The 288,358-nt window shown below is 39.2% G+C and overlaps 1 protein-coding gene, 2 long non-coding RNA genes and 3 pseudogenes across 9 annotated transcripts; 3 read left to right on the plus strand and 3 right to left on the minus strand.

The window, feature by feature from the left end:
* Positions 1-25,546: 25,546 nt before the first annotated feature.
* On the plus strand, positions 25,547-26,311 carry LOC118571471 (annotated as a pseudogene).
* A 33,328-nt stretch (positions 26,312-59,639) lies between these two features.
* On the plus strand, positions 59,640-112,747 carry LOC118571689 (protection of telomeres protein 1-like). Of its 4 annotated transcripts, none has more exons than XM_036170903.1 (18): positions 59,640-59,712; positions 60,583-60,769; positions 63,560-63,626; positions 70,367-70,416; positions 73,549-73,663; positions 78,674-78,804; positions 81,743-82,033; positions 88,862-89,017; positions 92,171-92,340; positions 98,711-98,799; positions 99,805-99,867; positions 100,747-100,903; positions 102,990-103,195; positions 103,809-103,944; positions 106,305-106,393; positions 108,360-108,451; positions 110,274-110,379; positions 111,664-112,747. In XM_036170903.1, the coding sequence occupies exons 4-18, from the start codon at positions 70,408-70,410 to the stop codon at positions 111,774-111,776; spliced, it is 1,923 nt and encodes a 640-aa protein (XP_036026796.1). In that variant the 5' UTR covers positions 59,640-59,712; positions 60,583-60,769; positions 63,560-63,626; positions 70,367-70,407; the 3' UTR covers positions 111,777-112,747. The 4 variants fall into 4 exon arrangements, with proteins under 4 accessions (XP_036026796.1, XP_036026797.1, XP_036026798.1 ...); XM_036170904.1 differs by having other exon boundaries at positions 60,586-60,769; XM_036170905.1 differs by lacking the exon at positions 73,549-73,663.
* Positions 112,748-121,784: 9,037 nt separating this feature from the next.
* On the minus strand, positions 121,785-139,298 carry LOC118571696. 2 transcript variants are annotated; one of them, XR_004943382.1, is made up of 3 exons: positions 139,210-139,298; positions 128,405-128,483; positions 121,785-123,521 (listed from the first exon to the last, which is right to left on the minus strand). It is a non-coding gene; the product is annotated as an uncharacterized LOC118571696 (long non-coding RNA). The 2 variants fall into 2 exon arrangements; XR_004943381.1 differs by lacking the exon at positions 139,210-139,298 and adding an exon at positions 130,851-130,881.
* A 23-nt stretch (positions 139,299-139,321) lies between these two features.
* Positions 139,322-220,882, plus strand: LOC118571695. Of its 3 annotated transcripts, XR_004943378.1 has the most exons (5): positions 139,322-139,480; positions 143,429-143,517; positions 148,456-148,576; positions 208,663-208,741; positions 220,804-220,882. It is a non-coding gene; the product is annotated as an uncharacterized LOC118571695 (long non-coding RNA). The 3 variants fall into 3 exon arrangements; XR_004943379.1 differs by lacking the exon at positions 143,429-143,517 and having other exon boundaries at positions 139,327-139,480; XR_004943380.1 differs by lacking the exons at positions 208,663-208,741; positions 220,804-220,882 and adding an exon at positions 199,015-199,172 and having other exon boundaries at positions 139,331-139,480.
* LOC118571693 lies at positions 144,944-146,011 on the minus strand (annotated as a pseudogene).
* LOC118572082 lies at positions 207,995-208,064 on the minus strand (annotated as a pseudogene).
* Positions 220,883-288,358: the final 67,476 nt, after the last annotated feature.

Below are 288,358 nucleotides of genomic sequence, written 5' to 3' on the forward strand. Positions count from 1 at the left end.
AACCGTAAGCAAGCTACCTCAATTAAATGTTTACTTTATAAGAGTTGCCATGGTCATGGTGTCTCTTTACAGCACTAAAAACCCATGACACCAGAGTTGATGGTATGTTCCAGTTTTGACTATTTCAGCAGCTTGAGCCACCATTGAGAAGTGTTCTATTTGGAGAACAACCTACTGTTGATGTGCTCTCAGAATATGAAGGACACAGCAAGCCAACTTAAAATAATAACAAAATGAACAGAAACATACTTGAGATGAGGTCACATATCAGCAGAAATGGCCAAAAGAGACTTGTACAACAGAGGCCTCCATAGGGAAGATTTTCTCCTGGGTGAGATTGGACAATTTCACCACAAATATCTTTACATAACAAGGTAAACAGTAGCTGAGTCTTTTGCCTTAGATGTTGCCTGGGACTCCTTCACCTACCAGCCATACTCAAGATATGTTTTCTTCTCTCTAGGACATGGTACTTTTAATCATGGGTTGTTTTTATTCTAATTTCCCCCTTTCCCAGGATAGGGAGTCTAGTTCATTCTTGGAAAAGGGGGTCTTGGAAGGCACTATAAGTCAAACATGCTTGAGTCTAAAGTCAGGATTATGTATGGCAAGGATACTTTTATAGCCGCATTGTTAGTGATCACAGAACAATTTAGTAATATAATATTACTACAGGAAATGTCATATAAGCCTTTATGAGCAATAGATAATCCTGAAGACATTTCATCAAGTCTATAGTGAGAAAATCCCCCAGTATTCTTCCAGAAGGCCTGTGATTGGTGTAAGTGGAACACTTCAGTTGCATTAAAGTCTGTGTCATGATTTGCACAGACACCATGGTCACACTCTTTCCTTGGCCATGAAGTGGGCTCTTCAATTAACTTTCTGACTCAGACTGGTGATACCTCCTGGATCACCTCCTAGTATCGTAAAATTAAATCCAGGAAATGCTTTGTAACTGGTCTTTTCCTGCTTACACATGTGCTTTTCTGTGTACATAAATGCTGTGCATTCCTGGTACACATTCCTGTGTGTGCAAATGCTGGCAATTAAGCTTAGTTCCCCATGGTTGCCTACTTTTGTTCTTTATCATTGTTAGAATGGGGTAAGGTAGCAATGAACAGAAGAGAAGGTGGAGGCAGCAACTTATGAAAGGACAACTGCAGAGGGTTAGAGGCAGAAAGATGAGGCAACAAAGATGATGAAATCTGTGAAGAGATAAAGGTAAGTGGCTGCAGTTCCTAGTCACTAGATGAGCTTCAGAGACTTGCCAAACTCTAGGTGTCTGGAGACCCTTACTGGGTTGTAACACTAACTCCTGTTAACCTTATCAGAAAGTCTGCACCATAACACCAACAGACTAGCAGGTGTTGTGTTACTCACAGATGTAGTCTGCTTCTGTCTGTTGCTATAGTTCATGGGTGTTGAAAGTAGTGGGCTGTCTATTAGTGATGTTGTGTTCAAGCCACTGGTGGTGGTTAAAATTCAGAACAGTAATCCACCATCTGAGTGCCTAGGGCCATACTCTACTGACTTCTTAACCCTGGAGCAATAATAGTTCACAGAGCCTGATGCTGTAAGCCTTCATAACTCCCATTCCAGCATATAGGCCTAAAATGATCCACAGCTCTGGACTACCAACATTGTTTGGGGGCCCAAATTACCCAAGGTCAGAGAATCTGAGCTTACTTTACCCAGCAGGGCTGGCTGCATAGTGGAATGATCTGACCATAGGCATGCATACCAGGTGTTTTGAAGGGTCTACACTTGGCTGCATGTTGTGCTTTGATCTTGACGGGGGAAGTCTTTTGCCTCTCCCCTTAGCATTACACAAAGAGCCCTTTGAAATAAACCTCAAGGCAACTGTGTATTGACCCAGGGCCCTCCTGAAGCTATCCTGTGTTTCTGTCTTTCTAATAGTCTCTTTCCATCTTTCTACATACCATTTCCTTATTCCTTTCTCCTCTCCCCAAGAGCCCTTTAACTGGTTGGAGCTGGACTCCAGCAGACTCCTACAACACAGGCAGAATTTCTCTTTGTCTACTTGTAATTTTTATGTGAATAGAGCAAAGACTCTAGATACCATCAAGTCATCCATGGAACAGTCTCTCCTAGGTCAGGTGTCAGGAAACACACTGTGAGTCTGTATTTTCATAAAATATTTCTGGAAATCAATGACAAAACTTAGAGTATCAACTGCTTTTGAATATGTGACTGGGAAACTGATGTAACTGAAACTCCCATGGCACCAGTTGTTTCACATTGTGAACCAAATATAGGTTACTTATGTAAAAAATAAATTTCTAAAAGACAAAATACAGGAAGTTCTTAATATCATTGTAAATGAGTCACTGTAGCAATGGTTTGCATTATTGACACAATCACCTTAAAATTGAGAAGTGAATCGCCTAAAGGAAAATAACAGTGGGTGTCTGGGTATCTAAAATAGAATGTCCTGTGCATAGTATCACCCAAAACACTGTTCTTTCTGTTTGAGGGGCCTACAAGCAGGGGGATCAGGATCCTTCCATGATGCATAAGCAGGCTTTTTGGAGCCCAGTGGCTAAGGTGTGACACCTTGTGCAGCCTTGGTGCAGGGGGAAGGGCTTGGACCTGCCTCAACTGAATGTATCAGGCTCTGCTGACTCTCCATGGGAGATCTTGACTTGGAAGAGATGGAAATGGGGAGGGAGTTTGGGGGGGGATGCTGGGGGGCAGGAAGAGGGAGGAGGGAGAATCTGTGGTTGGTATGTAAAATGAATAGAAAATATCTTAATAATAAAAAAGCACTGTTCTTTGTAAATCTGTGAATAATAAAACCTCACAAACTGCTAGGGCCTGAATAGAAATGTAACTCATTGGATGTATAAGTGAAAAGACAGCATGATAATATTCCTAATGTTCATAATCTAATATTACAAATAAAACAATATTTCATAACTATATTAAAATAGCCTAGGTAATATTTTTGATACATCATAATAAAAATAAGATTATAGAGCAATATAGAATAATATATTCAAAAGTTATAGATAATTGTAGGAGAATAATGAGTGATTTTATATTTATTTTAACTATTACTCTGAATTTTATGTATTGTATTTTAAGTAAACTTATAAAATATTTGAAAATTAAAAATAAAATATTCCTGTGAACCATATTTCAGGGAACATCACAGAGGAGGGGGAAGAATACCATGTAAGAGCCAGAGGACCATGAAGCCAGCCATGAAACAGTCTGTCCTAGAAATGGCCACATACACAAGACAAGAAGAATAGAAACATCAGTGGACACATTAATGTGGAAAGGGAAAATGTCATGGTCTCTCCACTATACAAAAAACTACAGGCAATGAATGACTGGCAAACAATATGAAAAGGAGAATAAACCTGTTCCAGAGATGAGCCCCTTATTGGTTAAGCAATGCAGAATGGTAAGCCTTGAAACTACTTACATGCAAATAACCAAAACATGCTCAGCAGGATGTGTGTGTGTGTGTGTGTGTATGTGTGTGTGTGTGTGTGTGTGTGTGTGTGTGTGTGTAGGGAGTTGTAACAATCATAATAAAATATTTTTTTCAAGTTGACTATAGGGGAGCATGGGGTGGATTGGAGGAAGGGTAAGCTGGAAGGGCCTAATTGAGGAAAAGGGAGGTGGAAGTGATGTAATTTTCTTTCAATTAAAAATATTTTTTAAAAAAACATTGCTTTGACAGTAAAAATAATGATAATGGGCCTGAGGATAAAGCTAAACTGTAGAGCCCTTGCTTACAGTGAATAAAGCCCTAGATATACAATATAATACAGCAAAAATTTTAAATTTTATTTTACTAAATTAACAATTTTTCATTTTTTTAGTCTAAATGGGACCAACCTAGGCCCTCTTCATGTGTGTGACAATTGTGTAGCTTGGTCTGTTTTTAAGGCTCCTCTCAGTGAGATCAGGGCCTGTCCCTGCCCCTTAGCTGGATTTTGAGAACCTGTTCCCCATGCTGGATTACCTCACCCAGCAAAAACAAAAAAATTGAAATGAGGAACTAATGAAGGAGGATGGGCAAAAGGCAAAAAGAAAAACAACAACCACAATGTATTTTAATAGTTGGTGAAACAATACAATTTAAAAGCTAGGTTGTTTCAGATGTTTTTCCATCTCCACCTTCCTGCTTTCATGCTTGCACTGTAAGTGGATAGCTGAGTCTCATCTTTTAAAAAGTATTTTGATGTATGTTTAATGTTTCGAATTAAAACATACCAACATCATTCTTTCTCCTTTCATTTTCCTCCCTCCAATTCTTCCCATGTAATAATCCCTTGCTCTCTCAACTTCATAGTGTATTTCTTTAGTTGTTGTCACACACACACACACACATACACACTTGTAAGTATATGAAGAGATATGTTTAGAAGTATATAAATTCAACCTGCTCAGTCTGTATTATGTTACTTATATATATTTTATTTCAAGCCTGAACAGTTGATGCTGGAAAAAAATATGACCATTTTTTCCCTGCAGAATATTATTTCTTCTGCCTTCAGCATTCCTTTGTTGCCCATTTCTTAATTCCTTGAGAATTTTTATCCTTTGTATAACGTTGTTTACACTCCACCTGAAATTCTTCCAGATCTCACTCCAATCCACTTACACTCAACTTTTGTGTCCTTTTATTTAAATCTTATATTTTTGGTTGTGAGCCTAGCCTTTAACGGCTGAGCCATCTCTCCAGCCCCCTTTTATTTAAATCTATTGAGTCCAATTTGTACTTCCCATGTATTTTGGATATTTAATATTCCAATGGAGCATGGAATGTAGCTAAGATCATGATGATTTAGTGATACAGCCTTCCACAGCTCACAATTTCTGCTTGGCACAGAGGAAGGACTGAATAAGTTAACTGAATAAGACATAGAATAATGACCAAGGTAAGGAATTGTGGTAGATATGATAGAAATGATGATGGTGGTTGAGATGGTGATATAATTATATTGGTAGGAGGTCTAGTGGTTGCTATAATTCCAGTTATAATAGTAGTGATTGTATTCTTTGTGATAGCACTGGGTGGTAGAAGTGATGATGATGTTGATTGTCATAATGATGGTTATGGTGGTGGTTGGTTTTTGTCAGATGGAAAAGAATAGTTAATGTGATGAAGCATATAGTGGACATGACCATGCATGTGAAAGTGTTTGGTAATGATAAGATGATAAAAAGGACAGCGGTAACAGTTATGGTAATAATGCTATGGTGGTGATGATGAAGGATGTGACAATAATGTATAGTGATGAGTGTGGTGATGATGATGGTGGTGGTATCAGTGGGGATACTATTGACATTACTGATGATTACAACATTTGTAGCAATAATGATGAAGATGGTCATGTTTATGATGTGGAGTAAAAGGGCCAGCCAAAGAAACACACCCTGATACTGAACATAGAGCCAATTCACTGGCCCTGAAACCAGAGTCAAAAGATTTAAAAGGGCCAATGAATAAAACACACCCTGGCCCTAAAATCAGAGCCAAAGAAATGCACTCACCTAAGCAACTCAGCATGAAAACCAATCAATACCTGAGCATGAAACCAACCAATTCCTGAGAATGAAATGAAGCCATTCTCTGAGTTTATCCAAGCTCAGGGATTGAAATTTGACAAATTCCCACCCTGAAAATCTCCTCAGAAAAATTCTGTCCCTAAGAAACCCCATATAAGCCCTGTGACTCTTCAGTTTGGAGCTACCTTTCTCCACCCTGGCAGAGGCAGCCACTCTCATGAAATCCTCCCCACAATGAATCTCTTAAATGAGGTTTGGGTGGTGACCTTCTTTCATCAGGGTGGAGCAGGGCAGAGAAGTAACAACTTTTTTTCAGAGCAGGAACAGCAGTTCTACATTGCTCTAGAGAAACTCCATTAGCAGAGCTGTAACAGCTCTCTAGGAGAGGAGCAGAACTGCTACCTTTCTGCAGGGAAACCGTCCCCCACTGGAAAAGAGCTGTAGGTATTCTTGGCTTCTGATAGCCAAGGTATCTTTCCCTTCTGAGTTGAATGTATCACCTGGGTTCTGATGGCCAGGGTAACTTTCCATTTGGAGCTATAACACCTATAGGTATTGTGTGGCTTCTGACAGCCATGATACCTTTCTCTCCAGAGTTGTAACATCTACAAAGGATGGTAACTGTGATATGCTCATTTGATAGTAATGGTTATGATGATAATGATGGTATTCATGGTACTAAAAATTGTAGTTGGAGAGCTTCTCTCCAGGTTCCACCAAGCCCCCACAGTCCCACAACCCACATATAAAATAATCATACAGACACTTATATTATTTGAACTGCTTGGCCATTAGCTCAGGCCTACCATTGTCTAGCTCTTAGCCCATTTCTGTTAGTCCAAACTTTGCCACATTATAACCATCTCATCACTCCTTAGGTGAATAAATTTAATATACATAGAGGATGTCTCTCAGGTTAATGTCATGGTACTCAGAAAATGTAATGTCAAGTCTTGGACAAGTCTCAAGTCTAAAACTTAAGAACAACCACTAAGCCAGTAATAATACTGCAGTGTTTCTTGGAAATTTAGCCATAAAATAATTAAGAAAATTAATGGGAAACAGTGGAAACTGGTGGGAATAATACACTCATATGCAATTGATTCTTGCCATCTTTCATTTTCTGCATAAAGAAACACTGTCTAACTGACAATCAAATTCTCTGATTTTTGATGAACTGTCTGTAAGTCCTCATATCCTGTATGTCTCCCACTTTCTCAGCAATTCTGTCCCTTTGATATTTATGTTTACCTTCTCTTTCAAAAATATCTACTATAAAATAACCTATAGAGACTCAGAGTAAAGAATCTTCTCAGTGGGAAAAATCTTCATCTAAAGATGGATAGTGATGTCATGATCCACACTTGGACATAATTTAATTGAGGACATGAAAAAATACATTAAGTAAAACTAAGACCTTCAATGACACTGATTTGAAATGATTCTGAGCCAAAATCTACTGTGAAAATGTATTTTTACATGGAAAAGACAGGCAGACACAGAGGAACAGAAAGATGAAAAGAGAGCTGAACAATAGAGCTCAGTGTATGTGTCATCTTACATTTCATAAGTTTAGAAAAAAATGATTTGTTGTATACCATTAAAGAAGAGCACAGAGAGTTAGACAATGGCTCTAAAACCACCTGTGACCAGATAGCTTATGATTATAGTCCTTTCATTTTATTTTTTGTTTCAATGGTTGTTGTTACCTTAAGTTGGCCTCAGGACAAGCAGGTCAGAACCAACTGGTTGATACATGCTCTCCTTAGATATGTTCACTTCAACCATGAGCAAATGCAAATGTGCTTTCACTGTTAATATATTATGTTGTTTTGGTGTATTTAAATAAGAGAGAGGCATGAAAATCTTGTTAGTTCATCATAGGACCTTAGTCACCCCCCTTGTCTGTTACCCTGTTTTCCTTACATCCTCATTTTAAGCAATATCGGTCATAAGATGCATTTGCTTCATAATATTACGTTAACCATCTTAAAGATTAATCAGCTACCAGCCAGAAGCTGCATGTCTTTTTTGTTTGGTGTCCAACACTCTATCCAGCCAGACAGCCTCCCATAACTTCCTTCTCTGACATCTAGCCCCATGAGTCCAGCTGACTCCACATTCACTCACATCTTTACCACAACCGGCTATATCTAGGCTGGGTCCTATATCCAGTGCCCTTGCCTAATCTGGCCACCCTACCAGCACCACAACCAATCTCTTGTCTTCTGACAGGACATACTCTACCTGCTACCACCCACAGCTCCCTCATGTGCCACACACAAACAACCTTTTCACAAAGTTAGATCTCCCACATCCTTATGCATGATCTAGCCCAGTGAGCCTTGCTGACACTCTCTATCCATGACACACCCCAAAAGCTACTGGACCTAGCCTGGGTCCTACATCCAATGCCCTTATCTTCTCTGATCTACATTACCTGCACAACAACCTGTTTCTATACTTCAACCAGGATCCCCCAAAACTATTTCTCAACACACATCTCCCTTTCCTGCTACACTCAGCCTTTCCATTCATTCAGATGTACCACTACACTCCAGGCTTGGACCCAAAAGCACCTGTACACTAGCCAAGTCCCCCATGTCCACCTGACTTTATTCCAGCTGAGCTATTTTCAACCTAACCTTCCCACACATCTTCTGTTCTTTCCCAACCTGCTCTAATGATGTAGAACAGAAGAAAAGAAAATTCATATGTTCAGATATCACTACAAAAATTCTAAAAATAGAAGAGATCAAGCCAAATTTTTCTTTTGAAAACCTATCAATCCTATAGAATTGTTTGCCAATGAGAATTACCAAGATGAACCCCAGGACTCAGAATTTAAAAGAACAACCATAAACTTCATCAAAGAATTCAAGGAGTTTAAAGGAGATATAAAAAAAATAGCTCAATAAAATTGAGGAGAAAGAACTTAAGGATAATCAATGTGAGTACCACCAAAGATAATGCTAGGGCAAATGACAAAGACAATCTTAGACTTAAGAATAGGATTTTCTGAGTGGTGGTGTCCCACACCTTTAATCCCAGCACTCAAGAGGCAGAGCCAAGCAGATCTCTGTGAGTTCAAGGCCAGCCTGGTCTATAGAGCAAGATCCAGGACAGCCACCAAAAGTACAAAGAGAAACCCTGTCTCAAAAAAAAAAAAAAAGAATAGGATTCATTAAAGATATAGAAACATTGAAAAAGACTCCAGCTGAAAGGAAGATAGAATTGAAAAATCTGATAACTCAACTAGAATATTCAAAGAAAAGCCTCACAGGTAGAATCAATCAGGAAAAAAAATGTAAGAACTCAAACATAAAGATATAGACCAAATACATAAAAATATGAAAAAAATTTTAAAAACATACAGAAAATATGAAATGCCATGGAAAAAGTAAGACATAAATACAAAAGAATTCCAATTCAATGGCATAGAGCAGCTTTTCAACTAGATCTTAGAAAAGAACATCCTCAAGATGGCATACCTATACAGATACCAGAAGCACACAGGACAAAAAATAGACAAAAAAGAAAAGAAAATCCCCATGGCATATCATAGTTAAAACATTAAGTCTACATAACAAGAGCATGTATTGAAAGCTACAAGAGAAAAAAATGCGAGGCATATATGAAGAAAATCCCATCAGAATAACAGTGAATTTCTCAGAAACTTTGAAAGGAGAAGAGCCCAGGGCAATACATTACATGTCCTAAAAGACTATGATATAGCCCACTTTTTAATTGGACTGTTAAGTATTTTGGTGTCTAATTTCTTGAATTCTTTATATATTTTAGAGATCAGCCCTTTGTCAGATGTGAAGATTTTCCATTCTGTAGGCTGTCTTTTTGTCTTATTTACTGTGTTCTTTGCCTTACAGAAGCTTCTCAGTTTCAGGAGGCCTCATTTACTAATTGTTGCTCTCATTGTCTGTGGAAGTGGTATCCTGTTCCAACATGTTCAAGGCTACTTCCTACTTTCTCTTCTATCAGGTTCAGTACAAGTGGATTTATGTTGAGGTCTTTGATCTTCTTGGACTTGAGTTTTGTGCAAGATGATAGCTATGGATCTATTTGCAATCTTCTACATGTTGACATCCAGTTATGCCAGCACCATTTGTTGATTGCTTTTTTCCATTGTACTGTTTGGTACATATACACAATGGAGTACTACTCAGTAGTAAAAAAAAAAAATGACATCATGAAAATTATAGGCAAATGGATGGAACTAGAAACTATCAACCTAAGTTAGGCAACCCAGACTCAGAAGGACAAATATAGTATCTACTCACTTATAAGTTGATACTAGATGTAAAACAAAGAATAACCAGACTACAATCCCCAACTCCAGAGAAGCTAGCTAAAAAGGAGATCCCTAAGAGGGACACATGGATCACCCTAGTAAGGGGAAATAGATGAAATCTCCATGAGTAAACTGGAAATGAGTGGTGGGCAATGGAGGGTAGGGGATGGGGGATGAGAACATAAGGGAACAGGATGGTCAAGGGAACAGGTACAGAGTGGGAAAGCAAGGAAAGAGATACCATCATAGAAGGAGATATCATAGGGATATGGAGAAACCAGATACTAGGGAAGTTCGCAGAAATCCATAAGGATGACCCCACCATAGACTACTAGTGGAGAGGATGCCTGAACTGACTTATCCCAGTGATCAGATTGGTGAATATCCTGTCATCATGGAGTCTTTATCCAGTAACTGATGAAAGCAGATGTAGCCAAGCACCAAGCTGAGCTCCAGGGGTCCAATAGAAGAGAGAGAAGAGGGATTCTATGAGCAAGGAGCATGAAGATTTTGATGGGGAAACCTACAAAGACAACCAAACGAAGCAAGTGGGAACTCCAACAGCTGTGGAGCTTCCATGGGACTATACTAGGCCCTCTGCATAAGCAAGACAGTTGTGTATCCTGACCTGCTTAAGGGGGCTCCTAGCAGTAGAATCAGGATCCATCCCTGGTGCATGAGCTGGGTTTTTGGAGCCTACTACCTGTGGTGGGGCACTTTGCACATCCTTGATGTAGCGTGAGGGGATTGGACCCGCCTCAACTCAATGTACCAGGCTCTGCTGACTCCCCATGGGAGGACTTACTTTTTCAGAGGAGGGAGTAGGGGGTGAGTTGGAGGGGAAAGATGGGGGTGAGAGGAGGGAGAAAGGAAGATCTGTGGTTGATATGTAAAATGAATTAAAAATTCTTAATTTAAAAAAAGGGACTATGATGACCAAAAAATCAGAGATACCCTACTCCTATTGTTAAGAGCCCAACAAAAAAACCCAAGATAAACAACCACAGCATGTTTGCAGAGAGCCTAGCACAGATCCATGCAGGCTCTTTGGTTGCTGCTTAAGTCTCTGTGAGATCCTATGAATCCTGCTTAGTTGATTCTGTGGGACATGTTCTCCTGGTGTCCTCAACCCCTTTGACTCCTACAAATCCTTCCTTCTCCTCTTCTGCAGGTTAACTGAGCTCTCCCTAGTGTTTGGTTGTGACTCTCTGTATTTGCTCCCATTGTATGCTGGAGAAAGCCTCTCTGATGACAATTGTGCTAGGCACCAATCCTATGAGTATAACAGAATATAGTTAGGAATCATTTCATTAACTTTTTGCTTTGACCTGCTTATGGGACTTTTTCCTCCGACAGGGTTGCCTCATCTAATGACAGGAGGGTTTATGCCTAGTCTTTTAGCATCTTATTATGCCATGTTCAGTTGATATTACTGGGAGGTCTGCTCTTTTCTGAAGGGAAATGGAGGAGCAGTGAATCCAGGGGAAAGAGGAGGAGAGGGGTGACAGGGAGGTGGAGAGAGAGGGGAGGTTGCAGTCAGGATTACAGTATGAGACAAGAATAAATTTAATAAGAATTTAGTAAGAATATATCTAGTGATAATTTTTAAGATTATTATGGCCATCTAGAACAATATATCCAGCAAATTATGTAGCATAATTGAAAGAAAAAGAAAATTCTTCTATAATTTAAACAGCCTAAAAGATTTACATCAAATGTAAAGATGTAAAGCAAATGTAAATAAAATACAGGAAATATTATTTGGAGAGAGGATTTACCATAGCAAAGGGACTGTGGAAAGAAATAAAAAAATCATATTATTAAAATACAAACTACCACTAAGAACACAAACAGTAACACCAAAAATTAACAATACAATGACCACAACTAACTTACACATTCCAACAGTGTCTTTAAATATCAGTGGCCACAATTCTTTAGTCAAAAGACACAGGGTGACTGAAAGGGTCAATAAAAAAAATTCATCTATCTGTTGTCTACAGTAAACACATCTAGCGTTTAAAATAGGTACTGACTTGGCATAAGAGAGGGACGAAAGATTCCAATCAAATGAACCAGTAAGCAAGCAGACCCTAACATATGATAAAATAGTCTTTAAACTAAAACTAATTCGAAGAGATAAAGAGGGACACTTCCTTTTGATGAAGAAAACAGTTAACCAAAAAGATATTACTATCTTAAACATATATTTACTGAGCTCAAAGGTGCCCAATTTCTTGACAAATCTACCACTGGATTTAAAAAGATTCATGCTAATACCAAGCCACTGACAGTAAGCTATTTTAATACTGCACTTTCTTCAATGGAGAGGTCATCTGAATAAGACATAAACAGAAAAATGTGAGAACTACTTGATATAAAATATCATGTAAATTTAACAGCTATCTATAAGATATTCCCTAAAGCACCAAAGGATTCACCTTCCACTCAACAGCCCATAGAATCTTCTTTAAAATAGACCATACACTGGAGTTCAAAAAAATATTTACAGAGTCAAAAAGATTGAAATAATTTCATTTAATTTATCAAACCAGAAATCAATAAATCTTAAAATTGAAAGCAAATGAATCTCTTATAAATGTGCAGACTCCAGGAGATTAAACAACTAGTTACTGAATGATGAACGGGTAAAAGAAAAAAATCAAGAAAGCAATACTAATTTCATGTAATTAAAGGAAAATGAAAACACAGGGCAATAATGTGTTTGTGATAATGAATTGTGTCCTACAAGGTAAATTTATAGCTCTAAGGGCTTACATTACAAAATCAGAAAGAGGCACATGGTAGTGGCACTTTTAATCTCAACACTTAAAAGACAGAGGCAGGTGGATATCTGTGAGTTCTAGGCCAGATTGGTTTGCAAAGTGAGTTCCAGAACAGCCAGAGCTGTTATATAGAGAAATCCTAGCCAGGCAGTGCTTTGATCCCAGCACTTGGGAGGCAGAGGCAGGGAATCTCTGTGAGTTCAAGGCCAGCCTGGTCTACAGAGTGAGATCCAGGACAGACACCAAAACTACAAAGAAAGAAGAGAAAAGAAAAGAAAAGAAAAGAAAAGAAAAGAAAAGAAAAGAAAAGAAAAGAAAAGAAAGAAAAGAAAGAAGGAAGGAAGGAAGAAAAGAGAAATCCTGTCTCAAAAAACAAACAATCCAAAAAAAAAAAAAAAACAAAAAAAAAAAAATCAGAAAGACCTGAAATAAATGACTTAACTCAAATTCTGTAAAAGCAAGAAGAAAAAAAAAGTCAAAGTCCAGAGTAGAAATCAATGAAGCAGAAACATAAAAGAATCAAAGCATTTAAGAGTTGGCTCTTCTGGAAGATAAATGAGATTGTAAGACCCTAAGCTTAATTAACCAAAAGAAAAATGGAAAGGACCCAAATTAACAGAGTCAGAAATAAGCAGGAAAACATTATAACAGACACCAGTGAAATTCAGAATTTTATAAGGTAATACTTCAAAGTACTGTCTTCCATTAAATTCGAGAGCACAAGAGAAATGGGTGCATTTTGGGCTTAACCAACCCACCAAAATTGAACACAGAAGTGAAAAAATTAAACATAACAATGACAAATGAGGAAATTGAAAGAGTAATAATAAAAAATAAAATCCATAGAAAGATGAGTTAACAGCATAATTATATCACAGGTTCAAAAAAAAAGCTACAGGCAGGCATTCCTAACACTAGAAAACAAAGAAGAAGGAGGACAGGGAGGAGGAAGAGGAAGGAAATGAGGAAGAGAAAGAGAAGAAGAGAGACAGAGAGAAAGGAAATATAAGGTTACCCGAAAACGCAATCCAGGGAGCCAGTTTTATCCCAATGCTAATACTAACCAGGTAAAGTTAGAAAAAAACAAAACAAAACCTACAGATCAATATCACTAGTGAACATAGAGTCAAAGTGCTCATTAAAATCCATGCAAATGGAAGAATATCCACCATTACAAAGGTGGCTTTATCCCTGACATGCAAGGATCAGTAAACTCACAAGTCAATAAATGTAATAAACCACACAAATGAAATTAAAGACAAAATTCACATAATTCTCTCAAAATATTCAAAAAAGCATTTGACAAAATTCAATATACTTTCATGATAAAAGTCCTAGAGACTCTAGGACTAGAGGGAACATACCTCAATATATTAAAAGCTACATATGAGAAATCAGCATCTCACATCATTCTAATGCAGAAAAGCTTGAAACAATCAAACTGAAGTCAGGAATGAGACAGCAGTAACCATCCCTATTCCTTTTCAATATTGTGCTTGAAGTACTAGATGGTTCATGAAGGCGAGAGAAGGAAATTAAAAGGATATACATTGAGAAAGAGAGTAAGCTATCCCTATTTGCAGATGAGATAATATTATACATTAGAGATGCCAAAAATTCCACTAGAAAAAATAAACAAATTTGGCAAGGTAGTAGGGTAGAGAATCAACTTGCACATATCAATATCTTCTCTATACACCACCAACAAACATATAGAGAAGACTATGGACACATTCATAGTCATTATAGCCTCAAAAAGAATAAAATATCTAGAAACAAACCTAACCAAAAGTGAAGGACCTCTACAATGAAAACTTTAAACCACTGAAAAACAGGAGATTAGAAAGACACTAAAAATTGCTATGTATTTATAGAATTAATGTCATAAAATGACTATATTACAGAAGGTATTTACAGATTCAATTCAGTTCCAATTTTTAAAAATCCCCATTTCATTCTAAATAGGTATAACAAAACTTACCTCAAGACCCAATGATACTACTTTTGGGCATATACCCAAGGAATGCTCAATCATACCACAAGGACACTTGCTCAACTATATTCATACTAGCATTATTTGTAATAGCCAGAACCTGAAAACAACCTAGGTGCCCCTCAACCAAAGAATGGATAAAGAAAATGTGGCACATATAGACAATGGAGTACTACTAAGCAGTAAAATATAATGACATCATGAAAATTTCAGGCAAATGAATGGAACTAGAAACTATCATTCTGAGTGTGGTAACTCAGACTCAGAAGGACAAATATGGTATGTACTCACTCATAAGTGGATATGAGATGTAAAGCAAAGGATAACCAGGGAATCACCACAAACACCAGTCATGAGAATCTATCTTTTTTGAGTATTTGATCAGGATTGTCCAACAAGACTTTTAAAACCTTCAGACTATTGCTGTTTGCCTTGATTACTCCCCAGGGGTAGAAGAGAAGTTCCTGCTGATGAAGGCACCATGTAATACACAGAAAGGATCAAAAAAAAATTCCTGGAAAGTTATCTTAATGCCACCTCCCTGAAGTATAGCTGTCATGTTACAAGAAGGCACCATGCAAGCTTCCAAAAGAAGGCAACCACAGTCATACCCAGCTATGACACCCATAAACCACAACTATTATCAGCCTCACATGATAACAGGGTGTAGTAGTGACAATACTTTGGAATTACCTCCACCAACTCTCTAATTAGACTTAAGACCCACTCAACAGGAGGGAAATCATGCCTGGCACTGGAAGCTTAGCCAACTACCTAGGGCTAGTTAAGTCATGGATCTTGGATGAGAACCTATAATCACCATTTTGCTAAACAAATATTATCACTCAACATATTGTAAACATTTTTCTTTATACCCACAGATAAGTATAGTTCTCATCCTTGATCAAGGGAATATCTTTTTGCAATGGATGAAGACCACTAAAGAAAACCACAACTAATCAAAATGCATAGCTGGGGAGCCTAGTCCCAATGGGTACATCTCAAAAACACACCCACATCTTAGGCTAGAAGATCATTGAGGAAGAGGGAAAGAAAGACTGTAAGATCCAGAGGGTCAATCAATGTGCTGTGAGACTGGGACTCCTAGTAATGCCAGAAGCTACACCCATTGAAGTCTTACCAACATGACTGTCTAAGTATAAGCTGAATAAGGACAATAAACATTAAATTCTGGATGAAAGAGTCAACTACATACAAAGTACAACTGGTATCTAAGGAATGCAGAGTAGGAGAAATTGTCTTCTACAAGGAAAAGCACACCAGTTGATTACCTAATATCAAATGATCAGGCCTGAAAACATGCATCCCAGTAACATTGTAGAGGCTGATAAGGGTACATTTAGAAATGTATATGCATACAAACACACACATTATATATATATATCACAACTATATATATATATATGCATTTAACAACAATTAATAGAGAAGCTATGAATTGAAAATAGAGCAAGGAAAGGCATACCATAATGATTGGAGACAGGAAAGTGAAGGTATGAATGATGTAATTATAATTTCAAAAAGAAAAGAAAAAGATTTATTATATGGCTCACTTTAAGCTTCTTCACACACCATTAGTCACAGACAGTAAGTGTACTAATCAACTCTGTTGGTCCATTCATACCACAGAAATATACAAACTCCTTGCCCAGGCAATGTTCAAAATGAACATAGGAAGGACTAATGCCACACTCTATCTTCAAGAGATAGAGTGGATGGCTAGGAGGGTCTCCTTGCAGAAGTTTCCAGTTAAAACAGTTTTTCCTGACCCCAAATCACAAGTGAAACTTTTCCTATTTTCTAGGACCAGCTGTTAATCTAGAAACTACTTACCCCAGAGACAATGAATCTTTGCTTCTCACCCAGCCTGAAACATTCTCAGTACTATTGAAAAAGGAAGTGCATCACTTATCTTGTTCTTCTCTTTCTCAAGGAATCTTGAGGTCAGATGAGAAAGCTGGACTTCTTGCTGAGGAGTTTGCCTAATGTATTCTAATTAGTTCTCTTTCTACCAGTGTACAATAGGTCATGCAATGCCTAGGGTGAGTCATATTCAAGTGCATCAGAAAATAATTTTTCAAATGGTTGTTTTCAGCAGGCAGCATGGTATCAACACCTAAAGTTACAAGTCCAGCTTTGAAGGGGAACCTTTAGTTGAATTCTTGATTTTGTATGCACCCCACTTCTTTAGTGCTAAGTACTCACAGCTGTGTGTCACACATGCTCAGTGAGTGATGTACAACTGAACTACAACCACAATTCGCACTTAATTCTTACTGTGAACATAACCAATCCATTACCTAGGAATATAGGGGGGAATACAACCACAGAAACGAGTGATTTCTGTACTTAATATGTATTGGTGATTGTAATGAAATGTTTTTCAACAAAATTTAAAGATAATAGAATGGTATTTCTTTGTCTCACTGCAATCCCTATGGAACAATTTATCACTTTTTGAAAATACTCATGTATTTCTACTTATTCCTGAATATTAAGACAGCCCCAGCCAATGCAACTATGCTGATCTACTCTCCCAGGAAGATTCTTAATTGGTCTTTAGCATGGTTTCCTGATGTCTTGTTTATGTTAAGAAACTCTTGGTAAATGCCACTGTGTTCCAGAAAATAGTACTTATTCTCAAGAATCAAAACATATATTCTGTAATTTACCTCTAGTCTAGTCTCAAACAGTAATAAAAAAATTAGCCTCACTTTCCCTAACATTAACTCTTTTATTTCTTGTTTTCTGCTTATTTTAGTAAATGAGGAAGTCAGTGTAATGAGAGATTCAAACAGTAGCCTCAAGACAGTTTTATAAGTTTGTCCATGAGTAGTAGTCAAATACTCCTCATAATAATCCAAAGATAGAAGCATTCACTCCTGTAATAGTCAGCATTTTTTAAATAAAAGCTTCTGAATAAAAAAAAAATTAAATACCCAAAATGAAGAGAAATTCCTAAAATTCTGAGGATTATGTATGATTAAAGCTCAATGTTGTATTTCAGAGATGTCTGCAGAAGTAAATACATGTTTTCTGTCTTTGTGTTTTTTCAGACATGGACATGAAGAATTGTTAGGTGGTTGGCTTTCATAAAGGAAACAACAGTCAACATGGTACACAGAATACTATCATGGTGGTAGTCATGGGAAAAGAATCAAGGCTTTCTAGAAAGAAATGCTTCATTCTTGTTTCCAAGCTACCAACCACCAGAGGTGTGAGTGGAGTCATGTTAAATATGTATTCATTTTGATGAACTGCTATCTGCCTATAAACACACACAAGAGAGTAATCCAGATTAGATAGATCATAACAAATATCTACACAACAAGCAATATTATGATTTAAAGGAAATATAGTTTGCATATATTCATTGTATACAATGATGTGTTTTGTGATGGCAATTGCATCTATGTGCTGCAGGTATTTTTTCATATTTATGCTCTTCCACTCTTCTCACTTCCACTCATATCTTGTTAATATGCTTCCTTTTTTTAAAAATTCCCCCTTCTATTATAATGTCATGTGGGTAGAAAGATTGCACAAAAAATATAAATGCTAGAAAAACAGATAGATAGATAGATAGATAGATAGATAGATAGATAGATAGATAGATAGATGGAGATAGATGATAGATTGATAGGTTATAGATAGAGTGATACACATTTGAGAGTAAATATATGATATTATGTAACACAGTGTGATTATGTATCATGATTCATCCATTTCCTTGCCAGTGTCACGATTTTTTCTTCTTCACAACTGATTAAAGCTCATTGTGTAGATCCTTCTACACTAGCACTGGCCATTAATTTGCTAAAGTATATAGAAACTGACTTTGTTGCCTATTGTGAGTAGTGACAGGAAATTCTAGAAATATCTTAGGCTAATTGATTTTAACATATATGCTGTCAGGCATGGTATGTCTTCTTGACATATATGCTGTCAGCTACTATTTGACTCTCCCTTCTGAACACAGCTGATTGAAACATTTTTTGGTCCACATGGAAACTAATAACCCCAGAGGCAATTATGCAGAGTCATCTACTCCAGACAGCTTTTATGTATTTTATGGTAACTAGTAAGGCCATTCAATTATGTCTATCTTTTAGAATTAAAATGTAAGGTTGCTGCGAGGCTCACAGATTATAGCTCATGAAGAAACAAGTAAGTGAAGATGCATTCAGATAGGATATTCTATAGATGACCTTTCTGCACAATCTATAGAGTACCTTACTTCATAGAAAAGCAGCCTATTGTGAAAAAAAAATCTATTCACCCTTCAGAAGGTCTGAACAACAAACTAAAGTATGTTTCCACCAAAGTTCACTTGAGAATCTGATGAGTTTGTATTTAGAGAGCACAGATGAGTTTTATCTGTAAGGATGTGGTTGGATCCACAGTAACTGCACTATTAAATCTTTACTTTCATGGAAGCTGGCTTCTCCATAGCTGCATGGATGGAGCTGATTGGTTAATTTTGCCCAGGCTGTGTACTCTAGTATCTCTATAGACCCCAAGGCCATGAGCAATTTGGGCATGACTGCATATAAATAACTGGGGGAAGCAGACAGAATCTCAGGTGAGGGTCCAGTGATCCTCCCTACCATTCTTTCTATGGGGGAATATCAACAGTCAACAAACTTGATCATGATGGACACTTGTAAGCAAACTCCCTTCTTGTATAGACTACCAAAATTAGAAAGCCACTATAAAACCTGATGAGCTTTGGAGGGGGGAATCACCACTGGTATGTTGCCCATTCTCTGGTGTATCATCCCTTGCTCATGTACTTACCAGATTCAGTGTGTCAGTTTTTAAAAGAGAAGCCATGAAGTTTGATAGAGGCTGTGTTAGGTGGGTAGAATCTGAGAGAACAGTGGATGGGTAAATAGAAGGGAATGAATATCATCATGCTTGCATTACATACATGTTTGACAATTTTATGTTGTCAAAGAATAATTTTTAAAATAAATTTTGAAACAAGGAAAGAGCACAGCAGAGAAATAAACTAATTCCACTCTTCTACCCAGAAGTTCAAATGTTCTTGTCAACTTTTATAGAAGAGGAAACCACATTTCAAGAAGAGAAGGAAATGACAACCCCCTACCATCATGCAATTGCAAAGCACAACACACAAGCACCACTTCCTCATTTGCAAGGCTCAGTTTTAAAGGAATTGATCTTCAGCAAAACTCCACAGCTCACAGTGGGATGTTGAATAGATGGATTTTATCAAATCAGCTTCTGGGGGTCTATAATGCAAGAAAATGAAAAAATCCAATACAATCAATTGTCCCTGTCCTATTACAATAGTAACTTAAACTGAAGACAAAGTAGTACTTTTAAAAGCTTCATACAAACATGATTTCTTGCTCAGCTCACAGAATGTAAGGCAATATTTTCCATAATACTGTACCATTGTCATAGCTTAAAGCAAATGCCTTATGGCAGATGTGCTTAGTTTCTGAGGCTTAGTGTCTGGTTATTTTTCCTTCTACACCTAACATCTCTATATCATGAATACAGGCTCTGTAGTGCCCTTCATTTTTTATATTATTAAAGAAGTGTTTTATGTATTCCAAAGTGACCTTAAAGTTAACATGTGTCATTAGATGACCTTGCACTTCTGATTCCCTTTCCTCCATGAAAGGAAAAGTATCAGCTCAGGACCCTCAAAAACAAGTTCTCAAAACAGATATTTATTTGCCCCAAAGGAATAGAGGGCAAGGAATAATAGACAAAGACAGGAGATAGGGAAGGAGAAAGAAGGGGAAGGGAACAAGGGAGAGGGTATTTGTACCAGCATTGAGAGGAAGGTACAAAGAACAGTCTCTGGACAGAGAGGAGACAGATGTGGACTATAGACAAATGGTAGTTTACAAATGGGAAACCTTGTGTTAGGATGAGGTGTTTAATTTTAATTTTTCATGTTAATTAGATGAGCCACAGGGATTTTGTTGGCTGTATGTGCACCATTACACCTTCTACATGGGATGTTGTGAATAGAACCCAGGGAATCAGACCAATGTTCTTCCTCCTAAGTTAAAGTCCTAGGCTTCATAGCTCTTTTACAAGTAGAAAAAAAGAGTAGTAACTCTAGAGACTTTTATGTGGAGATATCAAGACATTAGTAAGTTTTGCCAGGTTTTCCTGGACCCTGATTTTGGCATGCAGCAGAGGAACCCAAGAAGTCACAAGAAGAGATGAGGTCAAGTTTTATACCATTGAGGTCTCAGTCAATACCTATCCTCTTTATGGAAAAACTCCTTGAATGAGCTTGCAAGTTTTTCCTTATCTATCCTGCCACAGCCCACTCTCTCTCTTCAGTTCATGTCTACAATGATTACTCCAAATCTTTGCTGGGATTTAGAATCACAGTGGTGCTGGTAGCAATAACTTTATCAGAAGTGCAGCAGTAAAGCTCAGATGTCAGTCCACCAGAAGGTTATCTCCATGATGGACATGTTTCCTTAAATAAAGACTCTGAGAATACAGACTTCAAAATGCATTTTACTTTTGTGATCTCCCTGCATACTGCTGCTACCATGTACATTGTATGGAAATTCCCCCACTGCCTGTGTGTTTATCTAATGAATATATTCCATCTACTGTGCTCATATATATTTGTGGATGGTCAGGAAGATGATTTCTTCCTAAGCTGTAAAATTTTGACAAATAGAAATAATATTAGGATTTTTTCATAGCTAGGCCTTTATTCCACAATAACTGTGAGAACCTTAGAAAGCTGTTTTATATCATAGCTCAGGCTGACATAGGAAAATAACAATATTCTGAGCTACAAAGATAGCCTTTACAAAATTAACTGATTTAAAGTGTCAGAGTAACCTCAGATTAAATCAGGTGCCTTGAAAGGTGTCTTGATAATGCATTGTAAGATACAACTTTTCAGAAAATTAACAAGGACAGAGTTGCCAGATGTCTGATTTGTTGAACCAAAGTTATTTGGCACAAAGCTACCTAAATTATTATGCCAATCTCTCTTGCCAAGTCTGGCAAGATAACACAGAACAACTCTTCATGCTAACTCTTCAGCATGAACTCCTAACCTCAGTTTTATGACTTGAGCCTTAAGGTTCAGTTAACTAACTGTTTATGTTGAGATCTTGAAATTTATGTGGGTGACAGAATAGCAATTAACAAAAGTTCAGAGAGAACCTGCTTTACATTCAGCTACATCATGGGAAAAAGTTTTCAGGGCTACAGAGGATAATTGAACTTCACAGCCCTGCAAAAAAATAGTTCGAATTTTACTTTCTTGTGATCTGGGATTGCACATAGGATAGGAAAATATATATTATGATTTGGAATCACAGTCCCTTGGTCCCTGGAGAGTGTAGAGTAGCCTATGTCATTTAACACCTTTCACTTTATAGCCTGCACAGCAGGGAATCTTGTAGCCAGTGCATTTCCATGGTTACTCACTTCCAGCCAACACTCCCCTGCCAGTGCAGCACTCCAACTCTGAGAAAAAACAACACTTTTACATTTGTTAATAATGAAATATTAGTCTATAATTTTAATTACACTTTAGAAATGTAGTACATGACTTCTTTATTTCTTCTTTGACTCCTCAATAGATTAGCTCCTTTCCCCTGAAATACTTATAGGCTATTTCTTAATTATATAAGAAACACCTGGATCTCCTTTCACAGTTGCAGCTGCCTCACTAATTAGAAAGCTAACGCTTTATTTCATGTATGTTATCAGGTTGGCTCTGCTCCTTATCATTTACTCAAGAAATTGAAAGAGAATTTCTACTGGAGAGAATTAAAGTGAATGATCATCAGTATGTGTGTGAGTCTTATTCTCTCAGATAGATAAAAATTATTCCTCCCATCATGTTTAGGAAACCTACAGAGACAACCAAACCAAACTAGTGGAAACTCATGAAATTTATATCATCACTTGTGTAGCCTCCATGGTACTTGTCTAGGCCCTCTGCATAAGGAAGACAGTTGTGCAGCTGGATCTACTTAAGGAGTCCCCTGACAGTAGGATCAGGATCTATCCCTGGTGTATGAACTGGCTTTTGGAGCACACTACCTATGGTAGGACACCTTGCACAGCCTTGAGGCTGGTTGAGGGGCTTGGACCTGCCTCTACTGAATGTACCAGGCTCCGCTGACTCCCCATAGGCAGCCTTACATTGTTGTAGGAGGGAATGGGGTATGGGTTTGGGAGGGGAGGCTGAAGGGGTGGGAGGAAGGAAGATCTGTGATTGGTATGTTAAAATGAATAAAAAATTTCTTAATAAATAAATAAATTTTTAAAAAAGAAGAAGAAATAAAAATATCTTTAAAAATATTCCTAAGTCCTGATACTCTGAGGCATTCCTTTTTACTACCCTGGAGCAGCCCTGGGAGCTGGTTTCTCAGGCAGCATTACAGTGGAAGCAAAATTCTGACCATATCTATGGAGGAAATTTCTAGATTGAGACAATGGAGAAGGGAAGATCCACCCTAAATGTAGGTGGACCATTCTATGGCCTGGGGTTAAGGACTGAATAAGGAGAAAGCAAGCTTAGCAGACAAGTCCATAGTTCTCTGCTTCCCAACTGCAGTTTCAAAATGATCAAAGTCTTGTCCTCCTATCATCATACTGTTCATCCCATTAAGCACTGCACACCTGAATAGTAAGCAAAAAGTAATTTTTCTTTACATTATCAGCATTCAAAGTCCCAAGGCATTCTCCCATCCTAATTTTATCTAGAGAGCAAAGGAAGCCCTCAGTGAAATGTGTTGTTGACATGGGCATGGCCATGCCAGGAACCCCATGGCCTCAGCAGACACATGGATGAATGGCAAAGTAACTGGGATGAAGCTCATAGATGGATGGAAAAGCCCTTCTCTGATATATTTGTGGGTTTTGATAGTGTGCAGAAAGTTTGCACCATAGCTATCTCATTCTGGATGTTGACAAACTGAAGACTAACTATTCCCCTACAGAGACTGCTTCTACCAAGTTTACCTAAAAGTGTACCCTTGATCCAAATTTGTGTATAAACCTGGCCTTCTGGTCTATATGTGCATAATAGCCATCTTTATTTGCTCAGATGAATGCAATAACCTTGTCTTCTTGTTCAACTGTGTATAATAAACACAATGAGCTTCTGGGATACTTTAGAGAATGAAGACTGCCCCACCCCACTCTTTGCTGTGTATGTGTGTCCATGTCATTTCTTCATTCCCTTTCTTCCCCATGTCAGACCCATCTCTGAGGCTATCCAAGAATGTTGAAGTTTAATCTTGGAGAACTTCCAACAGTGAAGTGCTTTCTGAGAATGTTCAAGACTCTGGATTTACAAATAAAAAGTATCAGGTATACTGATCCATGGAAACTATTATCAGTGTCGCTACCATTGATCTACTTTTACTTGCCTTGTGTGACCAAATTATATTATGTGTGTTAGTATATGTTACATATGTATAGATATGTGTTTAGAATATATTTCTGTAGTGTTTCTATCTTTAACTAAATTTCAAAGGCATGTGATGTTTACCTACTTTAGATTTCAAAATCAGATGTCCCAAGGTTAGCATGAGTTAAACTGACATGGTATTTTCCATATCAGAAATAATACCATTGGCATTTTAATTTCTGACCTCTAGCAGAATGTCTTCCAGCATGGGAAAAAGTGTTCAGCAGACACTCAAGATGGAAATCTATAGAAGTAACCTCCTATAAAATGATAGTAAATCCAGACAACCAACTTCTTAATAAGTATATGAGTGGAAATCATTCACAGACAACAATTAAAACTGAAAAAAGTTACTATTTCAGCCCTAATTATTCCCCCAAGAAAGCTGTAAATATGTGTTTAACCAGGATCACACATAGGGATAGTCATAGCAGCATGGCACAAAAAGTCACAATGCTCAGAACATTCATCTATCTTAACATGCCTAATTTTACTGATACGAAGGTTTTTTGTTTTTTTGGGGGTTTTTTTTTTTTTTTTTTTGAGTTTTGGTAATGTATTCTGGGTATTAAGCAATCAGAAGAATGCCAGACAAGCATTTTCCCACACTCTAAGTTGCTTCATTATATGGGCTTTTTTAAATTATTTTTTCTAGAAAAGGGGAACATAGCTGCACTGTATGAACCAGCTATCTTATACCCAAGAATATAACTAGGGGAATTAAAATCTGTTTCACAATAAGGGTAACTCTACCCGTGCTTTTTATACTGTTTACAATGTTTGTAAGAAATCATTTGAGGTGCCCATGAAGAGATGAGTGACTCTGTGACTTAACAGTTTTTTCTTGATTGAAATGTTCCCATCGGACAGTAGAAAAGAACTTCATGAGATTCAGGGAGTCATGAGATTCCACATATTTATACCAGCGGCAGAGAGGTGCTTGGGGCAAAGACTTCGTCAGACAGAGCTGCTTGTATGCTATGCAGGTAGCTTTCAGGAGCAGTCATTCATGTTGGGTTGGGCTTTTGGTGATGACTTTGAGTCATTAATGCTCCTGAAAGTAACCTTTATAGAACAGAACTGTACGTAATATCAATTATCAATAAGCCCATTTGGTTCATCAAGTTGGACTTGATGGAATCATTGCTGTTACTGGTGTTCTGTCTAGGATGATTCTACACTTGTTCATGTCTCCCTGGTAGAAGTTAACAAAAAGATGAGTAGAAAGCATGTGTATTATGAAACTTGGAACTTTGGAAATGAAAGTGCATCATTAGGAATTGAATCAGGAACTAGGTTAAAGGGAGAAAGAGAAGGAAAGTCAGAGGAAGGAGGAGGGGGAGCAGGAGGAGGAGGAAAAGAAGGAGGAGGAGAAAAAGGAGGAGGAGAATCAGAGGTATCAGAAGAAGCATAGATGGATATGTTCAACCTGTATCACCTGGCCTCCGATGCCCAGGCTACACGACCACATCTGGAGCCGCCCAAGAGGCAAGATTGCTGTCTGCTGTCCGCAGTGCCCTGGAACCCCAGAGCCGGCGCCCTGGGGCCAGCGAGCGGGAAGGGCAGGATGCGGCATGCGGCTCAGCAGCTGGCATCACGACCTGGTGCAGCGGAGCTTCGTGCTCTTCTTGTTCAGTGTGGTCCTGGCCCTAGTGCTGAACCTGCTGCAAATCCAGCGGAATATCACGCTCTTCCCCGACGAGGTGATTGCCACGTCTTCTCCTCCGCCTGGTGGGTGCCCCCATGCTGTGGCACGGCAGCCGCTGTTGTGGGCCTCCTGTACCCCTGTATTGACAGTCACCTGGGAGAACCACACAAGTTCAAGAGAGAGTGGGCCAGCGTCATGCGCTGAATCGCCGTGTTCGTTGGCATCAACCACGCCAGTGCCAAATTGGATTTTGCCAATAATGTCCAGCTGTACTTGACTTTAACAGCCCTGTCTTTGGGCCTGTGGTGGACGTTGGATCGCTTCCGAAGCAACCTTGGGCTTGGGATCACCATTGTCTTCCTAGCTACGCGGATCACTCAGTTTCTTGTGTATAACGGTGTCTACCAGTACACATCCCCAGATTTCCTCTATATTCGTTCTTGGCTCCTGTGTATATTTTTCTCAGGAGGTGTTACAGTGGGAAACATAGGACGACAGTTAGCTATGGGCGTTCCAGAAAAGCCTCACAGTGACTGAACTTCAGGGCATGGTTCAGAGCGGAAGCGGGATGTGGAGACACTGGTTCTGGGTGTGATGAAGACTCTTTTTCCTCAATGTCCCATTTAGCCTGGGCTGACGATGATAAATGTCTCCTGAAGAAGTGTTCACATGGTCTAGACTAGCAAACGGAGGCAAGGACTACTGACCTAAAAGTCTTACCTCACTCACCCACCCTCACACCTGTCTGCACTGGGACATTCCATCCCAGACTGTATGTGAGAGTGTGGCAGGGGGCCAGTTTCCTGAGTATTAGATTTCATTCATCATTCAAAGCAAGTTGCCATATTTCAAAGCCTTGAATCAATGAATTACCAACCTGAAGTTTTGTGTCAGTGCCAAAGGGGAGAGGTTGATGGTGCTTAACAGACATAAAGTATGTGTAGTAAGAATATTTATCCAGAATTAAAATAGAGGGTTGTGTAAGGGGGAGAGAAAGCAGCAGTGAGGTGGAGGAAGGTCATGCTCCCAGTAGGTCCCAGTGCAGCCACATCTCCAGGGCACGCTCAGGCAGGTGCTCACATGTAGGCCTCACCAATGTGGGAACTATGCTTTTCACTGCCAGGGGTTTGTAGACAATCTTACTGAGAGCCAAGAGCAGCACAAAGTCATGATTCTGCACAGTGATGCTGGACTTTTCACCTCAATTTAAATGAAGTTTTGTTCACAAGCTGGACGATCTAAGAGTGAGTAGCTGTCTGTGCTGTTTCAGTCATAATGAGCTAAAATTGTTTCTATCACTCCAGAGTGGAGAGGACTTTTCCACAGCCCCATGGAGCTTGCAATCTATGATTGCCTTGTAAAAGGTTGAGTGTGCACATCACTGCATTAAACACACAGTGTCCTGTATGCATTGAATGGTATAGACCACATGGGACCTAATTTGCAAGTATTGGGTCTTTGACTTCAAGTGCAATGTGTATGAAAAACAATCTGAGCCTTGTATTCTCTTAAATATCTATTTTGTTTATTTTATTTTTTTTTAGCCACGTGAGCTGTTCCAGAGAACGGATCTCCGGTCTTCAGGGTCCTCTCTCTGCCGGCCTTGTAGGCATGATATTTACCGAAGCCTCAATGGGGGTTGGAACTTCCAGATCAAAGCTGGAATGGCTACCCACTGCAAACCTGCAATGAATAAAGACATGAAAATATCACAGGGAATTTTTGTACTTAGGATATTTTAACAATTATAATAATATTGAAAGAGGTACTGTATAATCAATGGAATCTGTGATTCAGGTCATAGATTTAGAAGACTTAATACGCTTCTCTCTTTTTGATACCCTGAGATTTGTCTTCCTGTTCAAAACAGACTTGAAGCTACAGGTAAGGAAAGCCAATAGCAGCATTAATTTCACAATGTATACCTACATGAATATGTAATATCTCACACTTTAACGGCATAAGAAATGTATTTTTTCTATAAATATGGAATAATGAAAGGAAGCAAGAACTGGAAGGCAGGCAGGAACAAAGGAAGGGGAATGTGTAATGCTCCAGAGATACTGATGTCCAGGACAGATAACTGGGTGAATTGACAAGGGTTGCAACCTGTTCAAACATTGACATGTTCAGTCACCTGTTTACAGTATTTACTATCTGTACCACTCCTTAGAATGCAACTTGGTATGCTAGCTTGGAGGGGAATGTTCTCATGGCACCATGTCTTTGGGCATTTATGCCCAGTTCATGGCACTGTTAGGGAAGTTATGGAACCTTTACAGACAGAGCCTTACTTGAGGACACGTAGCTCCTGAGTGGGCATTGTTGTTTTATCTCTTGGCCCTACTTCCTTTCCTCTCTATTTTCTCTGTGGATGTGGAATGTGACTAGATAACTCCAGTGCTGTGTCTTCTCTGCCATGACGGTCTCCCTCCCTCTGCACCTGTAAGCTAAAACGAAGCCTTTCCTCCTCTAAGTTGTTTCTAGTGAATTCAATTTGTCAGCAATCGAAAAGTTACTAATACATGTACCATGTTTAATTTCATAGGCTCTTTCTGTTTGGTAGATACGAAATAGTTGTTGGATGAATAAATGACTTCCTATTTCTAAGATTGTGTATTATTCTTAAATTTCACATCTAGTATGATGCACTGGACTGGGACGGAGTCCACATAAAATATAATTTAGATGATTTTGCTACACACTGGCATAATGTTATTAAATCTTAAAGAAATCTACCTAAAGTAGTTAATATTTAAGGAGGGTTTTTTCCTTTTTTTAATAAATAATTTTTTCTTTATTATTATGTGTTTTAAATTTTATACATCAGCCATGGGTTCCCCTGTCCTCCTCCCTCCCACTCCCACCCCCGCCTTTCCCCCAGCCCCTCCCCTCCATTCCCATGTCCTCCAGGATCAAGGCACCCCTGGGGATTCATTTAAACCTGGTAGATTCAGTACAGGCAGGTCCTGTCACCTCCTTCCAGACTGAGCAAAGTGTCCCTGTGTAAGCCCAAGGTTTCAAACAGCCAGCTCATGCACTAAGGACAGACTGGATGCCTCCCAAACAGTTCAAGCTATTCAATGGTCTCACTTATCCAGAGGGCCTGCTCCAGCTGGGGTCTCCACAGCCTTTGGTTCATAATTCATGTGCTTCCATTTGTTTGGCTATTTGTCCCTGTGCTTTTTGTGATCTTGGATTCAACAATTCACGCTCTTGCAGACCCTCCTCTTTCTCTACAGTTGGACACCTGGAGCTCCACCTGGGGCCTGGCTGAGGATCTCTGCGTCCACTTCCATCAGTTATTGGATGAGAGTTCCAAGACGACTGTTAGGGTGTTTGGCCATCTGGAGGTTTTGAGATGAGTCCCATTGAAAGAAGAGAAGGAAGACAGACTCAGGGTGTGCACTTGTGTTATTTTCTGACCTGAATGAAGCATCACCCATAAGTAATGAGAAATATTGCAGTGGTATCTAGGATTTAAGGGGCCTCTGTAATCCTCCTAAAACAACTTTTCTGTGAGATATATAGAGATAGCTTATAAATTTGTGGGTCTATAGCCCAGTGTCCAGAAACATAAGCTAAGACAATTTTGAGGAAGCTCCTATTTTACATAATAACTAGATAAGCTAGAAAATTCCAAATTACATATAAAATTATTAACCATACCAAAGTTGAAATTATCAGTGAAACAATGGTCCAATGGAGAATTATTATCAATTTGAGTTCTAAAATTCCACAATGAGACTTAATGACTGTTGTAGTGCAGAAACACAAAAGAATGTCATAGAGAAGACAACCTCTCCCAAATATGCATTAAAGGCTTTGGCTTTGGTATTGGTTTGAAGGGTCAATGGGTAAAATACTGTCAAGGCAAACATGGGCAACACAGTGTAAATCCTGGTAACCCAGTAAAATTCAGAAGTTAGAACATGTGTCTGTGACATCAGTGCTTCTGTGGTAAAAAGGGATATGAAGATAGGAGAACTCATGGGAGCTCATGGTCCAGATGACCTAGTGTGCACACTGGCAAACATGACACTGAAATGGGGTGAACAGTAAGGTCCTTCACCCAGAGTCTTTCCCTGAACTCCATGTGTGCTGGCACCCACAAATACAAATGTACACACACACACACACACACACACACACACACACACACACACAAATGTACACATACACAAATAGAACACATAAGCTCCCAAAACATTTGTTTTTTAAAGCTTAAAAGGGTGACATTAAAGTTATGTTTGGAAGTGTAAATGCTTTGAAATGCTGTATAAAATGTAATGCTGTAATGCCTTGAAAAAAACCACAGTGAAATGGTTTCGAGAGTCAAGCAAACAAACAAATACATTCATCACCTTTCATGGTTGCTTTTTGATGCACATAGAGTAAAAACTCCTAAAATTAATCTTTCATATGTCGCCAGTGTAAAGGTTATAATTGTAATCATCAATATTAACCAATTAGCTGTAACCACTTCCCCAAGACTGATTTTTTTCCTCAAGTGATTGATTTAAAATATTAATATGTGTATTCTTTTAAAGGAAAAATGTACAATTTCATCATTCAAAAATTCAACAATTAAAGTTCATAAATTACAATAATCTTTTAAAATTGATTGAAATTTACATATTGTAAGTATTGATGGGTTTATAAGACTATTTTTATAAGCATCTGCCCTGACCATGTTTACCAGCAATATCTTTCTTCTGAGATACTTTCTGTGACTGTATATATACAAACATATGTACATATTGTGTCTTGCGTCTTTATAAATCTATTATCCATGAATTAAGAAGCTGACATTTTCTGAGTCTGATTTGTCTCACCAAATATGATTATGACCTGTTGAGCCAATTATCTTGAAAATGGAAAATTATTTTTCTTTTTGTGTGTGTGTCTGAATAGTAAATAGTAATACTTCATGCTGCATTCACCTGTTAATGTATATCCAGGAAAATTATATAACTTAGATACTATGAATATCTCTGCAACAAACATGGATATCTGTGTATCTCTGTAGTGTGCTGTGTTAAAGTACTTGCCATAAATACCCACGAGTCATGTAGCTAGGTCATAAGATAATTATTATTCCAGCTTCCTGAGGAACCTACAAACTGCTGTCCCTAGTGACTCAGCTAATTTACATTTCTCCCAGCAGTGTATATGCATTTCCTTTACCCACGTCCTCACTAGAATGTGACATTTAGTTTGTTAATGATAGCAATTCTGAGTGCAGTGACATGTCATCCTAATATACTATTAGTCTGAATTTCATAATTCTGAGCATTATCTGTAATTTTCAACTTGATACAATGAAATATCACCTGGTTAGAGAGTCACAGTGAGGGCTTGTCTATGTATGTTGGCCTGTGTGCATGTCTGTAGGAGACCATTTTCCTTAAGTTAATTGATGTGGGGTATCAGCCCACTATCTGTGCCACCATCCCCTAGACAGGGTGTCCTGAACTGTGTAGCAGTAGAGAAATTAAGTTGAATATATTCTAGCAATGAATTGAGCATGGACATTAAAGAGACAACTTTGAAAATTATTTTGAAATTTTACAGTTTGACTGTATAGTATATTACCATAAAAAGAGACTTTAGGGTCAAAGAGTGGAAGGTTATAGTTTAAAGATGTTGGGTTTTGGCCAGAAATGGTGGCAAATAACTTTAATTCTAGCCTTCTGGAAGTAGATTTTTGTGTTTGAGGCCAAGATGCTCCACATAGCTAAGTCTGAGCCAGCCAGGGCTACATAATGTGATCCCTTCTCAAAATACAGAGATCTTTCTGTATCTAGTGGAAAAAGGTTGAAGTGGGATGGTTGGCATTAACTGTCAACTTAACACAACTTAGAGTCACTTTAGAACTGAGCCTTTTTTCTCCTTTTTTATTAAAAATAATTTTTCACACAATGTAATATGACCATGATTTCCCTTCTATTAGATTCTCCCAGATTATCCCTACCTTTTTGCCCATCCAACTCCACAGCTTCTTTCTTGAGAAGAGAATATTAATGTCTACACTGGGTATGTCTGCAGGGTATTACTTTAATTCAGTTAATTGATGTGGCAAGATATAGCCCACTCTGGGTGATACCATGCCCTAGACAGGCACTACTGAACTATATGACTGATATTGATCCAAATGTGAGCAAGTAAACAAGCAAACATGTATATCCATTTTTTTTCACTTATGATTGCTGTCTCAAAATTCTGCTAGTGACTTTTGCACAGTGATAAACTGTACTTTGGAATTGCAACTTATAGTTACCCCTTTCCCCTCTAAGTTCCTTTTTCTCAGATTATTTGTCACAGAAACTGAAATTAAATTATAACAATCCCTATGAGTACTGAACATTTCTTACTTCATCTTTTTCTTTCACATTTTTAACAATTTATTTTTTTCTCCTGGTGCAGTCCAGCTCCTCTAGGTCCCACACTCCTTCTGCCTTTTCCTCTATAAATCAGAGAAAAGCTCCTATGAATCCACAGAGGCTGAAGCAGCAAGCACAGGGCTACATGGATCTATACCTCTGCATACACATTATAAACTCCAGTGTGAGTAGTTCTCTGATTCTTGTGCCTTCTCCTGAGGCTCGTCCTTCTTCTGGTTTCTTTTGTCCAATTTTGATGTGGTTGTTTTTGTTTTATCCTAGGACATTTTATTTTGCTCTATTTTGTCATTATCTGTTAGAAGCCTGGTCTTTTCTAAAGAGACAGAACGGAGGTGGGCCTGCATTGGAGGGGAGGTGGGAGCAACTAAGAGAAGTATAGGGAAGGTAGACTGCAATCAGGATATATTACATGACAAAATAATCTATTTTCAGTAAAAGATGAAAAACATAAAAACGAATAATAACATTGACAACAAATAAAATAAAAATAGGAAAAAAAAAAGGTTTATTTATTTTTTTAATGTGTACAGTGTTGTTCTACATGCATGCCAGAAGAGGGCACCAGGTCTCATTATAGATGGATGTGAGTCACCATGTGGTAACAAGGAATTGAACTCAGGACCTCTGGAAGAGTAGCCGGTGCTCTTAACCTCTAAGTCATCTACCTAGTCCTCTTACTTTATCTTTTGTTAATTATTCATTTCCTCATCCTTAGGTCTATTTTTTTGTTTCTTTTCTTTGTATATTTTAGAAATATACCAATTCTATGTTAGACATGGTAAGCAAGGATCTCCCATTCAATATGATTCTTTACTCAATTACTTCGTTTTCTTTATTGAAGCTTTTCAATTTCATGCCATTCCATTTGCAATTATTGCTCTTATTACTTTTGCTATTGGAATCTTCAGGAATATTTACTTGTGTCTTTGTCTTGTGCTTTCACTATGATTTACTCTCTTACTTCCAGAGTTTTAGGTATTACATTATGGGTTTTTACCCTTTTTCTATTATAGTTCAGGTGGCTACAGGTATAGTGTTAACATATTTTTGAAAATTCAGATGCCTGTAGCTCTGGGCATTTATTTCTGTGTCCCTTATTCTATATGGTTTATCTATGTGGCTTTTTGTCTGGTATATTTTTCTTGCTATGGATTTGATGCATATCATGAAATCGTGTATTGTAAAATATTTAGCATTATTCTTTTTCCCCTGGATTATCTTGGGTATATTTTGCTCCATATGAATTTTAAAGTCTTAATATTTTCCTTTTTTGCATCATTGGGAAATATTGTCATGCTGGTCATTGTTGTCCCCCATAGGCTTTATAACTGGTAAGGAGTATTGATTGCTTTTCTCTTGGCAGCTTCTAGTGCACCAATGGATACTGTGAGAACCAGTCCTCAGGAGGAAGGGTTCTGAGTCAGTTTCAACTTCATTTTCTCCAAATTCTGTGCTGTCACTCAAGTGGGGACAGGTCTAGAATCTATCTTTAGAAAGTCTTGTTTTTTTTTTTTCTTCTGGATATTTGAGTTGTCATTTCTGGTGATACTAGAACACTTGTGATATTTAATTTCCTATGTTCATGTTTGTGTTGTTTTCCATGTAGCCAGAGTGTTGGTTTGTGAGCTGGGCAATAGTATTATAACTTTAGTTAGATTTTTATCTCTAGGTTATACAGGATTGCCACTAAACTTCTCTGGATGTGACTTGACCCCTAGCACCTTTAAGCACAAGCTACAATTTATTTTCTAATTACAACATGGGAGTTCTGATAGTGGAGTTCACAGCTTAACTAATTACCAAGGAGTTGGCTAACTTAGTTAGGAAACTAAGTTCCTTAGCCTAACATTTAACATCCATGTAGAAAACACAATCACTATGTTTTCTTTCAGATTCATGGCTTGGCAGGGCCATGGTGGCTGTTCCTACTCTGCCATCTTCCCTTCCACACAATTATGCTTTATGTTCCAAAACTTCAGTAAATGTGATTTTTCCAGTGACTTTAACATTCTGAGGAGGGAACACACTATACACAAGTAAAAATTGTTTCTTAGGGGAAATAGTTTGGACTTTTAGAAACTATAAGTTATTGGTTCATGATGAAGTACAGATCTAAACAAAGAATCCTCAATAGCAGAAACTCAAAAGGCTAAGGAGCACTTCAAGAAATGTCCAATATCCTTTGCCACTGGGGAAATGCAAATTAAAATGACTGAGATTTCATCTTACTGTCAGAATGGCTACGATGAACAATACAAGTGAGAGCTTATGATAGCAAAGATGTGGAATAAGGGGACACATGCACTGATTTCGGGAATGCGAACATGTGTGGTCAAAACAGAAATCAGTGTGACGGTTTCTCAGTAAAACAAGAATTGATCTATCTCAAGATATAGATATAACATTCTTGGGCATACACCTAAAGAACACTGTCATCTACTAGAGACACTTTCCCAAATATCTTCCTTGCTGTTCTCCTCATATTATCCAGAAGTTTGAAGCAACCTAGATGCCCCCCAACAGAAGAGCAAGCAAATTTAAGGAAGTAGAAAAATTCATCCCGAATGTGATAGCCCAGACCCAAAGAGATAAATATAGTATGCATTGCTTATATGTAGATATTCACTGTTAAGTAAATTATAACCACGCTACAATCTATAGACCCAGAGAGGTTAAGTATAAAGGAAGGACCGGACAGGGAGATACCTGTATATCCCTGGGAGGGAAAAATCTATTTTATATGTGGACTAGGGACAGTGGGGACTGGAATAGGAGGATCAGGTTGGGCTGAGGAGGGGATATGAGGTTTAGAGAGGGAATGTGGGCAGATAAGCCTAAAATTAAGGGCCATTTGAAGGGTGACATGGAAATATCCTAAAATATGTGAGGCAGTTAATATTTCTCTCCCCTAAACATATTGTTTTTATTACTATATGCCTTTTAAAATTAAGAGAGGAATAAAGGACAGTTACCAAGGACAGATTCAAGAAATTATGACACAAATTTTTATCACTGTTTGAGATGCTTAAAGGAAACATAAAAGAAAAGTAAGCAAAAACTCAATCATAAGAACACAGGAAATAATGAATTCCAGAGTGCTGAGGGTCATGGCAGTATACAGCAGGTGACAACTAGTGTTTGACTAGTCAACCAACCAGATGTATATTGACAAGTCAACTCACCAGATGTATAACTCTCTGATGGGGAGCTCCACTTGGCAAAGCTATGGGGTCAGTGGCTGTGGAAACCAGCTGTTTTCTGTCTGTAACTTTCTAGGGTGCCACTGTTATGCCTCCCTAATAAGCTATGGGCTGCTTTCTACAGCCTTTTGGTAGTGTGTTTTACATTTCTGGGCACACATGTAGCTATGGATTTCTGTTTAAGATGTATAATTCTGATTTATGGAAATAATACTAAAATTTTTTTCTTTACTAACATAAGAAAGTAACAGTATTCTCAGTCTCAAAGACAGCCTTATATACATTTTGCAAAGAGCTTAGAACTAGTCCAAAACAGACTAAACTGCCCATACAGAATACACACAAAGACTAATTCCCAGGTGTTGTTTACTGCTAAATCAAGGCCAGGCTGTTTACAGTGAGATATTGCTCCTTGCAGTGGCTCTCTTTCTGCGTGTTCCCTGACCACTCAAGGTTCAGACAATTGTTTAAAGTCTGGGACCCCTCACCAACTTAGAGCTACATGCATGGCTCAATGGAACATTACTAGCCTAAGACAAACTATGTGACTTACATTGTGTGCAGAGAATGAGAAGGTCCCTGAAAATGTAACTGTGATTGTCCAGAGTGTGGCTGTAAGAAAGCAGCGGAGGTATGGAGAGGGACAGCTGTGTAGAGTTATGTGTGAGCTGCTGTAGACTGTGAGTGAAGTGTGTGTGTGAGAGAGAGAGAAAGTAAGAGATGAGGACAGTGGCCACGTAGAGGAGGAAGCTATGCAGAGTATGAGTGAAGTGTGTGTGTGCTTAGTGAGAGATGAAGAATGACAGAAGTGTGAGGAAATGAGTGAGTGAGTAAATCATGTACAAGTATGTGTCTGAGAGTAGGAGGAGAGAGAGAGCCATGTGGAAGAGCTGCTGCTGCTTAGGAGAGCTATGCCTAGGAACTGTGGAAAGTGCTGTATAGTGAGAGAGCTATGTAAATGAGATGTTTAGCTGTAACTGTGTGGAGATTTGTAACTGTGTGGAGGTAAGGAAGATGAAGCTGTATAGAAAAGATATGTAGAAGAGAAATGTATAAAAAGAAAGGTGTAGTCATATGAAAAGATGTATGTATATGAAGATATGTAGCTGTATGCAGTAGTGTGGAGATATGTAGCAGTGTGGAGACAGAAAGAATCAGAGATGATTTTTAAGATGAAGTAAAAGAGAAAGTTAACAACATAAAGCATGTGTTTCCCCATTTCACCAGTCATAGATAGATTAAAACTTATTCCTAATTACCCTCAAATAAAAATATTTCCTATTCCTTGCTACTCTGAGGCATTCCTTTTATTACCCTGAACTGATTGTGGGATCTGGTCTCTCATGATCTGAGTTACCAGAGAGGAAGAGAAAAATTAAAACTACAAATGAATATACCGTGTTCAACATGTATGCTTTCTTTCATTGGCTGAATTGATATAGATAGAAGGTAGCTGATAGATTACAGATATACAGGTTGTAGGTAATGGACAAATAATAGATAGATGCTTACATGAATGAATGAATGAATGAATGAATGAATGAATGAATGAATGGGTATATAGATAATATAGGTAGGTAGAGGACAGATGGATAGACATATAAATAGTAGATAGATATAGAGAGATGATATAACTGATAAATGAGTGTGAAAGAGATGACAGATTAATGATAGGTACATAGATCTATAGATAAATGAGAGATGATAAATTATACACATAGTTTTACACAGATCTGTAGATAGATACATAGAAGCATGGAGAATGAATGAGAAGATAATTAAATGATTGATAGGAACAAGACAATGATTTGTCTTGCTCCTGATATTACTGGAAATGCTTATCATTTTTCTCCATTCATCATATTGGCTGTGGACTTGTATATTGTCTTTATTATGTTGAGATATGTCCTTATGTACACATATTGTCAGGATTTTTATTATGTAGGAATGTAAAATTTCATCAAAGAACTTATCATATGGTATGTGGTTTCTGTCCTTGATTCTATTGTATTATAGTTTATATTTCTTAATTTACATTTTTGAAGTATCCCTGCATATCTTGATGAAACTAAATGATCATTTCTCCACATCCTCCTTATTTAAAAGTGTTCTGTTGAAAAAATAGTAGTAAATTTGATAGTTCTGACTTTATACGTGACTTTACCTTTCTCTCTTGCAGCTTTCAATGCCATTTTTTACTCTGTTTTTTATTATTTTAATTATATCATGGGGATTTTCTTTTCTGTTCCTCTGTTTTTAGTGTTCTGTGTGCTCCTTGTCCTTGCCTGGGCATCTCTTTCTTTAGGACTTAGGGATTTCGTATGTGATTTTATTGAAAATACTGCTTGATGCTTATAAATTCTATTTTACATCTATTTATGGTGAACAGGCTGGGCTTGGAAGGGTGGGTGTGGCTACTTGTATCTCAGCTCCCAATATTGTTCTCTTACTGTCTTGTTTTTTTTTTTTCTTTTTTGCCATTGCTACTCTCTAATCATCACCAGTATTGTTTAGTAAATATACACATTGGTCCTAAACTCGCATAAGGCAGGTCATGCACATTATTCACATCTCAATGCCAGAATCCATATGCTGGTCTCTGAATTCATCTGAATGATCATTGCTCTCCTCAAATATTGAGAATCTACTTTGTATTATGTTGTTTTATTTGTCAAATATTGCTGGAATTTGTGTGCATCAAAATGGTGTTTCTTTGTCATTGTCAAGGTGTCCTGGTTAGTGTTATCATTGTGGAAGGAGCACAGAGAAATGGAGAGACAAAATGTTAGAAAATCATTACAGAGAGAAGAGAGGGACTACTAATGACCACCCAGTAATTTACATGTCTTAACTGAAATGATCTACATGAGATAGTATTGACAACCATGATGATTAAATCAATTAATAAATTTGAGTACTCTTATTAATGGTCAGACTAAGAGCAGGCTCATGCCTCTGAATAGCTTCTTGGTTATTAAGCTCAAGGGTATACCTTTTCAAAAGACAATACCATAATAATAGCAGTGCTGGAGGTGGGGTTACATCAGTGAGGGATTTGGGGTGACCTAATAAAATCTGCTTTCTAACAAAGCTCAGCTGTATTTTTCAGATACCACATGGCAATTTTTTTATTTACACTTCCTCTTAGTTATTTTAGACTTATGTTTAATCTTGCATAGACACCAATTATTTTGCTTAATATGTCTAGACCATAGTCAGAATTGTGGACAGTCCCAAAAGCATTGCCTAGGAGGTTGTGATTGTTGGGGGATGGAAGACTGAGAAGTATCTAGGCGGTCAAAATAAAGTTGGAACGAAATAGTGTTCCCTTATTTATTTCAGTTAATGTCTCATCATTCATCAATTTCACGTTAAGTAACAAACCTATAGAAGATGGTATCTTGTCAGAAAAATATTGTTCAAACACATCAGATGTTGCTCAGAAACAAAAAATGATGGTGCTACATAAAACATAATCTTCAGGAGTTCTATTTTAGTAAATGTTAACTAAGATTCATGAGTTTAGTGTGTAAAGGATTTTGGATCTAAAAAGTAATTTTTATTTTATCACTGGTTTTATTCTTTTACTATTTTTATTTATCTGTTGAGAATTCCATGCATGTATGTAATGAGTGCTTATCATATCCACTCCTCACTCACACACTCAAATTTTTCCAGACCAACCCATATGTCCCCCTTCCAACATCATATTTTTTCTTTAGCACCCACTGAGTCCCCAGGTACTACAGTGTGTGCACAAGTGCATAACCTTCTAGCAGAAAAGAAGCAAACTTCCAGATGCTACAATCAGAGGAAAAGAGCCATTAAAACAAAGGTTAATACTATATTAATATTAATAACATATTGATAATGTGTTATATATTATATGGAGAAATATATTACATAGGATACATATACTTACATTATATAGTAATAATAATAATAATATCCCAGCAGAAAGCAAAGAATAATAGCTGTTCAACTGTAGGTTGAGTGAGTCCCTCTTCCATTCATGCTGAAATGCTGAGTGGCATTATATTGTGCACATCTTACGCAGGCGAGCATGGCTTCTGTCAATCCATGAGGCCAATGGCCCCATTGTTTCCAAGAAACAGTATTTTACAGTAGCCTTTACTGACCTCTGACTCTTCCAGCCTTCCTGCCACTCTTTCACAATTCTTATTAAGCCTTGTGGAAGAAATTTATATCAACAATTTCATTCAGCAAACAATTTTAACTAAATTCTCAATGACAAATGAGACCACGTTAAGAACCAATTCTTAGCCAAGTGGTGGTGGCACACGCCTTTAATCCCAGTCCTCTGGAGGCAGAGCCAGGTGGATCTCTGTGAGTTTGAGGTCAGCCTGGTCTACAGAGTGAGATCCAGGACAGGCACCAAAACTGCACAGAAAAACCCTGCCTGAAAAAACAAAAAACAAAAAAGAACCAATTCTTTTTCCTTGTTGTCAATTTTTCAATGACAGCATTGATTTTTAATAAAATCCTATTCTCTCATGTGATAATGCAACACTGGAGTTATCTGTTCACTACTTTGTTTTTTCTTAGTAATATCCATTGGCTCCAAATTACTTAACACTCATTGTCCAGCTGAACATTGCCTTGCTGTCTTTCTAGGCTGTTACAGCTTTAATATATATTCTTCTTTCTTCCTTTTCAAAATCCTCTCCTACACTGCTCCTTAATTTCCCTCCTCCTACAGTTCCTATTAATCCATTAGCAATCTGTTGGTATTCCCTCATTACAGGAAGGCTCTGTTTACCATTAACTTCAAGAACTGTTTTCATGAGAAATTCTAATTACATAGCAGCCATATTCATCTCTTCAAGCAAGTTTTCAAGGATAAATTTCAAGAAGGAAACATTTTTCCTTTGTCCAGTAAAGTTCATCGATCACTACCTGTTAAATACATGTACAGGTTGCACACTTTAGAGACACACAAAAAATAATAACAATAGTTTAATTTTTCTAAAAGTGAGAGTTTCACAGACAATAAACAATAACAATATACAGTTTTAAGAAAGGATCAGAATGACAGAGGACTGGATAGAAATCTAAAGTCTGACAGCAACAAGTGATTAGACTTTGAAGCTTACACACTTTTAACAAAGTTTTGTGCTTCACAGGTAATGAGTAAACAGTGAAACATTTTGTGTGTCTGGAGAAATATTACTAAGACAGATGTATTGGTTGTAACTGGGGATTTATCTTATGTCAATATAGTTTAAACTGCCTGTAACCCATGAGTCAGTCAACATAGGCTACTGTGCTTTTCTGAGATCCAGCTAGCTGTTATAACACACTTGTGAGCTATTATTTATAGTGCATGTAATGGTTGTTCATTATGCTTACAGGGGCCATTTTAGAAACATTTATTTTGTCTAAACAAAAATATGGTTTTCTGTGAGAGCACAGTATAAACTAAATTTATAGCATATGCTTAAGATCCCTGATCCCCACTGATACGCATGAAAGCACAAGTATCTATAATTGCAAAATGTCAAATTATTGGAAAACTAAAACATGATTCAGTAAATGCTCTACAATGAACCTATGTAGAAACAGTAAAGGAATCTTATGGAAATTTAGAAGAATATTAGTAAACTGTAAAAGAAATTGTGAAACACAATAATCTAGCACATTTGCATTCTACAAATATGATCAGAGGAAAACTTCCTATAGTGGATGCTATGTTAATGTCAGGTTGCACAAAATTAAATATGATTTTAAAATATGAAAACTATTGTGTAACATTATAATGAGCTTAATGTATTTAGAAAAATAAAGTAAAAGTTACTTATTTGTAGAAATTATCCCATGTTATAACATCACATGCAGTGACTGAAACATTGCAGTGTTTCCTTTAGGGCATCTATATAATTTAAGCAACTCAGCAAAAATTGAATAAATTTTACTGTTTCACAGGTGTTCTTTAACTCTCTGACTTTAGAAACATAATGAAACATTTGGGAGTGTGGTGGCACTGTGTTCCCCAAAATATTGTGCACCCTAATAAATTTATCTGGGGTCAGAGAACAGACAGCCACTCGATACAGAGCCAAAAATGGTGGCTAGAAAATGGATCAGAGCAAGCCATAGCAGAAGCTGGGCAGTGGTGGTGCACACCTTTAGTCCCAGCACTTGGGAGGCAGAGCTAGGCGGATCTCTGTGTGTTCAAGGATACAGCCAGCATGGAGACACACGCCTTTAATCCTAGGGAGTGATGGCAGAAAGAGAAAGATATGTAAGGCGTGAAGACAAGAAACTAGCAGCATTTGACTGGTTAAGCATTCAGGCTTTGGAGCAATACAGTTCAGCTGAGATTCATGTGGATGAGGACTCAGAAGCTTCCAGTCTGAGGAAATAAGACCAGCTGAGGAACTGGCGAAGTGAGATAGATATGGCTTGTTCTGTTCTCTGCTCTCCCAGCATTCACCCCAATAACTGGCCTCAGGTTTGATTTTATTAATAAGAACTGTTAAGATTCCTGCTACATGGGAGGAAAGATGAAACTAAGTAGTTCTCCACTGGAGGCCAAGATAGAGAAGACCTCCAAAGCTACCATGACCTTCCCATTAGTGCTGTAGTAGATAGAGAAGGTGACCCACACACAGCAGAAAACCAGTATGCTTAATTCAGGAATTTTTTTCCTTGAAGGTACAAGGAAGATTTCTAGCCAAGAAAGCTACAGTGAAGCCCCAAAGTGCCAGAAAGTCCAGAGAGTCCAGGGAGCTCAGAATACAGTCAAATGCAATGACTAAGCCCTTGTTTCATAGAATTATTATGTGATCAGGTTCTAAGTGAACATCTGTCTCAACAAATGGAGAAAAGGATCCCACACATAATACACACAGAATCAATGGGGTTAGGGTACAGATGAGAATGATGATTTAGGTGCCCTGATACCTGCAATTACCTCATTCTTTTTCCCAAATTATTGAACTTGAAGGCTAATATTAGGATATAAGATCACTCGGGTTAATTGTTTTATCTAAGGCAGTATAAACATCCACTGTGATAATAATACCAAACATGATCTGCTGAAGGATGAAGATGGCCATGTTGGGATGTTCAATGAAGAGCAAAGAGCAGAGAAAACAGAAAGTGAGTGAAATGAGTAAGATTTAGCTGACAGTGTGCTCACTGGCCTTCACAATGGGAGTATTTTTGTGCTCTAAAGAAATGTAGGAGCACTGGGCGGTGGTAGCTCATGCCTTTAATCCCAGCACTTGGGAGGCAGAGGCAGGCAGATCTTTGTGAGTTCGAGGCCAGCCTGGGCTACCAAGGTGAGTTCCAAGAAAGGCACAAACTACACAGAGAAACCCTGTCTCGAAAAACCAAAACCAAAACCAAAAACAAAAACAAACAAACAAACAAAAGAAACACAAGAGCTAAATCTGTGAGAGCAGAGAGCCAATGGCTGTGCAAGCCAAATCCATTCCCAGGAGGTCCTCTGAAGCCAGAATTGTCACAGCTTTCTTGAGACAGTGGTTTTGTGATTTTATGGACACTTCATGCAATGATCCACATTGCTGGGGATGCTGTGAATGTGTTGCTCTGATTAATTGATAAATAAAATGCTGATTGGCCAGTAGCCAGACAGGAAGTATAGTGTAGGTGGAATAAGGAGAGAGGAGAATTCTGCGAGGTGGAAGTCTGAGTCAGGAGACACTGCCAGTCATGAGAAGCAAGATACAAGCTACCGGTAAGCCACAAGCCATGTGGCAACTTGCAGATGAATAGAAATGGGTTAATTTAAGATATAAGAACTCGACAGCAAAAAGCCTGAGACATTAGGCCAAACAGTTTTAATTAATATAAGCCTCTGTGTGTTGACTTTGTGCAGGGCCATGGCAGCTGGGTGGGACCAGGAACACTTCAGCTCACCACATCTAACATAGAAAGTAAGGAATCATGAACAATGCTTTAATGTGTGTATCATTCATAGAATGTACTGAATAATTCTGTTGTAATGATTCACAAAACACAGGATTTTTGGTTGATAGGAGATAACAATTAAAATATTATTATATAAGAATGGCACCTAATTTAAATGCTTAGCCCCTTTATGAGGAAGTAAACTGTCTTAGTCAATGTTCTATAGCTGTGAAGAGACACCATGACCAAGGCATCTCTTATACAAGAAAGAACTTAACTGTGGACTTGCTTACACTTTTATAGGGCTAGTTAATGTGTTAGTTGAGTTCTCTATAGAAACAGAACTTATAGAGTTTCTATTTATCTTCTATTAATAAATCTATTTGTGTGTGTAATTTATTAGAGTGGTTTAGAGGCTGTGGTCAGCTAGTTCAACAATGTCTGTCTACCAATAGAAATTCCACAAATCTAGTACTGCAGTGGAAACTTCCTATAATATACAAAGACAATCTTAATAAAGTAATCAAATAATAAAGGAGACAGCCTTACCATCTGTCACATCAACTTAATATCATATGTAACCAAACAAATCTTTCAGTATCGAGACTGAATTACATCCAGTTGAGTTGCTGGCCAAAGGAGTCTCATAAAAATCTCCAAACAACTCAGGGTATTGCCAAGACAATGGGTTGCTCTCAACAACATGACATCAAGGCCCCATTGATAAAGACAACACCCACAAAAACTAATTAAACAGGCAGAGTAGAGATAGAATCTTAACCCCCATGTTTTAGTGTCTTTGACATAGGAAGGAATTCTGTAGGTTACCAAAAGTGAGTTGTAAACACCAACATAGAAACAAATCCTTTGATCTACAATCTGTCCTGACTAAAAAATACTCTAAGATAATGGTAGCCTAAACCTTGTTGAGAGTAAGCAACAATTGTCTAACTTGAAGTCATTGCCCATATGTGCACTGGACACACTTTGAACTAGCGGTGTCTGCACATTTTTCTGTCCAGATACCTGCTACAGTGTTGAGGCTGTCCTTTGTGGACATGCAGGTATCTATCTTTGCTTGGAGAACTGGGAGAATTGGAGTGAAGGGAAAATGTAATCAGAATATATTGCATGAGAAAATAATGTATTTTAGTGAAAGGGAAAAACAAAAATAAAAGAAAGTTTCTTTCACATACTCTCCCTCCAAACCATCTTATGACCCCCTGCCTCCATCTCAAATTCATAAATTCTCTTTAAAATTTTTATTGTTACACAGAGAGATGTGCACAAAAACACAAACAAAGAGATGCACAGCTGGTGAGTACATTTACTGTTGCTGGTTTGGGCTCATCCTCAGAGAAGACTGAATCTCCGTCTCTCAGTACCCAACCTGTAGTTTCCCGTCTGTGTGGGCAGATACGTGAGATTTCCCCCATTCTTTGGCATGTCAACTGGTGATGTCATTTTGTAGACATTATTTAGGTGACCCACTTGTTAAGATATCATTGGTCCAGCTCTGTTACTATGGAGATGTTGTCTCTCAGCAGGCACCCTAGTCCTTCAGGTCTCACCATCTTTCAGGGGCCTTTCCATGATGTTCCCAGAGCCCCAGGTGAAGAAATCATGTTGTACATTTATTAAATGGGGTAGGACACCTCACAGTTAATCATCTTTACACATTGGTAAGTTACGGTTTCTGCAAAGGTATAAATCTATTAAAATAATCTTTATTGTGAGTCAACAGGACTATGCTTATTTGTAGATATAAGGATGGGTATCCAAATTTAATCTTGTTTAGGGAAATAGCATTAGTTGGTTCTCCCTTAGACCCTAAGACTTCACCAGCTACATGTACTTGTCTGGGATTACAAACATAAATTCCTTTTTATTGAATGCCTTAATAACAATTACACAGGTATTGGTTATCCCAAAGATACACTTGCCACAATTCCAACTTAAAATATATCTTGCCATTCTAGGCTTTGTGGTGGTTCATAGGTTTTACACCTGAGTATGACTCAGAATTGCTTTTCTCTCTTGTCACTTTTATAGCACCTTCAGTTACTCTGAATGATAGTCCTCAGGGGAGGAGCCTACACAGTCAATTCCAGCTTAGTACTTCCATGTTTGTATCTGAAATTCATGGTGTCTTCTGAAATAGGATATATCTTCAACTTCTGGTAAGAAACCAAGATGAATGACCATAGCTTATATTTTAGTTTTCAGAGTCTTTTGAATTCCCCAAACAATGACCTGAAGAATGGATTCTCATACTTGGTACTGAAGTTCTTGTTAGATTGCCTGTGGACCCTGGGTGATCAAACCAAGTAGCAAAAATTCATTAAGTATTAATGTGTTAATATATACACATTTAGATATATTTTACAGGTAATTCTAACTTTATCTTTAATTAAACAGTTTTTCTAAAAATATATTTTAATCACATTTCCCATCTGCAAACTCCTCTCAATCCTTCCCACTAACTACACATCAGATTTCATGTTTTCTCGCTGATAAACAAAACAAGTCATAAAATGAAAATCATAACAAAAAAACATTATAATGTTAAGAAAATAAACTAAACAAGAAACTCCCCAAAATAGAGAGAGAGAGAGAGAGAGAGAGAGAGAGAGAGAGAGAGAGAGATGAAATTTTTCTTCCATTGGCCAGCTAAATTACAAGGCATGGCCCTTTTTTGGAGTTTGGTTTATGCAACCTATGACTCTCCATTGTAGAAAACTGATTATATCTTTTGAACAGGCATAAAATGCAACTAATATCTTAGGTAGTAGTTGGATTTTGAGTCCATGTCCCTTGTAGGTATTGGGACATTGTATGACTTGAACCTGTGCAGGCCTCGTGCATGCTGCCAAAGTCTCTGTGAATTTATATTCTCACGGATCCTGTTGAGTCTAGATGACTCTGACACTGCTTCCCCCAGCAGTGATTCACCTCTTACAATCTCTCCACCTCCTTTTCCACACATCTCTCTGAGTTTTGAGTTATGGCGTTGCTCTATATATCCTGGATGTAAGACATTTTTCCTATGGACAACAATTACTTAAATCATCAAATATGGAAAAGTCACCCTGGTTGACTAAAAGTCAACTAAAAGTTTTGCCTCTACTGTCTAGCATGAAAGGTGCTAGAAAGTACTTTGTATGCTACCAAAGAAAACGTCAAGGGGGAATGAAGACCACCTGAGGCCCCTTTCTTAATGAGTCTTCCAATTAAACATGTACATTTACAAGCAAGCACTGGATCCATCCACAAAACCTTTCCACACCTAAGACATAGAAAACACTAAAGAAAAGGGAGAGAAAGATCTTGAGGTCCAGAGGATGAGGAGCTTGCTGTGAGAATATGTCTTCTAGGAATATTAGATGGTATACAAAAATGTCTCACAAATATGATATCCAAAATGCAAGCTAAACAAGGTTGACACCAGTGAACATGCCAAACAGGATGGGAAAAAGATGGAAAGGCCTCAAGCCTACACAAATAACTATAGGGAACTTCTTAAGGCTTTAAATGCCCAGATAAGGAAACACAGATTGTTTGTCCAGTGTCAAATAATCAGTCCTAGAAGCATACATGCATACATGAATTTAACATTACATGGAATCTACAGTTTGTGTTTAGGAATATATATATATATATATATATATATATATATATATATATATATATATATATACATACACACACAATTAATGAAATAAGAAGCCATGTATATTTTAGGAGTGCAGAGAAGGGTATAAAGGAGCATTTGAAGGTAGGAAATATAAAGGAGAAGCACAATTAAATTATATCTCAAAAGTAAACTTTAAAGTAACAGTTAAAAAACCAACAAAACAACACACAATATGTTGACAGATAAATAACATTGCCCTTGCAAAACTGATTGTCAGAAATGTACATGTGTGTAAGTGTGTATGTGTGTGTTTGTGTATGTGTCGTGTTAAACTCAAATAATCTTTTAATTCTTATTTTGATAAAAATAAATAATGGGACCCTTTAGATAGAGTGACTAATGTCTTTAAAGACTTCAATGACATTGTTTTAATAAAAGTTTTAGGTTATCCATCATTTTTACTACAAATTTCTCCCACTATTGCCCAATTCTGAATAATATGGTGTGTTTTCACATAAAGTTCAAGTACAATACTATAGGCACAATATGAACCCCATTTTCCTTTTTCATATACATTGTCTTTCTTAGTATGGAATCTAAGATTCCTAATATCCTCAGAGTACTTGCAAGGCTGGGCCAAAATTCAGTACCTTTGTGAGATCTAACAACAATTTGCTATCACTATGCTCTATACGCTGATTACATTCATTCAATTCCTCCTTTAAAAATAGTGTCTTATTGTATCAGTATTACATGATATTACAAATCCAAGCTGAGGCTAGATACCATATTGTAGATGTCTTAGTTTCTGTTGCTACAACAACACACCATTGCCAAAAGCAATATGAAAAAAAAAATGGTTTATGTGTTCACATACCTCAGGTCTCAGTTCATTGAGAGAAGCCAAGGCATGAACCTGGGTGAGGAACTAATTCAGAGTCCATGGAAGAATTCCTTTTACTTCCATGTTCTATATGGTGTCTACAGTCCTCTTTCCTGTGTTACACAAAACCAGCTGCCTGGAGGATGCACTGTCCACAGGAAGTTGAGCAGTTTCACATCAATAATTCATTAATAACATGCCCTATACAAATACCTCAAGGTGATGGAGATTATCCCTTAGTTGAGATATCCCATTCTCATGTGTCTAGATTGTATAAAACTGACAAAAATTAAGTAACACAGCTTATACTAGAAATACTAATAGTTTCTCCCAAACTACATAATCATGACAAGAAGAGGTACTCATAAATGAAACTAATATACATCATAACTTAGTGATTGATTGGTGTTACCTTTGCCAGGATTGTCTATTTTATAAAAGTTTTGTCTGGTCTACAAAGTATTTTTCTTTAGAAAAAGGAGAGAGTTATATTTAGTATCATCTAAAAATTGGGAGCCATTAAAGTTTTAATAAAGTGATTTCTCACTGAACTTTTGAAGAAAATTCAAATTTGGTCTTATCAAAATAATGTAACATTTCTGGACAAATATGCAACCTAGAAGCCCTGCACTGGATGACAAGATGAATAAGATCTCCATGGCCACTATGGTCTTCCCCTTATTGTGATGGTAGACAGGGAGTAGGTACCCAGAAACTGCAGAATACCAACATGCTGAGTATCAGGAACTTAGCTTCATTGAATCTGTCAGGCATATTCCTGGCCAAGAAAGCTGTGATTAAGCTCTCAGAGCCAAAGAGCCCAAGTATCCCATGACAATGTAGAATTCAATGACAGAGTCTTTATAGCAAACAATGATGATCTGTCCATGTTTAGAATGTGTATCTGTGTCAAGAATGGGAAGAGACATTACCAGCCAGATTCCACAGAGAACGAGTTGGACCAGGATACAGAGAGGAATGAAAAACTTAGATGTCCCTGTTCCTAGCAGGTTTCTCATCCTTCCTCATACAGTAGTAAGCTTAAAGGCCAGGATCACAGTAATTGTCTTCGCCAGCACAGTAGAAACAGCTACTGTGAAAGACTCCAAAAGTGGTCTATTGCAAGATGCAGGTGGTCATAATGGGATACACAATGAAGAGAAAGGAACAGCGAAAGCAACATGTGTACGAGGTAAGGAGGATGTAGCTGAAAGTGAGGTTACTAGCCTTCACAATATGAGTGTCATTTCACTTCACAAAAGCTCAAAGAACAAGATCTATGAAAATAGAGAAGCACAGGAACATGCAGGCAAGAGCCATACCCAACAGGACTTCATGAGTAAGAAAGGAAACATGTCTTTACAGGCAGTGTGTGTGTGTGTGTGTGTGTGTGTGTGTGTGTGTGTGTGTGTGTGAGTATGTGTTGTGATGGCATACTCATCATCTGGACATATCTGTTGGAGAACATTAACATCAAACCTTCCTAAAAGTTTGTCATGACATACTTAATATTTTACTATCTATATTAATTAGAGGATACCTCAATAAATATTTTGAATTTCTGGAATAAAAAGTGTCTTTTTTGTTGCTGTATGGAACAATGAGGTCAGGCTGCTCTATAGCAATCCATACCTGGTGGTGAAGTATACCTCCTTCATGGTGGAGGGAGCAGATAAGTAAGTTACTTATACTTATTTATTAACTTTCATATTCATGAGGTTTTTAAAACCATGAAATAAGCATATTTGATTTCTAGGGGCATTTTAATATATGGTAATATAAAGCAGCTAAGATTTAGTTCCTCAAACCTTAAACATGTTATGTATAGATCTGTGGACTCTGCAGACTGAGTTCACAAAGCCGGCTGATACTACGCATTGTGTACCAATGTGTTCTTTGCCTGCTATGTGCCCTTAGTCTGTATCTTCACATATGCAAAATGACTTACCATTCCCTCTGGTAAATACTGTTTGCATAAAGCAATATTTCCAATAAATAAACTGTACTCCTCATGTACAAAAAAAAATGCCTTTATATTAAATTCCATCAATTCGAAAAACAATGTAAGTCTTAGGAAAACAGGACATTTAATTTTTCCAATAAGATTATTCCTGATGCATATGTCACTGCTCTAGAATGATTTGTTACACATTTAGAGGAATCACTCTCCTCTCTAGCTGAAATAGTTCTCCAAAATAGAACGGTCTTGGGCCTGTGCAGGGCAACTAGGAGAGCAATGATGTTTTTATGTTAACAACTCTGGAGCTATTAAAAACTCCGTGGCCCTATTTAAAAAGAGGTTGCAAGACAGACAACGAGAAAGACAATACAATGAGGGATGGTGTGAATCCCAATTTAACTGGTCACCATGGTTAACTATGCTCCTATCAGCCTTAGCTGGGCCCTTACTCTTGGTTTTGATCTGTGGACCATATATAATTGATGCCTTAGTCAGGTTTATCAAAAATGTATCTCCACGGTCCAACTGACAGTTTTAAAGCAACAACACAAGCCTGTAAACTTAGAAGAAACATCTCCAGGATTTGAGATTATGCAGTACTCAAGAGGAGAATAAGGTCAAGCAAATGCCATGTCAGGCTCCTAATAACTCAATTAAGTACTAGGCCTCAGTTCCTGCACATATCAGGCCTGGGCCAAACTCTTCCCCCCACAGGTAATAACCAAATAAGTACAAAGCCTGGGACTTATCCAGACTTGCCAAGAATAGGAAAGCTATAGCTGTAGCCCACCCCTTCTATCCCTAACCAATGATCACACTGCTTTTAGAATTTCTTCAGCTGTGGTTAAAAAGAGCTTGCAACCTTCTCATAAATATCAGTAAAATGTGTGGTTTGAGGAAGACAGTGTGTATTAGTTCCAGAGTTAATAATATTATTGATATCAGTAAAATGATCAAATTAAGAATCACATATTTTGTGTTCTCAGTTTCCTTATGAACCCTTTGTAGATTTTAGTTTTTAAAAAAAGGAGATATTCAATTTCAGAAATTGCTTCTGCATGCAAACTACCAATTTCATTTGTAGACCTCAATTTCTGGAAATTTGAAACAATCAAAGCAACAGTCTGCTATTACATGTATAGGTGGGAACCTGAGATAAATAAAACATGGGTTGGTGATATATTATATATATATATTACATATCCCTCTATTATCCTTTGTTGTATATCAAAATTCAGACATTTGAGCATTTTCTATGACCCTCCAATAAAATTGAGGCCAAAGAATATTTACTAAATTATTGAACATCTTATGTGTAAATTTTAATTGTAGAGATTAAAAATTGTCTCTTCATAAACTGACTAAACCTAACAGGAATATTTAGTGGCATAAATTGCTCTGAAAGTATTTAAAATCAAAAGCAAAAATACTTAATTAGGTGGGAGAGAAGGCAGAGCAGAACAGAGAAGACATATGGGATAAATATGAATACATGTCATATAAGACTCTCACATAATTAATTAAATTTTAAATTTGGAAAGGAAATCTATGATGGAGTGTAGTTTATATAATATATTTGATTCAGCTCTAAAGATTTTCACCCAGAGTCACAAAGTTCCATGGATTATACCTAGTAACAAAACTTTAATAGTTAAATATTTTTATTTTACTTGTAATTTTGTATATGTGTTTCTGTGGTATGGGGTGAATTGACATGTGGTTTTAAGTGTCCATGAAAGTCAGAGGCATTTGATCCCCATGACCTAGATTTACAGGAAGTTATGAGCCATCAGACAGGAGTGCTATGAACTGAGCTTTGGTCCTCTCCAAGAGCATTGATTCTTCTTAACCACTGAGCTACCACTGCAATGCTCCAACATTTTATATTTTAGATGTACTAAACTAAAACCCATGAAAATAATGGTGTTGCTACAGTAGTCCACTGCACATTCTCAGATATGTGTAATTGTGGCTCTGTAGGAAACAAGGGCAATGACCTCTTATTTTTACCTTTAATCCAAAGCCTTGTGAGAAATTAAAACTGCTGCAAATATCATACTCTGTGTGCAGTCTTCCTCTGTGTTTCATGTTCACCAGCTCTCCAGTAAAGTTAGTATATACCCTAATTTTTCAGCAAAGAAGCCATCTAAGAGAGATGCCTCATTACATCATTACATATGCCCACCAATTAAAGCAACATGCAGTTGTGAATATACTCTGATTTTTAACATCTTCCAGAAAAGACAGCTCTATTGAACGTATCATATATAGTGAAATACAAGATACATCATGGGTAACTGAATTTCAATGATAACCTTCATTCCTTCTAATAATATATTTTTCAGCATTTTTGTTTATTTTTTCTTAACATTTAAAACATCTATGTGGCATTAAAACTAAGGAAACGTAAATTTCTTTCTACTAGTGATTCTGAGATAATATTGGTTAATTCAACAGGTTGGTAAAACATATGTTGTAAGATGTAATGCAGCCTATTGTTAACTTTGTGGTCTGAAGTATTTAGCTGTCAAGCTGGATTCCTTAGTAGACCAAATCATTTGTCATTGAAGCATTCTGAGATATACCTTCATGTTTAAAAGGAAAAGAATTAAGATTGCTGAAGTTTAATACTAAAAATGTTTATCCCCTGTAGTTAATTATGCAAGTAGTAGTCTTAGAATTAAGAACACAAGCTGCAACAACTTGACAGAGGAAATTCCCAATGTGACTTGTTTTCTAAAGTACTTGGAACAAAACCCTAAGCTTCCCTTGGTCTTGTAACTCAGCAAGGCTTGTGAATGAAAACACAATGACATTCTGCTTTAAAAGGTAAATAAAACTGAGATAAATTTAAAAAAATAATATATTTCATATCAATGTTTCATGGCAGAAATTGCCACAATAGATGCTTACCAAATAATAAGTAACAGTGAAATCAATCTCAATACTTACTACTTGTATGAAAGCTATCAAAACACCAAATAAGTAAGTGTGGCTCTTTTTATAAAAGCGTGTCTGAGAATGAGTTTGTGTGCACCAAAAATAATTAAAAGAGAGGAGCCACAAATTTGGAAGGAAATTGGAGGACTGGAAATTGTTGAGCAGAAGAGAGCAAGTAAGTAAATCATGTAAAAACAGGACATACATATATACATATATACATATATATATATATATATATATACACACATATATATATATATAATGAAAATGTCCTTATTGTTTGTTTTCATAATTAATTGAGGCTTCATATAAATAATTTTCCATGCAATTGATCAGCGCTTATTTATTTCATGGGAAACAAATTCTCATTTAATTGTCACTTGTGGATTCCATCATTAAATTTTCAGATACATTTCAAATATTAAGCTCCTTTAATAAAATGTTATGACATACTCTCACACAAAAAAAACTGATCTTCACACAAAAATGTCATGAACTGAATATTATTCTTATGCATTATATTGATCCACAAAAAGATTCATATTAGTGGCTTTTCAATACAGAAGTCTTTGAATTGTGAGCTCTGTCTGAGACAAATATATATGAGCAAGTTTGGTGCCATTTATAAATGTCATTACCCTAAGCATGATAGAAAGTAGGATGCTTTACCTTCTGACAATCATATAATATTCCTTTGAGTTCTGCCATTTGCTGATTTTCTACTTTTTGAAGAATGACTTCATTATTAGGCATTGGCCACAGCATGCATAGGATTGTATAAACTGCAACTCTTTTACTCTTGACCATGTCAAATTTGTGCTGTGCCAACAATTCCAATAAAGAATTGAATGAACAATTATTCGGGTGATATAGCTGGTCTTGGAGACCGAACAACTAAAATAATTCAACTCTAGTATCCTCTGAGAAATATCTACTTGGGATTTTGAAATATTAATTGTCTGTATAAACTTCCTAAATTTATAAACCTTACCATGGTGGTATGCAAAAGTGACAGTCCCATGGAAGGGGTCATGGCTAAAATCTCTCTAACTTGTGATGACACCCATTGTGAGGTGATAACCCAGATTTTCTGTGCACCTAAATATCCCTGTCTTCTGAACCTGACTTGTAGAGTTCATTTCACCAAAAATGGTAACCACCTTTGCTGATGATGTCATGATGTGCTTATCACATATCTTAGCCCCTGTCAAATATATATGCATGTTTCCTGGGATCACATTCACAAAGACTAAACAGACTCCATGTCCTTGCACCTCTTCTCAAATCTGAGAGAAAATGAATACCCTGGTGATGTGTAAATCTAATTAATCTTATCAATGGAAACCAGGAATCAGATATCAGGACAAAAGCCTAAAAGATCAAAAGAAGCAGGGGAGCAGCCACCATCACTTCCTACCTTTTCCATTCCTACAGTCCAAACGAGGCAAGATTCTGTCTTTGCCCTGCCTTATCTCTTACTGTTTCCTCTCTGTACAGACCTCCAGATATCTATGGTTAACTAGCGACTAGCTCTGCCCTCTGACTAAGCAAGCTTTATTTGTCAGAACACAAAGTATCATACAATATTTCCCCCTTTTTGTCTGAATAAAAACGTCAAGATTTCCAAGTGGAGCTCCAGGATTCCAATCGGCAAGAAAGAGGAGGATTTGTATGAGCAAGAATTGTTGAGACCATGATTGGAAAAAGCACAGGGACAAATAGCCAAACTAGTGGAAACACATGAACTATGAACCAATAGCTGAGGAGCCCCAAACTGGATCAGGCCCTCTGGATAAGTGAGACAGATGATTAGGTTGAACTGTTTGGGAGGCTCCCAGGCAGTGGGACTGGGACCTGTCCTTAGTGCATGATCTGGCTGTTTGGAACCTGGGGCTTATGCAGGAACACTTTGCTCAGCCTTGGCGAAGGGAGGAGGGGACTGGACCTGCCTCGACCAAATCTACCAGGCCAAGCTGAATTCCCAGAGAGTCCTTGCCTTGGAGGAGATGGAAATGGGGGGTAGGCTGGAGGGAGGGTGAGAGAAAGGAGGACAGGGGAATCTGTGGCTGGTATGTAAAATTAAATTATAAAAGAAAAAAAGTGAAGATTCCAACTAACAGAAAACTATATACAATAAGTACAATAACTATATACAAGTATATACAGGCAATAATTGTATTGACAATGTCTAGTCCATTAGCATTTGACAATTTCAAAGAAAAAACTCCATTATCTATCCTATCTTGGTGTTTACAAAGTGTTGTACCTAATTCATTTTCTATCCTAACTTGCATTACCAATCCAAAACTATCTTTTTATATCTCTAAACTTTACAAACTTTACACCTCTTTTCTGAGTGCCTTTTCTTAATTTGTTAAAAATGAAAACTATAGCAATAAGTATCTAGACTTCAACTCCATCAGACACCTGAGAAGCATATAATATTACCTGAGTAAGCAGGAAGTCCGGAGTGAACAACTTTCAAAATTAAGAAATGATAGAAACAGCTAGCTGCCTGGACAGTCACCCTAGGTTCCTCTGCAACATCTGGACATCCATCTTCAGCTTGTGAGACTAGAATATCTGATAGACTTTTCTGTGAAGCAGGATTTTTTTTCTTTGTTCTGGCAAGGTTCAGCAGTCACTTTCTTTTGTGTCCTGCTTGTCCAATTTGGACAGCATACTGTCAAAAGTCAAGGCAAGGGAAGTTTCTTGCCTAATGGATAACTTACCACAAAAAAAGCAAACTCCATATGCAGTTTCTTCAATGCCAATTATCTTTCTGAAGTAGATTGGTTCCGCCAGGGGCAAGCATGTTTCATTGTCATAAAAAAGTTATGTTATTAAAACATCTTAAATGTCATATTCTGTAGATCTCTGAAGTGTTTCAAGACCACTGATCTATCTAGAATATATCTCTGTTTGACCTTGAAAACATATCTAATACAACTACAAGTTTGATAGTAGTAGGTGACTAAATACTAAGCTGCATTGTTTTTTTTTTTTCATTTTACATACCAACCACATATCCTACTCTTCTTTCCTCCCACTCACTAGCCTTCTCCCCCAACCCAATCCCTATTCCCTCCTCCAACAAGGTAAGACATCCCATGGGTAGTCAGCAGATCCTAGTACATTGAGTTGAGGCAGATCCAAGCCCCTCTCCCTACACCAAGGCTGTGTATGGTGTCCCTACATAGGTAGTGGGCCCTAAAAAGACAGTTCATGCACCAGGGATGGATCCTGATTCTACTGCCAGGGGACTCCTTAAGCAGGTCAAGCTACACAACTGTCTCCCTTATACAGAGGGCCTAGTCCAGTTCCAAGGAAGCTCCACAGCTGTTGGTCTAAAGTTCAAGAGTTCCCACTAGCTTGGTTTGGTTGTCTCTGTAGGTTTCCCCTTAAAAATCGTGATACACCTTGCTCATAGAATCTCTCTTCTCTCTCTTCTGCTGGACTCCTAGAGCTCAGCCTGGTGCTTGGCTGTGGATCTCTGCATCAGCTTCCATCAGTTACTGGATGAAGGCTCTATGATGACAGTTAGGGTATTCACCAATCTGATTACTGGGACAAACCAGTTCAGGCATCCTCTCCACTATTGCTAGTAGTCTAAGGTTGGGTCATCCTTATGGATTCCTGAGAACTTCCCTAGCACCTGGTTTCTCTCTATCCCTATAATGTCTTCCTTTATCATGGGATCTCATTTATTGCTCTTCCACTCCATCCCTGTTCCAGCTTGACCATCCTGTTCCCTTATATTTTCATCCCCTATCCTCAACCCTTTGTTGTCCCCCTAACCCTAGTTTACTCATGTAGATCTCATTTGTTTTCCCTTTTCAGGGCAATCCATGCATCCCTTTTAGAGCTGTGGTTATAGTCTGGTTATCCTTTGTTTTACATCTAGTATCCACTTATGAGTGAGTACATATTTGTCCTTCAAAGTTGGGGTTACCTCACATAGGATGATATTATATAGTTCCATCTATTTGTCTGCAAACTTTATGATGTCATCGTTTTTTTTACCCTGCATTTCTTTATTACCCTAAATAGTTTGTAATAATAACTTTCAGGGACTAGAAATTCATATTATACTGTCAAATTAGCTGTATAGGTACAATGCCTTGAACAAGAGTGGCAGTGAGCCTAACCTGGCCTTCCTCCTCTCTCTGCTCTGGCCAAGGTGACTGTGGGAATGTTGAGTGTCGACTGCAATTCAGGTTTCCTTTTGCACATAGATTGGGGTGCAAGTTGGGCCAAGCTGCCTCTTCCCCCACCCCTTCACCAAGAAAACAGCCCCCTTGTGACACCAGTGAAAACTGGAGTCATAAACCCATCATGTAATGGTTGGAAAAGGATAAGGCCCCATCTCAGGACTGGGCAGACCAAGTCTCTAGATGACTGGCCACACTGGTAGAAGCCCATGAACTGTAGACTAGTGGATGTGGAGCCTCCATGGGATGGGAGTGGACTAGGCCCTGAATACGGAAGATGGTTGCTTGGCTCAAAATGTCTGGGGGGGCACCCAGATAGGGGCATCAGGATCCATCCCTGGTGCATGGGTAGGCTTTTAGGAGCCCAGTGACATTGGTGGTGTGCCGTCTTGCAGAGCCTTGGTGCAGTTGGGAGGGGCTTGGACCTGCCTAGGCTCAGTGTGCCAGGAACTGCTGACTACCCATGGGAGACCTTAATTTGGGGGATGTGGGGATGTTGGATGGCTTGGGAGGGAGGGCTGGGGGATAGGTGAGGGAGGAGATGGGATCTGTGGGTGGTATGTAGAGTGAGTAGAAAATTTCTTAATAAAGAAAAATTTTTAAAAAGAAATTTTTAATTCATTTTACATACCAATCACAGATCCCCCTCTTCCCTCCTCCCACCTTCAAGCCTTCCCCCACAACCTACCCTCCTACAAGAAGGTCAGGTCTCCCATGGGGAGTCCACAGAGCCTGGTACATTCAATAGAGGCAGGTCCAAGCCCCTCCCCCTGCCTCAAGGCTGTGAGAGGTGTCTCAATCATTTTTAAGACTTCTGTGCTAACCAAAACCCAAAATAAAAAAAATATTCCTAGAACTCTGAAGAGTAAAAACTATATGCTGGAAATATTTTTAACCTAAAATTACATAAGCATGTGAATACCCCTATCGGAGTAACTACAGTCTCATTGGATTTTTCTAGTTCCATGCTTGATTCTCCCCATACCTGCACCACCTCAGACAGTTCTTATAAGTAATTTTGTGGTTCTGAAGTTTGAAAATGAAAATTTAAGATTTGGTTTTCTATAAAAGTCAGTGTTCTTTGAGTGACATCTAGAAATTACTCTAATGCCATCCCACCTGGCAGAGTAAGGCAGCACTCGGTTTACAAAGTGCTCTGATCAATTTAGAGAAAGTTGATCCCATCTCCACCTGCCTGCCCCAGTCCACCCACAAATCTATGCTATTCTTCCTTCCCAGGGAGATCCATGCATCCCCTTGAGTTTTCTTGTTATGTAGCCTCTCTGAGTCTGTGGTTTGTAGCATGATTATCCTTTACTTAATAGGTAATGGCCACTTATAAGTGAGTACATGTCACGTTTGTCTTTGTAGGTCCAGGTTACCTCACTCAGGATGATAGTTTCTAGTTCCATCCATTTGCCTGCAAATTTCATGATGCCATTTAACAGTTGATTAGTAGTACTCCCTTGTATAAATATACCACATTTTTTATCCATTCTTCAGGTGAGGGACATCTATGTTGTTTCCAGTTTCTTTCCATTGATCAACCTGTCTGTGCTTATGCCAATATCATGTAGTTTTTACTACTTTAGCTCTGTAAAAGAGCTTGAAATCAGGGATGATATACAAACCTAGACACATTAAGAACAGGGAATCTCAATTGAAGAATGGCTACCAACGTCTTGGCCTATAGGCATGTGTATGTGGCATATTCTTAATTAATGATTGATATGAGATGACCTTACTGCTAATGGACAGTGCTAACCTTGGGAAGTTCTGAGAGTTATAAAAAGGAGGACTGTGGTGATATCTTGTGTACCCTAATAAAAGAATAATGACCTTCATTTTCATCAAGATGATTTCAATATTTTCCCACTTCCTGAAAAAAATGAGTGAACATAATGAATACATGAGATTAGATTTAAACTAATAGGAAAATGTTTTGACAAAGACACAAAATATTGTGTTAAAAATGCATTTGAAGAAGGATGGTGGTGGCCTACGTCTTTAATCCCAGCAACTGGGAGGCAGAGCCAGGCGGATCTCTGTGAGTTTGAGGCCAGCCTGGTCTACAGAATGAGATCCAGGACAGGCACCAAAGCTACACAGAGAAACCCTGTCTTGAAAAACCACAAAACCAAAAAACCAAAACCAAAAAAAAAAAATGCATTTGAACCTAAAACAAATAGTTCCCTAATTTCTCCAAATATTCACGATTTAAAAACCTGTGAAGCATACACACTTTTGTTCAGCTTTCTAGACTCCAAAATTATTCATTATAAAGTTTCTAAAATTATGACAATTTTTGGTCACTCAAAAATATCGTCCAGAAAGAAAAATCTTCAGGCTAACGAAGTGCTCTCTGTTGTGTTCAGCTTGCCTCCAAATTGCATAAATAACCCTAAACTTCGATGATAATACAACCACATAACATTGTTATATTTGTGTATTTACATTTTTGTAAAATATGAATTTGGGTGCATAACTTAGAAGGTGACTGAAAGCTGCTGCCCCCAAGGGCTTCAGTAAACTAAAAAGAATCTGTACTCTGTTTCCTATTGGCTTTAGGACTTAGGACTCTTTTGTTGTTTTGTTTTGTGAGACAGGGTTTCTCTGTGAGGACTGGAGTTCCACTAGGGCAGTGGAAAGAGGAGCCCAGCTCAAGCTGCTTGGCTGTGAGGACCTTGGCCGAGGCCCCGCCTCCTAATCCCGGTAGCACTGGGAAGCCCGCCCCGACTGAGTGCTAGTGCAGTGCGCAGGCGTGTGTCCAGGCGGGCTCCGGAAATCACTTGTGCGTGGTTTGAAACGGTTGCCAGGTTTCCGGGTGGCTTGTGGGTGAGTGAACTCAGGGGTCGTGGTTGGTTTGTCCCTGAATGATATAACCGGGTTGTTTAGTTTAGTGCCGAAAAGCATGCTGTTTCGCCGGCGGCATTAACCCGTTGTCTTCCGCATCCTGAGGGTTGGGGTGGGGCGAGTGGCTCCAGGTACCTGCCCAGGTGCAGATCAATGGTTTGGGGACGTGGGTCCCCACGCATTAAAGTAGTGATGTTTAGTGAGTGGCCCTGGCAAGAGTTTCAGAAGATTGAACCTGGTGCACAGTTAGCATGAGTTATCGTTTCTCGGTTATTTACGATTTCGAGGAGGAGGCACCTAGTATACTTGGAATGAAGAAGCTTTTGTTTCAGCGCGCATACACAAACTTTTTAAACTGCCAAGGGTATAACAAAACAGAAACCAAATCAGTTCTGCCCCATTGCCTGTATATTTTAAAATACCGTACCGTGGCGAAGTTAGAGAAATTTTCACAGATCTTTGTTTTGAGACAGTGTCTATGTAGCATTTGCTGCCCTGAAATAGTCTGTGTAGACCATTCTGTCCTAGAACTCACAGAGATCCGCCCGCTTTTGACTCTCGTATTGCTAGGACTAAAGGTGTGAGCCACTATCCCTGTTTACAGATCTTAAAACTAGCTTTTAGGAGTACTTTTAATACAAAGGCTAAGTGAAGAGTAGTTCCCTTTTGTCCCCTTAGAAGCGTGCTGTTTATAACCAACCCAATACTGAAATTAACTTATTAAAGAAAGCAAAACCGGAAAAAAAAAAAAAGAAAGAAAGAAAAAGAAAGCAAAACCAAAATTATGTCAAAGATGTTTAAGGCAAATTATGGGCTATACTGGTAATAAAATGTTGCTCTTTGTGTTCTCAGCAGCAAGTATCAGCTTGAAGGTTCTATTTGAATTTTCTTTGGACATCATTATGAAGCAGATTTGTTGCCACTTCAATTACTGAAGGAATTCAAAGGGTTACCGGAAGTTCCGCTACTGAATAAATTACAGAAACTAGCTTTTAGATCTCTACAGCCAGGATGTGATTATAGCAAGATGTATATCCAGGTAAGTTTGTTAACTCAGAATGCCATTTTCCTCCTAAAAATTATGCACATATTTTATGTATAGTATCTTTGTGAGAGCACTTAAGATAGACATTTTTATTTGTGTTTTGTTTTTTGCCATTACAGCTGAGACTGAATATTTCTGTTAATTCATGATTTTTCAGCTTTCACTTAGCAAACATTTATTGTTTTGTGATGCACTAGAATATGTTTCTGAGGTACAAAGATAAATAGATCTAGTCACCATACTAAAGGTGATCTCTAATTTTAATTAATAAGAAGCAATAGCACTTTGATATGTGAACATAAGAGAATTTTTGTTTCTGATGTGTTAGATTATGGGAGATGAATTGGGACTTTCGAGGTAACCGTATTTTCCTTTCTTTGGGATGAGAACAGTCGTGTATGCTGAAGAATTTGGATGCTACAGTAATGATGTGGGAGTCTCCCACCAGATATGAGCAGGGGAAAGACATGACTCGCTTTGAGTTTAAACCACTCTGCCTCCTGCACAAAGATATGGCATAGCAAATGAAGTGGAAAAAAACAACAAAAAACCCAATTAGGCCATGACAGTAATGCAGATAAGAGATGGTAACTGATTTTCATTACTGGTAGGACAGTGGGAGTAGTAATCTAATGCTAATAACAAACAGCATTTATTGGGTGTTTTCTCTGTGCCTGGTGGCTTCTTAGGTATTGTGTACATGAACTCATTTAATTATCACAAAACTTTATGACATCAGTGCTTTATACCTTACCTATATGTTTGGAGGGAACTACATTTCAGAAGGGTTAAGTGATTTTCCTGAGGTCAGATAGCTAATAAGTGGTAGAGGTGACATTTAAATCTAGATAGTTTGTTTCAGACTTGAGATAAAATCAAGAGTTAAAAGGCCTTGGAGAAAGATTAGACTAGAGAGCCTGTGAGTTCAGGAAGCTTAACTGTCTGTAATTCCTAGCCATACTGGGCAAGGTGAGTGGAGATACACATTTAAGCCCTGGGTTCAAATCTCGATGTGTGTAGGTGAGATCTTTGTGTGGGACCATCTTGACCTGCACCTAACTGTAGGCTTGGGCTTTGCTCCTCTGTCCTTTTCCAAATAGGAGTAGAAGGTGGTTTTTGTTTTGTTTCTTTCTGTTCTTTTTTCCAGCCACACTAGGTTTTCACAAAATTCACAGGCCTGTTTCTCCACTCTTCACATTGTGAGGCCTTTGTTCTGAATGACTGATCCGGTAGTTAGTGGTTAGCAGCTACTAGATGCCCTGTATTTTTCTAAAGACGTTTCTTGGTGCCAACAATCCATTAAATGTATTCTGTAAATTTTCTCTCAGGTACTAGGCAATGTCTGCTTTTTGCTTTACGTGAGGCATGTCTCACAAAAGAATGTTTCCTCTGTTCTCTGGTAGTTTATTGCCTTGGACCTCCTTTATTGGGTCAAGGAAAGTTTTAAAATTTTGCAAGTTGTCCAGCTGTTTGCTGTTACTATTCCTTCTGAGTCATGCATTATCTACATCCTTAGTCTGTGATAATTTTTTTTTTAATGTTTTGCTGTGATTTTTTGAGACAATGTCTCTCTATATAGCTCTGGGTATCTTGGAACATGCCTGGGATCTGCCTGCCTCTGCCTGGGATTAAATACTATCTCCACCACCACATCTGGCTTATGGTGACTCTTTCAGGAATAAAATTGTCATAGTTTCTGTCTTATCAGTAGACTTGAAGTCTTTCTGATAGCTATGTTAAATTCTGGAATGTCATGTGGAGGAGTATTGATGTAGCATCAACTTTTAAAACTTTCTTCAATAAATAAAACAGATACCCCTATGGATGTTTACAGAGAGTCCATGGGGTGTGCGTAAGAGAAATTTAAATATGAAAACCAAAAGAAATTATGGAAAGTATTGTGAGGAAACACTTCATTCTGTCTATACTTTTGACTAATTATTTTTTGTAAGTTGAGAAATTGGAGCACAGACTAAATTGTATTTGTTTCTTAGTGTATTGACCTGGCCTTGTTTTCCTGATTTATGAGTTTTTCATTTCACATTTGAAATTTTTTTCTTTCTTAAATTGCCATGGGTTTCTAAAATCAAGCTTTGTTTTATTTTGTTAAGAGATAGTATTATAGGATAAAACAAAGCTTGGAAAGATTGATGAACTTCACTGTTTTTCTGTAACTTAAGTAAGGATTAAAAAATCAAGTTATGAACCATACGTATTTTTAGGTCCTCAGATTTTTCTTAGGTGACTTAATATTTACTTGAGTGTGGTATATTGACTTCCTCAAAGGATGGTCCAAGTGAAATTCAGAGAAAAGATTCTCTGAAGATGAATGAAGGTAATAGACTGGCATTGTGACCTGGAACATGCTTGTAGTAAACTGAGTATAATCAAGAGGACTAGGCAGTGCAAGTTTTAAAGGCAAATGAGCATGCTTTCTGAAGATGGCCATAGTCTTCAGCAGCAAGGATGTCATCAGTCCAGACTTGCACATACGAAGGGTGTGTGTGTGTGTGTGTGTGTGTGTGTGTGTGTGTGTGTGTAACTGCAATGGTCTCTGCAGGGCTTAGGCTGCAACAGAGACATTTGTAACAGTAACTCCTTGGTAGTGGTTTGTGAGAACCCTTCTTCAGAACCTCCAAGTGGCTTTATGTGTTTTGTTAGTATTCTGAAAGCTTTCTCAGAAGATAAAAAAAATTAAAATGCATTAAGTTCTGTTCTGACTTTTGCATATATATATATAGTTAGAAACAATCTTCCTTACTAACTTTTTTCTCTCCATTTCAGGGAAAACTCTCAATTATTTCTTTAGCATTTGGAAATAAAGCAGCTGTTTTGAAGATTAGACCTTAAGGTATGAAGTATACATACACTGTATTTCTGCTTAGCGTTTAACTTGTCCTCTAGAACTAGGTAACTGTTGAGATGTATATTTCACAGGGATATACACATGTATGGAGATTTTAATAGATAACACATTCCTCGTAGTGTAGATGTACTGTACAATGTCTGTAAGGTAAAGCTGCTTTTGCCTTTACTAAAGCTCTGCTCCTTTCTTTCATAGGTGAAATTCCTTTTGAAAGAACCTTGAAATAGGCATAAGATGTCCCAAGACCAAGTTTTCAACACAAAGGAGGTTTATTTGCCCTAGAGTGGCAAAGGACAGGGAATAAGAGACAAAGATAGGAGATAGAAGGCAAGGGAGAGAGGGAAGGGATATTTGCTCTGAGGAATGAAAGACTGCCTCTGGATAGAGAAGAGACAGACTGTCGGCAAATGGCAGTTTATAAAGGAAAAGAGGGAACTCCTGTGTTAGGATGATCTGGTTTATTTTGATTGGGCATGTTAATTAGGAGAGCCAAAGGGGGTGGGGCTTTTGATTCCTGGACTTACATGCTTTGATTGCTGGACCTTGGTAGTCAGCCTCAATAGGAGGTAGGGCCAGATAAGGGAATGGACCTTGGTGGCTAGTTTTAGGATTATAATCTAATGGTTTAGCCAGCCAGAGGAATGAGAGAGAAGGGTAAAAGGTAAAAGCCATTGGTGACATGTTGGCCAGGCTTGGGCCTATGTTCACCATGCTTGTGCTCTTCTCCTTTCCTCTCACATCCAGGCTGTTGGAGTAGCTAACTCTCCTTTCTATTTGTACTTTAATGAACATGACCTAATCACCTTAGTAACTTTGTTAAAAGTTTAATTTCAATATATAACTTTTTACATAGATGCCTTCATAGAGGGAGAATTCTCTCTTTGTTATTGCTCAAGTAATTCTGGCAAGCTAGGAAGAGTACCTTGGGCATTTAAATGCTCCCAGGCCATCTCATTTAATGCCTATAATTGACATTAATTAATAATTAGATGGTCTGGAGCAGTCAATGGAAGCCAGACTATGAACTACACTACTAAAACCCACCAGTGGATTAGACACTGTTATTATTAGCACTGGGCATGCAGTGGTGAATCAGACTTAATGATAACTTCCTGTGTTTATGTCATATAGGAGAGAAGATGTAAAATAAATAATTATAAAAAATCATGTAGGATATGTAGCATGAATCTTGAAGTTCCTCAGGTGATCCTGTTTCCTCAGGCTGGAAGCCTCTGAGCCCTCATTCAGAATGGATCTCAGCTGAACTGTGCTGCTCAAACCTAAAAGCTTAACCAGCCAAATGCTTTTAGTTTCTGGTCTTCGTGCCTTGTATATAGTTCTACTTTCTGCCATCACTCCCTGGGATTAAAGGCAGGTGTCACCAAGCCTGACTATTCCCAATGTGGCCTTGAACTCACAGAGATCCAGGCAGATTTCTGGCTCTGGAATGCTAGGATTAAAAGTGTGAGGGCCAGCCGGGGTGGTGGTGGTGCATGCCTTTAATCCCAGCACTTGGAAGGCAGAGGCAGGAGGATCTCTGTGAATTCGAGGCTAGCCTGGTCTCCAAAGCGAGTTCTAGGAAAGGCGTAAAGCTACACAGAGAAACCCTGTCTCGAAAAACCAAAAAAAAAAAAAAAAAAAAAGTATTTAGGGCTGGAGAGATGGCTCAGAGGTTAAGAGCACTGACTGCTCTTCCAGAGGTCCTGAGTTCAATTCTCAGCAACCACATGGTGGCTCACAGCCATCTGTAATGAGACCTGGTGCTCTCTTCTGGCCTGCAGTCATACATGCTGTATATATAATAAATAAATCTTAAATAAAAAAAGGTGTGAATGCCACCATTTTGTGGCCTCTATGTCTGTCTAGTGGTTGTTCCGTTCTCTGACCCCAGATAAATTTATTAGGGTGCATAATATTTTGGGGAATACAATATCACCACAAGGATATTCCTGGGGGCCAGCCCTGGTGGTTGACTGGTTCCAGAGATGATACAAGTGTTGTATGTTTTGTTTGTGTTCTGACAAATACAGTTTGCCCGGAGATCAGAGAGTGGAGCTAGCCACTAGTTAAACATGGAGACCAGACAGTGGTAGCACACAACTTTAATCCCATTATTTGGAAGGAGGAAGAAGGAAGGTCGGGAGTTCAAGGCCGCCCTGGGCTATATGAGGTTGGACCATCTAAAAGAGAAACAGAGCTTGGCAGTGGTAGTGCATGCCTTTAATCCCAGCACTAGGGAGGTGGATACAGGAGTATAAGGTGGTGGACACAGGATCTCATCTGCCCATTCAGTCTGAGGATTCAGTTCGTAGAGACAGGATCCCCTGCTTTTGGTCTGAGGATTTGGAGAAGTAAGAAATGACTGTGGCTGTTGTGCGTCTCTGGTCTTTCGGCTTTAACCCTCAATATGAGACTGGGGTTTTATTGTTAAAACTATTAGGATCACACTTCATACAAGGAGGAGGCGAGGGAAGGATCGAGTCAGGCCGTGGATATTGTGGAAATCTTGCAGCCTGACTGATTGGTAGTCAGAGTACTTCTTTACTTATATAGAATTCAGTAATCAGTGATAGATTCATATTGTTCCAAAACATAGATCATTTCTGTCCCCAGACATGTTTAACTTCCTCTTATATATCTAAGTTTAATCATTATTAATAAACTGTGATAGAACAGAGTTATCTTTTTTTTTATTCTCTCCTCTCCCTACATGACCCTACTGTTCCATTCCCACCTTCCCCAACTCCACCCATAAAATCTCCCAGGGAGATCCTTGTGTCCCCCCAGGTCCCTTCCCTATGCCCAACTACAGTGGATTATAGCATGGTTATTTAGTTAATGTCTAATATTCATATATCTACATATCTCATTTATTTTTGAACAGAGTTATCTTTTGCAGTCATTTTCTCTCATCAACCTCATAATCCAACTTCTGCTAGACAGAAAGAAAATCTCCAAGCTAGCCCAGGCAGATTGCCATGTCCCAAGCACTATATTATTAACTCTTAATGGTCAGAATGCCAGTTGTCAATAGGCCCAAGAAAACTCAGGTCACTGCTGCTGCAGTTATTCAATTTTTGCCATAATACAATATTTACATTTTATATCTTTAGGGAATTTATTTATATCTCTAATCCTGGCATTCTTTTGCTTCTTGGTCATATGACATAGTGGCTCTGTGGGAGGAAAGGGAGTTCATGACACCTCATTCTTTTATTATCTTTCTACATCATTCTTTGCCCATCAGTATAAACCCCTGTGTAGGGCAGGCGTAACTTCAGCCGATCTAACTTTGTTGCTGTGTATGCCACATAATCTCCTGGGTGTATAACTTGTACTTTGTTCTGATCATCTTGTTCCTGAGTAAGTACAGGGGCAGATGTTTCAAGAATATCTTAGAGCCTCAAAAAGAGATCTCTGGCTTCTTTATGTCAGAAGCTCCAAGGCATAATGAAGACCTTCAAGTAGATAAGGATGTCTTCCCTAAAAGTGGGAGGGATAGTATGCTCAGGACTTTTCTGGGGGAGCTAAGAAGCAGTGCTCCTGGGAGTAGGCATAAATGATTCATAAGAAGTTTTCCATCAATCCTGTATCCCCAAATTGTATAAATAGTAAAAGCCTCCAAGCATGTAACCTGTGAAGATCAAAACGAAAAGTATCATGGCTTTGCTGGGTCCTGATCAAGCAGCTGTGCTGGCTTTTATGACTTTTGCCATTCCTATCAGATATGGCTATGCCAGGATATGAGTATGGTCTTGACAAACACAAAACAAAACAAAAAACAAGTTTATGGCCCATAAAGACATACTCAAAATAAATTTTCTGAAGCAATCTAATGTATCTACTCTATTCATTAAATAAAAAGGATTGATAGATAATTGAAACTTGCCTGTTTGGGGATTTCTAGTAGCTAGAAATGGTAAATGACTGTTAAGTCGACTGTAAAGTTCAGGCAGGACAGAAAGTAAATAAATAGGAGGCACATTTATGAACTTCATGTGTGAAGTTGCAGAGCAGCCATTCATTAGTTAAGAAAACAAGAAATGAGTATAGTATAATGTAGGACAAACAGTATTTCAGACCATCTAGGTCTTTCATTAAGCCATAGAGTTTTATCAGTTAGAAACATGCCTATGGGAAAATGAACAAGTCATCATCAGAATTTTCACAAAGGAAACACAAACTTGTAATTAGTATCTAACCTGAAAGAGATAGTATGAGGACAACTCTTCTAGTCCTGTGCTCCCAAGGATAATGATGTCTTTGTGGTCCACAGATTCGTTTGTTTTCCTTTTCATTTCATAGCATCACATCTCTCACAGACAGCATAGCTACAGATGGGTGATAGACCCCCTCCTGGACAGTGAAAATGCTGACCACAGTGAATAGAGAGTTCTGGAAGTGGGCATCAGGCCCAGTGCACAAGAGACTTTTATATGGTACATATTAAAAGTAGAAAGAGACTGAAGCCCAAGAATTTTATTGATATCTTTTTTTTTTTTTTGAGACAGGGTTTCTCTGTGTAGTTTTGGTGCCTGTCCTGGATCTCACTGTGTAGACCAGGATGGTCTCGAACTCACAGAGATTCGTCTGGCTCTGCCTCCCCAGTGCTGGGATTAAAGGCATGAGCTACCACCGCCCAGCTTTTATTGATATCTAAAGAATTTGTTGTTAAAATTGAATCAATAAAGTTAGCTATATATTGCAACAGATAAAAGCCTGGCCATTTCTGTTTAGGGAAGACATGAAGTAAAAGAGAATGAAAGAAAATTAAGGAGAATGACCTTATTATAGCTAAAAACAAAAGTGAAACAGGAGTCCCTATATGTACTGGTGTTAAAATACAGAGTTTTTATGTCAATATCCTGAATCAGTTCTTATGTCTGACCTGCTGGATATTGATATATATTAGAGATTTTGCATTATGGATAAAGCCTATCTCAGTGTGCTGTCTCTAGATTTAGTCATTTAAATTTTGTTTTTACTACTGTTATGACATCTGCCTCATTATATGTACTCACTCACACTGCTCATTTGCATAAGCAGAGGGGTAGTTTTAGAAGTCTCACTAAATACAATTTTCTAAGCAATGTAGTTAGTGCCCTTTTGATCCATGGAGCGGGCATTACAGCCATCCATGGCTCTCCTGTATCTGTAAGTGATGGAGGCTCTTAAGGAAAGTTGTATCTTCAGTAAGCATTAAACAAGTTTAGGGGGCAGTGTTGGTGCATGCCTTTAATCCCAGCACTCTGGAGGCAGAGGCAGGCGGATCTCTGTGAGTTCAAGGCCAGCCTGGTCTACAGAGCGAGATCCAGGAAAGGCACAGAGCTACACAGAGAAATCCTGTCTCGAAAAACCAAAAACCAAAACAAAACAAAACAAAAAAACAAGTTTAGGTTAACCTGGCTCTACTTATAGATGTGCCTACCAATTATTAAAATATTCTATGAATGTGACTTGTGATGTTCAGAGTTATTTACTGATTGATGGAAGATAATTTTCCCATGTTGGACACCGTTGCAGTGTCTGGATTTATAGACTTGTCAAAGCAAGCAGAGGTAATAAGTACTGCATAGTCTTGATGGCATGTAAAGATTTTCAACCAACTGTTTATGTAAGTGTACACTTTTACTCCCTTGTCATGTTTTGGATAGAATACTGTTTCTGTAAGTCTGGGTGAACTGCTTAGTCTAATTGGGTTTTTAAGTTGCATGTGGAATTTGAAATATTCTCATTGAATTGAATTGCCAAAATAAACTGACAATAGATAGATTAGCAGGAAATAAAACTGTTATCAGTACACATGAGCCGTAAAGAAAACAACACACTGAAAAAAAGACTAGAGTTTGAGGCTTGAATACCCACTCCTCCCCTTCAGAATTATTTATTATTTACCCCCCAAAAAATAGAAAAAAAAATCACCTAAGTAGTAGATAACATAGAGTTCCTCTGTGCTTGAGTGTGACATTGGGTTGTTAGTTTCTTCCTCTGTGCCGTGTCTGGGCTTGGTTAATGAAGTCACCAAAACGAGAAAAGTGGGGGTTTCTGTCTTTGGTCCTTGGCCCTACTTAGGTTAGGGAACCTCAGACAAAGCCCTCTGCTGTTCCCTGAAGGCTCTCAGTTTGAGGTCCAAAGCAGAATACATGAGAGCAGCATTTTCTGGGTCCCTAACAGTTGAACATTTTAAATAAGAAGGAAGAAGAAGAAGAAGAAGAAGAAGAAGAAGAAGAAGAGGAGGAGGAGGAGGAGGAGGAGGAGGAGGAGGAGGAGGAGGAGGAGGAGGAGGAGGAGGAGGAGGAGGAGGAAGAAGAATAAGAATTAAATGGGTTCCTGCTTTGTGAATGACTCCATGTAGAAATGAGGCTCTTTTAAATCTATAGTTGTGTATCTCTCAGTGATAATAAAACACAATGAATAAGTTTGAAGATGGTCAAATTTGTACTTAAAGTGAGTATTACTTGGGGAAAGTCTGGGTGTGATTCTGTACATGGAGAAAAATTGAATACCAACTCCAATTTTCTACCTCTTAGACTTTTTAAATTATATATATGGATGTGTCCAAGTGGGGTCGGGGAGTCAGCCCCTGCTGCTGGCGTCACAGTCAGTTGTGAGTAGCATCGTGGAGTATTTGAGTACTGTTAAATGTACAGTTAACCCTATGTGAAGCCTGTGATCACATTGGAGATAGCATGCATACAAGTAAGCCTTTTCTCTTTCGTTTTCAGGGGATTTTGGTAAATCTGTAAGGGGATTTTCCACAGAAACAATGTCTTCGGTAAGATGATATTTAATTTCATTTAGGATACACAATGTACACACACATTGGATCTACTTTATAGTTTGATTTTAAATTAGCTTACTTTATACTTGAAATATACTATATTGTCAATACAGTGGAAAACTGATACCTTCACTTTTTTTATATGATGATGTTATATTACAGTTCTATGTTTACCTAGTAATTATTTTGTTGCCTGCATTATCTAAAAATATCTACATAAGGTCTACACCCATACTTTATGAAGGCATTGCAGTTTTTATTAGTTTAAACCACAAGCAAATTCTTTTTGCTTTTTGTCAGCTTGTATTATATTAGTCTTTTATGTACTGAATTATGACTTAACAGATTGTACCAATGAAAACTTTTGTTACTTGTGATAAATTCTTTAACCAATTTTTATTGTTTTATACAAGTTTGGTGTTCAAAGCAGCAGTGGAAAGGCTCCCATAGGCACGGCTGAGTGAGCCTGGGAAGAAGACCATGTGTGCTAAAGTTAATATAAATAACACCTACACTTGTTACTTTTTCTATTTCTGTGTGTGTGCATGTGCCTACTTGAGTTTATGTGCACCACTTTCATGCAGGTGACCCCAGAGACCAGAAAGTATTGGAGCTCCTGGAACTGGAGTTATAGGTGTATTGTGAGTCACTCAGTATGGGTGCTAGAAACCAAGCCTGAGTCCTCTGCAAGTTAAAGAGGTCTTTAACCGATGCATGTACATGGAAAGCACATGTGGATGCGCACAACTGATGGCCAGGTGTCTTCCTGTCTCACTGTCCACCATATATTCTGAGGCATGGTATCTCATCAAACCCAGAGCTTGCTAATTCTAGTCCAGCTAGCCAGCTTGCTGCCAGGGTCCTCTGTCTCTGCCTCCAGAGCACTGTGATTACAGGTGAGCTGCAAACCCACTCAGCGTTGACCTGAGTGCTTTATTCCCCATACATGTATGACTAGTGCTTTACCTACTGATCATCTCCCTAGCCCTGCTAGATGGATTTTCACTTTTTAGGCATACATTGTTTTGATTTATATCCACTGCTGTAAACTATATTCCACTTAAAAACACTGTTTTTAGGGATGAAGTTTGTTTTTGTTTGTGAGGTACGGTGTGGTGGTTGTGTTGCTTGCTCGTTTAGTTAGTTGTGGGGATTAAACCCAGGCTCTTTGGAGTGACAGTCAACACTCCCCAGCTCCCCAGTCGCCAGCCCTTACATTCTCATGCCGTCATTGTATAACAGGCTTGTCTCAAGCCTTCGTGACACAATAGAAGTTTCTCATGTCTTTGCGAAATATAGATAGATGACCCATATGCTGAATGGCTTTTGAAGATGTTACCAGATCATCTTTAGTTTATTACCACACATAATAATATAAATCCTGTAGCCTTTTCATGAATATGTTTTAGTATATTGTAGGAGACCTATCTATGTAGTCTAATGCCATAAAGGCTGGTCATATGTGGCTCTTAAAGTAAAAATAGAAAATAAATAATAAAAGTAGTTCTTAGTAGCTGGGTGGAGTAGTGCACACCTTTTAAATGCCAGCATTTGGGAGGCAGAGACAGGTAGATCTCTGAGTTTGAGGCCAGCTTGGTTTACACAGTGAGTTGCAGGACAGCCAGGACTGCACAGAGAAACTCTGTCTCAAAAAACCAAAAATAAACAAACATAAGGAAATAAACAAATAGCTCTTGGTTAAGTGTGGTGGCACATGCTGTGGTCCCAGCATGCAAGAGAGTGAGGCGGGAGGATCACATCCTGTGTCTCATAAGGACATTCTACCTCAAGCCAGAAAATAAAATCCTATTTCATAGCTGCAGTGGTCATACATAATTTCTGTATTTGCCATCCTGTTTGTTACCTCCTATTAGACAGGAACATTCTCGTTCTTTTAGAACTTGTCATAGAGCAGTAATGTACCTTAGCAAGAACTGTCAGGAAAGAGGGAATGTGAGATCAGTTATCAATTGAACACATACTATAAATACCATATGCCTGTTGTTGTACATACTAGACACAGCTTTTACATCAGCTTGTCAGGCTGCTTGTAGATCTCTAATGTAGGTTATATACAATTACTTGTAATTTTGTGGCTTTGTTTAGTTTCCATGTTACCATCTATCAGTGATGCACATGCTCATCACTCTCCTTACTTAGCCTGTTAACTTTCCCCTAACAAAGTTTGTCTCTTAAGGTCAGAAGGATTTCTATGCCTCCTACCCCCTGTAGACTCCTCTTGGGAAATCACACTTTTCTGTCAGCAAGGAAACAAATGAACTACTTGCTCATTTGTAATTATTATGTAAATTGATACATAATATTCATTGATAATTTGCATTCAAGAGTACATTAATCCAACTTGTAAGAGGATAACGATGCAGAAAAATCCATTTATTAATTTATACTGCAGAGTAACCTAGCTATATAAATAGGTAGTGACTAATTTCAATGAAATGCCAAATTAATTTCAAAGTGTTTTATTGTTTCTTTGGTTGGTTGGTTTCTTAAGTAAGCAGTTAGGCAGATAGTGGTTCATATCCCTAAGCTGTGCTGGCTTTCCTATTCATGTCAGTGTCAGGGACAAGCTTGTTAAGGTAGAATACAGGTCTATTTTGAGCGCTCAGGCACAGATCTTTCCTGTTTGTTTTGCTGACCGTTGCTGCATTATAATTGAGCTTCAGGTCCTGGACAGCACAGAGCTCTGGTAGCCCCTCTGGGTATCCAGAAATGGCATCACACTTAGTTATCTCCATCAGGAAGATTCTCTTAGAGCTGTAACATTGAGTTAAAAGTATTTCCTTTTTGTTACTGCTTCAGCTTCTGAATTTCAATGGAGTCTTTTGTTCTTTCTTGTTAAAGAAATATAATTAATATTTAAACTTTTATAGACTGGTGTGTTGATTTTTGTTTATGAGCAGAATTGTTTCAAGAAATCTAGTTGGTATCTGTGGTAACCTTCTGAAGCTGTGCATTATTGACCCCAATCACCCCCGACCCCAAAGTCATTTTCTTTAGGAGAAATCTTTTAAAATGAAATGATACAAGCTTAGTAATAATAGGTGTTATCATAATACTCTAAATGTAAATACTGGTTGGTAAATTTGCTTTCTTTTCTTTCTTTAGGTCCCAGTAGCACCTTATACATACACACCCCTGAATGTACTTAAGGATGGCACAGTTGTCAATGTCTGTGGTATTGTGAAGTTCTTTAAGCCTCCGTACCTAAGCAAGGGAACCGGTAGGTGTCAGAGTTGGGAGTGTTTTATGGACAAGAGCTTCATTGTTGGTCTCAGGGCCACAACTCCTTCAGTGACCTAGGTCTCAGAACAGTGTCAATCCTGATTTTCAGTTCCCTAATGAAACTGATATGTATTCTTTGACCATTTTAATTTATGAAGTGAATGTGGTCTTTGGATTCCAGAGTCGTCTTCAACACAATGCAAATATAATTTTTAGAAGGGTGCTAAGTGACATGAAAACATGTAGAAGTATAAAATCTGTTGATGAAGATAAATGTGTTAACAAATACTGAACACTGCAGTACTGTACTGGTCACACGTCAGTCACTCTCAAGTCTGTCACAGAATGAAAAGTAAACAGAAATAACAGATAACTGTAGCAGCCCTGTTGACTATGTTGAGATGATAAGGTGTGCTGAGAGGGGAAGTGAAAGATTACTTTTATGTAATTAAGATTAAATGTCTGCAACCTTAGAATAGATTGCTGTTATAATAAAGTATATTATTTGAGCCCCATTTAACCACAAAGAAAATACCTGTGAGAAACATACACACAATATTAAGAAAAACAAAACAAGCAAAGATTGTCATTACAGAAGCTCAATGTCGATAGTGTAGAAGAAATTATCACAACTTTACCTTGACATATGAGTCTCTTATAGCAACACTAATACCAGTCAGTAACAAGGGCAGTTTGTCAGGTGTGGCCAGTGTTTTGCAGCCATATTTCACTTCGTGTTAGTCTTAGCTAAAGCCATTGGGGAAGGATTGGGCTGTAAAACAATGACAGCTAATTGGGAAAGAAGAAATTAAATTGTTTGTAAAGAATATAGTCTCATAAGTAGAAAACCCTAAATACTATGCCAGGTAGTACCTTTGAGGACTAATAAATGGGTTCACCAAAGTTCCAAGACCCAAACTTAGCATTACATTAATTTTATTTCTGCATACCAGTGATGAATAGTTTCAGAATAGCATCAACACTGTAGTACATGTAGCAATGAAGGAAATCAAGACTTGTGCTCCAAACAATAGAGAATATTACTGGGATCAATTAGAGATGACACAAACAAGTCAAATAATGTCCTATGCCCATAGATAGCAAGACTCAGTAGTCTTAAGTTTACAGTCTTCAAAGCAGTGTGATGGATAATACATCACAGTCACTCTTAAAAAATCCCAGGGGCTTTCTTTTTAAATAGGAAAAGAAAAACAAAATCAGTCCTCAACTATCTATAGGAATGAGCTTGAGTGGGCTGAAGAGGGAGGGATCTTATTTTCTTATTTTACCAATGTACAGTATAATGATTTTCACTGTGGATGGATGACAGTCTGGGAATAATTATGAAGTAGATCACACCAGAGGCTGCACCTGTCAAGTTTCAGCAACATGACTGCCCAAATGTGTGCTGAACTGGAGACAAACCAAAGTAGACTGAGAAAGCTCATGAGGCCTCAACCATACATAAAGAACTATAGGCAACTGAGGAAAGCTGAGAACTGAGAAATAGCCTTCCCCAGGTAAAATCACACAAATTGGTTACCTATTACCAAATGCCACCATACCTGAGTTTTTTGTTTTGTTTTGTATCTAGGTTCTAGGGATCAAAAACGAGTCCTCGGGGTTTCTTAGCAAGCACCTCCAAGATATCTCCCTTGCTTTCCTTTTGGATTCTTTAAGATGCCATTCTGTCATCAGCATGACTCTTTATAGGTGTGTGATATGCTCTAGATAGGAAGGCATGTACCCATGCGTGTGTGTGTGTGTGTGTGTGTGTGTGTGTGTGTGTGTGTGTGTGTGTGTGTGTGTGTGTGTGTGTGTGTGTGTGTGTGTGTGTGTGTAGCCAAGGCTTCTCTTCTCAGCCTCAGTGAAGTTTCTTTATAAAAGTGCCAAGTTATCAAAGTACACCATTGTTTCTGGCAAAGCAGCCACATGTTTGACCAGAAAATTCCTTGTTCTCACCATTAGTAAGAAATGGGCTAAAATTGAGAAGATGTGGTTTCAATTCTAGTTACAGCATGGGCAGTTCCAGCAGGAGCTTTTGTAGTGTGTGAAAACCCAGCTGCAGAGTTAGGCACATGGTAGTGTTTGAGAAACTGCAAGTGCTTCCTTGGAGATTGTGGTAGGTCGAATGTATTTGGCCCCCAATAATCTCACAGGGAGTGGCACTATTGTGAAGTATGGCTTGTTGGAGTGGGTATGGCCTTGTTGGAGGAAGTGTGTCACTGTGGGGGCAGGCTTTGAGGTTTCATATACTCAGGATACTGCTCAGTGAGTCAGTTAACTTCCTGTAGCCTCTGAGTCAACATGTGGGACTCTCAGCTCCAATACCACCTCTGCCTGCATGAGACTATGCTGCCTGCCATGACGATAATTGACTGAACCTCTGAAACTGTAAGGGAGCCTCTGAATTAAATGTTTTCTTTATAAGAGTTGCTGTGGTCATAGTGTCTCTTCACAGCAAGAAAAACCTAACTAATTCAGAGATGGTAATGCTACACGGGAAGAACAGTGGCCAAATGTGTTTAATGTTTTTAGATACATGTTTCTGTATATATAATCTTCACCCTTACTCACTAGTGTTCATGGTGCTGGAAGGTACTTTGCATGCTATAAGAGGAGAAAGATAAACAAACCTACAGCAATGACCTAAGAGAAAACTAATACTGCTAACAGAATGTAGCAATAACATGACTCATAATAACATTCTGCTGTACTTGTAGTTCAGTGTCTTACTCATCCATCATCAGCAGATGAAACCAAAAAACAGAGATCCACAACGAGACAATGTACAGAGTTAGAGACCTTGGAACACTTAGCCCTAAATGGAATGTCTCCATCAAATTCTTCCCCTGTGGGCTCTGAGGACCCTGTGGAAAAGGAGACAGAAAGAATGCAAGGGAACCAAGCCTTCCAGACACAACAGCACTGATGCACATATAGAGACTGTGGCAGCATGCACAGGTCTAGGCCAGATGGGATCCCAGTGCTGAGAGAGGAAATGAACACAAGCCCCCATCCCTAACACAGAAGCTCTATCCAGTTGGTAACTGCTGATAAAGGAAAGCTTAGTTTTCTCCAGCAGAGTATCACTGGGTATATAAACTGTAGTTAAGGGTAGGCTCCATGCCCAGCAATAGATGGCGAATATAAAATGAACTCAATGGTATTTTAGGAGGTTTTTTTTTCTTTTCTTTTGTTTTTGTACAGTTTATATATTATGCTTTCTGATTTTGTTTTTTTATGGTATTTCTCTCTCTCTCTCTCTCTCTCTGTCTCTCTCTCTCTCTCTGTGTGTGTGTGTGTGTGTGTGTGTTTCTCTCTGTGTGTATGTGTTTCTTGTGCTTTTTCTTTGGCTCTTTTTTCTTAGGTTTTGTTCTATTCTGCTTTTGATTTTGTTGCCCTTTTTTTTCTAATGAGATGGGGAAGAAAGGATATGGATTTGGGTGGAGAGGGTCTGAGAGGAGCTGGAGAAGGGAAAACTGATCAGAATATATTGTGCAAAAAATACTTTGAATTTAAGAATTAGTTAAAGAATTAACTCACAAAAGTAAAGTACAAAAAGAGAAGTGATAAATGATGTTTATGTTCCCTTTACCACTGAAATTCCACATTGCTGGAATATATATATTTATATGCAAATATATATATTTAATCTGGGAAATTACCACCCTCTGCTGGTTGGTTTTTGTCATCTTGCCACAAAGCTAGTTGTTTCTGGAAAGAGAGCAGTCTTAATTGGGAAAATGCCTCCATCCAACTGGCTGTTGGCAAGTCTGTGGTTGTGTTTTCTTGATTGAGGATTGGTCTGGGAAATTCAGCCCAATGTGGGTGGTGCCAGGTGGCCCTGGGCTACATAAGAAAGGATGCTGAACAAGCCAGTAAGCACCATTCACCCATGGCCTCTCATGTTCCTGCCTCCAGTTCCTGCCCTGACATCCCTCAGTAATGAGCTGTGATCTGGGAGCGTAAGCTGAAACAAACTCTTTCCTCTTTGGCCATGGTGTTTCATCACGGTGGTAGAATCTCCAACTAAGAACTCTCCTACCCTGATTTCTTTAATTTTCATTGTTTGTTCTTCATAGGAAGGCAAATGTTCCAATCTAATTTTTCATTGCTAAGTATGTTTCAAGTGTCCACATACCCTTCTTCCTCCCTCAGTCTCCAGAGTCTGCATACCAAACACTGGACAAAATTAAAAACAAAAAATAAAAAAAAAAAAAAACAAAACCAAGGAGGATCAAATGGTTCTGAGCTTCACTGACTATATTGGTGCTATTCTTCACCTATTCTTCACAAATCAGGAGATTTGTTATTTTTTCTCATTTATTACAAAACTAGCAGATGGGTTTTTGCCCTGGCCATCTTTTTAGGTGACTGATTTATGCTGAGTCTCACTTTCGCTTCTCACTGTATAAATATCCTAGATGCAGTTTCCTTTCTCAGGCCTGGTCTGTAACTTCTGAAGCCAAGTTTTTGGATAAGGGTGCTGAGAAGTGTCTTAACCCGGCCTTTGCTTCCTGCTTGGGCCCATCTCCTGCTTGTTTCTGTATTCGATTTTTTGAGGGCCAACAAGTATAGGCATACTGCCTCCAGATGTCAGTATTTTCATAAGGAATATTTTAGATCAGATTTTTTTTTGCTCTGGAATATGTTATTCTTTTTGAATGGCTTGCTTCCTTTTCCCTTATTGACTCATGTATTTATTTACTTAGAAATATCTATATTGATTAATTCTTTAGATATTTAGTGGGAATGATTTGCTTTTCTACCTTCTTCATTTTAAAGTGATGAAAAAGTTATTTTTTTTTCTCTAGAAAAATAGTGTAGAATGTTTATTTTTATGTCAAGGTTATTTTTTGTGGATTAATTTGGTAGTGGTATCACATTTTTTTTCTTAAAAGGCAATAATAGGGAAGAGTAATATTTTTTGGCATTCTTAAATAAGCATATTCTTATTTTATGCTTTCAGATAACTTAATTGTGTTAAATATTTTTTGTTTCTTAGATTACTGTTCAGTTGTAACAATTGTGGACCAGACAAATGTGAAGTTAACATGCATGCTCTTTAGTAGGAACTATGAAGACTTTCCAGTCATTTATAATGTTGGAGACATTGTTTGTTTCCGTGGGCTGAAGGTATGTATGATTCATACTTTCTACAGTCTACATTTACTAGACAAGAAGTCTGCATTGTTCTCCAAAAGTATCTAGTACTAACTGTATGGCTGCCTTCTTAGAGAGAAACAGTAAGCATTTGAAGAGATAAGAAATGTAAATGGTATCAGTTATCACTTATTTAAATGAATCATCCGCTGTCTTTCCCGAAGCATGCATTGGAAGCTGTGATTCTGACTCACTCTAGTTTGTCCTTTCGCTTCCAAATATAGTTGATATCAAGTTTCCGTGTAGAATTTGTCAAAGATAGGAGCATACAGTCTTGTCACTTCTTTTTTATTAATTTAATTTTATTTAAGTTGGGGTCTTACTGTTGCCCTGTCTGACTTTAGACTCCTGAAATGTGAGCTGTGTGGTCCTGGTAAACTGAGACAGGGAAGATTAAGATTCAGTTCAACTAAAAGAACTTGACTCTTGTACACAAAACACTAGAGGGAAAAGGCTATACAGAATGTACTGGGAGTGTTCTTTTTGCCCATGAATACTTTTGACTGAAAGCTGTGCTGTACGGGCAGGGCAAGGTCAATTGAGGATTACTAGAACAGATAACAGGAGAGGTGCAGCAGTAGGGATGCTGCAGGATGCTGCAGGCCTAGCGAGGCCTCCTTAACACTATTATTTTGCCTTATTACTCTGACAAAATATTATCAGATGCAACTTTGGAAAGAAAAGTTCAGTTTGGCTCAGTTTCATGGTAGAGATACTGGCATTGTTTCTCACATGGCTGCCAGAGCAAGAAGCAGAGGAAACGAGACTAGTTAGTAATTGGTGGTACGTCCCTTGTTCCAACAAGCTAGGCCGGATGCTCCATAGTGGCCACAGACAGGGCTACTACCACAGGAGCATGTGGCAGGTCTTGCACACAAACACTAAGAAGTACCTTGTCCAATATGGGTAAGAGAGCACAAAATCTTGCCTTATCTCACAAAGGCCGTCATCCTATAGGAAGGCCTCTTGGGCACATCTGTTAAAACCTACACAATTCCTCAAAGAAGGCTGTTTGCAGGGTGAGTCCCACTAAGGAGGAAAGGCTTTTGGGAACCCTGAGCTTCCTACAAATTTATCCTTAGACAGCGTAAACTGAAGCTTTTGTCCATTTCCGGAGCTTAGCTAGCAACTTGCCAAAACGAACAAACCTGCCCTCAAGAGGAGGTAACATAATTCAGAACCTTTGCAATATTTCACTATAGTGTCTAATCAAAAAACAAAACCAAACAAAACACTTAACACAAGTAGAGGAGCTTAGAAGAAGAGAGTTTTTAAAAAGCAATTGGACTTCCCAAATGAATTCAGTGGGGGCACAGGCATAGAGTCTATTAAACAGTAATTTCCCAGTAGATATTGTAATTTTTTCCCAAAAGATTAAGCAAAGTATGAAAGCAAATAAAAAAAAATTAAATAAGTAAAAAGAAGTCAGTTAGAAATGGAGAAATGGAATCTGAAAAAGAAACAAATAGAAATTTATTATCTAATAGGAACAACAAATGAAAAGTTTACTGGAGGGGTTAATATAGGTTAGACATTGAAGATAGAGCCAAATACATTACCAGGTATGAAGAACTAGTACTAGATAAAAATAAATAGACCACAATGGGCCTTTGAGGCAATGTCCATGTAGTTAAGGTGCAGGAGATAAGAAGTGAAGGGAGATATGTATGCATGTGCGTGCGTGTGTGCGTGCGTGCACACACACACACACACACACACACACACTCATGGAGAAACTGTATTCCATAGGGGAGAACAGTGGCAATGATTTTTGATAAAAATTCATTTATCTATAATTTTATATCTAAATAAAATAGTCTTCAGTAAAGTGGAGCCGTTCCAACTAGAAACTTGTTAAGAAGTGACAGAACTAATTGAGAGTGAATAAATATGGAGCTTTCCTTGTTTTTTCTATCCTAGTAATTTCACTGAAATAAGTGACTAAGCAAGAGCGGTCATGTAAAAGGACAGTGGCACAAAGTGCTGTTGTGTAGTAGAGTGTGCAGAGGGCAGTGGGCATGGACAGCAGGGAGTGCGGTAGAAAACAGTGATTTCGCCACTGAGACGCAAGGAGCTATTTATACCATGGGAAGTAAATGCAACCCTAAGAATAGCAACGGAACCGTAGGAAGCAGTTACTGAAAAGCACAGACTGGGGGACAAAGCTCCTGGACCTGTAACAATAATGTTTTTAGGGTGAATATGTCCTGACTACCAGGAAAGTGTAGATAAATAAATTTTTATCAAGAATCATGTGCTACCTACAAAGTGCACTTTTGAATATGAAGACAAATTGGAACTAAAACTGTAGGGAAAAAATAAGCAATAAGAAAATGAAATAATTATCTTACTATCAGACATGAAGTACTACCAGAGATTTGTGACGAGAAAAGAAGCATTTTATGTGAACAAGAGCCAGTTTGTGAAGAAAACACTAACAGCACGTATTTGATAGATGTACATTAATGATCCTGCAGATTCGTACAGTGAAAGTCCTTCCAGCATGGCCTCACACACTCATGAAAAGGTGATGGCTACTGTTGCATGTGCTTGCCTCACACATGTGTGGGTTCTGAGTTCCATATAAACAACTGTCACATTATACTCTCCCCTAGTGAAAATTGTGCTTTAATAAATTGAACACATAAATGTAAGAATGCAAGTTTGGTAGAATCAGGATAGCCATTAGCTACTGTTTTAAAAAGTATAAATTTTACTGTGTTAAAATTCGTATTCTTGTATACCCTGATAGAGTATCCATTGCTTGTATTGTTTCATGAACTAATTCAGTAAGAAGTAGTAGAGTCACCCTGCTTCTCACACTAGAAAAACTTAACATCTCAAGTTTCTTTGGTTCCTGCCTTTTTTATCAGCTGTTTTGTTTGTTTTCTGCTTTGTTCCACGTTCTTAGATCCAAGTATATAAAAACAAACTTCAGGGAATCAGCACCTATGGTTTTGCATCTTTGACGTTTGGTGGCACCATAGGGTCTCCGGTCACTCTGTGCACTTCAAGCAAAAGCTTTAACTTCACTGCTCAGGATCTCAGTATGGTAGAAGCCTTGAGGGCTTGGGCATCCACGTACCTTTCAGCATCTTCCACCTTACTGCAGCTCTCTGACGTCCAACCCATGCAGTACTGTGACCTGACTTGTCAGCTCCTGGGCAAAGCAGAAGTGGATGGAGCATCATTTCTTCTAAAGGTACATTTAAAATGCTTGAAGCTGTATGTTAGTGACATCTGTCAAGAAGGAGATGCAGCATTCTGATGGAATATTTCCAAACTATTTTGTACTGAGTTAAAATTCTTGATACTGTACTACTGCATTCTCTGTGCTTTCCCTCCAGAGAAAACAGTGTTGTTTTACAAATGGTGTGACATGCTGCACTTATTTCCTATTTTAATAGTAAAAACAGAGTTCTCTTTAGTGATTCTCCGTGTATTTCTGCTGCTTTGTGAAAGTCAGCTGTGTTGTCACCTACTTACTGTCAGGGTCCATTCTAATTAAGTTCTGTCCCTGTCATCACGGCCTGGCTCATGGGAGGACATATATAACACTAAATGTTTCTTGTCATTTTTGTTTTTAAATTAGCCAGAGGAAAAAGAATATAGTAACATAAATGCCATGAATGACCTGCAGAAGGTAGTTACTTTCCTTGTTTGGCCTTACTGTAGAGGATTTTTTTTTTAGCAGTACTGCTTTGACAAAGGTCCTGTGCTTAATCTCTGTCACCTGTAATAATTAGACAAGCAATGGAGGGTCATTTTGCTTAGACAATACTCAGGGCTTACTGATACTGCTGGCACATTTCAAAGGAACACTGAAATGGAAAGTATGTAAACAGTGCTGTGAGAAAGTAAATATTTCATCTAAGGTGAGTGAGGGAAGGAAGGCTACACTGAATTGAAAGCAACATATGACCATTTATGGTTAGATAAGTCACCCATGTTCCCTGACCAATATAACTTTTTTTTTTTAATGGTTTTTCGAGACAGGGTTTCTCTGTGTAGCTTTACGCCTTTCCTGGAACTCGCTTTGGAGACCAGGCTAGCCTCGAACTCACAAAGATCCACCTGCCTCTGCCTCCCGAGTGCTGGGATTAAAGGCGTGCCCCACCGCCCGGCCATAACATTCTTAACACATGAACATGCCCAAGAACAAAGATGCTGGCTCCGTGTACAGAGCACCCTTTGGCTGTTATGTTAAGAAAAACAGTTAAATTTTGAGCTAGAGCCTGCCACCCTATAGCTGATAGAGGCAAAGTGCATTTTCTCTCTAAAGCACCCCTGTAAGTAGATAAGTCAACCAGCTCTCAAGTAACTGATTTTTACCTTGGAGAAAGGGTTTGTTATGTTTTTTAAATTTCTTCTTTGAGAATTTCATGCTGTATACAATAAAATGTGATTATTATCTCCCTCCCGAATCTCCCTCTAACTGCCCCTCGTCTCTACAAAACACTCCACTCCCAACTTCATGTCCTTAACTTTTTAAAATTTAAATAGCCCACTAAGTCCCTTAGCACTGCCCCTATGTGCATGAGTGGGCCACTTTCTGGGGCATGGTTCACCTCAGTGGCTGAGCTTCCTCCCCAGCCTGGGCAGCTCCTCTGCCTTGAGGCTGCAGAATTGATGGGTGTGAACCAGGTCAAGGAATTGTTTTAAAGTCAGCATTGAGAGGTGAGTACAAGAAAGTTCACTTTTTTAATGACACTTTTAAAACATGTCTCAAGTCTTTGCATACCATCTAACAATTTTAATTTTTAAAATTTCCTTCATAGAAATAATTTTAAATGTGTAAAAAAGTACTCTTGAAGCAAAACTTGTTGTTTGAACTATTTGTTTGTCATAGAATGGTCTCTGACTATGTAGTAAAATTACAGACATGAACTTGTTAAAATAAACTTTAATAATAGTCTGTTTATTAATATGCTTTCATTTATATATTGAAAATGCCCGTACAATAGCAAAAACGGGCGCTTTTGTCCCGCCGGCAGCCATGTACCCGACTATCCCTATAGAACCAAGAATTAGTGAACAAGAATTGGAGAACATTAATGGAAACTTGCACCCTACTCCACAGCAGAAATCTACCACTGTTAAGAAATCACATAAGTGTGATGATTGTGGAAAATCCTTTAAATACAATTCTCGCCTTGTTCAACCTAAAATTATGCACACTGGAGAAAAGCGGGATGGGTGTGATGACTGCAGGGGAACTTTTTGTAGCAGCTCCAGCCTTCTGGTCCACAAGCGCATCCACACTAGTGAGAAGCCCTACAAGTGTGACGAGTGTGGGAAAGCCTACATGTCCTACTCTAGCCTTATAAACCACAAAAGCACCCACTCTGGGGAGAAGACCTGCAAATGTGATGAATGCGGAAAGTCCCTCAATTATAGTTCCGTTCTGGACCAACACAAAAGGATCCACACTGGTGAGAAGCCATAGGAATGTGGTGAGTGTGGAAAGGCCTTCAGGAACAGTTCCGGTCTGAGGGTCCACAAAAGGATTCACACGGGGGAGAAACCCTATGAATGTGACATCTGTGGGAAAACCTTCAGTAATAGCTCCGGTCTGAGGGTCCACAAAAGGATACATACAGGTGAGAAACCCTATGAATGTGACGAATGTGGGAAGGCATTCATTACTTGCAGAACACTTCTGAATCATAAAAGCATCCACTTTGGTGATAAACCTTATAAATGTGATGAGTGTGAGAAATCTTTTAATTACAGCTCTCTTCTCATTCAGCATAAAGTCATCCACACCGGTGAGAAACCTTATGAATGTGATGAATGTGGGAAGGCCTTCAGGAACAGCTCAGGCCTCATAGTGCATAAAAGGATCCACACAGGAGAGAAACCATACAAGTGTGCTATCTGTGGCAAAGCCTTTAGCTATAGTTCAGGCCTTGCAGTCCATAAAAGCATTCATCCTGGAAAGAAAGCCCATGAATGGAAGGAGTGTGGCAAGTCCTTTAGTTATAACTCACTTCTTCTTCAGCATAAAACCATTCATACTGGAGAGAGACCTTATGTATGTGATGTGTGTGGCAAAACATTCAGGAACAATTCAGGCCTCAAAGTCCATCGGAGGCTCCATACTGGGGAAAAACCATACAAGTGTGACGTGTGTGGGAAGGCCTATATCTCACGCTCAAGCCTTAAAAATCACAAAGGAATCCACATGGGGGAGAAGCCCTATAAATGCAGCTATTGTGAGAAATCCTTCAACTACAGCTCTGCCCTTGAACAGCATAAAAGGATTGATACAAGGGAGAAACCCTTTGGGTGTGACGAGTGTGGAAAAGCCTTCAGAAACAATTCAGGCCTTAAAGTACATAAACGAATCCACACAGGAGAGAGACCTTATAAATGTAAAGAATGTGGGAAAGCCTATATCTCACTCTCAAGCCTTATAAATCATAAAAGTGTACACCCTGGGGAAAAGCCCTTTAAGTGTGACGAGTGTGAGAAAGCCTTCATCACATACCGAACCCTTTTAAACCACAAAAAGATTCATCTTGGAGAAAAGCCCTACAAATGCAATGTGTGTGAGAAATCTTCTAACTACACCTCACTCCTTTCTCAACACAAAAGAGTTCATACTAGAGAGAAACCCTTTGAATGTGACAGGTGTGAGAGAAGGTCTTCAGAAACAACTCAAGCCTTAAAGTTCATAAAAGAATACACACTGGGGAGAAGCCCTGTGAGTGTGATGTGTGTGGAAAAGCCTATATCTTACACTCAAGCCTTATTAACCATAAAAGTACACACCCTGGCAAGATCCCCTATACATGTGATGAATGTGGAAAAGCATTTTTCTCAAGTAGAACTCTTAAGCCATAAGAGAGTCCATTTTGGGGAAAAACCCTTCAAATGCGTTGAGTGTGGGAAATGGTTTAGCTACGGCTTACTTCTTTCCCAACACAAGAGGATCCACACAGGGGAGAAACCTTATGTGTGTGATTGGTGTGGAAAGGCCTTCAGGAGCAGCTCAGGCCTCACAGTGCATAAAAGGATCCATACTGGTGAAAAACCCTATGGATGTGATGAATGTGGAAAGGCGTACATTTCACACTCAGGTCTTATCAATCATAAAAGTGTTCACCATGGAAAGCAGCCCTATAATTGTGAGTGTGGGAAATCTTTCAATTACAGATCTGTCCTTGACCAACACAAAAGGATCCACACTGGAAAGAAGCCATACCGATGTAATGATTGTGGGAAGGCATTTAATATCAGATCAAATCTTACCAAGCATAAAAGAATCCATACTGGAGAGGAATGTTTAAATATGGCAAATATGGAAATTCATAGTGGCACATTCCAAAGATAATCTACTATGAGGGAGGGAATGCTTTGGAGGGACCAGGATGTGGATGATGCCTGTGCCTATATGGGAGGCACAGCCTACCAAGTCTCAAAGAAATCAAATAGAAGAAAAACTTTATGAATGTAAGAATTTCTGAGATCCTTACTCATGGCTTATAATTTTTATAGTATAAGTGGAAGAATTCTAAATAATGATGAACAATTCTTTATACATGATTCAGTCATAGCAAGTTCTAGTTCTAGTGCCACAATAGTCGAGCCCTTTAGGAATACAAAATACCACTAGATAGAAAACCTTTCAAAGTGATGGAACATTTAATAAAAATCCTCCCAAATAAGCATACATTTCTGGACATAAAACATGAAGGTAAAGGACTTCAGTTAGAAATCATATTCACCATTACAAAGATGCTATTTGGATAAATGAGTGAATAAGAATGTAGAAAATCTGGTATAATTTTGAATTCTACTTTGGTCAGTATAAAAATCCAAGAAGGGCCACTTAACAGGCAAATTCAGGGAGAGAATGGTTTCAGGGAACATCAGTTTATTAGTAGTCACAAATTATAGACTTAACCCTTAATTGTTTGTGGTTGGGAGATGACAACTTCTGAAACAATTTAGATGTCTTAGGAAAAGAAAAGGCACAGTCAAATATGTGATAGAGTCACATTAAAATGCAGATTTGTTGGAATAGACTATTACACTAACTGAACTGGTAAGACCAAGTGAACTTCCTTAATAAGTAATACATGTTAATGAAAGCCTGGAAGGTGGCATTCACACATACTAAGAATGGAAAGGATTTCAGTATCTTCAATAAGTAATGGAACACATCTTTGAAATTAAAAAAAAAAAGTTTCAACAGAAGGTGTTTTATTACAAGGGCAAAGTAAGTATCAGTAATTAGGAGGAGGAAGTTCCTGTTTTTACAACAATATTAAGTGTTTCAGAAAGTTATAAAGATTTCATATACTAATGTGTATATTGCCTGTTGTAAAATATGAAAATGTACAGACCTCGCTTTGCCATAAAGGGCAGGTAGTTATGGTAAGGTAAAGCAAAACCCCAATAAAGAAATGCTTCAAATGTAAAAAAAAAAAAAAAAAATAGCAAAAATGTTTTTGGAAGTATATATGGCAACATTATTTTCTTAACTACTTTTGGAGAATAGAATTTTAATTTTTTTTTCTGGTGTTTCTCATGTATCAGAAATAATTTTGTTTTTTGAGACATGGTTTCTCTACAGAACCCTGGCTGTACTAGAACTAACTATGTAGACCAGGCTAGCCTTGAACTTGCAGAGATCTGCCTATATCTGGGATTAAAGTTGTGCACTATTAAACTCCTGGCCTCAGATATAATTTTTAATTAAATATTAAAAACAGAGGCAAGCAGACATTATTCTGTCTGAATTAAACTTGTTTAGTATGCAAAGTAATATAATTCTTTCCCTTTTCAATCATAGCACAGTATTAACTGTGGCCCCTTTTTAGTAATCATGATGTATCTGATGTATCATTTCAGGTTTTTTCAGCAGCAGCATATTTTAGTATCATTCCTGTTGCTGTGGTAAGACACTGACCACAAGTAACCTAGGGAAGGGGAAGATTTATCTGGTTTATACTTCCAGATCACAATCCAGAGGAAGTCAGGGCAGATACTCAATCAGGAACTTGAAGCTTTCTATTCCATGCCAAATTACCTCTAAATTCGTGCAAAACTCAGTAAGTAAGTATGGCAGAAATTATGGAGGATGCTACCACTTGTTCACTGGCTTGTAGAAAAGCTTATGCTCAACCAGGTTTGTTACTGGTTCAGGAACAAGATTGATGCTTCCTACAGTGGTCTGGGTCCTCCTGTATCCATCAACAATCAAAATAGTTCCCTGCACACAAGCCAGTTAGGTCTTGGCATTAAGTGAGGCACTCTTCTCAAAAGATTGTGGCTGTGTCAAGTTGACAGTTAAAGTTAACCAGAACACCATGTTTTACCAGTTGTTTATGAATGTATTTTTTTATTGTATGTATATGTATGGGAATGTGCACACTTATACGGGTGCCTGGAGAGGCCATAAGAGTGAGTCTGATCCCCGCAGGTTAGAGTTACAGGCAGTTGTAAGATGCTTGACATGGGTGGTGGAAGCCAAACTCATGGCTTCTGCAAGAGTAGTATGCATTGTCAACTACTGAGCCAGCTCTTCAGCACTCAGTAATTTTTAAAAATCTTTTAAAAAAATCATTATACTTTTTGTCTGTTTTTTTATTTGTACTATGTAGAACAAATGCTTTTCAGTTACAATTTATCCAAGCATATTCTGTTTTAAACAGGTGCAATCTCATGGTTTTAACAATTTTATTTCATCTCATATCTTTGTTTTGGTAATAACTCAGAAGTCATACATACCCAGAGCTGGAGGTGGGGGTGTGAGCAGGGTGTGATTGAGCACAGAATAGAAAAAACGTCAGTCTACAGTAAGTTAATGTTTTGTGTGGTATCATAGGGTGATTTTTCCATCTTCATATCTTTCTACATTTTGTATATTAACAACAGTTCATATTTAGTCATTTCACAGTCACAGAATGATGGACATCTCGTTTTAAAGTATTAAAGATACCAGCATACATCTGTTCATTTTTAAATTTGACTCTCTTTTTACATAAAGATTCTTAAGCTTTGCTTTACCACCCTGTGGCAGGTATGGGATGGCACCAGGACGAAGTTTCCCTCTTGGAGAGTCTGCTTGCAAGACCTTGTTTTCGAAGGTGACTTAAGTCACATTCTGCGGCTACAGAATCTGGTGATAGACATTGTAGTTTATGATAATCATGTCCAAATGGCAAAATCCCTGAAGGTGATGTTGACTAGAAAGATGCATGCTGTTTTGTTTCTGTGTTCCTTTTACTTGTAATTTTTGTTCATATAATTTTGGTTGACAATTTGTCATTTAGAATATAAAAATTAATTTTAAATTTGCTTGTTTTCTGCTTTTAAGCTTATAAAACATATGTGTCCAAGTTAAAGAAAGCCCATCTTATGCATTCATAAATTTTTTCATTGTAATTTTTATTAGAGAATGTAATTATATCTTGCCTGCTTCAACTTCTTGGCCTCCTTTGTTGTTAATGTGTATGTGATTGTGTGTGTTTCATAAATACATAAATACTGTTTGTTTGATCCTTATAATGTATTTGTATGTATGTTTTACTGCTGACCATTTGGTATTAGATAACCAATTGGTGTGCTATTCCCTGGAGACTATTTCTCCCATTTTTGGCACCCCGTTGCCTGCAGTTTTTTGTCTAGGGTTGAAGCATCATGGTCTTTCTCTCTTCCACATTAGCATGTCTGTTGCTATTATCTTTGTTCAGGTCATGTTTAGGCAGCCTTGGTGATGAGACTCACAGATTTAGTTTCTCTTATATTTCTAGGAGACACATTGTCACCATAAATTTCCAGTTCCTTGGGGTCTTACAATATTTATTCCCTGTCTTCTGAAATGATTCCTGAACTTTAGGTGCAAGACTTGCGCTGTTGATGTATTTATCGTGACTACGCTCTACAATTCTACATTTTGGCCATTGTTCTGAAATGATCTTTGTCCATTTTAAAGAAATTTCCTTTCTGAGTGGTGATAACTACTCCTCCAAGATCCATGGGTAGTTAGCTAGATGTTCAGTACCAGGCATGGTTTCCCCTCTTGTTAAGGTGGCATTAAGTCCAGTTAGAGAGCTGTTGGTTCCCACTAAGCTATGCATGCTACTGCTGTACCCTTAGGGTTATTGTGCCATGCTGGTCATTGTTGTAGTTCAGAGGCATCATAGCTGGGTAGGACTGTTGGTTGCTTCTCTCCTTTGGAAGCTCGCATGGTCCCTTCCGGTACCATGAAAGCTTGTCTTCAGGGATTAAACTACACTTTTTTTTTTTTTTTTTTGGTCATTCCTCTGCTTGTAGAATCTTACTGTATTACTGACAAGACTAAGCAAATAATAAGTAAGCATCAGGCACATTTCATAACATTTACTCAAGCTTTAACAAGATACAACATTGTCTCCAGAAGGCATTTCTGATAATAGCAACTTGTCATCTTTTCTCTGTGATCTGTTCAGAAATATAAGTTCTCTCTGGCTTATAAATCTTGTTAATAATGCATTGTGGTGAAGGATAATAAACCCTTGTGCATTTACTACACTTCCTCCTGAAGATTTTACCGCAGTTATTTTAGATTCCTCTGAAGTAAAGCTGCATGTGGAACCTTCTGGTGTTCCTGCTGGCTCAACCTTTTGCTGTCCAGAATGATCTTGGCCTTTGTCTTTCATGCTCATTTTTAGAGAAATTTTTCATATGTCATGAAGAACACTGATGTTTCTGGCTATGATTTTCTTTAAAAGTTAATAGGAAGGAAATTATGTTTTTGATAGTTAAGCCTTTGTTTATTAATGTAATTCTTTCCTCCCCAAATTTCAGCCTTCTTTTTGGTCCTTTCAAGGTTACAAAAATCTGCTCTACTAATAAAAAAGTAAGAAACACTCCAAAAATCATGCAAAATAGAAATTGCTTTATTTACTATTCTAGTATGTCACTTTGGATCTCTCTTAGAAAATATATATTTTCCTTCTGTTTTCCAAACCTCTATATTCTTCACTGCAACCATGATATAGGAACATGTAAAGGAAGGTGGAGGAGAGTAGATTAGACACCTCCTCCTGCCTTTCTGTCCTGTCCTCAGAAAACCCAGAGGGACTGCCAAGAAGGACCCTTGAAAGTGAAGGAGTGGTGTTGGGAGAATGGATCTTTGTCCCTGACTTACTCTTCACTGTTTGTGCCCCATCAGAGCTAAAGCTGGGCTGGGCTGCTTGTCTCTCTTCCTCCTACCCTCTCCCCTCTCCTTCCATTCGATGCCTCTTTCCACTGTATTATGTCACCACAATGATGCAGGATTTGTAGGAAAAAAGAGAAAGGTGGCTTCTCATTCATCTGCTGCATTCAGGAATGCTATTTTTATGTAAGTGAATGAAGTGTCCTTGTTTGCGGCCAGTTTTGTTTATAAGTCTACATAAAAGTCAGTGCAGTTTACATTGTCTGACTTGTTCCTTTGGTAGATGTCAGTATTTTTGTTAAAACATGATTACACAGCCTGGGTTTGAACCCATGGCATAAACAATAAACTGTTTTCCCCCATAGGTGCCGGTAGAGGCTTGTACTACAGCACTAGCTCTAAATGTCGTTAGCTTTGAATGGCCTACTACATTTTCTCACTTCATTGAAATCTTCATTGAAAAAGCTTAAGTTCTCTAGTTAAAGTTGTTTTTAGACTAAATTTAGCAACGTAGCTGATATTGACTCTAGCATCATTAATTCAGAATTCTGGCTTAATCCTGCATTTCAGTTTACAGAATATATTTTGTAAGATTGTGATAAAAGTACAAGAGCTTCATTAAAAATTTTGATTTCCATAGAATTTGTAGGATGGGGAAAAGCAAATGGTGGCACATAGATATAATCTCAGCAGTCAGAAGGCTACAGCACAAGCATTGCTGTGACTATCAAAAAAATTAACCTGTGAAAATATAAAGGTGATTTTTATGCAGTTACATGATCAATGTTTTCTAGTGTCTCATAGTGAGAGGATTTTATTCCTCATGTTTAATCTCATTTTGAACTTATTCAAGCAAATTCTTTTCAGAAATAACTATCAAAAATTTTTAATTACATCTTGGATTCCTTCAATATATTTTACTGATGGACCTCTGGAATGGGCCTGCTTGTGTTGTGTAATGGGCACATCGGTGTGTGCACAAGCATGCCCCTGCATACACAATCTGATATGGAACCCATGAAGCTGATGCTAATGCACAGTGCTGCCCTGCAGCCACTGTCCTCTGGTTAGATGGTGTCCTTGGTTGCTGAAGTTACTAACCTCCTGTTGGTTATGAAAATTTCAAATATCAAAAATTGTTTTCATTAGGCCCCTTTTCTGAAATGATCTTCTTAAATAATCTTTCAGATTGGAAGCTTCCTTAGAATCTATAGTCTCCATACCAAACTTCAACCAGTTAACTCAGAGTCCATCACTTCACTGATAAGGCTGGAGTTTCATCTTCATGGAGGGACCAGCTATGGTCGAGGGATCAAGGTCTTACCAGAAAGTAACCCTGATGTAGATCAGCTGAAAAGGTGAGTATTTTATATCCCTGTTTGGAAAATATAAATGTGACCATCATTAGGTTAATTTACAAGGTTGCATCGTTCCTGGGCTATGTGAGGCCTTTGTTTTTTTCCTGTTTCTCCTCTTTGCCTTGAGTAGAATTTAACTCAGACTCCAGTCCTGACTAGGCAGACTGGACCACTGATCTCCCCGCTAACCCTGTCTATGCAGACTGGGCCACTGATCTATTCCCTAAACCAGTCTAGGCAGACTGAGCCATTGATATACCTCCTTAGACCCAACTCCACACTGTTTATTTTTTAATATGTAAGCCAAATGAAAAGTGACTCTTAGTCCAAGTAGTGAGATGTAGCAAAGACTGTTGTGAGTTCAGTTCTCCCATGTGTTTCCAGTGGATACAATGTAGAGAAACACTTTCACATTCTAGAGGGAGAATCCATGCATCTTCACAGAGAAAGCACACCATCCCATAAACTGGCATAAAATTACTGCCATACCAGTTTTAACTTATTTCAATTGCTTTTAACATTAAATTTCTATTTTGCTAGTTCCATATTATTATAACTCACAGTATATCAGCATTTTATTTCACTTTTCCAATATTTTTTCTTAATTAAAATATTTTTCATGCAATATATTTTAATTATACTGTTTCTCTTTCCCCATCTCTTCCAAGATCCTTCCCACTTTCCTACCCACACAACTTCATATTCTTTCTCTCAAAGAAAAATTCAACAAAGCAAACAGGAATACAAACCAAAAGACAGACAGACAGACAGGAATACAAACCAAAAGACAGACAGACAGACACACAGACACACACACACACACACACACACACACACACACACGCACGCACGTATGTGCCAAAAGAAAATTAATAGAGACAGATAATAACAAAGCAAAGAGTGCATCAAGATCAGCAAAAATACATGGAGTTCCTTTTGCGTTGGCCAAATACCTCCTGGGCATGAGTCCTGCTCTAGAGTGTTTGACCTACTCACTGACATTCCATTGCAGGAAACTGATTTTCCCATTGTCAGCAGGTATCATTTATAATTAGCTTCTCCATTCGGGGTGGGTCTTTGTGTCTAGTTTCCCACCTCAGTGCTGGGGTTTTGTCTAATCCGAACATCTGTGGGTCTTATGAATGCTGTCATAGTCTCTGTGAGGTCATGTGTGCATCAGTCATGTTTCTGGAGGGTGCTATTTCATTGGAGTCACCTACCACCTATGGCTCTTAAGAGTTTTCTGCCTAGATTTCTAAGCCTTGAGGGAAGGGCTTTGATTTAGTCCTGAGTGCTTCAAAGCCTCTCAGCTATACATATTCTCCAGTTGTTATCTCTTTATTAAGTACTATCTACTGCAAGAAGAAGTTTTCCTGATGAGGTTGAGTGATGGTCTGCTCGATGGGTATACCAATGTGTCGTTAGGAGTTATTTATTGCTGCATTCCTTTAGCAGAATAATCCTATTTTTCCCATAGGGCCCATGACCTATTTAGTCCTTGGTTCTTGTCTACTTTACCAGTGTCATGTATGGATACCATCTCATAGAGTGGCTCTTAATCCAATTTTTTTGTTGTTGTTGTTTTTTGTTTTTTGTTTCGTTTTTTGAGACAGGGTTTCTCTGTGTAGCTTTGTGCCTTTCCTGGAACTCGCTTTGGAGACCAGGCTAGCCTGGAACTCACAGAGATCCTCTGCCTCCTGAGTGCTGGGATTAATGGTGTGTGCCACCACGGCCCGGCTCTTAATCCAATTTTTAAAAATGGTGAGTTACTTCGCTAACATTTGTGCCAATATTTCATTGGTATATTTCAGGTAGGTAACAGCTGGAGCTTGCATGGTTTGTAGATGGGTGAGATTGATTTTAGCTCTGAACTTGATCTCTTTCTTTTTTTAAAGGTATTGTTCTTGTTTCTTTAGAGCTTTTCCTTACATTATTAATATGAAATTTCTCCAGAGTTTTAATGTAGGCTCTTAGTTTGCCACTTAGAACCACTTTCATTGTGTCCCATAAGTTTAGGTATGTTATATTTCCATTTTTATTCAATTCTATAAAAATTTTAATTCCCTTCTTAATTTCTACCTTGACCCAGTTTTCTTTCAATAGTAGTTTGTTCAGTTTCTATGAATTCCTAAGCTTTCTGTTGTTGTTGATATTCAGCTTTAATCCATAGTGGTCAGATGGGATACAAGGTGTTATTTCAGTTTTCTTGTACCTGTTGAGACTTGTTTTTTGTCCTAATATGTAGTCTATTTTTGAGAAGTGTCCATGGGCTGCTGAGGATAAAATATGCCCTTTAGTACTGAGATGGAACATTCTGTGAATGCTGTTCAGTCAGTTGAGCTTGGTTCATTGAGCTTATGATCTTATTTAACTCCAGCATTTCTCTGTTTTTATCTGGATGACCTGTCTATTGTCAGGAGTGAGGGATTGAGGTCAGGAACTATTACTGTGTGAGGGTTGGTATATTGTCTTAGCTATAGTAGTGTTTCTTTTATGAATTTGGGTGCCTTTGTGTTTGGTGCAGAAATATTTAGAATTGCAGTATCTTTTTTTAATTTTTTTTATTTTTTTGAGACAGGGTTTCTCTGTGTAGCTTTGGCGCCTTTCCTGGAACTCACTCTGTAGCCCAGGTTGGCCTCAAACTCACAGGGATCCATCCGCCTGCCTCTGCCTCCTGAGTGCTGAGATTAAAGGCGTGTCACCACTGCCTGGCCTACAGTATCCTCTTGAGGTTTTCCTTTGAGTATGGTAGTGTCTTCCTATCTTTTCTTCTTAATTTTGGTGTAAATTCAATTTTGTCAGGTATTAAAATTGCTACCATTGCTTACTTCTTGGTTCCATTTGCTTGGAATAACTTTTTCCATTCTTTTACCTGAGGTGGTATCTGTCCTTGGTGTTAAGACCACATGAGAACAGGAAAAGGCAGAGTGCTGGAGAGGTCTCCTTAAATCCACAATGATACATCCTCTGTAGACTGCTGGCAATGGTCAAGAGAAAGCCTGATCTGACCTAGTCTGGTGATCAGATGGCCAAACACCCTAACAGTCATGCTGGAACTCTCATCCAGTAACTGATGGAAGTGGATGCAGAGATCCTCAGCCAGGCCCCAGGTGGAGCTCCTGGAGTCCAATTGTCGAGAAAGAGGAGGGACTGTAAGAGCTTGAATTGTTGAGCCCAAGATTGGAAAAAGCACAGGGACAAATAGCCAAACGAATGGAAGCACATGAATTATGAACCAAAGGCTGTGGAGCCCCCAGCTGGATCAGACCCTCTGGATAAGTGAGACAATTGAATAGCTTGATCTGCTTGAGAGGCACCCAGTCTGTGGGACCAGGACCTGTCCTCAGTGCATGAACTGGCTGTTTGAAACCTTGGGCTTACACAGGGACACTTTGCTCAGCCTGGAAGGAGGGGACTGGACCTGCCTGTACTGAATCCACCAGGTTTAAATGAATCCCCAGGGGAGTCTTGACCCTGGAGGAGATGGGAATAGAGGGGAGGAGCTTGGGGGAAGGTGGGGGTGGAGGCGGGAGGGGGAAGGACAGAGGAACCCATGGCTGATGTATAAAATTTAAACACAAATATAATAATAATAATAATAATAAATAAAAATATAACCAGTAGACAGGATTCTAAATATTCCTAACACAGATAAATGATACATGGTACAAGTGGGATGCAGCAATTGCCCTGATCTGACATTATACATTATATAATGTAGGAGGCTCAAAACAGCTTGATCACACAGCTGTCATAACAGGCTTAGAGGGGGCCAGGAAAAGCAATAAGCTGACCCCACCCAGGGAAGGTCTACATCTAAGGAGAAGCACCTGACATCCCAAACATTCCACCCATTAGTTAAGATTAGATAAGATGGCCAGATGTCCCTGAGTCTAGCACACACCTGTTTCTGTTTTACAGATACCCCTAGACAAATGTCAGACAATCAGGGTCCTGAACCCTCAGAAATCCCCTCACCCCAACCTCTGCTATGATAAAAACTCTACACCCCCTGAGCTCAGGGCTCTCTGCTTTCACCACTGCGTCGGACAGAGACACCAAGTTCAAAGCTCTTTGCTTTTACATATGTATTTGGTCTTCTTGGTGGTCTTTTGGGGGTCCCCGAAATCTGGGCATAACATATAATGTATTAAATACACACGTTACTGCTGTGGGATAATGCTTTTGCACACTGTAAAGATTTGTCATGTGAATTGGTTTAATAAAATGTTCTATATTTCTTTCTTCTCAAAAAAAAAAAAAAGGTGTATTTCTTGGATGCATCTAAAGGATGGATCCTGTTTTTTAATCCGTTCGGTTAGTATGTCTTCTTATTGAGGAACTGAGGCCACTAATATGGGGAGTTATTAAATAGTATTTATTAATACTTGATGTTCTATTATTGTGGTGTGGAGTGTCCCCTCCCCAATTTAGACTAACTTCTGGGGTTATTTATTCTTTTTATCCTCTTGGGTGTAATTAACCTTCTCATCGGACTGAAATTTTCCTTCTAGTTATTTCCATAGAGCTAGATTGGTGCACAGAAATTGCTTAAATGTGTTTTTATTTTGAAATGTTTTTCTTTCACCATATATTGTGACTGATAGTTTCGCTGGTACAGGTGTCTGGGCTGGCGTCCATGGTCTCAGGCCAGGCCCTTCTGGCTTTTAGTCTCCACTGAAAAGTCAATTGTTATTCTAATAGGTCTGTCTTTATATGATACTTGGTCTTTTTCCCTTCCATCCCTTAATATCCTTTCTTCATTCTATTGGCTTGTTGTTTGATTTTGTATATCATGGGAAGTTTTTCTTACGGTCCTTTGTATTTGGTGCTCTGTATGCTTTTTCTGCTTAGGTAAACATGCCTCACTTTAGATTTGGGAAATTCTCTTATTATTTTGTTGAAAATATTTTCTGTGCATTTGACCCAGTTTTATTCTTCATTTATTCTTATTATCCATGGAAAAGATATTTTCATAGTGTGCCAGTTTGCTGGATATTTTGTGCTTGGATTTTGTCTTTGTCCTTTTTTTTTTTTAAATCTGTCAATTTCTTCTACCTTGTCTTCAAGACCTGAAGTTCTCTCTTCCATGTCTTATACTCTGTCGGTGAAACTTACCCAAGGATTTTTTTCTTTTGACATCCTCAGATTTTCGTTTTCAGTTTTATTTCAGTTTGGGTTTTTTTCTTTAGTAATTCTCTTTATTAAATTCTATTTTCATGTCTTTAATTATTTCATTTATTTCAACTGTTCGCCTTTTCAAATTCTTCACTAAAGGCATTTATTCCTATCATGTTTAACATCTTTAAAAACATTCATAATTGCTATTTTAAAAGTCCTGGTTTTATAATTTGACTGAATTGCTTTTCCCAGGGTTCTATTGCAGTAGAGTTACTGCCTTCTGAAGGGGCATATGGTCTTGGGTGTTCATGTTTATGTTTCTAGGTTGTGATCTAGGTATCTGGAGTTACGATGTTTGAGGTATTTCTTGGTGTAGATATCTGATCTTGTTTATGTTGGGTAGATGTTCTGTTCTTTGATTTCTTTTGCCCAGTCTGTGTCTTAGCCAAGTATGGCAGCTGTAGGATCCTTAAGTCCCAGTGAAATGTGAAGGTTGTAGCATCCCTTGTAGAGAGAGATCTGTTCTGCTGGTGGGCATAGAGTCATAAAGGAGTAGAGATGGGCTAGAAGGAAAGGCTGAAAGGGGTGATGTTCAAGAATTAGTAGGGTCCTGGATCTGCACCAAGACCCTGAGTCCCAAGGGGATGTGAACAAGGATGAGGGGTTTCAGTGGTGGGCAGGCTGCAGTGGAACTAAAGTTAAGTGTGAGGAGACTAAAATGAGGGAGACAGGAAGAAGAATGTCAGTCCACTCCCTGGGTCTCAGCCTATTGTCAGAGCTGTGGATCCCTGGTAGAGAGGGGTTTTGCTGGTCAGTGGAGTCAGAAAGGAATGAAGATGGATGGGCTAGAAAGAGAGGCTAAAGGGGGCTGCCAAGTAGAACTATGAGGGGAAAAGGGGTTTGTCCATATCAAGAGGGAGTGTCTTTAGTTGGTGGTGCTTACTTTTCTAAACTAGAGCGACATTATCTCAACTTTGAATATTAGCCATTATATTCCTAGGCAGTTTGTTTGATTATTTTTGTAATGTTCCAATGACTTATTCTTCTACTCAATATGTGTTTGACTTCGGCTCTTAATTTTGAGGGTGTTTGAGTTCTCAGACAATTTGGTTAAAGCTATACAAACCATTGACTGGAATCTGCCAAATTTTATCATTTCATGAACTCCTGGATGGAGTGACTAATTTAGAGACCTAAATTGTTATATTGACTTTCTTATGCAATTTGGCTTCATATCTTTCCACTTCAGAGCTTTAGAATCTGTAGATTTGGCAGCCATTCAGCCCTCAGATGATACCTGTCAATCAGAAAATGAGGACAACTGTTTAACGCCTTCAAGTAAGGACAGTTTATAACACCGATAGTTTACTTTCTCGTAATTTCATGAACACAATTATCTTTTTGAATGTTTTTTCCCTATGTATCTTTTTAAAATTCCTATGTCTATACAGGTTGTGCATGTGTATTCATATTAAAATAATACCTTCAACATTTATCTTTGCTGTATCCAAAAATAAGCTGGTTTTACATTTCAATATGCAATTACATTTTCAAATTAGAGTGATAATGATTACTTACTTCATGATGTGTATATAATGTTTTATCTTAATTAGCCCATATAGTTTTTGCTCATAGGCATCTTGGTTTTTGATGTGTAGACTTTTGACGTCCAGGTCTCGAAAAGGGATTCTTTCCATAGAGGTTAATGGAAATGTGCGTGTGGTTTTGTACCGTGTTCAGAGATTCATCTGTGATGGAACATGTATCCGTAGCTCATTAGCACGATGGAAAAACTTCTGATTAGAGCACCATGTTTCTTTTTCATGTTCAGATGGCTTCAGTGTCTACCAAAACATCAAATGGGTCTAAATAGAAGTGTATTTGGGGGCTTTGCACTGTCCCTTACTAACAATTTTTAGTAGTTGCAAAGTCATTTTTTGTAAAAATACTATATTCTTTATGAACTGCCTTCCTTTGTCAGCAGTCAAAGTGTGGGTTGATTTCTAAGCTCTCTTTGATCTGTTAGTTTCTTGATTACTATGTCTTGAAGTCATGTAGTATAAATACATTAATGTTCTTCTCTTTCACGGTCTTACTCAATTATCAAAATTCCCCTAAAAGAAAGGAGAGACATTGCCTATCAGTTTTTGTGACTAACCCTGTTATTTTTGTTAGAATTATGTTGACTCTGCAAATAAATTGGGGGAAAAAGACATTTCAACATTTATTTAGATTTTTCTTCAGTTTCTCTGGATAGTGTTATATAGCTTCAGTCTTGCATTAAGCTTCTAACAGACATTTTAAAGAGCTACAGGTATGTGATTTTGTTTTTTCTTCCTGTAGGCTCCGAATCAGACTTGGTCTCACTGTACGAGGTAGAAAGATGTCAGCAACTCTGTGCTACAAGTAAGCCCACTTCCGGTACAGTAACCAAAGCACAGATGCATGCTTTGTAAACCTGCTGCTGGTACAGTAGTCAGCACATAGACACCTTTTTTGCATTTCCCAACCAATCCCTACAGTGACAGTAGATTTTTATGGGGATACTCAGTGCTTGTATTTAGCTTTTATTCCCCTGCCTCATCCTACAGGTGTAAATATAGAACCCATACATGTGCATATCTCTATGTTGAATATGTGTTTTAAGTTATAAATAAAGTTTGTAGCATTTGGTATGTTCTTAGCTTAATGATATAAATTCTGTCATAATTATTAATTATTATATTAACTCTAATAAAATAGTACAGTGTTTAACACTGTATATAAGAAACTCTTTACCCTGTGCCCCAAAACAGTGATAGTACGTATTTATCAGATGCCGGAAGCCATGTGACTTCTTCGGGGGGCAGATAATATTTAGTGAATGTGTTTTGTTAATGTCTCTTGATCAAATTCCAGTTAGAACATAAGCTGTTGCCTGAAGGGGTTTGTGTAAGATATTGAAAATGCACAATTTTACATGTTACACAGGTACCATTCATTTTATTGGTAAAATAAACCTTACTTTTTCCCATAAATTAGAAATTTTGTAGGAATTTCTATTAGTCCCATACAGAAATCCTTTCATGGCTACTATATAATTAAAATATCCCTTGCCCTGTTACTCAGCACCTGGCATGTGCCTGGCTCTGCACCCACGGGCCAAGTGCACACATAGAATCACTGTGACTGTAGCTGAGGTAACTTGTTTTTATGGTATATTCATGCTTCAGGGAAATTCATGCTGAACATACCTAAGACACCCATACTTTATTTATTCTGATTTAATGTAAAAATTCTTTACAGCACTTACAGATCACCATTGTTTAGAGAAGACATCACTGTGTGCCATTTTGAAGCAAAGAATTCCTCGACAATATCGAATCCTAGCAAAACTGAGATCATATGAACCCAAAAGACTTCTCCAGTCTGTTAAACTTCTTTGTCCTAAATGCCATTCATTGTAAGTATTTTCCAATTAAAAAAGTTTTCATGTCTTATTGTTTGTATATATGCATGTCCATATGTGTGCGTGTGCTTGTGTATGTGTGGTTTTAAGTCCTAAGAAATGAATAAACTATTATTTAATTTGTAGTATTTTAAAAGAATGCTAATGATTTAAAGAGAAAGTCCTAAATTGCTACAAAGGAAATCCTTTTGAGTCATTCCTAGTAATAAATAAAAAACATGTTTTCAGGCTTGAAATCGAATGTATGGTAGCTTCGATACACACAAGTCAAAATTTCCTGTCATGCTTGATAACTGATTTAGTAAACACCAGTTTTTATGTGAATGTATACATATAGGCATATAGGAAATTTTTTTCTTATCAGTATATATTCATCTCAAAACATGTTTAGATAGTTTTAAATATTGTTTATCTTTTCAATGCACTGTACCATAGTCCCTCAAAATATAGAGTGGCCTTTTGGAAAATACAAGTAGTGCACAAACATGCACATTACGATAGTGTGTGTCTTAGGGCTGTTATTGCTGTGAAGAGACACCATGAACAGGGCAACTGTTATAAGGAAAACACTGAATTGCGGTGGCTCACTTAACAATTTCAGAGTTTCAGTTATTATCATTATGACAAGGAGCATGGTGACATGCAGGCAGAAGTGCTCTAGCTAAGAGTGCTCCATTTTGCAGGCAGCAGGAAGTCAACTGAAAGTCACACTGAGGAAAGCTTGAGCAAAGAGACTTCAGAGCCCACCCCCACAGTGGCACTTCCTCCAATAGCGCCACACCTAGTAGTGCCATTGTGGGGGCCGTTTTCTTTCAAACTACCACACTATGCATCAAGCTTTCACTCTGCTGCCCTGTTATATGTAAATGTATCTGGAGATGTACACATACTTGTTTTTGCATATTATTTGTTAATATCTCTCTAGAATAGTCTACATACTTTTTTTTTGTCTTAGAAAAATTGAGACTATAGTATTTGAGAAGAAAGCCAATCATAAAATCTACTTAACAAGAAACTGAGGAATCTGTTTTCTACCAATGTGGTCATAAACTCGCAGTTGTGATTAAACTATTTATGAAGATTTTAGGTTGTTTGTGAAACATTAGTAGGTTTTATTTCATTTAACACCATAAGGTTATACAGCTTTTCAAGAATAAAGTTATGCTCTGATGCCCTTCTAGACAAAGCATCTTAGAAAGTGTAAAAAAATCACCCAAAGATACATGCCCAGCTGGTGAAATAATCAGGGTAAGAACTTCGGCCTTTTAACTCCAATCCCTGCCATTTTTACTAAGCGGTACATTATGAGACTAGTATGAGTTACCAATTACTAAAGACAAATGAAGGCAGTAATGCTTTAAAGTAGGTGCCCTGTGACAATGACATTAACTGGGGTGAAGACATGGCTACTTGTACAGGACAACAGGTTGGGACTGGGAATAACTGTAAGTCACCCTGGGCTCTACACTGGGTATATACCAGAGAAATGGGTTAGCAGGTGAAGATGCCTGCTGCCAAGCCTGATGATCTGTGTGAAGTCCCTGTGACCAACATGGTAGGAGATTATCCTCTGACCTCTGCACATGTACCATGGCATTCGTGTACCCACACAGATACAACCTGTCTGTGACTATGGTATGGATTTTACCTACTCATATAATGTTAAACACCTGTTGAGTGAAATTTGTTAAATCTGAAATTAACTAAATCTTAAATCCTTAATTTAAGCAAGTGTAGCTGGTTTAATCTGCATATGAAATAGTATTTAAAGTTTGTTTTAGATTATTTTATTTTGTGTGAGTGTTTTGCCTGCATGCACATGGGTGCGTTCATGCGTGTATATGCACCATATGTTTCTCTATTACCCACAAAGTTCAGAACTAGAGTTACAAATGATTGCAAGTCACCATGTGGGTGCTGGGAAATGACCTTTGGTTCTTTGCAGGAGTAGCAGTGTTCTGAACCTCTAAGTCATCTGTTCAGCCCCTAAAATAGTTTTGTTTTTGAGTAACCTATTAAATTGGAATTTTTAAGAATATACCTAGATTGTTTGCTGATAATTTGTCATCCATCGTTTTAGGCAAGAAGTTCCATATGAGGAAAATGTGGATAAAATTTTGCAAGATGCTGCAACTAAAGCCCCAGAGAGCAAGCTGCAAGGTACATCGTTGTATGACTCAGAAGTCTGGACCACTGAAGGTCAAGGAGGACGGCAGGTCACTGTCCATTTTGTGAAAAATGATGGCATTCTCCCTCTTTCAAATGAATGTCTAATTTTGATAGAAGGTAAGACACTTTAGTTTTTCAACTATTCTTTTGTACATTTTTCCCGTTACTGTCAACTATATCTTATGGCACCTAGTACCTATCAAGTAAAAGTACTGTTAACTTAAATTTCTCAAAACAATATATCAGATTCAAATATATATGAGCACACACATCTACCTGAATTTCACTTTCATGTTATGCATTAAACTCGAATTTACCTACAATGTTGGATTCCTGTCTATAATCTCACAGCTCTGAGTGGATCGAATAAATTGGCCAATTGCTTATGTGAAGCTGTCTCGGCCTCTGGGTGTCACTGTTGGGTCCTAATACTGGGATGAAAATCTTTCAACCATAGATACCTAAGTCAGGGAAAGGAACCTTGAAAAGCCGTGATAACTTGTCAACTCTAAGAGATTGCAATTGTGCTACTTATTTCCATCTAATTCTTATGTAACGGTTCATATTTTTTTTTGTCATACAAAGTTTAAATTTTCTTCTAAATTTGTAACTCTCTTTTCTGTACATTTCTTTGTAACACTTGCTATGTCACACATGTTACTTAAAGCAATCCTGCATCTTGCCCTGATTCTCTGTGTTCTATTGCAGAGTTTCTTTATTGTTTTAACAGGAGGTCGGCTCTGTGAAATCTCTAGCCTGTCAAGCGTGTTTCATGGTGTCATCCCTGTGAGGTCTGGCCCTGAGGACCTGGAGCTCCTAGACCTTGCAGCACCGTTCCTCATACGAGGAAAGATGTGTCACTACGGGTCTGTATTCATCTCAGGCATCTGAGAATCACAACTGCGTCTCTATTGCTTATCCTCCAGCTACTCTACGTTCAGTTGATACTACTGCGCCAGTTCCTACTTAGAGACAGTCTCCAAGCTGTAGTGATTGTGTGACAGCGATACAGATTGGTACCGGTCCTGTGCATTTTGAGTTTTGATCTTTTCTAGTCTGGTGCTGTGTGGTGAAATACTCAACATGCAAGGGAACAGTAACAAACTAGAGCTCTCTGTTGATGACTGATTGTCAGGGCAAGCAACTGAACGCTGAGCGCTATATTCAGAAAGTATTGATGCCACCCTGTTGTAAATTCTAGAGTGTCTGTACCCAGTTTTTCTTGTACATTTCTAGAGATTTAAGCACACTGTGTGTGGCATAAAAGGCTTACAACATTTTGTTTTAGTCACAAACTAAACTTATTTCTTCCACAAGAATTTAGGTGCTAGCTAAAGGGACATTTCAGAGTTGAAAACTGAGTGAGTTCCAGAACTGCATCCAGCATTTTGCAGAGTTGTTGCCACTGAAAAGGGTCAGAGTTCGGAGTCTACGGGCTCAGTCCTAGAAGGAGAGCAAAGCAAAGCATCCTATAGTTCTGATGGAACCATCACTCTGCAAAGGCTTTGCTTCAAGAAGCTTTGCACTGCAGCCTGGATAGATCTCGTTGCCCCATTTCTCTACCCCCTCCCTTTCCTTCTAAGTGTATAGCATTTCTTGGTTGTTATAATGAACCTAAATTTTGATTTTCACTAAAATATTGCCTGCCATTTTCAGAGCTACACGATTATGGCTTTTGTTTTTGTTTCATACACAATGAGTGAAAAACTTAAGCCTTAAAGTAAAAATGAATGTTTGTAGCTAATTCCTCTGAGGTACTCAATGTCTTTATATCTTTAAATGTCCGGCAAGCTTTATATACTACTTAATTGAAATATCAAAACCCATCATGTTCTGCTGTTCTCCCTTGAGTAAGTCCATAGACTGGGCTTTGCTTCTGACATGAACAGCCCTCATTCTTTTCTCTCCTTTCGTTTCTTCTCACCTTCCTAGTATAGAGTACCTAAGTCTAAGTCAGGAGACCAAAAATTATATGCCAACTTGCTCTATCACTGTCTAATATTAGTGAATAATTTTCTTTTTTTTTTCTTTTGGAGCTGAGGATCGAACCCAGGGCCCTGGGCTTGCTAGGCAAGCGCTCTACCACTGAGCTAAATCCCCAACCCTAGTGACTAATTTTCATACCTTTATCTTTTCATTATTACTGTTAGTGAGGAAATACCTATGTATTTGATGATTAAATGGTGAACTTGAAAGCAGTCACCCCTGTTTCCCAATTCATAAGTTACAGGTACTCTTGAGTTCTAATTTTTATTCAAAAGTATTTTCTAAGCCTATTTTCTTACTACATCTCATGCACATTTCATCATGCATAATAAAATTAAATTACTCATATTTAAATATACTGATAGCTGGACGAGTTGTACTAAAGGACATCCAGTTTCATTCATTGTCTCATTTCATGTGTTCTTATATTTCAGACAGTAACTGACTTGCGGGCATCATACACAGTGCCTCTGAATATGTGCTCACCAGAAATTTACCTGAAATCTAACTTGTCTTCACTGTTCATTCAGAAAAAAATTTATTACTATATTTTTGTAAGACTGTGTCCATTAGGTATTGCTCATAGAGCCATAAATTCAATGAGTTCATGCAACTTCTCTCTTGTGTCTTCAGATAAGAAAATTAACAGCCAAATTAAAGTCCAGTTCCTGGTTCACAACTTCAAGTTATTCTGAAGCCCATTCATTGTCTTAGTCACTGTTCTATCACTTTAAGGAGACACCGTGACCAAGGCAACTTATGAAAGCGAGCATTTAATTCAGGGCTTGTTTTCAGTTTCAGAGTGTTAGTCCATGGTAGGGAGCATGGCACAATACAAGCAGATGTGGTGCTGGAGAGATATCTGAGAGCTCACCTCTTGATCCACAAGTAGGAAGCAGAAAAAGTTAACTGGGCCTTTTGAAACCTCAGAGCCCACTCACAATGACACACCTCATAATCCTTCCCAAACAGTTTCACCAACTGAGAAACAAACATTCAAATATATGCGCCTCTAGGGCCAATCTCATTGAAGCCACCACACACATAGTATCTTCTATTACTTTTGTGTAGTAAAGTAATCATAATTCTATTTTGAAACAAGCACATTACAGTATAAACTGTAAAGTGCTCTTCTGTTTAATAGCTGACTTTCTAAAACTGTCCATACTTAAACAAGATACAATAATTAAGTGACTTTGATTATATTTAAATACTTCTCATTTTTTCTTGCTCATTTCAGTTGTAAACAGTGTTCAAACTTGAAACCCATACAAAACCTAAGTACCATTTCTAATAAAAGAATATGGATTCCTTCTTCTGTGGCAGAAGGTGAGCTGGATTTTTGTGTCCTAAAATTTTAATATTCTGTCATCTCACTGACTTACATTTCAATATTTGTGAATACTCATGGTAAAACTAGCTTAACTTTCCTTTACTGAAACCTATTCGCAAAAATTATAATAAAAAATAAGGACAAATATTTAAAATACTTGCGGTCATTTACAAGCATTGTAATCATAACCATATTTGAATATTTGACCACTTGTTTTTGTTTAATCATTAATCTCAAATACAGATCCTGAGGAAATCTTTCTGAGTCATACTTAGTGTTGGATGAGGTGTTGAGAGGGCTGTTACCTTCTTCTGAGTCTTTAATCAGCATGTAGGAGTCTGTTTATCGCACATATGACTGCTTTTGGCTTTCAGGAACAGGGTACATTGCAAGGTGTAACTTTTAGGAAGTCCTTAATAGTGAAGTCAGGGATCTAACAGGGATCATGCTGTGTCTACCAGTTTATTACATTTGTGTGTCCATGTCCTCCTCTGTAAGGACAATGCTCTGTAGGCGTCACCATGTCTGCTGTGCCTCTATTGAATCTGTATTGTTCAGCTGGCAGGCTCCACTCCTTTGTTACTTTTCCATTCTCCTCACTGCGTTGTCTCCTCAATAAAGGTCCACTTTGCCAGTGTTTTTCTCAGAGTTCGCTCTTCACAGCTATTGAGAGCTGTAAGTTTAGTTTGGGCAACTCAAACTAGTGAGAATTAGTTTGTGAAACTGTACACCCAGCTGCTGTGGATATCTCTCTGTGTAAATAAAGTTCTGATTGGCCAGTGGCCAGGCAGGAAGTATAGGCGGGACAAGGAGAAGAGAATTCTGGGAAGTAGAAGGCTGGGGGAGACACTGCCAGCAGCCGCCATGAAAAGCAACATGTAAAGATACTGGTAAGCCACAAGCCATGTGGCAAAGTATAGAATTAACAGAAATGGGTTAATTTAAGATAGAAACGGTAGATAACAAGCAGCCTGCCACCGCCATACAGTTTGTAAGCAATATAAGTTTCTGTGTGCTTTCATGGTTGGGTCTGAGCGACTGTGGGACTGGCGGGTAAGAGAGATTTGTCCTGACTGTGGGCCAGGCAGAAAAACTCTAATTATAAATTCTTTCCCCTAGACTGCAATTTCCTTTTTAAAATGTGTATTTGTACTTTTTGTGATATTCTTCGTTTGTAGTACAACTGTCTCATACTCTGGACCAATGAGATCCCATGTTACTTCTCATGAGCTTTTCCTGTCAAGCTGGGCAATACTGTTTTAGAACCTCCGTGATTTGAATTTCATCTTTCTTATAGTTACTTCAGTGTAACTATCAAGCCCTTCTGAAGCCAGAAACATGGTTCTTGTTTTACTGCTATTACATACTAAAATTGTGTCTGCGTCCCAATTATTTCTTCTGTCTTGCCTCCCTAATTAGTCTTCCTGCCAGAATATGGTCTGTGAGAATGGTGATAGAACATTTCATACATCTGTGAAGCGTGTTTGCCTTCTGTAAATTCTCATGTTTATTATCTCCAGTTTATTCATGCTTCCTCATCCTAGCATTTATGGAACCCCAGATGCTGGCATGTTTGTTCTTTCAACTAGATGACATCTCTGAAAAAAAGGGAAATAAACTTTTAGCAATATTGAACTGTGTGTTGCTTTCTAGAACATTCTGTGATTTTAATTTCATTTTTTATATGATTAACATGTAATGAGTTGCATTTTATTAATCACTTGTTGTGGTTCTACCAAGTATTAGGATACAATTCTGTGTATCATGAAACTACCCCTGCCTAATGTTCCAAAGGGATTCTGTTGCTTGGGTTTAACAAAATCCTGAGGAAGAAAGCATTCTTTCTGGTGTGAATACCTTCAGTAAACATTATCTGCACTTGCACACTAGAATAAGGCACTTCTGAGTTTGCCTTATAGAAAGTCTAGCAGTGTGGAATAATGTGCTCTTTTCTCTCACTAGTTCTGGGCATTGTTCCTCTGCAGTACGTGTTTGTTATGACTTTCACTTTTGATGACGGGACAGGAGTATTGGATGCTTACCTCAAGGATTCTGTAAGTAACAGACCTGCTAAAAATACTTAACTAAAATTTATATTTCAAATCTTTAATATTCATGCTACTTAGTATTACTTCAGTGTAACTTATTGAGACCTTTTGAACCCTAAAACTCAGTTTCTCTGTATTTTATTTTTAAAAGTATTTAAAGTAACTTAGAATATATAAAAGAAATACAGCCACATAAATCTAAAACTGTGTGGTTTATAGCTTTGAATTTTCCATTAGAAATCAAATTTTTAAAAATATGAAGTTGAGGAATCAAAATCTGAGTAGCCAATCTCCTCATCATTCAGCAGTTCCACTGCTGGGCCAAAGAACAGATATAGAGCCACACTGGTGTCACCTCACTGTACTTTGTAAGCCTCCATAGTTCTAGAAGGAAATGAAGTTACTTGATAAACAGGTATGTATTATCACCTAAGATGCGCAGGAGTCCCAAAGACCACTGTCATTTCTGACACTTGTAGTTATAAGTTGAGAAGTCCTTGAAGCTGCACTTAGCTTTGATGTTCCCAGGTTCACCCTCTCCCTGTAAAGCTGTGACTTAATTTCCTACATTGTGTGTAACAGTATCCATGGAGTTCTGGCAGCAAGGGAAGCTTGACCTAGGCCAGTGGTTCACAAACTGCCTAAGGCTGAGGTTTTTGGTGATTCCAACCATAAAATTATTTTGTTGCTACTTCATAACTGTAAATTTTCCTACTGTTATGAATTATAATATAAATATCTGATATGCAGTGTATCTGATATGTGACTCCTGTGAAAGGGTCATTTCACCAACACCTCCAGAGTCATGACCCACAGGCTGAGAGCCACTAACCTGATGTGACTTCATCAGGTATGTTGTCTAACTGACTGCCCATGTGGCTGATTGCTCTCCTCCTGATGCCAGGCTAATGCTAACTCCCCAGCTTCAGGTGACATGATAGCTTTCCCTAATGACCCGAAGCTCCAGTAAACAGGCAGCTCTCTGGCTCCCACCAGGCACGGCACACTAAAAGCTAAGAGGAGGACTAACACTTTGTTAGGGCAAGCAGTTTTTTCTTTGTTTCTTTGTTTCTTTCTTTATTTTATATTTATTTTTAATATTTAAGGTTTTGGTTTGATTTGTTTTTTTTGTTTTTTTTTTAACTTAACATAACATTGAAAACAATCCAAGTTGTCCAAGTTGAGGTTGTGATTTTTTTCTCCGGGCTGCAGTTTATACAATCACTTACTTATTGAATATTTAATAAGCAACTGCTGGGTGCCATGTATGTGTTCAAAATAGAACAGTTAGCAAGGCAAGAAAAATCTCTTCTCTAAAACATAGTGTAGAAGGGGAAGAAATTAAATAAATGTTTCTTAATGTTAAATCTTCTCATACTCAACACTGGGTTTATTTTCCTGGGTACAAAAAGTGTCATCAGCCTTGCTATATGATCTTACTGTGTGTCTATGTGCATCTCAAAGCTATTTTACAATTGAAGTGGAGGATTGGATTGGTTTTATCATAGACAATTTTTTTTTCTTTTTTTTTCTTTTTTGGTTTTTCGAGACAGGGTTTCTCTGTACCTTTGGAGCCTGTCCTGGACTAGCTCTGTAGACCAGGCTGGCCTCGAACTCACAAGATCCACCTGCCTCCCTCCCGAGTCCTGGGATTACAGGTGTGTGCCACCACCGCCCGGCTATCATAGACAATTCTAGTTTATGAATTCCACAACCTTAATAGACTGATGTATGTATAGTAGGTCATTTTAGCAAATTACTTACTAAAATTCTGTGCATTAAAGCTCTTCAGATAATGAATATTTCCTTTGTTTATGATTATTTTTAGGAGAAATTTTTCCACATCCCAGCGTCAGAAGTCCTCACTGATAACAACCTTCAGAGGAATCTGGAAAAGATCATGAATGTGATTTGTCCTCCAGGAATAAAAATTGGTATGCAGTATTTCAAAGGTGCTTTGTTCTCTTTCTTGAAAAAGCACCTAGTGTGTATCTAATCTGTAAACTATGGGTAGAAGGAGGCAAACTGGACCGAGGGGAATTACTAAGTGTGAGCAATAACTTTATCCATGTCTTGATGGGATAGCAGCGGAAGTAAAATAAATACAAGTAAAAGAGTTTAAACCATTTTGAAATATACTTACAGCATAGCAGTTTTGCTTACAGCATAGCGGACTGAGTTTGCACATACAGCCTAGAGACATTGAAGCTGCAATTATAGCAAATGGATGCAGTTTGCACAGCACACCTGTCCTCAGATAACTATTTCTCTTGTTTGACTCAGTGAGTTTCCTCTGTGGTATTAATGAGCTTTGTTTTTGTTTTGCAAAGTCGGTGGACTTTAGTTGGTTCTGTACAGATACCAGCTTGTCTGCTGGCTCCTGCACAGGTGACATTGTGCCCATTGTAGCTGCCGCCACCAGGCCCTTCTATGGCTAGTAATTCTTTTTATTGGAACCTGCAGACCTAAATTATGCTAAGATGTTTGATTTTTCTAGTAATTGTCCTCAGTGACAAGTCTCTCCTCTGCTTTTCCATTGCTAATGTGACTGTTAGATGTTGTTCCTCATCAGAGTTTCTTCCTCCACAGTTGGTCTCTGCATTCTAACCTCAGTTTCCCAGAGATGGGAAATGTTTCTCACTTGAAGCAAAGTTTAATTCAGATATGTTTGTTTTCAGTTTTTATTTGTGTTAGCTATTGTACTTACCATGCTTTGATTTTCAGAAATAAGTCTCTGAGTGTGGTAACTTTTGGCATATACAGGCAAATTTTATATATATTTACGATGTAAGTTATATTGGCCATGCACAAGAGCTTCTCCTTTACCCTGGGTGAGCTTGAGTGCCCTACCAGATGCCTGGCAGATGTACCAGAGCCCTCTGCTGATGTTAGAAATGAGCCTGCCCTGCTCCCCACCAGACTTGGAGTTGACATCATTGCTGCCGTGGTGGCAAGGCCCAAAGCTGCTCCCAACCTATCAGGTCACGTGAACGTTCTAAGTTCAGATTCCGCCTCTTTCTAGTCAATCAAGGAAAAGCCAAGGGAGGCCCATAAGCTGTCCGCACAAGAAGAGGAGTAAAAGATGGGTGAGACAGTTGACTGCCTCTGTTGGCAAGTGTTTGTAAACTTTTAAATCACTTTCATCTGAGGTTGGGAAAAAATGGTTAATCAGCATTACTTTGTTTAATGGCTGAATGAGATGCCCTCTTTGTCTGTAGATGCATACCCATGGCTGGAGTGCCTCATCAAGTCCTACAATGTCACAAGAGGAACAGAACAGCACATATGTTACCAGATATTTGACACCGTGGTTGCAGAAGACATCATCTAGTGCTGCTGTGCAGTGCAGTGTGTAGGGGATTTTACAGTCTTAAAAAGGTTATGATGTGATTCTCAGAACTCACTTTACTGTTGTTAAATTATCAATTTCCCTATAGTTTAAGTTCTTTTGTACAGAAAGACATTTCTTGGGAATGTTAAAATACGTTTTTGCTCACCATGCCTAGGGTAACTGCTAGAGTTACAAAATAAGGCCACATTTGGTGTGGAGCGACCAAATCTTCATTTCTTCTTTCAGTTCTTCGGGGGAGTTGTGTTGTTACTGACACTGAAGGTCCATGTTCCACCATGAGACACTTGATTCTGTGCTCTCCACCCAACATCCCCTAATTTGTTTTCTTTTCTTGTCCTAAGTTTTGTACCAGCAGCAGTTGATGTTAATGTGGGTGCAGATAAGGACACATTCTGTTCTTGAGTCTTTTGGCTTTCGTTGATAAAACAGTGTGGCTACTTGTCCTTTATCCTGTTCCATTTTACTTTATGTACAGAGGAATTGCTTAGCCAGTCCTGGGGAAGGAAGTCTTCCTGTGCCTTTACACATGGGTTATCTGCTTCACTGAGTTTGAGAGTATTTTGGAGGAGTGGCAGAATTGTTCTATTTCGTGCTGATGTTGCCCATTTTAGGATGAGTCTATCGATTTGAACCAGATGGTGTATTTGATTTCTACTTCTCTCTGTAAATATTAGTAGTTATTTCATCCCATACCAGCTAATGAGGTGATGAGGTTTAAGATTTTTCTGCGTCAGCTGTATTAGCTCTTTCAATAGCCTTATGTAAAAATGTTCCTACATTACAGTTGAATGGTATGCTTTTTAACACAATGGTATTTATTGAGTTTAAAATGAATATAGTCAGTCACTTTTGCACAAACATGTACATATATGTATATATGCATTTATATATTTGCTAAAGACTAAGGAGTAACAAATCTGTGCAGCTTATAAAATAATAAATAAATAAATGTACACATTACTACAGTTTCATTAATTTAAATGTCTGGAAATAGCATGATGAGGTAAGTACTGTAATTTGAATCTTGAATGCCCCCCAGGTGGTCATGAATTGAAGGCATGGTGACCTGCCCATTACATTGTTATGGGGTTGTGGACACATTAAAGTATGGGACCTAGGGAAGGAAGTTAGTTTGTGGATGGCATGCCCTGGAAAGAGGTTTTGAGAGCCTAACTGCCTCTTGTTTCCCTCTGCTTTCCTCCTGACATGAGGCAAATAGACCTCCTCTGCTTTTTGTTACCAAAATGTTCTGTGCAGACACAGGCCTAGTGACCCTGGACTGGAAATTCTGAGACCATGAGCCCCTTTTTTATAAATGTTTTATCACAGTAACAGAAATCTAATTCTGCAAGAACACTTGCAGGCCAGATATTTGGAGCTGTCTGCATACCAGGTTCTGTGCTCAAATCTTCACACATATTTAAACCTCAGAATAACCAAATAATCTAATAAGAAAGCTGAATCCTGTTGGAAAACTGACTTTAATACTGGAGTCATGTGTTGAGTACATGCCATCTATACTAGTAGCCACCCCAGCCAAGACTCTTAAGATAAGGATGGTTTGAGCCCTACTTTAAATAGCTGTAGGAAATAGAGAAAGAAACCAATGTGTTTTCCTGCATTACAGAAGTCACCTGTAACTGTCATCTCTCCCCATCTAACTGCAGAAGGTTGGTCTTCCTTAGGACTTAGTCAGGCTCTCTCCTCAGATAACCCAGCACCCACACTGCCCACCCTGTACCCTTCCTTGTCTAGCTCCATGGTTAGAGTATTGTTTAGACAAACACAAGTTTATGTGCCTATCATATCTCTTCCTTTCTCAGTTTTAGACTTTCATATCTAATTCTAGAAGCAATGCACACCCAACAAATTAAAAGATGAAATGAAAACACACATGTATGCATACATGGGAGAGGAAAAGATGGGCTGACAAGAACGTTAACATTGCTGCTGCTTTCACTAACCCTTATTTCCATTTCTTTGGTGTGTTAGTATGTTTCTACACCCAGCTGCCACCCTCCCCATCACTGATTTATCAATTTATTTGAGATAGTGAGAGACTGATGCTATTCAGTCTATGAACTCTTAATACAAAACTTTTAGGGGGATCCTCCCCTGCTGCCACACTAATCATCGCCTCCAGCACCAGTGACTACCTGACTGCACTGATTGGGAATAGGTAAGCCCTGATCTCTGGACTGGACAGCCCAGTTCTCTAACCCCTAGGCCCCAGGGGCACATTCCATGCCCCTCCCCAGCCATTGCACCTCTAGAGATAAGGCAGCAGCCTTCTTCTCTACCCCCTGTTGAACCATCACCTACTGCACCAGTGACCACCTGAGCCATACCTCCCCTGCATCAATTGGAAAGAGCATGGCAGCCCCAGAGACCAGGCAGCAGCCTCCTCTCCTGCTCTCTGGTGAACTATCTCATGTAGCACCAATGACCACCAAAGCCATATGCACCCCCTGGATGGATTAGGAAGAGGTAAGGCCCTGATCCTGCACCAACTGGGAAGAAGAGCAAGCACATGAGTCACAGGCCCTACCTGCACCAATTGTAAGAAGAATGACCCAGAGCTCCACCTGTACAGACTAATGGAAGAAATGGGTAGACTGCAGTGTAAGAACACATTAAATAACATAAACAGCGATATGATACCACCAGAACCTAGTGATGCTACAACAAGAAGACCTAAACATCTCAAAGCAGATGATCTAGAAGAAAATGGCCTTAATAACAACTTTATGAAGATGATAGAGACCCTAAAAGAGGAAATGAAAAATTCCCTTAAAGAAGTGCTCCCGAGATACTCCTATGATTACTCCTCAGTGATCATTCACTCTTTCAAATATTTTTATAGCTGACACGACACACATACCAGGCATGGTTTGAAGTATTTGCGATAGAACAAAGGGAAAATTGTACCACCTACCATCTCTGCTGTTAATATATAATATACACATAAAGCCCATGATGGCAGTTTGCAGTTTTGAACTTACTTTTTATGGATGGGTCTCAGATTTTGGAAACAGAAAGCACCCTCGTCTGTCTGTCTTAGATAGTCTGGGAGGGGTCATGAACATCTTTGCATGATGACATTCAACATATATGTTCTTCTTTGAGGATTCCTGGGCCAATGTATGCCAAGAAAAATTTCTGTTTAGCCATTCCATATACACAGCTCAATGGCAGGTTCTATCTGGGGCTCACACCATATTAGAAGCTGTTTTTTGTTTGTTTGTTTGTTTGTTTGTTTTTAAATCTGGCATGATTTTGTTCAGAAAAAATTTAGAAAATCTAGTGTTTGGTAAGTATACTTGTTTCTATATAACCAAATCGGTCTCAGTTATGTACCTCCCAGAGGCAATACCTGAATAATTTCTGCAACTATAATATATGTTAGTTGGTCTGTTGTAAGCATTTCTGAACTGTTGGTATTAATCATGTGACCACACCATAAAGGAGATCATGGAAATACTGTATACCCGAGATGCTTAATTTGGGCGATATGTTTGCAGTCATTAGAGTGTTATAATATATTCTGGGTCTGTTAATATGCATCAATATGAGTTGTTCCTCTATTGTAATAACAATAAATGAGCTATCATTTCAGACCAATGATAATTTAAACATATTTGGAGATGGGGACAGGAATGGTGAAGAAGTGAATAAAAATCTTTGTAATGTTAAAAAAAAAAAAAAGAAAATGGAGGAAAAGACAAACAAAGAATTGTAGGAAATCAAGAAATTCTTTAAAGCCAAGAAACCCAAGAAAAAAACAAACAGGTGAAAGAAACAGTTCAAGACCTGAAAATTAAAATAGAGGCAATAAAACACAAATTGAGAGAATTCAGGAAAAGGAAAATCTGAGTGAATGAACAGGAACTACAGAGGCATGCATAACATAGTACAAGAGATGGAACAGAGAATCTCAGACATTGAGGATATGATACAGGAAATAGATTCATCAATCAAAGAAAATATTAAATCCAGCATTTTTTTTAACACAAAACATCAAGGAAATCTGGGACACCATGGAAAGACCAAACCTAAGAATAATAGGGATAGAAGGAGAAGAATTCTAGCTCAAAGGCAGAATATATATATTCAACAAAACCATAGAAGAAAACTTTCCCCACCTCAAGGAAGACATGCATGTGAGGATACAAGAAGCTTATAGAACACCAAATAAACTGGACCACAAAAATGCCCTCTCATCACATAATAGTCAAAACAATAAACATGCAGAATAAAGAATATTAAGAGCAGCAAAGGAAAAAGGTCAAGTAACATATGAAGGCAGACCTATCAGAATTACACCTGACTTCTCAATGGAAACTGTGAAAGCCAGGAGGTCCTGGACAGATGTTCTGCAGATACTAAGATACCATGGATGCCTGCCCAGATTGCTATACTTAGCAAAACTTTTAATCACCATAGATGGAAAAAACAAGATATTCCATGACAAAACCAGATTTAAACACTACATACCCACAAGTCCAGCCCTATAGAAAATACTAGAAGGAAAACTCCAACCCAAGGAATTTAGCTGCAACTGCCAAAACACAGGCAATAGCCTTACACCAGCAAATCACAAAGAAGAGAAACATACACACAATACAACCAACAACAACAAAACCAAAAATAACAAGAATTAACAATCACTGGTCATTAATATCTCAATATTAATGGATTCAATTTGCCTATAAAAAGACACAGGCTAACAGAATGGATACGAAAACAGGATTCATCCATGTGCTGCATACAAGAAACAAAACTCAACCTCAAAGACAGACATTACCTCAGATTAAAGAGTTGGGAAAATATTTTCCAATCAAATGGACCTAAGAAATTAGGTGTAGAAATCCTAATATCTAAGAAAATAGACTTCAAACTAAAATTAATAAAAAGTGATGGAGAAGGATATTTCATGTTCATCACAGGAAAAGTCCATCAAGATGAAGTCCCAATTCTGAACATTTATGCCTCCAATACAAGGGCACTTAGATTTGTAAAAGAAACCTTACTAAAGCTTAAATCACACATCAAACCCCACACACTAATAGTGGAAGACTTTAACACCCCTCTCTCACCACTGGACAGGTCTGCCAGATAGAAACTTAACATAGAAATAAGGGAACTAACAAAGGTTATGACTCAAATGGACCTGACAGACATCTATTGAACATTTCACTCAAACACACAAGAATATACAATCTTCTCTTGTCAATTCAGCATAACCTGTAACATTTTTATATGGATTATCATCTTCACTGCCAATCTTAGGCAAAGTTGTGCAAGATGTAAAGATAGTTTTTCAGTATCCATTGTCCAATTTCAGAGCTCCACTCCAAAATTAAACTGACTTCCTGTCTCCCATATAACCCTGACTTAGTATAACTTTCTTTTAATATTTTATTCCCACACACACACTTCAAATTTTATTTCATCTATGCACAATCCATGAGGGTTGCCCAATAATGTAGATACATTAAAACTGCCCTATGACTTTCTTCCCCAGAGCTTAAAATAATCCAACAGATACGGCAGCATCATTAGAACTAACAGTACGTTTTCAAGTGGCCACTGAAGCAATTTAATCTTCACCATTTGGACTTCACCTTTACTGTCATGTACATTGCTGGCATTTGCAAAATTAGGGTGAATAGACAAAACAAAATCCTGATAAGGGATAGATTCCATTGTTTTAATAAATACAGCCTAATGATGACAAACCAGAATTTATTTATTCACCAGTTATTCAGTGCTTGTCTTATGCTGGGCACTACACAAGGCACAGGGCACATGGTATCCCCAAAGCCAGGACACAATCCTTAAGCAGTGGTAAGTAGAATGGTCTGTAAGATCTTAGTAAAGAATATGGCACATGATGTAAAAATAGTGAGTTCTTTAATTTCAGTTTTGCAGAGAGGAGTTTAATCTTTTCGCTTGGTCCATAAAGAATTTCTTGCAGTAACTGCAAAGCAACTGTTCAGTCAAGCTACTTTATATTAATTATTTCATTTGCCTGAAGAGATAGAAATCATGTAGTTTTCTCCTTATGCAATTAAAAAGACTTCTGAGCCAGGCAGTGGTGGTGCATGCCTTTAATCCCAGAACTTGGGAGGCAGAGGCATGCGGATCTCTGTGAGTTCAAGGCCAGCCTGGGCTACAAAGCAAGATCCAGGAAAGGCGCAAAGCTACACAGAGAAAGCCTGTCTCGAAAAACAAAAACAAAAAAAGACTTCTGAACATTAAGTATTGTGTTTAAATAGTTTTGTTAGGGTACAAACAGCTTATTTGGAAATAAAATCAGTATGATTGCTAAAATGCTTTTATAAACTATGTGTCAATAGATATCAAGTCTTTTTTTTTTTAAGATTTATTTATTTATTTATTTATTTATTTATTTATTTATTTAGTGTGTATATATAGTGTTCTGCCTGCATGTATACCCGCAGGCCAGAAGAGGGCACCAGATCTCATTACAGATGGTTGTGAGCCACCATGTGGATGCTGGGAATTGAACTCAGGACCTCTGGAAGAGCAGCTAGTGCTCTTAACTGCTGAGCCATCTCTCCAGCCTGATATCAAGTCTTAATGCAGTTAGTAGTACCTCTCATTTCTATACAGAGAATCAAGTGTATCTACAGAAGTCTAGTGCATAATCAGGTATTTACCGAAGACTTGAATTTCTAATATTTCTGTCCACTCTGTTTTAAGTAGTGGTAATTATTGTAACATGAATTCTGAATTGTATTAGACAGTTATAACAAAAATTTTGTAGAGATTTTTCAAAGGAGAGAATATTAGAAACAAACCTAAAGGTTATCTGGTTACAGCCAACTTACAGTTCTTGTTGAAGTTGAAAAACTGAGCTAAATTGCAATCTTAGGCATTAACACATTTATTTGTGAATGGAATAGAGCAAATACAATTTCAATAAATCTCTTCAATCAGGAATTCCTGGCCGTACTGACTGAATCATACAGCATACAAATTTATATCCTAATTTTATAGGCTATCAAGATCTTTGTCACCATTTTATGTTTTTAACATAAAATATATACAAGTTCTTTCATGATTATTTTCTCATGCAATGTGCTAATATAGAACTATTGTTTCAGTAATAAAATGTGGCTGTAAAATATTATCGTCAAAGCTCTACATACCATAGGAACCTGTTTTAGGGCAACTCATGATTTTGTAAATGTGTATCTTGCCATTTTAAATTAAATTATATTATTATAGTTAGTACATACCAAGAGAAGACACTTGATTGTCAGCTAGGTGTTGGTGGCAATGGTTGGTTAGTTGTTGGTATCTGAGTTAGTTAGGAGTTAGTTAGTAGTTAGTTAGTTAGTTGTTGGCATTGCTTCATACTTCTGTACTTCCTAAAGTCGTATAAGTCCTTTGGATCCTTAATTACAAATTCTTCTCACGAAATAAGCTCTTTGATATTCTCTGAGTCCTTTACATCCTTGTTTTTAAGGAAAATATGCTTCAATATGCATTTACATGTAGTCTGCTCATTTTTGATAGTTCTAAGATGTAGCAGCTTTAAAAAACAAATGTGTTAAATGCAATCCATGTTATACAGTAACATAGCTTACTTCTTTAATATACTGCCTGTACTTCTCACTAAGAATTTGCCATTTTTCCATTCACAAAGAATTTAATCTACTTTCATACATAACATACAGAGAGATGATTTTTTATTGCAAATAACTACAATGTAATTTCAAAAAATCAAAAGGATAACAAAATACTGCACATTGTAGAAATGGTAAGCTTTTTATCAACGCTGTGGTACAGGTATGCACATGCTCCAGTGTGCATGTGGAGTCTATGATCTCATGTGTCAGTCATCTCCATGAATCGTGAAATTGTCTCCTTTGCTGCTTCTGCCAGCTGGCCCAGTGTTTAGGGATTCCCATCTCTACCTCCCATCACCCTGTAGGCGCAATGGGATTAGACACACAAGACTACTTGTTTTGTGTAGCTACTACCCATTGATACCCCACACTCTCATTTGGTAATTTGTGTTGAGGACTTTTATACTCTAGGCACTAAGATCATAACTTTTCTGAGCTTGTTTCCAAAAGGAAAGCTGTCTAGCCTTCTCCAGGTGAGGCTTCATCTATATGAAAGATGTTAAATCTATAAGAATATTCACAGAGGAAAATTATCAAATAAAAGAAAATATAATGGGAGATCGCTACAACTGGCAGTTAATGAACATGTACTTTAACAGCTGAGGAGAAAAAATGAAAGCACTTTAAAGAGAGTCCATGGGAAACAGATAGCAGCCATGGTGTTGAGCATGCTTCTAACCTCTCACTTTGCATGGTGCTAGGCACAATTCCACTGTGTTTCATTATGGCTGATGAAGTGCTTGCCAGCATTTTCCAATGTAAAATTATTTCTTTCCAGGAACCTAGTCATACAGTGGCAAATGGGTTTATTAACCACCACACAGATTGGGTTATTTTAGAAAATAAGATGTACTAGTTACTCTCACAAAAATGGGGACTGTTGCCATGTAGCCTTCTTAAATACAAAGCAAAGATGCATCCCTTTAGATCCATCTGCTATATGAATGTGTAATATTTTTTATATTGATGTATATGTAATCTAGCAACATTAATTTACATGTCTCTATCTCCATCTTTGTCTCGCATACATAAACATACACCCACATACACACATAAATAATAAAACAAATATACACACAAATACACATTGCCGTACATAATCCAGAAGGCTTCAGTTCCACAAGGAGCAACAGTTTTCAGGTCTTCTGTGGAAAAAATATTTACTCACAATTTGGGGAAATATTAGAAAAGGTGTCCCACAGCCTTTTCTTGGCTTATTATCATGCTTAGTACTGATACACCTAGATACAACCCAATTACCATTCTTAAAAAATACAACTCAATTTCCTAGTTTCCTTTGCTGGTAGGAATGGTCATGTGACATTGTTCCAACCAATGAGACAAAAGAATCCATAGTGCTTAACTGTTGTGAAAGTTCTAGTGCTTCTGAGGTGCTGAGAGGTTATAGAAACCAAGAAGCATATATCTTAAACCTGACTGGACTTGGTGCTGGAGAAGAAGTATGAAGCCCACCTAAGAACACTGGCTTTAGATGTTCTGTGTTCCGACTGCTCAGGTTAGTTTCTAGCAATTCCTCTATTCCCATGTAGTTTAACACCATAGCACTAGTGGGGAAGAACTAAAAACTGGGTGACTGTTGTTCTTAGAACAAGATAAGTCTGTCTACTCTATCCCTATCTATCCAATATAGTTCTAGGTTAATAGTAGTAGAACAATAAATAAGACAACTGAAGGATATCAAGTAGATACAAATTGGAAAGGAAGAAATCAAAATATTATAATCTCATGGTTTGATCGTATACATAAGTGGTCACAAATGTTTTATCCGTGAACACCTACATCTGATAAACAATTTCAAGTGTCTAGATACAAGATTAACTTTTAAAAAATTCAGTGTCCCTCCTATATACAAATGTCAAATGAATTGAGAAAGAGATCAGGGAAACAAGACAATTTTCAAAAGCCACGAAATTATATAACATATCGTGGGGGTAACTCTCACCAGGCAAATGAAAGACTTGTATAACATATCTTCAAAGATATCAGAAGATGGAAAGACCTCCAATGCTCATGGATCAGTAGGATTAACAAAGTAAAAATGGCCATCATACCAAAATCAATGCACAGATTCAATGCAATCCCCATCAGAATTCCTTCATAATCCTTTACAGTCCTAAAAGACAATCAGTACTCAACTTCATAAGGAAAACAACAACAACAAAAAAAAACATGATAGTTAACACAATACTGAACAATAAAAGAATTTTTGGAGTTATTACTGTCCCTGATTTCAACTGTACTACAGAACCATAGTAATAAAAGAACAAAACAAAACAGGGTATTGGCAAAAAAGCAGACATGTTGATCAATGGAATTGAATTGATGACACAGGCATAAATCCACACACCTATGGACACCTGTGTTTTGATAACGAAACCAGAAATACATAATGGAAAAAAGAAAGCATCTTCAACAAACGTTGCTATTGGTATGTAGAAGCTGTATGACAGTGGGAGTGGGGTGTTTCTACTCCTTTGGAACACTTTCCTCATAGTGGGTTGCCTTATAGTCTTGACATGAGGGTTATGTCTCATTGGAATTAAAGTGACATGTTTGGTTGATGTTCCTGGGATACCTGCTCTTTTCTGGGGGAAGACATGATGGACAGTGGATTTGGATGAAGGGATGGGTAGAGAAGTAGAGTAAATAGTGGAAGTGGGTAGTAAATAGTGGAGGGAAGGGAAGCTGCAATAAGGCCATCTTGTATAAGAGAATAAATATTGTTTTTAAAAAATTATATTGTATAATTTTTTTCAATTAAAAAGAAGGGTTCATTTAGGCTCCCAATTGAGAGTATATGGCTATCTCAGCGTTGCTGGGAATGCCAGGTAACAAGAATGAGAGGCATCAAGTCACATTCTATCTGCAGTTGGTAACAAAGTAGATGAATGATGATGTCCTTCTCACTTCCTCTTTTTCACTCAGTCTAGAACCCTACCTCACAGAACGATAATCTGCACAATCAGGATGGCTCTTCAAACAAATCTCTGTGAAAATACCCTCACAGACCTACACAGTGGTGTTTCTTCTCAGCAATTCTAAGTCCCATCAAGTATACCATGAGAATTATCCATCACAGTTACCCTGAACACTGGACTTTTACATCAATGTTCCACCTGCTTCCCCAAATATATTAATTTCATAATACAAAATGATACCCTCAGATAAGTGTATCTATCACCCCTCATTGAAAAAATTCTCTTTAGAGAAAAAGGAGACCATCACTGAAAACCACAGCTGGACACATGTGAAAATCAGATCATGGAGAACCTCATCCCAATAGATACATCTACATCATAGCTCCTGCATCTGTGGCTCAGGGAACATCTCAGAAGAGTAGGCAGAAAAATTGTAAGAGCTAGAAAAAGGCTGTAGTGTTGGTAGTTTTGCTATCATACAGGCTATCTTTAAGATGGTATTCCAGTAACTATTACTGGGATAGGCAATAAAAAGGCCATTTTATCTGTAACCATTACAGGATCCAATATATTGAAAAAAAATCAACATAATTCTTAGGGAAGTTCTCTTAATTCTAATGATCAATTGCTAACATTTTCTAAGCAAAATGGGTATAATATGGCTTCTCCCACATGAACCTTTAAAACCCACAGAAAGGGGAATATAGTAACATTTTCACAAACAAAAATGTTCTATCTCAAAGACAGTTGTTTACAAGAGGGAAAGTTGCCTCAGCATGTAAGCAACATCATTCTGTGTCCTGTTAACAGTTGTGTCTTTTATCATTTCTCACAGAAGGCATTTGGATTATGCCTTGGCAGGCTGAGAAGTAACATATAGTAGAGTCAGTAAACATAACATCAGTTTTGTGGGTAGGCATTATTGTATCCTTGTTGTTTCGCCAAAGTCTTGGCTTGATTTAAAATCTTGAGGTCTCCCAAGGCATCTTCTTACTCTTTCTCTTGGGGTGTCTGGTCTTGATGGGTTTGTCAACTCCCTTCAGACATTGCATTTGTCTGGTGGTCTCCTGGATGTTGTTCTGGTCAGATGCATTGAAGTGGATGACACCTGTGACTTGGAACAAATTCTGGAAAGACACAAAGACATAAAGCCCTTACCACTAATTAGTCTCTAGATCTTTAGTTTAACAGACACTTATCCTGTGTCTCCTTTAGGTCAAAATGCATTTTGGCATCAGCAGGAGCATTATCTTTTAAAGTTAGCATAACTAAATATAGCATAGTAATTGGAAATTTAGGTATGTGAACACACCTGTTTTTAAAATTAAAATTTTGGAATTAAGTATTTGATGAATAGTAAGGGCTTTAGGAATATTAATATTTTTAAAATCAATTGTGAGTATAAGTACGGTGATCATCACTTTCAGTTGTGATGAGTCCTAGAGAGGACATGCATAAAGAATTGTACAACAAAATCAAGTTCTAGATCTGACATAATGGTATTTTTCTTGAGATCCTTGAGCCTCATGCCATGCCTTGGGCTGTACCCTACAGATTAATAGTAGGAGGTTGGCATTATGCATATCTGTAGTGAATTCCAACGTATATTACTATAAATTTCAGAGCAGAGAAGTTCCAAGACATAGAAATCTGTAGTTGTAGACATCAAGCTGATGTTCATTCACTACTGATTATGTACTAGAGGCTTGGAAATCTATAAAATTATGTGTTTGTGCTGTGTCAAAGATCACCATGAATAGACAGGCTCTCTTTAACTACTTCTCTTTCTATAGTCTGATCATTTATCACACACACAAAGGTGATTAAATGAAAAAGTCAACTCTGATCTTAAAATGAAATTTCTTTCAATATTTCCTTTGAAAGTGAAATCAGACCATGCCTGGTAGATTTATTTTAATGCTAGTATCCAGAAGTCATAGACAGGCAGAGCTATGCAAGTCTGAGACCAGCCTGTTTGCTCATGGAGTTCAGGTACAACAGAGCTACAATGTGAGAACTTGTCTCAAAACAAAAGATAAAAACCAAATATACAAAGCAAGAGATGTCAGAATAAGGATATAGGCATTTCTGTAGACATGGAAGGTAATCATGGGCTCTTGTTATTTCATCTGTACCTCTGGTAGGCATGAGGTGATGTGGAGATGTTTTGACCCTTGTGTTTCTGAGATTTTTAGAGCCTTGGGTGGCTCTATGACCTCTCCCAGAGGCAGACTACAGGTACAAAACAGCAGCATAAGCAACTAGAACTAAACCTTTCAAAGAACATTCTAATACCAAAAGAGCAAGGCACTCAGTGAGTATCTAGGGGCTTACAAATGGTCATGGCTGGGATGAGGCCACAAAGTATAAAGTAGCAGGACCTTTGCCCCAGACTGGTTTGGCAGGAGGCATGTGAATTATGCCTGAAACTCCTGTTCTGATATAATATCCACCATCCAGTGTGCTCCAGGGTACCTGTTGTGGCCAACAGACATCCTAGGAAATCATATAACAATGTAGGCTTGAGCCCTGGAAGATGTCAGAAGTCCAGATGCAGGACTGGCAGGAATGGGCCTGGCCTGTTGCCTCTGAGTCTCCTCCAGCCTCTACTCATGTGTACCTGACACCTAGTTACCACTGCCCACTTGCCCTGCACCTCTTCTTTAGAGACAGGGACAAGTCTCTGAAATCAGGCCTTCACTTGAAGACACCTGACATCAATCTAGATGAAAATTTCCACAGCAGCCTACAATACTATGGCAACTTGTATAGAAAACTCTGTGTGTGTGTGTGTGTGTGTGTGAGTGTGTGTGTGTGTGTGTGTGTGTGTGTATTTCATGCACAGGGTCATGCTAATCTCTGTATCATTCCAATTTCAATATATATGCTGCTGAAGTGAGCACTGCAGAAAAGGTTTTTAAACAACTGAATGAATAAAGATAGAGAATGAATGAAGGAATGCATGGAACTGAGAAAGAAAAGAAAAAAGGGGAAGAGTGAAATGAATGGGTAAATGGGTGAAACAATCAAAGCAACTGTGAATTAAGACTGGGACCCAGAGACTTCATCTGGGTTTCCCCATCAGTAGTCAGGGTGATTACAAAGGGGCAGTAAAAGTGCCAGTGGAAGTGAAAGTGTCAGTAAGGGGGCAGGGCCAATGGCAGGCTGGCACTTCTCCTTCTTGTGGGTGGGGGGGAGATGAAAGACTGGACTAAGGATAATTCAGCTATCCAAACACCTGCTGCACTGGATATGTCTTACATCTTGTCTGCCCCTGGATTTACACAGCCAGCTAAGAAAACTGCTCAGAGTGAGATAGCTTTTCTGCTTGTGGATACAGAAACTCAGGGAGGCATATAACACATCTCAGACATGGTGCCTGCTCTATGCTATGCACCTGGGTGGGCCACATGCATTTGGTAGGCATGGGAAGGCCAGAGAAGATGACAACAGCCAATATGACTTCAGCATAGGGTTACTGAGCTCTTTGCAAGTGCTTACAAGGACACCAAGCTGAGGTATCTTGTATAATGACCCCCCATAGCCTTGATCCATCCTTTGTGGACCTATAAGGAACCTGAGGTTAAGGAAGATGCAAAAGGGAGGAAGGTAGACTCTTACATATGCCTCCTCCTCTCTCACTTGAATCTTAGTCCTAGCTGGGCAGACTCTAAGTGGAGGACCTGTCCCCAAGCTAATAGTTGCCAACTGCAGGTGGTGAGCTCACAGCAGCTCCAATTTCTCACATAAATCTAAGAGGATGGAAACACATGAGTAAATAGGCCTTGCTAAGACAGGATCCTTAGTCTGAGCATTCCCAGGAACTACAAGCAGTTAGGTACTCATCACCACCCCAATGGGTAGACCCTCAATGCACCTGCGTGGTAGCTCCACTGCATTTCTCCAAATTCCAAACTTAATTCAGGCTACATTTAATCTGCTGCCAGATTCAGATCACAAGACCAGGCATCACCTCTCTTTTGTGAGTGGGCAGAGCTAGCACAGCCCTTATGCAGGCACCTGGATCCCCAGCGAGAATCTTGAAAATCTACCAATGAAGCAACTCAGGGAACAGAAATAACCCCAAACAATCCAGTTTTAGTTTTTCCTGCTTAGGGAGTCCTCATTGCTCAATATTGGAGATCTCAGTGCTTGACTTCAGAACTCACTATCCCAAAGAAAAAGAAAATCCCAGGTTACAGGTTGCCATTTGAGCCCAGGAAGCTTGGGTTAAGGATGCTGCTAGAGTGCCTGTTTGTAATTGGCTCCAACATAAAGATGGCTAGACTGAACACTCTTGACCCAGCAAACAGTATACGCACTTACCTGCCCCAGTTTTCTTCCTCCTCTGCTAAGAAAAGTGAAGTGATGTCTGTTTCAGCCTCCCTAAAACCTTGTACATCCTCAATTCCCAAAATAATCCTCAAGGTCCTGTCTTGTCTCTTCATTTTCCCTTTCCTCCACTAGGCCAAGTGGGAGTCAGAAGCAGCTAGACTCAGAGTACAATTCAGTAGCCAGTAGAGACTGGACCTTAGGTAGAACATGATGGTAGAGGAAATGACTGGGCTCTGGAGATGATTGACAGAACAGAGACATTGGAGTACCAGATGAGAGATGCTGGAATGCAGGGGTACCTGCCCGGCCCTGCTTTTGGGAAATGGTTGGTTTTGGGTGGGGCCTGACAAAGGGACTCCATCCTATAAGTGGGAGACAAGAGACCAAACATTTTGTACTTTGTGCCTTGATCACAAAACCTTAGCTTAAAATCTTAAAGTTTTGGTAGCTCCATGTACACCATCCTCCTTTGTTAACCTGAGCTCCAGCCTTGACCAGGTCTGGTTAGAGGCAGGTGCTGTGTTTATGTGGAGAAGCATGAGGAATACCCAGAAGAGCTCTTTCCTCCTTTGGAGCTGGGTGGACTGTGAGAAGTGCAGAAGTAGGAAAAGTGGGAGATGGGAAGACTGGAGGGGGAGAGGGAGGCAGCTGCAGGACAATGACCCAGACAGCAGGCCATGGCCAATGGGAAATCTAAGTGGTTCCTCCCTCCTGTAGAAACTGCCTGTCTACAACAAATGCTGGCTCCTTCCTGACTAAGCAGCCCCCTCCCTAGACTGGACAGGCCTTTTAGCCTTGTTGTTCAAGGCAGCTCTCCAGGTGTAGTCCATTTAGCCCTGGCTTTTGTTTTCACCACCTGATGTGGGGAAACCTCAAGCCTGGAATTTCTCATTAGAATAGCCTGGTTGCTCTTAAGTTATAAATCTTTCATTCCCCACCACATCAAATACATTTCTGCACTGCACAAAACTCCTCCTTGGAGCTATACCTAGCAAATCATTTCTGACCAGGGCCTATGAGGCTTGTTTAGGCTAAGGAATAGACCTCTTGCCTCCTGGGTAGGTCAGCAGTTCAATATGCCATGCTGTCTTCTTGCTCTCTTCCCTTCCTTGGAATGTGTGACATACATTGTGGTTGGGTGGATCTCCAAAACTGGTTCTTCCTTTTTTCCCTGTTGTGGAGAGGTGGGTAGCTGAGCTTTGGAAAGCCCATCTGCATTCCTCCAGCAGTTTTCAGTTTATATTTGAGCTGCAGATTGCCTAGTAAAGCCCTGGGAAGGAGTAGGTTGGGGCTAACCTGCATAGGAAGTCTATTTTCTTGTCAGCATGGCCCAATGACCACCCAGTCAAGAACTTTCACAGGGCCAGCCACAGGTACATAGGGCTTCCACCTGGCTTCCTGTGACAATGCCTCATGTCCTTCTTACTGTATCTATTTTGTAGGGTAGGGAGTCACAGGTTGATGCATTCATTCTAACACCACTACTCCCAGTATACCCTCTTTGGTCTGGGCCCTGATACTAGCCTTCTCCTCAAGGTTGCTATACCTGGCAATAATTCATGAATCAAATCACCAGTGGTGCTATTCTCTTCCTTTTTTTTATTTTTTTCCCCTAGAAATCCATTCAGAACACCCTTTGCCAAGTATGTAGAAAGAGAAGGCTATGTCTAGATACCTGTTTGTGATGGAGCTGCCATCCACAACAGCCAAATGAGAGGCCATAGGAAGCCATCTGCCAGACATAGAGTCAGAAGCTGCAATAAAAAGATGAGTGAGTAAGATGCAGCCTCTGGCCACGAGATGACCACAGACTGTGCTGGGAGAAATCACAATCTCCTAATTTTACAGTTTGATGACAAGAATTGGATGGAAGACCCAACTCAACTTCAGTGGGATTTAATGTCTTTGTGGACAGGAAAGGATGCCTTAATACAAGGGATAACATCTTAATTCAGCCTTAAAGGAGGAAATAGTCAGGGGGACTGCCCTCTCTCCTCTCTGTCTTTCCTCCCCAACCCAACCCCTGCAGATCAACCCTGGAGGATTACACAGATCTCTCCAGTGGATAAAAGACTAAGAACATAGCTCTGTTTCCTTCTCCTTGATTCCAGAATTGGGGACCTAAGAATATTGGGAGAGGCTTTTGAGTAATTTCACAGAAGACTTAATTATGGCTTTCATAGCTACTTTCAGAGAGGCTGCTGGGAGTGAACAATGTTTGTATCTCCCACCCTAAACGTGCAGCAGGACCCTACCTCTCGTAGGATCTTGCTGCAGTGGTTCTGTGACCCACTTTGCCTACAGACATTGCTGCATCTGGCTGTTCATCTGGACCTGCCAGATGTAGTTTGGGCTTTGGTGCTGAAGGGGGGCTGCTGAATACTACAGGATCAACATTGTGACAAAGCCTTGCATATAGCCCATTTCCAGAAACTGCTTTGTGCATGCTTCCTTCCTTCTGGAAGAGTATCATTGTCAGACATAGAGCCATCTCCCCACCTAGAACTCCCACTTAAGAGCTGGAAAGTGGACTGGAGAGATAGCTCAGTGGTTAAGAGCTCTTAACTGCTCTTCCAGAGGTCCTGAGTTCAATTCCCAGCAACCACATGGTGGCTCACAACCACTTGTAATGAGATCTGGCTCCCTCTTCTCACCTGCAGGCATACAGAACACTGTATACCTAATAAATAAATATATATACTTTTTTTTTTAAAAAGCCAGGCAGTGATGGCATAGAACTCAGGAGGCACAGGCAGGGGCATCGCTGTAAGTTTGAGGCTAGCCTGTTCTAAAGAGTGAATTCTAGGACAGGCTCCAAAGCTACACAGAGAAACCCTGTCTCAAAAAACAAACAAACAAACAAAAACTGGAAAGTTTTGAATAGCTCCAGGATCTGAGGGGCAAAGACAGGGCCCAAGTCCCACAAAATGAAGTGTCCTTCCTAACCTATACATTGCTATTCCTCAACTCTAAGTGCATGAGCACTCTATACATCCTTACTAAGTGACTGCGTGAATGATTGTTTCAGAATTTACCCAGTGTCTTCAGTCTGATATGTAGAAATCTACATCTTGATCTAAAGACATCACATTTAGTAACAATTCTATAACACACCTTCTGTGTGCCATACATTAGCCTAGTGGTGGAGTGTACATCTGTGAGGAAAACCAAGGAAGAGTGAGACAGATAGTGAATGTACAAAGTGAATTATGTGTGTGATTAAAGGGAGGGAGTGCTGGGATAGAACAGCAGAGGGAGGGGAATGGGATGTGGCAGGTTGGGGATGATTTTTTTCCTAGGGTGGTCATGGAAGGCTGCAGAGTCAGGAACCTGTGAACAGAGACTTGAAAGAGACAAAGGATGAAGTTGGAATCTAAATCTCTATTACAAGCAGGGTTAAAGAAAGGAAGGAGAATCCAGACCAGATGGGAGATAACAAAGTAAAACTAAAGCCATGGGGCATAAGGAGGGGAGTGACCCCTGTGTACAGACTGGGGCCATGATGAACCCCAGGCAGCTCATCTAAGAAGCCTAGTTGGGGCTCAAATGTAGGTACAGTTTAGGGTTGGCAAGATCAAGTATGTGTATTGGAAGAGTGTGAGTGTTTGGTTGCCATTCAGCAGCCTGACCCCTGAAACATGAATGTTTCCAACATGACTGGAAAAAGTGGAAAGTTTAAGTTCCTTTCCTCTCAGATCTGAGGGTAGTGTAAGAAAGTGGTTTTTTAATAGTCTTGGGATTAGAGAGATTGAGTTGGCTGCTGTGGGATAATCTTTTTGTACATTGTAAAGAAGTGTCTGTGCTTAAGGTTCCTTCTGGTTTAGTAAAGAGCTGAATGGCCAGTAGCTAGGCAGGAGAGAATAGGTGGGACTTCCAGGGGGAGAGAGGAACTCAGGGTTAGAATCTAGGTTGTAGTTAGAGTTTTCCTGCCTGGCCCAGTCAGGACAAATCTCTCTTACCTGCCAGTCCCACAGTCCCTCAGACCCAACCAAGAAAGCACACAGAAACTTACATTGTTTAGAAACTGTATGGCTGTGGCAGGCTTCTTGTTATCTGTTTCTTCTATCTTAAATTAACCCATTTCTGTTAGTCTATACTTTGCCACATGGCTTGTGGCTTACCAGTGTCTTTACATGTTGCTTTTCATGGCGGCGGCTGGCGGTGTCTCTCTCCAGTCTTCTGCTTCCTAGAATGCTCTTCTCTCTTGTCCCACCTATACTTCCTGCCTGGCCACTGGCCAATCAGAACGTTATTTATTTTAACCAATCAGAGCAACATATTTGACATACAGAACATCCCACAGCACTAGGTATGCAAGAGATACCAGCTAGCAAAGACAGACTTGGACATACAGAATGGAGGAGTGGTAAAGAACACCATGTCAAAATGTAGATTAACAGAAACTAGTTAATTTAAGTTATGAGAGCTAGTGGGACAAGTCTAACATAAGGCTAAGCTTTCAGAATTAATGAGTTTATGTGTCATTATTTGGGGGCTGGTGGGCTAAAGAAAGTTTAATGAGAAAGTCCAACTAGACTTGGCCGGGGTCCCTTGAGGGTATAGGGTAGTGTGGTCCTTGAAGAAAATGATCAGTAGATGGCAAACAACAGTCCCTACCCTAATCCAGTCAAGGCCTGGCCTGTTTTCAAGTCATCACATTGTAGAATTGCTGCTTTAGAATGGAGCTAGGATGCCAACTGGTCTACCATCTGACTCCTTCTGGTCTAGCCATAGATCCCCTAACAGTGTCAAATATGTTGGAGCTTTCAATGCAGAGCACAGGCGCAGTATATTGCCTTTTGATCTTCTTATCTGACATTTCTGTTGCTGTCCAGTAAGCTACAACTGGAAAGACTGAACCACACTTGTCTATGGAAACTCAGAAACACAGCATAGTGCAGTTTCTGATCCAGGCTGGTGCACAGGTAGATGTCCACACAATGAATGGATGCACACCTCTGCACCTGTCAGCTGGCTTGGGCCTCAACATCATTTCATCCGCTTTTTGAGGAGCTGGTCCTGAATCTGCTGCAGCTGAATATGGAAGATGAGGCACTTTGTGACCTGGGTAAGAATGTTAGAGATATATGTTCTGTCCGGCATAGCATCCGGACATTTACATTGGGGAAAGAACCCACACCACTTAACAGTTGTCAGGTTGGAGATGTGACTCAGTTGACTGGGTGATGGCCTAGGATGTAAGAGGCTCTGAGTTAAATTCCCAGTACCATTTAAAGTGGCATATATCTGTTATTCAAGCACTTTGAAAATGGAGGCAGGAAGATAAACACATGCATGTCTTCCTCATCTGTACAGAATGTTCCAGGCCACCTCAGGATACATGAGATCCTTCTTAACTCCTCTATTCACCTAAAAAACTGCTGGGACAGAACAGAACTACTTCTTACCAACTGAGACACCTTGAGCTGGTATTTGTCCCAGTCAGCCAATTTACTAAGCAGGTCAGATTGAAGGAACCCTAACATGGACTCCTAACCGCACTGAGTCACTGAAAGTAATGGATGGAAGACAGTGACTGGCGAGGCCTGTGAGAACCCAGAGAGTCATGCCTGAGCACACTGTCTGCACTCAAGTTCACCAAATGTCTGCAGCTGCAAATATACACCTGGTATTTCCAGATCTTAGTTTGTTTGTTTTTGTTGAGAGGCAGAACTCACATTTTCCATACATTAAAAAAAAAAAAAGCAGTTAGTTGGGCAAAGTGGCAGATGCTTCTAATACCAGCACTCAGGAGGCAAATGCCAGGAGAACTATATGGAGTCTGAGGTCAGCCAGATCTACTCAGTGAATTCCCAGACAACAAGAGCTACATAATGAGACACTGTCTCAAAAACCAAATAAACAAAATAATGCAAAACATCTCATACTTACCTTCTATACCCTCAAAGACGTAACAAAGAGTAAAGTAGGCAAATGGATCAGATCACCTCTAAGAAACCCCTAGCCCATGTATGTTGCAAGATTTTTAGGAGAGTCTCAAGCTTTGGGGCAGTCCATACCCAGATCAGGTACTACCTGGAAAGCTAATATGACCAAGTCCCTGCTGGTCTTCAGCTCTGTGCCAAGAGTGCTGCCTAGCAGCATTCCTAGGTTCCTGCTGTAGTATCTCATGTCACTATCTCAGTTTCTCTCCCTTCTGTTTCTCAGCACCTTTCTGATTTGCCCTTTGTTGACCTGAAAATCTCCAGGAAGCCACTACTGTGCACTGTCTGAAGACTGGACAGAGCCCCCACCTTTTCCTGGCTGCAAACTAGAGTAACAGCTGATACAACTGGGCCTCAAAAGATGTGCTATATATGGCCTGGGGCTAGTATAGTCCTATAATTAGAGGAAGAACAAGAAGAAATAAACCAACATAGTTTCTGATCATTTTTTGCTAGAAGAAAGTGATTCCTGTAAGTGAGATAGCTATTAAAATCATAAACATGGCTGTAAGTTGCAAAGAGTGCTGGGAAGGGAAACAATAGCAGAAGGGAGGACAATGAGGGGAGGGGGATCATTCTGGGGTGGCCCAGGGATGCTGCAGATGCTTGTCATATAAATTAGGATATAGGCTGAGCGAAGAAAGGGACGGAGCACTCAGGGAAGGAAAAGCAAGCAAGACAGCTGGATTCTATAGGTTGAGTGAGTGGTTGAGGGAAAGACAGAACAGATCATACAGAGCCTTCTGTTCATGGTCACAAGTACTAGTGGAATGATCACTGACCCAACCAAAAAAGGAAGGGGACACCATTGTTAGAAAAAGGGAAAACTAAGCATAGGCAAGTGCTTTGTCCTGTCTTACTTAGGGTTTCTATTGCTGAAGAGACAACATCACTATAGCAACTCTAATAAAGCAAAGCATTGAATTGGGGCTGGCTTACAGGTTCAGAAGTTTAGGCCATTATCATCATGGTGGGAAGCAAGGTGGTACACACACAGACATGGTGGTGGAGAAGGAGCCAAGAGTTCTACATCTGGATCTGCAGGGAGTAGAAACAGAGAGTAACATTGGGTCTGGCTTGAGGACCAGAAACCTAGTGACACACTTCTTCCAACAAACCCACACCTACTCCAACAAGGCCATACCTCCTAATAGTGTCACTCCCTGGAAACCAAGCATTCAAATCTATGAGCCTATGGGGGCCAGTCTCATCCAAACTACCATAGTCCCAGGTATTCACAAGTCTTGTCCACTGAGTGACAATGGTCATGACTCTGTCTGGGATGCCAAGAGCTGATGGCTTGACCAAGCAGGGTAGAACATAGGAAAAGCTTCAGTACTGGGCTTCCCCAAAAGAACTGGGACTGGTCTGCCTCTAGGCCCAGGCCATGCAGGGGATCAAAGTAGCCATTGTGGGGGCTCAGAAGGGCCTGGAGACAAGGCAGGAAGTTTTTGGCACTTCCATGTCCTCCCTGGCTGCTGGAGCTTAGCTATAGAAAGAACTATAAGAACATGCATTTTCCATTCCCCTCCCCATCTATGCTTGGGAATGGATATCAGTTGGGGGTTTGTGAAGCAGGATGGAGCTACCAAGTTGTCTACCTTCATAGCAATGTGAGAATCCAGTGTGGATGAAGGTGCAGCCTTGGGCCTATGCTCTTTGAGAAACTTCAAGAGCACTGCCCAGTCAGTATGCAGGACTGTGGCTCTCCACAGCAGGAAGGAAATGGGTCTGTGGCTTAACCTGCTCTTGGACTGGAGAGAACAGAGGTGACCTATGTGGCTGGACAGGCAGGGCTGCCCCTGGGTAGGCAGGAGGTTCTGTCCAGCATTTCAAGACCCCTAAGAGAGGGAAATAGTGACTCTTTGTCTAAACTGATGGGCTGAAGCAGAGGGGACAAGGAGGGCACTGGGCACTTCCCTGGGACAGTCTGCTCAGGAGGGCAGAGGGGCTGAAGAGCTGCAAGCTTAATCCCTGCTTTCATTACTCTGGTTTCCTGTAGTTTCTCAGAGATGCCGGCTCAAGAGCAAAATGTTTTCCCAGTATCAGAGAATACAGTAGAGCTGTGGAGCCCTGGAGGCAACTGTTTGCCAAAAGAGTTCCCATAAAGCTGGTTTTTCTGAGCTACCACATGGAAGTGACAGCTGTTGGTTTGGGTTGCAGAGGTAATTAGATATATAGCCAACCCCCATCCTTTCTGACATCTTGACTTGGCTTGCCTGCACCAGTCCTTTGCTTTACCTTTAACGCTCACTACTCAAAACTACCAGAAACTGCCTTGCCTCATGAAGGAGAGTTCCAAATTCTAATGTTATTTCTCTAAGGATAGTGAACAGTGCTGTGCCACAAAGGATACTGCCCAGGCCCACTGGGACCCCTTTGTTCCCAGAACAAGTTGTGGTACATGGAAATGAAACCATTTGTTTTTATTAGAATAAACTGCAGCTGTGACATGGCCCTAGTGTTTTGGTTGGCTGAAGGGGACTCAAGGGGCAGTATTTTGAGTTCAAAACAGTGGACAAGTGCTTTTCTCATTGCCTTCCAATAGAACCTAGGAAAAGTTCACAGCATCCTGAGTGTTACTTTAGAAAGAGCAGCACTGCACAATATGGCAACCTCTCTATTTTGCATAGACTTAAAGTCAGAACAAAATAAACAAAACAAAACAAAGAAAGAAGTGCAGGAGATGTGGCTCCACTGTTAAGAGCACTGGCTGGTCTTCCAGAGGACCCGGGTTTAATTCTCAGAACCCACATGGCAGCTAAAACAACTGTCTGTAACTCCAGTGATCCAACATCCTTACACCAATACACATAAAATAAAATTAAAATGGACAACAACAAAAATTCCACAAATACATGAAAATCCCACAATACACAATACACAATTCTGCCATTGTATGGGAGGGAATTTTCCCACCTTAAGACACAGGGCAGGGTTCAGCAGATCCACTGAACTTAAGAAAAGAGAAAGGTGCTGGGCGATGGTGGACATGCCTGTAATCCCAGCACTCGGGAGGCAGAGCCAGGAGGATCTCTGTGAGTTCAAGGCCAGCCTGGTCTGCAGAGTGAGTTCCAGGAAAGGTGCAAAGCTACACAGAGAAACCCTGTCTCGAAAAAACAAAACAAAACAAAACAAAAAACAAAAACAAAAAAAAAAAAAAAAAGAAAAGATAAAGGTGAGTTAAAGCCAGTCAAGGCTGCTGGGGGAGCAACAAGGAAACTCATCAAAAGGCATGGACTCTGCATGGAGGTCTCCAATCTACTTTTTCCACGTGAGAAGCACCCTCAGCACCTTCAAATATGTGGTGGGTTTCATCAGGAGCAGCCACAGTGGGCTCCTCTGCTGTCAATTTATCTTCATTGGTGTCTAAAAAGAAAGACATGAGTTTTGAGGCAGATGTCACTAAGTCTGTCTGAGGGCCCAGCCAGTTCCACAACTTAACACTTGTAGCTCTCAAAAACCTCTTAACTCACCCAGGCCTGGTTTCATCATGCAGTAACAGTTCTTGCTGAGTAAGTATAACAATCAAGGATTCAATCTCAGCAACCTAATCATCAACATTCTCTTCTGATCTCCACATGTAATCATTCTAAAATCTCACCATATACACCAAACAAGTTTTGAAAAATTAACTAGCCGAAAGCAGTAATGAACTGAGAATGGTATGGAGAAAAAGACATACACCAGGATATCCTCCCTCAACACATTTGTGCCAGGATTAGAAATGGTTATGAGGTCAGCCTTGGTCATGCCAATGTCTGTCTAGTAGGGCCAGCATGCAATCCTGTGGGTTAGGAATGATGTCAATTTTCATCTCTTTACTGCTTCCAACTTAAGAAAGTCTCTCAGGATCACATAAAGAAACTTTTCCAAGGCCTGGAAATCCTTATTCAGAGTCATATTATTCAATTTGTCCAAATAGGCCCTTTTAAAATTATGACATAGCTTTGGGATCAACTCCTGGATTATTCCTCTCAATCAATCTCACTAAAAGTCACAGAACATTTCAATTCTCCTGTAGCATGAATCTTAAAGATACTTGTTAATAAAATCAAACCTGAGGCCAATTATTGGGGTGAATGCTAGAAGATCAGAGAAACAGAACAAACCACAGCTACCTCACCTCACCAGTTCCTCAGATGATCCTGTTTCCTCAGACTGGAAGCCTCTGAGTCCTTATCCATATGAATCTCAGCTGAACTGTGCTGCTCAAAGCTTGAAAGCTTGACCAGCCAAATGCTTCTAGTTTCTGGTCTTCATGCCTTATATATCTTTCTGTTTTTGCCATCACTCCCTGGGATTAAAGGCTCACTTCTTAGGATTAACGGTGTGTGTCACCATGCCTGGCTGTTTCCAATGTGGCCTTGAACACACAGAGATCCAGAGGGATTTCTGTCTCTGCAATGCTAGGATTAAAGGCGTGAGTGCCACCATTTTCTAGCCTCTGTATCTAGTGGCTATCTGTTCTCCGACCCCAGATAAATTTATTAGGGTGCACAATATTGGGGGAACACAATATCACCACATTCTTCCACTTCTATAAAGCTTTAAAAATATCACAGGACACTCAGATCTGAAGTATTAGAGACCAACTCCCAATGAAAAATTTCCTTCTTTGAATAGAAAGCAGTGATTATAGGAAACATAAACTAAACCATTTCTGCCTTACAGAAAAAGGTCTCCACCTCTTCCTCAGGCATCTAAGAATCAAAGTATCATGTATTACCATAGACCATACAATGGCTGCCCATTTTCAAATCCAAGAGATCACCTGTTTCAATTAAGTCCTTATGCACAGGCACAGGTTAAACTGTGTATTGGAGCTCAGCTAGGTGGCTTAGACAACACCTGACAATATATCTTGTAAAATATCCAGAATTATAGTTAGCTAAATTAAGAAATACACACAACAACTATACACATATAAATGGGTTATTTGTTAACTAGACCTTCTTCATCATTTGGGCAAAGGACAAACTTTAAGAGAAATAGTAGCCATGTCTCTGTGCTGCTCCCCAAGGAAATAAGTGGACGAAACAGTTGTGCAGTTGTATGATATATTGTGAACCCTAACAAAATTTGCCTGAAGATCAGAGGACAGAACGAGCCACTAGATTAAACATAGAGGCCAGGCAGTGGTGGTACACACCTTTAATCTTGGCACTTGGGAGGTAGAGATCTGTCTGGATCTGTGAGTTCAAAGTTACCCTGGACTACATGAGATTGACTCAGTCTAGAACAGAAAACAGCCAGGCAGTAGTGACACACAACTTTAATCCCAGTACTGGGAAGCACACACACCTTTAATCCCAGGAAGTGATGGCTGGGCGAAGAAAGTTACATAAGGAGACAGGAACTAAAGACTTTTTGGCTAGGGAACCCCTTTCAGCTAGAGGCCTTCAGCTAGAAAGCCTTTTCAGGCTGAGGAGTTGGTGAGGTAAGAGGTGGTGGCTGTGGCTTGCTCTGCTTCTCTGATTTTTCAGCTTTCACCCTAGTATCTGGCTCAGGGTTTTTATTATTATTATTATTATTATTATTATTATTATTATTATTATTATAAGGCTATTTATGATTTGAATAACATGCAGTACCACCTAGCAGGGCAAGAGAACCCCAGGACAAATGTGAGGAGGTGCTCAGGGAGCAATTAAATCAGGACAAAGAGCCGAAAAGGTAAAAGCTCCACCATGACTGTTCACTGTGAAGACTCCCGTAGGCTCTAAACACAAGTAAAATATTTGCTCAAGCTGCCTAGCCAGCCTAGTCACTGCAGACCATGGTGGGAAGGGAAACAGAAGGGGAGCAAGTGCCACAATACACCTTCCCACGACCCAGCATCTAGTCACTGCTGTGGGGACCAGAAACTTCCATAACAATCTGAGTTCTTGGGAGAGGAGAAACCTATGAATCTTCCTGTTCCTGTCCTTGCCCCATTTCTCTTCCTCATCCACTAGCAGCACAGGAATAATCTACAGAAGGAGAACTGGGCGGGTTCAAAAATCCCCGCTAATCATTGGGCCCCTCCCCCAAACCAAGAACTTTGGGAAAAGATGTCCAGAACAGGTGGCAGGGCCAGTATTGTCCAGCAATGCTGAATAATGCATGGAGCAGACCTGCAGTGAGCAGATGCTTTAGACCTAGCAGCTTCGTCTACAAGGGCAAGGCAAACAAGGCTGTGTGCGGTGTAGACGTCTCCAACCGACGGCGGTGGCCACCTGGGCAGAGCAAGTTAGGCTTGCCTTGGGAGCTGCTAATCTAGTCGCCCCGGGGAGACTTCCCTCGGGCTTTGCGGCACATAGTCAGGTGCAGCTGGAGACTTTCCGGGCACACCACCTCACAGGGCGCCTGGCTGACGGGAGCCTTTGGGACAACAGATAGGATCATGGGGAGGCTCCAGGGAAGGCGTCCCCGGGAACGGCCAAGGGCAAGCCGACAAGGCTTTACTTAGCACGACAGAGTGAGGTGTCCGGGATAGACTCCCACACACAAATTGACCTGCCCAGGGGGTGACTGTAAATGGGGTGACGCTCACGTGCACAAGGATCTCCATTAAGTCTGGGAGTCACAGCTCTGGTCCCTCCCTCTGATTCCTTTGCTTTAAAGGAGTGGCATCAAGCCGTCCAACTGCAGATGCCCGCCCCCTTGACCTCTGAACGTCAGGGTCGCACGTTGTGGAGGGGGCGGGGAGTAGCTGAAACCTGTACGTAGCTGGAAGGTTTTCTCCGGCTGCCAGAACAGGAAGGAACCTCAATGGGGCTATTGCAGTTTCTTCCTACGTTGTCGTGGCAGGGTCTGGTGCCAAGGTAAGGGAGAACCTCAGCCTCAGCCCTTTTCTGGCCAAGGATGTGGGAGTACAGCCAGGAGCTAGTGGTAGTGCTGGACATTTTGACTGAGTTCATTCTAGAGGCTGAGGACAGTGTTAGTGGGGGAGGGGAATGTAACAGTGAACACAAAGAAAAGACCCAAAGCTGCCTTCCTTTCCAGTGATTTGAAATAAGGAAGACAGGCTGGGATCTAGCTCATTTAGCAGAGTGCTTGCTTAGCATTCACAGAGCAATAGATTCGATCTATGTATCTAGGACATGGTGGTACATACCTGCAGTACCAGCACTTAAGTGGTAAAGGCAGGAGGAACAGTTCAAGGTCATCTTCAGGTACATCTTGTCTTTAAAAAAAAAAAATGGAGCAGGAAAAAAAAGTTGTTCTAGACCTAGGCCACAGGTCTAAATGTCTTGACTATAGGCCTGTCCCTTCTCTGTGACCCTGTAAGGGTACTGTACTTCAGCCCCTCTCAGGACAAAATGCTCCTGTCTTCTGAAGGAGACCCCCCTACACATAGTGGGGGCTTCCTCCTGGACACTTGACTAGGCACAAACCACGCCCAAACCCCTGTTTTCACAGACAGAGATCTTTGTATTGAGTAGGGAAGAAAAGTTAAAATGGCTGCTTTGCTTTCAAGACTCGGGCAGAAAACAACATCAGATGTCCTTGCAGATGTAGCTTTAAGAATTAAAACATGGAACCGGGTGTTGGTGGTGCACGCCTTTAATCCCAGCACTGGGGAGGCAGAGGCAGGTGGATCTCTGAGTTCGAGGCCAGCCTGGGCTACAAAGTGAGTTCCAGGAAAAGGCACAAAGCTACACAGAGAAACCCTGTCTCGAAAAACCAAAGGAAAAAAAAAAAAAAAAAAGAATTAAAACATGGGAGGTCTTTATTAGAATGGGCTAGGATACACTGGTATATCTTAATTGGGCATGTTAATTAGACAAACCAAAGGGGGCTCTTGACTGGGTGTTGGTAGTCAGCTCCAGTAGGAAGAAGTGTCCAAATAACAAATCAGATCTTGGCAGATAGCTTTAGGAATATAGTCTAATGGTCTAAGCAAGGTAGAGGGAATTGGTTTAATTAGGCAAGGCTGCCAGAGCCACACACTCAAGTGAGCTAATGTCCCTTCACTCCCCTTTACCCAGGCCCACACTAGGTTCCTGTCCAAAGGATTAGGCCACAGGGACACACAGGGAACTGTGGAGAGGAAAAATATTTATTCAATCAGAGGGCTTTTGAAGGCACCTGGTCATATGTCAGTATAAAAAAGCCTGTAAATGACAAGGAGTGGAGACATGGAGAACAGGTGTGAAGAAAGAGGGAGAGGGAAAACATCAGATCGCATGATACAGCTGTCAGGCCGGAAACCTCCACCCCTCTTTGGAATAGGCACGTAGACAGCTCTCTCACAGCCTAGGAGCCTCTTTTGTTTGGTTTAAGCAGGGATCAGTCAGAGCTGTAAGAGACTGTGCTCCCTTGCCATTCAGATTTCTCAAACTCATATTCATCTGTAGAGGCTTCCTTGCTGAACCTGGATGTGCGAGTACAGCAAAACCCAGAAGAATGCAGAAGTCAGCTAGAAGAGTAAACCTGAACCCCTGCTAGTTCTGGGCAGAAAAAGAAATGAGCAGGGAGCAGGCAGGCAGTGCACTCCTTCTGTTCCCATATTGTCACAAAACCATACATTTCCCATAGCCAGGCCTAGAAAGAAAAAGAAGGCCATGATGATTACCATTGTCTCTGCCTCAGCAGGTTTGGCTTTCCTACAAGAAGGAAGGCAGGGTGATACTAGGAAGTCAGAGCTAGCCTTGCCTTCACATAGCATAATTTCCAAACCCCAGGACACTCCTTGGGAGATGGTTTCCTGAGACTGTCATCCTGTGTACTCCAATCCATTTCCACTGCCCCCTGCAACCTCCCTTGTGTACCTCAGCCCCACCAGCAGTAGCATGAAACTTGGAGACTATGGACTCTGATTTTTCTTTTCTTTTCTTTTTTTTTTTTTTTTGGTTTTTTGAGACAGGGTTTCTCTGTGTAGCTTTGGAGCCTGTCCTGGAACTCACTCTGAAGGCCAGGCTGGCGTCGAACTCACAGGTATCTGCCTGCTTCTGCCTCCTGAGTGCTGAGATCAAAGGCATGCACCCATGGACTCTGATATTGTTATCCCTCACTATACTGAGGGACATCTCTGGGTCTCTTAATTAAATCCTATCTGATGTCAACAAAGTCCCTCATGGCCCTATTCACTTGGGCCCTAAGCACATGCAGAGGCTGGCAAGGTATTGGAATAGGTAAAGAGGTACATGATGGTGATGAACCAGGTATCATGCTTAAAGACCAGAGAAAGGTAGTAGTACTCTCCTGCATTGCATAGCAACAGCAGGGGAGCAAACAAGCCTGACAGCCAGTGAAAGAGGCAGCCAGCAGCAATCCTTCTCAGGGCTGTAAGGAAGAGGAAATGCCTCAGCCAAGGTTGGTCTTCAGAAACCTTTGGGTCTGGGAAAATCCTTGTAGGCCTGGTTACCTTTCAGAGTGTTGATAGCCAGGGGTTCAGTGATGGTACCTGTAAGATACTTAACTTTTTTTCTTTCTTTGAGAAAAATTCTCATGTATCCTAGCTGGCCTCAAACTATAGTAGCCAAGAATGACCTTGAACTTCTGGTCTTCCTCTTCATAACCCATTGATAGGATTACAGTTTTGAACTACCATACTTGGCATATGAAATGCTCTGGATCACACTCATGGTTTCATGTTAATTACACAATCAGTCCTAACAAGAGTCACATCCCAAGTCCCAAATATTGGAGTAGATCTTTTGTTCTGTGTAGATACATGTGCATTTTCACACACATTCATACTTCTGTCTTGTTACTCACCTAAGAATTGTATACATGGCCTGGAGAGATGTCTAAGTGACCTAGAGTACTACTCTTGCAGAACACCTAGGTCCAGTTTTTTTGTTTGTTTGTTTGTTTGTTTGTTTTCAGAGACAGGGTTTCTCTGTAGCTTTGGAGCCTGTCCTGGATCTCACTCTGTAGCCCAGGCTGGCCTCGAACTCACAGAGATCCACCTGCCTCTGCCTCCCAAGTGCTGGGATTAAAGGCGTGCGCCACCACCACTCAGCGCACAATTCTCAAATAGTCTTAATAAAAACCCAGAGCCAGATATCAGGCTGAAAGCTGAAAGATCAGAGAAGCAGAGCAAGCCATAGCCACCACCTCTTACCTCACCAACTCCTAAGCCTGAAAGAACCAAGTTCTGGTCTCCTCCCACCTTATATTCCTTTCTCTGTCCAACCATATCACTACCTGTCTCAACCTTCCTAGTGCTGAGATTAAAGATGTGTGATCCCAAGTGCTGGAATTAAAGGTGTGTGCCACCACTGCCTGACTCTGTTTCTCTTTTAGACTGCATGAATCTAGTGTAGCCCAGTGTGGCTCACAGAAATTCAGATGGATCTCTGCCTCTGCCTCTGCCTCTGCCTCCTGAGTGCTAGGATTAAAGGTGTGTGCCACTACTGCCTGACTTTCCTCTGATCTTCAGGCAAGCTTTATTTCTTGTATTACAAACAATATGTCTCCACAGGGTAATGCACTCATATTCACACACTGCCACAAACATTACACATAATTTAAGAGTAATTTTAGAAATCTTAGCTGGACATTGTGGCACATGAACTTGAGGAGCAGAGGCAGGTGGATCTCTGAATTCAAAGCCATTCTGTTCTATATAGTGAGTTCTTGAACAGCTAGAGCTATATAGTAAAATCCTGTCTCAATAAAAGAAAAAGCAACAAAGTAATAATTTTAAAATCCAAAAACAAAATATTTCATACAAGTTATGCATAAATTATGTCTTCATTTGAAAAAGAGTGGTTCCTTAGTACTTTGTTTTGTTTTGTTTTTCTTGCCTTGCCCTGCTACAGATAGAACCCACGAGTAACACGAGGAGCCCTCTACCCAGCCGTACTATCATATTTTCTTGGTGTTTCTCTTAGAGCTGTTGATTCCACAGGTCTGTACTCTATCCTCTACTTACCCACACGAAAACCACTGTGAGGCTCAGTCCTAACCAAAGACATTGAAATTCAAGAAAAAGAACAGGAATGAAGTAGCCTCCTATAAGAAAGAAAAGAGAGACTTAGACTTGGCACCTGGCCCGCTCTGGGCCTCAACCTCGTCACTATAAAACAGAAGAGATGTTTCCAGCCTGAAAGAGGGTGCATAGGCCCATGTAGATCCAGCTATGCAGAAGGTTCCCCATGTTGTCCACATGCCACCTTTGGTTTTGCTCTAGAATCTGGCTGAGTCCATCCTTGGAAGCTGAGGTAGCCTTACTCCAGGTACTGGGATGTGTCCAAATAAGAAAACATGTACAATTTTTTTTTTCTCATTAGTCATTCACTCAATGTCTTTTTCACTCCTCTTCATTTAAATACTAAGTTCATGGTTGTCACTTTGTTATCCTTGTATCTGTTTATTGGAATCTGGGCTGTTTCCATGTCCTCGCTCTTGTGAGTAATGTAGCAGTAACCCTGTGTGTGCACAGAAGGGTGTAATATTATATAACCACAGAGACATTTGGCTTCCTGGACAGTCACCCAAAGTTCCTCTACAATGGTGGGGCATCCATCTTCAGCCTACAGGTCCAGAATATCTGACAGACTTTTCAGTGAAGCAGGAAATTTGAAGGACAACATGCTTTTGAGACAGGGCCTCTAGCCAGCCCGTCACTGACTAGATAGACCAGCCTGGCAAAGAATCAATGATATTCATATCCTTCTGCCTCTGGGGGTGTAGTAATGACTTTAGTCCTAGCTCCACCATATCTTTTCCCAATATTAGCCATTTGGACCAGGCTGAGAAGCACTAAGCTTTTATTTTAACTTTCAAATTACATGACTAAGGATGATGAGTACTTTAAAACATATGATTTAGGTGGTTGTAAGAAAGCCCCAGCCTTAAGGAACACTGCTTGCTCTTCCATAAGATGGTTGGTTCTCCGCTCCCACATTACAGCTCACAAATGTAACTCTGTCTCGGGTATCAGATTCTCCCTGCTATTTTCTGTGGTCACATCCATACATGCAGGCCAAACATACATATTTAAAAAATAAAAATGATTATTTTAAAACAAAATATTTATATACACGTGTGTATCTATCTCTCAGATAGATACACACACAGGGGTGTGTGTGTGTGTGTGTGTGTGTGTGTGTGTGTAGATAGGTAGGTAGGTAGGTAGATGTTTTTTGGTTTTTGTGCTTTTTTTTTTTTTTAAGTCTGCTTTCACTTCATTCTCCTTTTTATGTATTCTCTTGCTCCCAGATTTGGAGACAGAACATGATGTGCACCCAGCAGTCCAGCTTTGAGCTCTATTTTCTGTTACATTTAACCCCACCTCACCCTAGGCTCCTTGCCCAGGTGCTGGGATAAGAGCAGAAACGCACAAGGACCCACCATTCTTGCCCCTAGCTGTTAACAGCCATCCTGGGTAGAACGGAAGGAGTTCCAGTGAAGGATGAAAACTGCTTCCAGGTCATCTTCCCAACATGCCCACTGCTGTGATCAGCTCTGGGTGGTGTGCTGGCCTGAGTCGGTGGCTGCGATGCCTCCGACTGACTTAGGAGGACAGGGACGTGAGGGCGCTGCTGGGGGTCCACGGTCATCATAGAGGCCAAAAGCTGTCGCAAGGCTGAAGAATACCTGGGGCTCTGTGGGATGCTGAGTTCATTCTGCACAGCAGGGGCCACCCTGTCACCCTTCTGGAACACCATATCATAAGGGCCTTCCCTAAACATCATGGCATAAAGCACACAGCCTAGGGACCAGACATCAGTCCGCTCATCGATGACACAGTGGCACTGCACAGAAAAGCTCAGGTGCCCGGTAGGAGATGGTGCACCGCTGGGCCGCCCAGCCCTGTAGAGCTAGGGCCTCGCTTGAGCCCTCCACCTGGATGGATTCATAGAACCCAAGTCCATTAAAACTGGCTGCCCCTCATCACCAAGTAAAATATTGGTGGGCTTCAGGTCCCTGTGCGCATAACCTTTGGCATGAATAGCTTCAAGGCCTCTGCAGATACCCAGCAACAATGGAAGGATTTGGTCTTCAGTCAGGAAGTTGCCTTGGTCCTTCAGCCTTTCTATCTCATTCCATAGTGTACCTCTCTTGAAAAAGGGTAGTAGCAGCCAAGCTTCATGCTTAGCACCTCGTTCTTTCAGACAGTAAGCCATGAGGCGAAGGATGTTGGGAAGCTGGAAGAGGCGGTGCATGTCTGCCTCTCGCTGGGCCTCTTCCTGGGCCTGCCCTCCCCCAGTTTATGGATGAAGAGGTAACACTTATTGTCAATGATGACAGTTCCCCGGGAGCAGACACACAGTGCATGGCCCATAATGTCTCAGTCATCCTCTTCAAGGATGGTCTATCTTCCAGGGAGAGCAGGCTCTTCCAGGCGATGGGCTGGGGGCCCCGCAGAGCATGCAGGCCTCTTCCTTCCACCACAGCACACCTTCGGCCAGGTCCCGCTCTCTCGCCCATCCGGCATGGGATGGCTGGGCAGGAGGTGCGGGACTCGAGCCCACCCTCTGCTGCCCAGGACCGACTCTTCACTGACCTGGCTCGGGCCTGAGCAAAGGGCGGTTTTTGTGCTTTTGTTTAAGGAAATCTCTGTAATTTTTAGATTATGCCATTTTTGTATTGGATGTATAGGATTTCATATGTTTATATTAAGCATTTTGATATGTTTATATCAGCATTTTATATCTGTATACTGATGATTTCTGAGAAGAAAACATGCTAAATGTTTATCTGACTTTACCTGCCACTCCTGTGTATACTTCTCTGACCTTTTGCAGATTTTTACACCATGGAATCCCTTTGTCAACTGCCTTGTTTATTTTCTGTTCTCCTGGATTCTCTTGCAGACCGTATTTGCTTTTGTTTGAACTAATAATCATTTAGTCATATTTTTCATCTATGTATAGACCACTATTTTTCCTAGCACAAAATGTTCAAAGGTCTCTCTTTTACTGGGTTCATATTTAACAACCCATTTTCCTAAATTGAGTATCTCAGTATGTTTTTCATTGCTGGGTTTCTATGTTCTCTTCTCTTTTTTGTGGTGATATTTTGTTTGGACTCTCAAATAAAATTTTCCTTAAGATCAGAGCCAGCCACTAGATTAAACATAGAGATCAGGCAGTAGTGGTACACATCGTTAATCCTAGCACTCAGGAGGCAGAGGCAGAGATCCATCTAAATTTCTGTGAGTTCAAGGCTACACTGGGCTACACTAGATTCATACAGTCTAAGGCAGTGGTGGCACACACCTTTAATTCCAGCACTTGGGATCACACACCTTTAATCTCAGCACTAGGAAAGTTGAGACAGGCAGTGATATGGTTGGACAGAGAAAGGAATATACGGTGGGAGGATACAGGAACTTGGTTCTTTCAGGCTTAGGAGTTGGTGAGGTAAGAGGTGGTGACTGTGTCTTGCTCTGCTTCTCTGATCTTTCAGCTTTCAGCCTGATATCTGGCTCTGGGTTTTTATTAAGATCAATTAGGATTTGTGCAACACCTTTCTACATTTTTTTCTTCATTCACAGGACCATACTCTCTGTCTCTGGGGCTCTGTATGATGATTTGAAGTCAGGTCTTGTGATACCACCAGGAGTACCTTTTCTTTGGGTTAATTTTGATTTTTATGGTTTTTCTCTTTCTTTTTTTTCTCTCTCTCTTTTTTTTTTTCTTTCCGTGTTTACTTTTATGAAGAATGTCAGTTTTAGCCAATGGGGATTGCATCAATCTGTCAGCTGCTGCTAGTAACATAAATAAGCCAGTACATTTTTCTGTCAGAGTGTGTTGAACTTTTGTACTATCGATTTTATTATTTTTCTGTGTGCCTTAGATGACTCCTCATAAAAGTCATTTACCTCATTATTTAAGTTTATTCCTAGAATTTTTTGAAAAAAGTAAAGTGGGTTCACTAATTTGTCTTTGACATTCTCATTATAGGTGTATAGGAAAAGTAGTGATTTTGTGTATTTTGTAATTTTCAATAATACTTAAAGCACTTGTCAAGTCAGTGAGCTTCCCAGGATGACCGTAATAAGTTATTTGTGTGATCACATCATCATTACAAAGGCCTTTGATGCCTTTCTGTACTACCAGTATCTCCTTATATTCTTTTTTCTTATTCAAATTTCTCTAGGCCACATCTATTGATCTGGATGAAATAAGACCTACACATGCCTTTTCCTCTTCTAACTGTGTTCCTACTAATGGTTTTTGTCTCTAGGACAAAAACTAGGTGTGGCAATGGGACTCTTTACTCTGTTGAGCTGTGTTCTATTTCTTTCTAGATCCGTCAGGAGTTTATCACAAAATCTTGCTGACCTGTGTCTTATGACATTTTCATTTCTACTGAGATTTTCATCCTCACTTGTCTCTATTTACTTCGTTATTGTTTTCTTCGTTTCACACACACACACACACACACACACACACACACACACACATATTCTGGTTTGTTAAATTGCTGGCAATATTTTTCTTCCCTCAAGTTGGAAATAGTGGGGTTTTAGTTTGATGTATTGGATTCTTCATATAAAATATCCTATTTCCTGTGTTCTTATGGATAATTTCTCTCTGAGATTTCTGTGTATACTTTGCAGCTAATTATGTTCTGCAGTGCTGCTTGAGTGAATAACATGTTTTATTTCATAATATTCTTCAAATGTACTTCCTTCTCCATGAATTTGAGGAACCAATGTTTGTGGATGAAATGAAATGGTTGACTGTTATTTTCTCTCAATACACTAACTAAATATATACCTGCTAATTTTTTTTTTCTCCTGGAGAAATGTGGACAAGACCTCTGATATCATTATGGTGTTTGGGACTTTTTATGTGGTTTGGCATTTTCCATAACAGAGTCATATTAATTTTAGGTTTGTGTCTTGATACCTTGATGTGAAATGTCAACAAGAATTCTGGTCTTTGTTCCTGCAACAAAAACTTAGAGAAGAATTATCAGCGAGAATGGCCGTATCTCCAGTGAATGGACCCCAGGTCAGTGTCCTGTCTGCATTACTTTGAAAATTGCTTTTATATTTGAAACCATGTGAGCTTTTCATTCTCTGCCTTGGGATAATGTCATCAAAAGTATTTATTTCTTATGATTGTCTTTCTTTTACTTCCCTTATAAACAAGATGTATTTTTCATGGTATTAAAACCTGCAAAACTGAAAGGGATTTCATTGTGAATGATGATCCAAGAAATATAATGATGCCTAGATGAACTTTTTTTTTTTTTTTTTTTTTTTTTTTACTGAAATGGGAAGATCTCATTTCCTACATAGGTTGCATTTCAGGGATGATCAAGTTTGAGAATCAGGGTTTTGGAAATGTCCATGCAAATTCATGTCACTTTTTGCTGTTATCACTTATTTATATATGGAAAATTAAAATTAGAAGAAACTTGCTCTGTTGAGTCCTAAGTATTCTTTCAGCACCATAGCAAGCTCAAATGATGGACGGGGTGTGTGCCTTGCTCTTGTCATGAAACTGATGTATCTGTGAGGAGATGCAGATTGCAGTATACTGGTTTCTCTCTTTGGTATTTGATATCAGGCAGTGATAATGTGTATGTTTTTTGTTTGTTTTTGTTCTTTTCTTGTTTTGCTTTGTTTGTGTTGAGTCCTGAAATCTATTTGTCCTAGTTTAGTTGCTACTAATATCTTTCTTTTGAAACCAGTTTTTAGTGGTAAGTTCTCAATAGACAAAAAAGTACTTTCTCTTTGTATATCGTTTATTTTTCCAAGAGGATACCATCGTGAAAGCACAGTCTGTCTGACCTCTATCTTATATTATGTAGACTATATCGGAAATAATTCTCTAGAGAGTATTTACTTGTTGCTCTGCATAAGCCATCAATTTTCAAGTGTAAATGAGTTCTCTCTTTAATGACTTTGTTCTCTTCTCTACTTTTTGAAGTAGTTGTCCAACTTATGTTTTTCCTTTCTCTGAAGCTACTGTATTGCATAGATAGAGATGTTGAAGAGAAGTTGATATAGATTTCCATTTCTGTCTCTAAATATATATATTATATATATATGTATATATACACATTACTTAACTATACAGATGTCTATCTTCATGGTATATGTATGTCATATGCCTTCACAATAGCCATGAAGCTCTGAGTTTGTCATCAATCATTTAATAGTAGAGTCAGGAACATTATTCACCTGGCATTTATGTAGTGAGACTTAAACTGGGTATCTCTGCAAGAAAAACATGTGCCTTTTACCACAGAGCCATCTCACCAGCCCCCAAGTTTACATTCATGTTGAAGATTTTTGGAGGAACTGGTAGACAACATTGTGTTTTCTAATTTCTGAAAAATAAAAGAATCATAAATGATACTTGTCTATTCAGGGTAAAATCCTCTTAGATGATTGAGCTCAGATACTGAAGAAAAGAATAGAGTAAAATTACAAGATTCAAATTTTCAATTAAGCAAAACTCATGAGCATTAATATATTCAAAATCAATAAAGAGTATTATTCTCACAAACCTTAATACATTCGTTGTGACGACAGATCATCTTTTTACTTAATCTCAATGTATTGTCACATTGTTTATATAATTTTTATATCTATTGTATAATGAAACCACATATGAATTTTGTGAGATTGTTATTTAACTGTACTGGTTTGTTTACTTTTAGAGAAATTTAGATAATTCTAACATTATCTAGTGTTGATTTCTTCTATTTATCTCATAATTCTCAAAATGTCTCAAAGAATATTTGATTGCATTGGTTGTCTAGTACTTTGGATGTAAGAAGTGTTGTTGCGCTCCTTATAGTTAAAATACCAAAACTATCTGACTTCTAATGCATCAATAAGTTGTGCCTTCCACATTCTACCTCTTTGTTTTACAATAGGTACATCTTGAACCAGCACATTAGCATCCTAACTAAGCATGTTAGAATAGAGTTAGGTGATACCCAGCTGTCGACAGGATTTATCCACTGTCCATATTTGAGCAAAGATGAGAGTTGTTATATTTAGAAGCCCGGTTTGCTCCTTATAACTTGTCATTCTGAGATGAGACACTGTATTTGGTGTTTCAACATACTGTTGATAATGAAAAATCCCTGGATCTAGTCCTCAAATATATTTCTTCTTTTCCCTAAAAGATAATTGTTGGTGAAATTATTTTGCCAGTTTTTGCTTTTTTTTGTTGTTGTTGCTTTTTTTGCTTTTTGAGACAGGGTTTCTCTGTAGCTTTGGAGCCTGTCCTGGAACTCGCTTTGTAGACCAGGCTGGCCTCGAATTCACAGAGATCCACCTGCCTCTGCCTCCCGAGTGCTGGGATTACAGGCGTGCACCACCACCGCATGGCTATTTTGCCATTTTTATAGATATAGAAAATGCAATAAAGAGTATTCTGGAATGTTTCTTTTTATAATCAACTTTCATTTTTGTTTTATGGGTGTGTGTCTATTTGACTGAATGTATGCATTAGTGCTGTCTGTACCTCCTGCCTGTAGAGCTCAGAAGAGCTTTGGATTAGGGGTCTTACTTAGGGATTCACTTGCTGTGAAGAGACACGGTGACCACAGGAAGTTTAATAAAGAAAGACATTTAATTAAAGATGGCTTACAGTTTCAGAGGCTTAGTCCATTATCATGGTGAGAGACATGGCAGCATGCAGACAGGCATGGCGCTGGAGTAGGACCTGAGATCTACGTCTTTTCCCACAGGAAACAGAGGGAACTGAGTCACTGTGAGAGTAGCTTGAGCGTAAGAGACCTCCGAGCCCGCACCCACGGTTACACATCTCCCCCTAAAGGGCCACACATTCTGCAGCAAAGCCACACTTCCTATTAGTGCCACTCCCTTAGTTGCCATTTTCTTTCAGACAGCTATATTATACTCCCTGCCCCCCTTTGGGGCTTGTAGTCATACCATAAGGCAAAATGCACCCATTCTAATTTCAAAAGTTTCCATAGTTTATAACAGCTTCAAATTCATTTAAAAGTCTAAAGTTCAAAGTCTCATCTGAGATTCATGCAATCTCTTAACTGTAATCCCTTGTAAACTCCAATCAAAAAGCCAGTCACATATTTCCAACATATAATGGCACAGGATATACAAATACATAGGGAAGAGAACATAATGAGGAAAACTGGACCAAAGAAAAACTGAAAAATGGCCAAACAAACTCCAAACTCTGCATCCCCCTGTCTGATGTCAAAGGTTTTCATATTTCTAATTCTTTTCAGCTTTGTTGACAGCAACATACTTCTCTTGGGCTGGTTCCATTCCCTGTTAGCACCTCTTTTTGGTAGGTATCCAATGGTTCTGGCATCCCTAAACTCTTGAGGTCTCAAAGCAATTCAGGCTTCACCTTCATAGTTTCACACAATGGCCTCCCTGAGTCTCCATGTAGGGACACCACTGCTACACACCTTGCCTCAGCCACTTTCTCTAGTCATGGAGGAAGATTTCATAATCCTTTTCTTCTATTCTTGCCAGAACCATGTGACAAAAGCTGCCAAGTTCTGTTGCTTGCTGGGACTGGAATATGGTGCCCTTGTTCAATCACATCTTCACCTGTGTTCTGTGTTTTACTTTGTTTCATTTACTACCCAAACTTGACTGTTCTGTAACACTTTCTATAGACCAGGATGTCCTCAAACATAGAGATCCCCTTGCATCTGACTTCACAGTACTGGGAAATGGTTTGCACCACCATACCTGTCTCTAAACTGTTATTTAATTCCTTTTCACAAGTTGGAAACAGCTCAATGGGGTCTTGTCCTGAGGGTATCGCCCTTTATTCCATTTCATTGTGTGTCTCCTTGAACCATGGATTTCACCCCTTTCCACTTCCTAGTGCTCCTTTTCTCCTTAAATTATGTATTTTGATTTATCCTTGCTCAGCTTGCATCTTTTCAGTATAAATCTTCTTTTGGATTAACACCAGTAACCACATAATAGAGTCTATACTAGGCTGTTTTGAGATTTCCTTAGACAATGCAATTAATCCAAAACTCTTAAACCATAGGCAAGCATTCTGGACAAGAGCAAAAAGCAGTCAATTCTTCACCAAAATATCAGGACTGATTGCTAGGCAACACACTAAAATTCTTTGCATCTGAATCCTCCTGAGCCAGGCTCCCATGTTTCAAATCACCCTCATCACTACTGTAATCCATGCTGTTATTTGTATGGCCATTAAGCAGCACTTAAAGCATTCCACTGCTTTCCTAATCCAAGGTAACATGGTTCAAATTCCTCCATACAGAAACATGGTCATGCCTATCACAGTAAGACTACAGTCCCTGGTAACTGCTGCTGTTCAATTGCTATGAAGACACCAGGAACACAGCAACTTTTATAAAGGAAAATATTTAATTGAAGCTTCCTTACAATTTAAGTGTTTTAGTGCATTATCATCATGGCAGGAAACATGGTGGCATGCATGCAGGCATAGTCTTGGAGAAGGAGCTATAGTTCTATACTTTGATCTTCAGGCAAGAGAAAGTGTACTGTCTACCATACCAAACATAGCTTGAACAAAAGAAATCTCAAAGTCTACACCCACAGTGGCACACTTCCTTCTACAAGGCCAGACCTACTCCATCAATGCCACACATCCTAATAATGCCATGGCCATTTTGTTTTAAACAATCACAGATCCCATGGCACTGTAATTAGAATCAGTTACATTATGTCCTGTTAGTGCTGGTACTGAATCAGTGTGCTCTGGAAGAGCAACCAATACTCTTACCTGCTGAACAATTATTTTCATCACCTCTAGAAAACATTTGTCTTGGAATGATGGACATGGATCATTTATGTCACCAAACATTTTTTAATTCTTTAGATCTGTTTTTCCTAAGAAAGCATTTTCTCCAGCAGCACATGGTTAATGAATAATTTTCCATTAGAGGGTCTATGGACATGCAGGGATGTGGCTGTGGACTTCTCCCACGAGGAATGGGAATGTCTAGAGTCTACTTCGAAGGCCTTGTACTTTGATGTGATGTTTGAGAATTACAGCAATCTAGTTTTTTGTTGCTAAGAATTCTCTTCATGAGGAATATCTGCCTTATCCTTGGTATTTGCTTGCTTTTTATTTTTGTAAAGTCTGAACAATCTAGAGACTACCATAAATAGGGGAACCTCTAGTAATAAACATAACTTTTTCACTTTTTTGTTACACTATTCTTTGTTCTCTGAAAGAGCCACCAATACTGTATATACTGTGTGACCTATGCAGCCCTTCTTATCTGTTATTTAATGAAAACTTCTAAGTTAAAAGAAAGTTAAATATTCCGAGCAAAGAAATACATTGCATTATACTTTGTGATTGGAATGAATTGATATTAATATTGGATTAAACTTCACTTATTTCTGAATTTTAAAAAATACAGGGTTTTAAAATAAGAAAAATGGTTCCAATGTGCATTTTGTTTTTGTTTTTTCATTTCATTTATTTATTTTAGAGTTTCTGTCTCTATATTTAGTTTTGGCAGCACAAAGCAGCATGATTTTAACTCTAGCACTAGCGAGACTGAGGTAAATGGATATGGTGTATTCCTGGCCAGCCTGGGATACAGTGTGTTCCAAGCTGGTGAAGTCTGTACAGTGTGACTTTCTCTAAAATATAAACAGTAGGAAAATAGAGAACTCATCTACATATGGTTCTTCCAAGAACTCCTTTCTCAAAATTTATTACTGCTCAATCATCTATTTGTAATAGTTTCTGAAGGGTTTACAGTTTATATAAGAATGAGGCCACTATCAGTCCTCAGATTTTGATAGAGATTAGATTGTTTCTGAGTATGCATATAATAATAATGAAACACAAAATGCTTGCCTCTCCTGAGAGCTTTGTTTCTAAGAAATGGTACCTAACTTATGTTACAGAACTTAAGGACACATCAATTATTGAGTCTGTAAACATGCATGTTTCACTTTAAGCCTTATTTGTGTTCATTTTCCAGAGAAATATCGTATATGTGGGAAATATATGAATGTCTTGGATCAAGGACCAAAGCACATTGTCTATCACCCTGTGAATATCCAAGAGAAGTCTTATGAAAATAGTGATATTGGAATAATGGGCCAAAAATTCACCCATTGTTCACCTTATAGCACAAGTAATCTTACAAAGAACTACAACAAGTATGGATGTGGTAACCACAGGGATGCCTCTATTGAATCAACAAACCTAAAGAATCATAAAAGTGGGAACACTGGAGAAGACCCTTGCAAATATAAAGACTATGGGAAATGGTTACATTTGTGTTCCATCATTAGTCAAAGAATTCACACTACAAAGGAACTACACATAAATATAGACTATGGTAAGTCATTTGACCCCAAACATACACTTATGCTGAAACAGAACTCTAGTGTAGAGAAAATACACCAATGTAGGAAATGTGGAAAATGCTTCATGGCCTACTTGAGTCTTAGTAGACAACAGCAAACTCATTCTGGAGAGAAACCCTACAAAAGTAAAGAATGTGGGATGTGCTTTTATCTCTTTTATCAGGTTAAAAACCATTATAAAACCCATAATGGAGAGGGACTTTACAAATATAGTGAATGTGAAAAATGTTTCAGCCAGAAAGACCATCTTAGCACATATCCTAAACTTCATACAGAAGAGAAACCGTTCAAATCTAGTGATTGTGAAAAATCCTTTACATATGTCTCCACACTTAGACAACATCAGAGAATTCATACAGAAGATAAACCTTACAAATGTAGTGAATGTGAGAAATCCTTTGCATATATCTCAAGTCTTAGAAAACATCAGAAAATTCATACAGGAGAGAAACCTTACAGATGTAATGAATGTAAGAAATCCTTTACACAAGCTTCACATCTTAGAAGACATCAGATTATTCATACAGGTCAGAAACCTTACAAATGTAGTGAATGTGAGAAATCCTTTGCATATATCCCAAGTCTTAGAAAACATCAGAGAATTCATACAGGTGAGAAACCTTTCAGATGTAGAGAGTGTGAGAAATCCTTTACACAGGATTCACATCTTAGACGACATCAGAGAATTCATACAGGAAAGAAGCTTTAGAAATGTAGCGAATGTGAACAATCCTTTACACAGGTTTCAAGTCTTCGGAAACATCAGAACATTCATACATGAGGAAAACTAAATGAAGTAAATGAGAGAAATCCTTTACATATGCCTCTCAGAGTACATCAAAGAATTCATGCAGTAGAGAAACTTTATAAATGTAATGATTGTGATAAATCCTTTACACATGCCTCAGAGTACATCAGAATGAGATCTTACAAATGTAGTGAATGTGAGAAACCCATTACATGAAGCTCAAATTGTAGAAAACGAGTTGTCATACAGGATAGAAAATTTTGAGTGTACTGAATGTGCAAAGTATCTATCTTCCTCTTTTAAGAATACTGGAGAAAAGTCATACTGGAGAAAAAAGTATCCATAGTCAATAATGTAGCATCTGCCTTATCAAAAGCTCTGTCCTTAGGGAATCCCTGCACCTCCATACATGATCAACATTACAAGCATGAGAAATTTGTGCAGGCCTTTAAATAATGTGCAAACCTTACAAAACATTGAGAGTTTATACTGGGGAAAAAATTTTAAAATGTGACAATGTAGGAAAATTTTCAATAAAGCATTTTACTTTTTCAACCTCAAAAATAGCGTAAGAATGAAAAATCACGATGCTTGCAGACTGCTATGGTATGGCAAGGGACACATTAAGGTCACAAGAAACAAGAGCAGTTCTTACTAACTGATGTGCCTTTCTTGCTAAAAATGGATTGGTGATCAAAGGCAATGATTAATTTTTTGTACCCAATTTGCCCTCAGCTTTTTAACATGATTTAATAAAATCTGCTGATGAGTGGGTATGCACTCTGAACACTAAAAATAGAGATGACTGGTTGTTTTCATATATAAAAGTCTAGGTTTGTGATTCTTTTAAGATTTTTATAAGGTCACTGCAAGTGTTAGACTGTGAGGGAAAGGTATCCTGACTTGTTGGGAATTCAGACTACACGTACAGCTGTGAAGGGAGGTATCCTGGATACAGGGTCTGGCTGTAACTGAAGCTGGGGTACAGTGGGGCATGGTCTCACCACAGGATGTAGCAGTCCTCCTCTCTGAGAGCCATTACAGCTGAGCTTTGCTCCACCCACCCCCTTCCCCTTAAGGGAGCTTCCCAGCAGAGGTAACCATTTCTTCTTCTCTGCTTCCCTAAGGAAGTGTCCTATCAGAAGTATCTGTTTCTTTTCATCTCCAGCACAAGATGTTACTTCTGCTTCACTCTGCTAAAGGAGAAAGCCCTGCAGAAGTGTAGCAATATATTCTGGCTCCAGCAAAAAGTTGTTGCCAGGAAGTGGTGGCGTACGCCTTTAATCCCAGCACTCGGGAGGCAGAGGCAGGCGGATCTCTGTGAGTTCAAGGCCAACCTGGTCTCCAAAGTGAGTTCCAGGAAAGGCGCAAAGCTACACAGAGAAACCCTGTCAGTTGTTACTTCTGCTCTGCTTCCCCTTAAGGGAGCTTCCCAGCAGAGGTACTCGTTTATTCTCCTGCTCTGCTTTGCTCCCAAGGGAGTGGCCAGTGAAAGATGTTCACCCAAGAAAGTGACTTATTTGGGAAGGAGGAATCTGGGAGAGTGGCTGCTTCTGCTGGGGTGGAGGACAGTTGATAACTGAATAGGCAGAGGGGCTTGTATAGGGCTTCTTATTGATGGAGTTTTTCCAGGGCAATGTTCTGCTTAGAGATTGGGTGGTCCCGTGTTCAGGTGGTCAGGGGAAGATTTGGCTCTGGTTTCAGGGCCAAACTGTGTTTCTCTCACTAGCCCTTCCTCGCCTTCTGGCTCTAGTTTCAGGGCCAGGGCATAAAGTGTTTCTTTCACTGGCTCAGATTTCAGGGCCAGGGTGTATTTAGAACCATTTTTATTCAAATTTTACTTTAGTTATTGATAGCAAACTTTGGTAGACCTTATAAACAAAAGACATTTTTATCCTTTTCTAAATTTTATTTGTCACTTCCAATATGTGTATGTCTGCATATGAAGTTGAGAATAAATTATCTATAAATTCATTCAGGCTGCCCTGCATCTGGACTTGTAATTTTTAATGTCTCTGTGGGAAACACAGGGGAATATTTGTACACATTTTTACTTTACTTTATGTTTGAATCAGTTTGGGATGTTACATATACACATATTTAACACTATATTTAGGAACAGAAGAGTGGGTTTAAAAACAGATATGTGGACCAATGGAACAAAATCAAAGAACCAAACATAGGAATATATAAATTTAACCATTTAATACTGGGCAAAGATGGCAAAAAAAAAAAAAAACCTAAAGAAAAGAATACATTATTTACAAATGATACTAGAACACCTAGCTATCTGCATGAAGAATGAAATCAGAAGACTATTTATCAACCATCGCAAAAATTAGGTCCAGGTAGCCACAAGAACTAAATTTGAAACCGCAAACACTAAAACTTCTGAAAGATAGCATTGGCAAAAGAAAAAAAAATAGCATTGGCAGTACCCTTTAAGATGTAGGTGTAAAATAGACATTCTGAGCAGAACTCCACCTGCCCAGAAAATGAGTCCAACAATTGTAAATTGTGAATTGTCAATTTAGAAAAAGGTGAAACTATATTAGACAACTGCAGCCACTATGTAAATCTGTGTAGAGAGCTATCAAAAAGGTAAAAATGAGTCTACCATATGAACCACCTTTGTCTACCCCACAGATACTTGCATACCCATATTGATAGTGCCATGTTGCTCTATTCTCAATAGCTTGGAAATGGGAAAAACCCTAAATGCTAATTAACTAAGGAATAATCAAAATGTGATAAAAATCACTGTGGAATATTTTTCAGTTGTAAGTAAAATGAAATAATCAACTTTATAGGTAAATGGATGGAAGTGTATTAAATGTAGTTGAATGCAATTACCCCATCCTAGAAAGGCAGAGATCAAATGTTCTTTTGCATCTTCTTCTTCTAGTTCTAAATCTTTAGAGATGAGCACATATCATGGGGTAACTGCAAAAACCAGAGAAGTGAAAAGATGTTTTATGTTATAGGGGTCAGGAACCAATAGACAGGGGAATAGCAGCCTATAAGTGATAAGACTAGAGAAATATGTATGGAGAAGGGTTGGAAATAAATACCAAAGGAGGGAGGATTAATCATATCTAAGTAAGTCAAAATGATTAATACTAAATATTTCCCTTCCCCCAAACATTATAACATATGTAACTCTGAGTATAAATCTACATATATACTTTACAGAACATATTCTAATCTGTGCTTATGTTGCTTCATCCAGAGCTAAGGGTCATCTAATACAAACACCAACATTAGCCATAAGAGGCCCTTTTTTGAGTTTGTGGTCATGGCTTTCCAAGAGACTCCCAAAACATTATAAACTATTGCTACTGCCATGCTTGCACCTCCCTCCAATGGTTGAAATCAAAACCCTAATTCCAAAGACACCATGCAGTTCAGGTGAAGGGACTTGAGGTCTCTGAGCCTGAACTGACCTCAATGTTTCCTTGCTGAAGACATGATTGCGTTATTCCAGATATGACATACAAAGTTCAAAGGAGGAAAGCAATCAAAAGTCCCCCCAGCTATGATTCTTATGAACCTTAAAAACAACCACTGTATCACAATATTCAAAGAGTACAGTAGTGACAAGCTACTAACAACAGTAACTAACAACTCTGTAATTGCACTTGAGATCCTCTAAAGATGAGTAACACTATGTCTAGTATTAATAACTAGCCAACTACCAGGGTTTGTGAAGTCTTTATACTTGAATAAGTACATACACCCTCCAGTTTATTAAAGCAGCAAAATCCCTAACTATACTCTAAAAAGTTTCCTATTCCCATAGAATAATGTATTCCTTCTTATCAAGGAAACTTCACTTCACAACAGATGGAGACCAGTATACCAACCCAATCAAAGTATAGCATTTTGGAATCCAGGTCAAATGGATACATCTACCAAACAATTCCCACACCTGATGCTCAGGGAACATTGCAGGAGATTGTGTAGAAAGATTGTGAGAACCAAGGAGTTATCTCCTTGTAATTTGTAGGCTACACCCATGAAGTCTAACTAAAATGGCTGCTTAATCATGGGGTGAACAAGGAAAACAATAGGCATGCCAGTGTGGATTGGGAAAGACAGGGAGGCCACAACCCCCTAAAAACAACTGTTTCTTGTTCTAAACTTTTCATTTCCAAAAAGACAATAAAGAAACAACCTCGCTCCCACCACCACCAGTTTACCCAATTGATATCATCTATTTCCCCTTCCCAGAGTGATCTATGTGTCCCTCTTAGGGTCCTCTTTGTTACCTAGTTTCTCTAGGGCTGGTTATCCTTTGCTTTACATCTACTATCTACTTATGAATGAGAACATACTGTGTTTGTCTTTCTGGGTCTGGGTTACCTCATTCAGGATGATTTTTTTCTATTTCCATCCATGTGCCTACAAATTTCATGGTGTCAATGGTTTTATTATTTTTTTTTACAGCTGAATGTGCCAATTTTATTAATATATAAAGATCTCCTAGTAATCAAACAATGATAAACAGTAAGTACACAAACAGGGACTCCATTGTGTATATGTACCATACTGTACGGTAAATTGTATCCATTCTTTGATTGAGGGGCATCTAGCTTGTTTCCCAATTCTGGCTATTATGAATAATGTTGCTATGAACATAGTTGAGCAAGTGTCCTTGTGGTATGGTTGAGCATTCCTTGGGTATATGCCCAAGAGTGGTATTGCTGGGTCTTGAGGTAGATTGAATCCCAATTTTCTGAGAAACTGAAATGCTGATTTCCAAAGTGGCTGTACAAAATGAGAACATGAACAGAATGGTCAAGTTGGGGAAGGGATGGAGAGGGGCAGCAATGAAAGAGATCTTGAGAGAGGGGCCATTATGGGATTAGGGAGAAACCAGGGAACCTCCCAGAAATCCACAAGGAAGACCCCACCTAAGACTTCTTGCATTAGTGAAGAGGGTGCATGAACTGGCCTTCTCCTGTAATCAGATTGGTGACTACCTAATTGTCATCATAGAATCTTCATCCAGTAACTGACAGAAGCAAATGCAGAGATACTCAGCCAAGCACTGGGCTGAGCTCTGGATTCCAGTGGAAAAAAGGAGGAGGGATTGTATAAGGAAGGAGTTCAAGATTATGACAGCACTTGTGGAAGCTCATTAGAGTGACAGCTAAGGATCCTGCTTGGGACAGACCTAGGCCCTCTGCATGTTGTATAGCTTGATCTGTTTGTGGGGCCCCTAGCAGTGGGACCAGGATCTGCCCATGGTGCATGAGCTGGCTTTTTGGAGCCTTTCCCTATGGTGGGATGCCTCCCTCAGCCTTGATGCAAGGGGTGGAGCTTGGTCCTGCCTCAACCTGATATGCCATGCTTTGTTGACTTCCATGGGAGGCCTTACCCTTTCTGAGGAGTGGATGGGGAGGTAGAAAGGAGGTGGTGAAAGGGGATGGGAGAAGAGGAAGGAGGGGAAACTGGTTGGTATGTAAAATAAATTTTAAAAATTACTAATAAAAAAGAAATAACCTCCCACTAGAAAGACCATTCCAATTAGTTATCTAATACCAAGGATTAAGTCCTGAAAGTATACATACAAGGAACATTATATAAAGATCTCCTAGTAATCAAACAATGATAAACAGTAAGTAAACAAACAGGGACTTTCCAGAAAAGATGACACAGCAGACTTTTCCAGAGCAGGAAACCATTCAATTTACCATAACAAGAGAAGAACTTGAAATGCTGTGGGGTTAGAACTATCAGACTTCAATGATCATGCACTGTGATGGTACATTATCAGATAATAGTAATAATGACAGCAAAGACTTTTTAAAAAGCCTACTTTTATCAAATGGATACTGGTTGAATACATATGGAACAACTCTAAATAGAGATGAAATGCAGTTGTTTGAAAACACTCAGAATGTGTTGTGAGTGCTGATATTAAGCAGTCACAAAGATATGTTGCCATATAGAAAAGTGACACATATGCTTAGCATACTAATTTGTGTGTGCATATGTGTATGTGTGTGTGAAGGTCTCTGTCAACAAATCTCAAACATTATTCCACCAAAAAGCTCTTGTACTCTTAAAAGTTACCAAGACACAAAGATTATCTTAGAAAGTTCTAGAAAATTCAAATATATACAAACATGCATTCTACTAACTGTCAGGTTGATAATACCACCAAATAGCATGTGGCTTCTGAAAAACTCTCCTGTGTGTCTGAGAGAGAATAAATATGAAATAGGTGAATGGTGTGTTTGTATTACTATGAAAATAAATTTGACCCTTGTGGATTCCTTAAAAGGGTCATGAAGACCCTTTACCTCAGAAGTCTGTGGTCCATACACTAAGGACTGCCAAACTACATCTTGGGGGTTATATCTGCACAGCAGAGTTCTGCATGAGTATTTCTGAGTGGGTAAGTGTAGCAGGAATCGTAAAAGTTCTTATTAATAAAATCAAACCTGAGGCCAGTTATTGGGGTGAATGCTGGAAGATCAGAGAAGCAGAACAAGCCACAGCTTCCTCACCTCACCAGTTCCTCAGCTGGTCTTGTTTCCTCAGACTGGAAGCCTCTGTGTCCTCATCCAAATGGATCTCAGCTGAACTGTGCTAGAAGCCTAAAAGCTTAACCAGCCAAATGCTTCTAGTTTCTGGTCTTTATGCCTTATATACCTTTCTGCTTTCTGCTTTCTGCCATCACTCCCTGGGATTAAAGGCGTGAGTCACCATGCCTGGCTGTTTCCAATGTGGCCTTGAACTCACAGAGATCTGGATGGATTTCTGCCTTCCAAGTAACAGGATTAAAGGTGTGAGTGCCACCATTTTCTGGCCTCTGTATCTAGTGGCTGTTCTGTCTCTCACCCTAGATAAGTTTATTAGGGTGTACAATATTTTGGGGAACATAATACCACCACAGGAAATAATTATTGCCTCTGGAAAATTAAATTTGGAGAACCAAAGAACCCTGCTAGGATAAAGATGTATTTTCCACTATGGAACCTTTGGTAGCATTTCAATTCTATGCCCATGATTGAATTCGTTTTTTTAAAGAAAATTTTTATTCATGTTACATACCAACTGCAGATCTTCCTCTCTTCCCTCCCTCTCAGCCTTCCTCCTCGCAATCCACCCTCCATTCCCTCTTCCAAGAAGGTAAGGCCTCCTATGGGGAGGCAGTAGAGACTCATACTTTCAGTTGAGGCAGGTCCAAGCCCCTCCCCTGCATCAAGCTTGTGCAAGATGTCCCACCATAGGCTCTGGGCTCCAAAAAGCTAGCTCACACACCAGAGATGGATCCTGATCCTACTGCCAGGGAGTCCCTTAAGCAGATCAAGTTACACAACTGTCTTGCTTATGCAGAGGGCCTACCTAGTCCAGTCCCATGGCAGATCCACAGATGTTGGTCTAAAGTTCATGAGTTCCCACTAGCTTGGTTTGGTTGTCTCTGAAGGTTTCCCCATCAACATCTTTATACCCCTTTGTCATAGAATCCCTCTTCTCTCTCTTCAACTGGACTCCTAGAGCTCAGCCTGGTGCTTGGCTGTGGCTCTGTGCATCTGTTTCCATCAGTTACTGGATGAAATTTCTATGATGACAGGGTGGTCGCGACCACCTCGACCAGCAAGGAAGATGCAACACCGAGCTCTTCTTTTTGTAGTTTATTTAGGAACCTTGAACAATCTTCTGACCCCAGGGGGGAGGCCTCCCTCAGCCCTAATAGCCTCTGGGTAGCCAACCCTAAACCGCCATGTGGTCGCAGACAGGTCCAGGTATAGGAAGCAAGCCAGATCCTAAAGCCAAGCCGAATATGGAATTGTTTACCACTGAGAGCGCTCACCATCGGGAAGATGGAAGGCGGAAGCCAGCGCCATCTCTAGGGTGTGGCACGCAGCTCTCTACACGGGGTATTCAATCTGGTTATTGAAATAAGGCAGTTCAGGCACCCTCTCCACTATTGTTAGTATTCTAAGATGAGGATATCTTTGTGGATCCCTGGGAACTTCCCTAGCCCTAGGTTTCTCCCTATCCCATGATGTCACCCTCTAACAAGGTATCTCTTTCATTGCTCTCCCACTCCATCCCTTTTCCAGCTCCACTATCCCATCTCCTCATGCTCTCATCCCCCATCCTCTACCCTCTATTATCCCCTTCACTCCCAGTTTACTCATGGAGATCTCATCCCTTTCTCAGGGGAACCATGCATCCATCTTAGGGTCCTCCTTCTTAGCTCACTTCTCAGGAGCTGTGGGTTGTAATCTGGTTATCCTTTGCTTTACATCTGGTATCCACTTATGAGTGAGTACATACCATGTTTGTCTTCCTGAGTCTGTAGCCCATAAATATTAAAGAGAACAAAAATGTGTATACTAGAGAATTGGGAGTGAATTAAGGGAAGTAGTAAATGATATAATTCTATAATAATTTTAAAACTTTAAAAACATAAATGATTTAATAATGAAAAACAATTTTTAAAAATTCAAGTTAAAAATAATAACAGTGACTGACAGATATCTTAACCCTCCTCAGACTTCAGCTGCAACCCTCCAGCTGCCTCATCCATGTTAAGGTGTTCTGTATATTATAGAATTCTACATATGTAGATCAAGAAAAAGTATCATATGCTAATTTGATTTCATCAGCAAACAATAGATTTCCAGACAGAAATTATCTGTATCAGAGCTTATATATTTAATAAGCCATTCAGAAGACATAAATCAAAGTATAATTTTTCTCAATGGCTTCATGTGTCAGTTAATGATATTGATATTATATATGTATTTTAAGACCTGATCATTGGATGTTAGACAATAAATACTGGTTTCATCCCCAGTAAACACTGAGTCTCCTTTTTTCAGATGGCCTTCCTTGCTCACTTAGGGGTGCAGTCTTGTGAGATTTACCTTTTACACTTGGGGCTATCAGCCAGTGTTGTTATTGTGAACATCTTCTTTAGACAGCCATTTTGTTGAAATTTCAGCGTTTATTTTAATAAAGAGAAATGGAACTTAAGAGATATTTCAGCATTTCAGTGTGAATGCTGCTCTTGGAGCTGAACTTTTGAATTATTTCCACCATGTACGTCAGACAGCACAGAGCTAATTATAATGCCAAGGATTAAATGCATCTGTCCTGTGGAGATGACTGCACTGGTTTTAACATGCACAAATATGCACACACCTTGAGAAACACACATACACACACACACACACACACACACACACACACACACACACCTATAATTTAAAATAAAATAAGTCTTGAAAATATGAGTTATCTCAGTGGTTCTCAAACAATGAGGCATGACCCCTTTGGGGGCTGAATGAATCTTACACAGCAGTCACATATCAGATATCCTGAGTATCAGATATTTACATCCTAATTCATGCAGCTGATACCTTGCTAATTAGTGTTAGTGTGAACAAGATTAATGAAATTGTGAAGTATTCCTGCTTTGTCTTTCATCTAATCACCATATGAATCTATTAGTAATTACAGCTTCAGTTGAGGGCTTATAGTTAGTTCTACTAAGACTGCGGGGTCATAGAGTTATGTGCTTTCCTTTGATTCACTTCCATCATGCCCTATAATACTTACTAAATGTGATGTTTATTCACATGTATCTATCTAGTGCTTAAAGAACAGACAAGTTCAGCTGGGTGGTGGCGGTGGTGGCGCACGCCTTTAATCCCAGCACTCGGGAGGCAGAGGCAGGCAGATCTTTGTGAGTTCGAGGCCAGCCTGGTCTAGAGAGTGAGCTCCAGGAGAGGTGCAAAGCTACACAGAGAAACCCTGTCTCGAAAAGCAAAAATAAATAAATAAAAAGAATAGACAAGTTAACAGCAAAAACAGTACCTTCAATACGCTTGAAGCATTACTTCAAATATTTGAAATGAAACTGAAATGCCACTGGACAAGGAGGGCTGGATGTTTATTTTGTAGGCCAGTCACTGTCTATTTAATATTAAATCACCTCAAAGACTCTAATTTTGCCGCTCAGTAATTTATAGTTTATGTCTACACTGATACACCTCGTGGTAAATTCAGTACAATCTGTAACATTTTTACATGAATTACCATCTTCACTGACAATCTTGGGCAAAAATATTCTAATCTAGTTGCTCTTTATGTAAGTAATTGAAAAATCTTCTGTACATTAAGTATTGGCTTTCAATATTTTTTTAAGGATACAAATAAATAGTTTATTTGCAACAATGAAATAAAATCAATATGATTTCTGGAATGTTTTCATAAACTGTATATATTTATAGAGCATTCGTCAGTAGATACTCAGTCTTAAGTATGTATTACTTCTCATTTCTATACAGAGGATAAGGTGTATCTCTGGAGCTGCAGTGCATAATCAGATATTTACTGAACATTTGAACATTTAATGTTTCTTGGCAATCTATTTTAAGTAGTGATAATTATTGTTTTGGAAATTCTGAATTGTCTTAAAACTTTTAAAATTTTTTTTGAAGAGATCTTTTAAAGGAGAGAATTCTAGAATCAAGCATAAATGTTGCCTATTTACTGCCAACTTAGAGTCATTGAAGTTGAAAACCAGTGCTTAATTGCAGTCTTAGGCATTAACACATTTGTGGGAAGAATAGAAGAGATAAATACAATTTTAACAAATATTTTCATGGGAACTGTTGCTGTTTAAGTTTCTTAAATACAGAACAAAAGCATGCACCTGCAGATCCAAGTGCCATATGAATATGTGATCTTTTTTTATTGATTTTCATATAACCTGGTAACAGTTAATTTCCTGTTTGTCTCTGACTTTGTCTCACATACATAAACACACACACACACACACACACACACACACACACACACACACATTTACCTACATAATCCAAAGACTATTTTCACAAGGAGCAAGAGTTTCCAGATCCTCTCTAGGAACAAATATTTACTCACAATTTGGGGAAATACTAGAAGGAATATATCTCCCATAGCCTCTTCTTGGCTGGTTATCATGCTTAGTAAATGGTCTAAATACACCTAGATACATCCAAATTACCATTCTCACATATTCCTTCATACTTAAAAAAAAAATACCATTTAATTAACTAGCCTCTTTTGCTGTTAGGTATGATCATGTGACATTCTTTCAACAAAAAGACCAAAGAAGGCACAGTGGCAAATGGTTTTAAAAGCTCAGAGCCTGCAGACAAATCTTGGTCTAGTGCTTTTAAGCTCCTGATTGAGAGGTTGTAGGAACCAAGAAGCATATATCTTAAACCTGATTGTGGCTGGTGTTTGAGAAGAGGAAGGAATGCAGTGTGGTGATATTTTATTTGTGCTGAAATGTGATATTTTATTTGTATGTTAATAAAGTTTGCCTGGAGATCAGAGGTCATATCCAGCCATAAACAGAAGTCAGGTGGTGGTAACACATGCCCTTAATCCAATCACATGGAAGGCAGAGTCTCTGTGTGTTCAAGGACACAGCCAAGCATGGTGATACACACCTTTAATCCCAGTACCAACCATAGAGACCTGGAGGTCCGTATAGACAGGCAGTGATGAGGAAGTGAGGTGGCTGGGTTAAGATCAAATGAGAAGGCAGAATAGCAAGGCAATAAAGGCACAGGTTACATAGGAAGCAGGTTTACTGGCTAGGGAAGCTACGGTGACATGTTGATCTAAGGTTAGTGGGTAGCTATCACTCTGATCTCTTCAGTTATCGACCCTGTATTTGGCTCTGTGTTTCTTATTTAATAAGACTATTTAGAAATTTTTCTACAATGCAGCCTACTTAAGGGCACTGGCTTCAGGTGCTCTGTTATCCAACTCCTCAGGTTAGCTTCTAGCAATTCCTCTATTCCCAACTGGTACAGACACAATACACCTAATATTGAAGCCCCAGAACACTGGGTGATTGTTGTATTTGGGACAAGACAAGGCTGTCCACTCTCTCCATATCTATTCAATGGAGTACTTTATGTTCTATATAGAGCAATAAGAGAACTACTACAGGAGATCAAGTGAATGCAAATTATAACGGAGAAGTTGAAGTATAGGTATTTTCAGATGATATGATATTTTACAGAAGTCACCACAAACATTTTACTAGAGAACTCCTACAGCAGAAATACACCTTCAAGTGGCTGGAAACAAGATTAACACATACATATACAAAAAATTCAGAAGCCCCCTTTTATACAAACTACAAATGGACTAAGAAAGAAATCAGGGAAACAAGACCATTTTCACAAGCGACAAATGATATAAAATGTCTTTGGGTAACTAACTAAGCAACTGAAAGACTTTTTTTTTTTTTTTTTCAAATCTCCAAAGATTTGAAGAAAGAAATTGAGGAAGATATCATAAGAAGGAAACATGGATCAAGAAGATTAACACTGTCAAGGGCCATCCTACCAATAGGAATCCTCAGATTCAAAGCAATTTCCATCAAAATTCCAATACAATTCTTACAGGCCTTGAAAAGACAATGTGCAACTTAATATGAAAAAAAAATCCAGGATAGTTATATCAACCCTGAACAATAATAGAACTTCTGGAGGGTATCATCATCCCTGATTTCAAGCTGTATTACAGAACCATAGTCATCAAAATTATATGGTATTGGCAGGAAGACAGACTGGTTGGTCAATGGAATTGAATTGATGACCCAACCATGGGTGTCCACACCTATGGATACCCAATTTATAAAATAGAATCCAGAAATATACAATGTAAAAAAGAAAGCATCTTCAACAAATGTTACCAGTCTAACTGGGTATCAGTATGTAGAAGAATACAAATAGATCCATATGTATCATTTTGTACAAAATTCAAGTCCAATTGAATCAAAAACATCAACATGAAACCAGATACACTGAATCTGACATGAGGCAAGTGGGGATAGGTTTGAATGCATTAGCACAGGAGACAACTTTTTGTCTGAATAGAACACTGTTCAGATGAAAAAATCAAAAGTGTACAAATAGGACCTGATGAAACTGAAAAGCCTCTGTAATGTAATAGACACAGTCATTCAGAAAAAGAGGCAGCCTACTGAATGGGAAAAGATTTTCACCAGTTACACATTGGACAGAGGGCTAATATCTAAAATAAATAAAGAACCAAAAAAATAGATGCCATCAAACCAAACATTCTAATACCTAGTCCATTCATCATCAGAGAGGCTGCCTCCAGAAGCTGATGGGAGGGGAAGCAGAGATCCACATTCAAACATTATGCAGAAAGAGAGAGAGGAGACTGAGAGCCCAGGCTGAAGATCTCCACTGGATCCACCCACCCATATCGCAATGAACTCTTAGGAAGAGGAAAAGCTGGGATTGTGAGAGCGAGAAGGGTCAAGGATATTGAAAGAGTACTGCCTTTAGCATCAGTTGATTCTATAAACAGGGATTCTAGAAGTGCACAGAGACTGAATCCTCAATCATGGAGCCTGCATGAGTCTACATTAGGGACTTCAGCTTATGTTTCTTAGCTTTTTGTTCTAACTTTTGCCTGCTTTTGGAACCATTTTCCTCCTACTGGGTTGCCTTACCCAGCCTTGATGTGAGGGTTTATGACTGACATTGTTTTACTTTGTGCCGTATTTGGTTGATGTCCCAGGGAAGATTACTCTTTACTGGGAGAAACATGGTGGGGAGTGGATCTGGGGGAGGAGAGGTGGTTAGGTAACTGTAAAGAGTAGAGGTAGGGGAAGCTCCAGTAAGGTTGTACTGTATGAGAGAATATTTTTTGAAAAAAGAAAATATTTTTTCAAATTTTTAAGTATAAAAGAGATAGAAGTGTTTACTTGGGCTCAGTGTTGAGAGTATGCAGCTATCTCATCATAGCTGGGAATGCCAGGTAACAAAACTGAAAAGCATCAGGTCACATTTTGTCCACCATTGGGACCAATGTAGATGAATGATGATATTCTTTTCTCTCAATCTGGAACCTCAAGTCAGAGAATGATAATCTGCATAATCAGGAGGGTTCTTCAAAAATTATTTGAATCTTTGTGAAAATACCTTCAAAGACTCACCAAGTGGTGTGTCTTCTCAGCAATTCTATGTCCCATCAAATATATCATCAGGATTATCTGTCACACAGTTACCCTGAACACATGAATTTTACATCAGTGTTCTACCTGCTTCCTGAAGTATCATATTAAGTTTTTAGTGCAAAATGATACCCTCAGGTAAGTGTATCTATCACCACTCATTGAAAACATTTTCTCTACTGAAAATGCAGACCATCACTGAAAACCACAGTTCAACACATACACAAATCAGCGTATCAAGGAGAGCCTAACCCCAATGGATCCATCTACTCCACAGCTACTACATCTGTGGTTCATGGAACATTACATAAGTGTAGGCAGAAAGATTATAGGAAGTAGAATAAGTCTGTAATATTAGAAACTGTACTAATCATACAGGCCATTTTTGACACCCTGTATTCCAGTAACTATTCCTGAGATAGGCAATAAAAAAAAACATTTTGGCTACAACTGTTACAAGATAAAATGTATTTTAAAAGATCAACACAATTTTCAGGTAGAGCTCTCTTAATTCTAATGCTCAATGGCAAACATGTACTCTGCAAAATAGGTGTAATATGGCCTGTTCCACATAAATCTTTATACCCTACAGAAATGGCAGTATAATACCATTTACACAAACAAAACAAACAAACAAAAAACTTCCATCCCAAAGACAATTGTTTACCAGAGGGAATGGTGCCTTAGCATGTCAAAGAACATCATTCTGTCTCCTGTTAACAAAGACAATTGTTTAGCGGAGGGAATGGTGCCTTAGCATGTCAAAGAACATCATTCTGTCTCCTGTTAACAGGTATGTCTCTTATTGCCTCTGACAAAAGGGATTGGGATTCTGCAGTAGCAGGCTGATAATTATCATGCAATAGAGTCAGTAAAAATAACAACGTCATTTTGGGGGTAGGCATAAATGTATCCTTGTTTCTCCAAAGTCTTAGCTTGATTTAAAATCTCGAGGTCTCCCCAAGGCACCTTCTCACTCTTTCTTTTGGGGTATCTGTTTTTGATGGGTTGTCGAATATCTTTGGATAGTTCATTTGTCTGGTGATCTCCAGGATGCTGTCCTCCCAGATGTGTTTAAGCCGGTGCCATGTATGACTTGGTTCAATATTTGGAAAGACACAAGATAACATCATCCTGAGGTTAAAAGATCGCCAAGCCCTTACCACTGATTAGTTTCTAGATCTTTAATTTAACATATACTGTTCCTGTGTCTCCTTTATGTCAAAATGCTTTTTGAAAGCAGAAGAAGCATTATTCTTTATAGTGAAAAATTAAAGTTAATGTAACTAAACATACCATAGTAATTGGGAATTTATATATATATGTATGCATATTTATATTTATATATAAATAATTATATTTATAATTAAAATCTCAAATTAAGTATTTATTGGTGGTCCATAATGACTATCCTATAAATAGTAAGGAATTTCAGGAATATTAATACATTTTTAATCAATTGCTAGTATAAATAGGACCATTATCACTTTTAGCTATAATGGTTCCTAGAGAGTAAGTACATAAATAAGAGCTGTATGACAAAGTAACATTCCAGATATGACATAATGTTAATTTTCTGGAGATCCTGGAGCCTCATGCCTTGCCTAGTGCTGTCCTCTACAGATGAATAGTTGGGGGTTAGCATGATGCAAATCTGTATTGAAGTCCAACACAGATCTCCACATAATTGAGAGCAGAGAAGTTCCCAGATATAGACAGATATAATTCTACATGTCAAACTAATGTCCACTAAATAAAAATTTCTAACTAGAAGCTTGGAAGTCTGTAAAACAGTGAATTTATACTTTATAAAAAGATTGCACTTAAAGAGGATAGACTCTTTAAATACTGCCCTTGTCAGAATCTGATCATTTATCAGACCTTAGGGAAGAACACACACACACACACACACACACACACACACACACACACACACACACACACATTATGTAATCAAATGGTGGTTAAATGAAAATAATCAATGCTTATATTATAATTGCTTTCAATATTTCCCTTAAAAGTGACATCAGACCTGGCATGGTATATTTCTCTTTACCTAGTATCCAGTAGTTTGAAGCCACCCTGCTTTACTCAGGGGATTTTAGTAGAGCAGAGACACAAAGTGAGGCCTTGTCTCAAAGAAGAAGACAAATTCCAAATATACAAACCAGGAGATATCAGACCAAGGGTATTGACATTTCTATAGACAAGAAAGGCTGGCATGGGTTCTTGTTATTACAGTGTACTTGACATAGGCATAGGGTGAGGTGACGATGTTCTACCCCTTCCCTAAGAGACTTGTTAGAGCCATGGCTGGCTCTAAGACATCTGCCACGGGCATACTAAAGGCAGGAAACAGCAGTAGAAGCAACTAGAACCAGGCCTTTGGGAGAACATTCTGGTACCAAGAGCATAAGACATTAGGCAGGATCTCGAGGATTACAACTGGCCTGCTCTGGATTGAAGACTCAAAGGAGGAAGGAGCAGAGCTTGCCCAGGCAAGTTTGGCAGGTGGCATGTGAATGATGCCTGAGACTCCTGTTCTGAAGTAGCATCTACCAACCAGTTTGCTTCTGGGTACCTGTTGTGGCCCACAGGCATCCTAGGAAATCAGACAACTATCATTGAGCTATGGAATATGTAAGGAGTCCGGATGCAGGATTGGCAGGAATGTGCCTAGCCTGTTGCCATTGAGCCTTCTCCAGCCTCGACACATAGTGCACCTGACCCCCAAGTCACCACCCCCTACTTGCCCTTCACCTCTTCTCCAGAGACAGGGCCAAGTCTCAGAAACAAGGCATTTCCTTGAAGATGCCTCACAGCACACTGGACAAAATTTCTACAATAGCCTACATTACTATGGCAGCTGTGCAGAAAAGTGTCGAGGAGAAGGAAGAGCCATGTTACTCTTCTCTGTATCATTCCAATTTTAAAATATATTCCATTGAAGCAAGCAGTGTAGAAAACTTTTAAACAATTGAATGAATATATAAATAAATATACAGAACAATAAATGAAGGAATTTATGAAACTCATAAAGTAAATAAAAAGAAAGAGGAAGAGTAAATGAATGGATGAATGGGTGAAACAATCAAAGCAATTGTGAGTTAAGACTGGGATCCAAACTCCCAAGCTTCTCCAGCAGTGGTCAGGGTGATTCCAAAAGGATGGACCTCCAAGTACAAGTGGAAGTGCTAGCTAGGGGGAGGTCTGTGGGCAGGGCCAATGACAGGCTGCTACTTCTCAGTCCTGTGGGTGAGGGGAGATGGAAGACTAGACTAAGGACAATTCAGCTGCCCAAAGTACTGGCTGAAGTGGACCTTTCTCATTTCTTGTCTGCTTCCTCATCTACACAGCCAGGTAATAAAACTGCTCACAGTGAAATACCTGTTCTGCTCAGTGGATTCACAACCCCAAAGGGTGTATAGCACATCTCAGAGTTGGTGTCTCCTCTGCACCATGCCGTTGGCGGGGCCACATGCATTTCAGAGGTATGGAAAGGACCACAGGCTAAAAACAGCCAGTGTGACTCCAGCACAGAGTCACGGATATCTTTGCCTTTGCTTACATGGGTAACAGGCTCAGGGTCCTTGCACAGTAACACCCACAGACAGCCCTGTTGGGTGAGCCTTCTTCTCCCCACCCCCAAGTCCAAATAACTCTTAGCACTACTGTCTTCTGTGCTCCTATTTATATGGCTCATTAAACAGTGCTTAAAGCATTCCACTGCTTTCCTCACCTAAAGTACCAAGGCCCAAATTCCTCCATACAAACACATGGATATCCTATCACAACAGTACCCTAGTCCTTAGTACAAACTGTTTTCTTAGGATTTTTATTAATGTGAAGAGACCACGGAAACTCTTATAAAATATTTGGGGTGTCTTGCTAGAGTTTCAGAAGTTCAGTCCATTACCATCATGACAGGGAGTCTGGTGGCATCCATGGAGACTTGGTGCTGGAGTAATAGCTGAGACTCCTATGTCTTGCAGGCAACAGAAAGTTGACTGAGACAGTGGGCAGTACCCTGAGCATAGGAGACCTCAAAGCTTGTCCCTTCAGTGACACACTTCCTCTAACAAGGCAGTACCTATTGAACAAAGCCACACCTCCTAATAATTACACTTCTTTGAGATTATGAGGGCCAAGTACATTCAAACTACCATTCCTCCCTTGGAATATGTGACAGTTCCTGGTAGGATCCCACAAACTAACTCCTCCCATCCTCCGTGTTTTAGAGAAGCAGGTAGCTCAGCACTGGAAGCCACCTCTGCATCTCTCCAGCAAATGCCAGTTTAGATTTGAACTGCAGTTGCCTAGCAAAGTCCTAGGGGCAGAAGCAAGCAAGATGTGGGCAAGCTGGACAGGAAGACCCTTTTCCTGTCAGCACTGTACCCAGTGATTTCCAAGCCAAAACATTTCATGGGGCCACCCGTTGGGAACTTGGAGCTCCCACATTCAGAATCTTGGCTTCCTGCCTCAACCCCTCAATATCTGGTCCAAACTCCTTCTTACTATGTAGTGAAATGTGTAGTAAAGTCTTTGTGTCTGGCTCTGGGAGACACATTTCAGCAAAGCCTTTGCTATGTGTAAGTTAATCAGTAGAAGCTGATAAATGGTTTTGAAACTACTTAAACCTTGTTTCTCTGGAAAGTCTTTACTTGGTTCTATATGAGAGCTTGCAGCTACACATACCTTGGTCCTATGACATTCCTGAAAGACCTGGAGTTTTTAGTGTTGATTATGGCTTATCATAATCAGAAAGGACTGAGATTTGTGTTGGTTGTCAACTCTCATGGGCAGCAAGAGCAAGATGATTTTTATTAGTAGGAACCTTTGCCAAGCCCAATTAACCTTTTAATTGTTTGAGTAAAGAAACTGGAGTGAACTAGCCAGGTGTCAATCTTTTCCAAAAAGTCTGTACCACTCTGCTCTTTGGAGAAATGAAAGTTTAGCATCATGGTGGGTTTCTCTTTTGACTGCATCAGCTATGATCTCAAATCAAATAATATTGCTGTATCTATTTTTGTAGGGTAGGTATGCAGAGGTTGATGCATCCATCCTAACCCAGGACTCTAGCATACCCTCTCTTGCCTGGGCCCTGATGATAGCCTTTTCCTGCTCAAGGCTGGTACACCCTGCAGTAATTCATGAGTCGCCAGTGGTGCTATTCTCTTCCTACACTTCTTTCCATGGAAAGTAGTGTAAATTTATAACTACCTTTGCCAAGTGAGTAAAGAGAGATGGCTACTGGGCTGCCATAGACAATAGCCAAATCAGAGGCCATATGAAGCCATCAGCCAAACAGAGAGCCAGCAGCTGTGATACAAAGATTCGTGGGTAAGATGCTGCCTCTGTCCACTAGGTAACCACAGATTGTGCTCAAGAAATCCCCAGCATGTACTTATACAGTATGAGGACAAAAATTGTATGGAAGGCCCAAACCAGCTTCAGTGGGTTTAACATCTTTGTGGAACAGGCAGGGAAGTCTTACTACAAGAAATGACATGGTTATTTAGCCTTAAAAGAGGAATTAATCAGGGGGATTACCCAGTTTCCTCTCTTTCCTCTCCTAAACCAACCCCTGCAGATCAACCCTTGAGTATGACACAGTTCTCTCCAGACTAACACTAAGAGCATAGCTCTATTTCCCTCTTCCTGATTCCACAATTTGGGGTCTAAGAATATGCGGAGAGACTTGTGAGTAATTTCCCAGAAGATCTAACTATGGCCTTCAAAGCTACTTTCAGGGAAGCTTCTCAGAATTAAAAATGGTTATGGTTGTATCTGTCACTGCAAACTTATTATCAGAGGTAGAAGCCTGCTGCAGTATCTCTGTGATCCACTGTGCCTACAGACAGCACTCCATCTGGCTTTCATCTGGACTAGCTGGATATAGTTTGTGTCTTGGTGTTGAAGGGGGCCAGGAGATTACTAGAGGATCAACATTGTTACATAGCCTTGGGGGTAGCACATTGCCAAAAACTCCCTTGTGCATGTTGCCTGCTGGAGAAGTAGCCATTGCCATGCAGAGCGCCATCTCACCAAAAAGGTCTCCCAAATAATAACTGGAAAGTTTTGTGTAGCTCCAGTGTCTGAGGGGCAAAGACTGGGGCCCAAGTCCTAGGGAAGAAAGTGTCCTATCCTGTTCATTGTTATTTCTCTACTATAAGCACATGAGTACTAAATGCATCCTTACTAAATCACTGAGTAAATGATTAGTTTCAGAATTTACTCAGTGTCTGCAATCTAATATGCAGAAATATATATCTTGTCCTAAAGATATTATATTCAGTAGCAATTAAATTAATATGTGCCATACATTATCCTAGGAGTGGAGCTTACACTTATGAGGAGAACCAAGGAAGAGTGAGAAAGATAATAAATATAAAAAGTGAATTGTAATGTGTTTGAAGGAACTGTGACAGAGTAGCAGAGGGAAGGGATGTGGCAGGTTGGGGATTATCTTTTCCTAGGGTGGTCAGAGAAGGCCTCAGAGTCATAAACTTTTTAACAGACTAGGAACAGATAAAGGATGAAGTAGGGACCTAAATCGCTATTACAAGCTGGGTTAGAGAAAAGACCAAATGTGAGCTAACAAAAGTAAAACAAGAGACATGGGGCTCATAGAAAGTAATGAACCTTAGGTAGAGACTGGGACCATGAAGATCCCCAGGCAGCTTATCTTAGAGGCCTAGCTTGGGCTTGGAGACAGGTACAGTTTTGGTTTGGCAAAGGAGAGTATGTGTATTGGAAGAGTGTGTGGTTTTTTTGGCTGTCACTCAACAGCCTCAACCTGAAACAAACATGAGTTTCAATAACATGACTGGAAAAGTGGAAACTTTAAGTTTCTTTCCTTTTAATAGTGTTGAGATAAGAGAGATTGTGTCGGCTGTTCTGGGATAACTTTTTTTTTTTTTTTCACACTGTAAAGATGTATCTTTGCCTTAGGTGCCTTCAGCTGGGTTTAGTAAAGGGCTGAATGGACCAATATGAGGCAGGAGAGAAAAGGTGTTACTTCCAGGGCAAGAGAGGAACTTGGAGTTAAAATCTAGACACATGGGAGATGCCAGCTAGACAAAGAAAGACTCGGATATACTGAATGGAAGAGAAGCCAAGAACCATGTGAGGAAAAGTAGATTAAAAAGTAGAAAATCTGGTTAAGTTATAAGACCTAGTGGGAAAAGTCTAAGATAAGGCCATGCTCTCAAAATTAACAATAAGTTTATGTTTCATTGTTAGGGGGCTGGCTGGCCAAGGAAAGAGGCTGTAGGGTCATGTAATCCTTGAAATAAAAAGATCAGTAGATGAAAAAACAAAACAGTTCCTATCCTAATCGACCTAAGGCCTATAATGTCTTCAAGTCATTACATTGCATAAGAACAAACCACTCACAGAACTGCTGCTTCAGAATGGAGGCAGGATTCTACCATGTCCACCACCTGACTCCTTCTGCTCTAGCCACAGGTCTCCTGACACTGTCAAATGTGTTGGAGCTATATCTCCAGAGCTCTTGAACATCATAGCTGACATTCCTATTGCTGTTCAGTAGGTCACCACTAAAAAAAACTGCACCATACCTGGCTGTGGAAACCCAGGAGCACTGTAAAGTATAGTTCCTGATCCAGGCTGGTGCCCAGGTAGATGCTCCTATGCTCAATGGGTACATACTTGTACACCTAACAGCTAGCTGGAGCCTCAACAGCATCTCATCCATTCTTTGGGAAGCTGGTCCTAAATTTCTGCAGCTGAATATGGAAGATGAGGCATGCTATGACCTGGGTAAGAATATAAGAAATACATGCTCTGCCCAGCAAGGCATCCCACCCATTAGCAGGGGCACTTTCATTAGGGAAAAGAACCTCACCACTTAACAGTGGTCAGGTTGGAGATGTGACTAAGTTGACAAGGTGTTCACTTCCCAGTACCACATAAAGTGGCACATATCTGTTATTAAAGCACTTAGGAAATGGAGGAAGGAGGATAAACAAGTGAATGTGTTCCTCATCTGCATAGAACATTCCAGGCCAGTCTAAGATACATGAGATCCTACTTTAACCCTCCCCTGCCCCCCAAAAAACCTGCTAGGACAGAATAGAACTGCTTCTTACCAACTGAGACACCTTGAGCTGGTGTTTGCCCCAGTCAGCCTGTTTACTAAGCAGGTCAGTCCCCAGGATCCCTAACATGGACTGTCAGAAAGGAGTGAATGATTAAGCTACCAAATGGAAGACAATGCAATGCTGAGGCCTGTGAGAACCCAAAGACTGGTGCATCAAAGAGCATCTACACTCAACTTCAGAAAATGTCTGTAGTTACAAATAAATACTTGGCATTTCCAGGTCTTAGAGTTATTTTTGTTGTTGTTATTTTGTTTGTTTTGTTTCATTAAGAGGGAAAATTAATATTTCCATGCAAAAAATAATATCCAGTTGGGCAACTTGGAACATGCCATTAATCCCAGCACTCAGGAAGCAAATGTCAGCAGAACTATGTGTGTTTGAGGTCAGCTAGGTCGGTTCAGTAAATTCCCTGGCAACTGGAGCTAAATAATGATGACCTCTATCCAAAATCTAACAAACAAAAATATTCAAAACATTTCATACTTAACTTCTATATCCCCAAAGAAGTAGCAAAAAGTGGGCAAATGTATTGGATCATCACTACCCACTCCTAGCTCTGATATACTGGATGGTTTTTAAGGAAAGCTTGCTTTAGGCTTTGGGGCTTGGCCATATACAGATCAGACACTACCTGGAAAGGTAATATGACTGAGTCCCCTACTGGTCTTCAGCTCTGGTGGGAAAAGTGCTGCCTAGCAGCGTCCCTAGGTCCTTGCTGAAGTATTCCATGACACTATCTCAGTTGCTTTCCATTCTATTTCTCAGCTCCTTTCTGATTTGCCTTTTGATGACCTGAATATCACCAGAAAGCCACAGCAGTGTACTGCCTGAAGACTGGACAGGGCTTACACCTCTTCTTATCTGGAAGCTGGAGCCACAGCTAATACAATAGGGACTCCAAAGATGTGCTGCTCTACTGAGGTCAGAGCCTGGGGCTAGTGTAATCTAATAATTAGAGGAAAAATAAGAAGCAATAAACTACCACAGATTCTGATGATTATAGGTTGGAAACAAGTGCTTCCTATAAGTGAGATGGCTAATAAAATCATAAATATGGGGCAGTCCAAGTTGCAAACAACCAGGAAAGACTCCTTAGGGCAGGCCTGACCACCTCATCCCTCATCAGACTCTGTAATCTACAAGTCCCACTGAGTCCCCTAAACCCACCCATCCCCCAAGATGTCAGAAGTTCCATGAGACACAGACTCCACCAACTCCAATTGGACTAAGAGGTGGGTAACTACTCTTCCAGCCAATCTAGTCAGCCTAGTCTTTGGGCCCTAGGTCCCAAGGTACAACCCATGTCCCCCTTTCCCCAAACATTGCAGACCTAGTTGCAGACCAACAGGAAAGACTCCTTTTGGCAGGACTGCCAACCACCACCACCACCATCAGACCCTGCAATCTACAAGCTCCACTCAGTCCCCCAAACCCACCCATGTCAGGAGACTACAGCAGTTCCCTGAGACACAAATACCTCCAGTGCTGATAAGGTCAAAAGGGACTACCTGAGACATAGACACCACTTGCACTAATTGGAGGAAGAGTTTGGTAGGTGCCAGTGCAAGAATACAGTCAACAACATAAAGAGCAAAATGGCACTACCAGAACCTAGCAGTTCTACAAACAACAAGACCTAAACATCCCAATATAGAAGAAGCAGAATAAAATGACCTGAAAAATAACTTTATGAATATGACAGAGGCCTTTAAAGAGGAAATGAAAAATTCCCTTAAAGACATTGAAGAAAAGACAAACAAAAACTTGGAAGAAATCAATAAATACCTTTAAAGAAAGTGGAGCAAATGCAATCAAACAAGTGAAGGAAACAGATAAAGACTTGAACATTGAAATAGAATCAATAAAGAGAACACAAATGTTCTGGAAATGGAAAATCTAAGTAAACAAATATGAATTACAGATACAAGCATAACGAATAGAATGCAAGAGATGGAAGAAAGAATGTCTGATGAATTATCAACAGAAGAATCTCAAATGGCTGAAAGACATTTAAGGAATTGCTCAACATCCTTAGTCATCAGGGAAATGCAAATAAAAACAATTCTGAGATACCATTTTACACCTGTCAGAATGGCTAATATCAAAAACAACGAAGACATCTGATGTTGGAGAAGATGAGGAGCAAAGAGAACACTTCTCCATTGTTGGTGAGAATGCAAACTTGTATAGCCACCCTGGAAATCAGTGTGGCAGTTTTTTAGAAAATTGGGAATCAATCTTCCTCAAAACCCAGCTATACCACTCTTGGGTACATACCCAAGAAATGTTCAATCTTACCACAAGAACACATGCTCGACTATGTTCATATCACCATTATTTGTAATAGCAAGAACCTGGAAACAACCTAGATGCCCCTCAACTGAAGAATGGATGAAGAAAATGTGGCACATAGACACAATGGAGTACTACTCAGTAGTAAAAAACAATGATACCATGAAATTTGCAGGCAAATGGATAAAACTAGAAAATATCATCTTGAGTAAGGTAACTCAGACTCAGAAGGACAAACATAGTATGCACTCACTCATAAGTGGATACTAGATGTGAGGAAAGAGATTGCCAGACTGCAACCCACAAATCCAGAGAGGCTACCTAACAGGGAAAGATCCTAGGAGGGACACATGGATGACCCTGCAAAGAAGAAGTAGATGGGATCTACATGAGCAGACTGGGTGTGGGGGGTGCCAAGGGCAAGGAGGGGGGTGAGAATATAGGGAAATGGGAGGGTCAAGCTGGAAGAGGGACAGAGTGGAAGGGCAGGGAGGGAGATACCATAATAGATGAGGACATCATTGGGTTAGGAAGAGGCAGGGTGCTGGGGACGCTCTCAGGAATCCAAAAGGATGACCCCACCTTGGTCTGCTGGCAGTAGTCCAGAGGATGCCTGGACTGGTCTACTCTGGTGTCCAGTCTAGCAAATAACCTAGCTGTCATCATAGAGCCTTTCTCCAGTGACTGGTAGAGGCAGATGCAGAGATCCATAGCCAGGCACCAGGCCGAGCTCCTGGAATCAAATTGATGAGAGAGAGGAGGGATTCTGCAGGCAGGGGATGTTGATATCATGATGTGAAGACATGCAGAGATGACCAGCCACACTAGTGAAAGCCCATGAACTATAGACTAGTGGCTGTGGAGCCCCCATGGGACTGGACTAGGCCCTCTGGATTGGGAAGATGGCTGTTTGGCTCAAACCATTTGGGGGGCACCCAGGCAGTGAGATCAAGATCTGTCACTGGTACATGGGCAGGATTTTGGGAATCCAGTGCCTGTGGTGTGATGCCTTGTGCAGCATTGGTGCAGTGGGGAAGGGCTTGGACCTGCCTAGGCTCAGTGTGCCAGGCTCTACTGACTCCCTCCCCATGGGAGACATTGATTTGGGGTATGTGGGGATGTGAGGTGGCTTGGGAGAGAAGGGTGGGGGATGGGAGGAGGGAGGAATCTGTGGGTAGTAGGTGGTGTGAGTAGAAAATTTCTTAATAAAGAAAAATTTAAAAAAAGAATCTTTTGCATTGAAGATATGATAGAGGAAATAGATTTTTCAGTCAAAGAGAACATTAAGGGAAACAAAGTCATACCACAAAGCATCCAGAAAATCTGGCACACCATAAAAAGACCAATGAAGAAGGAGAAGAATGCCAGTTCAAAGGCACAGAAAATATATTCAACAAAACCATAGAAGAAAACTTTTTCAACCTAAAGAAGGAAATGCCTATGAAGATACAAGAAGCTTACAGAACACTAATAGTCTGGACCCAAAGTAAGCATGTGAAGGACCTATATGACAACAACTTTAAGTCCCAGAAAAAAGAAATTGAAGAAGATGTCAGAAAATGGAAAGATCTCCCATGCTCATGGATAGGCAGGATTAACATAGTAAAAAAGGCGATCTTACCAAAAGCAATCTACAGATTCAATGCAATCCCCATCAAATTACCAACACAATTCTTCACAGATCTAGAAAGAATAATACTCAACTTCATATGAAAAAACAAAAAACCCAGGATAGCCAAAAGAATCCTGTACAATAAAACAACCTCGGGAGGCATCATGATCCCCAACCTCAAGCTCTACTATAGAGCTACAGTAATAAAAACAGCTTGGTACTGGCATAAAAACCAACACATAGACCAATGGAATCGAATTGAAGACCCTGACATTAACCCCCACACCTATGAACATATAATTTTTGACAAAGAAGCCAAAAATGTACAATGGAAAAAAGAGAGCATCTTCAACAAATGGTGCTGGCATAACTGGATGTCAATGTGTAGAAGGCTGCAAATAGATCCATATCTGTCACCCTGCACAAAACTTAAATCCAAGTGGATCAAAGACCTCAACATAAATCCAGTTACTCTGAACCTGATAGAAGAGAAAGTAGGAAATAGTCTTGAATGCATTGGCTCCAGAGATCACTTTCTAAATATAACACCAATAGCACAGACACTGAGAGAAACAATCAATCAATGGGACCTGTTGAAACTGAGAAGCTTTTGTAGAGCAAAGGACACAGTCAACAAGACAAAGCCACAGCCTACAGAATGGGAAAAGGTCTTCACCAACCCCACATCTGACAGAGGGCGGATATCCAGAATATAAAAAGAACTCAAGAAATTAGACATCAAAATGCCCAACAGTCCAATTAAGAAATGGGCTATAGAACTAAACAGAAAATTCTCAACAGAGGAAGCTCAAATGGCTGAAAGACATTTAAGGAATTGCTCAACATCCCTAATTATCTGGGAAATGCAAATCAAAACGACTCTGAGATACCACCTTACACCTGTCAGAGTGGCTAAGATCAAAAAACACAGAAGACAGCTTATGCTGGAGAGGATGTGGAGCAAGGGGAACTCTCCTCCATTGCTGGTGGGAATGCAAGCATGTACACCCACTTTGGAAATCAATATGGCACTTTCTTAGACAATTGGGAATCCATCTCCCACAAGACCCAGCTATAGCACTCTTGGGCTTATACCCAAGGAATGCTCAATCATTACCACAAGGGCACATGCTCAGCTATGTTCATATCAGCAATGAATATATAACATACCTAAACTTATGAGACAATATAAAAGCAGTACTAAGAGGAAAGTTCATAACACTAAATGCCTACATAAAGAAGTTGGAGAAATCTCACACTAGTGACTTACCAGTACACATGAAAGCTCTAGAACAAAAAGAAGCAAACTTACCTATGGGGAGTAGACACCAGGAAATAATCAAATTGAGAGCTGAAATCAATAAAATAGAAACAAAGAGAATAATACAAAGAATTAATGAAACAAAGAGTTGGTTCTTTGAGAAAATCCACAAGATAGACAAAACCCTTTCCAAACTAACCAAGGCAGAGAGAATTTAAATAGACTTATAGACCCTAGGGAAATAGAAGTAGTCATTAAACTCTCCCAACCCAAAAAAGCTCAGGAACAGATGGTTTCAGCACAGAATTCTACTAAATTTTCAAACAATAGCTAATAGCAACACTCTTCAAATTGTTCCACACAATAGAAACTGAAGGAACATTATCAAATTCTTTCTGAGACTACAGTTACACTAATACCCAAACCACACAAAGATGCAACAAAGAAAGAGAATTATAGACCAATATGAACATAGATGTAAAACTACTCAATAAAATACAGGCAAACCAAACCCAAGAACACATCAAAAACATCATCCATCATGATCAAGTTGACTTCATCCAGAGATGCATGGATGGTTCAACATATGAAATTCTGTCAATGTAATCCACCATATAAACAAATTGAAAGACAAAAAAACAAACACATGGTCATCTCATTAGAGGCTGAAAAGCCTTTGACAAAATTCAACACCCCTTCATGATAAAGGTCTTGGAGAGATCAGAAATAAAAGAAACATTCCTAAACATAATAAAGGCAATTTACAGCAAGCCAACATCAAATTCAGTGGAGAGAAACTCAAAGCAATTCCACTAAAGTTAGGAACAAGACAAGGTTGTCCACTCTCTTCATACCTATTCAATGTAAAACTTGAAGTTCTAGCTAGAGCAATAAGATAATAAAAGGAAATGAAGGGGATACAAATTGGACAGGGGGCTAGAGAGATGGCTCAGAGGTTAAGAGCACTGACTGCTCTTCCAGAGGTCCTGAGTTCAATTCCCAGCAACCACATGGTGGCTCACAACCATCTGTAATAAGGTCTAGTGCCCTCTTCTGCTTGGTCATACATGCTGTATACATAATAAATAAATAAAGCTTTAAAAAAATTGAAAAGGAAGAAGTCAAATTTTTGCTATTTGCAAATGATATGGTATAGTATACATGAGTGACCTGAAAAATTTACCAGGGAATTCCTACAGCTACTAAACACCTTAAATAATATGTCAGGATATGAGATTAACTCAAAAAAAGAAACAGCCCTCCTATATACAAATGATAATGAGCCAATAAAGAATTCAGAGAAATATCACCCTTTACAATAGCCTCAAATAATATAAAATAACTTGGGGTAATTCTTAACTAAGCAAGTGAAAGACTTGTATGACAGGAACTTCAATTCTTTGAAGAAAAAATTAAAGATATCAGAAAATGGAAAGATCTCCCATGGTAGGAATATCATAGTAATAATGGCAATCTTACCAAAAGCAATCTACAGATTCAATCAATCCCTATCAAAAATCCAACACAATTCTTCACAGACCTCAAAAGAATACTCAGCTTCATATGGAAAAAAAATAGGATAGCTTAAATAATTCTGTACAATGAAACAACTTCTGGAGGCATCACCATCCCTGATTCTATCACCACTATAAAGCTATAGTAATAAAAACAGTTTGGTGTTAGTATAAAAACCAACATGTGGACCAGTGAAACTGAATTGAAGACCCTGACATTAATCCAAATACCTATGAACTCGTGATTTTTTAACAAAGAAGCTAAAATTATGCAATGGAAAAAAAGACAGCATCTTTAAAAAATGTTGCTGGGACTCCAGGGAGGCTACCTAGAAAATGGGACCCTAGGAAAGACCCAAGGATTACCCAATGACAGAGAAATGGATGAGATCTACATGAACAACCCGGATGACAGTGGGAGTAATGAAGGGCAAGATTTGAGGGAAAGAAAGCTTAGGGGAGCAGGAGATCCCAGCAGGATCAAGAACAGAAAGGGAGAACGAGGAATAACAGACCATGATAAATGAAGACCACATGAGAACAGGAATAGGCAGAGTGCCGGAGAGGTCCCCCAAAATCCACAATGACACATCCTCTGTAGACTGCTGTCAGTGGTCGAGAGAAAGCCTGATCTGACCTAGTCCGGTAAGTAGATGGCTAAACACCCTAACTGTCTTGCTGGAACTCTCGTCCAATAACTGATGGAGCTCCAGGTGTCCAACTGCCGAGAAAGAGGAAGGTCTACAAGAGCGTGAATTGTTGAATCCAAGACTGCAAAAAGCACAGGGACAAATAGCCAAACGAATGGAAGCACATGAATTATGAACCAAAGGCTGTGGAGCCCCCAGCTGGATCAGACCCTCTGGATAAGTGAGACAACTGAATAGCTTGATCTGCTTGGGAGGCACCCAGTCTGTGGGACTGGGACCTGTCCTTAGTGCATGAGCTGGCTGTTTGAAACCTTGGGCTTACACAGGGACACTTTGCTCAGTCTGGAAGGAGGTGACAGGACTTGCCTGTACTGAATCCACCAGGTTTAAATGAATCCCCAGGGGTGCCTTGATCCTGGAGGACATGGGAATGAAGGGGAAGGGCTAGAGGGAGGGTGGGGGTAGGGGCGGGAGGGGGGAGGACAGGGGAACCCATGGCTGATGTATAAAATTTAAAACACATAATAATAAAGAAAAGAAAAAGAAAAAAATGTTGCTGGGATAACTGGATGTCAACATGAAGAAGAAAGTAAATAGATCCATATATATTGCCATGCACAAAACTCAAGTCCAAGTGGATTAAAGACCTCCACATAAATTCAGTTACAATGAACCTGATAGAAGGCATTGGAAAGGAAAGCACTGCTTAAATATGACACCAGTAGCACAGACACTGAGAACAACAATTAATCAATAGGACTTCCTGAAACTGCAAAGTTTCTGTAAGTCAAAGTACATGGTAAATAAGACAAAATGGCAGCCTACAGAATGTGAAAAGATTTTCACCAATCCCACATCTGACAGAGGGCTGATCTCCAAAATATATAATGAACTCAAGAAACTAAACAGCAAAATATCAAACAATGCAATAAAAAATGGGCTACAGATCTAAACAGAATTCTCAAGAGAAGAATCTCAAATGGCTGAAAGACACTTAAGGAAGTGCTCAACATCCTTAGTCATCAGAGAAATGCAAATCAAAAGGACTCTGAAATACTATCTTATACCTGTCAGAATGGCTAAGATCAAAAACCCTGATGACAGCTTATATTGGAGAGGATACAACTTTCTTGCACTGTTAGTGAGAGTGCAAACTTGTACAGCCATTTTGGAAATCAGTATGGTAACTTCTCAGAAAATTGGAAATCAACGTACCTCAAGACCTAATGATACTACTCCTGGGCATGTACTCAAGGTATGCTCAATCATACCACAAGGACGCTTGCTCAACTATGTTCATATCTGTGTTGTTCATAATAGCTAGAACCTAGAAACAACCTAGATGCCCCTCAAGCAAAGACTGGATAAAGGAAATGTAGTAAATTTATACAATGGACTATTACTCAGCACTGAAAAAACAATGACAATATGCAACTTTCAGACAAGTGGATGGAACTAGAAAAAAATCATCCTTAGTGAGGTAACCCAGATTTAGAAAGACAAACTTGTTATGTTCTTACTCATAAGTGTATAAGAGATGTAATTCAAAGTATAACCAGACTACAACCCACAGCTCCAGAGAAGCTAGCTAAGAAGGAAGACTCTAAGAGGGAAGCATGGATCACCCTGCTAAGGGGATAAAGATGAGATCTCCATAGTAAACTGGGGATGAAGGGATGCAATAGAAGGGAATAGATAGGGAATGAGAACATGAGGAAATGGGATGGTTGAGCTGGGGAAGGGATGGTATGTAAGAGCAATGAAAAAGATATCTTGCTAGAGGCATTATGGGGTTAGGGAGAAACCCATTGCCAGTGATAGTCCTTGGTATCCCCAAGAAAGACCCCAGCTTTGACAACTGACAATAGTGGAGAGGGTAACTGAACTGGCCTACTGCTGCGGGGCTGCAGGAACATATCATAAGAACTCAGCTGGTTATGGCAAAGTCACTACCTGGAGGGATCAGGGAATTCCTCCAGAGGAAGCCAAATCTCAAGGAATTTTTGGTGTTACTTGGCTTGTTATATATCAGCTGTATTCTGTTATGAAATCATGTATGCCTTCATAGTTTTCCCAATTGACTTTTCCCTAAGAAGGACTAACAGTGCAGACTAATCACTCTCTGGACATACACATTCCAGGAATTTGGAAAACAGCCTCAGGGAAGGCTTTCTCTAGAATCAGATATCTCCCTTAGCCACTTTCAAGGACTACAGGAAGCACCGCCCAGGTGGGCCCCCAACTTCTGACGACTAACAATAATAGCACACATGCAAGTCTCCTGACAACATAAATTCCACAAGGGGACACTGCCTAGGTCAGATGGACATTAAGTAATAGCTTTACACAATTTAGCTCGGACCCTCCCTTTTTATACTGGGACTTCCAGCTCAGAGGAGAGAGAAGAGAAAAGAGAATGGAAGAACTAGATGGGTAAGAACTTGAGAGGAACAAACTGAGATGGGGAAGGACTAGATTGAAAGGCTAGAAGAGAGTACTAGAGGAACAAGATGCAAAATGAGGAAGAGCCAGATGGGGAAAAATGAGGAAGAGCCAGATGGGGAAAAACAAGATGAGGAAGAGTCAGAGAGAGAAGGAGATGGGAGAGGAGCTGATAGGGGAAAGAACTAGATGGATGAGAACCTAGAAGAGACAGAACAAGGTGAAAGAATTAAGATAGAACCTAGAGGGAACAGTAGTTAAATATAGAGAGAAATCAGGCAAGAAAGGAGCTAGACGTGAGAGCAGAATAGAAGCTGTGTAGAGAGAAAACTATCACAGAATAATAAAGTGTATGAACTAAGGAGTTTTGTGTACATAGATTCATTTCTTTTCATCAAAGATTAATTATCAGCTGGTTGTAGATTCTTCCCGGACCCTAGGAGGGGACTATAGAGGGGCTGGACTCCCATAGTCACCGATAGCCTACCCCATTGATCAGATTGGTGAATACCCTAGCTGTCATCATAGAACCTTTATCCAGTAACTGACAGAAGCAGATGCAGAGATACACAGCCAGGCACCAGGCCGAGCTCCAGGAGCCCAGTTGAAGAGAAGGAAGAGGGATAATATGAGCAAGGGGGTCAAGGTCATGATGGGGAAATCTACAGAGACAACTGAACCAAGCTCATGGGTAGTCACAGTCTTTAGACTGACAACTGTGGAGCCTGCATGGGACTGAAGTAGGCCCTCTGCATACAGGACACAGTTGTTTAGCTTGGTCTGTTTTAGGGGCCTTTGATAATGGCATCAGGATCTATCTCTGGTACATGAGATGGCTTTTTGGACCCCATTACCTATGGTGGGATGCCTTGCTTAGGTTTGATGGGGGAGGGGGGCTTGGTCCTGCCTCAATGGAATGTACCAGGCTTTGCTGAGTTCCCATGGGAGGAGAGCATGGGGGGTGTGTTGGGGAGGAAAGCTTGTGGGGGGAATGGGAGGAGGGATGAGAGGGGGATGTGTGATTGGTAGGTAAAATGAATAAAAGCAATTTTTAAAAAGTTATAAACATGGTTGTAAGTGGCAATTCATGGTGGGATGGGAGTCTCTAGCAGGAGGGAAAACAATAAAGAAGGTGAAGGATAATTTTTTGTGTGGCCCAGCGAAGCTTCAGATGCTTGTCATATAAATTAGGATATAAGATGAGCATATGAAGGGACAGAGCATTCAGGGAAGGAGCAGAAAGCAAGTCAGCAGAATTCTACAGTTCAGGTGAGTGGTTGAGGGAAGACACATCAGTTCATACATAGCCTTAATATTCATGGCCACTGGTGCTAGTGGGATGATTGCTGGCTGGCCAAACAGGAAGGAGATATCATTGTTAGAAAATAGGAAAACTATTGTTCCCAACATCCACACAAAGCAGTTCACCACCACTTGTAACTCAAGCTCCTATGGATCTGGTACCCTCATCTGGCATTTTGGGAGATGCACTCACATGCACACACCACCACAAACATTACACACAATTTAATAATAATTTCAATAATGGCACTTGCACTAGAGGAGCAGAAGCAGATGAATCTCTGTGATTTTGAAGCCAACCTGTTCTATGTAGTGAGTTCTTGGACAGCCAGACCTATATAGAGTGAGACCCTTCTTAATGAAATAAATAGTAACAAAGTAATAATTTTTAAAACTAAAAACATAATATTTTATACAAGTTAGACATAAATTATGCTTTGATCTGAAAAAGAATAGTTCTGTCTGTGCTCCATGTGCATTTCTGGTCCCCGTGGAAACCAGAAGAGGGTATTGGATCCCCTGGAACTGAAGTTACAGATAGTTGTGAGCCACAATGTTCTTGACTGCTAAGCCATTACCCCACATGCTGTTTCCTATCTTTGTGCTATTATATCCACAGATGTGTTTGTTGTGGAGTAAATTTTGTATGTGGTCTATGTGGAAAAAAAAAAAAAAAAAGAAAAAGAATGGTTCCTTAGTACTTTTTTTTTCTTCTTGCCATGCTATAGATAGAGTCGTGCATGCTAGAGAAGCTCTCTACTCAACCCTGCCATTATACTTTCTTGGTGTTCCTCTTATACCTGTTTGATCCCATGGGTCTGTACCCTATCCTCTACTTACCCACACAAAAACCACTGTGAGGCTCAGTCTTAACCAAAAACATTGAAATTCAAGAAAAGGACATAGGTATGAAGTAGCTTCCTACAATAAAGAAGAAAGTCTTAGACTTGGCACCTGGCCCTTTCTGGGCCTCGGCCTTTTCACTATAAAACAGAAGAGATGTTTCCAGCCTTGGGGAAGGTGCATAGGCCCGTGTAGATCCAGCTATGCACAAGGTTCCCCATGTTCCTGCTGTAGAATCTGGCTGAGTCCATCCTTGGAAGCTGAGGTAGCCTTACTCCAGGTACTGGGATGTGTCCAATTAAGAAAACATGGAGAATTTTTTTCTTTCTCATTAGTCATTCACTCAGTCTCTTTTCACTCCTCTTCATTTAAATACTAAGTTCATGGTTGTCATTTTGTTACCTTTGAAATTTCATTGGGATCTGGGCTGAGTCCATTTCCTGACGCTTATTTAAAGTAGCAATAACGCCGTGTGTGCATTCTTTGTGTGAGAGGACTTTAGAAGCTATTAGTGAGAACTCAGTTTACTGTGGTGGATAAGGTTTGAAACCTTCAAAATGAATTCACTCTTTTGTACCAGTTGACATTCCTCCCAGGAGTGAATAAAAATCCACTTTTCCCTTATCTTGCCAGCATATATCTGTTAATCATATTTTTCAATGTATTTTATAGACAGGTCATCTTGCTGGCCTGTAACTGACTAGATAAAGCAAGCTGGCCAAGAATCAATGAAATTCATATCCTTCTTCCTCTGGATGTGTGGGAATGCCTTCAATTGTAGCTCCATCATAAGGTTTTTTGTTTTTTTTTTTTGTTTTGTTTTTGTTTTTAATATTACCCATTCTGACCAGCTGAGAAGCACTCAGCTTTGGTTTTGACTTTGTAATTTCATGACTAATAAATATATATGGTGGTTGTAAAAAAGGCTCAGCCTTTAGGAGTACTTCTTGCTCTTCCAGAAGACACAGGTTGCTTCTCAGTTCCCACATTATAGCTCACAGTTGTCTGTAACTCTAAGATATCAGATTCTTCCTTTTCTGTGGTCACCAGACACTCATGGGGTGCACATCCATGCATGAAAATGACATATGCATTCACAAAAAATTAAAAAATATATTTTAAAAATTAAAACATTTATACATGTGTATGTGTGATATTTTGCTTATTTATGCTTTTTGTTTAATAAAATCTTTGTGATTTTTGGATTATGCCATTTTTCTATTTAATGGGTTGGATTTCATGTGTTTACATTAATCATCATTTTGTATCATTAATATATTTACCACTTCCGAGAAGAAAACCTGGTAAGTGTTTATCTATCTGACTCTTGGTTAGCTACCACACCTTCTGTGAATACTTTTCTTCTTAGCAGATTTTTACTCAATGGAATCCCTTTGTTGGCTGCCTTGGTTGTTTTCTACTGTTGTGCAATCTCTTGCAGACAGTGTTTTTTATTTTTGAACCAATAATCATTTAGTTTTGTTTTTCTTCTACAAGCAAACAAAGATTTTGCCAGCAGAGAATGTTCAAAAGTCTCCATTTTCCCGGTGTTGTATTTGACCCATTTTCCTAAATTTGGTCTCTTCGGTGTGTTTTTCACTGCTGGGCTCTATGGTCTGTTCTCCTTTCTATATTTTTCTTCATGCACAGGACCATACTCTCTCTGTCTCTGGGACTCTATTATGGTTTGAAGTCAGGTCCTATGATACCACCAGGAATACACATCCTTAGGATTAATTTTGATCTTTATGGTTTTCCTTTTTCCCTGTTTACTTTTATGATGAATGTCAGTTTTGGCTGATGGGGCTTGCACAATTCTGTCAGCTGCTGTTAGTAACATGAACTAAACATATCATTTTCTGTCACAGTGTGTAGAACTTGTGTATTATCAGTTTTATTATTTTCCTGTGTGCCTTAGATAACTCCTCATAAAAGTCATTTACCTCATTATTTAAGCTTATTCCTAGGTCTTTTTGAAGCAACCCAAATGGGCTAACTTTCTAAAGAAATTCTCATTAGTATAGGAAGGTAGTGATTTTGTGTGTTTTGTAATTTCAATGATACTTAAAACACTGGTCAAGTCAGGAAGCTTCCCATAGTGACTATTGTAAGCTCTTTGTGTGATCACAACATTATTACAAAGGAGTTTGATGTCTTCCTGTATCTCCTTTATATCTCTTTTCCTATTCAAATTTGTCTAGGTCACTCCTATTGTTCTGGATGAAATACGACCTGAGAGCACATGCCTTTTCCTCTTCTGTGTTTCTTCAAATGGATTTTGTCTCTGGTCTGTGCTGTTGGACCAGGTGTGACACAGGGACACTTTACTTTGTTGAGTTGGGTTCCATTTCTTCCTCCATCCTTTAGAATTTCATCACAAAATCTTGCTGACATCTGTCTATGACACTTCCATTTCTACGGAGATTTCCTTTGTCACTGGGCTCTATTTGGTATGTGTATTGGGGATTTGTGTGTGTGTGTGTGTGTGTGTGTTTTATTAAATATATTCTCATGGTTAAATTACTGGCAGTATTTTTCTTCCTTCTACTTGGAAATAGTAGGTCTTTGGTTTGATTTGTTACACATGGCCCATTACTCCACACATTCCCTCAATTCACCATTCTTCATGTAAAAATATCCTATTTCCTGTGTCCTCGTGGATTTCTCTCTGAGATTTCTATGTATACTTTGTCTCTATTGCTGCTCAAGTGAATGACCTGTGCTATTTCATAACTTTCTTCAAGGGTACTTCCTTCCTCATGAATTTGAAGAACCAATGTTTGTGGGTAAAATGAAATGATTGAGTGGTATTTATTTCTACACTCGAAATATATTCATGCTCTTTTTTTCTGGAGAAGTGGTGAGAAGATCTTTAGTATAATTCTGGTGTTTGAGTATTTTTATGTTGTTTGGCATTGTCCATATCAGAGTTGTATTAACTTTAGATTTGTGGTTTTGACACCATGATGTGAAATGTCAGCAAGAGTTCTAGTCTTTGTTCTTGTACCAGAAGCTCAGAGAAGAGTTAACAGAGAGAATGACTGTATCTCCAGTGCCCCAGATCAGTTTTGTGTCCATATTACTTTGAAAATTTTTCTATACTGATACCATGTAAGTTTTTAATTCTCAGCATTGGGTAATAACATCTAAAGTATTTGTTTTTTATGATTTTTTTCTTTTTCTTCACTAGTAATCAAAATTCATTTTTCATGGTCTTAAAACTTTCATCTCTGAGATTCCATTGTAAATGATGATTAAGGAAATACATTGATGTGTAGATCCTACAGAGAATGGCCTTGTGTCTTTATATATATTACTGAAGAGGGAAAGTCTCGTCCTACATGGGTTGCATTTTGGGGATGGTCAGGTTTCAAGAAACAGGCTTTTGGAAGTGACCATCCAAATTCATGTAACTTTTTGCTGGTATCACTAATACATAATATAGAAAATTGGAATTAGAAGAGTTTTTCTGTCTTGAATACTACATATTATTTTATCACCTTAGGGAGCTCAGATGACAGAAGGATTATGTGGCTTGCTCTTGTCATGAAACTGATGCTTTTGTGAGGACATGCAGATTGCAGGATAATGGTTTCTATATCTAACATTTGATATCAGGCAGTGATAATGTACCTATGGTTTTTTGTTTGTTTTATTTTTGTTTTGTTTTGTCTTGTTTTGACTCTTGTAATCTATTTGTCCTATTTAGTTCATACTAAATTGGTTCCTTTGAATCCAGTGTTCAGTGGTAAGTTCTCAATAGATAGATAAGTACTTCCCCTTTTGTCTTTTGTTTATCCAAAGGGATACCATTGTGAAAGCACTGCCCACTTGACCTCTGTCTGACATCTTGTAGAATATGTCACAAAGCATTTCCTGAGAATATTGAGTTGTTGCTCTACATAAGCCATCAAGTGTAAACAAGTTATCCCCTTAATGACTTTGATCTCTTTTCTTCTTTTAGAAGAACAAGGGTCTCACATCTTCTAATTTTCATTCTCTGAAACTACTATATTGCATAGATAGAGATTCCAAAGAGAGGCTGATATGGACAGATTTCCATTTATCCCTTTAAAAATATATATGTACTATCTAAATATATGAGTCTTCATCAATGTGTTTTATGTATATTACATGCCTGTACAATGACTATGAAACTCTGAGTTTGTCAACAAACCCTCAGTACTGGAGTCAAGCACATTAGTCTCCTTGTCATGTGTGTAGAGAGGATCAAACTGGGTTTCTCTACATGATAAGTCTGTTCCTTTTACCACTGAACCATCTCACCAGCCCCCAGGTTTACATTTATATACAACCAGTGACTTCTAATTTCTGAATAATAAAAGAATCATAAATGACATTTGTCTATGCTAGGTAAAATCCTCTTAGATGATTGAGCTAAGACACTGAAGAGGAGAATAGAATAAAATTACAATATTTAAATTTGAATTAAGCAAATCTCATGAGCAGTAATATATTCAATATCAATGAAGAGTTAGTATTATCCTTATAAAGCTTAATGTATTCATTTTGATCACAGATCATCTTTTACTTTATCTGAATGTATTGTCACATAGGCTGTTTATATAAATTTTTATAATTATTTAATGAAACCACATAAGAATTTTGTGGGATTGTTATTTAACTGTACTGGTATGTTGACTTTCAGAGAATTTAGATAATTATAATATTATCGAGTATTGATTTTTCTACTTATCTCATGATCCTCATAACATCCTAAAGAATATTTGATTTTATATGTTGTCTATTACTTTGAATGTAAGGACTGTTATTGCATCTCTCATAATTTAAAAAAAAATTATCTGACTTTTAGTTCATTAATATGTTGTGCCTTCCACATTCAACCTCTTTGTTCTACAAAGGATACATCATTGAACCTGCACATCAGCATCCCAACTAAGCATATTGAAATAGAGTTAGTTAATGCCCAGCTGTTGACAGGATTAATCCAGTATCCATATTTGAGCAAGGATGACATTGTGAAGTTTGGAAGCACAGATTTTTCTCTTTGTAAATTCTTCATCTGAGAGGAGACACTGTGGTCCTCTTTTATATGTCAACATATTGTTGATATTTGTATATCCCTGGAGCTAGTTTTCAAATGTATATTTTATATTCCCTAAAAGATTAATGGTAGTGAGTCTATTACACCACTCTGATTTTATAGATACAGAGAATACAATAAAGAGTATTCTAGAAAGTATCTTTTTATAATTAACTTTCATTTTGGTGTTATAGGTGTGTGTCTATTTTTTGAATTAATGTAAGTATTAGTGCTTTCTGTTCTTCCTGCCTATAGAGTTCAGAGGAACATTGCTGTGAAAAGACACCATGACCACAGCAACTTTAATAAAGGAAAACATTCAATTGAGACTAGCTTACAATTTTATTTATTTTTTATTTATTTTTCTTTTTTTGAGGATTTAATTTTTTATTATTATTATATTTGTGTTTTAAATTTACACACCAGCCATGTGTTCCCCTGTCCTCCCCACTCCTGTTCCCGCCCTCACCTTCCCCCCATCCCCTCCCCTCCATTCCCATGACCTCCAGGGCCAAGACTCCCCTGGAGATTCATTTAAACCTGGTGGATTCAGTACAGGCAGGTCCAGTCCCCTCCTTCCACGCTGAGCAAAGTGTCCCTTTGCAAGCCCCAGGTTCCAAACAGCCAGCTCATGCACTAAGGACAGGTCCAGGTCCCACAGCCTGGATGCCTCCCAAACAGTTCAAGCTATTCAATTGTCTCACTTATCCAGAGGGCCTGATCCAGCTGGGGGCTCCACAGCCTTTGGTTCATAATTTGTGTGCTTCCATTCGTTTGGCTATTTGTCCCTGTGCTTTTTCCAATCTTGGGCTCAACAATTCACACTCTTACAGTCCATGATAAATGAAGACCACATGAGAACAGGAATAGGCAGAGTGCTCGAGAGGTCCCCTGAAATCCACAATGATACATCCTCTGTAGACTGCTGGCAGTGGTCGAGAGAAAGCCTGATCTGACCTAGTCTGGTGATCAGATGCCCAAACACCCTACCAATAACGGATGGAAGTGAATGCAGAGATCCTCAGCCAGGCCCCAGGTAGAGCTCTAGGTGTCCAATTGTCGAGAGAGACTAGCTTACAATTTTAGAAGTTTAGTTCATTACCATTATGGTGGGAAACATGGTGGCATGCAGGCAGGTGTGGTCTGGAGAAGAACCTGAGAACTCTGCATCTTAATCTGCAGGAAACAGAAAGTGAACCAAGTCATTCCTATTGTAACTTGAGTATAGGAAACCTCAAAGCCTACCCTGACAGTTACACACTTTTTCCTAAAGGGCCACACATACTGCGGCAAGGGCACACTTCCTAATAATGCCATTTCCTTGGTGGCCATTTTCTTTCAAACAACTACATTCCACTCCCTAACCCCAAAGTATTGTTGTCATATATTACAAAAATGCATTCAGTACAATTTCCAAAAGTTCCCATAGTCTATGACAGCCTCGAATTTATTTAAAAGTCTAAAGTTCTAGGACTCTTCTGAGATTCATGCAATTTTTTAACTGTAATCCCCTCTAAAAATCAAAGTCAAAAAGCTGATCACATACTTCCAACACATAATGGCACAGGGTATACATTATCATCCAAATATGTAGGGAAAGGAGCATAGTGAGGAAAAACTGAACCAAAACAAGACTGAGAAATAGCTGGGCAAGATCTGACATCTGCATCTCCATGTCTAATGTTAAAGCTTTTCAGATCTCCAACTCCTTACAGCTTTGTTGAATGCAACACACTCTTTCTTAGGCCATTAGCACCTCGCCTTGGCAGACATCCCACGGTTGTGGCATCTCCAACCTCTTGAGGTGTCCAATCAATTCAGGTTTCACCTTCACAGCTTCACTCAGTTGCCTCTCTGGATCTTCACATAGGGACACCACTACCACACATCTTGCGTTGGCTGCTTCCCATAGTCATGGAGAAAGATTCAGGAGGCCTTTTCTTCTGTCCTTGCCTCTAAAGCCAGAACCATGTGGCTGAAGCTGGAAAATTTTGCTGCTTTCTAGGATTGGAACATGTCCAGTTTTGTTTAATTACATCTTCACTAGCTTTCTGTGTTTTCCATGATTTCCTTCACTGTCTAAGCTTGGCTATCCTGTAACTAGATCTGTAAACCAGGATGGTCTCAACCTAGAGATCCCCTTTTCTTTCTACAGAGTATTGTAATAAATATTTGCACCATTACTATGCTCTAAACTTTCCTTTAACTCCTTCAAAAAAATGGAAACACCTTGCTGGGACTTTGTCCTGAGGTCATCACACCCTTTATTCCCATTCGATTTCTTAAGTCTATGTGCCTCCTTGAACCAAGGAGTTTTCTCCATTTGCTTCCTGGCTATCTTTTTTTCTCTAAATTATAATTTTTATTTATCCTTGTTTAGCTTGCTCCTTTTAATTATAAATCTTCATTCAGGTTAACATTAGCAACCATACAACATAGTCTATACAAGGCTGTTTTGAGAATTTTTTTAGAGAATGCAATTAATCCAAAACTCTTCTCATTATCTTCAGGAAGACTTTTTTGACAAGGGAAAAAGCAGCCACATTATTCACTAAACATGAAAAGAATGATTGCTATGCAGGTTACTGAAATTCTTTGCATCTGAAACCTCTTGAGATGGTTCCCGTAGTTCAAATAACCCTCATCACCAGTGTATTCCATGCTACTACTTGTATGGCCCATTATGCATTTCTCAGCTTTCCTATCCCATTGTAACAATGCCCAATTTACTCCTGACAAAAACATGCAATATTTCAGTCCATGATACTAACTGCTCTCCTAGTTAAGGTTTCAATTGCTGTGAAAAGACACCATGACCACAGCAACATTTATAAAGGAAAACATTTAATTGAGACTAGCTTATATTCTCAGAGTTTTAGTTCGTTATAATCATGGCAGGACACATGCAGGTAGACATGGTGCTGGAGAAGGAGCTGAGAGTTCTACATCTCAATATGCTGGCAACAGGAAGTATATTGTCTACCAAACTGAGCATAGCTTGAACAAAGTAGACCTCAAAGCCCACCTGGTAGTGGGTATTCATTCCACCTTTGGCCTTGGGGTACCAGGCCCTAGGGAATGGCTTCTTGGCTAGTTTAAGACCTGAGGAGCACAGACTCAGGTTCTCTCTCTCTCTCTCTCTCTCTCTCTCTCTATCTATCTCTCAAGTTCTTGGATGGTGGAGGTTGAATCAGGCAATGTGAAGCATCATAAGACCAGTTCTTAGCCTTCCAGGACTCTATGACTGAATTTGCCTTATTTAATAGACTTACATGGATTGATTGTAATAAGTGGTACCCAACTATCAAATGGGTAACAGAATTTAAGATATAAATTGAGGATATATACTCAAAATTACAGAGCAGAATACACAGCAGAAGCCACCCTCTAATCTGACCAGAAGTGAATCTGCCTCACAGGCAGGAGCAGGGAGAAGGGGCCTGAGACCCTTCTCCACCTTCTTATCAGAGGCCATGTATAGTGGCAGGAAGCACTGCCTCCTTTGGGCCATATAGCCCAAGGTCATGGGCGGAGTAAATACCACTACACAAACGTTATGCTCTTTCATCTACATCAAATCCTTGATTCTCTTAAAAGACTGTGAACCTGCCACATGGCCCAGTACCTCAACTTCTTCCCATGACTCTTTCCATATTTTCACTTTTACTGCAACTGATTCTTTACCTTCATAGGTGGCCCCTCCATACCTATGACATTGGCAAGCCTCTACTATTCTAAAAATGTTTTCAAAATCATTATGAATTCGGAAACTTTTATATATTACTGGGCTGCACTTTCACCAATAGTGTCTCCTGGACATTCTTCATGGCACAAAGCTTCAACTTTCTGCATAACTTCTTCCATTCTAGGACTTCAAGGCGCCTGATACTTCAACTTCACCAATTGTCTGTTTTGACCTCTCACAATACAAAGTCTCAGCTGTTTTCCCTGATCTATTTATGTCTTCAAAATCATTACTGCATGGGAGACTGTAATGTAAGACCAAGTTCAGTTCCAGAGTAGATATAAACTTGGCCCTCCTTATCTAACATTAATTTAGAAAATTCTCTAAAAGCTTGTGGTTATAATGGAGGCTTTCTGTCAGTGGGAGTTACACTTGGCTTATGCCTCTGCTTTCACTTCCATCAGTGGATTATGATTCAAGATAAAAAAAGAAAATCTGTTTTTTCCTCATGTTACCTTTTGCCATGTTCTTCCCTCACAGAAACTATAACTTGAAGACAACATCTTACCCTATTCAAAATGGCAAAGATCAACCAAACCACTGACAATGACTGCTGGAGTTACTTTCGTAAAAACTAAAACCACAAACACTGCTGGGTGGTTGAATTGCAAATTGGTTCAGCCACTATGGAGAACTATCAAAAGGTAAAAATAAGTCTATCAGATGACCCACCTATTCCACATCTTGGCATAAACCCAAGGACTGCAATTCTACTCCAAAGATAATTGTACACCTAAATTGATATGGCCGTATTGCTCTTTTCACAATAGCTAAGAAATGGAAAAACCCTGAATGCCAGTTGACTGAAAAATAGATAATCAAAAATGTCATGAAAAAACCACTGTGGAATATTTTTTCAACTGTAAAGACAATGATTTCATGAACTTTATAGGTAAATGGGTGGAACTATATTAAATCAATTTGAATTTGATAACCCTGTCCCAGAAAGACAGGGGTCAAAGTTCTCTTTCATCTTATTCTTTTAGCTCCAAATCTTGAAATATCCTGCAGTAATTGCAAAAACCAGAAAAGTAAAAACATGATTTCTGGGGTAGGGGTCAGGAAGCAATAGAGAGAGTAGTTATAAGTGGGTAGGTTCAAGGAAGTGGGTAATGGGGCTATTTGTGTAGAGGGGTTAGAAATAAATACCAAAAGAGGAAGGATGTCTAAATAAATAATAATTCACACTATTAAATGTTTTTTCACCCCAAACATTATAATATATGTAAGTCTGGATATAAATCCACATATATGATTTAAACAACATATTCTCATCTGTGTTGAAAAATCTTCATCCTTGAGCTAAGGGCCATATAATAAAAATCCCAACATCAGTCATAAGAGGCACTTTTTGAGTTTGTGTTCATGGATATCCAAAGAGACTTCCAAAACAGAACCAACTATTGCTACTTCCATGCTTGCCTCCCTCCAAATTATAAAGTGAAATTTCCTATTTATAAAGATACCAGGAACATCAAGTGAAGGGACCTGAATATTTCCTCCCTGAGGACAAGCTTCCATGATTCCAGATATAACTTACAAAGTTTAAAGAGAGAAGCAATCAAAAGTCTCATCCAGCTAAGATTCCTACCAACCATAAAAATAACCACCATAGCAATAAAACCCAGTAGTGGCAAGCATAAGTGACAATAACTGATAGCTCCGTAACTACATTTAAGACTCTCTAAGGATGAGTAACGCCATATTCTGTACTAGCAACTAGCCAACTACCAGGATTTGTAAAGTCTTTAGTCTTGGAGAATACATGCAACCACCACTGTAATAAGCAGTACAGACCCTAACTATATTCTAAAAACGTTATTTATACCCATAGATAAATGTACTCCTTATCAAGAAAACTTCACTTTGCGACAGATGGAGACAATTTAACAAAACCAATCAAATGCAGAATTTTAGAAACCAGTACAATTAGATACATCTATCAAATAACTCCTACTCCTGATTCTCAGAGATCCTAACAGAAGATGGTGTGGAAAGATTGTAAGAGCTAGGGAGTTTGCTATAATATTGTATCTTCTAGTAATTTATAAGCTATAACCATAGAAGTCTAGCTAATATGGCTGTCTAATTTTGGGATGACCAAGGAAAACAACAACAGTCATGCCAAGGTGGACTGGGAAAGACAAGGATGCCTCAAACCTCCAAAACAATGAGGCTTTTTTAAAAAAATTTTTTCATTCTAAAAGACAATTAAGAAATAATCTTTCACATGAAAAAAACTATTCCAATTAGTTTTCCAATAACAAAGGTTGAGCCCTGAAAATATACATACAAGGAACATTATATAAAATTAACTGTCCTTATTTAAGAATATATTTGTGCATATATATACATATATAACAAAAAATAATGAAAAACAGACCATAAGTTTTAAAGAGAGAAAAGATGTGTATACTAGAGTGTTGGTGATAAATTAAGGGAAGGAGGAAATTATACAATTATACTATAATTATAGCACACTGACAGCCATCTTAGCCCCCTCAGACTGCAGCTTCAGCCCTTTGTTCAGTATCTCGGCCATGTCTTCAGTTATTCTGTATATTATAGAATTCTAGCTATTTGAATCAACCAAAAAAAATTTATCTTAATTTGATTACATCAGCATACAACTGAATTGCAGACAGAAATTATCAGTATCAGAGCTTACAGATTTAGTAAGTCCTTGAGAAGACATAAATCAAAGGATTCCTATGATTTTTCTTAACAGAGGTCAGGGGCTTCATGTTTCAGTTAATGATGTTGCTAGTATGGATTTTCAGTCCTGATCAGTAGGTGTTAGACAATATATAGTGGCCTCATCCCCAGTGAACACTCAACCTCCTGTTGTCAGCAGTCCTTTCTTGCCTATATTTATGCACATAGGGGTGCTGTCTTGTGAGATTTACCACTTACACTTTGGCCTACCAACCAGTGTTGTCATTGTGAAGATCTTGTTTAGGTAGCCATTTGGTGAGAATTCAGGGTTTATTTGAAAAAGCGAAATGGAGCTTGAGAGATATAAGAGCATTTCGATGTGCATACTGCTCTTGCAACTGAACTGATGAACTACATCAGATAGCACACAGCTACCTCTAATTCTAATGCAAATGATCATATGCCTTTGGCCTGTGGAGATGACTGCTCTTATCTTAATATACACAAACATTTAAACAAAGAGAAACACACCACACACACACACACACACACACACACACACACACACCTTTAATTAAACATAAAATAAATCTTGAAAATAAGTGTCAGATCAGGGTTCCCAGACTATGAGAAGTGACCCTTTCAGAGAAGCAGCATATTATATATCCTAAATATCAGATATTTATATCCCAATTTATGCAATTGATACCTTGCTAATCTCTTATCAAGGGTGAATGTTGGTATGAACAAGAGTAATGAAGTTTTATAATATTATGTATTGTGTTTCATCTAGTCACTAAATGGACTCATTAGTAATTACAGCTTCAGTTGAGAACTTATGGTTAGTTCTACTGAGACTGCAGGATTAGAGATTTATGGTTTTCCTTTTATTCACTTCCAGCATGTCCTTCAATCCTTCTTAAATTTAATATATATTCTAATATATCTGTTTAATCCTTTAAGCGTAGATGAGTTAACAGCAAAAACAATACCTCCAATATACTTGAAGTATTACTTCAAATATTTGAAGTGAGATTAAAATGCCACTGTACTAGGAGGACTGGATGTCTGTCTTCTAGAAGTATGTATTTAGGCAAATCACTGTCTATTTAACATTAAATCACCTTAAAACTCTAACTTTGCAGCTGTGTAGTATGTAGTCTATTCATACACTGATACACCTAGTTGTCAGTTCAGCACAGTCTGTAACATTTTTACATGAAGATGATAATCTTCATTGACAATCTTGAGTAAAATTGTGCAAGAAGGAAAGCTTATATTCCACCATCCATTGGCCAGTTTCAGAACTTCTATCCACCATTGTACTGATTTCCTGTTTGTCTCCCAAATGCCTCTGACTTAGTGTAGTTTTCTTTTAATATTTTAATTCCCCCACACCTTAATTTCTATTTCTGCTAAGCACAATTCCATGAGGGATGCCCACTAATGGAGATACATTAAAACTACCCTCTGACTTTCTTCTCCAGCATTTAAAATAATCTAACAGATACAGTAGTGAGATTAGAACTAATTGTTTGTTTTCAGGTGGCTACTACAGCAATTTAATCTTGATCATTTGAATTTCGTCTTTGCTGCCCAGTACACTGGTGGCATTTCTTCAGACAGAACACTGTCCAGTACAAGGAAAAATTAATCTTCCTGTATGTTCCATCCTGATAAGGGATAGATTCGATGGTTAAATAAATGCAGCCTGATGATGAACAACACTGTAAAGTTTCAATCACAAAGCTCAGTTTTTAAAACCAGAATTTATTTCCTCAGCATTTATTCAGTGCTTGTCATATGCTGGGAACTATACAAGGTACCAGGCTTCTTTTACCCCAATGACATGGAAAAGAATTGGTATTTTCAGATGATATGATACTTTACATAAGTGACCATAAACATTTTACCAGGGAACTTTTTCTTTTTTTATTTATTTTATATACCAACCACAGGTGCCCCTCTCATCCCTCCTCCTGCTCCCTCTTACATTCCCCTCACCTCTCATCCCCTCCTCCAACAGGGTACATTCTCCCATAGGGGACAGCTAAGCCTTTACCAGGGAACTCTTACAGCTGATAAACACCTTCAACTGGGTTGTAACAAGATTAAGACACACACAGAATAATCAGAACACCCCTATATACAAATCACAAAAACTGAGGAAGAAATAAGGAAAATAAGACCATCTGTAGAAACCACAAACAATATAAAATATCTTAGGATAGTTACCCAAATAATTGAAAGACTTGTATGAGAAATCTAAGATTTGAAGAAAGAAATATTAGAAGATGGAAACAACTCCCCCATGCTCATGGACCAGGAGGATTAATATACTACAAATGGCCATATTACTAAAAGGAAGCCACAGAAACAATGTAATACTCATCAAAATCCCAAAACAATTCTCTATAGAACTTGAAAGGACAACATTCAACTTTATATGAAAAAAAAAGGATAGTTAAAATGATCCTGAACAATCAGAGAACTTCTGAAGGTATCACTGTCCCTGATTTCAAACTGTACTACAGAGGCATAGTAATAAAAACATGATATTGGCATAAACATAGACATGTTGGTCAATGGAATTGAACTGATGTCCCAAACATAAATCCACATACATATGGACACCTGATTTTTGATAAAGGAACCAGAAATACACAATGGAGACAGAAAGCATCTTCAACAAATGTTAATGGCCTAACTGGATATCAGCATGTAGGAAAATACAAATAGATCCATATGTATTACCTTGCAGAAAAATCATGTCCAAGTGGATCAAAGACCTCTACATGAAACCAGATAGCTCCGAATGAGTTGGCACAGGAGACAACTTCCTGAACAGAACACTGTGCAGGCACTAAGATAAAAAAATTTATAAGTAGGACCTCATGAAACTGAAAAGCTTCTATAATAAAAGGTCACTATCATTCAGAAAACAAGGCAACCTACAGAATGGGAAAAGATTTTCACAAACTCCATACCTGACAGAGCACTAATATTCAAAATAAATAAAGAACTAAAGAAACCAGCCATTATCAAGCCAAATAGTCAAATGCATAGTCTATAATCATCATCAGAGAGGATGCCTACAACAGCTAATGGGAGCGGAAGAGGTCCACAGTAAAACATTAGGCAGAGGGAGAGAGATGGCTCAGGGTTGAGGTCTCCATTTGGTCCCTCCACCCAGCACTCAATGAACTCTGAGAGAGGGGGGAGGTAGGAATGTAGGAGCAAGAAGAATAATGGACATTGAGAGAGCACAGTCTTTAGAATCAAGAAAGCTGGGCTCATGGTGCTCACAGAGGCTGAATACTCAATCACGAAGCATGCATGAGTCTACTCTAGGACTTCTGCTTATAGGTTATGTTTGTCAGCTTTTTGTCTGACTCTTTTGCCTTCTTTTGGGACCCTTTTTCTCCTACTGGGTTGCCTCACCCAGCTTTGATGTGAGGGTATATGTCTTGTCTTATTTTATCTTGTGCCATATTTGGTTGATGTCCCTGGGAAGCTTACTCTTTTCTGGATGGAGACAACATGGGGAGTGAATCTGGGTGAGAGGTGAGAATAGTAGGGAACTGTAAAGAGTAAAAGGAGATGAAGTTACAGTCAGGATGTATGGTATGAGATAATTTTTTAAAAAGGAATATATTGTTTGAATTTTTCAGTAAAAATAAGATAATAAGATAGAAAGATTCATTTGGGCTCAGAGGTAAGAGTATACAGCCATTCCAGCATTTCTGGAAATGCCAGGTAGCAAGTCTGAAAGGCATCAGGACACATTTTGTACACAATTGGGACCAATGTATCTCTCTTCCTCCTTTTCACTCAGCCTGGAACCCCAATTCACAGAATGATAATCTCCATAGTCAGGATGTCTTTTCCAACATTATTTGAATCTCTGTGAAAATGTTCACTTGGTCTCATACACTGAGGTGTCTTCTCAGCAATTCTAGGTACCATCAAATATACCATCAGTATTATCCATCACACATTTTACATGAGCACTTGAATTTTACATCTTTTTCCACCTGATTCCTGAAGTATCATATTAATTTCTTAATGTAAAATGATACCTTTATGTAAGTGTATTTATCACTACTCATTGAAAAAGTTTCTCTTTATAGAAAATTGAGACCATCACAGAGAACCACAATTTGACACATGCAGACATCAGAAGATCATGGAGAACCTAGCCTCAGTGGATACATCTATATCACATCTCCTACATCTGTGGCTCAGAAAACATCTCAGAAGAGTAAGCAGAAAGATTATAAGAGCTATAATAAGGCTATAATATTAGTAGTTTTAATAATCACACAGGCCACTTTTAAGACTGTCTTTATGTTCTAGTGACTGTTACTCAGGCAATATAAAAGCCATTGTAGGTGCAACAATTACACAATCCAATAGATTGAAAAAAACAACATAATTTTCAGAAAAAGCTCTCTTCATTCTTACTATCAATTGCAAAAGTTTACTTAGGAAAATGGGCATAATATGGCCTGTCCTACATAAGCCTTTATAACCAACAGGAAGGGCAGTATAATAGTATTTTCACAAATGAAACAAAACAAATGAACAAAAATGTTTCATCCCAAAGACAGTGGTTTACCAGATGGAAAACTGTCTAAGCATGTCAAAGAACATCTTTCTGTCTCCTGTTACAGGTGTGTCCCTTATTGCCTCTGACAAAAGGCATTGGGATTCCGCACTAGCAGGCTGAGAATTTACATGCAATACAGTCAGTAACATAACAACATCATTTTTGAGGGGTAGGCATTATTGTTTCCTTGTTGTTTCACCAAAGTTTTTGCTTAATGATTTAAAATACTGAGGTCTCCCCAAGACATCTTTTCACTCTTTCACTATCTTTAGACATTTCATTTGATTGGTGGTCTCTGGGATGCTGCCCACTTCAGATGCATTGAAGTGGGTGACAACCTGTGACTTGGTTAAATTTCTGAAAAGACTCAAGCATAACATCATCCTGGTGTGAAAAGAACATCAAGCACTTACCATTGATTATTTTCTAGATCTTCAACATATACTTGTATCTCCTTTAAGTCAACATGCTTTTTGTGCAAGAGATGTAGCATTATCCTTTAAAGTGAGAAATTAAAGTTAGCATAACTAGATATAGCATAGTAATTGGAAAGTTAGGCATGTGTTTATACCTATGTTTTTATAATTTAGATTTTCCAATTATCCTATGAATAGTAAGGGATTTTAGAGAATCATAACATTTAAAAATAAATTTCTAATATAAATATGACCATTATCACTTTTAGTTGTAATGGGTCTTAGAGTGGATATGCATAAACAGTTATATGACAAAGTCACATGATATAATGGTGATTTTCTGGAGATCCTGGAGCCTCATGCCTTGCCCTGGAATGTCCTCTAAAGATGAATAATAGGGGGGTTGGCATTATGCATATGTGTAGTAAATTCTAACAGACATCTATGTACTTGAGTGTAGAGAAGTTCCCAGACACAGTTAGATGTAGTTCTAGATGTCAATTAACCATTAATTATGTACTAGCAACTTGGAACTCTGTATAAAACAGTGATTTATATAGTATAAAAGATCACCTTTAAAGAGGATATGCTCTCTTTAACTACTTACCTTGCTAGAATCTGACAATTATCAGATCATGGGAATGTGCATATGTGTGTGTGTGTGTGTGTGTATTAATCAAAATGTGTTTAAATAAAAATGGTCAACTATGATCTTATGATATAATTGCTTTCAATATTTCCCTTATAAGTAACATCAGGCCAGACCTGACAGATTTCTTTTAACCCTAGTACTGAGAAGTCATACACAAGCAGAGCTGTCCAAGTCTGAGGTACCCCTGGCTTAATCAGGGAGTTCTAGCACAGCAGCACTACAAAGTATGACCTTGTCTCAAAACAAAAGACAAAAAGCAAATATATAAACCAAGAGACATCAGACCAATGGCATGGGAATTTTTGCAGACATGGAAGCCTAGCATAGGCTCTTGTTATTTCAGCTGTACTTGTCATGGGTGTGGGGTGAGGTGGGAGTGTTCCAGCCCTTCCCCTGTGAGATTTGCTAGAGGAATGAGTGGCTCTGTGATCTTTGCCAAAGGCAGACGACAAACACAGAACAGCAGCAGAAGCTACTTGAACTGCATCTTTGTGAGGATGTTCTGGTTACACAAGTATAAGTTACTAGGCAAGATCTAGAGGATTACAACTGGCCCTCTCTGAGATGAAGACTTAAAGGAGGAATTAGCAGGGCTTTCCCTGGGCAAATTTGGCAGGTGATATATGAATGATGCCTGAGACTCTTGTTCTGAAGTAATATCTACCAATCAGCTTGCTCCTGGGTACCTGTCATGGCCCACAGGCATCCCTGGAAATCATCAAATAGTCAAGGTTTGCGCCTTGGAAGATATCAGTTCATATACAGGACTAGCAGAAATGGGACTGGCCTGTTGGCTCTGAGCATCCTCCAGATGCTTCTACCTATGGTGCACCTGACCCCCAAGTCGCCACTGCCCACTTGCCCATCACCTTTTCTCTAAAGACAGGTACAAGTCTCAAAAACCAGGCACTTACTTGAAGACACCTGACAGTGATATAGACAAAAATTTCCACATAGCCTACATTACTATGGCAGTTTGTGCAGAAAACACACACACACTCTCTGTCTCTGTCTCTTTCTCTCTCTCTCTCTCTCTCTCTCTCTCTCTCTCTCTCTCTCTCTCTCTCTCTCTCTGTGTGTGTGTGTGTGTGTGTGTGTGTGTGTGTGTGTGTGTGTGTGTGTGCATGTTCCTAGTGCAGGGGAAATGCTAATCTTTTCTGTATCGCTCTAATTTTAGTACATATGCTATTTAAATGATGGAATAAATAAATGAATAAAGATAGAGAACTAAGAGAATGAAGGAAGGAATGCATGGAACTAGGAAAGAAAAGAAAAAGAAAAAGGAAGAATGAATGAATGGATGAAACAATCAAAGCAACTGTGAGTTAAGACTGGGAGCCAGAGACTCCCAAACGTCTTCTGCAGTAGTCAGGGTGATTACAAAGGGGTGTGAAAGTGCCAGTAAGGGGCAGGGCTGTGGGCAGGGCCAATGGCAGGCTGCCACTTCTTAGGCCTGTGTTTGTGGGAAAGAGTTGTGGAAGTCTGGACTAGGGACTGCTCATCTATCCAAAGCTCTAGCCATAGTGGACTATTCTTGCTTCTTCTCTTCATCTGTATCTACATATCCAGGTAATAAAACTGCTCAGAGTGGGATGCCTGTTCTGCTTGGTGGGTTTATAAACCTAGAAAGGCACAGAGCACATCATGGAGTTAGTACCTCCTGTGCACCATACCCCATGCTGGGCCACATGCATTTGGGGTGTGTGGAAAGGAAAAAATCAGCAGCAGACAACAATGAGTGTGACCCCAGCATAGAGTTCTTCTAAGACCTTCTGATCTTCTGCCTGTGCTTACAGGGGCACCAGGATATGTGCATACTGACTACCCAAAGTACTGGATTCATCCTTGGTGGATAGACCAGCAAGGAACCTGAAGGTAAGAAAGGTGCAGAAGAGGGGTATGCAGACTCAGCCTATGTCACTCTCTCTCACAGAGTCTTTTCACTAGCTGTGGAGACTCTATGTGGAGAACTTTTCCCGGGCTAGCAGCTGCCAAACTTCAACCATTCACATACATCTGTGAGGATGAAGACACATGAGGAAACTGGCTGGTCAGAGATAGGATCTTCAGTTTCATCCTCCCCAGGAGCTACAAGAAGTTGAGTCCCCTCCACAACTGTCATTACCACAGTGGATAGACCCTCAATCAACCTGTCCTGGAAGCTCCAGTCCCCTTTTCCAAATTCCAAACTTAACTCCCAGGCTACATTTAACCTGTAGGCAGGTTCAAATCAAAAGACCAGACATCACCACAGTTTTGTGAGTGGGCAGAATGAGCAGGGCCCTTATGCAGGCACCTGGATCTCCAGCAAGAATATTGACAATGTACCAGTGACCAAACCCCCCCCCCCAAAAAAAACCCAGAAATTCCCCAATCAATTCAGTTTTCATTTTTCTTATTGAGGGAGGAGGGTATGTCCTTGTTTGCTTAATATTTCAAATTTCAGTGCTTGACTCCAGAAGACCCTAGCCCAAGGAACAACACCAAGTTACAGGTTGCCATTTGACCCCAAGATGCTTGGGTTAAGTGTGCTTTTAGAGTGTCTGTTTGTAATTGGCTGCAACAGAAACATACCTAGACTGAACACTCTTACCCCAGCAAACAGAATAGACCCTTGTCTGCTCTGGTTGTCTTTTTTCTCTTCTAAGAAAAGTCAGTTGTGAGCCTTTCCAAAATTTTGAACCCTCAGAGTACCCCAAATAACCTTCATGGTCCTGTCTTGTTTCTTCATTTCCTTTTTCCTCTCCCTGTAATAGACTATGGGGACTTTTGAAGTTGGACTAAACGTACTTTGCATTATGATATTGTTACAAGCTCATAGGCACCAGTAAGTGGAATGTGGTAGTTTGAATGTAAGTGACCCCCATAATTTCATAATGAAATTCTTCTCCTTTGTATTCTATTGAGTGAGCTCCTCATACTTCAAATAACTCTTAGCCCCACTGTTTTCCATGCTTCTATTAGTATGCCCCATTGAGCAGATCTTAAAGCATTCCACTGCTTTCAAAACCCAAAGTATCAAAGTCCAAATTCCATCCAAACAAATACATGGTCTGGCCACCCAGTCTCTCATAACAATTTATTATTATTATTATTATTATTATTATTATTATTATTATTATATTTGTGTTATAATTTTATACATCAGCAATGGGTTCTCCTGTCCTCCCCCCTCCCGCCCCCAACCCCACCTTCCCCCCATCCCCTCTCCTCCATTCTCATCTCCTCCAGGGCCAAGAATCCCCTGGGGATTCATTTAAACCTGGTGGATTCAGTACAGGCAGGTCCAGTCCCCTCATTCCAGGCTGAGCATGTGTCCCTGTGTAAGCCCAAGGTTCCAAACAGCCAGCTCATGCACTAAGGACAGGTCCCGGTCCCACAGCCTGGGTGCCTGCCAAACAGTTCAAGCTATTCAATTGTCTCACTTATCCAGACTACCTGATCCAGCTGGGGGCCCCACAGCCTTTGGTTCATAATTCATGTGCTTCCATTCATTTGGCTATTTGTCCCTGTGCTTTTTCCAATCTTGGGCTCAACAATCCACGCTCTTATAGTCCCACCTCTTTCTCAACTATTGGACACCTGGAGCTCCACCTGGGGCCTGGCTGAGGATCTCTGCATTCACTTCCATCAGTTATTGGATGAGAGTTCTAGCTCGACTGGTAGGGTGTTTGGCCATCTGATCACCGACTAGGTCAGTTCAGGCTTTCTCTCGACCACTGCCAGCTGTCTACAGAGGATGTATCATTGTGGATTTCAGGGGACCTCTTGAGCACTCTGCCTATTCCTGTTCTCATGTGGTCTTCATTTATTGTGGTCTGTTATTCATTGTTTTCCCTTTCTGTTCTTGATCCAGCTGGGATCTCCTGCTCCCTTAAGCTTTCTTTCCCTCAAACCTTGCCCTTCATTCCTCCCACTGTCATCCAGGTTGTTCATATAGATCTCATCCATTTCTCTGTCATTGAGTGATCCCTGTGTCTTTCCTAGGGTCCCGTTTTCTAGATAGCCTCCCTGGAGTTGTATAGCAGTCTAGTCATCTTTGTTTTACATCTAGTATCCTCCTATGAGTGAGTACATACCATGTTTGTCCTTCTGAGTCTGGGTTACCTCACTCAGGATGATTTTTTTTCTAGATCCATCCATTTGCCTGCAAACCTCATGATGTCATTGTTTTTCTCTGCTGAGTAGTACTCCATTGTGTACATGTACCATATTTTCTTTATCCATTATTCAGTAGAAGGGCATCTAGGTTGTTTCCAGGTTCTGCCTATTACAAACAATGCTGCTATGAACATAGCTGAGCAAATGCCTTTGTGGTATGATTGAGCATTCTTTGGGTATATGCCCAAGAGTGCTACAGCTGGGTCTTGGGGGAGATGGATTCCCAATTTACTAAGGAAGTGCCATATTGATTTCCAAAGTGGCTGTACAAGCTTGCATTCCCACCAGCAGTGGAGGAGAGTTCCCCTTGCTCCATATCCTCTCCAGCATAAGCTGTGTTCTGTGTTTTTGATCTTAGCCATTCTGACAGGTGTAAGGTGGTATCTCCGAGTCGTTTTGATTTGCATTTCCCAGATAATTAGGGATGTTGAGCAATTCCTTAAATGTCTTTCAGCCATTTGAGCTTCCTCTGTTGAGAATTTTCTGTTTAGTTCTATAGCCCATTTCTTAATTGGACTGTTCGGCATTTTGATGTCTAATTTCTTGAGTTCTTTATATATTCTGGGTATCAGCCCTCTGTCACATGTGGGGTTGGTGAAGACCTTTTCCCATTCTGTAGGCTGTGGCTTTGTCTTGTTGACTGTGTCCTTTGCTCTACAAAAGCTTCTCAGTTTCAACAGGTCCCATTGATTGATTGTTTCTCTCAGTGTCTGTGCTATTGGTGTTATATTTAGAAAGTGATCTCTGTTGCCAATGCATTAAAGAGTACTTCCTACTTTCTCTTCTATCAGGTTCAGAGTAACTGGATTTATGTTGAGGTCTTTGATCCACTTGGACTTAAGTTTTGTGCAGGGAGACAGATGTGGATCTACTTGCAGCCTTCTACACATTGACATCCAGTTATGCCAGCACCATTTGTTGAAGATGCTTTCTTTTTTCCATTGTACAGTTTTGACTTCTTTGTCACAAATTACATGTTCATAGGTGTGGGGGTTAATGTCAGGGTCTTCAATTCGATTCCATTGGTCTATGTGTTGGTTTTTATGCCAGTACCAAGCTGTTTTTATTATGGTAGCTCTATAGTAGAGCTTGAGGTCGGGGATCATGATACCTCCAGAGGTTGTTTTATTGTACAGGATTCTTTTGGCTATCCAGGGTTGTTTTTGTTTTTCCATATGAAGTTGAGTGTTATTCTTTCCAGATCTGTGGAGAATTGTGTTGGTAGTTTGATGTGGATCATGTTGAATCTGTAGATTACTTTTGGTAAGATCGACATTTTTACTATGTTAATCCTGCCTATCCAAGAGCATGGGAGGTCTTTCCATTTTCTGACCTCTTCTTCAATTTATTTTTTCAGGGACTTAAAATTCTTGTCATTTAGGTCCTTCACATGCTTAGTTAGTGTAACCCCAGGGTATTTTATATCATTTGTGGCTATTGTAAAGGGTGATGTATCTCTGATTTCCTTCTCAGCCTATTTGTCTATTGTATATAGGAGGGCTACTGATTTTTTTGAGTTGATCTTGTATCCTGCTATGTTGCTGAAGGTTTTTATTAGCTGTATCAGTTCCTTGGTTGAATTTTTGGGGTCATGTCATCTGCAAATAGGGAAAGCTTGACTTCTTCCTTTCCAATTTGTATCCCCTTAATCTCCTTATAGTCAGAGAGGCAACCACCCCTGGGTCCCACCCCTGGACACCATCCTGGGAGGACCTGCCCAACTTGGCCCCAGTTTCTGGCCCATCTGCGGGCCCTGTGGGAAGGCTCCCCTTTTCCAAGACTGCAGGCAGACCCTGCAGTCTCCACACCCTGCCCCCACACCCATTTTCCCGAGATCCCTGCCACTTCCTGAAACTCAGAGACCAGCCCCCAGCTCCCATCTGCCCCAGAACTCCCATCTGGACCAGAGAAACCCACTGGTGGACACTACAACCTTAATGCCTTTCCCCCACACCCATCTGCTGGAGATCCAGCCACTTCCAGAGACTTAGAGACCAGTGTCCAGCATTCCATCCTACCCTGGAACTCCCATCTGGAACAGAGAGCCCCCAGCTCCCATCTGCCCCAGAACTCCCATCTGGACCAGAGGTTCCATCCTGTACTGGAACTCACATCTGGACAAGAGGAGCTCCCATCTAAACAAGACAAGGAGACCCCAGGGATTTCCTGAGACTCAGAGTCCAGCCCCCCCCCCCCAGCTCCTATCCGGCCAGCACTCTCATCTGGATCAGAGCTCCCATCCAGCCCAGAGCTTCCATCTGGACCACAGAGAGGATCCCTAAATCTGTCAGCTCTGTCTGGACCAAGTACACTGATAAGACCAAGAACGAAAATACCAAGAATGAATTCATGAGGAGATAGGCAGACACCAAGGCAGAAGTACATACAACAAAACAAAGAGCAATACAGCATCACCAGAACCTAGCCCTTCCCCAACAGCTAGACCTGAACATCACAGAATGGAAGACGAAGAAGAAGAAGAAGAAGAAGAAGAAGAAGAAGAAGAAGAAGAAGAAGGGGAGGAGGAGGAGGAGGAAGGAAACAACCTCATAAGTAACATCATGAAGAGGCTAGAGCCTTATATAGAAGAAATAAAAAATAAAGTAGAGGAACAGACAAACAAAAAATGGGAAGAACACTATAAAAAACTAGGGGAAAGGACAATTAAAGCAGAAGAAAACAATAAGTCCCTGAAAGAAAATCATAAAGAAGCAAGGGAAACAGTCCAAGACCTGAAGAGGGAAATAGAAAAAATGAAGAAGACACTAGCAGAAGGAATGCTGGAAATAGAAAATCTGAGTAAACAAACAGGAACTTCAGATGCAAGTATAACAACAGAATGCAAGAGATGGAAGAGAGGATCTCTGGTGTTGAAGATACGGTAGAAGAAATAGATTCATCAGTCAAAGAAAACAGTAAAACCAACAAAGTCATGACCCAAAATGTCCAAGAAATTTGGGACACCATGAAAAGACCAAACCTACAAATAATAGGGATAGAGGAAGGAGAAGAATACCAACTCAAAGGCACTGAAAATATATTTAACAAGATCATAGAAGAAAACTTTCCCAACTTAAAGAAGGAAATGCCTATGAAGATACAAGAAGCCTATAGAACACCAAACAGACTAGACCCCAAAAAAAGTCCCCTCACCACATAATAATTAAACAACTAAACGTACAGAATAAAGAAAGACTATTAAGGGCAGCAAAGGAAAAAGGCCAAGTGACTTATAAAGACAAACCCATCAGAATAACATCTGATTTCTCAATGGAGACTTTGAAAGCCAGAAGGACCTGGACAGATATAATGCAGACATTAAGAGTCCATGGATGCCAGCCTAGACTAATATACCCAGCAAAACTTTCAATCACCATAGATGGAGTGAACAAGACCTTCCAAGACAAAATCAGATTTAAACAATACTTATCCACAAACCCAGCACTACAGAAAACACTAGAAGGAAAATTCCAACCTAAGAAAGGCAGATACACCCTCAAAAACACAGGCAATAGATAACACCACAACAGTAAACCCCAAAGAAGAGAAGTACACAACACTACCACCAAAAAGTAAAAATAATAACAGGAACGAACAATCACTGGTCATTAATATCCCTTAATATCAATGGACTTAATTCACCTATAAAAAGACACAGACTAACAGAATGGATATGAAAACACGACCCATCTTTCTGCTGCATACAAGAAACACACCTCAAATTCAAAGACAGACACCTCCTAAGAATAAAAGGCTGGGAAAAGGCTTTCCAATCAAATGGTCTTAAGAAGCAATCTGGTGTAGCCATCTCAATATCCAGCAAAATAGACTTCAAACTAAAATCAATCAAAAGAGATGATGAAGGACATTACATACTCATCACAGGAAAGATCCACCAAGATGAAGTCTCAATTCTGAACATTTACACCCCAAACTCAAGGGCACCCACATATGTAAAAAAAACATTACTAAAGCTTAAACCACATATAAAAACCCATGCATTAATAGTGGGAGACTTCAACACCCTACTTTCACCTCTGGACAGATCGGCCAAATTGAAACTTAACAGAGACATAATGGTCTTAACTGATGTTATGGCTCAAATGGACTTAATCGATATCTCATACCTATTTCTGTCTTAGGGTTTTTATTGCTGTGAATGACCATGGCAACTCTTGTAAAGAAAGCATTTAATTGTGCTGGCTCTTAGAGTTTCAGAAATTCATTTTATTGTTATCACAACAGCGAGCCTGATGGCACACAGGCAGACTTGATGCTAGAGTAGTATCTGAGATTCCTACATCTTGCAGGCAAGAGAAAGTGGACTGAGACAGTGGGTAATATCCTGAGCATAGGAAACCTTAAAACCTATCCACATAGTGACACACTTCCTCCAACAAGACTATGCCCACCAGAACAAAACTACACTTCCTAATAGTTCCAATCCCTATGAGATTATGGGAGCAAATTTCATTCAAACTACCACTTCTCCCTTGGAATGTATGATAGTTAGTGGCAAGATTCCACAAACTCACTCCTCATGTCCTCTTTGCTGTGTGAAGACAGTTAGTTAGCTGAAATCTGGAAACCACCTCTGCTTTCCTCCAGCAGACTCCCTTCAGTTTAGATTTGAGCTGCAGATTGACTGGCAAGGTTCCAGGGCAGAAGAGGACAAGGTGTGGGCAAGGTGGACAGGAAAGCCCTTTGCCTGTCAGCACTGCACCCAATGACTACCAAGCCAAGATCTTTCACAAGGCCACCTGGGGGAACTTGGAGCCCCAAACTCCAGAATCCTGGCTTCCTATCTCAATCCCTCATTTCCTGGCTCAAACTCCTTCTTACTGTGTAGTGAAATGTACAGTAAAGTCTTCATGTCTAGCTTTGAGAGAAATGCTTTAGCAAAACCTTTGCTATGCTTGGGTTAATCAGTAGTGACTAAGAAATAGTTTTGAGGCTGTTGAAACCTTGAAGAGTCATTTCTTGGGAGAGTCTACACTTGGAGCTATGTGAGAGTATGCTGTTGCACATACCTTGGTCCTAAAATACTCCTGACACATCTGGAGTTCTTTTTTGATTGTGGATTGTCATAATCAAAATGATTGAGATTTGTGTGAGTTGTGTGCTTTTGTGAGCAGCAAGAGCAAGATGATTTTTTAGTTGTCGGAACCTTTCCCTGTCCCCAACTAGTCTTCTAAATGTATGAATAAAGTAATTGGAGTGAGCTATCTAGGTGTCAGTCTTTTCCAAGAAGGCTGTAACACTCAGCATCTTTGGAAAATGAAGGCTTAGCATCTTGGTGAGCTTCTCTTTCTACTGTGGCAACTATGACCCCAAATCAAACAGTATTAATGCTTTATAGGGTAGGTTGTCAGAGGATTCATTCTAACCTCAACACTCCAGGATACCCTCACTTGCCTAGCCCCTGATGCTAGCCTTTTCCTCCTTAAGGCTGCAACACCTGGCAATAATTCATGAGTCACCAGTAGTGCTATTCTCTTCCTTGGCTTTTTGCCCCAGAAAGTATTGTACATTTAGAACAACCTTTGCAAAGTGAGTAGAAAGAGAAGGCCATGGCTAGATACCTGTTTATGACTGAACTGCCATAGACAGCAGCCAAATCAGAGGCCCTAGGAAGCTATCTGCCAGAGCCAGAGCCAGTGGCTACAATACAAAGATGAGTAAGTTGTACCCTCTGTCCACCGGGTGACCACAGACTGTGCTGGAGAAATCACCACCTACTAATTTTACATCATGATGATATGAATTGTATAGAAGGCTCTTCTCAGCTTTAGTGAGGTATAATGTCTTTGTGGAAAAGGCAGAGAAGTCTTAATTCAAGAGATGATATATAATTTGAGCCTGAAAGGACAGAGTAGTCAGGGGGATGCCCTGTCTCCTGTCTTTGTTCTCCTAACCCAACCTGCTTGTAGCCTATAAACATATCAGAGCTAAAGAGATGGCAACTAAAGTTCAGCGTCAGTCCACCAGAAGAATATCTCTTTGATGGATATATCTCATTCAAGCAAGGCTTACAAGAATATGGACTCCAGACTGTTATTTGCTTCTGCTGTACCTTTGATATTTGATACTATGTATATGGTGTAGTTGATTCTCCACAACCTGTATTATAATGTGTCTATTGTATAATTACATCTCAATATAATGGGAATTTATATCTGTGGACTGTCTAGAAGATGACTCCTTCTTATGCTGTATTGTCCATTTGATATCTATAATGTTAGCTTACACAGAGTTTGATGAAAAATATAAATACAAATATATACTACACAAGTTTGGAATTATATATTCCCTAAAAACTGTTTTATATCATAGCTCAGGCTGACATAAGAAAATAGCAGTATTTTCAGCTACTAAGACAACTTTTACAGCATTAGCTTTATAACTCTTTTAATCTCTTTATAAGATTATCTCTTTCGTTAGATGATGTAAGGGCTGAATTTTTATGTGCAGCTGAAGCTGCACTTTACATCCAATTAAAAAGCTGAGATTTATTACTTGTATGATATTGGGATGGCTCTGTCTCTTATCATTTAGTAGAACATGACCTTAAAATGTAATTGCTATATTCAACATGAAAAAGTATTTTATATGTATATATATGAAAAGTGGGAGCCAACATGAGAAAACAAAGAGAATTCAGCATTAAAAAGTAAAGAAAATACCATCAGAATGTGTGTGTTCCTTTCCTAACCCTTCAGATTGAAAAAGTCTTAGTTTTGCAACTCTGTAGATTCCTTGCAAGCCCTATGTGCAGGCTTGAAGCTTGTTCTCTAAGACTGCAATACCAACACATTAACACCTGAGGATAACACAGAACTCTCTACTGGATAAAAGACTAAAAATAAAGCTCTTTTTTTTTCTCTTCCTAAGGACCTAAGAATATTGGGGGAGGCTTGGGAGTAATTTTACAGAAGATCTAACTATAGCCATTATAGCTACTTCCAGAGAAGATGATGGGATTTTAAAGATGGTTGTACCTGCCATCCCAAACACATCCTCAGAGGAAGGAGTCTGCCGTAGTGTTTCTGTGACAAATTGTACCTCTAGGCAAGCACTCCCTCTGGCAGTGTATGGACCAGTCTGATGCAGTTTGGGCTTTAGTGCTGAAGATAGCCAGTTGAGTACTGTAGGATCAACATTAACACTTAGCTTCATATACAGCCCATTGCCAAAATCTGGCTTATGAATGCTGCCTGCTATAGGAACAGCCAGTGACAGACAGAGAGTCATCTCACCACTTAGACCTCCCACTTAAGAACTGGAAAGTTTTGTGTAGCTCCAGTGCCTAAGGGGTAAAGACAGGAACCAAGTCCCAGGGAATGGAGTATCCTATCTTGTATATTACTATTCCCCCAGTCTTAGTGCACGAGCAATATATATATATGAAAAGACCACACCCCATAAGGCCAGTGATCACTATATGACTGGCTTAATAGATCAAATCCCCCACATTATTTCCCATTCTTTTATCTAGTTAAGAAAGTTATAATCCTAATACAAAACTTTATATAAGAACAATTATCAAGTATTGTCTGGAGAAAAGAAAAGGTAATAACATAAACAAAAAGGAACTACAACCAACAAGAACAACATCAGGCAAGAAACATATTCTAGATGTCCAGACTATAGGTAGTTGGCAAATTACAGAGATTACTCCAATATTTGTCCTATCTTGAAGAGTCTAAGTCTTCTATCTCATATTCCCCTAGCTGAGATCCAGGAGGATTGTAACTGTAACTATGTAGTCTTCAACCCCATCCAAGACCTGAAAAGGAAAGTAATATTACCTGAGTAAGCAGGATGTGCAAGCAACTGACTTCTGAAAAATGTATGAAATGACAGAAACAGCTGTCTGCCTGGACAGTCACCCAATGTTTCTCTCCAATGTTGGGGCATCCACTTCTGGCTAAACGGCCTAGAATGTCTGATAGACTTTTTAGAAGCAGGAAAATTTGAAAGACTGTCCTCTTTTGGCAAGGTTTAGCAGTCACTTTTCTTTGTGTCCTGCTTGTCTGGATTGGACAGTGTGCTTACTGTCAACAGTCAAGGTAAGGGTAGTTCTTTGCCCAATAAGCCAGTTTTGCCAAGAAGAAAACCACCTCCATATGGATTGTCTTCAGTGCCCATTATCTTCTTGGGAGTAGATTGGTGCTGTCAGGAGCAGTTGTGTCTCATATCAACAGAATTCTAAGTTATTAAAACATTTAAGTGCCATATTCTTTAGGTCTTAGGAGTATTTGATGTTTATCTATCTTTGTGCAATATCTCACTGTGCACCTAGAAAACCTGACATGACTATAAGTTTGACAAACATGAGTGACTATTAACCTGTAATTTTTATCAACCTAGATAGCTTATAGACTAAAGCTTTACATTACAAAAATGAATACTCTTTAAACAGATGTACAGTATAAGGACAATGACCTCCAAATTCTGACAACATATAAAAATATCTTAATCAGAGGTAGAAATATATAGTATAATATGACAAAAAATCCTTAATTTTCATCCTTATATAAAATATCCTAAACAGAAGTAGAACCATATACACAGTATGGCAAAATAATTTTACATTTGTATCAACGTACAAAAGTATTTTAAACAGGAGTAGAAACACACACACACACACACACACACACATATAACATAACAAGAATAACTTTGAATTTATATCAATATATAAATTATCTTAAACATGAAAAGAAAAATAATTTTACATTTGTATCAATATACAAAAGGCCATACAAATGCAAATTATCTAAAACTGATAGTTGCTTTTTTAGTTTAAAAGTAGATAAAATAATCTATATTATTATCCTATTATATCTATCCCCATTTTTTCTATTTCAAATGAAATTCCTGAGTCTAATCTTTGTTGTTCCACTATTGACCCTATAATAACTTATAAACAATTCCTTACAGATGACAGTTATCCATAACCCCAAGAAAAACCAAAAATCTTTTGGGAGAGGGGGTGTTGATATTTTAGGATTACGTTCTGCTGTCTGGGGGGAGGGTAAAGGTATCTCTATAGGGTCCTTTAAAAGATTAAAGCAATAGTTAAGTCTCATGAGGACTAGTTATGACATTTGTAGCCAGTCTCTGAGTAATAGGTAAAGCTTATCTGAAGTTCTGGCTAGAGTGCTGTAGAATAGTGAGTCATCTCAGCCAGCCATCTTGGAATTGCCCAGAGTAGTTTGTATTCCAAGGCTGATCTTTGAGTGGTATTTATCAGTTCAATGGCATTATTATACACCAGGTAGAGTCATTGTTGTAGGGCCCCATTTTCCTTTTGAAGACTTTAGATATCATTGTTAGGACAATTTATTGTTCATTGTGAAAAATTTAAACATTATTAATATCAAAAGGGAAAATTTCAATTTTAAGATAGTACTGTATCTAAATAAAGGTTTTAAAGAGTCAAAAATAAATAGGAGGGGAAATAAATTTGTGACAATAATAATCCCTAGATTTGGGTTTTCTTCTGTCCCATGTGGGGTGGCTCTTCTAATATGAGATAGATATTCTGATTTTTTTTAACATGTTTGGATTTAGAGGAGAGTGCTGTATTTCAATTCCAAAGCCAGCTTTAATTTTAATCAAGTCAGGACTATATATTTTTAGAGAAGTAAAAAGATTTTAATATTTATGTAGAGAGATTTTATCTTATAGAGAATATTGGTACCATTAGTTCAGATTTTTCCTTGTTTGGTAATTTTTTCTGGATAACATTCCATTCTTTTTTAAACGTCTAGATGTCCAGGTCTTTAGACTTCTTGAAGATGAGTATTTCTAATTTCCTGCAAAGACAAAAACAGAATCCTGCCTGACCCTTATTTGGTGAGTTTTTCTTTTAATATGTAGAATTGTCATATTGGTTGATGAACTATCATTTCTTCTTGTTAAGAGTTCTCTCCTGCTTGAATCCAGTCTTTCTTAATTTTGATGGTATTCATAGCTTTTCTTCTCCTGTGGAAACAAAAGTAAAACTCCCTCCCCAACATAACATATATCCTAGTTTCCATTCTGAGATCAATATGCCTTTAAAGTATATAGATTGATTTAGTTCAGCAGTAATTTCTATTGTCTAATGTCTCTCCACAGCTGTTGTTTCTTTCTTGTTAGAATCTAGAAAATTTAAAGTTAATAAGGCATTATATAGTCCATCTCTGGGGGTCTTTATTACCCCTTTTAAATTACACATTTCTTTTAAAATGCAATTAGATCTTTTTACAATAGTTTGTCCTGTTGGATTGGTGGTATATCTGTAATATGCTTTATATTATAACATAAAAAAATGTTTAATTTTATTAGAGACATATGCTGGAGCATTGTCAATCTTAATTTGTACAGATATTCCCATAATGACCATGACTTTTAATGGGTGTGTAATTACAGAATCAGTCTTTTCAGAACTCAAAGCAATTGCCCATTGAAATACTGAAAACAAATATATTGTATGATGTACATATTTTAATTTTCCAAATTCTGTAAAATGAAACATATCCATTTGTCAAATTTTATTTCTCTGCATACTTTTGAGTTACTTCCTATATGTAATTATATTTAATAGAGTTTGGTTGTACAAGGAACAAGTAGAAATTTTTAAAAATAATTTCCTTGGCTTGTTGCCAAGTGGTGGAAAAATCCTTTTTTAAACCTTTGCTATTGACATGATGTTTTTTTATATGGAATTTTGTGGCCTCCTGCATATTTTTCCATTAGTAACTGGTAAATTTCATTATTATCTTCTATTAGAGGACCTGGCAGACCCCTATGGGATCTGATGTGTGATATATATAGGGATTATTCCTATTCCTAATTATTTCCTTTAATTGTATAAATAATGGACTTAATTCTAATTCATTAGGAATAAGTTCAGTGGTTTCAATGTGTAAAACAACTCTTTTTGCATATTGAGAGTCAGTAACTTTATTGAGAGGTTTTGTAAAATGTATTAGTGCCATGAGAATGGCATATAATTCTGACTTCTGCATATAGTCATAAGGACTTTGAACCATTTTACTTAAATTTCTTGATTTGTAGCCTGCCTTTTCAGATTTATTTTAATCATTATGGAATATAGGGGCTCCAGAGATTGGTGTTCTCCATATAATGTAAGGAAGGACCCAATTGTTTCCTTTTATTAATTTAAGTCTCTTGCTTTTGGAATAATTATTAATCTTTCCCAAAAAGTTACTGTAAGCTCTTTGCCAATATTCATTTTTTGCTCATAAAGAGGAAATTTTCTCATTAACAAAAGGCACTAGAATTTCTACTTGATACATTCCTGTCAACTGACAAAGTCTTAATTTTTCTTTTAGAATCAACTCAGAAAACTTTTTCATATAAGTTTTTCATTTCTTACTCTGTGTGGTAAAAATATCCACTTCAAGAAATATCTTTCTTCTGCATTGAAATCCCTGTATAGGAGTGCATAGAGGGTAATATAACCAGAATGCAGTCAAGCTCCAGATCCACATGATCCATATGTGCATTCTATAATTTCTTTCCCACCAAAGCTAATTTTCTATCAGCTTCCCCTGATAATTCTCAGGGACTATTTAAGTATTTGTCACCTTTTAAGGTTTGAAACAAATTACTCAGTTTTGATTTTTTTTTTACTCCAATAGTGGGCCATAGATTGGCAATGTCTCCTACCAATCTTTGAAAGTCATTAATAGTCTGTAATCAATCTCTGCCAAATTGTACCATTTGGAGTAAAATTTTTTGTAGACCTATTTTATATTCTAAGGTATTAATAGAATTTCCTCTTTGTATTTTTTCAGGAGTAATTTGTAATACCTAATTAGGCAAAACTTTCTTGACTTCTTCAAACATTTTTTTAAAGTAGCTACATTTGAATCAGCTAATAACATATCATCCATATAGTGATAAATTATAGATTGTGGAAACTGTATATGAATTATTTCCAATAGTTGTTGTACAAAATATTGGCACAGGGTGGGGCTATTTATCATTCCTTATGGGAGAACCTTCCATTGATATCTCTTAGGGCTGAGAATTATTATAAGTATGTACTGTGAAACTAAAATTCTCCCTATACTTTTCTTATAGAGGTATAGTGAAGAAACAGTCCTTTAGGTCAGTAACTCTAATAGGCCGTCCTTTAGGTAACAGAGAAGGCAAAGAAATTTCAGGCTATAAAGAGCCTATCAGCTGAATTACTTTATTTATGGCTCTTAAATCTGTTAGCATTCTCCACTTTTCAGATTTCTTTTAAAAATCAAATACAATCAAATCAAATTCCAAGGCCTGGTTGATTCTTTAATATGTTGAGGTTTAGCTGCTCCTAAACCAGCTGTTTTAAGGCCTGTAGTTTCTCTGATGTCATAGGCCATTGCCCAAACCAGACATGTTTGTCAGTTAACCATTTTAAAGGTAGGGTGTTACAGGTACCTCTGAGAGATCAACAGCTGTTGTGCCCTGCTTTTGTATAGCCTAAATGGTCAGGGACTGTTTTTTACAGTACTTTATAATATTGTTTTCAGAAATATGAGTTGGTTTATGGTTTGTTTTTGAGACTGAATGAATGTTAACCTGAGCATTACATTGCTATCATGACCCCTTAGATTCATTGCTAACTTAGCCATCTATGGCCTTAATTTTCCTCTCTGTCCTTCTGGTCCTATACATTCAACACATCTCATGCTTTGTTTTTACCTGAGATAGAGTTCTCGTCCCTAAAAACTGAATATCTACCTCCTGAAGAAGCCAATTTGGATGCCATGATTCTGATGAAATTATAGTCATATTCCCCTGTGTCCAAGAGACCTTCAATTACAATGTCACTTACTTGTAGCTTTTGCTTTGGTCTTTGATTATTTATAGAAGTCTGCTAAAATATCCATTTCATGGTTTTTCCTGGAATTTTTGACTCATCTTCCAAAGCTGTTCTATTATCCAGAGCAGTACGGTATTACAATAGGCTCTGGATCCTCTAAGTGTTCTAGGGAAGAGTTTCTCCCACTATAACAGGAAATGACTAGACCACATTCAACATGGGGAACTGTGAGAGCACCCCCACCAAGGCATTTCCTGATGGAAAAGGGTTGCTTTGTTTGACTTATTGATCTGCATTCATTGGTTCAAGGTCAGCCTTTGCTGCATCTTCTACATAATCCAGAACTTTGGGGTCTTCTATTTGCATTATCCCTAGAAGAAACATTGTTTCTAGAAATTCCTTGTCTACAATTTCTTCTTAGATGGCCTGGTTTACCACAATTAAAACACTTGCTGCTTTGATGTGTCTTCAGGCCTTTGGAAATCACCTCTCCTATCCAAGCCTCATCACCATAGTTACGAGACTCAATATTGACAATGTTTTAAGTCCATTCTTCTACGGGTGCTGATCTCATGTTTAAAGGCCCAATTATCTTTTTTCATTCTAAATTAGCACTCATCTAACTTCTGGATCTGATATCATTCTATTTCAGGTTTAGTCAATCCTCTCAAAATTTAGTGAAGGGTTATTTTGAACATTGTATAACTTTAATAAATGGCTCAGTTCTTTTTTCCTGAATCTTGAATCTTATCCTAAGCATTTAAGACTGCTGTATGGCATAGGATTGGTGACTGTTTTGTATGATACCTTATAATATTTTCAGAAACATGAGTTAGTTTATGCAGCCTAATTATTTAAATGAGCATGATGGTCCTCATCATATATATATTGATCTTAGAGAATCTCAAAATCTCTAATCTTACCTTGCTGTTCAAGAGCTTTAGCTTCTTTCCTAAACCAGCTTTTCCATTCTAACTGAACCAGATTTTCCATTCTAACTGAGGACCATATTCTAATATTGCTTAGACTAATTGATTCCAGTCATTTAAAGTAATTTTGTTACTAGAGGACCATGTATTCAACATCTGCCTCACATATACTGAATGCATACCATTGGAAACTATTATTTCATATGAATAGGTTCTCATTTACATTCTGTATATCCTCCAAGGTAACTGTCATCTGCTGGCCTTTCAAAAGCAGTAACAGAATAAATCATGGCAGGTGTGCTAGCAATCCCTGGCCTAGCCATGTGAGGCAGTGGGCCCTGGCAGGGCCATTTGGGGTCAGGCCACATGGGCACCAGGTACAGTAAAATGCAACTGAAGTCTGGTCAATAATTTACAAAGGGATGAAATGGGAATTACATACTCATGAATACAGAATGAAGTGGTACCATTGCCTCCTTGTCCACCATGGAAGGACAGGGAAGCTCCATACAAGCTCACCAACCCATGGCACCAAGAAACCTTTTACATCCTAGAGAGAGTGTATGACCCTCCTCCTCAGTTATTATCTGGTCGTGTACTCAGAAAAAAAAAAAAAACACACCCCATAGGGCTAGTCATCCCAATTGACTAAATGGATCAAATTTCTACAATATAAGTATATACCTTGTCCTAAAGATATTATATTTAGTAACAATTGTATGAACTCACATGCTATGTGCCACAAATTATCAGAGTGTTGGAGCTTGCATCTGTGAAGAAAACCAAGGAAGAGTAAGAAAAATAATAAACTTACAAAGTGAATTTTATGTGTGTTGAAAGAAACTGAGTGCTGTGATAGAACAGCAGATGTAGAGGTTCTGGGTTCTGGCACATTGAGGTTGATTTTTTTCCCTAGGGTAGTCAGGGAAGGACACAGAGTCAGAAACCTTTGAACAGAAACTTGAAAGAGACCAAGGACAAAGTTAGATTCTAAACCTGTATTACAAGCAGAATTGGAGAAAGAAAGGAGATTCCAGACCAAGTAGGGAGAGAACAAAAGTAAAACAAAAGCCATGGGGCATAGAGGAAGGAATGATCCCTGTGTAGACCCTGGAGCCAGCGAGTTCCTCAGATAGTTTATGTAAGGCACCTAGCTGGGACTGAAAGGCAGGTACAGTTTAGAGTTGGCAAGGTTGAATGTGCATATTGGAAGACAGTTTGGGGCGGTCACTCAGCAATCTGTCCCTCAAAACATGAAAGTTTCAATAACAAGACTGGAAAGGTTGAACATTTAAGTTCCTTTTCTCTCAGATCTGAGGGTGGCATTGGGAGGTTGTGTTTTAATAGTCTTGGTATTAGATGAATTGAGTTGACAAGTGTCCCTTGAGGCTGAAGGGTAGGGTGGTTCTTGAAGAAAATGACCAGTATATGGCAAATAACTGTCCTTAACCTAGTCCACCCCAGTCCTTTTCTGTCTTCAAGTCACCACATTGCAGAAGAACCAACCATTCATAGAATTGCTGCTACAGAATGGAGCCAGGATGCCAACCTGGTCCACAACCTGACTCCTTTTTGTCCAGCCACAAGTCCCCTGACAATGTCAAATGTGTTGAAACTCCATCTCCAGGGCACAGGATCAGTATATTGCTTCTTTAATTTCAAAGCTGATATCCTTATTTCTGTCCTGGAGGCCTAATAGACAGATTGCACTGCACCTGGCTTTGGAAATGCAGGAGCATAGCATGGTACAGTTCCTGGTCCAAGCTGGTTCCCAAGTAGATGTCACTATACTCAATGAATGAATACCTGTGGACCTGGCAACTGGCTAGGACATCAACAGCATCTCATCCACTCTTTGTGAGGTTGTTGGTAACTCCCTCCCTGATGCTGACTATGGAAGATGATACCCCCAAGACCTGTGTGAGATTGTAAGAGATATGTTCTCTGCCTGGCATAGCCTCCCAACTATAACATGGGCACTTTCATTAGGGAAAAGACCCCACTACTTAACAGTGGTCAGGTTTTAGATGTGACTCAGTTGACAGGGTGCTTACCTAGAATATGGTTCAATTACCAGTACCACATAAAGTGACACATACATGTTATTCCAGCATTTGGAAAATGGAGGAAGGAGGATCAAAAAGCAGAAAGGTCAAGGCCAGCCTAAGCTACATGAGATCCTCCCTTAACACCTCTATCCCCCCCCCCCAAAAAAAAAACTGCTGGGATAGAACGGAATTGCTTTTCACCAACTGAGGCATCTTTAGCTAGTTTTTGCCCTAGTCAGACAGTTTCTTTAGCAGGTAAGGCCTCAGGAGCCCAAAAATGTACTATCCAACAGGAGAGAATCACTGACGCTATCGGATGGAAGACAATAAATGGTGAGGTCTGTGAGAACTCAAAGAACCATGCCTCAGCACATGTCAGCACTAAACATAACCAAATATCTGAAACTACACATGTATACCTCCCATTTCCAGGTCTTAGATTTTTTTTTTTTAGGTGGGGGAATAGAGTTTGTTTTTGTTAAGAGGCAAAACTGAAATTTTACGTACATAATATTCAGTTGGGCCAGGTGGCATATGCCTTTAATTGCAGCACTCAGAAGATAAATGTCAGCAGAGCCATGTGAGTCTGAGGTCAGCCTGGTCTACTTGGTGAATTTCCGGACAGAGTGACATAATGAGAAAACTAAACAAGCTAAATTATGCCAAACATCTCATACTTATCCTTCTATACCCACAAACCAGCCACAAAAAGTATGCAGATTGAATTACCTCTTAGACACTCCTAGTTCATGCTGCATAATTTTTAGCAGAGCTTGTCTGAAACTTTGAAGCTTGGCCATACTCAGACCACACACTTACCTGGGAAGTCAGTATGACAGGGAAAGAAAACAAATTAGGCGATGTTGGGTGGAGAGCATAGAATCATGTGTCTCATGGTGGAACATGGACCTTCAGTGTCAGTAACAATACAACTCCCCCGAAGTACTGAAAGAAGAAATGAAGATTTGGTCCTTCATACCAAGTGTGGCTTTATTTTGTAACTCTAGCAGTCACTCAGGCTTAGCTTGATCATGCAGTAGATAGTACATGCAGTTTGAGGGGGTCTGGGAATCCTCATCAGTGAAACCAGGGCAGATGAGACCAGTTTCAAACAGCAGTAGCACCAGGTTTTTGAGAGTTTTGTAATTTTGTCAACCTAAGCCATTTGATGGAAGCTCCACAATCCGGTGGGCATGATTGATTTCTCAGTGCCTTTTTGGTCTTGAAGTGCTTGGACCTTGATGATCTGTTCCATGTTTCCTGTTCAGCCATAGGTGCTTGTCATAATGCAGCAGAGTGAAGACACAGCCTTTTGGAGATTGTCATCTGGGGACAATCCAAAAACTTTTTTTGATGAGGGCTCACATGCTGTAGTTTTGGCTGTTCTGTTGTGGTGGGTATTGTGTTCCCTGATATATTGTGTGTTCCCCGAAATAAACATATCTGGGGTCAGAGAACAGACAGCCACTAGAACAGAGCCAGAAATGGTGGCTAGAAAATGGGAAGAGTAAGCCATAACAGAAGTTGGGCGGTGGTGGTACACACCTTTAAACCCAGCACTTGGGAGACAGAGCTAGCCAGATCTCTGAGTTCAAGGCCACTTTAGAAACAGCTAAGCATGGTGATCCACGCCTTTAATCCCAGGGAGTGGGGGCAGAAAGAAAAAGGTATATAAGGCGTGAGGACCAGGAACTAAAGAGAAAAAAGCATGTAGTGAGTAAAGTATTCAGGCTTTCGAGCACAGTTCAGCTGAGAGCCATTGGGATGAGGATTCAGAAGCTTGCAGTCTGAGGAAACAAGACCAGCTGAGGAACTGGTGAGGTGAGAAAACTGTGGCTTGTTCTGCCTCTCTGATCTTCCAGCATTCACCCCAATAGCTGGCCTCGGGTTTGATTTCATTAACAAGTACTTTTAAGATTCCTACTATATTCTGTAACTACTTAATGGGCTTGGTTTTCTTAGTCTTATCTTTGCCACTGTGACCTTCAACATCTGTTCCCACATCTTCTTAGACTTCTCTTCCCTCTTCTTTCTCACTTTTCTCTTCCCTCAGGCAATCTTCACTGATCTCCCTCTCTCCTTCCTTCTCCAACTAAATCATCAAATGTATTAATGAGTAATGGAGACCTGAGGACCAGCAAAAGCAGAAGTCATGCTCAGACTGCTAAGCCCAGACTCATATAGAGAGTGGTGGGATATCTCATTAACTGTTTCTTCACCACTTCCTTGACCCTCCTCTTGACCCTAAGCATTCTGTTTAATTGTCTTTTACTTTACTTTTTGTTGTTGTTGTTTTTCAAGACAGGGTTCTCTGTGTAGCCCTAGCTGTCAGGGAACTAGCCTCACCTCAAACTCAAAAGATTTGCCTACTTCTTCCTCCCATGTGCTGCAACACCACTGTCCAGCCTCTGATTTTTTATGATGTGTAGAATCACATTGGTTTCACAATCAATGGGGTTATCTGTATAACAACTAATTATAATAAAATATGAAGACATGGAATTCAAACTTCAATTAGACCACTTTAAAATACAATGCTCAAGACATCTGATTTACTCAGAGAATGCACCAAGCACAATGTACACAGCCAGGTCACTGTGGTCTGCATGAACTGTGAAGGATCCACCAGCACAACTCCAAGGCATACTGCTCATCATCATGGTGCTCAGTGATCATGACCACTTTCTCTTACAACAGATTGACAGAGTAAAATCCAGCCCCATACTGCCCAATCATGGAGATGCTTGCAATAGCCAGTGAAAGGGTTTTAAAGTTGAGGGAGAGCCAGTAAGATGGCTCTGCAGAAACAAAAGTTCTAAGGAACCCAACTGTCCAAGTTCTTCCCTGACCTCAAAAAGCACTCACTCCAAAAATACACCACATACACAACTCAAAAAATATTTGAACAATTAACAGCCCCAAAGCATTAATGAATTGAGAGTGCTATGGATGAAAGGCTGCACACCTGGAAAGCCTCCGTTAACAATTTTGTGCCAGAATTAGCAATGGTTCCCAAGTCAGCCTTGGTCATTCCAATGCCTGTGTCTAGCAAGGCCAGCATACATCCCTGAGGGTTGGAGATGATGCCAAATTTCAGCTTTTATTGTAGTCTAACTTAGAAGGTTCTCTTGGACTCTCATAGTGAATCTTGTCCCAGGACTATAAATACATACATAGAGTCATATAATTCCATTTGTATAAAGTGTCCCTTCCCTTCCAAACTTGTGGCAGATTTTTGGGATCAGCTGATGGATTATTCCTATCAATCACTCTCACTAATTGTCTCAAGACACATCAATTCTCCCAATTCTACAAACTTTTAAAAATACAACAGAATACTCCCATTTGAAGCATTAGAAATCAACTCCTGTAGGAAACTTTTCTTCTTAGAATATAAAGTATTGATGATGAGGGACATGAGGTGAATGACTTCTTCAAAGTTCTCCACCCCTTTCTCTGGCCTTTATGAATGAAAAGGTCATGTAGTACCATGGATCACAAAGGCTGCACCTTGTAAATTATTAAAGCTCATCTTTTACAATTAAGGGACCTTATTCAGAGGCAAAGTTAATACTGCTTTAAGTCCCAAGAGATGAGAACAGACATTTTTTAAAAGATGTTAAAACTTCAGTGAAAAGAGATCAAGAGTGGAAAATATTCAAACAATGATTCTTCAACCAATGGAAAGTCAGACTCCTTGGACTGTATATTAGAGCTAGGCTAGGTGGCTCAGAACCTTAACATCTGCCAATACATTTTGGAAAAAAAAATCTGGAATTATAGTTAACTAGATTGAGAACTACACACAACATCTGTGCACTTGTAAGTGGGTAGATTCTTAAACAGAACTTTTTTATCATTTGGGTAAAGAAAAAAAACTAAGAGAAAAAGTAGTCATTTCTCTGTGCTGTTCCCCAAGGTTGTAAGTTGATGAAACAGTTGTTCAGTGCCACCCACCAGGGAAAAAGAACCCCAGAGCACAGGAGTGGAGGTGCTCAGTGTGAAGGCAATACAGAATCCATTTTAGGGAAAGACCACCATCTTAGACCACCTGCTGTACTCAGTTCCAGGAAGAACCTCAGGAATGTGCCATGATAACTTGAACAGATACGGGGCAGTATGCTCCTGTAAACATTCTGTCTGTGGTTTATGGCCCTTGAAGATATCTAGATAATCCTGCTGAGCAGCCTAGATAATCCTGCTCAACAAATTGTTGTTCCTCTCCAAAAAGTCCAACCCAATAGTTTCAAATGTGGTTTCATATCAAAAGTCTACACCAATAGTTTCAAAAAACTACCTTGCCCTTTATCCCTTCTACCCAATCCCAAGTTGTCAGAGCATGTAATTTCTAGCTTGTGGTTTTCCCTTTTAAAAACTCTCTACTCACCACCACTGCTGCATTTTCCTCCTCTGCCTGGTGGTGACCCAGGCTTGATAATGACAATTAAAGGACCCTTATGTGCTTGCATCAGAATTCTGCTCCTTGGTGGTCTTTGGGCATTTCTCAAAATGGGTACAATACTCAGGGGGCAATTAAATCAGGACAAAGAGCCAATGAGGCAAAAGCTCCACCATGACTGCTCTCTGAAGACTTGCATAGGCCTCAAAACAAGTAAAATAATTACTGACCCTGCTCAGCTAGCCAAGTCAATGTAGAGCATGCTTGGGAAGGAACCACAAGGGGAGGAGGCACCATTGTACACCTTTCCACCACTCAACATCTAGTCACATCTGTGGGGACCCAGAAGCTTCCACAACAATCTGAGATCTTGGGAGAGGAGGAACCTAAGAATCTTCTGTTCCTGCCCTTTCACCATTTCTCTCCCCCCCTCCTCTGGGAGCTCAGGAAAGATCTGGCAAGTGAAACTGCAGCAAGTTCAAGCATCCTTTGCCAAACCTTGGATCCCTTGCCCAAACCAAGCACCTTGGGAAAGGCATCCAGGACAAGCACCAGAGCCAACCTTGCTAGACCATGCTGGATCACGTATAGAGCAGACCACTAGTGAGCAGAGGCTTCAGACAGAGATGCTACATCTAGGAGGGGACAGCCTAAATAGTTGTGTTCACTTTAGATGTCTCAAAACAATGGGAGTGGCCACCTGGACAGGAAAGGCTGAGTTCCCACATTGTGAGCTGCTGAGCTAGTCGCCCCAGGGAGTCTTGCATCAGGCTTGCACTGCAGATGGCCAAACAGCTGGAGACTTCCGGGCCCCTCACCACACAGGTTACCTGGATGATGGAAGCCTTTGGGACAACAGATAATATCTTGGGCAAGCTCTTGGAAGGGAGTCTCCAGAGTAGCCCGGGACAGGCCGCTAAGGCTTGATAGTAGGACAAAGTCGAGTGGTGGATCGACTCTCACACAAAAATTTAGCTGCATGGGGAGTGACTGTAGAGAGCTCTCCCACATGCACCAGGACCTCCATTTTAACTAGGAAGCACCTCTCTAGCCCCTCCTTCAGATTCTTCTGCATTAAAGGAGTGGGTGGCATCCAGTGGACTAACTGCAGCTGTCTACCCCATGACATCCCAGGAGCAGCAGGACTCTGTGTGTGTGACCTGGAAAGCTTTGCTCTAGCTGCCTGTGGAGGAAGAAGCTACATTGGGACTACTGTGATTTCTTCCAACAGTGCCGTGGCAGGGCTGGTGCCAAGGTAAGGGAGAACCCAGACTCCAGCCTTTTTTGGCCTGGGGTGCGGGAATATGGCCGGGGCATGAGCGGTGCTGGTCAGTTTTGGCAGAGTTCATTCCAGGGGCTGAAAACAGTATTTGTGGGGAAGGGGAATGTAACAATGAATACAAAGGAAAGACCTAAAACGTGTCCCATTTTCAGTCTTTTAAAATAAGTAAGAGCTAGGATGCAGTTCAGTTACCGGAGTGCTTGCCTAGCATGCACAGAGCACTGCATTTGATAGCTGGATCTAGGACATGATGGTACATACCTGCAATGCCAGCACTTAAGAGGTGAAGGCTGGAGGAACAGTTCAAGGTCATACTCAGGTACATCTTTGTCTTATTTTAAAAAATGGCCATGGGGGGGAAATAGCTTGTATAGATCTAGGTCACAAACTGGATGTCTTTACTCCAATACTGTCTGTCCTTCCTCTGTGGTCCTAGCAGGGGGTACTGCAGCCCCTCTCTGGCCAAAAGCCTCCATTTTCCCTGAAGATAGGCCCCTTGCCCTACTTAGTGGGGGCTTCCTCCTGGTCCCTGGATTAGGCACAAACCACATCCAAACACTGTGTTCACAGGGAGATCCTTTATTAAGCAGGGAAGCAAAGTTAATGTGGCTGCTTTCTGACTCGGGGCAGAAAAACAGCAGCAAAGGACCTTGCACGTGTAATATTTAAAGAAGAAAAAAATGGGAGGTCTGTGTTATAACGGGCTAGGATGTGCATTTCAATTGGGCATGTTAATTAGGTGAACCAAAGGGGGCTTTTGACTGCTGAACTTTAGATAGCTGAATGTTGATAGTCAGTCTCAGGAGGAGAAAGTGCCCAGTAAGGTAACAGTGGCTAGCTTTAGGAGTGTAATCTAATGGTTTTTAGCAAGTCAGAGGGAACTGGGGAGAAGGGCAAGGCTGCCAGACCACATGCTCAAGTGGGCTAGTGTCCCTTCACTCCCCTTATACCCAGGCCCACACTAGGGTCATGTTCAACTCCTAGACCCAGGGTGCCAGCCTTCTGTCCTGTCCAAGGAGTTAGGTCAAGGAATGCACAGGGAACTGTGGAGAGGAAAGAGTGCTTATTTAATCAGAGGTCATTTCAAGGGACCTGGTGTATGTCAGCATAAAAAGGCAGTAAAATGACAAGGAGTGGAGACATGGGGAACAGTCACAGAAGAAAGGACAGAGAGTGAACACTGTCAAATCACATGAAGCAGAAGTCAGGTCTTAAGCCTCCATTCGATCATTATTTTAGACAGGTAGACAGATATCACTGGGAAGCCCTTTCATTGATGGCCTCTCAAGCCCCCAGACTAGGCATTGTGCCCCCCGCCAGCAGCTTGCACCTTGGAGACTAAAGGGCTCCCATATTGTTATCTCTCATTATACTGAAGGATAGTCCTGAGTCTCTTAATGAAATGCTTCCCGATGTCATGATATTCTCACTTGGGCCCTAAGCACATGCAGAGGCTGGAAAGGTGTTCCTGGAGTATCAAAGAGGGACATGAAGATGATGAATGAGGGGTCATGCGTAAAGACCAAAACCAGATAGTAGCACTTTCCCACATTGCATAGGAATATCAGGGGAAGAAGCACAAACCAGGCAGCCAGGAAACTTGGCAGCCAGCCGCTATCATTATCAGGCTGTAAAGAACAGGAAATGGCCCAGCTCAGATTGGTCCTTAGAGGCCTTTGGAAATTGGAAACAACTTCTGGCCCTGGTTCCCTTTGAGGATGTGGATAGCCAGAGGTGCCTGTTAGATACTTAATTTTTTTCTTTCTTTTTGGAGACAAATTTTCATATATCCCAGGCTGGCCTCAAACTCACTATGTGACCAAGAATGACCTTGAACTTCTGATCTTTCTGTTATTGCCCCTAATTGCTGGGATTATAGCCATATACTAGCATACTTTACATATGAGATGCCCTGGATCAAACTCAGGGTTTCATGAGTATGCTAGGCAAGCAGTCTTAACAACTGAGCCATATCCCAACTCCTTAATATTGGAATAGAACTTTCCTTGTGTTGATATGTGTGCATGTACTCACACCCCTGCCTGGTAACACAAATAAGAACTGTATACATGGAGAGATGTTTCAGTGATCTAGAGTGAGTACTGCTCTTGCAGAACACACATGTTCAGTTCCCAACATCCACACCAAGCAGCTCACAGCTACTTGTAACTCAAGCTCCAGGGAATCTGGTGCCCTTTGGGTGTTAGTGACATCTGTGGACACACGTACTCACATGCACACACATTTACACACAATTTGAAAATAATTTTAAAAATTTTAGCTGCACATGGTGGTACGTACAGGCACATGGGGAGCAGAGGCAGGTGGATCTCAGTGTATTCGAAGCCAGCCTGTTCTACATAGTGAATTCCAAGACAGCTAGAGCTTTATGTCTCAATAAAACAAAAGCAACAAAGTACTCATTTTTAAGTATGAAAATAAAATATTGTATATAAGTTTACACATAAGTTATGTCTAGATTTGAAAAAGGATAGTTTACTTAGTACTTTGGTTTTTTTGTTTGTTTTTCTCTTTCTTTCCCTGCTACAGATAGAACTCAGGGGTCACACATGCTAGCCAGTCCTCTACTCAGCCCCATTATACTTTCCTGGTGGTTCCTCTTAGACCTGTTTGATCCACCCTACCCTCACTATTCCACATGAAACCCACTTGAGGCTCATTCTTAGCCAAAGACATTGAACTTCAAAATAAATAAATAAATAAAAGACACAGGAATGACCTAGCTTCCTTCAAGAGAAGAGAGGCTTAGACTTCACACCTGGTCTTCTCTGGGTCTTAGCTGCTCCACTGTAAAAGAGAAGTTTCCAGCCAGGGGCAGGGTGAATAGGGCCATGAAGATCCAGCTGGGCAGAAGGTTCCCTATGTTCCCACAGTCCATTCTTGTTCCCACTCTAGCTATGGCTGAATCAGTCCCTGGAAGCTGTGGCAGCCAGAATCCAGGTACTGGTGCCTGCTATGCAGATTCAACTTCAGCCTTCACAGCAGGGACCAAGGCAATAGTGACTATGCTGGATTTTTGTGACACACAAGCTAAAGTCATCTGACAAGACAGTTCAATTAAGAAAATGCCTTCATAAGATTGGCTGTAGGCAAGCCTGTAGGGAATTTTCTTAATTGGTGATTTATTGGGAGATTCCACCTCATCCTATGGATGGAGGTACTGGATTACATAAGAAAGCAGGTTGAGCAAGCCATGTGTACCAAGCCAGTCAGCAGTATTCCTCCATGGAAATGGTTCTTAACTTTACTAATACTGGGACCCAGTAATACAGTTCCTTATGTTGTGGTGACCCCTAACCAAAAACTTACTTCTGTCACTACTTCATAACTTTAATTTTGGTGCTGATTTGAATTGTAATGTTAATACCTGATATGCATGATATCTGACATGTGACCCCTATGAACAAGTAGCTCAACAGCACATGTCCCTGAAGATAGGCCCCTTGCCCTACTTAGTGACTCACAGGTTGTGAACTCTATGGCCTAAAGATCAGTTCCTGCCTCTAGGTGCCTGCTGGGTTCGGGTCAAGTTCCTGTCCTGACTTCCTTCATTGATGAGCAGTGACATGAAGTATAAGTCAAAAAAGCCCTTTACTCCCCAGGTTGCCTTTAGTCATGGTATTTCCTCACAGTAGTAGTAACTCTAACTAAGACAGTGACTCTGAAGTTGAAGGGAGGAAAAGAGCCAGAACTGAGATCTAGAGAGAGAAGGGACAAATTAATTCTGTTCCATAGTGATTCATGAGTGGCTGTGGACAAAAGTCCAATACACACACACACACACACACACACACACACACACACACACACACACCATGCAAACACACTCAGAGAGAGCAGGTGATGGGAGCACTCAGCACATGGATTCTGGAGAAGGCCCTGTCTCAGGTCAGACATGGAGGTGGTAGAAAGTGGACACAGCAAAAGAAATGAAAGGGGTGAGGAAGCAAGTGAGAACAGCTACACTCTTTAGCATGGCTGTGATAGATGTGATAGAGTGATTTCTGCTGTTTTATATCTTTGTTATAGTACCTGTATCCTAATTTGTATCGTGGTCATTTGTTGGAGTGCTTTTATTTTTTCTCAATTGGAATGAGAACTCTTTCATTTTGTTTTGTTTTTCAAGACAGGGTTTCTCTGTGTAGCTTTGCACCTTTCCTGGAACTCACTTGGTAGCCCAGGCTGGTCTCAAACTCATAGAGATTCACCTGGCTCTGCCTCCTGAGTGCTGGGATTAAAGGCGTGTGCCACCACTGCCTGGTGGAATGAGAACTCTTTAAAGCAGTTACCTACCCACTGAGCACTATAATAAGTAAACTTCAAGCACTGATCACAGTGAGCTACAAGCAATATGTACAATAAGGTATAAGCACTCTTCCCACTGAGCTACAGATACTGTACTTCCAGAGACAAAAAGTTCTCTACTCACTGAGCTAGAAGCACAAAAATTACTCATCTGTTAGCACTGTACCCAATGTGCTATAATCACTTTTCCAAGTAGGCCACAAACACCACCAATTCCCACCTTGGTTTTCCCTCCACATCTACCTTATTGTGTGAAAACCAGGTTAGAGCACAGAGATCCATCCTGCATGACTTCATTTTGTTCAGTTCTTCACACTTCTCCTAAATACACTGGATCCCTAGGTGCAGCATCAGACATCCCTACTTCTGTTCCAGTCAGAAGACAAAACAACAGTTAAGATCAGAGTTTGAGGCTCACAATTGTAGTGTTTGTGCTTGATCCTCATATATAGGTACTGGGAACTCAGAAAAGTACACTTTCTCTCAGGAAGCAATGAATATGTATGGTCTACTTGGATAATGATGGAAATGGCTCTAACTAGATTGACAATAAGTTGACCACATTAAAAAAAAAAGTATGATATTTGCAAGATAGATTGTGCCATGACATAATTGGTCTGTTTTCTAAGATAGCATGACATACATGGTAAAAAGCAATGCTTTCTCACTAAATTCATCAATAGTTCTGCCTTCCACATTCAAACTCTTTGTTCTACAAAGGGTGGAGCATTGAAACTGCACATCAGCATCCCAACTAAGCATGTTAGAATAGAGTTGGTGATGCCCAGCTGCGTACAGGATTGATCCAGTGCTCATGTTTGGGCAAGGATGACAGTTGTAGCATTTGGAAGCAAAGTTTTATTCCTTTTAATTTGTCCATCTGAGATGAGACACTGGTCCTGTTTGATATTAACATACTCTTCATCAAGTTACAGCCTTTCATCTAGACCTAAAATGTGCACTTATATTCCCTAAAAGATAAATGTTGTTGAGATTATTACTCCATTCTGTTTTACTGAGATATAAGATGCAATAAAGAGTACTCTAGAAAGTATTTTTTGAAATTATCTTTCATTTTTGTTTATAGCTATGTGTATATTTGACTAGAAGTATGTATTAGTGCTGTGTGTGCCTCCTGTGTGTAGAGATCAGAAAGCCATAGATCCTGTTTTAACTAGGGTTCCTATTGCCGTAAAGAGACACAATTATCACAGCAACTTTTATAAAGGAAATTGAAGCTAGCTTAGAGTTTCAGAGGTTTAGTCTATTATAATTATGTCAGGAAACATGGTATCTTGCTGGTAGGCATGGTGCTGGAGGAGCTAAGAATCACACGTCTTCATCCGCAGACAAGAGTAAGTGAATTGTCTACCACATTTGTCCACAGGAGACCTCAAAGCTCACCCCCACAGTGACACACTTACTCCAACAAAGCCACAGCTACTCCAACAAGCCACACTTCCTAGTGCATTAGCCTTGGGCCCATTTTTTTTCAAACCACCACAGATGCCATGGAAGTGAAATTGGAATCAGTCGTGTGATGTCATGTGGGTGCTGGGATCTGAGTAGGTATCCTCAAGAAGACCACCCAGTGCTCTTATTGGGTGAACACTTTTTTTCCCCACCTGTAGACCTGTATGGGTCATTTATATTACAAGACAATCTCTAATTTTTTAGGGCTCTTTTTCCGAGAAAAGCATTTTCTACAGCAGCACATAGTAAATGAGTAATTTTCCATCACTGGGTCTATTGACATTCAGGGATGTTGCTGTGGACTTCTCCCAGGAGGAATAGGAATGTCTGGAATCCTGTAGGAGGGACCTGCATATTGAAGTGATGTTGGAGAACTATGGAATCTAGCTTTTGTAGGTGAGAATTCTCTTGTTGAGGAATATATTATCCTTGATATTTATTTGCTTTGTATGCATGAAAACTCTGAGCAGCTTAGAGCCCACCAGAAATGAGGGAAATTCTAGTAATAAACAACTTTTTCAGGGTTTTTCTTTACAGTTTTCTTTTGTTCTCCAAAAGAGCAATCAATACTACATACTGTGTAATCTCTCAAGCCTTCTTATCTGGTATTGATGAAAACTTCCAAGATCAAAGAAAATTGAATATTCAAATCAAGGAAATTCATTATAATATACTTAGTAATTAGAAAGTATTGATATTAATAAGGAACCACAAGAGCATCTAGTCATTACTGTGGGGACAACCATCTACGCTCTTAACAGAGGAGGAACCTATGAATTTACCTGGTCAGGCCTTTTCAAATTTCTCCTCCTCCTCCCCAGTAAGCACAGGAAAGATCTAGAAAGGGGAAGGACAGTGGGTTTAACCATCTCTGCCAACCCTTGGACCCCTTCCTAAAAACAAGCACCCTGGGAAAGATGTCCAGGAGGTGACAGGGCCAGCCTTGCTAGGCCATGCTGCATCAGGTATAGAGCAGACATATCAGACCCAGAAGCTACATATTGAAGGGGACAGGAAAAATGGCTGTGAACAGTATAGGTGTCTCCAAGCAGTGGCAGTGGCCACCAGGGCAGGAAAGGCAGAGTCTCCACCCTTGCATGCAAGCTGCTGATCTAGTCCCTCCTGGGAGATTTGTCTAATGCTTGCACCTTGGATAGCCATGAGCAGCTGGCAATTTCCATGCTTGTCACCATGCAAGGTTCCTGGATGATGAGAGCTTTTGGAACAACAGATGATATCATGGGCAGGCTCTTGGAAAGGAAGCTCCAGGGCAGCCAGGGACAGGCTGCCAAGGCTTTACCTTGACAGTAGGACAGAGTAAGGTGGTAGGGATCAACTCTCACACCAAAATCCAGCTGCATCAGGGGTGACTGTAGTAAGCTCTCCCACATGCACCAGGCCCTCTATTTTAACAGGGGAGAGTAGTCTGTGTCCCTCCCTAGAATTCCTCTGCATTAACGGAGTGGCATCCAGCAGATCAGTGGCAGCTGCCTGCCCTCTTGATATCGAGAAAGCCATTGTCCCATGTCTTTAAGGGGTCAGGGAGCTGCAGGAAGCTGTTTGTGTGTATGCTTGAAGCTTTTCTTGGCTGCCTGTGGAGGGAGGTGCCACACTGGTGCTTACTGAGATTTCTAACAACAGTTGTCATGGAAGAGCCTGGTACCAAGGTAAGAAAGAAATTCAGCCTCAGTCATTTCTTGCCCAAGGATGTGGGAGTACAGCCACGTGGTGCTGGCCCATTTGGCGAAATTCATTCCAGGCACTGAAAACAGCATTTGTAGGAGAAGAGAATGTAACAGTGAATACAAAGGAAAGACCCAAAGGTGCTTTCTTTTCCAGTCTTTTAAAATAAGGAAGATAGAATGAGACATAGCTCAGTTACCTAAGCAGACACGTTGTACTGGATTCTATACTTGGATTTAGGACATGGTAGTACATACTTGTAATACTAGCATGTAAGAGAAGAAGGCTGGGTAACATTTCAAGGCCATACTGAGGGACATCTTTTCTCATTTAAAAAAAATGAGCAGAAAAAGAAAATAGCCTTTATGGATCTGGGCCACAGTGTGGATGTCTTGTCTCCAATCGTTTCCTTTCTCTATGGCCCTTTAAGGGAGTATTGCAGCCCCTCTCTGGACAGGGGACTCCATTCTCCATGAAGGAGACCCGCCTCCACCCTGCACAGTGGGGGCTTCCTCTGGAATCCCATATTAGGCACAAACCACACCCAAACATTGCTTTCACTGAGAGATCTTTCATTAAGCAGGGAAGAAAGGTTAAAGTGGCTGCTTTCAAACTCAGGCAGAAAAACAACAGGAAATGAGCTTGCATGTGTTATGTTAAGAACAAAATAATGGGAGGTCTGTATTACAATAGGTGAGGAGGTGATGGTGCATTTTAATAGGTCATGTTAATTAGGTGAGCCAAAGAGGGCTTTTGACTGCTGGACTTTGGATAGCTGGACTTTGGCAGTTAGCCTCAGGAGGAGGAAGCTGGCTCTAGGAGAATCATCTGATGGTTTTTAGCAAGGCACAGGGAATTGGGCAGAAGGCTAGGCTACCAGAGCAGCATGCTCAAGTGGGCTAGTATCCCTTCATTGCCTTTATACCCAGGTCCACGCGAGGGTCATGTTCAACTATTAGAGCCAGATTGCCAGCCTTCTGTGCAGCCTAAAGAATTAGGTCATGGCAAGACATGGGGAGCTGTGGAGAGGAAAGAGTGTCTATTTAATCAGAGAACATTTGAAGGGACCTGGTTTATGGCAGTATAAAAAAGGCATTAAAATGACAAGGAATGGAGACATGGGGAACAGTCACAGAAGAAAGGACAGAGTTAACATCATCAGATCACATAACACAGCAGCCAGGTCTGAAGCCTCCACCCCATCTTTATATAAGGCAGGTAGACAGATATCAGTGGGAAGTCCTTTCTTCTACTGCCCCTCAAACCCCCAGGCTAAGGATTCTGCCTCCACCAGCAGGTTATAGCTTGGACACTAAGGGCTCCCATATTGCCATCTCTCATTATACTGAGGGACCCTTTGGATCTCTTAATTAAATGCTACCTGATTTCATGATTCCCTTACTTAGACCCTAAATATGAGAAGAGGCTGGCAAGGTAGACAAAGAGGGACATGAAGATGATGAACCTAGTGTCATGCTTAAAGACCAAAGACAGGTAGTAGTACTTTCCCACATTGCATAGGAATATCACGGGTAGAAACACAAGCCAGGCAGCCAGGAAGCTTGGCAGTTGGCAGCTATGCTTAGGCTGTAAAGAACAGGAAATGCCCCAGCCCAGGTTGGTCCTCAGAGACAATTGAGACCTGGAAAATACTTCTAGGCTTGGGTACCATTGGAGAGGGCTTATATCCAGAGGTGAGTTGGTAATGTCTGCCTGTAAGGTACTTAATTTCTTTTTTTCCTTTTTTTTTTTTTTGAGACGAATTTTTATGTATCCAAGGTTGGCCTGAAACTCATTATGTTGTCAAGAATGGCCTTGAATTTCTTATCTTCATGTTCATACCCCTCAAGTGCTGGGATCATAGCTGTGCACTATTTATTATACTTGACTTATGTGCTGCCCCAGGTCAAACTCAGGTTTCATGAACTATGTTAGGTAAAAAGTCTTAACAATGGAGCCACACCCCACCTCCTAAATACTGGAATAGAATAATTGGAATTTCTAATATGTATACATGTATGAATGAATATACCCTCACCTCTCTGCCTGGTTACACATCTAAGAACTGTACACATGGCCTGGAGCGATGCTCAGTGTTCTAGCATGAATACTGCACTTGCAGAATACCTATGTTCAGTTCCTAATATCCGCACCAAGCAGCTCACAACTACCTGTAAATCAAGATCCAAAGAACCGAATGCTCTATGGGCATTAGTGGATTCTGTGGGCACTCACATTCACATACAATTTTAAAATAATTTTAGAAAATCTTAGCTGGACATGGTGGCACATACACTTGAGAACAGAGGCAGGTGTATCTCAGTGTATTCAAAGCCAATTTGTTCTACATAGTGAATTCCAATATAGCCAGAGCTTTATAGTGAGACCCTGTTAATAAAACAAAAGCAAGAAAGTGATAATTTTTTAAGTCTAAAAATAATATATTTGTATACAAAGTTACATATATTATATACCTAGATTTGAAAAAGGTAGTTTCTTTAGTACTTTAGGATGTGTTTTGCTTCTTGCTCAGCTTCAGATACAACCCACACATGCTAGACAATTCCTCTACCACATCCCTCTAACTAGCCCCACCCCACCGTTATTCTTTCTAGGTGTTCCTCTTAGATTTTATTGATCCCAAAAGCCTGTAACCCTATCTTCTCCTTATCACATGGAAACTCCTCTGAGGCTCAGTCCTAACCAAAGACATTGAAATTCAAGAAAAAAAGACACAGGAAATACCTAGCTTTCTGCAAGAGAGAAGAGAGTCTTAGGCTTAATACTAGGCCCTCAGAAAGAGAGAGCGTGAACAAGAGAGAGAGAGAGACAGAGACAGAGAGAGAGAGAGAGACAGAGAGAGAGACAGAGAGAGACAGAGAGAGAGAGACAGAGAGAGACAGAGAGACAGAGAGACAGAGAGAGAGAGAGAGAAGGCAGGTGGTGGCAGCACTCACTCAGTGCATGGATCCTGGAGAAGTCCAGTCTCAGGTAGAAAGTGGACACAGCAAAAAAAAATGAAAGGGTTGAGGAAGCAAGTGAGAACAGCTACACTCTTTAGCATGGCTGTGATAGAGTGATTTTTGCAGTTTTGTGTATTTATTATAGCACCTCTACTTTGTATTGTGGTCATTTGTTGGAGTGCTTTTTTTTTCCCTCAGCTGGAATGGGAACTTTTTTTTTGGTTTTTCGAGACAGGGTTTCTCTCTGTAGCTTTGAGCCTTTCCTGGAACTCGCTTTGGAGACCAGGCTGGCCTCGCACTCACAGAAATCTGCCTGCCTCTGCCTCCCGAGTGCTGGGATTAAAGGTGTACGCCGCCGCTGCCGCCGCCGCCGCCCAGCTAATGGGAACTTTTTAAGGCAGTTGCCCACTGAGCTACAATCATTTTCATAACTGAACTTCAAGCACTGATCACAGTGAGCTACAAGCAGTATACCCAATGAGGTATAAGCACTCTATCCACTGAGATGTACGCACTAGCTGTTGGTTAAGCGGCAACACTTGTGACTGGCCGCCACCCATGCTGCAGTGGAGGAAGAATGGCGAACCATGCTTACCCTTTCAGAGCTTTATTAGGGGAGAGAGAGAGTCAGAGGAACCGCGTGCAGGGGAATACAGAAAAAGAGAATACAGAAAGAGGGGGCACAGAGAGGACACACCCACTTTTTAGGCTGGGATGCTGTGGCAGGCGGGGGACATAATTAATAATCCTTAGAGTTTGCTTCAGGTGTCTTTACTTCTGTTTCAGTCTGAAGATGAAACAGCAGCTGAGCTCAGAGTTCGAGGCTCTCGAATGTAGTGTTTGTGCTTGACCCTCCTACCTAAGTATCGAGAATTCAGAAAACTACACTTCACCTCAGTAAATGATGCATTGGCTAGTTGGATAATGATTGGAATGCCCAGCACTCAGGAGGCAGAGCCAGGTGGGTCTCTGTGAGTTCGAGGCCAGCCTGGTCTCCAAAGCGAGTTCCAGGAAAGGCGCAAAGCTACACAGAGAAACCCTGCCTCGAAAAACAAAACAAAACAAAACAAAACAAAACAAAACAAAACAAAACAAAAAAGTAATGATTGGAATGGCTCTAACTAGATTGAGGATGAGTTGAGCAAATTAAGAATAGGGTGATATTTGCAAGATAGATTGCATCATGACATGATTGGTCTGTTCTCTAAGACAGCACGACATACATGGTAAATACATGTCCTGGATCTGCCAGCTAGAATGAAATGAAATTTCATCATATTCAGATACTGTAATCTAGATCTGATAACTGCAATAATGGAAAATTTTAGAACCCTGATTCCTTTTCTCAGGAAATGACTGATCAGAGATTGTGATTATGTTCATGTTGGAGATAATTTTCTATATTTATCCTGAGAACACACAGTCTTATCCTGGCCTCTACCACTATAGTAGAGTCTTTTTCCTGAGCTGTGAGCTTGAGATACTGTCCTTAAACTGTGCTCTCTTGCCTTACATAAGCCAGATGAAGAAAACAGTGAGGTTTTTTTGCTTCAAGGCCATATCCTGGTTTCCATGTGCTTCCTCCAGTAAACCTCACTCCTGAAAGGGGATGTGTTTTATCCACATTAGTAATGCACCCATTGCCATTTCGCCAATACTCATTATTGTAGTGGTATTTGCTCTGCCCATGACCTTGGGCTATATATATGGCCTGAAAGAGGTGGTACTTTTTGCCTGCATACATGACCTCTTTAAAAAAGGGAGAGGGATCACATTTCTCCTCTTGTTGTGATCGGACACTAGATGGTCAAGTGCATGAATTATAAGAGCCAATGATTAGGGTGTAATGATGTGGTTGGCTGTTATTTTCTTTCAGTACTCTAAGTATATTCTGCCATGCTCTTTTTTTTTTTCTGGATAAATTTTGGTAAGACTTCTCATTATTCTGTTTTTTTTGTCCTATTATGTGCTTTGGTCTTGTCCATAAATGTTTATTAATTTTAGGTTTGTGTTTTTGATACCTTGAGGTGAAACATCAATAAGAGTTCTCGTATTTGTTCCTGCATCAGAAACTGAGTTATCAGAGACAATGGCTATATCTCCCATAAACATACCCCAGGTCAGTGTACTCTCAACATTACTTTGAAAATTGTTTTTTATATTGAAACCATATAAGCTTTTAATTTTCTGGATCTGATAATGTCATCAAAAGTATTTATTTCTTATGATTTTACACTTTTTCTTCCCTAATAACCAAGATATATTTTCATGGACTTAAAGCCTGCCATTCTCAATGAGATTCCATTGTCAATGATTATCCAAGAAATCTATTGATGACCAGATCCTATAGAGGATAGACTTCTGTCTTTATATATTCCTGAAGAAGGAATATCTCCTAGTAGCACCATTCTCTTTGGGAACTATTTTCTTTCAAACAACCACATTCCACTCCCTCACTCCCAAAGGCTTTTAGCCATATCATAATTCAAAAATGCAGATAATCCAATTCAAAATTTTCCATAATTTACAATAATCTCAAACTTATTTAAAATACTAAAGTTCAGAATCTCTTCTGAGATTAAAGCACTCTCTTAAATGTAATCCCCTGTAAAATCAAACTAGAAAAGCCAATCACATACTTCCAACATATACTGACACAGAACATACATTACCATCCAAATATGTGGGGAAGGGAGAATAGTGAGGAAAAATTGGACCAAGGCAAGACTGGAAGAAAAACAGCTGGATAAACTACAAACTCTGCATCTTCATGTCTGATGTTAAAGCTCCTATGATCTCCAGTTATTTTCAGTTTCATTGACTGCAACACACTTCTCTCTCTGGGTTCCCCTCTCTCTTTGGCAGGTATTCCATGGTTCTGGCAGCTCCAACATCTTAGGGTTTTGAAGACAATCCAGGCTTCAGTTACACAGCTCACACAGTGGCCTCTTGGGTCTCCATGCAGGGACACTGCTGATACATTGCTGACCTCAGCTGCTTTCCTTAATTGTGGAAGAAAATTGCATAACCCATTTCTTCTATCCATGACTCTAAAACCATAACCTGGTGACCAAAACTGCCATCTTCTGCTGTTTCCTGGGGCTATAACATGGCACCCTTGTTCAATTACACTTCCACTAGCTTACTGTATTTTCCATGGTTTCCTTCAATGTCTTAGCTTAACTGTCCTGGAACTCTATCTGTAGATCAGGCTGACCTTGAACATAGAGATCCACTTGCCTCTGTTTCCAGAGTACTGGGATTAAAGACATGTACCACCACACCTGGCTCTAAACTTTTAATTCCTTCTCACAAGTTGGAAATAGCTTGGTGTGAGATCCTGTCTTGAGGTCATCACACACTTCATTCCATTTCTTAGTGTGTGTCTCCTTGAATTCAGCAATTTATTCCATTTCATTTTCTTGTGCTCCTTTTTATTCTAAAGTATACATCTTGTATTTCTCCTTCCTCAACTTGCTTTTTCATTATACAACTTTATTAGGATTAATACTATTTAAGCCACAATACCAGGATTATAGTTGTCTGTTTTGAGATTTCCTTAGACAATACAATTAATTCAAAATTCTTCACAGGCAGACTTTTTGGACAATGGAAAAAGGCAGCCACATTCTTCAACAAATTAACACAAGAATGATTGTTAGGCAGCATAGTAAACATCTCCCCCGTGAATCCTCTTGAGCCAGGCTCCCACATTTCCAATCATCCTCAGCATGACTGTCTTCCAATGCTCCTACTTTTATGGCCCATTAAGCAATGCTGAAAGTATTCTACTGCTTTTGTAACCCAGGAAAACAAAGTCCAAGTTTCTCTATACAAAAACATAGTCAGGCCTACCATAGCAATACTGTAGTAACAACTGTTACCTTAATTAGGTTTTAAAATGCTGAGAAAACACACCATGACTGCAACAATTTTATAAAGGAAAGCACTTAAGTAAAATTAGTTTACAATATCAGAGTTTTGTTCCATTATCATCATGGCAGGAAAAATGGTGGAATCCAGGTAGACATAGTGTTGGAAAAGGAGCTGTGAGTACTACATCTTGATCTGTAGATCTACAGGAAGTGAACTGCCTATCACACTAAGCATAGCCTGAGCATAGGAGACCTTAAAGCCGCCCCAACAGTAACGCAGTTCCTCCTACAAGGCCACAACTACTCCAACAACATCACACTACGTAATAGTGCTGTTCACTTTGGGGGTCATTTTCATTCACACCATCAACGATTCCAAGGAACTGGAAGTAGAACCAGTTGCATGCTGTCATGTGGGTGCTGGGATCTGAATGGGTGACCTCTAGAAGAGCAATTAGTACTCTTATCTTCTGAAACCATTTATTTTTTACCATCTCTAGAAAATGTTTATCTTAGATTAATGGGCATGGATCATTCACATCACAAAATATTCTCTATTTCCTTTGCTAGGAAAGCATTTTCTCCAGCAGCACATGGTAATTTTCCACCACAGGTTCTGTGGACATGCAGGGGTGTGGCTGTGGACTTCTCCCAGGAGGAATGGGAAAATCTGCTTTCCTATTGGAGGGACTTGTGCATTGACATGATGTTTGAGAATTACAGCAATCTAGTTTTCATTACTAAGAATTTTCTTCTTGAGGAATATTTACCTTATTCATTGTGTTTATCTGCTTTCTAAATAATTCTAGAGACTATCATAAATGATGGAAATCAGGTAATAAACATAAATTTGTGATGTTTTTTCTATTACTATTTTCTTTCTTCTCTGAAAAAACAACCAATATTATATTTGGGTGATCTGTGCAGACCTCTTACTAAGTATTTATGAAGACTGCAAATTTCAAAAAAAAAATGTTAATTATTCAGAGCAAGGAAAAGCATTATATGTTACTTAGAATTTATTGATATTAATATCAGATTAAAATTTATTTATTTCTTCATTTTAAGAAATTTAGAGGTTTTTAAATGAAGAAAATTGATTCTGATAAACTTTTTTGTTGTTGTTTTTAGAGACAGGGTTTCTCTGTGTAGCTTTGCACCTTTCCTGGAACTCGCTTTGTAAACTAGACTGGCCTTGAAATCACAGAGATCCACCTGCCTCTGCCTCCTGAGTGCTGGGATTGAAGGTGTGCGCCACCACCTTTGTGAACACTTTGTGGCTTTTTTTCCACTTCATTTATTTATTTATATTTAAGTTGTAATCTATTTAGTCCTGGCAGCATAGGACAGCATGATTTTAATCCTAGCACTTTGAAGAATGAGGTAAGATGATATGGTGAGTTCCTGACAAGCCTGTGTTATATATGTGATATTAGATGGCCAAGTTTATATGGTGTGACCCTCTCAAAAACACAAACAGTAAGAAAATAAAAAAACCTTCTACATAGGATCTTACAGAGAGCTCCTTTCTCATAATGCACTATTGCTCAATAATCTATTTGTCTCAACTTCTACAAGGTTTGCATTTTATATAAAAATGAGATGGCTACTATCAGTCCTCAGTGTTTGATGACAATTAGATTGATTCTGAGCATGTGTGTAATAATAGTGAACCACAAATGGCCTCTGCTGAGAGCTCTGTTTTTAAGACTTTCTAGGTAACTTGTCTTATAGAACTTAACAAAACATCAGTATTTGAATCTGTAAACATGCATCAATCCCTATAAGCCACATTTGTGCTCATTTTCTAGAGAAATACCATATATGGGGGAAATATATGAATATCTTGAATCAAGGATCAAAGCACATTGTCTACCACCCTGTGAATAACCAAGAGAAGTCTCATAAATTTAATGAGATTGGCAAAATCGCCCAAAAATTCTCTCCATGTATACCTACTAACACAAGTAATCTTACAAAGAACTACAACAAGTATGGATGTGGTAACCACAGGGATGCCTCTATTGAATCAACAAACCTAAAGAATCATAAAAGTGGGAACACTGGAGAAGAATGTTGCAAGTATAGAGACTGTGGAAAACAGTTAAATTTGTGTTCTATCACTAGTGAAAGACTTCATAATAGAAAGGAACTTCACAAAACCATGGACTGTGATAAATCATTTAAATCTAAACACACACTCATGCTAAAAGAAAACTCTAATGTAGAGAAACTACACCAATGTAGGAAATGTGGGAAAATGCTTCATGTCATGCTGGACTCTCAGGAAACACTATAGATCTCATTTTAGAAAGAAATACTACAAATGTAAAGAATGTGGAATGTGCTTTCCCCTGTTACATCAGGTTAAAAACCATTATAAAACCCATGGTAGAAAGGCCCCATACAAATGTAGTAAATGTGAAAAATGCTATATCCAGAAAGAGCAACTTGTGACACATCAGAGAATTCATAGAAATCAGAAACGTTTCAAATGTAATCGTTGTGAGAAATGCTTTATAGGTGCTGATTGTCTTAAAGCTCATCCGAGAATTCATACCGGGGAGAGACCTCTCAAATGCACTGATTGTGAGAAATCCTATACACGTGGCTCAGATCTCAAAGTACATCAGAGAAGTCATGAAGAAGAGAAACCATTCAAATGTAGTGATTGTGAGAAATGTTTTGCACGTGCCTCTTGCCTTAGAGTACATCGGAGAATTCATACAGGAGAGAAACCTTACAAATGTAGTAAATGTGAGAAATTCTTTAGACAGTTTTCAAATCTTACACAACATAAGGTCATTCATACAGGAAAGAAACCTTATAAATGCAGTGAATGTGAGAAATCCTTTGTACATATGTCAAGTCTTAAAAATCACCAAAGAATTCATACAGGAAAGAAGCTTTAGAAATGTAGCGAATGTGAGAAGTCATTTTCACGTGTCTTCATTCTTAAAAAACATCAGAGAATTCATACAGAAAATTGACCTTTCCAATGTAATGATTGTGAGAAATCCTTTAAATACAATCTTATAAAACATCAGATCACCCTTACAGGACTGAAACTGTACAAATTTAGTGAATGTGAGAAATGCTATATACAAGGGTCAAGTCGTAGATGACATGAGTTGTAAATAACATACAGGAGGGAAAACTATGAGTGTAGTAAATGTGCCAAAAATCTCTATCTGCCTCTAACTTCTTAGAACACTTGAAAAACTTCATCCTGGAGAGAAAAAACTTCCATAGTAAATAGTGTGGCATATGATTCATACAAAGATCTGTAATCAGAGGTCACTGCACTGCCATACAATTGGAACATTATGAAAATGAGATATTTTTGAAAGCCTTTAAGCAATATGCAAATCTTACAAAGCATGAAGTTTATACTGAGGAAAGTTTCTGAAAATGTGACAATGTAGGGCAATTTTCATGGAAACATGTTACTTTTCAACCTCAAATATTGCATAAGAATGAAAAATGAAGAAGGCTCCAGACTGTGCTATCTTATATCAATTTTCTGGGGGTCTGAAACATTCTTAATAGAAGTTCATTAACCAGGAAATTAAGACCTCTAATTCATTTCAGGAAGTCAAAATAAACTGAAAGGATTCACTATTCTAAACTCTGCTCAAAAAAATGGAGACCAGCCATGCAGCTTAGAGAAGGCACTGATGAACTGAAATGATGCCATGGAACCTGTAGATATATCTCCAGGTGTGCAGTGAATTCTTGGTGTTTGGGGTTCATAAGCCCTATCCCACACAGTGTTGGATTTTATGTTGACAACTGTGTTTTTCAGTCCAATTTGCTCCTGTTACCAACTTTGGTCCATATTCCTTAAGGTAACCCAAAGAGAGCCTGTTGATTCAACAGGCTTCACTTCATTGCTACCTATTCTTGGTTCTGTTTTCAGTTCACATTTTGAGTGAGTAGATGCATATGTGTATTGCTTCTTCTCAGGAAAAATATATCATAAATCATGAACTAACCTCATTTATAGTTCTTCCCAAACAGAAAATTGATCATCAGAGAGCATTGAAATGTTCACTATTGTGTTAGATATGTGATTCATTGAACCTTATAAAATCTACTCTAGAAACTTCTAGAAATGAATTGATGTTGTCAAAACCTACTGACCAAAGTAAACAACTGAAAATTGATCCTGAAATAAACCACCTCCACAATCGTACAGTAAAAATGTATCTATTATCTACCTTCACCTTTTATGAAAAGGATACCAGCAAATAGAATGTGAGGATTTTAAAGTTATAACCTGTAATCATGACAACACACATGTGAATGTATAGCTATGAAATATCCAAGTGTGGGAAGCAAATTAGTTTTAGTTTAGTGCTCATCTCAGAAAAACATAAATCAATTTAAAGAGGAAAGTAATCACAAAAATCTCACATAGAAATACGAAGACAAACAGATTTAGACATTAGACAATTAAGAATCAAATGCAATGTATTAAACTCTGATACACTTCAGTGAGAAAATTCTTCTTTGGAGTAACTGTGAGATGTTTATTTATTTATTTTCTTTTTTGACTTTCTGAGACAGGGTTTCTCTGTGCAGCTTTGCACCTTTCCTGGAACTTACTTTGTAGACCAACCTGGCCTTGTACTCACAGAGATCCACCTGCCTCATGAAATGTTTTTTGGAAATATGTTTGTATTACCAGTATTGGATTTGTTGATATGTCAAAACAGTTTCATATTTAGCCTACAACAGAAACTCCTTTGACATTTTTGATTTTTGATTTCCTTAAATGTAGCTATTAATTTTCAAGGTTTTTTCAATTTGTAAATTCTCCCTTGCAGTTTCAATAGTGGCCTTTACTATAGAATTTGTATTTTTTTTTTTAGTTTAAATTTTTCTTATTTCAACAATGTGTTAGTTGAAATATAATTACATCATATCTCCCCTCACCTCCTTCCTCCCATCACCTCTCAGATATAGTGCCTTAAGCCCCTTTCATGTCCCTTCTACATTCAAGTTTATAGCATTTTTCCTATCATTATTTTTAAATACTTTTATCTGTGAGTCTGATTTTGTCATTTGTATATATATGACATCAAGAAGACTGTTCTGTTCTGTTGGAAAAACCATGAAGTGAGCTCATCCCTGTGAGATGCTAGTTGTTGACAGGCCATGTGAGAGGAACAGTAAGCAACCTTGGAACTCAGACCACAAATTTGCAGTTAGGAAAATGATGCCAAGTGAGCTTGGAGAATCAGAGCTCTGAAGAATACATGTCCTCTAAACCCCATACTGTTACAGAGCATAGTTCTGCTTATTGCCCTCATTCTCACAATGTCCCTTATCATGTCTGAAGTGTATGAAAACTTTAAGGTGGCCTCTCACCTTTCATTGGTCAGTGTTACTGGTATTTAAAATAGTGACTCAACCAACACTCTTAAAAAGAACTTAGGCATGTAGATTGTTAGTAAAGATAGGTTAAGTTGTTTTTGTTAATGGCTTTAATGTAGAAATCTTGGGGAAAAATTTAAGGGTTAGAAAGGCATACTTTTAATGTTTTGGTGAAAGAGCTGATTAATTACTTGTACATATTTTGCCCTGTACTTCCTGATATGTTTTAATAAAAATTTATTGATGAATGTGTATGCACTCAGAGGATTTAAACTAGAGATAAGTGGTTGTTTTAAATATATATAAAAGATAAAATTTCTGATTCAGATTTTTATAAAATTACCTTTTGAGTTAATAATAAAATTATTGATCCTTTCTTTGTAACCATGAATTGAAGCCTGCCAATAGAAAGAAAAGTAGCTTAGAAAGATGCCTTGCTTACACTTTGTTAATCTATAATAAGTTGCTTAGACATGAATGTATGTAGGTCTTTGAGAATAAATTGGCTTTTCACTTATAGTATGTAAAATGTTTAATCATGTCAGAGAAGTGAGAAACATTTTGTTTTTGACCTCTATTCACTGTAAGCATTCACTTGAAAATATAATGTATCCACATTGTAATTTTTATATTACTTGAAAGATTTTGCTGGTTGAGAGATGTAAGCTATCGGGAAAAAATAAAGAGTGAGGGAAGGAAGACATCAGGAAAAAGGTAAGGGCAAATACAAAGAATAGAGACCCTGACATGTTGAAGGTGTGTGTGTGTGTGTGTAAGTTTTACTTCTTTAGGTAAAAATCTCAATTGTGTGATCAGCTACCTACTCCATGCCTTCTCTTCATTTCCTGAGCTGCTGGAAGTTGGCCTTACAATAGTAGCTAAATTTTATTCTGGCCATCAGTAGTTACCTGTACTCCTTTGGTGGGTGGAGGGACCACATGAAATGGGAAAACATTCTAAATGCCTTTGAACTGAGGAATAGATAATAACAATATGATAAAAACCACTATAATTTTATTTTTAGCTATAAATCATGAACTTTACAGATAAATGGATGGAGTTGCATTAAGTCAAATTGAATGTGCTTCCCCTAGCCCAAAAAGACAGAGATCAAAATTTCTCTTTCCTCTTATACGTCTAGCTCTAAATCATCAGACATGAGCACATATTGTAGAGTAATTGCAAAAACCAGAAAAGTAAAAACATGATTTCTGGGGTAAAGGTCAGATAGCAATAGAGAAGGGAATGGCAGGATATAATTGGTGTGATCAAGGAAATGGGAAAGAGAGGGATTCTATGTGTGGACAGGTGTTGGAGTTAAATAGCAAAAGATAGTATCGTAAAGAGTCTAAGAAAATCAAAAGGAATCTTACTATTAACTATTTTCCTCACTCCCAAATGTGATAATATATGTAAGTCTTGCTATACATCTACATATATAATTTAAAATACATTTTCTCATCTGTGCTGACCCCAATGTCAGCCGTAGAGATCCTTTTTTGAGTTTGGAGTCAGAGCTGTCTTAAGAGACTACCAAAACGTTGCAAACTATTGCTACTACCATGCTTGTCTCCATCAAAGTGGTAAAATGAAATTCTCTATTTCTGAAGATCTCTTACATTTTAGGTGAAGGAACCTAAGATCTCTGGGTTTGAACTGTCCTGAACATTTCCTCCTTGAGGACAAGGTTTCATGATTCCAGATGCAACATACAAAGTTCAAAGGAGATAAGCAATTAAAATGTCCCACCAAGCTATGATTTCCATCAACCATAAAAACAACCATCATAGCACAATCACCCAAAGGGTACAGTAGTGGCTAACATAATAAACAGCAATTACCAACAGCTCTGTAACTGCACTTAAGACACTTTAATTTTGAGTAACACCATGTCTTCATGATAGTAACTAGCCAACTACGAAAGTTTGTAAGTGTTGGTCTTGGAGAAGTACATACAACCACCATTTTTTTTTAAAAGGTAGCACAATCCATAACTATATTCTAAAAAATTTCCTTATTCACATAGATAATTGTACTCCCTATCATGCAAACTTCACATTGCAACCAATAGAGACCATAAATGAAGCCAAAGCCAATGAAAATGCAATGTTTTGGAAACCAGTCCAAATGGATACATCTACCAAACAAGTCCTACACATGGTGCTCAAGGAACATTGCAGAAGATTGTGTAGAAAGGTTGCAAGAGACAGAAGAACAGGGAGAATATTGTGATATTTTATCTGCTAATAATTTGAAAGGTACACCCATGTAATCTAATGAAATGCTGGCTAAACATGATGTGAACAAGGAAAACAACAATAGCCATGCCAAGGTGGACTGGAAATATGATGAGGCCTCAATGCTCCAAAAACATCTAAGTTATTTTTTCCTAAACTTTATGTGTTGAAAAAAGACAAGTACAACATAATCTCTCACTGGAAATTAGTTATCTAACATCAAAGACTAAGCACTAAAAATGGACATACAAGAAATTTTATATAAACTTCATTGTCCATATTTAGGATTTTTTTTTATAATCTCAGCTCATGCTTTATTGCTAAAAAACATACACATACAGGTGCAGTTTCAAACTCTCAAAACAGTTCCTTTTCCAAGGAGTCAAATGTCTTCAAAACTCCCAAAGATGCATAGATTAAGAAGCTGCCTTTTGTAGTGCCTCAAACATTCAGTGAAGCTTTTTTAACATCACCTCATCTACACCAATGGTGCAATGGAAGATAACACGGAAGAGCAAGCAAACAGCAACACCTGTGCTTGAAGGGCAGACGTCTCGTCACTCCACTGTCAGGTAGATTACCTGAATATTCGTAATCCTTTTCATTACAGGAATGGGTGGGTTAAGGTTAATGACCAGACTAGCAATATTTAAAGACTGCAAACATGCTGGCAGAAAGAATTTCTATTTGATCCTTGGGATGGAATGTCAGTGCTGAGGACTGGCCCCAGGGCCTAAGTGTTCTCCAAGAGCTATATATCCCAAGCAAAAAAATAAAATAAAATAAAAGCACATTTAAATTAAGGAATTAAGGACACAGCACACCATTACCAAAGGTGTCAAAATGTTTAGAAAATAACAGTTATTGTAAGTATATTCTGACTTTAAAGGTGTTTATAAATCTGAGCTCTACCAAATATACATTTAATTTTCCTGTGTGATCTCTTTTAACTGACTTTAGTGGACTATTAGGAAGAGAATGTTAGAAGAACAAACTCTGACCTTTCTTGGCTGGCAGATATATAATGAGGCAAAGAACATTTCTATTTGGGATCCATCACACACCTCCATTCCTGAACTTCAGTCAAAAGCAAACACCACACTGACAACGCTAATTCAGTTCTGAACACTGAAAGTTACCCTTCTAGGTGACATTCATAACAAAGCTCCACAGCAAATGGTAAATTTCAAACTAGTTTTCCATCATGTAACAGGTAAATTGGATTAAACCCAGTGAAAGCTTTATTTGAATTCTATTTAGGTCTTTCACACATTATAAATACTTTTCATTTCATACTTGTCAAAACTATTTGTTGCTTGGATCATTTCCAAGTCAAGAAGTCTAAGAGATTCTTAGCTTCCACCATGGGTTTTGGTAGTGCTGGCAACTGAACGCTTTTCTCAGCTAACTGCTCTGCCATTAGGTTACACTTCTGCTCCTTTCACCATCTTTGTTTATCCAAATACACGTCTTTTTTGGAAGAAGAGAAACTTTTCCTGTCACTAGGAATCAAAAGTTTTAGGCAAGATCCACACTTTGACCATCTCATCTGGAGTGAAACTGTAGCTCAACAGTTGTAAATACAGCAACAAGTGCGATCTAAACAGCAATGGCAGTACTTCCGTACCTCTGCAGAGACCCTCTTAGTGCGGGGTCCCTCACACATGGTCAGTACCAGGACCTTCCAGATCAGATGCCTCATTACTGAAAAACCGAAGTATGTGCACACTGATGCTATACACCTCCAAGATACTAATTTGTCTCCTGCAAAGGAGTCTAGCTATGGCACTAAGGCTGGCTTCTGCCTATTCAGGGACTGCAGAGCATGCATCTACAGTTTTAAGAAACCCCAAACTTAAGTCTACATAAAACCTAATTGAACAAGTCCCATAGATGTTTGTTTTGCAAACTGAACACTTATTTCTGAAGTAAGATGACCCTACTTAGTCTATTTCCCGACTCTTCTGGACCCCTGCACCATTCTGTTATAGCAGCTTATTCAACATGCTTAGTTTATCTTTTATTTGCAAACATGCTTGGGAATAAATATAGCTAGGAAACAGAGCAAGCATTGCTTACTGTATTCCTAACAGTTTGAATATCTTGTGGTTGCCCCTTATTTACCTTGTACTTCCCATTTTTCAATGGAAGTAAGACAATCTTTAATTAGAAAACAAAAATAATTCAAACAATACAACCAAGCTATTGGTTCAAGTATCTATTGCTTCATTATTGATAAATGCATATAGAAAATTATTAGTAACTACCTAAGAATGAAAATTCAACCATGCATTAAAATGTTAGCATTCTAGAATCAGTTGTGGGCCTGCTACTATTGCTTACACTTTCAACCAGGCCTGGTTTTAATAAACATGCAAACCCTTTGATTCAGAACTGTGGGAAAAGCAATGATACATGCAAATTCAGCTGAATATGTCAGTCAAATTCCTTAGATGCAGTCTGGTACACTTATCTACTACAGTGCTGCTTCAAAACAGAAACAAGTCATATAAAAAGATGCTAAACTGAAGACTTCTCTTTAGTTCTAAAGGCTTAGCTAGAAATCCTGGCCCTTTGAGGATAAAGAATAAGTTGAAAGCCCTGGGGAAAAGGAACTGAGGTGACTGTCTTCACGGAGCAGTAAGTTTTCTGGGCCACTTACTGAGAGCTGTAGGGATGGAGAGGATACTTAGGCAGACTGGTTTCTTTTCTGATTCACATTAATGAACAGCTCCCTGGGGGAAGATAAGGAGCAGAGCTGCATTGATGTAAACTCAAGCAGTAATGCCCTGAAGTTTAGCATAGCCCTCTGCATTTTAAATTCTTGACCAAGGGTTTCTTCCCAAATGGTAGAATTAATAGCCAAGCAATGTTCTAAATAAACTAGAGAGAGTTTGCTTGCATCCACAGCACCATGAGAATGTAAACTGAAGGTGAGGGGGTCTCTTTATATTTTGCATATCACAGGTACATAAAGAGTGAACAAGAGACTACAGAAAGACTGAATACTAATTACCTACATACTTTGAGACCACAAAATCTTGTAGCATAGTTTTACACTTAGAGCCATAAACATGGCTGTTAAGGGTAATTTCTAATGTAATTGAATTAGCCATGTCTCCATGATCGTGCAGGTGTCTGAATATTGCTTGGTTGTCCCAAACCTAACATGGACAGGACAGGACATTAGAGAGACTACACTCAGTATCGCCTTTTCCCTCCCCTAGGATTGTAATAAAGTAATTCAAGAGAGTCTGAGATCGACAAAACTACTCTTTAACTTTTCTTCCCTGGGAAAACAAAGGAACACAGACGCAGATCTTTTCACTGTTCAAGTAGCTACGATGGACGTGAGGTAAAGGAAGTGAGGAGTCACCCCAGTTTCACTCTTGAATCTTCATGTGAGCTGTGTGATTCCCCAGATCGAGAAAGGAATGAGTTTGCTGGGTTCTCCTTGTTAAAAACTATGCAGTCACACACAGGCCACAAGCTTCATCACATACATGTATCAGACATACAGACAACCCCCAGCCTGAGTACTGCCTAGTCATTTTGTTTACCTTTAATTCCTAACTTTCTTCATCCTAAGTACAAGGAAAAGCCAGCAAGTTCTTGAGGCTCCCCCCTCCCCCCAACACACCAATCACACACAAAAACAATCTTTTTCTTTTGGAAAAGTAGCCAGGAAGCCAATGAACAAAGGTTACAAAGCATACATCATTCTACACAGTAAATAACTATTAATAAAAACAATTTAAGCAAGACCCCTACATGTTGGCTTCACTGGGACTGTAGAAATACATTTGTTTCCAGATTAAGCACTAGAAAGATTTCAACAGCTATAAACTCCAGGGAAACAAAATAGGGTCTTAAACACATAAAGGAAAGTTGGTATTTTTCATGCAGATATATTCATGTACATTCACAGTTTAAAAGCTTTTTAACTTAGGATGTATTTTCCTTTTGTGCACTCCGTGAGACTGCAGAGGTCCACAAATTCAAATAGTAAGTATTCAACCACACACCTCTGTGAACACAAATTACTATACATGTGAAACTGTAATTGCTACAAAATCCACCTCCTCAACATTTTTAGTTCATTTATGGCTTTTATTTTTTGCAATAGGAAATATCCTTTCCTATATACTGTGCTACTTTATATGCATTATTTTTTCAAGTTTTTAAAATTTTTCCTTTGTTTCTTAAATTAAAATGCTTTTCAGAAGCATATTCTCCCAGGTACTAGCCACCTACCGGATACCCTACGGGGATTCCTGATCTCTGAATACCTAATACTAGACTCATACCTAGTTTGTGTGGGGGAAAAAAGTCACATTGAAAATAGTTTTACGCCGGGTGGTAGTGGCGCACTCCTGCAATCCCAGCACTCAGGAGGCAGAGGCAGGTGGATCTTTGTGAGTTTGAGGCCAGCCTGGTCTACAGAGCTAGTCCAGGACAGGCTCCAAAGCTACAGAGAAACCCTGTCTCGAAAAACCAAAAAAAAAAAAAAAAAAGTTTTACATTTTCTATCATACTAATGTAATACATGTTAGTAAGTCCTAGACTCTCTTTTCTTTTGGTTTTCTGAGACAGGCTCTCATGTAGCTCAGGTTAACCTCCAACTCACTATACAGCAAAGGATAAACCTTGAACCCCTGATCCTCCTGCCTCAGCCTCCCAAATGCTGGGACCGCAGGCATGCACCACCATACCTAGCAGGCTCTAATTCTAAAATTAAAACAAAAAACAACAACCTACAACACTCCAGAAAACTGTTACTTCCAAGTTTCCTAGGCAGCTTTTAGAGGTAGGAATTCCATTTTACAGAAAACTTTCTTTTTTTAAAACAAAGCAACTACTTTATTTCCATCAGAAAAGTAGAAAAAAGCCTAGAGTACAGGATACTCCAAACTGCTGACAAGGTTCTGCAATTAGCACACATGCTGCAAACAGGAAAGGAAATGGCCACAGGTTAGACATTCCAAAGCAGTTAGCATAGCATCTCAGACATGCAAAATAGAAAATAGTTCTCTGGACACAAAATAGGGAAAATGAACCCAGACATACAATACAGACAATATAAGAACAAGCAAGCTTCAAACTAAGAGAGCAAGACATAACCATGAAACGAGGCCTTGCTTTGAGAACTGAAAAGCTGCAAAGGCAGTATTTCTAGCTACCTTGTCAAAGGCTAGCATTTCCCCAAGCACAATGTTTCTCAATGTGAACCCACGTTTCTGTTCAGACATTAGTTGTTTTGGCCTTTATCTCCTATCCCCAGGGAGAATATCACAGATTCATACACAAAAAAAGTAAAGGTCTAGGATTTTCTATTCTTTTTACACTACTAGTTATTATCAATATTTCATCCTGAAGTTTAAAATTATACTAAATGCATGCACTAACCCCTAACATGGCACTACAGTATGCTACCAAGCACTACTGCTTACAAAACTATACACATCTCAAAATGGGAGACACTGGTGATTTTGTTGTTCTTAAACAACTTGTAACACTTTTCCACAAGTATTAATATATATATATTGCACATATCCCACTTTTGTTTAGTAACTTCAGAAGAAAACTGCCAGCTTCCATGGAGAAAGGAGGAGGCAGGCTACAGATGGAAGCACAGCTCTAAAATGGTAGTTTTTGCCTCTATTAAGAAAACCCAAGCAAGACCACAAAATGGAAGTGTACCACACACCAGGCAACCACAACTGGCATGTCCCCAGGTGTTGAAATGCCATCTGGTGCTGACAATGCAGGACACAGGAGCATCTTTGATAAAGCATACTCAACACCTGAAGGTTTAAGCTACAAACCTGAAGCATCTGGAGCAAAAGATGACAGATCCTCGGTGTTGACAGCCCTGCCCGAGGGCCATATCCAACAAAGTTGCTCAAAGGAAGGTGCAAGAGGACTTGGGCATCTATGAGATGCTCAGTTACCAGCTAGTTTCTATTGTCTTCTAAATGAAAATATAAGTGGCTGGGGTACTTATAGAGAAAAAATTGGGTTATACTTTTGTTTCATTTTGAGACACGGTCTGTCATTCAGGCTGGCCTTGATCTTGTGGCCGGCCAATCATCCTGCCTCAGACTCCAAAATGCTGTGGTTACAGGCATGGGCTATCAAGCCCAGCAATTTAGGTTACCTTTCACTCTGTATTTCTCTAGCGTTTTATCATTATTTGCTCTCATTAAAGGGCTATTTATAATAAGTATTTTATGAAAAAAGCTTTTGTATAAATTCAAATTTGTTGCCCAGTCTGAATAACCATTAGAATGTTTAACATTTCCTAATTTTGATCATTTCTATGACTGAAATTCACAGCACTGGGAAATGGTTCCAGAAATCAGCTCCAATAGCACCTGTTCCTAACTCTAGCAACCTTAAAATTCCTTCTCTATTAGCAACCATTGAAAACAACAGTTCACTCCCTTGTAAAAGCCTGGCATCCCATAAAATAGACTTCTGTTGATTTGGAAGCAAAGAGAGGTTTTCATGATGGTTCCTCATAACTGTTAAAGGAAAAATGAACACACATCATTTCTTATTGGAACTAGTTTTCTTAAGGTCTTCCCAACCCTGACCTGAATTTCCTCTAAATCTACAGTGACTTGGAACAAGGTCCACACTTCTTATTTGACCCGCTTTTCTTATTTGAAGTTTTGTTCAGATCCTGAATTTCTTCCAAGAGTATAGTGAACCGACCACAAAACTGGAAACATTGCTTCTGAGATACATTCTCTGGGAAAAAAGTTCAATTCAGATTGGGAAAATTTACCTGAGTCCCTGAATTTCAGCCTTACATTACATTAACACCTAAAAAAATAAATGTCCAAGTACTCATCCTGGGATGAAGGTTATTTATGCCTTTATAACAAATGCAACTACATAATGTAAAAATCTAAAAAGTCAGATGCTGCTACATTAGACATCGTGGCTTCTTTTTCTCAGAAGAGGATTTACACACACCCCAGTTATTTTTTCCTTCACTCCTGTATGTTCAAAGCTGAAGGTGAGTTATACCAAAGGGTCCACCACATAACACACATCACTTTCCTTCCAGCCACAGCCACATGGAAAACCAAAGTCTCATATGCTACATGAGATTCCACAAAAAAGAATATAGTCTCAGAAAACAAAAGAGTGGTGTTACTGGGTTCATTTTTCTTTTCTTTTCTTTTCTGCTGTTTTTGAGACAGTCTCACCATGTGGCCATAGCTGGACTCGAACTTCTGATCTTCCTGCCTCAGCCTCCCAAGCACTGGCAGTATGAGGCAAGCATCACCCCAGCCTGTTCTCTTCCCACTCTGAACTAGCCACAGGCCAGCTGGTCCTTCCTGAGAAGGATGAAAAAGCAAAGCAAAACAGACAAAGCTCAAACACTTACGACCATCAAACTGTCTGAAGCCTTCTCAAACGACAGCTTTCTTCTCCAAGAGAAAAATCTTGTTAGAAAATGTGGATTTATACACATAAAAATGTGAATCTGTACACACTGCAATAGTTTCACTCCCATTCATAGGAAAGCAACCTTGATATCTTGCCTTTTGCTTTTATCATAACAGAGACTTGTTTTTGTCCAGGAAATTCTGTCAAAGGATGAGCTAGGGGTTAGATAATGTTTCTTTCACCTCCAATTATAATGAATATTTGGAATTTACCACTGCAGTCTCAACTGTGCTTATAATAGTGTTAAAACTGGCAGACATCAAAACAAAACAAAACCAAATGAAACTTGAAGTCACCCACACTTGGCATTTGTTTAGTTTTGTTGTTTGGAGCTTTTAAAAGGAAGAATTCACGATGCACAAGCTAAGCACCTGTTTCCAATGAAACACCTTCCTTCCACTTGCACATGGTGTCTTTCTAATGGAGCGAACTGCAGCAGAAGCCTCATGGGAGTCGGTTTCTCCTGAGCTCAGCAGGACTGCTGCATCCCAGACTCCTCTGCTGAGTGAGGTGGAGTTAAGGAAAGGCAGGCAGGCGGCAGTCTCTCCATTCCAAACCGTGGAGGTGTGTGTAGAAAGACACCCGCATTTCACCAGGGGAAGCAGCTGGATCAAAGAACCAGGACGCCCCACTGAGAAGACAACACAGACATTCTTACCAAGTCCTGAGTTCAGAATTCCGAACTGCATATAAAAGCACCTAAGGTCACGAAAATATTCATCCTGTGTGCTGAGGTTCCTCATACGGTCCAGCACAAGTACTGTGCCTCTCCTGGGAGGCCCACCCGGGCCCGGAGGCCAGCTGCCCAGGGAACGCCTAACTCCGCCATCTTTGCTCCTTCCAGGAATATTTATACATATGTTTATGTATATGTATGTAAGAAAGATTAGTGAAAAATAGCCCATGAATTTTAAACATAGTAAAGATGTGTATACTATGCAGTTGGGAGTGAAGTAAGGGAGGAGTAAATGATTTAATTGTATGATAATTGCAAAACTATGAAAAAGTTTTGTAGTGGATAGCCATCCCAGCATTGGCCTGGAAGTTCCAACCCCCATTGAGGCTTCAGTAATGGTCACGCCCACAAGGCGGGGCAGAGGAGGGAGCGGAAGACCGAGGATCAAGAGGAGGTCGCTCTCTTGGTTCGGGGACGCTGGACGCAGGAGGTAGACCGAGCAGAGTTCTCCAGAGAACATCACCGGACTGTGCTATACCTTTGCCAGACCCTGTAACCTACCCCTTCATTTGTAAGTTACCCTACAAAATAAACCTCCCTTTTAACTACGTGGAGTGGCCTTAATAATTTCACCAATATCTGGCGCCCATTTGGAATGATCCTTGTAACATGCCACCTACCCATGCCCTAGACTTCCCTGGATTTTACTATGTGTTTTTTGCTTGATATTGTTTGCCCTTATTGTAATTCCAACTTATCTAAGTCATTATCCCTCATTACTCCTGGACAGTATTTGATAACCATCTCTTTGTATATAGTCTTGTATTAGGTTAGAACTTTCTTATTTAGACAAAAGGGGGAGATGTAGTGGATAGCCATCCCAGCATTGGCCTGGAAGTTCCAACCCCCATTGAGGCTTCAGTAATGATCATGCCCACAAGGCGGGGCAGAGGAGGGAGCGGAAGACTGAGGATCAAGAGGAGGTCGCTCTCTTGGTTCGGGGACGCTGGACGCAGGAGGTAGACCGAGCAGAGTTCTCCAGAGAACACCGCCGGACTGTGCTATACCTTTGCCAGACCCTGCAACCTACCCCTTCATTTGTCAGTTACCCTACAAAATAAACCTCCCTTTTAACTACGTGGAGTGGCCTTAATAATTTCACCAATAAAGTTTTCAAAGGCAAAAACAATTTTCAAGAAATTTAAGATAAAAAAATTAAGAATAATGCACTGAGAATCATCTCAATACCTTCTAAGTACAGCTGTTGCACTTCACTGTGTGTTTCAGCCATGTTTTCACATGTTCTGCATATTATAGATTTCTAGTCATATATGAGTTAACTCAAATGATCATATCCTAGTTTGATTATATCACCAAACAACAAAGTTCAAGATTGAAAATATCAGAGATTATCAGAATTAGTGCCTAGAGATTTAATAAGCCATTGAGAAGACATGAGTCTAAGTATTCCTATGATTGTTATCAAAGAAGGACATGGGCTTCATGTTCAGTTAATGATTTTGCTATTATGTGTTTTTCCAGTCCTGTTCACTAGATATTAGATAATACATAATGATCTCATCCCCAGTGAATACTGATTGTCCTTTTTTGAGTAAGTCCTTACTATCTATTCATTAGAGTTGTAGTCTTCTGATATTTACCACTTACACATTTGGCGATCAGTCGGTGTTGTCATTGTGAAGATCGTCTTTAGGAAGTCATTTTGTTGAAATTTCAGGGGTTATTGAAACAAAAAGAAATGGAGCTGGAAAGATATTTGAGCATTTTTGGTATGCATGCTGCTTTTATAGATGAACTAAAGAGTTATTTCTGACACATACATCAGATAGCTCAGGGGTATTTCTAATTCCAGTGTCAAAGATCATATGCCTCCGACCTATGGAGATAACTGCACTCATTTTAACAAGTATGCACAGACAAACACACACACACACACACACACACACACACACACACACACACACGTAATAAAAATAAATCTTAAAAATAAGCATTAGTTCAATGGTTCTCAAACTGAGTCATGACATCTTTGGGGGTCAAATGATGCTTTCACAGGGGTCTCATACCAGATATCCAGAATACCAGATATTTAAATCCCAAGTCATGCAGTTGACATCTTGCTAATTCTGTAAGTGAATGTAGGTGTGAACAAGAGTAGTGAATTTTTTAAATATCCCTGTTTCATGTTTCATCTAGTTACTAAATGGATTCATTAGTAATTGCACCTTCAGTTGAGAACTTATGATTCTTAAAACTGAAGGATCAGAAATTTATGGGATTTCCTTTCATTCACCTCTAACATGTCCTGGAGTACTTCATAAAGTTGATATATATTGAAAAATATCTATCCAATGCTTTAAGAATAGATAACAGCAAAAACAATAACTTCAATGCACTTAAAGCATTATTTCAATTATTTGAAGTGAAATTTAAATTCCACTGGACTAGGACTACTGGATGTCTGTCTTTTGGATGGAGGTTTTTAGGCAATGCACTGTATACTTAATACTAAATCACCCCAAAGACTAACCTCACAACACGTATTATATAGTCCATGTACAAAATGTTATACCTATTGGACTATTCAACACAACTTAAAACACTTTTACATGAATTATCATTTTCACTTTATGTGAGAGGTAAAGCTTATATTTCAGTATCCATTTTCCAATTTCAGGACTCCCCTCCAACATCATACTGACTTCCTGTCTGTCTCCCACATGCCCCTTACTTACTGTAGTTTCATTTGAATACTTTAATCCACTTCCTTCATGTTTTATTTTTGCTATCCATAGCTCCATGAAGATCGCTTCCTGAAGTACAAATATCAAAACTGCCCTATAACTTTCTTCCCCAGGGCTTAAATCCAACATATATCATAGTTGGATTTAAACTAATAGTTGATTTTCAGATGCCAGCTACAGCAATGTAGTCTTGATCCTTTGGACTTCTTATTGGCAGCTTGGTCCACTGATGCCATTTTCAAATTTAGTGTGAACAGACAGAACACTGTCCAGTGGAAAGAGAGATTCATCTTCCTATATGTTCCATTCTGATAAGGGACAGATTCCATTGTTTTAGTGAATACAGCTTAATGATGAAAATCACTTTAAAATTTCAATCATGAATCTCAATTTTTCAAACCAGAATTTATTTACTCAGTATTTATTCAGTGCTTGTCATATGCTGGGACTACACAAATAACTGGACATGTGGTATCCCCAAAGATAGGACACAATAGGAAATGGTAGGTAGAGTGGTCTGTGATATCTTAATAAGCATAAGGCATATGACATAGAAATAATCTGTTCTTTAATTTTAGTTGTGCAGTGAGGAGTCTCTTAGAGTTTTCCCTTAGTTTATAAAGAATTGTTTATAATAACCTATGCAACTGTTTAACCAAGAAATTTTATATAAATTATTCATTTGTCTCAAAAAGTAGAATTTTCCTAACTTAGTTTTCTCCTTATATAAAATAACTTAAAAGTCTTCTGAAAATTTGATATTGGCTTCTTAAATACCTTTTCTTGGTTACAAATAAACAAGAAACTAAGTTTATTTACAAGAAAGGAAGCAAAATCAGTATGGTTTCTGAACTGTTTATAAGAACTCTTTGTCTTGATAGATCATTCTTCTGAAGATGGATAGTCATAGTGCTGTTAGTAGCAACTTTCATTTCTATACAGAGGATGAGGTTTATCTCAGAAGCCGCAGTACATAATCAGATATTTACTGAAGATTGTTGAACATTTAATGCTTCTCAGCAATATGTTTTAAGTAGTGGTAATTATTATATACATTTTGAATTGTTTTATACTTTGCTTATAATAATTTTTGTAGAGAGTTTTTAAAAGGACAGAATTCTATAAGCAAACATAAATGTTACCTAGGTACTGCAAACTAGAAGTTCTTGTTGAAGTTGACAATCAGAGATAAATTACTATCTTAGGCATTAACACAGTTGTGGAAAGAATATAGGAGACAAAATTTGAGTAAATATTTTCAGTCAAGAAATCTCAGCTCAATTGATGGAGTCATAAAGAATAGAAATTGAGAGCCTAACTTTTACAGGTTATCAAGAACTTTGCCTGCATTGTACATTTTCAACTTTATATACATAAAAGTTCTGTCATTTTCTTTCAGAATTGTATTCTCATGAAATGTGCTACAATAGAACTATTGTTTCAAATTATTAAATGTGGACATAAAAGCTTATTGCAATGCTCTCCGCATCAATGGGATTGAAATCTGTTTTGTTCATTAGGGAAAATCAAGATTTCATAAATCTGTATCTTATCATTTTAAGTTAAATTATAACAGTTGGTACATTACAAGAAATGACACTGATTGTCACATAGGTGTTGGTTGCAATGGTCAGTTAGTTGTTGGTATCTGAGAGTAGCATTGCTTCATAACTCTGTACTTCTTTTTTTATTATTATATTTGTGTTTTGATTTTACATATCAGCCATGGGTTCCCCTGTCCTCCCCCTCCTGCCCCCGCCTTCCCCCCAGCCCCTCCCTTCCATTGCCATCTCTTCCAGGGCAAAGACTCCCCTGGTGATTCAGCTCAACCTGGTAGATTTAGTACAGGAAGGTCCAGTCCTCTCCTTCCAGGCTGAGCAAAGTGTCCCTGCATATGCCCCCAGTTCCAAACAGCCAGCTCATGCACTAAGGACAGGTCTGGGTCCCACTGCCTAGGTGCCTCCCAAACAGTTCAAGCTATTCAGTTGTCTCATTTATCCAGAGGGCCTGATCCAATTGGGACCTCCACAGCTTTTGGTTCATAATTCATGTGTTTCCATTAGTTTGGCTATTTGTCCCTGTGCTTTTTCCAATCTTGGAATCAATGATTCATACTCTTACAGTCTCTCCTTTTTCTTGACAATTGAACTCCTGGAGCTCCACCTGGGGCCTAGCCAAGGATCTCTGCATCTACTTCCATCAGTTATTGGATGAGAGTTCTAGCACAACAGTTAGGGTGTTTGGCCATCCAATCACCAGACTAGGTCAGTTCAGGCTTTCTCTTGATCATAGCCAATAGTCTACAGTGGATGTATCATTGTAGATTTCTGGGGACCTCTCTAGCACTTTGCTTCTTCCTGTTCTCCTGTGGTATTCATTTATAATGGTCTGTTATTCCTTGTTCTTCCTTTCTGTTCTTGATCCAGCTGGGATCTCCTGCTCCCCTAAGCTCTTTCCCTCAAACCTTGCCCTTCATTACCTGCAATCTCAGATAAAGAAAATGTGGTACATATACACAATGGAGTACTACTCAGCAGAGAAAAACAATGACATCATGAGGTTTGCAGGCAAATGGATGGATCTAGAAAAATCATCCTGAGTGAGGTAACCCAGACTCAGAAAGACAAACATGGTATATACTTGTAGTTAGAGTTTTCCTGCCTGGCCCAGTCAGGACAAATCTCTCTTACCCGCCAGTCCCACAGTTGCTCAGACCCAACCAAGAAAGCACACAGAAACTTACATTGTTTACAAACTGTATGGCTGTGGCAGGCTGCTTGTTATCTACTTTTTCTATCTTAAATTAACCCATTTCTGCTTATCTATACTTTGCCACATGGCTTGTGGCTTACCAGTGTCTTTACATGTTGCTTCTCATGGCGGCAGCTGGTGGTGTCTCTCCCCAGCCTTCTACTTCCCAGAATTCTCTTCTCTCTTGTCCCGCCTATACTTCCTGCCTGGCCACTGGCCAACCAGAATTTTATTTACACAGAGTGATATCTACAGCACTTCCCCTTTTCTTTTTTTTTTAAGGGAGGTTTTAACTTTTACATAGTAAAATTACATATAACAAAACAATTATCAAGCAAGAATTACAGTTACAATATGAAAAAAGATATCCTATCTATCTTATATTTGTGAGTCTAAGGTTTTATATCTACCTTATCTTGTATTATAACTGAGGAAATTATTAACTATCTAGTCTTCAACCACATCAAAGACCTCAGAAGGATATAATATTACCTGAGAACCGGGAGAAGGATGCAAGCATTTTTCGGGAGTCTTGCAAGAGTAGACAGAGACAGCTGGCAGACTGGACAGTCACCTAATGTTCCTTAAAGTTGGGGCATTTGTCTTCAGCCCACAGGGCTAGAGTCTCTCAATCACTTCTCTCAGTGTCCTGTAGAATGTCTGGCATTTTCCTCTGTGAAGCAGGAACCTGAAGGACCATTTTGTCAAGCAAAGTTTAGTGGTCACCTTTCTATGGGTCCTGCATGTCCAGTCGATCAAGCAGTTCAGGCAAGAACAGTTTCTTGCCCAAATGGCTGTTTTTGCCAAGGTGAAGATAAACTCCATATGGAGTGTCTTCAATGCCCATCCTCCTCTCTGAAGTAAATCGGTGCTGCCAGGAGCAGACATGTCTCATTGTCCAGAAAGTCTAAATTTTAAAAATATTTTAAATGCCATATTCTGAAGGTCTTTGAAGTATTTGAAGATTACCTATCTGAAATATCTCTATGTATATGTAGAAGACTTAAGTAACATGGCTACGAGTATGATTATCATAGATGACTAATTATTAATCTATTTTTAATTATCTATTACAATTTAAAATGAGCTATACAAACATAATACCTTAAACATGAGTAGAAATATACACACAGTATAACAAAATTAACTTTAAGTTTGTATCAATAGACTAAAGTCTATACCAATGTAAAACATTTTAAACAAGTTGTTGCTCTTTAGAAGTTCCCTAATCTACACATTCATCCTATTATATCTATATCATATCCCCCTTTCTTCTTTAGAAAGAGATCTCATTTATAATCAACCTGCTTTAAAGAAAAATATTGGTTTTTCTGTGTCCCACACCAGAGGGCTCTTCTGATTTGGGACACAAGAATCTCTTAACCATTTCTTTTAGCAATATGTCTGGGTTTAGAGAAGGAGTGAGCCAATTCCATCTCCAAAGCCAGCTTGATAATTTTGGGAATGTGGGCGTAGTTTCTCTTACTACTTCCTGCTGGAGGGGGGCGCTGTATCTTATGGGGATACAAAGAAAATTTTAGGATTATAGAGTAGTCCATTAGGGTGAACCTCTGAGCCAGTTGCCTTGAAACCATTCTGGATGTCAGATCATCTGGGCCATGGTGTCATCGGAGACCTTTCAGGTGGTCTTGGCTGATCAAATCTGATATATCTTAATCTGGAACAAATCCACAGCCTCTGGCTTTCTGTGGAAACAAAAGGAGAGACTCTTTTCCAAAGCAACATATCCTTATATCCAAATTTTGAAGTCAAGGTACCTTTAAAATTTACATATTTGTTTAACTCAACAGTTTTTACGATCAAATCTTTTTCTGTAGTTAAAAATCCCAAAGACAAGACAAACCAGATTCTCTGTGTAATATCCATCTTTGTAAGACTGAAACGCCGCTGTGGCTGCTGGCTCCATCCACCTCAGCTTCCCAACATGGTGGTGGTACAGTTTACCGCCAGCTCTGGGTCTAGAAGCAGTTCTATCAAAGCAGTACATAGCCCAGAAACTTTTTTTTTTTAACTAGCAAAGGCTAAATCCACCATGTAGCAGAGTAAAGTGCTGCTTGTAGACTCCTCATTCCCACCACACTGCGGGTCAGACGCACACGCCAGGAACCCGCCATAGTAGCTCAAACCGGCAGGCTGCCGCTAACTTGAGAGAAACAATTAGGAAGCTGTTTTTAGCTCTGTTTTAGAATCTTTTTTCTCAGGTTTTAGGTGGAAACTCTTGCAAACACGTTGGGCGCCATTTGTAGTTAGAGTTTTCCTGCCTGGCCCAGTCAGGACAAATCTCTCTTACCCGCCAGTCCCACAGTTGCTCAGACCCAACCAAGAAAGCACACAGAAACTTACATTGTTTACAAACTGTATGGCTGTGGCAGGCTGCTTGTTATCTACTTTTTCTATCTTAAATTAACCCATTTCTGCTTATCTATACTTTGCCACATGGCTTGTGGCTTACCAGTGTCTTTACATGTTGCTTCTCATGGCGGCAGCTGGTGGTGTCTCTCCCCAGCCTTCTACTTCCCAGAATTCTCTTCTCTCTTGTCCCGCCTATACTTCCTGCCTGGCCACTGGCCAACCAGAATTTTATTTACACAGAGTGATATCTACAGCATATACTCACTCATATTAGGATACTAGATGTAAAACAACGATGACTAGACTGTTACTCACAACTCCAGGGAGGCTATCTAGAAAACAGGACCCTAAAAAAGACACAGGGATCACCCAATGACAGAGAAATGGATGATGAGATCTACATGAACAACCTGGACCTCTGTTCTTCTTAAGGTGGTATAAAGCCTCTAGCTTTTTAAGTTCAAGTTCATCTCATGAAATAAGTAAGTGCTTTTGATAATCTCTGCTTACTTCCCATCTTTGGTTTTTTTTTTAGGAAAATGTTCTTCATATACAAAATAGTCTTTCTTTATTATAGTCCTGTCCAAAATGTAGCCTCTTTTAAAAAGAAAAACTCTCTCTGAGAAATGTATGTCTTATAATAATATAGTCATAAAATTCACAACATAATTTACAATTTTATAAAGAGCAAGTACTTTTCTCAAAGAATTGGTCATTTTCAATTCAAAAAGTGTCAATCCATTGTATACATAACAAAGATAAAGAAAACAATGGTTTTTTAAATTGTAAATGACTGCACTGTAATCTTAAAGAACCAAAGAATCAAAAAATATTGCACATTTGGGAAATGTTAATCTTTTTTTATCACCTTTGTGTGGAGGTGTGCAATTGCCTCAAGGTTCACGTGGAGGCCATGACCTCAGGTGTCAGTCCTCTCCATAAACCTGGAGATAGTCTTGCTGTGGATATCGCTCTGTACAAATAAAATGCTGTTTGGCCAGTGGCTAGGCAGGAAGTATAGGCGGGACAAGAGAGGAGAGGATTCTGGGAAGTAGAAGGCTAGAGAGAGACACTGCCAGCCGCCGCCATGAGAAGCAACATGTAAAGACACTGGTAAGCCACAAGCCATGTGGCAAAGTATAGATAAGCAGAAATGGGTTAATTTAAGAGAGAAGAAGTAGATAACAAGCAGCCTGCCACGGCCATACAGTTTATAAGCAATGTAAGTCTTTGTGTGCTTTCTTGGTTGGGTCTGAGCGACTGTGGGACTGGCGGGTAAGAGAGATTTGTCCTGACTGGGCCAGACAGGAAAATTCTAACTACAAATGGCACCCAATGTGTTGGCAAGAATTTCCACCTAAAACCTGAGAAAAAAGATTCTAAAACAGAGCTGAAAAGAACTTCCTAGTTGTCTCTCTCAAGTTAGTGGCAGCCTGCCGGTTTGAGCTACTGTGGCAGGTTTCTGGCGTGTGTGTCTGACCTGCAGTGTGGCGGGAATGAGGAGTCTACAAGCGACACTTTACTCTGCTGCGTGGTAGATTTAGCCTTTGCTAGTTTAAAAAAAAAAAAAAGAAAGAAAGAAAGAAAAAAAGAAAAAGTTTCTGGGCTATGCGCTGCTTTGATATAACTGCTTCTGATAGTTGATGGTACACATGGCTCCAGACCCAGAGCTGGCGGTAAACTGTACCGCCGCCATGTTGGGAAGCAGAGGTGGGCGGAGCCAGCAGCCACAGCAGCGTTTCAGTCTTACAAAGATGGATATTACACAGAGAATCTGGTTTGTCTTGTCTTTGGGATTTTTAACTACAGAAAAAGATTTGATCGTAAAAACTGTTGAGTTAAACAAATATGTAAATTTTAAAGGTACCTTGACTTCAAAATTTGGATATAAGGATATGTTGCTTTGGAAAAGAGTCTCTGCTTTTGTTTCCACAGAAAGCCAGAGGCTGTGGATTTGTTCCAGATTAAGATATATCAGGTTTAATCAGCCAAGACCACCTGAAAGGTCTCCGATGACACCATGGCCCAGATGATCTGACATCCAGAATGGTTTCAAGGCAACAGGCTCAGAGGTTCACCCTAATGGACTACTCTATAATCCTAAAATTTTCTTTGTATCCCCGTAAGATACAGCGCCCCACTCCAGCAGGAAGTAGTAAGAGAAACTACGCCCACATTCCCAAAATTATCAAGCTGGCTTTGGAGATGGAATTGGCTCACTCCTTCTCTAAACCCAGACATATTGCTAAAAGAAATGGTTAAGAGACTCTTGTGTCCCAAATCAGAAGAGCCCTCTGGTGTGGGACAGAGAAAAACCAATTTTTTTTTAAGCAGGTTAATTATAAATGAGATCTCTTTCTAAAGAAGAAAAGGGGATATGATATAGATATAATAGGATGAAAGGGTAGATTAAGGAAGGAACTTACTTCTAAAGAGCAACAACTTGTTTAAAATGTTTTACATTGGTATAGATTTTAGTCTATTGATAGAAACTTAAAGTTAATTTTGTTATACTGTGTGTATATTTCTACTCTTGTTTAAGGTATTATGTTTGTATAGCTCATTTAAAATTGTAATGGATAATTAAAAATAGATTAATAATTAATCATCTGTGATAATCATACTCATAGCCATGTTAGTTAAGTCTTCTGGGTATACATAGAGATATTTCAGATAGATAGGTAATCTTCAAATACTTCAAAGACCTACAGAATATGGCATTTAAACTATTTTTAAAATTTAGACTTTCTGGACAGTGAGACATGTCTGCTCCTGGCAGCACCGATTTACTTCAGAGACGAGGATGGGCATTGAAGACACTTAATATCTTATCTTCACCTTGGCAAAAATAGCCATTTGGGCAAGAAACTGTTCTTGCCTGGACTGCTTGATCGACTGGACATGCAGGACCCATAGAAAGGTGACCACTAAACTTTGCTTGACAAAATGGTCCTTCAGGTTCCTGCTTTGCAGAGGAAATGGCCAGACATTCTACAGGACACTGAGAGAAGTGACCAAGAGATTCTAGCCCTGTGGGCTGAAGACAGATGCCCCAACTTTACAAAGGAACATTAGGTGATTGTCCAGGCTGCCAGCTGTCTCTGTCTACTCTTGCAAGACTCCCAAAAGTTGTTTGCATCCTTCTCCCGGTTCTCAGGTAATATTATATCCTTCTGAGGTCTTTGATGTGGTTGAAGACTAGATAGTTATAATTTTGCTCAGTTATGATACAAGATAAGTTAGATATAAAACCTTAGGCTCACCAATATAAGATAGAATATCTTCTTTAATAATGTAACTATAATTCTTGCTTGATAATTGTTTTGTTATATGTAATTTTACTATGTAAAAGTTAAAACCTTCCTTAAAAAAAAAAGAAAAGGGGAAGTGCTGTGGATATCGCTCTGTACAAATAAAATGCTGTTTGGCCAGTGGCTAGGCAGGAAGTATAGGCGGGACAAGAGAGGAGAGGATTCTGGGAAGTAGAAGGCTAGAGAGAGACACTGCCAGCCGCCGCCATGAGAAGCAACATGTAAAGACACTGGTAAGCCACAAGCCATGTGGCAAAGTATAGATAAGCAGAAATGGGTTAATTTAAGAGAGAAGAAGTAGATAACAAGCAGCCTGCCACGGCCATACAGTTTATAAGCAATGTAAGTCTTTGTGTGCTTTCTTGGTTGGGTCTGAGCGACTGTGGGACTGGCGGGTAAGAGAGATTTGTCCTGACTGGGCCAGACAGGAAAACTCTAACTACATAGTCTTAGTTTCTGCTTCAGACAGCTGGACCACAGTTCTGGGATTCCCTATGTCCACCTCCCATCATACAGTATGCACAATGAGGTTACAAACACATAAGTCTTTACATGCTTTTGCAACTATTTTATCCGCTGTGACCTCTACCACACTCAAAATTCATAAGTTGTGTTGACAGGGCTTTTATACTTAAGGCACTAAATTAAAAACTTTTCTGAGCTGTCTAGCCTTCTCTCTAGGTGAGGCTTGATCTAAACGGAAGACATTGAAAGAGTCTAATTCTGTAAAGATATTCCAGAGGGAGATTATAAACTAAAAGAAACTATGATGAGAGATAAAGAGAGTTAGCAGTTAATGGAAATGCACACTAGCAGGTGAATAGAGAAAATGAAGCATTTGAAAAAGAGTCCATGGGAACAAACAACATCCATGCAATTGAACATACTTCTTATTCTTTATGGCTCAAGCTACCATAAAAAGGATCTTAGGAAAGGTCTCATTAGACAAATCTTTAAAAAATTACAAAACATGTTATATCCTAAAGCTAGGCACAATTCTGTTGTGTTTCACTGGAGCTGATTAACTTAATGGCTAGGATTCTCCAATGTAAATTTTTTTCCCCAGAAACCTAGTTTATGCAATGGCAAATGGATTTATAAACAAGAACACATATTTTATATTTAGAAACTAAAATGTAAAACAAATTGCTAAATGGTCTTATTAATAATAAACCCAGAACTATATATTGGGGTGAAAGCTGAGATATCAGAGGAATAGAACAAGCCAGCCACAAGTTCTGACCACTAGGAAATCCTCCGCCCAGGAGAGAGCTACTTCCTGTATACCCATGCCTATACCCCTTTTCTGTGCCCTGCCTTCTTACTTCATTTCTCCTCCAGCTACATCACTTTCTGATTCTGCCCAGCTCTATCACTTCCTGTCTATATGTATAGACCTCCAGACCTCTATGGTTAACTAGTTTGGGGATTAAAGGTGTGTACCACCATGCCTGGCTCTGTTCCCAGTGTAGTCATAAACTCACAGAGATCTGAATGAATCTGCCTCCTGAATGCTAGGATTACAGGTGTGTGCTACTATTGTCTGACCTCTATGTTTAATATAGTTGTTGGCTTTTTCCTCTGATCTCTAGACAAGCTTAAAAAATATTACCACATTTCCCATTTCTTGTCTAAAATAAAAAAATTATAATTAACACAAGAAAAACAATACACAATAAGTACAACTATATATAATATATACAGGCAATAAATATATCAACCATGTCTATTCAATTTGCATTTGACAAATTCAGCAAAAATATTCCATTATTTATTCTAATTTTGTGAGTTCAAAGGATTGTTAATTTATTTTCTATCCTAACTTATATTACAATGAAAAACATCTTTTGATGTCTTTCAAACTTACACACTTTACACCTCTTTAGTGCATTTTTTTCTGAATTTGCTAACAAGGAAAACTACAACTATAACTGTCTAATAGTCAACTCCCTCAGAGACCCTAGAAAGAAAAAATATTACCTAGTTAAACAGGAACTTCAAACAAGCAACTTCCAAAAAATATGAGGAATGACAGAAACAGCTGGCAGCCTGGACAGTCACCCAAGGTTTTTCTGAAATGTTGGGTCATCCATCTTCAGCCTACTTCTAGCATATCTGGCAGACTCATTTTTGATGCAGGATTTTCTAAAGAGCCTTCTTACCTTATCTTGGCAAGGATCAGCAGCCCTTTCTTTTGTTTCCTGCTTGCCAATTTTGGGCAGCATATTGTAAGCAATCAAAGCAAGGGCATTTTCTTACCCAGTGGCTAACTATTGCTGCAATGAAAGTAAACTTTCCTCAATGCTCATCATTTTCTCTCTGGTAGATTGGTGCTGCCAGAAGCAGACATGTCTCTTTTTCATAAAATAAATAAATAAATAAATAAATAAATAAATAAATAAATAAATAAAACTATGTTATTAAAACATCTTAAATGCCATATTCTGTAGATCTCTGCAGTGTTTGAAGATGACCTGTATATCTAAAATATATCTTTGCTTGACCTTGAAAACATACCTAATATGATGACAAGTTCAATTGCAAGGACTAACCTGCATTTCTTTATTATCCTTTATACTTGGTAATAACTTTCAAAGACTAGCAATTCACATTACATTATTTAATGAACTCTATGGGTATAATACCTTGAATAAGATTAGAAACATATGTACAGTATTTTCTAACAAAATCAATCTCAAATTTGTATCAATATACATAATTTGTATAAATGTACAAAAATCCAATGTAAACCATATAAGACTAGTAGCTGCCTGTTAAAAGTAGATTCAATAATCTACCTCTTTATGTTGTCATATCTATATTTTCCCCTTTTTTTCTTTTCAGAGTAGATTCAGTGATCTACCCTTTTATCCTATTATTTCAATATCTTTTTTTTCAGAGTAGATACAATAATCTACTTCTTATTTATATCCTCTTTTTTCTTTTTTTTCCAAACAAGGACCCTAAATCTAATCTCCTTTGTTTATCCTTTTTCTCTACAATAACAATAACAACTTGTAGCCAACTATCCTAAACAATGACAATTATCCATAACCTATTGAATAACCAAAAATCTCACCTCTTGGGAATGTGGGCATTGTTTTCTAAAAATTACTTCCTGCTGTCTGGAAGTGATGGCATCTTTAAGGGATCCCAAAAAGGAAAATTTGGGGGTTAATTGTCAAATCCTGGAAGAGTTAGCTGTATCATTTGTTGAGTCTCTGCATAATGAGAAAGTGCAGGGTTTGTCTCAAGTCCTTGCTTAAGTAGTCTATGAGGCTGGATCATCTCAGCTAGCCATCTTGAAATTGTCCGGAGCAATTTGTAGTTCAAAGCTGATCTTTGGGTGGTGTTTGTCATCTTAGTGGTATTATTATTGTCATTGTAGGTACTGATAGAATTGTCATTGTAGACCCCTGTCATCTTTTTGGAGACTTCAAGGTAACTGTTAGGCATGGTAATATTTCCCTACAAAAAACTTATAGAAACTCAATTGCAAAATTATGTATAGCAAGCTAGATGAAGCTTTTCTAGAATTAGTTAGTACTCTATATGACCATAAATATCATGACAAATATATATATAATTTTGATTTAAAACTCATATCTTAAGAAAAGTTTTAAATAGTCAAAATAAAACCAAAGAACTATGAGATCAGTAGCAATAGAATAGTCTCTTTATTTGATTTTCTTTTGTCCCATATCAGGTGGCTCTTCTAAGCATGATATGGAGATTTTGCATTTTATTTTTTTAAATTTATTTTATACTTTAATTTAGTTTTACATATCAGCCACGGATTCCCCTGTCCTTGCTCCTCCCACCCCCCCTCCCAACCCACTCCCCTATTCCCATCTTCTCCAGGGCAAGGATTCCCCTGGGAATTCAGCTCAGCCTGGTAGATTCAATCAAGGCAGGTCTGGCCCCCTCGTCCCTTCACCCAAGCAGAGCAAAGTGTTCCTGCATAGGCCCCAAGTTCCAAACAGCCAGCTCATGCACTAAGGACAGGTCCCGGTCCTATTGCCTGGGTGCCTCCCAAACCATTCAAGTTAATCAACTGCCTCCCTTATCCAGAGGGCCTGATCCAGTTGGGGGCTCCTTAGCTATTGATTCATTGTTCATGTGTTTCCAATAGTTTGGCTATTTGTCCCTGTGCTTTTTCCAATCATGGTCTCACCAACTCTTGCTCATAAAATCCCTCCTCTTTAACATCAATTAGACTCCTGGAGCTCCACCTGGGGAATGGCCATGGATCTCTGCATCCACTTTCATCAGTCATTGGATGAGAGTTCTAGCAGATAGTTAGGGTGTTTGGCCATCCGGATCACCAGAGTAGTTCAGTTCAGGCTTTCTTTTGACCATTGCCAGTAGTCTATTGTGGAGGTATCTTTGTGGATTTCTGGGGACCTCTCTAGCACTTTGCTTCTTCCTATTCCCATGGGATCTTCATTAATCATGGTCTCCTTTTTCTTGTTCTCCCTCTCTGTTCTTGATCTAGCTGGGATCTTCTGCTCCCCTAAACTCTCTTTCCCTCAACCCTTGCCCTTCTTTATACCCCCTCACATCCAGTTTCCTCATGTAGATCTCATTTTTTCCTCTGTCATTGGGGGATCCATATGTCTTTCTTAGGGTCCTGTTTCCTAGGTAGCCTCCCTGGAGTAGTGAGTAGCAGTCTAGTCATCCTTTGTTTTACATCTAGTATCCTCCTATGAGTGAGTACATACCATGTTTGTCCTTCTGAATCTGGGTTACCTCACTCAGCATGATTTTTTTCTAGTTCTATCCATTTGCCTGAAACTTCATAATGTCATTGTTTTTCTCTGCTGGGTAGTACTCCATTGTGTATATGTACCATATTTTCTTTATCCATTCTTCAGTTGAAGGGCATCTAGGTTGTTTCCAGGTTCTGGGTATTATAAATAATGCTGCTATGAACATAGCTGAGCATGTGTCCTTGTGGTATGATTGAGCATTCTTTGGGAATATGCCCAAGAGTGGTATAGCTGGGTCTTGGGGGAGATGGATTCCTAACTTTCTAAGAAAGCACCATATTGATTTCCAAAGTGGCTGTACAAGCTTGCATTCCCACCAGCAGTGGAGGAGAGTTCCCCTTGCTCCACATTCTCTCCAGCATAATCTGTCTTCAGTGTTTTTGATCTTAGCCATTCTGACAGGTGTAAGGTGGTATCTCAGAGTTGTTTTGATTTGCATTTCCCTGATTAGGGATGTTCAACAATTCCTTAAATGTCTTTCAGCCATTTGAGCTTCCTCTCTTGAGAATTCTCTGTTTAGCTCTATAGCCCATTTCTTAATTGGACTGTTGGGCATTTTGATGTCTAATTTCTTGAGTTCTTTATATGTTCTGGATATCAGCCCTCTGTCAGATGTGGGGCATTTTCTTTTAACAAGTATGTTTGTGTTTAGAGAAGGAGGCAGCCATGCTCCAACTCCAAAGACAGCTTTAATTTTTAATTGAACTGGGACTATATAAAGACCATTTGTGTTATATATCTTTAGAGAATAGCAGAAACAAACTTTTAGGAAGACCTATGAAATTTTATCCTGTTAGATATGTGATATACCATTAGACCACTTTAATCTTTTTCTTGGGACATTTTTGGATGATTTGTCCATTTTCTTCAAATGTCTCATTTGTCCAGTGTTCCTTAAATTCCTTAGCCCTCATTCTCCTGAAATACAAAAACAAATTCCTTCACCAACCCTAACTTTGGGGAGGTTCCCTTTCAAATCTATATCAGTGTTGATTTCTAGTTTCTCCTTAAATTTTTGTTTTATTTTATGAAGCTGTTCTATCATCAAGAGCAGGATTTTTTTTCTTTTACAATAGGCATTTGGCTATTTAATTGCTTTGGGAAGGGGTTTCTACCATGTCAGCGAAGGACTGAACTGAATTTGCCATGGGGCCCTGTGAAAGGCCCCTCAGGGAATTACCCTAGGTCAAAGGCAAAAGATTGTGTTATCTGTCTCTTGTTGATCTACATTCATTAGTTCAATGTTTGATTTTACCACATCCTCTGTATATTCCAGAAGGAAGGGACATTCTTTTGGGATTGTTCCTTGAAAAAACATTGTTTCTATGAATGCCCTGTTTATAGTCCCTTTTTTGATGACTACATTTGAAATATCTGAAATTACCATTTTTCTTCAAACCTCAGGAAATCGCCTCTCCTACCCAAGCATCAACATTGTCATGAGATTCAATATTAATTGTATCTTGGATCCATTCCTCCAAGGGTGCTGGTCTTAACTTGAATGGCCTGATTACCCTTTTGTTTTGTGCACTAGCATTTTCAAAAGCCAGAGAATCAAGCATTATCTGTCTAGCTTCTGAATTTGGTATCATTCTATTTACTTCTGGAGATACCTTTTGTGAGAAATCCATGAAGGTTTGTTTAGTGTTTCATTGAATCTCCTCAAATCTAACATTTGCATAGGAGTCCAATCAGCTTGAACACAGGCGTGAACATTTGGTGGTTCCTATAAGATTACTGGATAGATTACTATTGGCTGTTAGAAAGACTTATGCTATTTTTGTGTAACCCTATAATGCAATGCTGAGATAGGTTCACCTTTAAGTTCTGTCTGGGTCTGAATATCTCTATGACATGTTTTAACAAGTTTTTCTAAAACTTGTATCTTGGCACTCACATCAACCAACCTTTTTAATGATAAAAGAAAAATGATCAAACAAATAATATTCATAATTGATGTTATATAAATCCTATCAACATTAATTATCCTCTCATTTTATTGTTTCATTTTCAGAGCATTTAAGTTATCAAACAGAGACCAAATTCCCTCCATTGCTAAAATGTTTCCCATTTGAGCTTGGACCTGCCTCAACTGAATGTGCCAGGCTCTTCTGACTCCCCATGGGAGACCTTGTCTTGGAGGAGGTGGGAATGGGGTAGGGGTTGTGGAGAAGGCTGGGGAGCAGGAGGAGGGAGGAGAGGGGATCTGTAGTGTGTAAAATGAATAGAAAATTTAATGAAATAAATTTTAAAAACTAAAAAAAAAAGATATCTTAATTGACTCACCAAGTCTGCTGACTGTGTAGAATAGTAGAATCCCAAGGGCGATTCAGAGCAGATACCTAGTGTGGTAGCAGTCTGAGATGGGGATTCAGAGATAGCACACCAGGAGAGAAGAAGCCAAAGAATGTCTGGCCCCATGGGGTGGTGACTTTGGCCATGTGCAGGTTGAGCCTGAGCCCCAGGAAATTGGCATTTTTGTGAATTTGTGCCCACAAACATTGGGTCACCATATGTAACACAAATTGTTAATGGTCTTAATGATAAAAACCTGGAGCCATATATTGGGGTGAAATTTGAGAGGTTAAAGGAATAGAACAAGCCAGCCACAAGTTCTTACTGCTAGGAAATTCTCAGCCCAAGAGAGAGCTACTTCCTTTATATCCATGCCTATATACCTTTTCTGTGCCCTGCCATCTTACTTCCTGTCTCTGCCCAGCTTCCTCTTTCTGCCTAGCTCTATCACTAACATATACTAGAAACTCTCACTAAAATGCAGATTGTTAAAGTTTAGGCTTTTTAAAAACAGGGCAAAGGTGTGCACCTTTAGATCCAAATGTTTTGTGAATATTTGGTGTTTTTATATTGATCTTTATATAATTTGATAACCCTTAATTTCCACATCTATCTCTCTGTCTCTGTATTCCCCCCTCTCTCTCCATCTATTTCTCTGTCTCTCTCATTCTCTCTTACACACACACACACACACACACACACACATACACACTTCCCTACATAATCCTGAAGATTATAGTTCTACTGGGAGCAACAGTTTCCATGTCCTCTGTGGGAGCAAATATTTACTCACAACTTGGAGAAGTGCTAAAAGGAATAAGTCTCCCACAGCCATTTGGCTAATTGTCATGCTTAGGAAATGCACTGTGATATATACACCTAGATAGAAGTAAATTACCATTCTTGCATATCCCTTCATTCTTAAAACATACTAATTAATTTCCCAGCTTCCTTTGCTAGTGGGTATAGTCTTGTGACATTGTTCCAACCAATGAGACCAAAGAAGGCACAATGGTTAACTGTAATGAAAACTCAGAGCCTGAAGACAAATGTTGGTCTAGTGATTCTAAGAATCTGATTGAAAGGTTATAGAAACCAAGAAGCATATATCTTAAACCTGATTTTGCTTGGTCCTGTAAAAGAGGAGCAAATAAAGCCTATGAAAGGACACTAGCTCTGAATGCTCTGTAGCCCAGTTGTTTAGGTTAGCTTCCAGTAATTCCTCTACTCACATCTAGTTCAGAAATGATAGCCCTAGTGGGTAAGCCACAGAATGCTGAGTGATGGTTGGATTTGGAACAAGACAAGGCTGTCTACTCTCTACATATATATTCAGTGTAGGACTTGAAGTTCTAACTATAGCAACAAGACAACTGAATAATATCAAGTGGGTACAATTTAGAAAGGAAGAAGTCAGAGTATTGTTATTTTTTGATGATATGATAGCATACATACATGACCACAAAAGTTCTACCAAGGTACTCCTATGGCTGATAAAGAATTCAAGTGGCTGAAAAAAAAGATAATCTTAAAAATTAAGTAGTCTTTATATATACAAATGAGAAATGGACTGAGAAAGAAATCAGGGGAACAATACTATTTTAAATAGTCACAAATGATATAAAATATCTTATAGTAACTCTCAAAGTGAGTGACAGACTTGTATGACAAAATCTTGAAAGATTTGAAGACAGCAGTTAAAGTCAAAATCAGATGGAAAGATCACCCATGATCATAGATAGGTAGGGTTAACATAGTAAAGATGGCCATCTTACCAAAATTAATGTATAGAGTCAACACAATCCCCATCAAACTTTCAAAACAATATTTTACAGACCTTGAATGGACCATATTTGACTTCATATGGAGAAAAACAAACAAACAAGCAAACAAACAAAAACCCAGGATACTTATCACAATCACGAACCACATAGAATACCTTAAATAATCAGAATCTCTCATTTCAAGCTGTATTACACAGTGACAGTAATAAAATCCAAATGGTATTGGTATAAAAAGAGACAGTTTACAAATGGAATTGAATTGATGATGGTAATGAGTCTTTCTTTGTGCTGCTAGCTTCCCAATGAAGCAATAGAAATAATTTTATTAACATTATACATTTACTAATGTATAATTTATTAAGATTTATTAACATATAATTTATATATAAATTTATATATAATTTATAACCAATAGAAAAAATACCCATCTTCAACAAAATTTGATGGTCTAACTAGATACAAGCATGTAGAAGAATGCAAATAAATTCATATCTATCACTTTGCACAAAACACAAGTCAAAGTTGAACAAAAATCTCAACATGAGATACAGTGAACCTGACAGGAGATCAACTGGGGAATAGGCTTGAATGCCTTGGAACAGGAGACGACTTAATAAACAGAACACTGTTCAGGTACAAAGATCAAAAATTTATAAATAGGACCTCACAAAACTGACAACCTTCCATAATGCAAAGGACACTGTCATTCAGACAAAGAGGCAGCTTACAGGATGGGAAAAGATTTTCACCAACTCCACATCTGACAGAGGGCTAATTGTGGGAGCCCTTGTAGAGAGCTGCGTGCAGCCACACCTTAAAGATGGAGCTGGCTTCCGCCCTCCGCCCTCCCGACGGCGAGTGCACGAAGTGGTAAACAAATCCATATTTGGCTGTGGCTGGAATCGAGTGTTGCTTGCGTTTGCATGGACGCATGGACCAATGGACAGCGCCCATGTGGCTGCTCAGGGTTGGCAGCCCATGCCTACTTAAGGGCTGGGAGAGGCTTGCCTGGGGAGAGACATCGCTTGTAACAAGGTCCTGAATAAACTGCTTAAAGAAGAGCTCCGGTGTTGCGTCATCCTTGCTGGTCGAGGCGGGCGTGACAAGCCCTAGCAGTCCTCATAGACAGGATGATTAGGACCACAGGCCTGAGTGCAGGTGTCTGAGATGCTCTGCCCTTGGCTGTGCTGGAAGGAGGTCTTTTGCTCCACCCCTTGGGATCTCTATAAATACCCTGGGGCAGAGACTGTCAGGGCTCATTGGAATAGGTTCCAGGCCCTCTCAAGGCTATCCTTTATTTTCTATCTGTTTGTCTCCACAATCTAAATCCTTCTATCTAATATTTCCTGCTGCTCACACTCAAGAAAACTCTGGGGAGCTGTGGGGCTGGTGGGTAAACACCCCACAGAATGGTACCATAAACAGGGGCTAAAGAAAAAAGAAAAATAATAGGGACTAAAAAGACAAATTAAGGGGGACTAAAGATAAATAAACAGGGAATAAAAACAAAGTAACAGGGACTAAAGACATAGGAAAACAATAGTTTTATTACAGTTTTTTGGCAAAAGTGCTGAGTCAGTCCTGCCAATGAATAGGGGGCATGCCAGTGTTATGGAATATATATATATTTGAGGTGCAGGGGTTTTATCCTTGAGATTAAAGAAAAAAACAGACTGGAAGGATGTCTGGCGCTGCAGCGCAAAATTCTCTTCTGTCAAAATTTTCTATCTTCTATCCCTTTTTCAATTTCTATCTGTGAAAAATAGGTATAAGGTATAGTGTAGTAATATAATATAGGAAAAACTTTGAAATGGAAGATCGTGTAGAAAAAATTTAAGATAACTAAAAGCAACTAGACAGAAAAACTCTTCAATTTTCTAACTTTGGAGGCTATGAATGCAAATTGGGGAAAAAAAATCTATCTTTGAGCTTTACATGTAGTAAAAAAAAAAAAAAGAAAGAAAGAAAGAAAGAAAAAGAAACTTGTCTTTAAGCTTATCAGGAAGAAAAGTTTCCTGTGGAAGCTTTTGGCCTGAGGATAACTGAAATGCTAAATCCAAGCGGCAGCAGAAAGTGATTTCTCCCCGAGGCAAAAATGGGTCATAAGAAGCCAAAAAGCTTAAAGTCAGAAGTTTTGGGGAAAGTTGGTCTTTCTCAGGGGAAAAAAAAATCTTTCTCTTAAACTAAAAGCTTTCCTTGGAATTTTTTTGGGAAAATCTCTCTTTAAAAGCCTTAATCAGCCAGGAGGTGGTGTCGCACACCTTTAATCCCAGCACTCTGGAGGCAGAGGCAGGCCGATCTTTGTTAGTTTGAGGCCAGCCTGGGCTATAGAGTGAGATCCAGGAAATGCACAAAGCTACACAGAGAAACCCTGTCTTAAATCCCCATCCCCCCAAAAAGCCGTAATCTTTCCTTCTCAAACTAAAAGCTTTCTTAAACTTAAAAACTAAAGCCTTTAACTTTCTCATAATGACAAAAATTAGAACGGGGATCATCTGTGATTAGCTCTAAGGGAAAAACACAAAACCTCTTAAGACAGCAAAACTCTCTAAGTTCTGTCTTTCAAACTTTAAAAATCCTCCCTGCAATGCAGGAGGTAGGGATGGAGTTCCTAAAGACTGCTCTTCTAAGCTCTGTCTTTTCAAGATAGTAAAAGACAGTGGGTCAGAGTACCCTGAGGGAAATGCTTGGAAGAGTGCAGGTGAAGAGCCATAAAGAGCCCAATAGGGCAGGAAACTGTTTATCTGAGAAAAGCAAAAGGCCAAGCTTTTCAGTTACAGCTGAGCTGGGGCATCAAGGGTTTTGTTTCTGAATGAGATATGAAAAGGTGCTCCTAATCTTCCTAAAGAAAAGATCCCCTGAAGCATTACACACTCTGTTAGCATTGTATCCTGGCTTCAGACCAACAACCCAGAGGTGACTGGCCAGCCTCTCTGAGTTAGAGTGCATTTCAGGGACCCTAGGGTTCCTGCAGTTGCAAACTCCCTGAAGCACAGAGCTGAGGCAGGAAGGTGCAGGACCCAGGGGAAGATGTTAATGAACAAACAAAGTGGGAACAGCATAGTTGCCCGCTTTCCTACAAATCCAAGGTTAATAGGTTCACAGCTGCAAAAGAAATCTGAGAAAAGCTTTCAGATCAGAGAAAAAATCTTTCTGGGAAAGCAATAAAGCTGAACTGTGTCTGAAGCAGTTGTGCTGCTGTTAGGGTTGACGTTCAAAACAGAGAGCTCCACTCTGATATCGGGTCACAAATGAAGCTTTACTTTAACATGAGCTCGTGGGACACCAGCGCGAGGAGTAGCTGGTGACCCCGAGTTTGAGGCTCACAAGCCTTTTATGAGGCAGTTCTACCAGGGCAGGGGAGTGGGGTCACCCCGAGTGCAGACACCTGGACGCCAGATGTCTCCGCGGCCTTTCTCAGAGTCTGGGTAGGTAAACGAATTCCAAGCTTATCTAGCAAGGGGTTATTTGGCAAGCATTCTTTCTTAAGCAATTTATCTTGCAAACACAACCCCAGGGGTCATCATGCAAGCATCCTGTTAGCATAGCATGATGGGCTAACTTTTCTGATATGTGGCGTGGGGGCAGAGTGCAGTATTTTCCACTGAATCTGCAATTAGCAGAGCTGGGGGGGGGGCCTTGTTTCCCTTACAGTGGCCCTTTCACTGCCAAGTTAGAACACTATCTGGGGAAAGAGCCCAGCCAGGGCAGAACTAACAAAGAGTAAAGTTCTTTTATATCAGAGAAAGCATCTTTTTGAGAAAAGCTTTGTTTCAACTGACTCCTGGTGAGGTGAGGGAGTTTAGCCAGCTCTGAGGGGTTGATTGCCTCAGGTGGATAAGCTCTAGCCAGAGAGCATGAACAAAGAAAGGGCAACCCACTGGAGGACTGGGCCTGGTGAAGGCCTGATGAGGCAAAACACCTGCCCTAATGGGAGTTTAGAGATGGCAAAAACCTTCCCTGTTAGGAAAGCAGAAGCTTGATTTTCAGTCTGTATGCAAACCACACAGACCCTGAAAACAAAAGCAGATAAAAAGCCCCTACCTTCAGTAATAGGAAAAGCCACCACTTTAGTGTCAAAAACTGTTTCTGGGGCAGAGGGGATGAACAGAGACCAAACTGGGAACTGTCAGGGAGAAAGATTCTCCGAAGAAATGGAAAAGGAACAGATTCCTCCCCCAAAAATGCATGACCTGAGAAAGCTCCTAGAGTTTGAGGCAGATTCTGGAGGGAAAAAGCCCCTTCTCCAAAGGCAGCAGCTAGCAGAGGTACAGAGCCACAGACAGTACCTGAAGCTCTGCATGGGGGGGGGGGGGGGGGGGGGGACAAGCACAATGAGATAAATATCTATCAGTGAAAGACTCTGAAAGAGCTATGGAAAGCTCTGTTGTAAATGCTTCTCTTTTTTACCGACTGGCTAAGGCAAACCAGGCCCCAAGGAAAGTTGGTAAAAGGAATACCTGCCTCAATGTGCGCTAATGAGGGAGGTGCAGTTCTGATCCCGGGCCAGTCAGTGTCAAATGAAGGAGAGACACCTGTTAAAGCCAGCTGAGGAGAGACTAGAAATCTCTCAATGTCCCCTAAAATTCAAGCTTGGTTCAAACCTCCTGGGCAAGAATTGGAAAGTAGACCAGGCAGTGGTGGCGCACTTGTCTAATCCCAGCACTTGAGAGGTAGAGGCAGGTGGATATTTGTGAATCTGAGGCCAGCCTGGTCTACAGAGCAAGATCCAGGAAAGGTGCAAAGCTACACAGAGAAACCCTGTCTCAAAAAAAAAACCAAAAAAAAAAAAAAAAAAGTTAAAAAAAAAGAATTTAAAAGTAAGCTCAGTAAGAGAGAACCGGAAGATGACTCCCACACCCAAAAAAAAACTATGGGAAATGGAGTCTATAAGCTAGCTTGTAACAGTGAACTGACAAAGAGAAATGCATTCTGGGAAATGTAGTATTTCAGTGAAAGATGGCAATACTGTCCAAAAAACTTTCCATCTCAGAATGAAGTTTCTTCTCAAAGCAATGCTAGAAAGCTTAATCTTACCTCTTGAGAACTCAGATCAGACAAAAAGCTACCTATAAGAGCATACAAGCCACCTTAAAATCCTTAAAACAAGGGAAAGCAGATTATACACTGAATATTGACTTAGATATAAAGATACTTGCGTGGAATTAAAAATTCTTTACCTCTTGAACAAACAGCCTGCAATGAGTGATTCGTTTGCAAATTAAATAAGGGGACAAGGAAACAGACATTCAAAAAAGAAATGACTACTCCATAGACTGGAAACAAACTTCAGAGAAGCTGTCTTAAAAATAATAGTTGCTTCACCTGAAAGTTCCTTATGAGAAATCAATGGTAAATATCACAGCTGCTAATAATGATAACATTAGGAGTTAAAGCTAATGAAGTGAAAATACTAATTCCTGAAAATGCTTTTCCTCAAAGTAAGCTAATGAAGGATATGTTTCATAAAAGAACTTCTATGTTCTTGACTCCTTTGAATAATAACAGTTTTGGTGAAAATATTGGAACTAACAACAATCAAGTCAAAATGTTTCAACAAATTCAAGAAGCTATTGACAAAAGAAAGCTGCTATGCTTTGTGGGCCATATTAGAGCTCACTCTAACCTTTCTGGTCCTTTAGCTGAGGGTAATGCAATGGCTGATAAATTAACAAAGATAGTTATCCCAAGTGGATATGGCTATACAAACACATGATCTTCATTAT

Source organism: Onychomys torridus, chromosome 21, assembly GCF_903995425.1.
Source record: "Onychomys torridus chromosome 21, mOncTor1.1, whole genome shotgun sequence".
In the NCBI taxonomy this organism is placed as follows: domain Eukaryota; kingdom Metazoa; phylum Chordata; class Mammalia; order Rodentia; family Cricetidae; genus Onychomys; species Onychomys torridus.

Coding starts and splice junctions, on each gene's coding strand:
- LOC118571689 (XM_036170903.1), top strand. Junction 82,034..88,861: donor GAGCATCATTTCTTCTAAAG/GTACATTTAAAA, acceptor ACCCTGTGGCAG/GTATGGGATGGCACCAGGAC. Junction 98,800..99,804: donor CAACTGTTTAACGCCTTCAA/GTAAGGACAGTT, acceptor TTCTTCCTGTAG/GCTCCGAATCAGACTTGGTC.